Source organism: Lissotriton helveticus, chromosome 3_1, assembly GCF_964261635.1.
Source record: "Lissotriton helveticus chromosome 3_1, aLisHel1.1, whole genome shotgun sequence".
NCBI classification, from domain to species: domain Eukaryota; kingdom Metazoa; phylum Chordata; class Amphibia; order Caudata; family Salamandridae; genus Lissotriton; species Lissotriton helveticus.
Genome location: NC_136061.1, coordinates 1,334,928,790 through 1,335,217,147, shown reverse-complemented (window position 1 = coordinate 1,335,217,147; position 288,358 = coordinate 1,334,928,790).

Sequence of the window (288,358 nt, the reverse complement as noted above, 5' to 3'; positions counted from 1 at the left end):
TAGTTTGGGCCTATATGAAGCTTTCGAAGCACTAGGACGGACCATCACAGAGGTTGGGATAGGAGTAACTCTAAAATGGCATAGAGCACGTGCGCCCCGTCTTTTTTATAGGTAGGGTCACGTGTGTAGTGACGGATGCGCTGGATGGGTGTGGTGTGGGTGTACACCAGCCATGAGGGATTGTGTGTGCCGTTCTGACAACTAGACCTGGAACTAAGAAATCACTACAATGGACATCTGGGCATTGTAGTGTTGTTGTGTTTTCCTGGTAGCGTAAGCGGAGAGAGCTGGCCTGACGTACCCCAGTGCTGCACAAGGCTCTGAAGCATGATTCCAGAGCTATGGGCATGATTCCGTCGTGAGCTATATAAAAAATCATGTGATTTGGGTGTCCGTTTTGTAGTGCCGACGTTACCCGGGTCTTAAAAGTAAATGTGTCATTATATCTGTAAAGTTCCACAACTTGGCCAACATGGAAGGTAAGGGGCATCACTGACTGTATATTAGCCGTACAAACTTACATGACGTCACGCGGAAGCACTGATGCGACGCATAACGTCAAAACATATCTGTGACGTATGCGCAGGTACCCGTACTGTACGATTAAAGTTGCGCAGCCGTGCGCGAGGACAGTACACATACTTCACGTTTACCACACAAAAAAGCAACGAAAAAATAGAAATTGATTTTAATATATTGAAAAAAAATAAAAATAAACATTTTAGATTTTTTTTATTATTTTATATAAAAAATATGTGATGTCATTTAAAAAATAAAATATCTAAAAATAAATAGTTTAAAACAATGTAGTAAATCAGTATAAAAAAACAATTAATACATTTAAAAATTATCATTTACAAAAACTTTGAAATTCACTGAAAAAACCATACGTTTCCACCAGGTCATAGTTAGGAATTAGCATTTAAAAAACCTTTAAAATTCACTGAAAAAACCATAGGTTTCACACATGTTATAGTTAGCTGGACATTTCACTCATACAAAACCATTGAAATTCCCCCGTTATAGTTAGTTCAGCTAACTATTACTCGCGCGCCCTCAATGCACTGCTGATGACGTCACATATTACATCACTCATGACATGGTCAGTGACATCACTCATGACATCACGGATGGCATCTCAAATGACATCACTGATGACATCACTGATGACGTCATCCTTGTGAAAGTGTGGCAGACCTTCTCTCACCGTAATATAACCTTTCATACACACATTCAAAAAGAGAAACTAAAATTTTCAAAAAAATGGAGATACCAATACCAGTTACAACAAACTATTCAGTAATTCCAACATCTACATACACACCCACTCATTCACCAACAGTTCTATATAGTCACTCATACATGTACTCACTCATCATATGTACTCATACACCTATACATCCTGTTACACACCGACACTCATTCATGGAGTTACTCACACCCATACTCACACATGAAAATAAACTATCAAACATCCATTTACTTGCATATACAGCTATACACACACCACTACACTTACTTTTATAGAAGCGTACACATACTTACTCTCTTAAACAATCACTTCTAGAAACACATACTTATTTATACAGGAACTCTTCCAGTCTCTCACTCTCACATATACTCAATTATATACATCAATACTCACATATACTAGATTAAAACATATGTAGTTACTCATAAAGATACTAATGAGACAGTCATTCACTCACTAACACACCCATACACACACTCATCCATCCATACAGTCCTGCACACATGCTGTCTTCAAAACACATACAAACAGTGAGTCACTCATTCATGCATCTATACGCTAAGTAATACTTCCCACCAAACCATACAGACAGTCATACTGTTACTCAAAAAACCAACTAATAACCCATATACACACTCATGTAGCTACTCACCAACCTATGAGGCCACTTATACACAAAGTATAAGTGATGTCATTTGAGATGTCATCAGTGATGTCATGAGTGATGTCACTGACCATGTCATGAGTGATGTAATATGTGACCTCATCAGCAGCGCATTGCGGGCGCGCAAGTTATAGTTAGCTGAACTAACTATAACGGGGGAATTCCAATGGTTTTGAAATGTCCAACTAACTATAAAATGTGTGAAACCTATGGTTTTTTCAGTGAATTTCTAAGGTTTTTTAAATGCTAATTCCTAACTATAACGTGTGTGAAACCTAGGGTTTTTTCAGTGAATTTCAAAGGTTTTTTAAATGCTAATTCCTAACTATAACATGTGTGAAACCTATGGTTTTTTCAGTGAATTTCTAAGGTCTTTTTAAATGCTACTTCCTAACTATAACGTGTGTGAAACCTATGGTTTTTTCAGTGAATTTCAAAGGTTTTTAAAATGCTAATTCCTAACTATAACATGTGTGAAACCTATGTTTTTTTCAGTGAATTTCAAAGGTTTTGTAAATGATAATTTTTTCATGTATTAATTATTATATTTCTTTCTTTTTATACTAATTTCCTACATTTTTGCTATAATTATGTATATTTACTTTATTTTTTAAGTTATATTTTATATTCTTAATGTAAAATAATAACAAAACTAAATTCAAAAATAATGCTTTTATTAATTAATTATATTTTTCAATACATTAAAATTATATTCTATATATTTCCTTTTTCATTGTGTTTTTTCGGGGGATAATCGTACCGTACGCATACGGTGATCGCACCATAGTTTGTACAGGTAATCGTACTCTGTGCATACAGGCGCATACATTACGAATACGCTTTGATGTTACGCGTCGCATCAATGCTTCCGTGTGACATCATGTATGGCGCCCCATACGCGTACGGCACGAAAGTTTCTAATTCTTTAAAAACATATATTTATGTATTTAATGTAAATATTAAGGGAAGACATTATCTGGGAAAATAATGAAAATAGTTTTTTTTTAACTTTAAATAAAGCGTATATTACTTTTAAAAGCAATTACGGAAATCGCAGCGGTACGTCGTCCATACGCGCTCCGTAATTGCACCGTAAGCGTACGCAAAGCCATGTGACTTTAAAAAACAGATTTGATTGGTACATAACACTTCCTATTCCAACTGTTGAAAGACCCCACCGATTTTAATATTTCTTCTTTGACTTTCTCAGGAGAAGCATCTCTTCTGTGGTGCTCCAGTCAATTTAGAAACAAACTTCAGAATGGCTGCACTTGTGGAATCCTCTTCAGACCACTCTTCAGAGGAAGAATTTGTTCCAGAGCAGCCTCAGCAAAAAAGAAAAGAGGCTGTAATATGGAAATTTGTTACTTTCCCTGAAGGTGAAAAAAAGGTCAATGCCCCAAAAATTACACACAACTCTCTCCAGGGGTGATCCCAGGAAAAATATTCCTTCGGAACAGCGAGCATGGTGCGCCATGTGAAAACTCTGCACCCTAATAATTATGCAAGAGCTTGCTCACAAAGGCTGCGGGACAACCCGCCACCTCCTGTTCCAAGCACATCTACTGCACCACCACCTCAGGCAAGCAGTCTGCACCCAAATATCCAACCTGATTTTGCGGATCTCATCATTCATTGCAAATTTTGCAATGAAATGTTGTGTTATGGTGAACAATCCATAACCGGAGGAAACGGGAGCACCATTGTTCATGTCATAATTTTTTTTTTATTGAATTGTTCCTGTTGGGCACTTTTTTGGTTGCAGTTTCATTTTTTTCGTTAAAAAACAAAACAAAACTGTTAAAAAAATCCCAAAAAAATACAAAACTTAAAAAAACACCAAAAAAACTGTTATTTTCAGAACTACCTGCACAGGTCAAAACAAGAGCTATATTTCTATGACAGTGTGTAAAACTTTGTCTGAATGAATGTGTAGTGCATAAATGAATGAATGGATTCATTAGTAGTGTATGGTGAAAGTGAAAGTGCAGAACTATAAGGAAGTGCTACAGCATAAATCTATAAGGTGTTTACTTATAGTATACTGTAGTACTTCCGAAGCACTTGAATGTAACATATGTGCATAAATATGTTACAAGTCTATGCTGCCCTGCACTGCTGGTGAAACACCCTGGGTGAATTTGTAAGTGTTAGCGGCAGATTTACAACCTCCTTGTGCCACTTTTACACCACCATTGCATCACTTTCCTGACGCAGCAGTGGTGCAAAAAATGCGCCATGGTGTGTGGTATTTACAATGTGACTCATCTGGGAGGTGTGTTACATTGTAAATTCCTGTACCAGAAGGAGACATGCCTACACAGAGGGGGGGGGCGTTCTGGCGCAGGAACACCTACTGAGTTCACTTTGTCACTTTTGAGCTCATGCTGCGTCAAAACCCTGCACTTGCTTGAAGCAGGCGTAAGGGCTGACACAGCATTCTGAGCATAGGGCCCCCAGAGCATTGCAGGAGATGCGTTGTACTTGCAACGCAACTCAAGCAATGCGCCGCCTTCACGGCACAGATACATCACATATTTGTGCCGTTTTTGCCCCATGGTGCACCACATTATAAATTCGGCGCATCCATGGTGGTGGTTTCACAGTGCACAGTAACTGGCATCTCCCTGGGGAGATGCCAGTTATTGTATATCTGCCCATTAGTGCTTTAATGTAGTGAATGGATTACTACACACTGATCAATGAGTCACTACAAAACTATAACAGAACTGACAGATTGTTTGGTGGAAGTGTAAGGATACAGACTGGGGAATTGAAGGTATAAAAGGAAAGTTTGCAGGTGCATAGAACACTGCAAGCATAGTCTATAGGGGTTGGAAGCAGTCCATGGCCTAAGGCCTACTTTGCTCCATCAGTACATGGGTACTGACTGGATGATTACAGTTCTGCAAGGAGAGTGCCTGACTAAATTTATAAGCCCTTCAGTTTTAGCACAGTGCATAGACAAGAACATTCTGCTAAATGGCTCAGTACAATACTGAATCAGCATTGACAGAGTGTTTGCTGGAAGTCTAAGGATACACATTGGGGAATTGAAGATATAAAAGACAAGTTTGAGGGTGCATGGAAGACTGCATGCATAGTCTTTAGCGGTTTGAAGCAGTTCATGCCCTAAACCCTACTTTGCTTCATGAATACTTGGGTACTGACTGGATGATTACAATACTGGATTATACAATACTACAATACTGAAAAGCAGTGTCAGAGTGTTTTGGAGGGAGTGTAAGGATACAGACTGGGTAATTAAAGGTTTAAAAAACAGGTTTTCACGTGCATAGAAGAGTACATGCTTAGTCTATAGGGGTTTGAAGCAGTGCATGCCCTACGGCCTACTTTGCTGCATGAGTACTTGGGTACTGACTGAATGATTACAGTTCTGCAAGGCCAGTGTCGAGCTGAATGTATAACTGCTTCACTTTTAGCACAGTGAATAGATAAGCACATACTTCTGTATGGCTCACTACAATACTGAAACAGCAGTGGCAGAATATTTGGAGGAAGTGTAAGGATACAGACTGGGCAATTGTAGGTAGATAGAAGACTACAAGCATAGTGCATAGTGGTTTGAAGCAGTACATGCCCTAAGGCCTACTTCGCTGCATGACTACTTGGGTACTGACTGAATGATTACAGTTCTGCAAGGACAGTGTCGAGCTGAATGTATAACTGCTTCAATTTTAGCATAGTGTATAGGTAAGCACATGCTGCTATATGGCTCACTACAATACTAAAACAGCAGTGGCAGAGTTTTTGAAGGAAGTGTAAAGATACAAACTGGGCATAGAATGTAAAGAATGTATAAGTGAATCTATAAGTGCTTCACTTTTAGTATAGTGAATGCTTTAGTACAGTGTTTCCCAAACTGTGGTCCGCGGACCCCCAGGGGTCCGTGACACATTCCCAGGGGGTCCGCAGGCAACAGTTTTAAAAGCACAGAAAAGTTTATTGTATAATTAGCAGTTTTCCAGCAGCAATAAAAGTGTCAAGATAAAGCCAGTGATTAATGTACCTGCTGGAGCATGAGGAGAGTTTTGTTTAGTGGCAGCTTTGACTTAACTAATGTAGCACAGAGGGTTAATGTGCCTACTGCAATGAACGTGTAACATGCACTTTAAAAAGCAGCATTTTATGTGCATAGGTTCGTGGTTACTGCTTTTGTCACAGAGATTCTTTTGTTACTGTGCACTTCATAAGTGACAATCGTAATGTAGCAGAGGGACCTACAAACTGTCATCAAAGAGCTGCTTGCAAACTGCATGGTACCAGTAACTTTAGTTTTTTTCCCAGTTATTCATTATCCTGATGCTGCTAAAAAGATTTATTTGGGTGGAAATACATTTTTAATGTTAAAGTCAGTGCTAGCCACTGTGTTAGGTTCTGAATCCTGAGTTTGTGCTTTTTCAGACCAAGCACTCTTTAAACATTTTATATACACACTGTTTTACATGTACGATTCAATGTCTCTTTATGTGTGTGATGTAAAGTGCTCTGACATCCTACAATGGTATGAGAGATGCTATAAAACAAATGAAATACATGTGACAGAGGGGCTATTACTTCAATATAAAATACTAAGGGCCAGATGTACGTTCCGTTTTTATATGCGTGAACGGGATCGTGAACCCGCTTTCACATGCAAAAACATATGGGGCCATGTACATTGCCTATTTCGCGAGTCGCAATGTGTTTGCGACTCGCTAAATAGGTTTTGCAACTTGCTATTTGGAAGGGGCATTCCCTTCCAAATAGCGAGTCTTAATACCATGTACAAATGTTTTGCGGTCACAAAACACTCGTAATTACCACTTACTTCAAGTAGATTGTAATGCATTTACAAATGGGAAGGGGTTGCAAATGCATGCAAAATTATTTTTTAAGGGCAGGCAGTGTTCCCGGGACCACTGCCTGGCCTTAGAAAACGAAACGAAAACGTTTCATTTTCTTATTTTTTTAAATGCATGGGAAATGGGCTGTATTTTTTTTAAACTGCTTTATTTAAAAGCAGTCCCAGCCATGGTGGCCTGCAGAGCCCAGCAGGCCACCATACCTAGGAGGGCTGGCATTCCCAATAGGCTCGCAAATTGCGAGAGGCTCATTAATATTAATGAACCTCGCAATTTGCGACCCCCATTGGGAATCTGAAACAGTGTTAAACACACTGTTGTACATTTTATTTAGCGACTCGCAATTTGCCACTCGCAATGTGCCGCCAATTGCGAGGCGCTAAATGAAATGGTCGTACATCTGGCCCCAAAATCCTTAAGGGCAGATTTACAAGGCCCTTGCTCCTCTTTTAAGCCACCGTTGCGTCACTTTCGTGTGATGCAGCGGCGGAGCAAAAGATGCGACATGGTGCAGGGTATTTACAACGTGACGCATCTGAGAGATGCGCCACGTTGTAAAGCCCTGCGCCAGAAGGAGGCGTTCCGGCGCAGGAACGCCTCCTAAAAGTTGCTGAGTGAAATCTACAAGATTTCACTCAGTCACTTTGGGGCCCATGCTGCGTCAAAACCCTGCGCCTGCTTGAAGCAGGCGTAAGGATTGACGCCGCATTAACAAGATTCGGCCCCCCAGAGCATTGCTGGAGCTGTGTCGCGCTTGTGACGCAACTCCAGCAATGCGCCACCTTTACGGCACAGATGCGTCATGCATCTGTGCTTTTTTGCCCCATGAGGCGCAGCATTGTAAATGCGGCGCATCAATGGTGGCGGAGGCATTGCGCACAATAAGTGGCGCATCCCTGCTGATATGCATGGATGGTCACTTATTGTAAATCTGCCCCTAAGTACTTTGAGTATTTGCTTTGTGTGCACACGTGTGTATTTTTTTCGAATTACTGTTTTAATATTTGAAATTTAACTCATACAAATTGCTTGGGGGTCCCCGGCTTCCAGTGGCGACTCAATGGGGGTCCTCAGGAGTCAAAAGTTTGGGAACCACTGCTTTAGTACATAGTACTCAAACCATTATTATTATATAACAATAAACCTATTCTTCTAACATCTCATAATGTAACAGAGCTTCTAAAATAATTTTATCAGATATTTCATTGACATCAATTTCCTGGTTATCAATTTCGGAATTTATATGTTCAAAAAACTCGATATCATCTAATGCTTCAATAAATTCAGCATCAAAGCTTTCGTCTTGGAAATCACATCTGATATCTGCAGCAATAATTTCTTGTTCTTCACTCTCACTGCCTATGAAAGGTATGTTTAGTTCTTCTATGAGACTGTTGCTGATTTCCAAACTGTCCTCGATATTTTTCTGTTGTCTTTCCATAATCAATTTCTTATGTTGTAGGTCCTTGTACAAAAACATAAACACTTCATTTTATCAGTTTTCATAATACATAAAACAAAACTAGCTTTATCAACTATTTATCCCTTAAAAAAATTATATAAATACCATTCTCTAGTACTTTATAAGGTTATATAAATATAATTATTTATATAAATATCCTGTTTTTAAGTTTTCTTAAATTTTCAAACCAGCCACCCCTTATGACTATAGAAAAATACTCTACAGGCTGTTATAGTAAAATGCAGTACTAAAACATATGTCTATGTTAGACCTGTCAGTTTTTGGGTGGTATCCCCCTATTGTTTTTCTCTCTTTCTGCCTCACATTTCTTTCCACCAATTCTTTTTCGGGTGGCCTTAGGTCTCCCGGCGCCTCACCACTGCCAATCAGTGCTGAGGTGCAGGTGCACCTTCATAAAATGTTGGGCTCTGGCCCATAGGATAGCATTAGGGGTTTTCAGAACCTTCCGGTCCACTCTAGTGACCTGGCCCCAGGCTATAAAAGGGAGGACACTGGGTGGCCATTTTGTCACACTGCTGGGCTGGCTGGAGTGCAGGCTACAGCATCAGGGGGATTGTGTACCAGGCTAATTTGACTCCTCCTAGGGGCTGTGGGTTGGTCTGAGGGTGCTGCCCTCCTTCCTGTTGATCTGGCCCTGTCTGAGAGAAGATCAGAGAGCACAACGCCCCAGTGTGCCCACACATTAAGAAGACTAATCCATTTGTACAGCTGGTGAGAGGGACCTTGCCCCAGCCCCAGGAACCTAGGAGGGTGGGCGCTGTATGCTGAGAGGGCAACGCTGAGCAAGGGACCCTTTCTACGACCGCTAAAGTGAGGCTGGGACCTAACTTTTGCCCTTGCCTTCTGTTTGACCCTTGACAGAAGCGTGCTGATATTGCCTGCACATCTGCCGCCCAATTCTGCCACTAATCAGTTTTGCTGCACTAATCAGAGCCCCCTTCTCCCCTCACCAAAGCGCTGAGGTGCCGAGGCTGCCAAAAGTGTCACCGCCGCTGGCCTGGGTGCTGATAAGGGCCGAGCATGATAAAAAGAGAAGCAACGCGAGGCTCTGAGAGAGACGCTGGGCGGGGCCGCTTAGGAACTGGACTCCCACCGAGCGGGTCACGTCTCTACCGAGCCGGAGCTTCCTCAGAGAAGGGGAAGCTGCCGCGGCCCTTCGGGAGACCGAAACATCTGCCAAATTAGTCTCTGCGGAGAGCAGGAGAGAAAGTGCGAGGAGGCCCACAAACTGTGGGGTATCTGTGGTGTCTGCGTTGCGACTCAGCTGCGGCCCCTACCCCCGCATCAGGCACAGTGCTATAAGGCCTGAGCGGGTGGTCAGGGGAAGATCGGCCCTGCAAACTTGCTCCACAAAGTGACAAAGGTGCCGGACGGGCGCAGAGGTATCAGGGAATAGTTTAATTGAGGGTGGGGCTGAAAGAGCGGAGTCAGTAAGGGACGGGGCTGCCAGGAACTGAGCCCCTAAGTTGATCCTCTCTCCCTGGGAATAACACAACTGGCTCATATTAAGAGAGTGGGTACCAGCCCCCCCCCCTGAAGTTAAGCAACTATAAGCACTTTCTTGTGCAGGAGCTGGGAAGAGACAGCGCACTCTGGATATAGAACCACTGATGTTCTAAACTTAATGTAATTACCTGCTTGATTCAAATTGATACATATATCTGCTAATTCAATATTTAATGTACTTACCTGCTTTGTTTTAACTGCTGCATGTACCTGTTGATTATGTGTAATATACTTGCCTGCTGATTGCCTAGTTAAATGTATTTAAATACCTGGTTCTTTGACTACTGTGAGGTAATGCAATGCAATGTACTGTTTAATTAATGCAGTTAATCCAAAAATGGAATGCCCAAAGTCCTAATTTATAAACTATTGGAAACTTCAACCCCTTGTTAATGAAAAAGGATAAAGCCTCTCTATTTTCTATTTAACTAAGTCGGTGTGGTGTCATTTGTGGTGGGTTTGCGCTGAGGTGTTGTAGTGTGTGCTGCGCAAGTACGTCACAAATCGCCTTCTAGATTTAGCCTTCCCACTCTATGCCATGCTACCCTAAGTGGGCCTGTGGTCCCGGTTCCAACAGTCTATTCACCTTACCTGTTCCAAACTAGTAAATGTGAATGTAAGGAATACTGTTGTTTGTCCAGAATAACACTGTTTATCTGTGTATATTTAGGTACAATTATCACACTAGTTTTTGAATACCTCATGTGTTTTCACACACATTAATTTTTAAAGACCTATCCAGTAGTCACCTTTTCATATAATAAGAAAGTAGTGATTCCTTATATAATTTGAAAATACTCACAGCAACAGGTATAGAACACACTTCTATTATTGTGTATAATGAGGACATGTTTACATAGAGAAGAAAAGCTACACACAGTAACTTATCCTGTCCTTCTAAACATAAAAGAGTATTTGAAAACACTCTCTGTGACATATTTTATGAGAATAATTTGATCTCTTTTAATCCTAAAACTCTCTGGTCTCTACTAGTCAAGCATGTTTTTCTATTCAATACCATAGTGGTACATTGCAGAAAGCTGTTCTGTAGCCATGTTTGATTTTAAAAATCTCTATAATAAAAGCCTCGGGCATTTTTTGAATATATGTTCAAAGATAGTAGGTCCTCAGGTACACTCAGTATATATGTTAACTTTCTCAAATGTCTATAAAAGACAGGTATGTACTACATCCATTCATCTCTTGTTACTTCAGCTCTGTAGAAGCACATACCATTGACCATTTTTAATAGTTACTTATACTTACCGTAAACATAATAAATAATAAAAACAGTATAAATTATAAAATTAGCATCTGTGGAAGACAAGAAAAAGAAACAGTTACAATATATATTTTACAACACAAAACAATTTGTAAAGCATTTCATTTGCCTTTTTTGCTGTTCTCAGAATATATTGAATTTCACTAGAAACAGTGAGTTCAATAGTACTCATCACATAACAGCGGGCAAAAAAAAGACAATCAATAGGATTATCTGAAAAAAAACATTCAACATTCTCAATAACAATCTACAAAATAGAAATAAAACATATGTTAAATGTTTTTTTCTAAGAGCAATTTTCTATGTAAGTATGAGACATCACAGCCAATTTTAAAATAACAAAACACTATCATTAATTTTCATACACAGCAAACCAAGTTACTTACAAATATATGCTGCCAAAATATACAACAAAAAAGTCCTTAATGGTTTTACATACTTTTCCTCATGGCCAAATAGTATATGTAAAATTCTTAGTTTGGAAGTTCTTCAATAGTAATCCTCAGCATCCGCCTCCCAGCCTTCTGATCCAAAACCACCGACATCATTTGCGGCGTCCCCAGGGCTCATCCCTCAACCGGACGCTATTCAACATCTACATGGCCACCTTCACACAAGTGGCCCGCTACCACAACCTCAACATTATCTCCTAAGCCGACGACACCCAACTCATCTTCTCCCTCACCAAGGAGCCACATGCCACCAAAAGCAACCCCCACGAGAGAATGAAAGCCGTCGCCAACTCCATAAGGATCAGCTCTCTAAACCTACACTCGGACAAGACAGAAATACTCATTCTCAGACCCACCCCCTCAGCCTGGGATGACTCCTGGTGGCCGACTACACTGTGAACAGTACCAGCACCTACCGACCATGTACACAACCTAGGATTCATCCTCAACTCCTCCCTCTCCATGTGTAAGCATGTCTACACCTCTCCTCATACTGCTACAACACCCTACACATGCTCGGCAACATTTACAAGTGGATCCTAACCGAAAGAAGAAGAACAATGACACAGGGCCCTCATCAGCACCAGACTACACTATGGCAACACACTCTACACAGAAATTCCAGTCAAACACCGACAACGACTACAACAAATCCAAAACACCTCAGCTCGACTGATCATCAATGTCCCCTGCTGCAGCCACATCACCCCCCACCTTAAACACCTACACTGTCTCAACATCAACAAGAGGATCATCTTCAAGCTCCTCACCCTCACTCACAAAGTACTCTACAATACCAGACCAACCTACCTTAACAGTAGTGTTAGATTATGTGGTCTCTGGTTGGCACAGGAGAGTACTTGTGACAAGCAGGGACCCTCTCCTCTAGTCAGGGCAAGGGACTTACTCTTTCAAATAAACCCTGCTCACCCTCTAGGCAGTGTGGCTCGAACAGGTAAGGCTAATCCTCAGAGCGTTATGGGTTAAGCATTTGTGACAACATACAGTAATTGAATGACACACTACAAATGGACACCAGTCTAGCCTTATGTAAAAATATAGTATTCTTTATATAAGATTTACCACAAGTCTCAATAATATTTAAAAATATCCACCATGCTATTTAGCAACACTCAATACTTTAAAATGCATAATTCAGGAAGGTTGTGCGAGTCGTATTTCTTCTGTGCGACTTGTGCAGTGTTTAAAAATGCCCCACAGAGTCTCACGCGCCCAGCGGACACTTCAGTCTGAGGCGCTGCACACACAGTGCGAAGCGTAGACAGTACCTTTTGTTTAAGGGGTTCGATGCGGACGGTGCGATGTCAAACCAGATGTTCCACACAGCGGTGTCCTCCTCATTGTGGTGCGAGCTACGGGTCTTAGAGCTCAATAGTCACTGTACTCGGGGGGGACGATGCGTTGTGGGGACAGGCTCTTCATAAGCACCGATCCTGCAGAGGGGGGGTGCTAGAGGGTGGTGCGAGGCGGCAGTACGTTTCGAAGGGTATGAGACTTACCCAGCCGTGCTACGCGCCACAGTCGTTCACGAACAGCGGTGGCAACTTTCAACAGGACAATTCAAAAAGGGGAAAGCAGGCACAAGGTGAGGTCCGTTCGGTACGATGCTAGCTACGGCTCGTAGGGGGCCAGGTAGATACGGTGCTTGGACCGGAAGGGTCCTTTCTTGCGTAGCGAGCTACGGCTCGGGCAGGCGGCAGTCTCGGTGCTCGGGCCAGGCGGGGCTGGTCCTTACATTGTGGCTTGAGAGGCAGAAGTCGCGTTGCTCGGCAGGACAAGTCTGCCCAGGGCTCCTCAGAGTACTCTGCAAATTTCCACAGCGCACTCAGCTTTCTCAGTTAGCACTGTGGGGAAATGCAACACTCACAGCAGCTTCTCTCCAGGGAGGTGGAGCCCAACAGTCCTGGGGCTCTGCTCAGGGGGCAAGCTCACACATAAGCCCTTGGAGATTGTTTTCAAAATGCAAAAGTTGAATCAAAGTCACTTCAGTCTTTTCCTCCCCTTCTTGCAGCAAGGCACCCACCACAGGCCAGTCTCCCAGGTCAGAGACAGTACTCCTCCATGTAGCTTTTCCAGGTCCTTCTCATCGGGAAGAGGCTCGGCTTGGCTTAAACAGGATTAGGTGCAGGGCTCCTACATTTATACATCGAATCTTTTGTTCTTTCAGGCCAGGGGGCCTGTGCCTTGTTCAGTCCGGTTCTGGAGCACTTTGTTGTGGTGACTCTGACTTGTCTTTTCAGGGTGCAGGGCAGAGACATCAGACGCTCCACAGGAGGTGGAGCCAGCATTGTGGTGGCAAGGAGGTGCACTTGCGCAGTCAGCATGACAGTACCAGACTGCACGCAGGTTCTGCAATGGCAGACCTTAGACACATTTTACAAGGCTGCCTCTATGGGTGGCACAACCAGTGCTGCAGGCCCACTAGCAGCATTTGGATTTACAAGCCCTGGCATTTCTGGTGCACTTTACTGGGGACTGACAGTAAACCAAATAAGCCAATCAGTGAAACCAATCACAAATACACTTTTCATAGGGAGCACTTGCACTGTGGCACTGATTGGCAGTGGCACAGTGCTCTGAGCAGCCAACACCACAACACCAGCAAAACAAATGAGGCACAGCAGCAAAAAAGTGGAAGGGAGACTCACGCCAAGGTGCCAGGTCTAACATGTGTCCCCTCCAGCTGAAATGTGGGAAGAACTACCCTACCCCAGGGAGTTCTCATCACTAAGGCGGAAAAATCTGGACAGACCGTCAGCATTGGCGTGATCTGTGCCAGGGCGATGTTCCACCGTGAAGTCCATCCCCTGTAGGGAAATGGACCACCTCAACAGCTTTGGGTTCTCACCCCTCATTTGCATCAATCATCTGAGGGGCCTGTGGTCTGTCTGAACCCGAAAGTGAGTCTCAAACAGGTAGGGCCTTAGCCTCTTCAGCGTCCAGACCACAGCAAATGCTTCACGCTCAATTGCAATGCACCTTTGTTCCCAGGGAAGTGACCTCCTACTGATGAAGGCTACAGGTTGGTCAAAGCCCTCCTCAGTCATCTGTGAAAGAACTGCACCTACACCATGCTCTGAAGCCTCTGTCTGTACAAGGAACTCTTTGGAGAAGTCGGGTGCCAGGAGCACGGGCACCGTGCACATGGCAGTCTTAAGGGTGTCAAATGCTTTCTGACAGGTGTCAGTCCAGATCACTTTCTTTAGCTGCTTCTTGGAAGTCAGCTCTGTCAAGGGCGCAACAATGTTGCCATATCCCTTGACAAACCTCCTGTAGTAACCTGTGAGTCCTAAAAAGGCTCTCAAGCCAGGATGGTCTCAATCTTGGGTTGAAGGGGCACCACCTGGCCGCTCCCAACTTGGTGTCCCAAGTACACCACTGAACCCTGCCCGATCTGACACTTGCTTGCCTTGATCGTGAGGCCTGCCTTGCGCAGTGCTATCAACACTTCCCAGAGGTGGCGCAGATGTTCTTCACATGTGACACTGAACACAGCGTTGTCATCCAGGTAGGCGGCACTGAAGTCATCCAGTCCAACTAACACCTGGTTGACCATCCTCTGAAAGGTGGCAGGGGCATTCTTCATCCCAAATGGCATAACCCAGAACTGGAAATGCCCATCTGGTGTGGAGAATGCTGACCTCTTTTGGCCCCATCAGTCAAGGCGATCTGCCAGTACCCAGACGTCAAATCAAACGTGCTGAGGTACCGGACAGCCCCTAACCGATCATCTGTACTACACTGTAGCTAGACTACACTTTCACTCTCTGAGTTCCGGTTTGCCGATTGCCGTTGTGAGGAGCAGAGGAGGTCAGGCTGCGATCGGGTGTGAGCGCTGAGCTGCCGAGCGCTGGGAAAACAACGCCTGCAGCCTGGCAAGGTACCAAGGAAGCTTACCGCGGGGAGGGGCAGTGGAGGCCGCGGAACAGCGAGGGAGTGTCAGAGGAGCCAGAGAGCCCGTGAGCCGGTAAGCCGGTGCGGTCAGCAGCGTACGGAGCCAGGCTTCCCGTCCACGGTCAGCCTAGCCGTTTGAGAGCGGAGGGCGGAGAGCAGAGACCAGAGGAGAAGGCTGCGTGCGGGCATGAACGCTGAGCCTAGCGCTTTGAAAACAACGCTGCCGCAAGCCGCAGGTCGCATCCCGGGGGGTCCTGCCGGGGGATTTTACCGCCGAGAGAGCCGAGCATGGAGAATAATACCCGCCGCTGTATCGCCGCTGTTTCTGCGGTACTGCGGAACTGTTCTACATTTTTACCGAGTCGAACTAGGCGGAGGAGACAGGCAGGGGCTGATTCTTGAGCCTCCGGGAAGGGTTCGCTCAGCGGCATCCAGCGGCGGCCATTACTACAGCCGTGAAAAACTACAAGTACCAGCAAGCATCTGGTCGAACGCTGGGAGAAGCTATAGCAGCTATAGCTGCAGGGGAGTTCACCGTCGGAGAGTCGGAGAGTCGGAGAGCCACTGAGTCACTGTGCGGTACACTGACTAGCGGGGAGCTGCGGGCAGTTGTGAGTGCTGACTTCGGTCGTGCTGAGATAACAACACCGCCGCAGCAGCACCAGTCAGGAGAAAAAGCAGGAGTAACCACAGATGTACTCTAAGAGCAGCAAGCCGGGCTGGCCGGTGTGATTCCGTGTCCAGCGCCCTCCGAAGCCTCAATTTTATGAGCTGGCGGCTTGGTGACAGGAAAACTGATCCCTTCCACCACAGCAGAAAGTAGCTGAATGTAGCTGAGAGCCGGCGGTTGGCAGCGGTCAACGGCCTGGAGTTTGGAAATGGACCCGGACCCGGGCACAATCGGGCTGAAAGCAGTAGAGAGTCGTCACGCCAGACCTGTCAGAACGACAACACGCCAGGAAAAACAGCTGTAGCTGCAGCATCGCCGGGCACCCCGAACCCTTGGGGCCCCACTGTCAGGCTCGCCAAGCCCCGTCCCACCCTACCACGAAAGCCAGCAGCAGGATAATTTGCAAGAGCCAAGCAGCATCGCAGTGCAAGTAGCGGACATCTGCCAAAAGAGTGGTAAGAGGGTCAGCGTGAGCAGAGGTGGGAGAGGATCTGTGGATCCTGGAGGTCTTGGAAACGGAAACCCCTTGGCAGTAGCACACAGATTAAACCTGACATCAGTCACCCCGTCCCCATTAAACCGACCAAGTAGCCCTTACACCCTTATACCCATATACAGTCTGCAATCTACCCGTCCAGTCAAAGACCATCATCAATATAATTTTATTTAACACGACTAGATCCCCGAAGAAGGTAAAAGAAGGTAAAAGAACTGGGAGGTCCCGATTGGGGAAATGAGATCAGGGAAAGTGCCCCAACCAGCGGAAAGCAAGAAATCCCCCCAAAAACCGAGGAAAACAACTGCGCAATTGACAATGCCATTGGAAAAAGGGTCCGACGCAACCTCCATGGAGAGGTTGGTATCAGCACCAACTCCTGAGTTAAACTCAGACACCAGACAGAAATCAGGTCTTCTAAAGTTCTTTTATCTGAAGGACCCAATGGCAGCAATTTACGCTCCAACCGCTGAAGTTAGCAAACTACCAAGCCCCATCACGCCACTGAATTGCCCCCCACCATCGGCAAACAACCTGCAGAACAAGGTAAGTGAGGACTCGGGGCATCAATCACCCAAATCGAGCACGGGTCCTCCTCTTCAAGGCAATCAAAAATTAGTGACCGCCCAGGTGCACCACCCCAACACTCCCTTAGCTCCAAACGAAATAAGGGGAACTACAGTTGTAAAGAACAACTTAGATAATAGCCCAGTAAGGGACATCAGGCCGAACAAGCAAAAAAGTGTGATACCTGTGGAGCTAACTGAAGCTAGTGACCAAACAATGGAAATTATGGGCGCACAGGAAGGAACCACTGGGCCTACAAAACTTACCTAACTCATCTGGGCAAGAAGGGGACTCATGGATAAAGTCCCTCTTTTTACCTAACGATTCTCAACTTGCGGAACTCACAGAGAGAATCACAAAGTACATCGACTCGCAAGGGAGAGCATCACGACCAGAACATGGTTTTGACGATCGTCATCTGAGCCCAGGTATGCTGGTCTCAACCCCCCGGGATTGTAAGATACATAGAAGCCAACAAAGTGCTTGCGCAAATGACAGCATCACTGCGCAGACAAATAAATGACAGCCTATATACGCTGCGCCAATTATAATTTCCTCAGGGAACACGTCGGAACTGGAACCCAAAGGTTCCACCCACACTGCGCCAATCACAATTTCATCAGGGAACAAGTCGGACTTAGAACCCAGAGATTTAAGTAAAATTCAAAAAGACGAGCCCTCCACCCCATGGACTCAATCTCTGTTAGGGGTGCTACAGATCGTCTTGTTTAAATTCAGATTTAAACAGATTCAGTATATATCCTGTGAATCTTAAAAGTCAAATTAAGGTTTGTAAGAAACTCTAGAATAGTGATTGAAGTGTTAAATTACAATTTAAATTAATATAGTTGTGGTCTTTAGAAATTGCTTTAGACAATGCTTGTTTGTTGTCAATCCAAGAGAAAGGTTCGCCAAGTTAAACTGACAAGAGTGTGAGCTCTTAATGAGAGAGGCTCGCGCCAGCTCTCGTGTCTGGAGTTTTCTCTTTAAAGGAGCTCGCTCTGGCTCTCGTGACAGAAGCTATAAATAGATGCCTCTGTCAACGGCTCGACGCTTCGTCTCTCGTTGAGCCTGATGAGAGCTTCTGTTCCTGCGTTGGTGGTTTCTTTGACTCCCTGGATTTCCAGCTTCCCTGTCGAAAAGAAAATTCCCTTTCAAAACCTTATTTATTTCAAGCCCCTAGTCGTGCCCCCAAAAACTTCAGCTGACTGATTCAACTGATTAATGAACTTCGCCGAAGACGAAGAACCGAGTATCTCTCTCTCTTCCGTGGCAGCCGGGAGTTTTGTTTACTTAACTCCTCTCTGCAGGCTGTTCGAGTCTCCTGTTCGTCGTGAAGCGGCTCGTTAAGGACAGTAAGACTTTAAAGAATTTTCAGCAGCAATTGAACTTACATGTAATAGCGCTTCAAGTAAAATAACATTAAAATTGAACTAAGAGCCTTCGAAGCTAAAGGATTAAGGCTCATTGACTTGACAGTGTGAGATATAACAAGCCTTGGTTAAGGCAAATGACTTTTGGGTGAAACTCTCGCTATGTATATTTATCTGTGTAAATAGGAAACTCGAATTGAGTTTAGTAAAGAAGGTTTATTTACAAGGAAGTTAGTTGGGAATGTATATATGCAAATAGCAATTGTTATTTAGATAAAGGCTGCAATCTTTTGTCTTCCAACTGCAGAATTCCTTGAATTGAAGAATTACAGAAGTCTCAGGTATGCTCTTTTGCATGAAGTATTCAAGTTAAGTTCTAACTAACCTAATTAACCTTATTAATCTGTTAACTCAGCTTTATGGTTTAGTGTAACTGACTTGTAATATTTATTTGCAGGTGTCAAGAGACAGAGTCAGTGCAATAACAGCTTCTGTTTAAGTGTGAACAAGGGCCAACAAAACGTATGGTCAGTAAGCGGAAGTGTTAAATCATATTCAGTGATTAAGAAGTTAACAGCTGGGTAATTATCAATTAATATTGTACTACAGAATTGCGTGGAACCAGTGTTGCGCATCTTATAAGAAAACGTCAACGGCCTGGAGCTCTTCCTAGAGAGACAACAACTGAAGATCTCGTTTGTTTACATGTTGTTAGTTTCTCTATCCACTTCCCCTTTCCCTTAGTGAGAAGTTAGCTCAGTCAGTGTTGAATTCCTGATTGGGTTGGTTGATCCTTCAGGGAGTTGGGAGTTTGCAGCTTTAAGAGGAAACGTCAGAAGAGTCTCACAGGACTTCTCAACAGTAGACGAAGCCTGTTTAATAAAAATCGTTTCCTCTTGAGCTTGTAAACTCACCCTCATGGATGTTTCTCAGTTGACATTGTTGGTACAGAAAATGAATGTGGAGATGGAGAATTTGCGATTGGAGAATCAATCGCTTCGTCAAGAGTTAGACGAAACTAGGGCGGGGTTTTCTGTTTGGAGGGATCCTACTAAGGAAAGAAAACCAGTTTTAGCGCCAACTAGATTTGGTACTGATGCCTATTTATCGCATTCTTCTGGAGAACAGTCTGGAACTCAACCAGTCCAAGTCACGGTAGTTACCCCAGCTCCTGTCCCTTTTGCAAATCCTGAAAGATTTACCGGAGAAAGTAGTAGATATGCCACTTTTCTTAGTCAATGTCAGTTGCATTTCATGTGTAAACCTCAAATTTTTTATTCTGATACTGCTAAAGTAGCTTTTATAATTTCTTATCTAGGAGGGGTGGCTGCAAACTGGGCAATGCCTTTAGTTGATAATAATGACCCCTTGCTTCATAACCTGCAAAATTTTAAATTAGCCATGTCAAAACTATTTGCGAAACATACTTTAGTTCAGGCTTCGGATAATGAGTTATTGAATCTTCGTCAGGGATCTAAAGATCTTATTTCATATATGACAACCTTTAACAGACTTTTGACAGAGACACATTGGCCTGAAGAGAAAAGAATTTCTTTGTTTTATAGAGGTCTTAAGGATGACTTGAAAGATTCTCTTGCACACATAGTTAATCTGCCTGAGGATTTTAAGGAATTTCAGGATCTAGTGGATAAACTTGAGCATAGGTTAGGTGAACGTAGAAATGAGAAAACAAGGAGTGATCTTAGAAGTTCGCAATTTAAAGTTGAGAAAAAGGAGTCTGATGTTAAGAATTCTTTGGTTGAGCCAGTTCAGTTGGGAGGATTTAAGGGACCTTTGACTCCTGAGGAAAAGGAACGAAGACGTAAGGGTAACTTGTGTTTATATTGTGGCAAGCCAGGGCACTTTGCTAAGGATTGTACAGTTAAACCTACTAAAAAGAAAGTCTTGGTGGTTGAGACTCCTTCATCAACTCCGTCGGAAAACTAGGAATCTCGAGGAAAGTTGAGATCGTTTCTTCGAGTAAATCTTCTTCTAAGATCTCTCAGTTTGTCACTAATGTAACTACACATATTCCCAAACATTTCACAATACGGATGGTTTTTATTTTAACCACACTACAAAAGCATAGTATTCCTGTACTTTTGGATTCAGGGGCCACAGGGAATTTTTTCGATATTGAGTTTGCTCATAAATTAAATTTGAAATTTGTGGCCAAGAAGGAACCTGAGCCAGTAAGAGCAGTGGATGGTTCAGTATTGTCTTCCGGAATGATTTGTTTTAACACTGAGCCCTTGACCTTAGTGTTTGATAATGGACATACTGAAAAGGTGGTTTTTGATCTGATTGATGCTCCTACATTTGGAGTAACCTTGGGTATTCCTTGGTTGGAGTTACATAATCCTAGAATTGATTGGATTAAAAGAACTGTTACCTTAGAATCTTCTTTTTGTAAATTGTATTGCTATCAAGAGACTAGAGATCCAGTAATGCCACTTTTTTGCGCTACTTTGAACTCAGAAGTAAATAGACTTCCTGTTGAGTATCAGAATTTTTCGAAAGTTTTAGATCCGGTTGAAGCAACTAAATTACCACCTCATAGAGTTTATGATTGTAGAATTGATTTGGTTCCTGGAGCTGTTCTACCTTGCAGCAGAATTTATGCCTTACCGGAACCTGAAAATGATTATTTGAGGAAATATTTGGATGAACTTTTGGAACTTGGATTTATTCGTCACTCCACTTCTCCAGTCTCGTCTCCACTTTTCTTTGTTGCAAAGAAGTCTGGAGACTTGAGAGCTTGTATTGATTATTGAGCTGTAAACAAAGCAACAATTAAAAACAGATATCCGTTACCATTAATTCCTGTACTTCTTAATCAAATTAAGGGCTCCAGTATCTATACCAAACTGGATCTTAGAGAAGCATATCATTTGATTCGAGTTAAGGAAGGTGATGAGTGGAAGACCGCTTTTCGTACGAAATTTGGTCTTTTTGAATATACTGTTATGCGTTTGGTCTTTGTAATGCTCCGGCAGCTTTTCAATATTTTATCAACGAGGTCTTGAATGATTTGTTAGATGTCTGTTGTATAGTTTATATTGATGACATCTTGATTTATTCTAAAAATTCAGAGGAGCATATACAGCATGTTCAAGCGGTTTTACAGAGGTTAAGAGATCACTCATTATTTGCAAAATTAGAAAAATGTGTATTTAATGCCTCTAAGGTGGAATTTCTTGGCTATTGCTTATCACCTGCGGGAATTCATATGGATCCTAAACAAGTAGAAGCAATTTTAACCTGGCCAATTCCTGTTTCTATTAAGGATACTCAGAGAATTTTAGGATTTGCCAATTTTTATAGGCGGTTCATTTCCAACTTTTCTGAAATTGTTACTCCCATTACTCAGTTGTTAAAGAAGGGAAAAGTCTTTTCTTGGACTGAAGAAGCAGATCAAGCTTTTTCTTTATTAAAGAAGGCTTTTACTTCTGCTCCAATTTTAGTTCATCCTGATCCTGATAGGCCATTTTTTGTAGAGGCAGATGCTTCACAGACAGCTATTGGTGGTGTGTTGCTTCTAAAGGATTCAAATTCTGGTCATTTACACCCAATTGCTTTCTTTTCTAGGAAGCTTTTGTTAGCAGAGCAGAATTATACTATTGCTGAACGGGAACTTTTAGCTATTAAAGATGTGTTTCAGGAATGGCAACATCATCTTTTGGGGGCTAAACATACTATCACAGTATTTTCTGATCATAAAAAATTACAATTTTATTCCACAGTAAAGGCATTTACTCCCAGACAGATGAGATGGTTACAGTTTTTTAGTGAATTCGATTTCTTAATTACGTATCGGCCTGGAAATAAGCAATTGTTATCTGATACACTTTCACGATTAGTTTGTGAAAAAGATTTAATTTCAGTAAAAGAGCCACCTAGTGTTTTGCCTAAGGAGAAAATAGCTGCAGAGATTCATTCTGAAAATTTCTTGGATTCTATTAAGAAAGAATTAAAAAATTATAACATTTATGAGTGGTTATCCAAGAAAGGGAATTCAGTCAGAGAGGGTCTGTTTTATCGCAATAGTAAGTTGTTTATTCCCACAAAAAGTTTACAAGATAAGGTAATGCAATGGAATCATGATTTGGCTATTGCTGCTCATCCTGGCATTAATAAAACTTTGGATTTATGTCAACGTCATTTTTGGTGGGAAAAAATGATTCCTGCAATTCAGCAATTTGTGAAATCTTGTCCAGTTTGTTCACGACAAAAGGCCTTACATGCAGTTCCAATGGGTTTACTTCATCAGATGACTATTCCTCCTCAACCTTGGCACACAATTAGTCTAGATTTCATTACAGATCTTCCTAATTCTAATGGATACACTACGGTTCTTGTAGTGGTTGATTTACTATCCAAGATGGGACATTTTATTCCTTTACACAAGATTCCAACTGCAGCAGAATTTAGTACTGTGTTTTTATCAAATATTGTTAAACTTCATGCTCTTCCCTCAAAGATAATTTCAGATAGAGGCCCTCAATGTATATCAAAATTCTGGTCACAGCTCAGTAAACAACTTGGAATTGAGTTAGCTTTGTCTTCTTCTTTTCATCCACAGACCGATGGGCAAACTGAAAGGGTTAATCAACATGTTGAACAGGGTTTACGATGTTTGTTAACTACTTCTTTGGGTCATTGGGATGAAGTTCTGCCCTGGGCGGAGTTTTCTTATATTAACACCACGCATTCAGCCTTAGGTTGTTCTCCTTTTTACTTCCTCACTGGTCAACATCCTAGATCACTTCCCATTCTCTTACCTGAAGAACAACAGTTCATGCCTGCAGTTACAGATAGGCTGACATCATTGATTGATATTCAGGAACGGGCTAGGAAGCAGTGGATTAAAAGTAAGATAACTATGAAAAGAACTGCTGATTCTCATCGTAAATCTTCCCCTCTGTATGAGGAAGGTCAATTAGATTGGTTGTCTACTAGAAACATTCAATTAGAGGGTCCAAGGAAGTTGAAACCTAGGTATTTGGGTCCTTTTCAAATTGAGAAAATTTTGAATCCTGTGTCTGTAAAATTAGTTTTGCCTGATGAGTATAACATTCATCCTGTTTTTCATGTATCCCTTTTGAAACCTTTTGAACCTACTACTCGACCTGATAATCCTCCACCGCCTGTGGTTATTGGGGATCATGTTGAATATGAGGTTAAATCTATTTTAGATTCAAAGAGAGTTCGGGGTACCTTGTTTTATTTGGTTGATTGGAAGGGTTATGATCCTTCTGAGCGATCTTGGGAACCTGAAAGGAATGTTCATGCCCCTAGACTTGTTAGGTCTTTTCATGCCTTACATCCTGACAAACCTCGACCTGTGAGACGACCTTTGGGGGAGGAACTGTTAGGGGTGCTACCGGTCGTCTTGTTTAAATTCAGATTTAAACAGATTCAGTATATATCCTGTGAATCTTAAAAGTCAAATTAAGGTTTGTAAAAAACTCTAGAATAGTGATTGAAGTGTTAAATTACAATTTAAATTAAGATAGTTGTGGTCTTTAGAAATTGCTTTAGACAATGCTTGTTTGTTGTCAATCCAAGAGAAAGGTTCGCCAAGTTAAACTGACAAGAGTGTGAGCTCTTAATGAGAGAGGCTCGCGCCAGCTCTCGTGTCTGGAGTTTTCTCTTTAAAGGAGCTCGCGCTGGCTCTCGTGACAGAAGCTATAAATAGATGCCTCTGTCAACGGCTCGACGCTTCGTCTCTCGTTGAGCCTGATGAGAGCTTCTGTTCCTGCGTTGGTGGTTTCTTTGACTCCCTGGATTTCCAGATTCCCTGTCGAAAAATAAAATTCCCTTTCAAAACCTTATTTATTTCAAGCCCCTAGTCGTGCCCCCAAAAACTTCAGCTGACTGATTCAACTGATTAATGAACTTTGCCGAAGACGAAGAACCGAGTCTCTCTCTCTTCCGTGGCAGCCGGGAGGTTTGTTTACTTAACTCCTCTCTGCAGGCTGTTCGAGTCTCCTGTTCGTCGTGAAGCGGCTCGTTAAGGACAGTAAGACTTTAAAGAATTTTCAGCAGCAATTGAACTTACATGTAATAGCGCTTGAAGTAAAATAACATTAAAATTGAACTAAGAGCCTTCGAAGCTAAAGGATTAAGGCTCATTGACTTGACAGTGTGAGATATAACAAGCCTTGGTTAAGGCAAATGACTTTTGGGTGAAACTCTCGCTATGTATATTTATCTGTGTAAATAGGAAACTCGAATTGAGTTTAGTAAAGAAGGTTTATTTACAAGGAAGTTAGTTGGGAATGTATATATGCAAATAGCAATTGTTATTTAGATATAGGCTGCAATCTTTTGTCTTCCAACTGCAGAATTCCTTGAATTGAAGAATTACAGAAGTCTCAGGTATGCTCTTTTGCATGAAGTATTCAAGTTAAGTTCTAACTAACCTAATTAACCTTATTAACCTGTTAACTCAGCTTTATGGTTTAGTGTAACTGACTTGTAATATTTATTTGAAGGTGTCAAGAGACAGAGTCAGTGCAATAACAGCTTCTGTTTAAGTGTGAACAAGGGCCAACAAAACTTATGGTCAGTAAGCGGAAGTGTTAAATCATATTCAGTGATTAAGAAGTTAACAGCTTAGTAATTATCAATTAATATTGTACTACAGAATTTCTTGGAACCAGTGTTGCACATCTTATAAGAAAAGGTCAACGGCCTGGAGCACTTCCTAGAGAGACAACAACTGAAGATCTTGTTTGTTTACATGTTGTTAGTTTCTCTATCTACTTCCCCTTTCCCTTAGGGAGAAGTTAGCTCAGTCAGTGTTGAATTCCTGATTGGGTTGGTTGATCCTTTTGGGAGTTGGGAGTTTGCAGCTTTAAGAGGAAACGTCAGAAGAGTCTCACAGGACTTCTCAACAATCTCTACTAAGCACTTTGGAACAAGTGATAAAGGTGCTGAATTATCAATCCAATAAAATGGAAATCCAGATTGACCTTATCACATTAGTGGCCGGACACATCTCGGGCATAAACGCTAAACTGGACTCCCTATCATCACTCATAACAATACATGGAAAATCAGAGCATAACACAAACCGGAGTAATCAACAAGGAATTTGTGGATGTGGAAGTATAATTGAAAAGCTAGCAAGCCTCCCGGATATTTTGAAGGACATTCTAGGGAAGGTTAAACAAGCGAGCGGCCACAGCCAGATTAAGGAAATCAAGCCTATCATGGAGAAAGTCCAAACACCCAAGAAAGGGCTTGAAGATCTTATAAGAACCAAACATATAACGGATCGAGAACGAGCACTAAAGGAGGGCGATCTAGGCAAAAAAGCCTTAGATATGGATGATATACAACCCATCCAAAATTCCATAACTAAGGATAAACCAACAAAGCGGCAAAGAAAAAGGGCAAGAAAGGCTAGGTTCAAGTACAAGAAACAACCAAACGTAGATTCGGGCAAAATCTTCCCCATATTCCAATCAAAAATCAACCATGAAATAAAATCTAATTTTTCGAACGGGTCACCTACAGGAGAGGAAATATTTACAGACCGTTTCGATATATCAAATATATCAAACTCATTAAGGGGCGACGACCCCAGGGCTGGAGCCAATTTAACATCATCCCCATCCTCAGGCCCCATCAGCCAAATGGAAATGAGACCATCCCAGCAATTATTAGCAAAAAAGCGGGAAAGAGAAAAAGTAAACCCATACAAACGGATGTTCCAGGAGGGAGGGAGCAAACCGAGTCGCTGTCAGCCCCGGAGAATATAACCTCGGACATAAAACGTACTCACAAAGAGGACTCCAACTCTGGTATAAAACATATAATTGAACAACAAATATCTACAACAGTTGGAGGAAAACTAAATGAGGCATTTGGATCAGCAGCAGCACGAGATACTAAAATCGTGTCAACTCCATTGCGAATCACTGTCTTGGAAAAGGAACGCAAATACTCGCTAATTCGAAAGGAGCAAAGTATGGCCCCCATAAAGCTAACCAACGCAGTATTAACCCAGAAAAATGTAAATAGATCTGAGTCAGTACAGAATGAGCAAGAACACAAAAAGAATCAATTTGCGCGCAAAAGTATCCAACCTCACAACCTGCCATTGTGCCATGCTGGCCCAATTCAAAAGGAGCCAAGTAACGTTCAAGAACTATTTGACTTAAAACTTACCTTTATCCCAGAATATCCTACAAGGGGGCGCCAAGATATCTTGAATCGAGGGAACTTATTAAAATTATTCAAGGAAACAATGGGCCTAAAAGAAATTGCTACCCAGGACCTGTACGCTGTAGAATTCAGGCAAAATGTAAACAATGTGGCAATTGAAGAAACAGTCACAACTTGGACCTCAAGGGACCTGGTACAAAGAATTTACCTCGCAAGACAACAGTTCTAATTATGGGGTATATCTATAATACGACACAAATGCCTGAGGTACCCCTACCCTTTACAAATTAACACTCATGAGCAAAACAAGGGGCAGGAGAGAACAAGTCAACAAGCCTCATGTCTACGTGGCGCCCGAGCATCCACGCCAGAGCCACTAAGAACAAGTCACCCTCAACAAGCAATCGGTCCTCACCATGCACACAGAACGGACTGGTCTTGGGTACCCAATGTCGTGAGCAATAAAGCTACCTAACCCAGCCCCAAATCCCTTAGTAACCTTACGGAATGAGATGCCCCCTCAAAATCTAACGAAGAAATCTATAGTTTCAATCTGTTCGTGGAACGTGCACGAATTTCGAGAAATGGCCCATGATCATGAAACCCTAGCATTCTTCCTACGACAAGACATAATCATGACCCAGGAGACATGGATATTACAACCCTCACCAATTCCAGGTTTTAAGGGACACCATATACATGCGGAAAGCTTCTCCAAGCATGGACACCCCCGGGGCGGATTATCGACATATAAAACCCACAAATACAACTGGTGTTCAGAGGAGATAGACGTGGGCCTAAAGTGGGTCCAAGTGATCAGAATCTTCGAAACCCCGACGCAGGGGACAACACCGTGGCAAATGTTGTTATTTAACGTCTACATTTATCCAGATACAAAATCTCAAAAAGAAAAGTATGCGATTCTTGTGTCACTTATTAAGGCCATGCAAAGGACCTACCTACTGCACTCGTTATTTATCTCAGGAGATTTTAACAACAAGCTCATTGACCACAATAAAGCGAAGGTGAAGAAGCCCACTGACTATATCGGAAAAAAGTTAGCCTCTAGTCTAAATGAACATGGATTATCAATCCTGAATGGCAACAACAAGGGGGATAGGCCAGCAGCCGTCACATATCTGAGTGGCAGGGCGCACTCAATAATTGACTATTCAATAGTAAGTGACGAGTTACTTCCCCGTATCGAATCCTTTTACATGGAACAGCGGGCAGAAAGTGATCATTTTCCACAACTAATAAGGCTGAACATTGTACCAAGTACGGCGCCAATAACGACCTCCCTTCTGCTCCACGCTTCAAATTTCGACTTGAGGAAATTAAAATGGCGCGGTGAAGGACTGGGTAAAATTACGGACCTAGTAAAAACCCATTTGGCAAATCTTGGAACTCAAAAGGAAGAGGAACAAGTACCCAACTGGGAGCAAGTGATTCAGGTCTTGCAGGATAAATTCCCAGCAAGGCCAGGGACCCGTAGCAAATGTAACATCAAGAAGGAGCCATGGGGGGGAGGAGCCAAGCTCGCGAGCGAAATGGTCGCCTTTTAGCTCGGCTCCGTCAGCCCTCCGTCCTGACTCACATATCCTGCTGCATATCCTGCCCAGAGACGACATATTTTCGAAGAAATAGAAACGCAACATTTCGCTCTCACTCACCGTTTGACCTGGAGGCTCCGGCTTGCAGTGGTTCCGGAGCTGTGACCCCCGAGGGGACCGGGGCCTTCGTAGAGCTGGGACCGGGGCATCGCCTATTGGATCCGGCCTGGCGTTGCGGTAACCGTCTGCCCCGGCCGAGAGACTGCACCACTGGAGAGAGCCACTGTGAGAACTTCCCGGTGACCCTGAATCGGGCCTACCTTGGCGGCCGTGAGGCTGGTGCGGGGCGCGATGCTCCATGGACTGACCGTGTGAAGGGGTCCCCCCGCCGCTGCTCCGTCCATTGACCCTGGCCCTCGCGCTCGGGCTCTACCTTTGAGGAGCGCCAGCTCTCGTATAGGCGACCCTCCGCCTCGGGCGGCTCTCCTTTCTGCACCGAAGCGGCCGTTACTGGGACCCCCCGGACATCTGTAAAGTCCTACATTTGTGGACTGCTCCGGGAGTGGCGGAGAGAAGTGAGGGGGCTGATTCTACAAAATGGCTGCCGATGACCTGAGATGTGGATTTCCTCTCGATGGCGGTCTCCGGTTGCTGGATTGCACGGGAGCAGGGCCATGTGGGCGTGAGCCTACGATTGGCGACGTTCTTGATGCTTTGCGATCTTTGCACGCGACCTTGGCCCCCGGTGCTCCTGGAGACTCGTTGCGATCCGCCGCCATCTTGGGTGGACGCTTCTTCATGGTCCCCTCTTGCCTTGGAGATGCCATTGCCTCGCCCCCCTCGGTGGCTCCGAAGGATGCTGCTACTGTCCATCGACGGATTTACAGGCCGACGGCTTTGAAACCTCCTGCTCTTCGATGTCTGGAAATTGGGGACTTGGATGTCGTGCGGAGGCCCGATCATCCCCGGGTGCCTGAGAAAAATGGCGGACTGATGCTTGTTTCTGCTTTGATGAGGTCTTGTTTCTATTTTGCTAGCACACCCCCGCCTTTTCGATCTGAGGGACTGAACTCTTGTCTTTTACTGCCCCTGTTGCTGTTATTGAGACATTTGAACTGCCTATTTGACCTTTTGTTCACTTGCTTATTGATTGACCTCTCTGACCTGCCTCTTTCTTGTAATTTTTTTCATTTGTGTGCTTGCCTCGCATCGTGTTGCTCACTTCACACTGTTATTTGGTGGGTGGTAATTGCGGTGAAGAAGGGACTGGGGTAAGATGCATGGCTCCCGTTGGATTATTGGTATACGGATTCGTGACGATGTGGCTCATATCCATAGTGCTATGGGAGACCCCTCTGTAAGTTCTGTGGCGCTCGAGTTCGTGTCGTTCTGGTGCACACGTATTATGATTGTATGGTTGGGCGGAGGGCTGTGGCCGACCGTATTTATTTCTGCCCTCATGCTCCTCCCTCCTACTCACTACCTTGTTTTCATATCTTCTTTTTGTCTTTTTCTTCCTTTTCTCTCTTGTCTTTACTACATTTCGGGTTCTGGTTTAGGGCGACAGGCGCGCAGTTTGGAGGGTAGGCCGTAGCCTTCTGCAGGGGTGCTGGGTGGGATGGATGGGTTGGGTCTTCTTTGAGGTTTTATTTTTCTCAGTTCTATGGCCCTTTTGTGTATCTTTATGAGAGTGCCGCGTCTGTCCTTGCCTTCCGTGGTATGATTAGGGTGGGGTCTGTAACATTGCTGCTCTTCTTTTATAGTTCTGCTGCTTTCCATTGCGACTCCCATGCCCACCTCGCTGCTACTATTCCTGTTCTTTTATATGTTCCTCGCTACGGGGCGCCTGTTTCAGCGCGGCATTCTTCTCTTTTAGTCTGGGTTTTCCTTCCATTTCCTCTTTCCTCTCCCCTCCGCTCCTCCCCTTTTCCTTCTCTCCCAAGGTTAGTATGACGGGCTAGTTTTGTTGATGTCGCTATTCCGGCCCCCCTGTTTTGTATCCAATGTGCTATTGGGTGGTGGGAATGCAAAGTTGTTACTATTTGCGTATTGATTTGTATTCACCACATCTGTTTTTATACCGATGTCTACAGTGCTGACACTTCTGCATTGCTGCCCTTTCTCCTTTTGTTGCTAATGATCTGTTTTGGGAATCCGGATACTTCTTTGTTGTCGCTGAGCCTGTCATACGCCTTCCTGCTATAATATAAAATTAACCTTATTTTGCTCCTGATTGCTGGCCGTCTAGATCCTCTTACCTCCCCCCCCCTTTTTACGTTTGTATTGAACGCACCTCTTTACGTCTGATTCTGTGACTTTTCATTTGGACTCTTTGACTGCTTATCGTATCGTGGCCGGCCGGATCGGTTGTAGGCCCTGCTTTGTATATCCTTTCTGTACTAATAAAGGTTTATAAAAAAATAAAAAAATAAAAAAAAGAAGGAGCCATGGTTTGACACGGAGTTAAGAGCTAAAAAAAGAACGGTTGCAAAGGAGGTTCGAACACTAGCAAGCTAAAAAACATCAGGGTCAGTGGTAAATAAATCTAAACTAAGAGGTGCCAGGAGTATCTACCGGACGGCACTGAGGGCCGCTAAGTACAAATACAAAGAAACCATCTGGAACAAACTGTTAATAGAGGGGAAACACCAAAACAGCCGAGACTTCTGGGGTATTATAAATGATTTAAATCAAGGGGTAAAACTCCAACAAGAAGCCGGGGTCGGAGCCGATACCTGGACTAGACATGTACAAGCTTTATACAGCAAAACAGATCAAGGCCTTTTAAACGGTTCATGAGCAGCTAAAGATAATTCGGAAAATTTTAAAAGAGCAAATAGCAAGGAGCACAGGGATCCTGAACATGAAAGACTATCGAACGGGCAGAAGGAGCCAGACGACCTTACCTCCATAAAGGAATTACGTAAAATCATTTTAAGATTAAAGTCAGAGGGCGCAGCAGGCCCAAATGGCCTACCGAACGCAATCTTTAAACATGATCCAGATCTGTGGTCAGATACCCTAACGCCACTGTTCAATCAATTATACAGACAACCAGAGTCACCAGCATCCTGGAATGGTAGTATTATCCATCCCATTTTTAAGCACGGCGACCACCGTAACCCCAAAAACTATAGACTGATATCATTAATAGACGTTGAAGCTAAACTCCACACCTCCTGCCTTCTACTTTACCTACAAGCGTGGATAACAGAAACAAGGATCATGCCATTATTCCAAACAGGATTCAGGCAAGGAATGGAAACAATAACCAACCTAACTTGTCTGTCTACCCTAAAGGACACTGTAGTAGCGAAAGGCACTCGTTTGTACGCCTGTTTCATAGACATTAAATCAGCTTTGACCGGGTGAACAGAGAGCGCTTGTGGAGCAAATTAGAGATCTGGGGATTGCCACACCAACTCTTAACAGCCATCAAAGCCCTTCATCATCACACCTGGGCAAGAGTGAAATTAGGCAATGGAGGCAGTACAACTAGGAGCATTCAAACGCACCAAGGCTTAAAACAAGGTTGCGTATTAGCTCCCACCCTCTTTAATCTTTTTCTCTCTGATCTCTCAAGCGAGATCGTCTCAGTAGATAGTCACCCTCCTTCTCTGGCAAACAAATCAATACACTTCTTACAATATGCAGACGATATAGTTTTGTTGAGTCAAACACCAATCGGCCTACAAAGGGCCATCAACAAACTAACATCGTATTTAGAACGAGAAAGCCTCAAACTAAACAAAGAAAAAACCAAAGTGGTTCGACTCGTGGATCAGAAAAAACTAAAGTACAAATGGACAGCCCAAGGGGTAATAGTGAAAGAACAAGAGTATTACAAGTACTTGGGAATAACACTAACAAAAGGTGAAAGCCAAAAGGATCACAGAACCGCAGTAAAAGCAAAGCAGAATCCTTATTTTTCGCGCACCGCTCCTTAAAAAACAAAATGGATTGTCCAAATCATAACCACTTATTAAAAGTAATGGCAGCACAAATTATGCCCACTCTAACTTACGGCCTAGTTACGTGGTGTGGCAAGGAGGTTGATCTTTTAAACGCTCTACAGACAAAAATCTACAAAGCAGTTTTCAAGCTGCCTAAATCCGCCTCAGCCTCCCAAATTAGGCTAGAATTTGGCCTGCTAAACCAGAAGTTCCGGAGCATGAGCGGCTTCGTGAAACTCTGTTGCAAACTTCGAGCAGCGGACTCTGATTCACTTGACTGGCTGAGTTGGGAGGAAATAAAAAAACAGGGGGAAACTAATACACCGAACACTTGGGGAAAATACCTGAAACTCTGTGTGGAAAAGTGGGAGCTGAAACCAGCCTGGAAATCAGGGACAGACAAAGCTAGCCTAAGCAAACAAGCTAATGCGGCAGCAAAAATGAAATCCTTTTTGGAGGATAAAGATCTATTGGCAAAACGTCGCCATAGCTGGACCATTATGAACTCTTTTAAAACCCTAAAACCACTTGCATATTTAGTAACACACTTCAGTGGCCATCTAAAAAAAGAATTTCTACCTATCGGATGGGGATGCACGTGGCAAAGGACTTGCTACCGTCCTGGAAACAGTCTGACCAGACAGAAAAATGCCGCCTCTGTGGGTATAAAACAGAATCACTTGTACACCTTTTTTGCACATGTCCGGCCCCGATAAGTCAGAGATGACTTTAATTGAAACCTATCTTCAACGAGTTAAAAATTAGTTCCTGCAGACACGCAGTTACAAGCTGGCTTGGAGGATCCTCTATAATCCTGGCTTGCCGGGGGGTCACATTTTTGGCTATAGCAAAAAAAGCAGGAGGATGAGCCAACTGGCAGGCCATCAGGGAACCTTTTAATCCAAAGACCTAATACGCACCGGCCCTAACAAAATAGAGACAGCGAGACAGAATTGCAGTTTTTCTTTTTTAAACTTTGTATTGTAATTTTTTATCATGTACATTTTGTAATAATTTTAATTAATTATGCAAATAAAATTTCTGATTCTGATTCTGATTCCCTAACCGATCAATGAGCTCATCAGCTCTGGGGATGGGGTGCGCATCAGTCTTGGTGACTGAATTGAGCCCTCTATAGTCCACACAGAACCGGAGTTAAGGTGTGGCTCCCGGCGTTGTAGCCTTTGGGAAAAAGACCACTGGGCTGACCCAAGGACTGCTGGAGGACTCAACCACCCCAAGAGCAAGCATCTTTGAGACCTCCTCTTTGATGCAGGCCCTGACCCTGTCAGTCACTCTGTAAGCTTTGTGTATCACAGGTAAGCTGTCTCCTGTTGCTGACAAGGCAGGGAAGGTCCAAGGATTCCAAGGCTAAACAACGCTTAATAAGCTAGTTATATAAGTAAATGGAGACACACTCAGAGCTCTGGACCTCTTGAGCTTTGTAAGAGAAAACGAGTTTGAGAAAAAGAGAGTGTGTTTTCCGTGAGAGGTCAGTATTATACTTGTTGGGATGAATGCCCGTTCTTTCAGTTTTTCATATATGGGACATGACTACTTCAAATTGCAGTGTGACATCTTTATTGATTTGTTGTGAGACATAGACAGCCGACACGTGTTTCGCCCCCTGTTGGCGAGTTGCGCCGGGGCTTTCTCAAGGCTGTAAAGAGAGACAGATGAATTGTTTTAGGCACTGCGAGATTGCACATGACCCCAAGAACCGAGAAAGAAACCACCTAGAGTGAGAAAGTGGTTAGTGTGTTTTTGATGCAGGAGGGCAATGGAGGCCCTATATTTTTTCTATATTTTCATTATCTTTGCATCAGAGCTCTCTTATGGATGTGTATTATATAATACGTGAGGGAAAAGTGTGGGATACCACAGCAAGCGTGGTTATAGTTCCAGATTAACGTTAAATCTTAAATAGATCCAAATGGAGGTAGTGTACAGAGAATAAAAGATTAAAATGAGACCTGAAAAAAGGTGATTCAAGGAAAGTCCAGAAGTGTGTTCATTCACAAGTGCCACAGATCGACTGAGTACTAAGTGTCCTCTACCGGCACGGAAATAGAATGTGCAAAGGTCCCAATCAGGAGTAATAGAATAGAATAAGGCAATAAGCAAAAACATAGTAAGACGACATGAAAAAGTTATACCTATTTACACAAATGCAGCGTATAATACAACTGTTTCCATATTTTCAAAATTCCAAAGACAAGAGTTTCAATACTCGCAAAGCAATATTCTTCTGTGAGATCTAATAAAGAATACAGATTTTTTTGGCTTGATGTAAAACACCATAATATTATGTATAATACATGAAATTTCTCACATTTAACATATTTAAAAACATGCATGTTATGCGAGAATATGTGAGGTGCAAGAAGGAACAAGATATTCATGTATTTAAACTTGTATCTTTTAGAAGAGAATAGGCCAATAGGTTCTTACTATTTATTTACAATTGGCATGATTAGCTTGTGTGCTTTGTACAGATCAAATACAAGTAACTAGTTATGTAGTTTAATCTATGGACCCAGATGCCATAGCGATATCCGGTGTTGAATTGCCCTGGATGGCCTCATTTTCCGTTGGTAGAAGTGGGCGTTACACTTATCAAGCACATCAAAATAGTGTATATGACTTAACATGTTACGTAAATGCATGACGTTTAATAACTGGTAGATAAGAAAAAAGGGTTATCCGCAAGAGTCACTTGCATGATGTTTGCTAGGGATGCGGTTTTAAATAAACTGTACAAATTGTCCAAAATATCATTCATTGAGTATAATATGTCAGGTTTACGCTAATGATTTAAAAGATTTTTTATATATAAAAGCCGATAATTTTACATTGACCTTTTGAGGCTCATTATTTAGAAGGCCTGAATATAGGCAGAAAAACAAAGTTCGACGAATAGTAGGGAAGGAAAAGCCAAAAACTGTTGGTGGATTGCGTATGTTTTCAAATACGCGCCCGTCTTATTTTGCCAACAGATATAGCGAGTCACGGGACACCCACTTTGTTTTGAGTGATCATGTACCAAAGGAGTGTTAGTTAATTGGGAAGAGCTAAAGTTGTTACAAAGTCGCGTGAGCTTACAGGACGAATACACAGGAAGGCAACTGTTCACAAGTTTGCCACGATTTTTAACCGAGCATACGATCCCACAATGGGTATTTTACTTACTGCAGAAGGATGAAGAGTGCAGTTCGGTCCCTGCTCGCGGCTCTCGGTGTTTGGTATGTGTATGGGCTGAATCCCGATTTACCCGCTGTCTATTGCAACCCGGAAATTAAAGCAGATTGCCCGGAAGTGATGCAAGCACAACAAGCGCTCATAGTCAGCTTTACTCCGTGTGAAGGAACCACGTTCCCGGCTGGGCGGCAACGCACAAATTTTATAGATAGTGATTTTTAATAGAACTTGCAAGTTAAGACCTAGTATAGCATTTTAACATGCTTATTCCAGGTCGACATCGTGCAGAAGGGCCGCCATTTGTAAATGGTGTTAGTCTCTTGTATTTTCAGGTGGCGGAATATGGAGTGTCAGCATCTATTAGTGATACTATACAAAAGATACACGGAGTCTGATCAGGGTCCCCTATGTCTAGAGCCTGCACATCTTTGTTGATAGTTATATTCTACAGAGTATCTAATGCACGTTAACCTATTAATTCTACCTATCCTGTGAGGCAGAAATATTGCCATGGTTTTAATAGGAACGAGTCCAGGTATTGGGGCTTAGTGATGACAGAGAGCTGGAGAGAGTGGCAAACAACCTATATGTCAAAGGCAAACGAATATGTCAGATTTAACATGATAGTAGAAACGAGGTTGGCATGCTATTTTTTTTAACCATTATTCACAGTATTATACAGTGACCAGTAGCACATATTTTTTATATACAATGTACGGCAGGCATTCATTTGTGGGCAGGTTAATCCTGCAGAAACACAGGGAGCACTGATTATTAATAAAGGTTTGCCACATAGTAAGCTAAAAATCAGGGGAGTGAAATTGTAAGGTCAAAATGACGCTATTCCTGTCACATGATTGTTGGTAATATGTGGCTATATACATTTACACGATGCATTGTATAGTGCCAGCAACATCAAGGGTTCACAGCCAGTGATGCCATTCATATTCCTGGTTCAAGCCCTTGGTCACTGTCTCCATTCCTATGATTAGTGAACTCTCTTCTCTGCGTAGGAGTAAATCCAAATCACCCCCTCGTTTTGGTATTTTTAGTCTTTTTATGCCCACAAAAGCAAAAGTCAAACGGTTTCCATGGAATTTCAGAAAGTGTTCAACCAGGGATTGTCAAGTGTCTGTACCATGGATATTCCGATAGTGTTCTTGTATTCGGACCTTTAGGGGTCTCTTTGAACTTCCGATGTAGTGTTGTCCACACGGACATGTTATCAGATAGATCACATAGGTGCTTTCACAGTTGATAAAGTCATTGATCTTATAGTTGTGGCCATTAATTTCAACCTCCTTTGTTCTTGATTTGCCAAGCTTGCAGATTGAACAGTTAATACAAGTGAAAAAAACAGTTATTTGAGGTGGAAAAGGTCTAGTTGTAGGTTTTCTTTCCAGGAACGATGGACAAAGGATATCTCTTAAGTTTTTGCTCCTTGAGAATCCCAATTGAGGTTTGTCTTGTAATGCAGTAGACAGAGTAGGATTGTCCTTCAAAAGGTGCCAATGTTTTTGCAAGGTTTTACGAATATATTGTTGTCCGCTGTTGTATTCAGTATTAAAAACGAATTATTTGTTTGCTTTCTCTCATTTGGTTGTTGTGTAGTAAACTCTGTCTGTCAGATGTTTTAAATTTAGTTAGAACTTTGACCAGAGGTTGTTCCTTGTAACCCCTTTGTTTTAAACGTTGAGTTATGTGGTCTGAGTGTGTTACATAATCCTCCAGTGAACTGCAGTTCATACGGGCTCGTCTATACTCTCCTCCAGGAATGTTCGTGATGGTACAGGCAGGGTGACTGCTTGAGGCGTGAAGAATGGAGTTTGCAGAGATGGGCTTTCTATGGATTTTTGTATGTAGATGGTTGTCTGCAACGTAAATCGATAGATCCGAGAATTCTATTTCAGTTTTCGAGATGTTATGGGTAATTTTGATTCCCCACTGGTTTGGTGACATAGACTTAATGAATGATCTGAGTTTGTTCTCTGTTCCTTGCAAAATCATTAAAATGTTGTCTATGTAACGACCCCACATTATTATGTTCTCTGTGATGTCTTCCGGTCTATCTTGCCAAAGCCAGTGTTGCTCCACCGCTCCCATCAGGAGGCAGGCATATGGAGGTACAAATTTTGCCCCCATAGCGGTCCCCCAAAGTTGTAGGTAATCTTTGCCATTGAAGAGGAAATAATTGTTAAATGGACAAAATTCCAGGAAGTCAAGTACCATTCTATTACGCGCCGTTAGGTGGACTGATCGAGTTTGCAGATATTTTCTGGTAGCAGCTATACCATCTGTGTGTTTTATCGTGGTATATAGGCTGGTGATGTCAATTACAGTTAGAAAATAGTCTTCCTGCCATGTTATATTCTCCAGTTTTTGCAATACATCTTTGGTGTCCCTAATAAAGGACGGAAGGGCTCTCATTAAAGGTTGCAGTTCTGCGTTAATAAATGCTCCCAAATTAGAACAGACAGAGTCGATACCGGCAATGATGGGTCTACCTTTGGGTATTCTGCCTGGCTTATGCACCTTGGGTAATAGAAACATTGTTAGTACAATGGGATTTTTTGTGTACAAGAGGTCTTTTTCTTCATTGTTTAGTAGGCCCTTTTCTTGCCATAAGTCAAGTAAAACAGATAGTTTTTCTTGGATCTGCTGGGTGGGGTTGCATTCTAAAATCAGGTAGCATGTGCTGTCTTCCAATTGTCGTTGTCCTTCCAATAGGTAGTCCGAGTTGTTTAGGATAACAACATTCCCCCCCATGTCAGCTTCCTTGATTATCAAATCCTCATTTTGTCGCAATTCAGTCAAGGCTTGTCTTTCTTTGGCAGTTATATTTTTTGGAATATATTTCTGCTTAGCTTTATATTTGTCAAATTCCTTATTTAGATCTTCAGTCACTTTGTTAAAGAATATGTCAATTGAATTACCAGGTGGTAATGACGGTGTAAACCTTGATTTCTTCTTCAATGGGTTAGGTTTAGAATGAAAGATGTCAATGCCCAGTTCTTCTGCAGTTGTCGTGAGCGATTCCAAGTCATCTGGTACATCATCTGTAGACAAGTGTAGTAGGAGGTTTCTATTTTCCAGGTCTTGTGCAGACAGATCACTAGTTTGATTATTGCAATTTATAGTATTATGCCGTCTAGGGTTGTCAGTAAAAAAAGAATGCAGTTTTAATTTTCTAGTAAACTTGAAAAGATCGATTTTTGTTTTTACCAAATCCCATTGAGCAGTATGACAAAAAGAGAGTCCTTTGTTAAGAATTTGGTTATGTGTTTCCGTCAAGGTGATCGTAGATAGATTGAGTACCAAATTATTAGTTATGTTTTCGTCAGATGTTGTTCCCTTTTCCTGGCTCTGGTTTGGACACCTGGCATGCTTGGTTTTGGTGTTCCCAGGTTTGGAGGTCGTGGTCGATTGTCTTGTATATTCCCTAGGCGGTGTCGCTGAACCTCCTCCCAAAAATTTACCTGTGGTCGCATATTTGTGGATGTTGTTAAGTTTTCTACTGAGCCAGCCTCAGATGATGAGGGATTTTGGTTAAGGTCACTAGCGATACTGCTCGTTGTGGAGGTATTGATGTTATCATATTTTTGTGCAAAAGTATACACCCTCCCTTGTTGATAATCATGAAGATCACGTCTGAATTTACGTTTTTTTCGTTGGATTATGTCCTCCTCATATTCATCTAGAAATTTGTTTAGAATCTCATAATTCTTTGTTGTAATCTCGCCCCAGTTTGAGTCCTCAATTCTTTTTGATAAGGTGTCAACTTTTTTTTTGTTATTTTCGTATTCTTCCTGTGCTATATCTATTAATTGTCGAAGCATGTTGTTAGATGCTGTGCGAAGATTGTCTTCCCATAGTTGTAGTTTTTCTGGGGCTGTAGTTTATATAGGGGGAAAGATCAAGATGCGTAATCCGCGAGGAATTAAGTTGTGTTCCAAGTATTTTTTGAGGGAAGCTCCCTCCCACCATTTTGAAGTTTCCTTTTTCGCAACTTTTTCCAAAGCTTGGAAAGTACTCTTTGCCGACATTAGGTTGGTTGTGCTTGATGTTCGACTAATGGTTGCACCTGTGGGATCAAATGCTTCTTCCAGTCTATTGTTGCGTCTGTCACGTCTAGTATTGTATGATGACATTCTCTATTAGGCGTCCTCGTACACCAATGGTACACTTTGTTGATATTAATTTGTTGATTAAAAACAAATTAGTTGTTTAGACCTTGAGAATACATACATTCGAGTTGCTGACAAGGCAGGGAAGGTCCAAGGATTCCAAGGCTAAACAACGCTTAATAAGCTAGTTATATAAGTAAATGGAGACACACTTGGAGCTCTGGACCTCTTGAGCTTCGTAAGAGAAAACGAGTTTGAGAAAAAGAGAGTGTGTTTTCCGTGAGAGGTCAGTATTATACTTGTTGGGATGAATGCCCGTTCTTTCAGTTTTTCATATATGGGACACGACTACTTCAAATTGCAGTGTGACATCTTTATTGATTTGTTGTGAGACATAGACAGCCAACACGTGTTTCGCCCCCTGTTGGCGAGTTGCGCCGGGGCTTTCTCAAGGCTGTAAAGAGAGACAGATGAATTGTTTTAGGCACTGCGAGATTGCATATGACCCCAAGAACCGAGAAAGAAACCACCTAGAGTGAGAAAGTGGTTCGTGTGTTTTTGTTGCAGGAGGGCAATGGAGGCCCTATATTTTTTCTATATTTTCATTATCTTTGCATCAGAGCTCTCTTATGTATGTGTATTATATAATACATGAGAGAAAAGTGTGGGATACCACAGCAAGCGTGGTTATAGTTCCAGATTAACGTTAAATCTTAAATAGATCCAAATGGAGGTAGTGTACAGAGAATAAAAGAATAAAATGAGACCTGAAAAAAGGTGATTCAAGGAAAGTCTAGAAGTGTGTTCATTCACAAGTGCCACAGAGCGACTGGGTACTAAGTGTCCTCTACCGGCACGGAAATAGAATGTGCAAAGGTCCCAATCAGGAGTAATAGAATAGAATAAGGCAATAAGCAAAAACATAGTAAGACGACATGAAAAAGTCATACCTATTTACAAAAATGCAGCGTATAATACAACTGTTTCCATATTTTCAAAATTCCAAAGACAAGAGTTTCAATACTCGCAAAGCAATATTCTTCTGTGAGATCTAATAAAGAATACAGATTTTTTGTAGCTTGATGTAAAACACTATAATATTATGTATAATACATGCAATTTCTCACATTTAACATATTTAAAAACATGCATGTTATGCTAGAATATGTGAGGTGCAAGAAGGAACAAGATATTCATGTATTTAAACTTGTATCTTTTAGAAGAGAATAGGCCAATAGGTTCTTACTATTTATTTACAATTGGCATGATTAGCTTGTGTGCTTTGTACAGATCAAATACAAGTAACTAGTTATGTAGTTTAATCTATGGACCCAGATGCCATAGCGATATCCGGTGTTGAATTGCCCTGGATGGCCTCATTTTCCGTTGGTAGAAGTGGGCGTTACACTTATCAAGCACATCAAAATAGTGTATATGACTTAACATGTTACGTAAATGCATGACGTTTAATAACTGGTAGATAAGAAAAAAGGGTTATCCGCAAGAGTCACTTGCATGATGTTTGCTAGGGATGCGGTTTTAAATAAACTGTACAAATTGTCCAAAATATCATTCATTGAGTATAATATGTCAGGTTTACGCTAATGATTTAAAAGATTTTTTATATATAAAAGCCGATAATTTTACATTGACCTTTTGAGGCTCATTATTTAGAAGGCCTGAATATAGGCAGAAAAACAAAGTTCGACGAATAGTAGGGAAGGAAAAGCCAAAAACTGTTGGTGGATTGCGTATGTTTTCAAATACGCGCCCGTCTTATTTTGCCAACAGATATAGCGAGTCACGGGACACCCACTTTGTTTTGAGTGATCATGTACCAAAGGAGTGTTAGTTAATTGGGAAGAGCTAAAGTTGTTACAAAGTCGCGTGAGCTTACAGGACGAATACACAGGAAGGCAACTGTTCACAAGTTTGCCACGATTTTTAACCGAGCATACGATCCCACAATGGGTATTTTACTTACTGCAGAAGGATGAAGAGTGCAGTTCGGTCCCTGCTCGCGGCTCTCGGTGTTTGGTATGTGTATGGGCTGAATCCCGATTTACCCGCTGTCTATTGCAACCCGGAAATTAAAGCAGATTGCCCGGAAGTGATGCAAGCACAACAAGCGCTCATAGTCAGCTTTACTCCGTGTGAAGGAACCACGTTCCCGGCTGGGCGGCAACGCACAAATTTTATAGATAGTGATTTTTAATAGAACTTGCAAGTTAAGACCTAGTATAGCATTTTAACATGCTTATTCCAGGTCGACATCGTGCAGAAGGGCCGCCATTTGTAAATGGTGTTAGTCTCTTGTATTTTCAGGTGGCGGAATATGGAGTGTCAGCATCTATTAGTGATACTATACAAAAGATACACGGAGTCTGATCAGGGTCCCCTATGTCTAGAGCCTGCACATCTTTGTTGATAGTTATATTCTACAGAGTATCTAATGCACGTTAACCTATTAATTCTACCTATCCTGTGAGGCAGAAATATTGCCATGGTTTTAATAGGAACGAGTCCAGGTATTGGGGCTTAGTGATGACAGAGAGCTGGAGAGAGTGGCAAACAACCTATATGTCAAAGGCAAACGAATATGTCAGATTTAACATGATAGTAGAAACGAGGTTGGCATGCTATTTTTTTTAACCATTATTCACAGTATTATACAGTGACCAGTAGCACATATTTTTTATATACAATGTACGGCAGGCATTCATTTGTGGGCAGGTTAATCCTGCAGAAACACAGGGAGCACTGATTATTAATAAAGGTTTGCCACATAGTAAGCTAAAAATCAGGGGAGTGAAATTGTAAGGTCAAAATGACGCTATTCCTGTCACATGATTGTTGGTAATATGTGGCTATATACATTTACACGATGCATTGTATAGTGCCAGCAACATCAAGGGTTCACAGCCAGTGATGCCATTCATATTCCTGGTTCAAGCCCTTGGTCACTGTCTCCATTCCTATGATTAGTGAACTCTCTTCTCTGCGTAGGAGTAAATCCAAATCACCCCCTCGTTTTGGTATTTTTAGTCTTTTTATGCCCACAAAAGCAAAAGTCAAACGGTTTCCATGGAATTTCAGAAAGTGTTCAACCAGGGATTGTCAAGTGTCTGTACCATGGATATTCCGATAGTGTTCTTGTATTCGGACCTTTAGGGGTCTCTTTGAACTTCCGATGTAGTGTTGTCCACACGGACATGTTATCAGATAGATCACATAGGTGCTTTCACAGTTGATAAAGTCATTGATCTTATAGTTGTGGCCATTAATTTCAACCTCCTTTGTTCTTGATTTGCCAAGCTTGCAGATTGAACAGTTAATACAAGTGAAAAAAACAGTTATTTGAGGTGGAAAAGGTCTAGTTGTAGGTTTTCTTTCCAGGAACGATGGACAAAGGATATCTCTTAAGTTTTTGCTCCTTGAGAATCCCAATTGAGGTTTGTCTTGTAATGCAGTAGACAGAGTAGGATTGTCCTTCAAAAGGTGCCAATGTTTTTGCAAGGTTTTACGAATATATTGTTGTCCGCTGTTGTATTCAGTATTAAAAACGAATTATTTGTTTGCTTTCTCTCATTTGGTTGTTGTGTAGTAAACTCTGTCTGTCAGATGTTTTAAATTTAGTTAGAACTTTGACCAGAGGTTGTTCCTTGTAACCCCTTTGTTTTAAACGTTGAGTTATGTGGTCTGAGTGTGTTACATAATCCTCCAGTGAACTGCAGTTCATACGGGCTCGTCTATACTCTCCTCCAGGAATGTTCGTGATGGTACAGGCAGGGTGACTGCTTGAGGCGTGAAGAATGGAGTTTGCAGAGATGGGCTTTCTATGGATTTTTGTATGTAGATGGTTGTCTGCAACGTAAATCGATAGATCCGAGAATTCTATTTCAGTTTTCGAGATGTTATGGGTAATTTTGATTCCCCACTGGTTTGGTGACATAGACTTAATGAATGATCTGAGTTTGTTCTCTGTTCCTTGCAAAATCATTAAAATGTTGTCTATGTAACGACCCCACATTATTATGTTCTCTGTGATGTCTTCCGGTCTATCTTGCCAAAGCCAGTGTTGCTCCACCGCTCCCATCAGGAGGCAGGCATATGGAGGTACAAATTTTGCCCCCATAGCGGTCCCCCAAAGTTGTAGGTAATCTTTGCCATTGAAGAGGAAATAATTGTTAAATGGACAAAATTCCAGGAAGTCAAGTACCATTCTATTACGCGCCGTTAGGTGGACTGATCGAGTTTGCAGATATTTTCTGGTAGCAGCTATACCATCTGTGTGTTTTATCGTGGTATATAGGCTGGTGATGTCAATTACAGTTAGAAAATAGTCTTCCTGCCATGTTATATTCTCCAGTTTTTGCAATACATCTTTGGTGTCCCTAATAAAGGACGGAAGGGCTCTCATTAAAGGTTGCAGTTCTGCGTTAATAAATGCTCCCAAATTAGAACAGACAGAGTCGATACCGGCAATGATGGGTCTACCTTTGGGTATTCTGCCTGGCTTATGCACCTTGGGTAATAGAAACATTGTTAGTACAATGGGATTTTTTGTGTACAAGAGGTCTTTTTCTTCATTGTTTAGTAGGCCCTTTTCTTGCCATAAGTCAAGTAAAACAGATAGTTTTTCTTGGATCTGCTGGGTGGGGTTGCATTCTAAAATCAGGTAGCATGTGCTGTCTTCCAATTGTCGTTGTCCTTCCAATAGGTAGTCCGAGTTGTTTAGGATAACAACATTCCCCCCCATGTCAGCTTCCTTGATTATCAAATCCTCATTTTGTCGCAATTCAGTCAAGGCTTGTCTTTCTTTGGCAGTTATATTTTTTGGAATATATTTCTGCTTAGCTTTATATTTGTCAAATTCCTTATTTAGATCTTCAGTCACTTTGTTAAAGAATATGTCAATTGAATTACCAGGTGGTAATGACGGTGTAAACCTTGATTTCTTCTTCAATGGGTTAGGTTTAGAATGAAAGATGTCAATGCCCAGTTCTTCTGCAGTTGTCGTGAGCGATTCCAAGTCATCTGGTACATCATCTGTAGACAAGTGTAGTAGGAGGTTTCTATTTTCCAGGTCTTGTGCAGACAGATCACTAGTTTGATTATTGCAATTTATAGTATTATGCCGTCTAGGGTTGTCAGTAAAAAAAGAATGCAGTTTTAATTTTCTAGTAAACTTGAAAAGATCGATTTTTGTTTTTACCAAATCCCATTGAGCAGTATGACAAAAAGAGAGTCCTTTGTTAAGAATTTGGTTATGTGTTTCCGTCAAGGTGATCGTAGATAGATTGAGTACCAAATTATTAGTTATGTTTTCGTCAGATGTTGTTCCCTTTTCCTGGCTCTGGTTTGGACACCTGGCATGCTTGGTTTTGGTGTTCCCAGGTTTGGAGGTCGTGGTCGATTGTCTTGTATATTCCCTAGGCGGTGTCGCTGAACCTCCTCCCAAAAATTTACCTGTGGTCGCATATTTGTGGATGTTGTTAAGTTTTCTACTGAGCCAGCCTCAGATGATGAGGGATTTTGGTTAAGGTCACTAGCGATACTGCTCGTTGTGGAGGTATTGATGTTATCATATTTTTGTGCAAAAGTATACACCCTCCCTTGTTGATAATCATGAAGATCACGTCTGAATTTACGTTTTTTTCGTTGGATTATGTCCTCCTCATATTCATCTAGAAATTTGTTTAGAATCTCATAATTCTTTGTTGTAATCTCGCCCCAGTTTGAGTCCTCAATTCTTTTTGATAAGGTGTCAACTTTTTTTTTGTTATTTTCGTATTCTTCCTGTGCTATATCTATTAATTGTCGAAGCATGTTGTTAGATGCTGTGCGAAGATTGTCTTCCCATAGTTGTAGTTTTTCTGGGGCTGTAGTTTATATAGGGGGAAAGATCAAGATGCGTAATCCGCGAGGAATTAAGTTGTGTTCCAAGTATTTTTTGAGGGAAGCTCCCTCCCACCATTTTGAAGTTTCCTTTTTCGCAACTTTTTCCAAAGCTTGGAAAGTACTCTTTGCCGACATTAGGTTGGTTGTGCTTGATGTTCGACTAATGGTTGCACCTGTGGGATCAAATGCTTCTTCCAGTCTATTGTTGCGTCTGTCACGTCTAGTATTGTATGATGACATTCTCTATTAGGCGTCCTCGTACACCAATGGTACACTTTGTTGATATTAATTTGTTGATTAAAAACAAATTAGTTGTTTAGACCTTGAGAATACATACATTCGAGTTGCTGACAAGGCAGGGAAGGTCCAAGGATTCCAAGGCTAAACAACGCTTAATAAGCTAGTTATATAAGTAAATGGAGACACACTTGGAGCTCTGGACCTCTTGAGCTTCGTAAGAGAAAACGAGTTTGAGAAAAAGAGAGTGTGTTTTCCGTGAGAGGTCAGTATTATACTTGTTGGGATGAATGCCCGTTCTTTCAGTTTTTCATATATGGGACACGACTACTTCAAATTGCAGTGTGACATCTTTATTGATTTGTTGTGAGACATAGACAGCCAACACGTGTTTCGCCCCCTGTTGGCGAGTTGCGCCGGGGCTTTCTCAAGGCTGTAAAGAGAGACAGATGAATTGTTTTAGGCACTGCGAGATTGCATATGACCCCAAGAACCGAGAAAGAAACCACCTAGAGTGAGAAAGTGGTTCGTGTGTTTTTGTTGCAGGAGGGCAATGGAGGCCCTATATTTTTTCTATATTTTCATTATCTTTGCATCAGAGCTCTCTTATGTATGTGTATTATATAATACATGAGAGAAAAGTGTGGGATACCACAGCAAGCGTGGTTATAGTTCCAGATTAACGTTAAATCTTAAATAGATCCAAATGGAGGTAGTGTACAGAGAATAAAAGAATAAAATGAGACCTGAAAAAAGGTGATTCAAGGAAAGTCTAGAAGTGTGTTCATTCACAAGTGCCACAGAGCGACTGGGTACTAAGTGTCCTCTACCGGCACGGAAATAGAATGTGCAAAGGTCCCAATCAGGAGTAATAGAATAGAATAAGGCAATAAGCAAAAACATAGTAAGACGACATGAAAAAGTCATACCTATTTACAAAAATGCAGCGTATAATACAACTGTTTCCATATTTTCAAAATTCCAAAGACAAGAGTTTCAATACTCGCAAAGCAATATTCTTCTGTGAGATCTAATAAAGAATACAGATTTTTTGTAGCTTGATGTAAAACACTATAATATTATGTATAATACATGCAATTTCTCACATTTAACATATTTAAAAACATGCATGTTATGCTAGAATATGTGAGGTGCAAGAAGGAACAAGATATTCATGTATTTAAACTTGTATCTTTTAGAAGAGAATAGGCCAATAGGTTCTTACTATTTATTTACAATTGGCATGATTAGCTTGTGTGCTTTGTACAGATCAAATACAAGTAACTAGTTATGTAGTTTAATCTATGGACCCAGATGCCATAGCGATATCCGGTGTTGAATTGCCCTGGATGGCCTCATTTTCCGTTGGTAGAAGTGGGCGTTACACTTATCAAGCACATCAAAATAGTGTATATGACTTAACATGTTACGTAAATGCATGACGTTTAATAACTGGTAGATAAGAAAAAAGGGTTATCCGCAAGAGTCACTTGCATGATGTTTGCTAGGGATGCGGTTTTAAATAAACTGTACAAATTGTCCAAAATATCATTCATTGAGTATAATATGTCAGGTTTACGCTAATGATTTAAAAGATTTTTTATATATAAAAGCCGATAATTTTACATTGACCTTTTGAGGCTCATTATTTAGAAGGCCTGAATATAGGCAGAAAAACAAAGTTCGACGAATAGTAGGGAAGGAAAAGCCAAAAACTGTTGGTGGATTGCGTATGTTTTCAAATACGCGCCCGTCTTATTTTGCCAACAGATATAGCGAGTCACGGGACACCCACTTTGTTTTGAGTGATCATGTACCAAAGGAGTGTTAGTTAATTGGGAAGAGCTAAAGTTGTTACAAAGTCGCGTGAGCTTACAGGACGAATACACAGGAAGGCAACTGTTCACAAGTTTGCCACGATTTTTAACCGAGCATACGATCCCACAATGGGTATTTTACTTACTGCAGAAGGATGAAGAGTGCAGTTCGGTCCCTGCTCGCGGCTCTCGGTGTTTGGTATGTGTATGGGCTGAATCCCGATTTACCCGCTGTCTATTGCAACCCGGAAATTAAAGCAGATTGCCCGGAAGTGATGCAAGCACAACAAGCGCTCATAGTCAGCTTTACTCCGTGTGAAGGAACCACGTTCCCGGCTGGGCGGCAACGCACAAATTTTATAGATAGTGATTTTTAATAGAACTTGCAAGTTAAGACCTAGTATAGCATTTTAACATGCTTATTCCAGGTCGACATCGTGCAGAAGGGCCGCCATTTGTAAATGGTGTTAGTCTCTTGTATTTTCAGGTGGCGGAATATGGAGTGTCAGCATCTATTAGTGATACTATACAAAAGATACACGGAGTCTGATCAGGGTCCCCTATGTCTAGAGCCTGCACATCTTTGTTGATAGTTATATTCTACAGAGTATCTAATGCACGTTAACCTATTAATTCTACCTATCCTGTGAGGCAGAAATATTGCCATGGTTTTAATAGGAACGAGTCCAGGTATTGGGGCTTAGTGATGACAGAGAGCTGGAGAGAGTGGCAAACAACCTATATGTCAAAGGCAAACGAATATGTCAGATTTAACATGATAGTAGAAACGAGGTTGGCATGCTATTTTTTTTAACCATTATTCACAGTATTATACAGTGACCAGTAGCACATATTTTTTATATACAATGTACGGCAGGCATTCATTTGTGGGCAGGTTAATCCTGCAGAAACACAGGGAGCACTGATTATTAATAAAGGTTTGCCACATAGTAAGCTAAAAATCAGGGGAGTGAAATTGTAAGGTCAAAATGACGCTATTCCTGTCACATGATTGTTGGTAATATGTGGCTATATACATTTACACGATGCATTGTATAGTGCCAGCAACATCAAGGGTTCACAGCCAGTGATGCCATTCATATTCCTGGTTCAAGCCCTTGGTCACTGTCTCCATTCCTATGATTAGTGAACTCTCTTCTCTGCGTAGGAGTAAATCCAAATCACCCCCTCGTTTTGGTATTTTTAGTCTTTTTATGCCCACAAAAGCAAAAGTCAAACGGTTTCCATGGAATTTCAGAAAGTGTTCAACCAGGGATTGTCAAGTGTCTGTACCATGGATATTCCGATAGTGTTCTTGTATTCGGACGTTTAGGGGTCTCTTTGAACTTCCGATGTAGTGTTGTCCACACGGACATGTTATCAGATAGATCACATAGGTGCTTTCACAGTTGATAAAGTCATTGATCTTATAGTTGTGGCCATTAATTTCAACCTCCTTTGTTCTTGATTTGCCAAGCTTGCAGATTGAACAGTTAATACAAGTGAAAAAAACAGTTATTTGAGGTGGAAAAGGTCTAGTTGTAGGTTTTCTTTCCAGGAACGATGGACAAAGGATATCTCTTAAGTTTTTGCTCCTTGAGAATCCCAATTGAGGTTTGTCTTGTAATGCAGTAGACAGAGTAGGATTGTCCTTCAAAAGGTGCCAATGTTTTTGCAAGGTTTTACGAATATATTGTTGTCCGCTGTTGTATTCAGTATTAAAAACGAATTATTTGTTTGCTTTCTCTCATTTGGTTGTTGTGTAGTAAACTCTGTCTGTCAGATGTTTTAAATTTAGTTAGAACTTTGACCAGAGGTTGTTCCTTGTAACCCCTTTGTTTTAAACGTTGAGTTATGTGGTCTGAGTGTGTTACATAATCCTCCAGTGAACTGCAGTTCATACGGGCTCGTCTATACTCTCCTCCAGGAATGTTCGTGATGGTACAGGCAGGGTGACTGCTTGAGGCGTGAAGAATGGAGTTTGCAGAGATGGGCTTTCTATGGATTTTTGTATGTAGATGGTTGTCTGCAACGTAAATCGATAGATCCGAGAATTCTATTTCAGTTTTCGAGATGTTATGGGTAATTTTGATTCCCCACTGGTTTGGTGACATAGACTTAATGAATGATCTGAGTTTGTTCTCTGTTCCTTGCAAAATCATTAAAATGTTGTCTATGTAACGACCCCACATTATTATGTTCTCTGTGATGTCTTCCGGTCTATCTTGCCAAAGCCAGTGTTGCTCCACCGCTCCCATCAGGAGGCAGGCATATGGAGGTACAAATTTTGCCCCCATAGCGGTCCCCCAAAGTTGTAGGTAATCTTTGCCATTGAAGAGGAAATAATTGTTAAATGGACAAAATTCCAGGAAGTCAAGTACCATTCTATTACGCGCCGTTAGGTGGACTGATCGAGTTTGCAGATATTTTCTGGTAGCAGCTATACCATCTGTGTGTTTTATCGTGGTATATAGGCTGGTGATGTCAATTACAGTTAGAAAATAGTCTTCCTGCCATGTTATATTCTCCAGTTTTTGCAATACATCTTTGGTGTCCCTAATAAAGGACGGAAGGGCTCTCATTAAAGGTTGCAGTTCTGCGTTAATAAATGCTCCCAAATTAGAACAGACAGAGTCGATACCGGCAATGATGGGTCTACCTTTGGGTATTCTGCCTGGCTTATGCACCTTGGGTAATAGAAACATTGTTAGTACAATGGGATTTTTTGTGTACAAGAGGTCTTTTTCTTCATTGTTTAGTAGGCCCTTTTCTTGCCATAAGTCAAGTAAAACAGATAGTTTTTCTTGGATCTGCTGGGTGGGGTTGCATTCTAAAATCAGGTAGCATGTGCTGTCTTCCAATTGTCGTTGTCCTTCCAATAGGTAGTCCGAGTTGTTTAGGATAACAACATTCCCCCCCATGTCAGCTTCCTTGATTATCAAATCCTCATTTTGTCGCAATTCAGTCAAGGCTTGTCTTTCTTTGGCAGTTATATTTTTTGGAATATATTTCTGCTTAGCTTTATATTTGTCAAATTCCTTATTTAGATCTTCAGTCACTTTGTTAAAGAATATGTCAATTGAATTACCAGGTGGTAATGACGGTGTAAACCTTGATTTCTTCTTCAATGGGTTAGGTTTAGAATGAAAGATGTCAATGCCCAGTTCTTCTGCAGTTGTCGTGAGCGATTCCAAGTCATCTGGTACATCATCTGTAGACAAGTGTAGTAGGAGGTTTCTATTTTCCAGGTCTTGTGCAGACAGATCACTAGTTTGATTATTGCAATTTATAGTATTATGCCGTCTAGGGTTGTCAGTAAAAAAAGAATGCAGTTTTAATTTTCTAGTAAACTTGAAAAGATCGATTTTTGTTTTTACCAAATCCCATTGAGCAGTATGACAAAAAGAGAGTCCTTTCTTAAGAATTTGGTTATGTGTTTCCGTCAAGGTGATCGTAGATAGATTGAGTACCAAATTATTAGTTATGTTTTCGTCAGATGTTGTTCCCTTTTCCTGGCTCTGGTTTGGACACCTGGCATGCTTGGTTTTGGTGTTCCCAGGTTTGGAGGTCGTGGTCGATTGTCTTGTATATTCCCTAGGCGGTGTCGCTGAACCTCCTCCCAAAAATTTACCTGTGGTCGCATATTTGTGGATGTTGTTAAGTTTTCTACTGAGCCAGCCTCAGATGATGAGGGATTTTGGTTAAGGTCACTAGCGATACTGCTCGTTGTGGAGGTATTGATGTTATCATATTTTTGTGCAAAAGTATACACCCTTCCTTGTTGATAATCATGAAGATCACGTCTGAATTTACGTTTTTTTCGTTGGATTATGTCCTCCTCATATTCATCTAGAAATTTGTTTAGAATCTCATAGTTCTTTGTTGTAATCTCGCCCCAGTTTGAGTCCTCAATTCTTTTTGATAAGGTGTCAACTTTTTTTTTGTTATTTTCGTATTCTTCCTGTGCTATATCTATTAATTGTCGAAGCATGTTGTTAGATGCTGTGCGAAGATTGTCTTCCCATAGTTGTAGTTTTTCTGGGGCTGTAGTTTATATAGGGGGAAAGATCAAGATGCGTAATCCGCGAGGAATTAAGTTGTGTTCCAAGTATTTTTTGAGGGAAGCTCCCTCCCACCATTTTGAAGTTTCCTTTTTCGCAACTTTTTCCAAAGCTTGGAAAGTACTCTTTGCCGACATTAGGTTGGTTGTGCTTGATGTTCGACTAATGGTTGCACCTGTGGGATCAAATGCTTCTTCCAGTCTATTGTTGCGTCTGTCACGTCTAGTATTGTATGATGACATTCTCTATTAGGCGTCCTCGTACACCAATGGTACACTTTGTTGATATTAATTTGTTGATTAAAAACAAATTAGTTGTTTAGACCTTGAGAATACATACATTCGAGTTGCTGACAAGGCAGGGAAGGTCCAAGGATTCCAAGGCTAAACAACGCTTAATAAGCTAGTTATATAAGTAAATGGAGACACACTTGGAGCTCTGGACCTCTTGAGCTTCGTAAGAGAAAACGAGTTTGAGAAAAAGAGAGTGTGTTTTCCGTGAGAGGTCAGTATTATACTTGTTGGGATGAATGCCCGTTCTTTCAGTTTTTCATATATGGGACACGACTACTTCAAATTGCAGTGTGACATCTTTATTGATTTGTTGTGAGACATAGACAGCCAACACGTGTTTCGCCCCCTGTTGGCGAGTTGCGCCGGGGCTTTCTCAAGGCTGTAAAGAGAGACAGATGAATTGTTTTAGGCACTGCGAGATTGCATATGACCCCAAGAACCGAGAAAGAAACCACCTAGAGTGAGAAAGTGGTTCGTGTGTTTTTGTTGCAGGAGGGCAATGGAGGCCCTATATTTTTTCTATATTTTCATTATCTTTGCATCAGAGCTCTCTTATGGATGTGTATTATATAATACATGAGAGAAAAGTGTGGGATACCACAGCAAGCGTGGTTATAGTTCCAGATTAACGTTAAATCTTAAATAGATCCAAATGGAGGTAGTGTACAGAGAATAAAAGAATAAAATGAGACCTGAAAAAAGGTGATTCAAGGAAAGTCCAGAAGTGTGTTCATTCACAAGTGCCACAGAGCGACTGGGTACTAAGTGTCCTCTACCGGCACGGAAATAGAATGTGCAAAGGTCCCAATCAGGAGTAATAGAATAGAATAAGGCAATAAGCAAAAACATAGTAAGACGACATGAAAAAGTCATACCTATTTACAAAAATGCAGCGTATAATACAACTGTTTCCATATTTTCAAAATTCCAAAGACAAGAGTTTCAATACTCGCAAAGCAATATTCTTCTGTGAGATCTAATAAAGAATACAGATTTTTTGTAGCTTGATGTAAAACACCATAATATTATGTATAATACATGCAATTTCTCACATTTAACATATTTAAAAACATGCATGTTATGCTAGAATATGTGAGGTGCAAGAAGGAACAAGATATTCATGTATTTAAACTTGTATCTTTTAGAAGAGAATAGGCCAATAGGTTCTTACTATTTATTTACAATTGGCATGATTAGCTTGTGTGCTTTGTACAGATCAAATACAAGTAACTAGTTATGTAGTTTAATCTATGGACCCAGATGCCATAGCGATATCCGGTGTTGAATTGCCCTGGATGGCCTCATTTTCCGTTGGTAGAAGTGGGCGTTACACTTATCAAGCACATCAAAATAGTGTATATGACTTAACATGTTACGTAAATGCATGACGTTTAATAACTGGTAGATAAGAAAAAAGGGTTATCCGCAAGAGTCACGTGCATGATGTTTGCTAGGGATGCGGTTTTAAATAAACTGTACAAATTGTCCAAAATATCATTCATTGAGTATAATATGTCAGGTTTACGCTAATGATTTAAAAGATTTTTTATATATAAAAGCCGATAATTTTACATTGACCTTTTGAGGCTCATTATTTAGAAGGCCTGAATATAGGCAGAAAGACAAAGTTCGACGAATAGTAGGGAAGGAAAAGCCAAAAACTGTTGGTGGATTGCGTATGTTTTCAAATACGCGCCCGTCTTATTTTGCCAACAGATATAGCGAGTCACGGGACACCCACTTTGTTTTGAGTGATCATGTACCAAAGGAGTGTTAGTTAATTGGGAAGAGCTAAAGTTGTTACAAAGTCGCGTGAGCTTACAGGACGAATACACAGGAAGATAACTGTTCACAAGTTTGCCACGATTTTTAACCGAGCATACGATCCCACAATGGGTATTTTACTTACTGCAGAAGGCTGAAGAGTGCAGTGCAGTTCGGTCCCTGCTCGCGGCTCTCGGTGTTTGGTATGTGTATGGGTTGAATCCTGATTTACCCGCTGTCTATTGCAACCCGTACATTAAAGCAGATTGCCCGGAAGTGATGCAAGCACAACAAGCGCTCATAGTCAGCTTTACTCCGTGTGAAGGAACCACGTTCCCGGCTGGGCGGCAACGCACAAATTTTATAGATAGTGATTTTTAATAGAACTTGCAAGTTAAGACCTAGTATAGCATTTTAACATGCTTATTCCAGGTCGACATCGTGCAGAAGGGCCGCCATTTGTAAATGGTGTTAGTCTCTTGTATTTTCAGGTGGCGGAATATGGAGTGTCAGCATCTATTAGTGATACTATACAAAAGATACACGGAGTCTGATCAGGGTCCCCATGTCTAGAGCCTGCACATCTTTGTTGATAGTTATATTCTACAGAGTATCTAATGCACGTTAACCTATTAATTCTACCTATAATGTGAGGCAGAAATATTGCCATGGTTTTAATAGGAACGAGTCCAGGTATTGGGGCTTAGTGATGACAGAGAGCTGGAGAGAGTGGCAAACGACCTATATGTCAAAGGCAAACGAATATGTCAGATTTAACATGATAGTAGAAACTAGGTTGGCATGCTATTTTTTTTAACCATTATTCACAGTATTATACAGTGACCAGTAGCACATATTTTTTATATACAATGTACGGCAGGCATTCATTTGTGGGCAGGTTAATCCTGCAGAAACACAGGGAGCACTGATTATTAATAAAGGTTTGCCACATAGTAAGCTAAAAATCAGGGGAGTAAAATTTTAAGGTCAAAATGACGCTATTCCTGTCACATGATTGTTGGTAATATGTGGCTATATACATTTACAGGATGCATTGTATAGTGCCAGCAACATCAAGGGTTCACAGCCAGTGATGCCATTCATATTCCTGGTTCAAGCCCTTGGTCACTGTCTCCATTCCTATGATTAGTGAACTCTCTTCTCTGCATAGGAGTAAATCCAAATCACCCCCTCGTTTTGGTATTTTTAGTCTTTTTATGCCCACAAAAGCAAAAGTCAAACGGTTTCCATGGAATTTCAGAAAGTGTTCAACCAGGGATTGTCGAGTGTCTGTACCATGGATATTCCGATAGTGTTCTTGTATTCGGACCTTTAGGGGTCTCTTTGAACTTCCGATGTAGTGTTGTCCACACGGACATGTTATCAGATAGATCACATAGGTGCTTTCACAGTTGATAAAGTCATTGATCTTATAGTTGTGGCCATTAATTTCAACCTCCTTTGTTCTTGATTTGCCAAGCTTGCAGATTGAACAGTTAATACAAGTGAAAAAAACAGTTATTTGAGGTGGAAAAGGTCTAGTTTTAGGTTTTCTTTCCAGGAACGATGGACAAAGGATATCTCTTAAGTTTTTGCTCCTTGAGAATCCCAATTGAGGTTTGTCTTGTAATGCAGTAGACAGAGTAGGATTGTCCTTCAAAAGGTGCCAATGTTTTTGCAAGGTTTTATGAATATATTGTTGTCCGCTGTTGTATTCAGTATTAAAACGAATTATTTGTTTGCTTTCTCTCATTTGGTTGTTGTGTAGTAAACTCTGTCTGTCAGATGTTTTAAATTTAGTTAGAACTTTGACCAGAGGTTGTTCCTTGTAACCCCTTTGTTTTAAACGTTGAGTTATGTGGTCTGAGTGTGTTACATAATCCTCCAGTGAACTGCAGTTCATACGGGCTCGTCTATACTGTCCTCCAGGAATGTTCGTGATGGTACAGGCAGGGTGACTGCTTAAGGCGTGAAAATGGAGTTTGCAGAGATGGGCTTTCTATGGATTTTTGTATGTAGATGGTTGTCTGCAACGTAAATCGATAGATCCGAGAATTCTATTTCAGTTTTCGAGATGTTATGGGTAATTTTGATTCCCCACTGGTTTGGTGACATAGACTTAATGAATGATCTGAGTTTGTTCTCTGTTCCTTGCCAAATCATTAAAATGTCGTCTATGTAACGACCCCACATTATTATGTTCTCTGTGATGTCTTCCGGTCTTTCTTGCCAAAGCCAGTGTTGCTCCACCACTCCCATCAGGAGGCAGGCATATGGAGGTACAAATTTTGCCCCCATAGCGGTCCCCCAAAGTTGTAGGTAATACTTGCCATTGAAGAGGAAATAATTGTTAAATAGACAAAATTCCAGGAAGTCAAGTACCATTCTGTTACGCGCCGTTAGGTGGACTGATCGAGTTTGCAGATATTTTCTGGTAGCAGCTATACCATCTGTGTGTTTTATCGTGGTATATAGGCTGGTGATGTCAATTGCAGTTAGAAAATAGTCTTCCTGCCATATTATATTCTCCAGTTTTTGCAATACATCTTTGGTGTCCCTAATAAAGAACGGAAGGGCTCTCATTAAAGGTTGCAGTTCTGCGTCAATAAATGCTCCCAAATTAGAACAGACAGAGTCGATACCGGCAATGATGGGTCTACCTTTGGGTATTCTGCCTGGCTTATGCACCTTGGGTAATAGAAACATTGTTGGTACAATGGGATTTTTTGTGTACAAGAGGTTTTTTTCTTCATTGTTTAGTAGGCCCTTTTCTTGCCATAAGTCAAGTAAAACAGATAGTTTTTCTTGGATCTGCCGGGTGGGGTTGCATTCTAAAATCAGGTAGCATGTGCTGTCTTCCAATTGTCGTTGTCCTTCCAATAGGTAGTCCGAGGTGTTTAGGATAACAACATTCCCCCCTTGTCAGCTTCCTTGATTATCAAATCCTCATTTTGTCGCAATTCAGTCAAGGCTTATCTTTCTTTGGCAGTTATATTTTTTGGAATATATTTCTGCTTAGCTTTATATTTGTCAAATTCCTTATTTAGATCTTCAGTCACTTTGTTAAAGAATATGTCAATCGAATTACCAGGTGGTAATGACGGTGTAAACCTTGATTTCTTCTTCAATGGGTTAGGTTTAGAATGAAAGATGTCAATGCCCAGTTCTTCTGCAGTTGTCGTGAGCGATTCCAAGTCATCTGGTACATCATCTGTAGACAAGTGTAGTAGGAGGTTGCTATTTTCCAGGTCTTGTGCAGACAGATCACTAGTTTGATTATTGCAATTTATAGTATTATGCCGTCTAGGGTTGTCAGTAAAAAAAGAATGCAGTTTTAATTTTCTAATAAACTTGAAAAGATCGATTTTTGTTTTTACCAAATCCCATTGAGCAGTAGGACAAAAAGAGAGTCCTTTGTTAAGAATTTGGTTATGTGTTTCCGTCAAGGTGATCGTAGATAGATTGAGTACCAAATTATTAGTTATGTTTTCGTCAGATGTTGTTCCCTTTTCCTTGCTCTGGTTTGGACACCTGGCATGCTTGGTTTTGGTGTTCCCAGGTTTGGAGGTCGTGGTCGATTGTCTTGTATATTCCCTAGGCGGTGTCGCTGAACCTCCTCCCAAAAATGTACCTGTGGTCGCATATTTGTGGATGTTGTTAAGTTTTCTACTGAGCCAGCCTCAGATGATGAGGGATTTTGGTTAAGGTCAATAACGATACTGCTCGTTGTGGAGGTATTGATGTTATCATATTTTTGTGCAAAAGTATACACCCTCCCTTGTTGATAATCATGAAGATCACGTCTGAATTTACGTTTTTTTCGTTGGATTATGTCCTCCTCATATTCATCTAGAAATTTGTTTAGAATCTCATAATTCTTTGTTGTAATCTCGCCCCAGTTTGAGTCCTCAATTCTTTTTGATAAGGTGTCAACTTCTTTTTTGTTATTTTCGTATTCTTCCTGTGCTATATCTATTAATTGTCGAAGCATGTTGTTAGATGCTGTGCGAAGATTGTCTTCCCATAGTTGTAGTTTTTCTGGGGCTGTAGTTTATATAGGGGGAAAGATCAAGATGCGTAATCCGCGAGGAATTAAGTTGTGTTCCAAGTATTTTTTGAGGGAAGCTCCCTCCCACCATTTTGAAGTTTCCTTTTTCGCAACTTTTTCCAAAGCTTGGAAAGTACTCTTTGCTGACATTAGGTTGGTTGTGCTTGATGTTCGACTAATGGTAGCACCTGTGGGATCAAATGCTTCTTCCAGTCTATTGTTGCGTCTGTCACGTCTAGTATTGTATGATGACATTCTCTATTAGGCGTCCTCGTACACCAATGGTACACTTTGTTGATATTAATTTGTTGATTAAAAACAAATTAGTTGTTTAGACCTTGAGAATACATACATTTGAGTTGCTGACAAGGCAGGGAAGGTCCAAGGATTCCAAGGCTAAACAACGCTTGATAAGCTAGTTATATAAGTAAATGGAGACACACTTGGAGCTCTGGACCTCTTGAGCTTCGTAAGAGAAAACGAGTTTGAGAAAAAGAGAGTGTGTTTTCCGTGAGAGGTCAGTATTATACTTGTTGGGATGAATGCCCGTTCTTTCAGTTTTTCATATATGGGACACGACTACTTAAAATTGCAGTGTGACATCTTTATTGATTTGTTGTGAGACATAGACAGCCAACACGTGTTTCGCCCCCTGTTGGCGAGTTGCGCCGGGGCTTTCTCAAGGCTGTAAAGAGAGACAGTTGAATTGTTTTAGGCACTGCGAGATTGCATATGACCCCAAGAACCGAGAAAGAAACCACCTAGAGTGAGAAAGTGGTTCATGTGTTTTTGATGCAGGAGGGCAATGGAGGCCCTATATTTTTTCTATATTTTCATTATCTTTGCATCAGAGCTCTCTTATGGATGTGTATTATATAATACGTGAGAGAAAACTATGGGATACCACAGCAAGCGTGGTTATAGTTCCAGATTAACGTTAAATCTTAAATAGATCCAAATGGAGGTAGTGTACAGAGAATAAAAGAATAAAATGAGACCTGAAAAAAGGTGATTCAAGGAAAGTCCAGAAGTGTGTTCATTCACAAGTGCCACAGATCGACTGGGTACTAAGTGTCCTCTACCGGCACGGAAATAGAATGTGCAAAGGTCCCAATCAGGAGTAATAGAATAGAATAAGGCAATAAGCAAAAACATAGTAAGACGACATGAAAAAGTCATACCTATTTACAAAAATGCAGCGTATAATACAACTGTTTCCATATTTTCAAAATTCCAAAGACAGGAGTTTCAATACTCGCAAAGCAATATTCTTCTGTGAGATCTAATAAAGAATACAGATTTTTTGTAGCTTGATGTAAAACACCATAATATTATGTACAATACATGCAATTTCTCACATTTAACATATTTAAAAACATGCATGTTATGCGAGTATATGTGAGGTGCAAGAAGGAACAAGATATTCATGTATTTAAACTTGTATCTTTTAGAAGAGAATAGGCCAAAAGGTTCTTACTATTTATTTGTAACAACTTTAGCTCTTCCCAATTAACTAACACTCCTTTGGTACATGATCACTCAACTATTCGTCGAACTTTGTCTTTCTGCCTATATTCAGGCCTTCTAAATAATGAGCCTCAAAAGGTCAATGTAAAATTATCGGCTTTTATATATAAAAAATCTTTTAAATCATTAGCGTAAACCTGACATATTATACTCAATGAATGATATTTTGGACAATTTGTACAGTTTATTTAAAACCGCATCCCTAGCAAACATCATGCACGTGACTCTTGCGGATAACCCTTTTTTCTTATCTACCAGTTATTAAACGTCATGCATTTACGTAACATGTTAAGTCATATACACTATTTTGATGTGCTTGATAAGTGTAACGCCCACTTCTACCAACGGATTATGAGGCCATCCAGGGCAATTCAACACCGGATATCTCTATGGCATCTGGGTCCATAGATTAAACTACATAACTAGTTACTTGTATTTGATCAGTACAAAGCACACAAGCTAATCATGCCAATTGTAAATAAATAGTAAGAACATATTGGCCTATTCTCTTCTAAAAGATACAAGTTTAAATACATGAATATCTTGTTCCTTCTTGCACCTCACATATTCTCTCATAACATGCATGTTTTTAAATATGTTAAATGTGAGAAATTACATGTATTGTACATAATATTATGGTGTTTTACATCAAGCTACAAAAAAATCTGTATTCTTTATTAGATCTCACAGAAGAATATTGCTTTGCGAGTATTAAAACTCTTGTCTTTGGAATTTTGAAAATATGGAAACAGTTGTATTATACGCTGCATTTGTGTAAATAGGTATGACTTTTTCATGTCGTCTTACTATGTTTTTGCTTATTGCCTTATTCTATTCTATTACTCCTGATTGGGACCTCTGCACATTCTATTTCCGTGCCGGTAGAGGACAATTAGTACTCAGTCGATCTGTGGCACTTGTGAATGAACACACTTCTGGACTTTCCTTGAATCACCTTTTTTCAGGTCTCATTTTATTCTTTTATTCTCTGTACACTACCTCCATTTGGATCTATTTAAGATTTAACGTTAATCTGGAACTATAACCACGCTTGCTGTGGTATCCCACACTTTTCCCTCACGTATTATATAATACACATCCATAAGAGAGCTCTGATGCAAAGATAATGAAAATATAGAAAAAATATAGGGCCTTCATTGCACTCCTGCATCAAAAACACACTAACCACTTTCTCACTCTAGGTGGTTTCTTTCTCGGTTCTTGGGGTCATATGCAATCTCGCAGTGCCTAAAACAATTCATCTGTCTCTCTTTACAGCCTTGGGAAAGCCCTGGCGCAACTCGCCAACAGGGGGCGAAACACGTGTCGGCTGTCTATGTCTCACAACAAATCAATAAAGATGTCACACTGCAATTTGAAGTAGTCGTGTCCCATATATGAAAAACTGAAACAACGGGCATTCATCCCAACAAGTATAATACTGACCTCTCACGGAAAACACACTCTCTTTTTCTCAAACTGGTTTTCTCTTACGAAGCTCAAGAGGTCCAGAGCTCCAAGTGTGTCTTCATTTACTTATATAACTAGCTTATTAAGCATTGTTTAGCCTTGGAATCCTTGGACCTTCCCTGCCTTGTCAGCAACTCGAATGTATGTATTCTCAAAGTCTAAACAACTAATTTGTTTTTAATCAACAAATCAATATCAACAAAGGGTACCATAGGTGTACGAGGACGCCTAATAGACAATGTCATCATACAATACTAGACGTGACAGGCGCAACAATAGACTGGAAGAAGCATTTGACCCCACAGGTGCAACCATTAGTCGAACATCAAGCACAACCAACCTAATGTCGGCAAAGAGTACTTTCCAAGCTTTGGAAAAAGTTGCGAAAAGGGAAACTTCAAAATGGTGGGAGGGAGCTTCCCTCAAAAAATACTTGGAACACAACTTAATTCCTCGCGGATTACGCATCTTGATCTTTCCCCCTATATAAACTACAGCCCCTGAAAAACTACAACTATGGGAAGACAATCTTCGCACAGCATCTAACAACATGCTACGACAATTAATAGATATAGCACAGGAAGAATGCGAAAATAACAAAAAAGAAGTTGACACCTTATCAAAAAGAATTGAGGACTCAAACTTTGGCGAGATTACAACAAAGAATTATGAGATTCTAAACAAATTTCTAGATGAATATGAGGAGGACATAATCCAACGAAAAAAACGTAAATTCAGACGTGATCTTCATGATTATCAACAAGGGAGGGTGTATACTTTTGCACAAAAATATGATAACATCAATACCTCCACAACGAGCAGTATCGCTAGTGACCTTAACCAAACTCCCTCATCATCTGAGGCTGGCTCAGTAGAAAACTTAACAACATCCACAAATATGCGACCACAGGTAAATTTTCGGGAGGAGGTTCAGCGACACCGCCTAGGGAATATACAAGACAATCGACCACGACCTCCAAACCTGGGAACACCAAAACCAAGCATGCCAGGTGTCCAACCCAGAGCAAGGAAAAGGGAACAACATCTGACGAAAACATAACTAACAATTTGGTACTCAATCTATCTACTATCACCTTGACGGAAACACATAACCTAATTCTTAACAAAGGACTCTCTTTTTGTCCTACTGCTCAATGGGATTTGGTAAAAACAAAAATCGATCTTTTCAAGTTTACTAGAAAATTAAAACTGCATTCTTTTTTTACTGACAACCCTAGACGGCATAATACTATAAATTGCAATAATCAAAATAGTGATCTGTCTGCACAAGACCTGGAAAATAGCATCCTCCTACTACACTTGTCTACAGATGATGTACCAGATGACTTGGAATCGCTCACGACAACTGCAGAAGGAACTGGGCATTGACATCTTTCATTCTAAACCTAACCCATTGAAGAAGAAATCAAGGTTTACACCGTCATTACCACCTGGTAAATCGATTGACATATTCTTTAACAAAGTGACTGAAGATCTAAATAAGGAATTTGACAAATATAAAGCTAAGCAGAAATATATTCCAAAAAATATAACTGCCAAAGAAAGACAAGCCTTGACTGAATTGCGACAAAATGCGGATTTGATAATCAAGGAAGATGACAAGGGGGGGAATGTTGTTATCTTAAACACCTCGGACTACCTATTGGAAGCACAACGACAATTGGAAGACAGCACATGCTACCAGATTTTAGAATGCAACCCCACCCAGCAGATCCAAGAAAAACTATCTGTTTTACTTGACTTATGGCAGGAAAAGGGCCTACTAAACAATGAAGAAAAAAACCTCTTGTACACAAAACATCCCATTGTACCAACAATGTATCTATTACCCAAGGTGCATAAGCCAGGCAGAATACCCAAAGGTAGACGCATCATTGCCAGTATCGACTCTGTCTGTTCTAATTTGGGAGCATTTATTGACGCAGAACTGCAACCTTTAATGAGAGCCCTTCCGTCCTTTATTAGGGACACCAAAGATGTATTGCAAAAACTGGAGAATATAACATGGCAGGAAGCCTATTTTCTAACTGCAATTGACATCACCAGCCTATATACCTCGATAAAACACACAGATGGTATAGCTGCTACCAGAAAATATCTGCAAACTCGATCAGTCCACCTAACGGCGCGTAACAGAATGGTACTTGACTTCCTGGAATTTTGTCTATTCAACAATTATTTCCTCTTCAATGGCAAGTATTACCTACAACTTCGGGGGACCGCTATGGGGGCAAATTTTGCACCTCCATATGCCTGCCTCCTGATGGGAGCGGTGGAGCAACACTGGCTTTGGCAAGAAAGACAGGAAGACATCACAGAGAACATAATAATGTGGGGTCGTTACATAGACGACATTTTAATGATTTGGCAAGGAACAGAGAACAAACTCAGATCATTCATTAAGTCTATGTCACCAAACCAGTGGGGAATCGAAATTACCCATAACATCTCGAAAACTGAAATAGAATTCTTGGATCTATCGATTTACGTTGCAGACAACCATCTACATACAAAAATCCATAGAAAGCCCAGCTCTGCAAACTCCATTCTTCACGCCTCAAGCAGTCACCCTGCCCATACCATCAAGAACATTCCTGGAGGAGAGTATAGACGAGCCCGTATGAACTGCAGTTCACTGGAGGATTATGTAACACACTCAGACAACATAACTCAACGTTTAAAACAAAGGGGTTACAAGGAACAACCTCTGGTCAAAGTTCTAACTAAATTTAAAACATCTGACAGACAGAGTTTACTACACAACAACCAAATGAGAGAAAGCAAACAAATAATTCGTTTTAATACTGAATACAACAGCGGACAACAATATATTCGTAAAACCTTGCAAAAACATTGGCACCTTTTGAAGGACAATCCTACTCTGTCTACTGCATTACAAGACAATCCTCAATTGGGATTCTCAAGGAGCAAAAACTTAAGAGATATCCTTTGTCCATCGTTCCTGGAAAGAAAACCTAAAACTAGACCTTTTCCACCTCAAATAACTGTTTTTTTCACTTGTACTAACTGTTCAATCTGCAAGCCTGGCAAATCAAGAACAAAGGAGGTTGAAATTAATGGCCACAACTATAAGATCAATGACTTTATCAACTGTGAAAGCACCTATGTGATCTATCTAATAACATGTCCGTGTGGACAACACTACATCGGAAGTTCAAAGAGACCCCTAAAGGTCCGAATACAAGAACACTATCGGAAGATCCATGGTACAGACACTCGACAATCCCTGGTTGAACACTTTCTGAAATTCCATGGGAACTGTTTGACTTTTGCTTTTGTGGGCATCAAAAGACTAAAAATACCGAAACGAGGGGGTAATTTGGATTTACTCCTACGCAGAGAAGAGAGTTCACTAATCATAGGAATGGAGACAGTGACCAAGGGCTTAAACCAGGAATATGAATGGCATCACTGGCTGTGAACCCTTGATGTTGCTGGTACTATACAATGCATCGTGTAAATGTATATAGCCACATATTACCAACAATCATGTGACAGGAATAGCGTCATTTTGACCTTAAAATTTTACTCCCCTGATTTTTAGCTTACTATGTAGCAAACCTTTATTATTAATCAGTGCTCCCTGTGTTTCTGCAGGATTAACCTGCCCACAAATGAATGCCTGCCGTACATTGTATATAAAAAATATGTGCTACTGGTCACTGTATAATACTGTGAATAATGGTTTAAAAAAATAGCATGCCAACCTAGTTTCTACTATGATGTTAAATCTGACATATTCGTTTTCCATTGCCTTTGACATATATATCGTTTGCCACTCTCTCCAGCTCTCTGTCATCACTACGCCCCAATACCTGGACTCGTTCCTATTAAAACCATGGCAATATTTCTGCCTCACAGGATAGGTAGAATTAATAGGTTAACGTGCATTAGATACTCTGTAGAATATAACTATCAACAAAGATGTGCAGGCTCTAGACATAGGGGACCCTGATCAGACTCTGTGTATCTTTTGTATAGTATCACTAATAGATGCTGACACTCCATATTCCGCCACCTGAAAATACAAGAGACTAACACCATTTACAAATGGCGGCCCTTCTGCACGATGTCGACCTGGAATAAGCATGTTAAAATGCTATACTAGGTCTTAACTTGCAAGTTCTATTAAAAATCACTATCTATAAAATTTGTGCGTTGCCGCCCAGACGGGAACGTGGTTCCTTTACACGGAGTAAAGCTGACTATGACCGCTTGTTGTGCTTGCATCACTTCCGGGCAATCTGCTTTAATTTCCGGGTTGCAATAGACAGCGGGTAAATCGGGATTCAGCACATACACATACCAAACACCGAGAGCCGCGAGCAGGGACCGGACTGCACTCTTCAGCCTTCTGCAGTAAGTAAAATACCCATTGTGGGATCGTATGCTCGGTTAAAAATCGTGGCAAACTTGTGAACAGTTGCCTTCCTGTGTATTCGTCCTGTAAGCTCACGCGACTTTGTAACAACTTTAGCTCTTCCCAATTAACTAACACTCCTTTGGTACATGATCATTTAAAACAAAGTGGGTGTCCCGTGACTCGCTATATCTGTTGGCAAAATAAGACGGGCGCGTATTTGAAAACATACGCGATCCGCCAACAGTTTTTGGCTTTTCCTTCCCTACTATTCGTCGAACTTTGTCTTTCTGCCTATATTCAGGCCTTCTAAATAATGAGCCTCAAAAGGTCAATGTAAAATTATCGGCTTTTATATATAAATAATCTTTTAAATCATTAGCATAAACCTGACATATTATACTCAATGAATGATATTTTGGACAATTTGTACCGTTTATTTAAAACCGCATCCCTAGCAAACATCATGCACGTGACTCTTGCGGATAACCCTTTTTTCTTATCTACCAGTTATTAAACGTCATGCATTTACGTAACATGTTAAGTCATATACACTATTTTGATGTGCTTGATAAGTGTAACGCCCACTTCTAGCAACTGAAAATGAGGAGATCCAGGGAAATTCAACACCGGATATCGCTATGGCATCTGGGTCCACAGATTAAACTACATAACTAGTTACTTGTATTTGATCTGTACAAAGCACACAAGCTAATCATGCCAATTGTAAATAAATAGTAAGAACCTATTGGCCTATTCTCTTCTAAAAGATACAAGTTTAAATACATGAATATCTTGTTGCTTCTTGCACCTCACATATTCTCGCATAACATGCATGTTTTTAAATATGTTAAATGTGAGAAATTGCATGTATTATACATAATATTATGGTGTTTTACATCAAGCTACAAAAAATCTGTATTCTTTATTAGATCTCACAGAAGAATATTGCTTTGCGAGTATTGAAACTCTTGTCTTTGGAATTTTGAAAATATGGAAACAGTTGTATTATACGCTGCATTTGTGTAAATAGGTATGACTTTTTCATGTCGTCTTACTATGTTTTTGCTTATTGCCTTATTCTATTCTATTACTCCTGATTGGGACCTTTGCACATTCTATTTCCGTGCCGGTAGAGGACACTTAGTACTCAGTCGATCTGTGGCACTTGTGAATGAACACACTACTGGACTTTCCTTGAATCACCTTTTTTCAGGTCTCATTTTATTCTTTTATTCTTTGTACACTACCTCCATTTGGATCTATTTAAGATTTAACGTTAATCTGGAACTATAACCACGCTTGCTGTGGTATCCCACACTTTTCGCTCACGTATTATATAATACACATCCATAAGAGAGCTCTGATGCAAAGATAATGAAAATATAGAAAAAATATAGGGCCTCCATTGCCCTCCTGCATCAAAAACACACTAACCACTTTCTCACTCTAGGTGGTTTCTTTCTCGGTTCTTGGGGTCATATGCAATCTCGCAGTGCCTAAAACAATTCATCTGTCTCTCTTTACAGCCTTGAGAAAGCCCCGGCGCAACTCGCCAACAGGGGGCGAAACACGTGTCGGCTGTCTATGTCTCACAACAAATCAATAAAGATGTCACACTGCAATTTGAAGTAGTCGTGTCCCATATATGAAAAACTGAAAGAACGGGCATTCATCCCAACAAGTATAATACTGACCTCTCACGGAAAACACACTCTCTTTTTCTCAAGCTGTGTCCTGTGTCCACATCATGGACGCACCAATCTGTGACACTAGGAATCAGGGAGAACAGGTCAGAAAACTGCCCCAGCAGTTGGCGGCAGTCATTCTGTTGCTCAGGGGTCAGGGTGGGAGAGAGGTTAACTCCATCCACTGACCCATCTCGCTCTTTGGCTACCAGAAGGTCAGGAAGAGGCTCAGTCTCTTCCTCCATCCCATCATTTGAAGCCAAGAGCATGCCCACTAGGGACCTCTCCAAGTGGGGCTTCAGGCGGTTGACATGCAGGACCCTCAAGGGGTTCCTGGGAGACTGCAAGTCCACCAAATAGGTGACAGGACTCTTGCGCTCCACAATCTCAAAGGGTCCGGTACACTTGTCTTGGAGCGCACAAGGCTCCACAGGGGCCACGACCCACACCTTTTGTCCAGGCTGAAGCTCTACCAGAGTGGCATTCTGGTCATACCACTGCTTCATTTCTTCCTCGCTGGCTTCCAGATTTGCCTGAGCAAGTTGTCTGAATCGCCTAGTCTGATTCCTGAAGGCCAGCATGTAGCTATATACATTCTGGGGAGGTTTCCTGGGAGATTACTCCGAGCCTTCTTTGACCAGACTTAGAGGTCCTCTCACGGGGTGGCCATACAGGAGTTCAAAGGGGCTGAACCCTAGAGACTTCTGGGGTACCTCGCGGTACGCAAAGAGATAGCATGGCAGGAGGATGTCCCAATTACGCCTCATGGGTTCTTCCAGACCAATAATCATGCCCTTCAGGGTACGGTTGAATCTCTCAACCAACCCATTTCCTTGGGGTGGTAAGCTGTGGTGAATTTGTAGGTTACACCACACTCTTGCCAAAGGGATTTCATATACTTAGATATGAAATTGGTACCCCGGTCAGACACCACCTCTAGAGGGAATCCCACTCTGGAGAAAATTCCCATCAGTGCACGTCCCACCACGGGGGCAGTCACTGACCTCAGAGGGATGGCTTCCGGGTACCGGGTGGCATGGTCCACCGGGACCAGGATAAACCTGTTGCCCATGGCTGTCCTGGGCTCCAGTGGCCCCACAATGTCAATCCCCACTCGCTGGAATGGGGTACTGACCACAGGGAAGGGTTGGAGAGGAGCCTTTTGCTTCCTCCCACTCTTTCCACTTGCCTGGCAAGTCTGGCAGGTCCTACAATGAGCATCTGAGCTCCTACGCATTTGGGGCCAATAAAAGTGGGCAACAAGCCTTTCAAAGATCTTATCTTGCCCCAAATGTCCTGCCAATGGCACATCGTGAGCTAGCCCCAGTAGGAAGGTTCTGAAACTCTGGGGTACCTCCAGCACATGGGCTGACCCAGGCTCAGCAACCGTAGGCTCTGAATGCAGGAGGTCATTCTCCCAATAAATGAAATGTGACCCAGACTGATCACCGTTGGCCTGGTCTGCAGCCTGCTGCCACAGACCTATGAGAGAAGGACATTCTTTCTGCGCTCTGCAGAATTCCTCCCTGGTGGGCCCTCCTTCCTGCTGCCAATGGGTCAGCTCAGGTAGGTACCCCAGTTCAGCTATCTGTTCCCCTGTAGATTCCAGGGCATCCCCCTCAAGGTCTGCTTCCTCCTGGACCGTGGGAACTACAGGGGCCGGCTTCCCACGCCTCCTGCTCCTTCTCTCCAAGGCTGGTTAATGGTCCTCTCCCTCAGGCTCCAGGACCTCTTGAGCACCCCTACTTACTGTCATTGAGCGGGTGTTCACGCACACCCGTCAGGCAGACCCACCATCCTCAGGTGAGTACTTTTCTACACCTTCTCCCAAGGTGAGCTCTCCAAATCATTCCCTAACAAAAAGTCAACAGGCATGGCTGGCCTTACAGTGACCTGAAGAGTACCAGAGACCCCCTCCCACTCAAAAGGAACTTGAGCCATGGGACACTGAGTCTCAGTGTTGTCGGCGTTCACAACTCGGCAGAATGCATGCGGGACAACCTGCTCTTGAGACACTAGGTGATGCTTGACGCTGGTCACACTGGCTCCTGTAACTCTAAGAGCCCCCATCTTCTTGCCATTGATGGTCACCCACTGCCCATATTTTTTAGTGTTCTAGGGCAGGTGGCTTGCTGGGACCACCTCACAGTCTCCTAATGAGACAAGGGACATCTCTGCGGGACCTTCCCCCCTTGGCCAACCTATTCTCCAACCAGGGCTACACTAACCATCTGCCGGGGGGCGGCACCAGGGGGTACAGATTTCACAAACTGGCGACACTTGGGGTCATTGGCAAAATGACCTAGCTCACCACACTTATAACATTTCGGGGGCCTTCTTTGAACAGGTATACCTGTCTGGGCCACACTCTGTTTTGGGGGTGGGGGAGGCTGAGAACCTTTCCCTTGGTTCCCTTGGGGATTACTTTGGGGCCTCTTTTGAAACTCCCTCTGTTTGCCCTTGTCCCCTCCACTCTTCTGCTGGGTACCCTGCCCACCCTTGGCAGAGTCTCCCACTTGACCCTTGTGGACCCTGGTGCCTACCCAGCGGTCCGCCTCCTCAGCAAGCTTCCTAGGGTTAGTCAGCTTGCTATCAATCAGGTGCTGGAGTAGCTCAGGAAAACAATTACTAGACAAGTGCTCCCATGCAATCAAATCAAAGAGACCTTGAAAGTCATTCACTTTGCTACTCTTCACCCAATCATCCAGTGCTCTGCAGAAAAAGGTCACATATTCAACATAGGTACTACCAGGAATCTTTGCACAACCCCTGAACCTCTGTCTGTACAACTCAGGAGTTAACCCATACCTTGTCATCAAAGCCTCCTTCATGTGTTGGTAGGAATTATGTACTTCAGAGGCCAAATCTAGCAGTGTGTCCCGCCCCTCACTAAGGAACCGCCCCCACAACCCCGATCCCCAATCTCTCTCAGGGACCCGGTGGCAGGATATGGCTACCTCATAGGCCTTAAACCACTGACTTATGTCATCATTTAAAAAAAAATCCTTGACCACCTCCTTTGGGATGTACACCCTTGACTCTACCTGCACTGGTGATGCGCTGCTACCAGAGGGAGTATTTTCCAAACTTTTTTCTTTCAGCTCCATCTCCCTCAATTTCATCTCATGCTCCATCTGAATTCTTCTTTCTTCCAGAGCCATCTTTTTGCTTTCTAGCTCCAATTGCCAATTGATTTTCAGTTTTGCCAACTCCATTTCGTGTGCCCTGGCTTCTTTCCTGTCTGCCAACTCCTCTGGCGACAGGACTCTGCCAAAATCATGGACGCTTTCTGCAGGTTCAAATTCCACAACATCCCCAGGTGGTTTCCTTGATTCAATCCAGGCTTTCAGCGCCTTGTGTAGATCTGCCTTGACCTTGCATCCTGCATGGGGAACTTTGAACTTTCTGCAGAAGCTCTTTAGATGTGCCTTTTTGTAGCTGTCTAGTCTCTCCTCTTCCCATTCTACTTCTTCCACTTCAGAGACTTCAGAAGCTGCCCTTTCTACAATGAGCGACTCAGGCATGGCTTTCAAAAATGGAGTTTTCTTAGCAAAGCAAAAATCAAAAAGTAGGTGGTTGTGTTATTGGACTGAACTCACTACGTAATGCTCAACAATCACAGTACATATATCACAAATGCAAATTCGGTATCCTTACCGGTGTTTCCAATGTTAGATTTCGGGGTCTTTGGTTGGCACGGGTGAGTACTTGTGACAAGCAGGGACCCTCTCCTCTTTTCAGGGCAAGGGACTTACTCTTTAAACTAACCCCTGCTCACCATCTAGGCAGTGTGGCGCAAGTAGGCAAGGCTAATCCTCAGAGCGTTATGGGTTAAGCATTTGTGTCAACATACAGTAATTGAATGACACACTACAAATGGACACCAGTCTAGCTTTATGTAAAAATATAGTATTCTTTATATAAGGTTTACCACAAGTCTCAATAACATTTAAAAGTATCCACCATCCTATTTAGCAACACTCAATACTATAAAATGTGCAATTCAGGAAGGTTGTGCGAGTCGTATTCCTTCTGTGAGACACGTGCAGTGTTTAAAAATGCCCCACAGAGTCTCACGCGCCCAGCGGACACTTCAGTCCAAGGCGCTGCACACACGGTGCGAAGCGTACACAGTACCTTTTGTTTAAGGGGTTCGATGTGGACGGTGCGATGTCAAACCAGATGTCCCACGCAGCGGTGTCCTCCTCGTTGTGGTGCGAGCTATGGCTCGTAGAGCTCAATAGTCACTGTACTCAGCGGGGAGGATGCGTTGTGGGGGCAGGCTCTTCGTTGCTGCATACGCACCGATCCTGGAGAGGGGTGGGGCGCCCGAGTGTGGTGCGAGGCGACGGTACGATTCGAAGGGTGCAAGACGTATCTAGCCGCGCTACGCGCCGCAGCCGTTAACATACAGAGGAGGCCGCTTCCAACAGGACAATTCAAAAAGGGGAAAGCAGGCACAAGGCGAGGTCTGTTCCGTATGAAGCGATCTTCGGCTCATAGGGGGCCAGGTAGACACAATGCTTGGACCGGATGGGTCCTTTCTTGCATTGCGAGCTACGGCTCGGGCAGGCAGCAGTCACGGTGCTCGGGCCAGGTGGGGCTGGTCCTTACGTTGTGAGCTTTGGCTTGACAGGCAGAAGTCACGTCGCTCGGCAGGACAAGTGTGCCCAGGGCTCCTCAGGGTGTGCGGCGAATTTTCACGGCGCACTCAGCTTTCTCAGTTAGCACTGCGGGGAAATGCAGCACTCACAGCAACTTCTCTCCAGGGAGGTAGAGCCCAATGGTCCTGGGGCTCTGTTCCGGGGACAAGCTCACACACAAGCCCTTGGAGATTGTTTTCAAAATGCACAAGTTGAATCAAAGTCACTTCAGTCTTTTCCTCTCCTTCTTGCAACAAGGCACCCTCCACAGGCTAGTCTTCCAGGTCAGAGACAGTACTCCTCCATGCAGCTTTTCCAGGTCCTTTTCGTCGGGCATTGGTTCGTCTTGCCTTAAACATGATCTGGTTTCTTAGGAGCAGGGCTCCTACATTTATACAGCAAATCTTTTGTTCTTTCAGGCCAGGGGGCCTGTGCCTTGTTCAGACCGGTTCTGGAGCACTTTGTTGTGGTGACTCTGACTTGTCTTTTCAGGGTGCAGGGCAGAGACATCAGACGCTCAACAGGAGGTGGAGCCAGCATTGTGGTGGCAGAGCACAGCCCTATTCAGAGTCAAGGGTCACTCCTCCCACCCATCCTGGTGTAATCTCTCTATTCACCACCTGGCAGCCCCAGCCTGTCTCCTGGAATTTCCCACCCTGTCACCCACAGAAACCAGAAAGCAGATACACATCCTAGCAGAGGCGGGCTGAAATAGTTAGGCAAGGAAATACTAACTTTCTAAAAGTAGTATTTGCAAACACAGGGTATTAAAATAACCTTTACTAAAAGATGTATTTTATTATTCTGAGTTCAGGCATACTAAACTTGAAATTCTACCATGTTCCCTGAGCCTGCTAGGATTATAGAGTGTAATAATTCCAGCAGCCCATTCTGGCCTATGAGAACAGGTAGCCTTACAATAGTGAAAAACGAAAATGGCTGTAATTCACTATTAGGACATGCCACAGACATCAGGGCTTGTCCTACCTTATGCTTACAATGCACCCTGCCCATGGGCCTACCATAGGGGTGACTAATATCAAGATAAGGGTAAGTTTAGGGACTGGCAAGTAGGTGCACTCGCGCAGTCTGCATGACAGTACCAGACTGCACGCAGGTTGCAGACCTTAGACACATTTTACAAGGCTGCCTCTGTGGGTGGCACAGTCAGTGCTGCAGACTCACTAGCAGCATTTGGATTTACAAGCCCTGGCACTCCTGGTGCACTTTATGGGGACTGACAGTAAACCAAATAAGCCAATCATGGAAACCAATCACATATACACTTTTCATAGGGAGCACTTGCACTGTGGTACTGATTGGCAGTGGTACAGTGCCCTGAGGAGCCAACACCAGCAAAACATGAGGCACAGCAGCAAATAAGTGGAAGGGAGACTCACGCCAAGGTGCCAGGTCTAACAAGTAGTAATCCTGAAAGGCCATATTTTGTTCCTAAAATTTTGGCTTTAAAAATATTAGGTAAGAATTTTGTAACTCTTTAGGCAAACGTTGTTTAAAAACCAATTGACTATCATTACAATGTATCCAACCTTTCAGACATCGTGAAAAATAATTCCTACAGCTACAAAAGTTCTCCCTGATATTGATAGTTGAGTAGCTACAACATTTTTTATTAAAGTTTCCCAATTTACTTCCATCAGCTCTACAACGTTGCAGCATTAAAATTACATACTGTCCATATCTTTGTATAAATAATGTTGATGACATTTGTGATTTACATTGGCTACACTCCATGTTTTGACTTTCTCCTCTAACTAGATTGTTAAAAGACACTGATTCACAGTCTGGTAAAGTCAAATATATAAATCTTTCAGTGTATATGTTAGTGCTACATAACCACAAAAGAACACAAGGTGAATTTGCCACTACGATCAGCACATCAATATTGCATGTTTCCCTTGGTATTAGTTTGTACAGTAATACGTAAATCCCCACTTTTAGGAGTGCCCAACTGGTAATGTGCTTATTCACCCTTAAGCAATTTTAGTCATGATGTTCTACCCACTGAAAGTGTAGTAGAATTTCATGAACCATATGTAGAAGAGATTATACCAGTGCACATCCCTACTTGTTACTTTTATCCAATTGACTTTTAAGTCAGATCATTCGATAATTTCAATGTTCTTCAGGTTCACACAAATGTTCAAATAGCACAAAGTCCATTAATTGTTAGTATTCTTATTTATTGATTGCTCTCTTGCCACATCGTCACAGCCGACGCGCGTTTCGCCCTCCGCGGGCTTTTTCAAGGCTGTAATTTAGTATACAAATGATAACAATAAGTAAGAATCGTACATTAAAGGCCACCTTTAACATTTGATAAGCAAACAAGTTTATCCATCATTCTCCTGTGTTCTAATTTGGAGCATTTTACATGTACCATCATTATTGTTTATCAAGTCTAATGCTCTAAATTTAAAGTGGCTATGCAGTTGCTTAGTACTGTACCAAGCACAGTGTACATTTATTTTTAAAAAAATTTGATCACTCACATTATTTGGTGGTCACCCTGCTTCGCATAATAATGCTATATTGCCTGAATCGCAATCCGCAAATCAATTGTCATTTTCCCAATTTGATTCCAATTCATAAATGAGAGACATATTCATTCAAGATGACCACCACTTGCCCCCTAGTGTCAGTGCTATTGACAATCTTTTTCTTGTCAGACATATGAACTAATGTGCCCATTGTCACCACAATTCCATCATTTTTTTAAATTTGATTGTTAAATTAGTTACATACTGTAGACTAAAAACATTATATATAACTGCCTGAAATTATACATTCACACTTACCAAAGAAAAATAGTATGGTGAGTGGCGTATATTCATATGAATCAATAAAAAGTCGAGTCTTTTCATCACTAGTCCTGTAAAGCCAAGAACGCCGGTATTAAGAATAATTTTTCCCAACATTGTTGTTATTCGTCATATTAGTCGGTTTCACCGAGATAGTTTCCATAATGGCTGGCTTACCTTAAAGCCTTAGAATTGTAGCGGCGAAGATTACTCCATAAAATTAATGTGCAACACATCCATTCGTCACTCAATAGTATATATTTTAGTACAAGCCTGTGGGAGCCATGATAAGTTCCATCTGAAATGAAAAGTTTGTCCACATTTCAGTTTTTAATACCTATTACGTCTCTGGTTATGTTCCTATAGTGTTGCACAGAGTAAGATTTTAAAACGTAGCTCTGGAACGTCTAACGCGATATTGGCTCTACATTTAGTATCCCTAGTAAAAAAACAGAAAGAGAATTCTTTATTCTCATTTATCTTCATAATACAAGACTAACCAATATTACTACCTCATTATTGTAAATCACTATCTTTAAAAATACCGATCCGGTTAAACTAAAAGACTGACCAGTGTTACTCCCACATTGTCGTAAAACATTGTATTTCCAAATACCGGTCCATTCTGAGCTGCATCGGTTCTTTAAACCCCAATGCATATCGCATTCACCAAAATATACTGCCGAACGCAAAGCACGGACTCCCTTTAAGACGACCCCACATTTCTCATTGGGGAGAATGTAAGTGTGGCAGTCTATAGTATTCTAGTTAATATAAACGCATGCCGTAATAATAGCGTGCGGGCGCTTTGTAGGCTATCTTTTTGAGCATTCTTCGAGCCCGTTTTCAAACTTACCGCCATAGTAAAGTGAGGTCGCGTGTACGCAGGGCGTTTTCTCTTCCGCGTTCGTCTTTCAGGAAGCCACTGCGTCTTCCTGACCACTCATTTATAAAAGTAATAGAAAAAGGACTTTACCGGTGAGGTTCATTACTCACTAGGTGGAAAATGGTGGCCATCTTGGAACATTTGGGAAATTTTTATACTGCACATGTAGGAAAGCAAATATTCATATCCAATCGTTCCAATACAGTTTGAAAAACAATTCTATATACATGACATATAACATCCTTCTAGTCTCATGTATTGTTTTTGTATTTAAATTCTGACCGATATTCAGGTGAATTCTCATCATACATAAAAGTTGGTTTCCATAGGCACATTAACACGTCTGAATTTCATTTTGCTGTCACCAATCCTGATGAACCACATATTTATGTACATATTTACAGAAACTCACACATCTCTTTATCCATATTTGCTCCTTTCTCCACCGCTCTTAAAGAAATAATCCATTTACTTTCTAATTTTCGTAATTGCTGTTCACGATTTCCTCCCCTATTGCCTGCCATTACAACACCTATTCCATGAAACCTAACCTTATGTAGCTCATTTGGTTGATGTGATATATTGAAATGTGCCGCCAAGGGATATTGGGCATTGTTGTTGCGTATGGCACGGATATGCTCCTGTATTCTTTCTTTTAATGGCCTTATCGTGCTGCCTATATATATCCAATCACAAATACATTTTATGCAGTACACTGTATAAGTCGTATTGCAATTGATGAAATTTTGTATTGTGTGCAATTTTGGGCTATTATACCTAAAATTGATAGTTTTGTTTAGTGCAAAACAGCATATGCAGCAATTTCCACATCTATAGAACCCTTTGGGAGATATAGGCATCCAGTTTTCTCCTCTTAATGGCGGAATGTAACTTGGACAGAGTTCTTGTCTTAGAGTTCTTCCTCTACTAAAGGTAATAGAGGGTTTCAATCCTACTTTGTTGTGCAGGCTGGTATCCTCCAATAGCAGATGCCAATGTCTGTTTAATATCTTATATACATCTGTGCTGACAGTGCTATACGGAGTGATAAACCTTATATTTCTTTTTGTCTTATCAGATTTGCGTGATTTTTTCACGAGCAGTGAATTTCTGTTGATTTTATCAATTCTATTTCTGGCTTTAGTGACTATTTCATTACTGTAACCCCTTGATAGAAATCTCCTTTCCACTAGTCTGAGTTCTGTGTCTAGCCTTTCCTGATCACTACAATTTCTTTTAGTTCTTAGCATTTCCCCATAGGGGATTGCATTAATTTGTGAGCTAGGGTGTGCACTCTGGGCATGTAGCAAAGAATTGCAAGCGGTGTCCTTTCTGTAGGGGACCGCATGCAATCTATCGTTCTTCACCACAATAGTAATGTCCAGAAAATTGATCTTGGACACACTTTGCTCTTTAGTGAATTTTAGATTGAAAGGATTGTTATTTAGATATTCAAAAAACATGTCCAATTCCTCCTTGCTGCCGGCCCAAAACATCAGCAGGTCATCTATGTAGCGGCCTAGATATAGAATGTTTTCTGTCAACTCGTTTGGACATTTTCTCCATATATGGATCAATTCAAAGTAGCCCATATATAGGTTTGCTAATGAGGGGGAAAATTTCGCCCCCATAGCTACCCCCCTAATCTGGCGAAACCATTCTCCATTGTGCAAAAACACATTGTTAGCCAGTACCAATTCAATCATCGCCATCACCATATTAGAGTGGGCATAGGTCTCAATGGGTCTACTTTCTAAAAAGTGACGTACCGCTAGTAATCCCTTATCACAGGGGATACTCGTATATAAAGAGCACACATCCAATGTGACCAGCATGTGACCCTCCACCCAATCTATGTCTCCGATCTTGTTCAGGACATCCCTGGTGTCTCTAATGTATGTTGGCAAATTTACAACCTATGGTTGCAAAAACAGGTCTATATATTCCGATATTTTTTCGGTTGGTGATCCAATTCCTGCTATGATTGGCCTACCCGGAGGGAAGTCAGATTTTTTGTGTACCTTGGGCAGGCAATATATGCAGGGATATGTTGGAGTATCATTGTAAAGATATTTTGATTCCGTTTCTGAAATCAGACACTCTTCTTTCCAAATTTTGAGATGATCAAGTATTGTTTCTTTTATCTCCTTTATGGGGTTACCTCTCAGCTTGGTGTAAGTGCTCATATCACCCAGTTGTTTATCTATTTCTCCGATATAATCTTTGCGGTTCATCAAGACTATATTGCCTCCCTTGTCAGCCTCACGGATGACAAGGGAGTCCTTCATTCTTAGATTTGTCACTGCCTTACGTTCTTGTTCAGTGATGTTCTGAGTTCTGTATCTATGTGTGCTAGAATAATTATCCTCTAACGCATATAGCTCCTGTGTCACATTATGTTGAAACCTGTCTAAATTGTTAATACCCTGTACTTGTGGTGTGAATCGTGATTTCATTCTGAGACCACTATTGATTTCAGTATATGTATCCAGCTGGTCGCCACGGATTCAATACTTTCCATACCATCCTCATCATTGATACTTACTAATAGACACACATCAAAATCAATCAAGTACAATCCTGATAAAGTTCTTACTCGAGCCAAAGCAACATATGCCATACCCTCTTTAAACACAGTACTTCCAATATTCACTAAAGCACTATCTACACTTAAACCTTGAGATTTATGAATAGTCACCGCATACGCCAAAGAAACAGGAAACTGTTTTCTGCAAACAAACAAATCTTTTACAAGCAAAAACCGAGCTGAACAACGACTAAATTGTTGTACTTCTTCAATTTGATCAAATTTGATTTTCAAAAATTCAATACCATCTCTATTTGCGTAATTAACGAAATCAACAACTTTACCCATTGCTCCATTTACTAAACCTTTTTCCACATTCATATTACATCGTAAAATTACCCTACAGTTTAGACATGCATTTAAAATATTTTCTAAACCAGCAGTTTTACTTATCGATTTCTCTAAAGAATCCAATTTCCTCTTCAACTTTTCTGTCAAAAAATTAGTGATTCCTTAATGCTCTATTTTATCAATAATTTCCAATTTCATAATTTCTTCATTTTCCAACTTTAACATTTCTTCATTGAAATAGAACATTCACGCAGTGTTGGCATTAAGCAGATTACAGATTTGTTTTCTGCTATTCTCATAGATATTTTCTCAGGAACAATATTTTCATTTGGAAACAAATTGGAAAGTAATCTTCTCTGTAATGCTTGTTTTCCATGTTCAGTCACTTTTCCAATTCTTATATCTTGAAGAATAGTTCCATAATCAACATCATTTTCCTGTTGCTTATTTGTAATAATTTCCTTATACTCAAATTATGACCAAATATTAACATTTCCAATGCTCCCCAAAGACTTTCTGGTATCTTCATGCGTCAGTGTTTTAAACACTGGTTGTCCTTTTACAGGAGTAAGTTGTAGTAGATCTCCAAAAACTATGACGTGTTTTCCTCCAAATAATATGTCATACTCTGTTTTAAGAATTTGATGCATTCTTAAATGCACAAAGGCAAGCATTATGTTTGATACCATGCGTACCTCATCAATAATGAGAAGTTTCATTTTCTTCAAGACTCTTGAAACTTCACAACAAGCTTCTCCAGATAGCTTGTGGTATTCCAATTTGTTTTCGTTATCTACTGGTAACATTAATAAATGGTGTAAAGTAATTCCTTTAATATCGTGTGCTGCCAACCCAGTTGGGGCAGTGAATACATGAGACAAATGTGACTCAGTCGTTTTCTGTAGATAAGTTGTAATTACTTTAATTAAAAAACATTTTCCTGTTCCAGCTTGTTCACTCACATACATTCCGGTAGGTTGAAATGATGAGCAACATCACTCTTTCTTTTCATGAAGTAATCCATGGTCAATCTGTTCTCTCACTTGGTCATATATTTGCTTCTGCTCAACATTTAGTTGTTCTTCCATAGTTTCCTAAGTTTGTTACATCTTTTTGAGCTTGATACATTGTTGTTTCCACCTCTTCCATTGTAGTTAATGCTTCATTTTGAACAATTGGTTCTCCTAACGGATCCTGACTCAACGGAGCAGAAGTTTGACTGTCTTGAGAACTGTCTCTAGCAATCTCAGCTGCAATTGTAGCTTCTTGCTCAATTTAGTTGTTCAACATTTTCACATAATTAGCAAACACAGGACATTGTATAGTATCTTTACTCGCGTTGAACAAATCTTCATAGCTCTCCAAATCTCCAAGTAATTCCAATTCTGAACGCCAGGGCTTGAAGAGTTACAAAAGAGCTAAATAGTAAAATTCCCTTTTGTCAGGAGTATCTCAACTCAGTTTACGGTGATTAATCAAACGTCCTTTTCTTTGTTTCACCAAACATCCTTCAAAACCAATCACAGTATATATACCATTATTGATATTTTCTGTAATATTCCATTAAAAAATATAGTTTTGCAGCACTTCATAGAGACAAATGTTCTCAAGATGATGACTTCTATTTGGATATGTATCCAACATATTTGTTTTCACAATATCTGTACTTTCTGGCTTTTTTTCAGCTAAATATTAAATTTCTTGTACAGATTTAAGTACTCTTTTTCGTGTTGCAGCAAGACCTAGACTCACCCAAATGATTCTTCTAGATTTGTAGTATAGACTTGAAGATGATAAGCGATCCGAGCATTCATACGCTCCAATTTCTTGATGAGATAACATCTTCAAACTGTAACTATATAATTTCTTACTTAGACTCTTCTCGTGGTAAATCTCTTCCCATATTTCCTTCAATTCCATCTTTTCTGATTTGGTTATGTAGGATGTTACATATCGAGCAAGAGCAATGGAATTGTCCTCAACGTATTGAATATCCATGTTAGCATTCCACATGGACAGAATAACTGGGTTGTAATCATTTATGTATTTTGACTCTTCATTTCTTCTTAAGCTGTAGGTATTTTTTGGAGACTTTCTTGTGATAGTATGTCGCAAAGATGACATAAAACTGTTCACTCTTCCTTTCGATATTACAGGACGTGGAAATCCAAAACGACATTTGGGGTAGAATTTGTCCTTAGATTTGTACTTTCGACGACAGTATTTCACACAAAGATGACTTTGGAATTGTAAGACCTGTTGTCTTAAGTCCTTTTCTTCTGTGCTTTTGGGTAGAGCACATTAAGCATATTCTTCAATAAAAGACAACACAGTATCATCCGAATCTGTTCCAAATTTTGGAGCATCTTTGATCCATATTAGCATTTGTATGTGAGGAGCACCTCTTGCTTGATACTTCTTTCTACAAAATAAATCTCTCCAAGAGGAGGATTTTTTTATTGGTGAAAAAAGACATCATAGCTTAAAATCTATGATTGAAATACCTGCATACATTAACTGGATCCAAAGAGCACAATTCTCCTAGTATCTTGTATTCAATATTTACTATATTTGGATTTGCCTCTCGAAGAAATTGAAGTAAATCATCCCAAGCATATTCAGCACAGCTTAGAGTAAGGAACCTTGTAGGAGTTCCTAAGTTCCTTAGCATACATTTAAGTTCTCCATGACAACAGTACCGTACTCATTAGTACCACGCTGATGTCCGGTATTCAGATGCAGGAATCTGCACAGGTCGGTCATCATATTGTCCGCCTTTTCCTGTTGGAAACAACTGAGGGAAAAAACAAGCTTCCAAGCTTTCTTCCCATACACTAATGGGACTTCCCTTTGCTTCTTTCATTTGAAATAACTTTATAGTATTCCCCATCACTTCTTTGGAATTAAGTGGATGAACACTGTAATGTTCATAGATTTCTTCAGTTCTGGACACATCCACTTTTTCAATTTGTCCACATGACGAGTCACTTTCTTCTTCTACAGTTATTTCTTCTTCTCCCACATACACATTTTTATAGTATTGATTATTTTTTACCAGATACAACGTTGCCTTTTTCACTTTCCTAACATCCACTAATTCTTGACAGATTTTCTTACTCTTAGTAGTAACGCCATTAACAAGAATAACTAAAGGCTCATCTTCTAAACTTTCTACACCAATTGTTTCAATATTTTTCTTTAAATCTAGAGGCAAATATACAACTCTTCCCTTTAATCCTCTCTGTAAATCTGAAGGAGGCAATTTCCTTGGCTTAGGCTCCAAACGAACAATAGCCTGAAATGGATGCACACATTGAATAAGAATAGACTCATAAGGGCCTCATTTATGAGGCTATGCGTAATTTTTACGCCGCTGGTGCGTCACTTTTTGTGACGCACCAGTGGCGTAAAAAATGCGCCTTGTTGCGCCATATTTACAAAGTGACGCATCTAGGTAGATGCGTCACTTTGTAAACCCCTGCGCCACATTATACCTGCGCCAGATATAATATATGCAAGGGGGGGCGTATTGACGCAAGAAAGGGTCGTAGAAGTGACGCAGTGAAATCTATGAGATTTCACTGCGCCACTTCTAGGACACAAATGCGTCAATTTCTTACGCCTGTCTCACAGCAGGCGTAAGACTGACGCAGGTCCTTTCACATGGGGCTTACCCATGGTGGGTGCAGTGAAAAGTGACTCATCACTGTTTTCACGCAGCGATGCGTCACTTTTCATAAATGAGGTCCATAGGTATTTAAATCCATCACTTCAGAAGGAATAGTTATCAACTCAAGATTATTATGCACAGCTCTAGCAGGCATTTTATTCTCGTCTAATTTGTTATAACAATATTTACAAATACGCTGATCAGAACCCAAATCAAAACAATTCTCTACAACAAATAAGTTGCAAAATCCTTCCACTCATTATTATTTTCCTTTTCACTTTTTAAATACAAATCAACAGTCCTGGTCTGATGTTTATAATGAGTTAGTCGACAACAAATACAAGAATAATTTGGCCTTTCACCTGAAATCAACTTAAACTTCATAATTTCTTGCTCAAAATTTTCTGTACTACAATGTTGTACATTCTCTTCCACATTTCCTTCTATTAATGTATCAGTTTCTGCACTGTCGTCCTCTGGAACAAAGTAACTAACCTGAATTTCATCGCAAACATTCATTACATCTGATACAGATTCACGCAAAAGAGCACTCTTCAACTTTTTTAACATTAGTGCTGGACTTTTTGCATAATACAATGTTCTGACTAATTTCCTCATTTGAGTATGATGTACTGCTAACATCCTGAAATGGTGAGAAACACTTCTACATACTGTTTTAGAAAGACAAGCAAGAGAATGACCTTGCAAACTAGTATTTTCACTCACTCTGCAAGGGTCTAGTCCTTGCAACATCTTAATCTTTAGTTTAACACTTGCCGTACACTACAAATACTACTGCAATTCCAAGTGTACACTGGAGCTTTAGGACGTCTCCCTAAAACTTCATCAGCTAACACCTCTTCTGCATTTCTAGGAACAATTTTCTCTTTCTCAATAGGACAACCATTTCTAACCTCATAAGCGCGACCAACTAGTGTCAACTGCATGCAACAAATCATTATTCTGAAAATAACTCTCTTCATTAAAAAAAGGCTCAGAACTTGAACTATGTTTCCATTCACCCAAAACAAATCAGAAAAATGTGTTCTGTTAATTACTCTTCTCCACTTACTTTTGGCCTTCATTAAATGGATTGGCTTATCTAGTGATCGAATTCTACTGATTTCTAATCTAAACAACTTGTTTTTCAATTCGAAAGACTTCTCAACTATGTTTTCTATACGTTTCTTCTTCTTACAAAATGCTGTTTTTCTTTTACATTTCTTAATTTCCTTCAGCAAATTTGACACAACTCTTTTATAAAACATTCTTTTTCAAATTTCCTGAAATTGATTCTTCCTCCTTTTACTATACAGTTTGTTTACAAGATGATTTTCCATCATTTTTCTCTTTTCTCTTGTTTTTCTTTTTAGTTGCAGATACACTGTTTGCATTTTTGACATTGTCACACTACTCCTAGTGTCTGATAAGTTCTTCAAAAAAACCTTCGTTGTCTTACCAGGAGTTTTTTCTTTTTGTTCACACATTATTGTTCATGTAAATCTTGTGGATGACTGCTCTTTAAATAATAAGCTTTATTATGTTGTTTCTCTTTGTTGTTCTATTGTGTCACTTTTTTGATATATGCATCAAATTGCATATGTATTTGCAAAATGAGTCAGGGTTGTCCACTGAAATGTAGTAGTTATATACATGGACAGTGAAAAGGGGTACACACTTGATCACAGGGTTTCCGCCTGCACTGAGGTCCTAGTTGCCAGCAATGCCTGTGCTGGTTACCTTCACTTTGGCTTCAAGCTGGACTGATGCTGACGCTGACTCTCCAGGCTGAATCTGATGTCCAGGCCTCTCTCGCAATGGTTGTAAGGCAGCAAATATCTATTGGTGGACAGAACAAAAGGTCTTTAGACAAGGCACAGAAACAGTCTATCAACAGAGAGGATAGTGTTAGAATACTTCCTAGTCTTGGGATGCCCCATATATTAGCAAGGCACCCAAGAACCACTTTCATCTATCTATGAGAGAGTAAAAAAAAAAACATCCTGGACCTATTGGCAAGTATAAAAGGACCTCTTTGTTGAACTGACAAGAACAATAAACATCACCCAATCCCAAGCTGCCAAGGAAGTCTGTATTAATTTACTAAATTCAGAGGAAAAAGAGAAAAACAACACAGACATACTCTAAATCCTTACATTGGTGTATTCCTGTGTACGTATCTGAAAACCCTCAAAAAAGGAAATGTTCTACCCTTTTGCTCATTAACTTTACATTACTTGTACAGGACTGCAGACACTTCTAAACTGATTCTTCTTAATAAAAAGCACCTACATTGGACGCTTAGGACCATGCTCTCATGTTACAGGAGCAGCAGGAAAATCTAAAGCTGCTGATTTAACAGGGTTCTTATCTATAAAACAACATTTTCTTCAAAACATTTTTTGCTAAGGATCACATGGGCATCTTCCCTGCGTTCTACTTTTCATGATCCAAACTATGCAACATCAGCTCTAATAAGGACTGTCAGTTTATTTACACAGACTAGCTAATACAAAACTAGCAATGCCCGTGCAAAACTATGTAGCATGGAAAAACATACAATAATGGTGTTATCACCTAGGAATTTTAGAACAAAAACTACCCACATCTAGCTCCCCTTAAAGGTCAAATAAAGGAACAACAATCTAGACTACTGAAACTGTCATAATTTCATCAAGCAGGATGGGCAGTAACATAACATATATTTATTTATTGTATTAATGCTAACAATGTTTAAAACAGTATTACTGAATAGCCAATTAAATGTATCATTGCTTTTTTACAGACAGCTTCGACAGGCTAAAACAAAATTGAGAAAAGGAGAGAGCAACACACATATTACCTAGCCTTAATTTATAGAGGAGCTAGCCTCCTTCCCCCATTTTGACAGTAGGAATCCTGAAACAGGTTTCACTTCTGTCAACATCACCAACCCCTATTTGTAGCAACTGGCAATAAACAAAGTTATAGGAGGTACATAGCACTTTTGAGGAGGTAAAGAATATGAATACCCAAATCCCAATCCTTTTAGCAAATGTACAAATGTAACATGAGGGGGGATGAATTCAAACTAAATCACATTAGCTCAGCTCTAGTAAGCACCAAACTAAAAGCATTAGTGCTGTATATATGGCCAAGCTCACATAAACAAATGTATTATGGTATATTCATATGAGTGCATAAAACTTGCTTTTGCCAACAAAAAAAATAAGCACAACTCCTCCTTCTTTCCCTGCGCTGCCATCTTGTGGGGGAGTGTGGCTCACTGATTAGAGCGGCAGACCCTGATGCAGAGGTCTGGCCCGGGACCAGGGTTCAATTCCCGACGCGGCAGGGTCCTGAGCCCAAAATGTCCTCGGACTCGATAATTCTCGCCTCGGTGCCTATTCTAATCATGGGGTCCCACGCTGCAACTCTGGGCAATAGTTGCTTAATCTCCACTACGGCGGCCCACCCGCTGCGGGATGCCTGGCTTTCACCCTGGGGATACCCAGTAGAGGTTATCTCACAGGGAAAAAGCCAGGACGGGTCCCCAAGGCAAGCGCCTTGATGCCTTCGGGTGATACGTGCGCTATATAAGTCGCAATACATTTACACATTTACATCTTGTCTTTCAAATGTCAAAGCAGAACTTGCTCTGGTAGCCCTGCCAGGCTTCTAAATATACAACTGACTTTTAACTCTTCCCAGCTGTCCTATTCTGTGTGCAAATTTTCCATGCAGCTTTCCCTATTCAAAGTCACCCTGAAAACAGAAAGCTGACCCATTTTCCTGTTTGTCAGTTTAATAACTTCTGCTGGTTTTTTATACATATTGTCAATTATAAGCAGTGTGCAATATACTTGTCTAACATTATAGAAGTCAGCTATTTGTAATATACCTAAATGCATGCATTTACTGAAGCCTAAGGCACTTTAAAAGCTGCTCTGAATGAAAACAAATGCTGTTTAAATAGTGAATTTTGCCCAATTTCGAGTTTGATATTTGGCGCACTTAAAAATGAATATCCTATAATTAATTTGCATAATAGTCATCCTCAAAATATTCTCTAGATAACCCAGGAGTGAGAAATCAGAAATAATCATATATACCGTAATAAAAATGAGTTTTTTACGCCTGCGCAGAGTGAAATTCCATATGCAAATATCCTCAGTATGCGGTACCACACAACTTAAATTTAATTTTAATGCTAGGAGGTCACAGTATAAGTATTAAGCTTTATAAATATTAAAAAATGAATTTAAGAGCACTCATTTTTTAAAATAATTTTTTCATAATTAAAAATAATTTTTAAAAAAACAATCATTTTTGATAATTCCACATGAAAAGCAAGTTGCATCCCTTTCTTATCATATTTAGACACATTCATTCACAAGCCTAAGCACAGAAGCCTAACTTGACACATGAAACATTTTTGTGCCACTTTTTAAAAGGATAATTATTTAACATCAGAACCACGAATATGCTTATAAAAAAAGGTTGTAAGAAAGGAAATCTTTACGTTAAATGTTTTCCTGTTATCCAAAATAATGAACCTGATTTTTGTAACTTTTTAAAACAGCAGTCTGAAATGCAGGATTTTACCCCGTGTTTAACTGCCAAAATTCTAGCTGAGTCAACATTCCTGGCTCTCCGTGGCCTACAATCAAAACAACAGCTACTGCTAACCGACACTGCTGTTGTAAAGCTTTTTTTTTAGTGTTGAAATGGAAGCACGGTGACTGTCTATTTAAAACTGAGGCATTTCAATGAATGTTCTATAATATGTGTTTTAGTTCAACAACATCCAATTTACTCAGATTGTGTGTTTGCCTGTTAATTTCTAATACAATGTATCTAAGGAAAATGCTTTATAATTGTTTATTTATTACAAAACACACAATTTCGTTTTTGAGGCCTATTTTATTCCTATTGAATGTGAATTCTAATTTTATCTTTTACGCATTAGCAGTATGTACATGTGCATAGTTGCTTCCTCTATAAATTAAATATTTATTTAGCATATCATATAGTTCATTTCTGGATTTTTATTTAATTTTTATGTAATATTAATTAAATGACATTTTGCATAACAGACTGATGACAGCAAGAAAACACAAACACACATTGAGCTCATTCCAGACAAACACAAAAGGGGTCACACACTCAGAATGACACAACACAGCGCGCTCAAGAGCCATTATTTCACAAATAGCGCAATCGCTATTTACTCACAGAAGTTGCAATGTAAAACCACGAACCACATAGACATCCAAACAAATGATTAACCCACAGATCAACACTTAGGACAGAAACAAAGGACAGCCCACAGACTGTACTTAAACCAAAACATTTGTAGATACTAATTGTAAGTCATATTTACAAGAAGCACTTCTCAATAGTATTCCAAATGACTGCAAAAAAAAACAGCCCAACAAACTGTTTTATTTCCAAGAAGCCAAAATACACTCAATTCACTAGCTTTGTCTGGCAGCACACCAAAAAATCGCTCTGCATATCTCCTTTGATAAACGTGCGCAAAATTATGTCCATATTTGAATTCCATGGGATACAGAATCACCAAGGAAGAAATATGTTTTTATACCTAAACCTATCTAGCTATTCCCTCAAGGGAGCCGGCTAATTTAATTCACATCTCACTATGGTAACTCCAAAAAGCAACACATTCTTCGATGTGTGCTTGAAACAGGCATGGCAAAAATATTGCAGAATATGCAAATATTATACCCAAAGTAGCGCTTAAGGTACTCTTCGTACGTTGCGCCGTTCAAACAAAGTCAATGAGAGAAAAATCTCCTCATTACCTGCCTACACAAATTGCTATTCGTATATCTATCCCATACAAATCCAAAGTTGGCAAACACAAATTCCAAAATTCCAAAGCCACAGTAAACGTTACTAAACTACCTTACCAATCCAAGGCATCAAACCAACAGCAAATGCCGCAGAACGACTCTTACCGAACAAATGGTTGTCCAAATTCTAACTGCCAAGTTCTGAATGACCTAGCTGTCTTTTTAGAACACTCACGCCAAAAAGGTTCTCAGTCAGGAGTGACATCATATGGAGGATTAAAATCAGGAAGATCAGAAATATACTGGGATGCAGAGACAGAGAATCCCCAGAATCTCAGAGTACCTCCTTAGTAGAATCCTATCCTGTCCTCCTCAGTAGATTTCTGTCTCCTGACGAGATCACTCCTTTAGATAGCCACTTCTCTGATGACGTCCACGTTGGAGCGCCATTTGTAGAAAATAGAAACTTTCTCAGGGGTCCCACTGATACTTGGTCTTTTTAAACCAACAAAGAAGAAATTGGCACAGAAGCTGAAATATAACAGTAACATCTTTATTAATATTAAATGAGTGAGACTACATCACACAGAAGCCTTAGCAACTGAATGAGGCAGTCTGAGGAGTGCAGAAAACAGAGGCCTTATATATGCTTAGGGTTACATAGTCATCATATGACCAAGGGGCAGTCCTGGCACATGTAGGCATGCAAAAATGACTAAGATGGGCATATAAGATCTGCTTGCTCAACAAAGTGGGAGGAGAGTTACTTCTCCATACAGCAGCAAAAATAGCCTGACAGTTATACTAGAGAAGCAGGTGCATTCTATTCAATTCAATTCAATAATCTTTATTTCGATCACAGATCATAAAAGATACAACAAAAACAGACATTTTAAAAACTTATTAAACATGAAGTGATCAGTGATAAAAATCATTAAATATTAAATAAAACACTCGGGGAAATCGCTGAAGGAGTCCGTTATACCAGTCTTTTCAGCATGCGAGTTCGAGTAACCCATAATGCAGTTAAAAATTTTGACAGTGCAAAAACTACATAAGGGGAGAGGTCAGATTTTAGAACTCTATACGCAGTATGAAAAGATCTAAATCCCAGGTTCCTAAGCATAGGGACTAGCCAATATTTTCTACTTCGGTCATAACCCCTACAGAAGAAGATTGCGTGGATGTCATCCTCTTTCGGGTAGGCACACATCGGGCACGATGGTGTCGTAGAACACGCTGTCCAAGACGCTGTGTACGAGGCCAGAGGCAGACATCCATAGCGCCACTGGAGGAACAATTTCCTTGTTAATGCGGGGGAAATATTGTCCAATACCTTTTCAAGAGAGTAAGTGTCTTTAATTTTCAGGAATGATTTTGTCAGGGACCCCTCAGGGGAATTATTGAAGGCTTTAGTGAGCATCAAGTCATTGTAGGCGCTCGTAAGTACCTTCTTGGAGGTTTTCGTGCATGAATTGATAGGGTCAGACCATAATTCTGAGAGCCCAATTTCTTCGAGCCTTCCCTTGACATAGGTCAGCCAAGGAATCTTCTTTGTCTTCCCTATTTCCAGGAATTCCTGTAATTCCTCTCTGTAAGTTATAAGATCAGGGCTAGACCACAGACGCCTCCAGAATTTTAGGGGTTTGAGTCCCAGTTCCTCTGTTATTGGAGTGATACCCAGATCTAGCCTGAGTGGAAGTAATGGGGTACTCTGGGGAAGGGTGGCTAGCTGTCTCAAAAATTTGTTCTCACTGACCTGCAGCTTCGGGTGTTGAATATAGCCCCACAGCTCACCCCCATAAGTAACCCCTGCTCTCGCTTGCATCTTGTATATATGAATAATTGGGGCAAGGGGTCGATAGCTTGATTTATTCGCCAGGCGCAAAGTGCCACCCGCCAACTGTGCCAGTTTGATGGTCATTTTGGCCTGGTGGGATGACCAAGCGAAATATTCATTTATCGTAATGCCCAAGTATTCAATGTTATGGACCCGTTCTAACTGGATCGTTCCTAGGTTGGGAGGGGCTCTATTTCGGGCGCTCGGATTTAAAATCATAAATTTGGTTTTTTGGGGGTTTATTTCCAATCCCCTCTCAGAGCAAAAGTCTAGGAAGCCATCCAAAATACGTTGGATCCCCATCGGAGATTTAGACAGCAGCAGGGTGTCGTCCGCAAACATGATTGCGGGCACCCTGTTGCCAGTCAACTTTGGGGCATCAGAGTTAGCAATCCTGTTGAGGTGGGCAACTACCCCGTTCACAAAGATACAAAACAGGGTGGGTGCGAGCACGCAACCCTGTCTTACACCTCTGCGAACGGGGAACCTTTCGGTTAGCTTGCCACCTTTGCCACACCTGACTCGGGCATAATTGTTGGAGTGGAGTCTCATCAGGATTGCCAAAATGTCCTCAGGGACGTTCAGGTCCTTCATGACGCTCCACAACCTTGCTCTGGGAACCAAATCGAAGGCGGCACGAAGGTCTACAAAGATGGTATATAGACTGCCGCCCTCGATAACCGCTGTTCTCCAATAGAGCAGTTGAAGCCTGAAGATTTGGTCAGTGGTAGATACACCCTCCCGAAATCCTGCCTGGTATGGTGACAGGATATCCATTTCTTGAATCCACACCTGCAAACGATTTAAAATCAGTCTGCCAAAGAGTTTTTGGGATATGTCTATCAGACTGATAGGACGATAGTTGGATGGGAGCAGAGGGGATCCCTTTTTAAAGATTGGGACTACCTCTGCTCCCATCCAAGTATCTGGTACAGTCATTCCACCCTGAATAGCATTGAACATAAGTGTGAGATACGGTGCCCAAATCCCTGGTTCCTGTTTGAACAGGTCCCCCGGAACCCCGTCCAATCCAGGTGCTTTTCCAGCAGATAAGCTCTTAATGGCCTGCCTCACTTCTTTCTCTGTAAAAGGAGGCCCGGAGGGGGTTGGACAAGTCAGAGAGCACTCATTAGTGGGATCCCCAACACCCTGCTCATACAATGCTTCAAAGTGGGCCTGCCACGCAGAAGGGGCTATATTTGGCTCAAGTGCTGGAGATAGCTCAGTCGTACCATTCGCTACTACCCGCCAGAATTTACGTGAATCTCTGGTTGATAGTGCTTTCGTGAGGGTCTCCCAGTAATCATGATCCCATTCCGCCTTGGCATTCACCACAAGGCTCTTGTAGTTTTTTCTCCTGTCACTAATTTCTTCCCTGCCAAGGCGTCCCTTAATAGCAGCTATCAAGTGCGCCTTTGCATTCCTGCACATGGCATTATACCACGAGATCTTTGGCTTTAAGCCCTTCTTTTTCGTGGCGGATGTGAACAAGTCATGTTGAAGGGAGTCTGTAATATTTTTGTGTATTGTTGCTAGTTCGCCTCTAGTTACTTCATCTGGGTCTTTAGTACCTAGCTCAAAGGCACACTCTAAAAATGGAGTTAGCCTTTCATAGAGGCACGGTATTTTATTTGCGCTAGTGACTAGCGTCTCCCACTTGACTTTCCTACGATTGTTTTCGAGTAGGAGGCCTGACTTGTCACTGCCAGTTCCCTGTGAAGGTTCCTGGTTCCAGTGAAGGGAATAAGTCAATTCCAGGGAATTATGGTCGCTATCCATTCTTGGGCATACTTTAAAATCGATTATTGCTGGCCACATGAAGGTTTTGACCATAATGTAATCTAGACGGGATTCACTACCGGGTTTGTTGTAAGTCGGTTTACTTGGTATGTCCGAATTACAGCGCCCATTACATGCCCGGAGGGCCAGGTTAAGGGTGAGGGCGTTTATTTGTAAGGCCAAGGGGGTCCAGGCCTTTGGAGGTGGTGCCGCCGACTCTGGAATCAGCCAGGTAGAGTCTTCGTCCAGGGAAGGACCATCACGTAGTCCGGAGAGGGGTTCATAGTGGGAATTGAAATCCCCGCCCACTAGACAGGGGTGATCACACGGGATGTCTTCAAGAAACCTTGCTAATTCGTCTATAGTGGGGGATTCATTATACATTTTAGTCGGCCTAGAGTAGATGTTGATAACTAAAAGCTTTAATGCGCCAGGCCACTGTAATAGGACAGCCAGCAGATCATCAGAAGCGGTCTCCAGAACGGAGGCCTGACAGCCAAGATCCGTTGCTATCCCTATCATTAGTCCCCCGGATGGTCTCCCCTTTCCCTCCCACTTGGCTATTTTGGTAAAAACAGCAAAGCCAGGTAGATCTACTGGTTCTCGCGCCCAGGTTTCCTGTAGTAATATTATATCTTTGGAACTAACATAAGCACCCCACTCTGGACAGTCTAATTTGCTAGAGAGCCCAGCCACATTCCATGAAATTATGGTTAAGTGTGGTACTTCTGTACAGGACAGGCTCACAGCCATGTCATTGGATTCGTGATGGGCCATAAAATTAGGAGAAGGAAGTGTGAAGCCAAGTGGGCTGGAAACGATCAGTGGGGACGGATTTGTCATAACTGGCATCTGGATTGGTTCGTCTAGCGTTGTTGCCAGAATGTCCTCCATTCTATCTGATGATTTGAGGGGTGAAGGGCTCCGTTGCTGGGGAGCGATCTCAGAGGGAGATGAATCTCCAGACCTCCCGAGTCAATCCACCTCCTCCAGGCAGCCGAACCTGTTTGAAGTGGGGACCCCCTGCCACCAATTGAGTTGATTTTGTCCGACCAGTCTATACGTTGGTCGACCAGGGTTTCTAACAGTAGACCATGACCCCTCACTCACATGTTGTTGCCTAGGAGGATAAAAAAAGGTGAGTGGCCTAACCACAATCGTAGAATTGGGCTCGAAGGATGGCCCTGCACATAAGCACCGGGCTGTGAGGGGGTCAGAAAATGATACCACCACACAGTCACCGGGTATGGATTTATGGGTACGACCAATCCAGGGAACTCTCCGCACCATAAGTATATTACTTCTTTGGTGATCGGGGAGTTGTTTATTAGAATTGAGCCAGTGAATGACTTTATTTTTTAAGGAAAAATCATTTTCCTGTGATTGCTGATCTAACTCTGGAACACCCGCTAGAACAATAACGTACGACCCTGCTTCTGGCGGGAGGTCAATAAACCCTCCACGAAAATTGTGACGACTAACCTGTCGTGTTTGGTTATGCACCGAGGGTGGCCTGGGAAGGTGGTTAGCCGGTGCCCTAGATACTGTATTCGGCCTCTGTGCTGGGTTCTGCGAATAAGGAGGTTTGCGTGTTGCTGAACTCGGAGTAGGGGGAGTAGTATTTACAACAATGGTACGGGGTTTTGGAATAGGCTTGGGAAGGGTCTCGGGGATGCTATGGACTCTTTGTAAGGGAGGTTGGACATATTGTGTTTCTTTAGGCTGTGAAGTGGATTCCGTTACGCATGTGAGCTTAGCATCCATTTCCTTGAGGCTCAAGCTAGCTAGAGTGACTATAGTCCTTTCCATTTCAAGGAGGTTATTCTCTATGCGAGAGAGCCTCAATTCCAGAGGGGAAAGTAACTGCTTTAACGTACCCCAGACTAGTTGAAGGAATTCACTGTCACTCTCCCTATCGTGTACGGATGCACTCACCCGACCCTCCAGGATGTTTATGCTATCCTGACTAGGAGGGATGGTGAGAATATCATCTTCGACCCGGCTAGGTAATTCAGTAGTAACTTCCCCATTAAAAACAGTATTGGTCAGTTTGGGGTTAGCGTCATTCATCCCAAGGGAACCCATGACCCTTCTATTGTTAAAAAACTTTAGCCTTGCTATTCTGGCTTTTTTCCTAGCGTGTATAGTTCTTGCCAGACATTTCTTTTTGTATGCCGCAGCTTTCTTGGCGCTAAAATGACTGGCAGCTTGACTTATTTTGGGGGAGGGAAAGGAACCCGCAATACTAAATATAGTGGCAGGGGCAGTGTTCTGTAACACTGGATCAGGTGGGGAAATTGAAGGAGGGTCTAGAGGGATAGTGGAGGGAGCAGGATGCATGACTGCCGTTGTTATCAGAGGGCGTAGGGCAGCAGGGCAATCAGGGGAACGAGCAGATGCAATTTCCCCCAAAGAAGATTTTTTGGCGTTGGCAATGTGCGCCGACAACCTGCGTGCAGCATCAAGTTCTAGAGAGACCTTGTGCTGCATTTTGGTGATTTCCTGGTCAATCGCCAGATTGGTTTTGACCAGGAAATCATCTATAGATCTATTGGAGTTGCTAGCCGCCATGAGGGTTTTACTCCGGCTACCCCGTGAACACATGTTACAGAGTACAAGTTAATAAATAGCTATACACACAACAATAAAACTGTAAAATGTGACAGTAATGCTAGGATGTAACAAAGGGGGTAGCCCAACCCAGCCCTCTTAGACCTCGAACGGCCTCAAACGGCCCAGTCTTTGCCCTGTCTTCGCCCGGGCTGCGTCCCGCGCTGCGGGAGTGTTGGACCTTGAAATAGTGGGCGTGCTGTGCAGGGGGCGGGCCGGCGGGGAGAGCGGACCGGATGGTGAGTCCGTGGTCTTCGCAGGGACTCCTGGGTGTTGGAGTCCCTGCACACTCGCAGCCCACGCCTTACCTCGCACCCCTGCCTCCGCCCTCAGTGATCAGGTGCTGGTGAATGGACACGCACCCCTGTGCGCAGCGGCTCCCGCGAAGCGGGAGCGGCAAGCCGTGGGATTAAAACTGCCCCAGAATTCCAAAAAACAACGAAGTAAGTCACTACCACTCCGTTCAGCGTCCCAAGGATTGACAGGGAAGAGCGCCTTTTACAGATTCAGGTGTGCAGGGGGCGGGCCGGCGGGGAGAGCGGACCGGATGGTGAGTCCGTGGTCTTCGCAGGGACTCCTGGGTGTTGGAGTCCCTGCACACTCGCAGCCCACGCCTTACCTCGCACCCCTGCCTCCGCCCTCAGTGATCAGGTGCTGGTGAATGGACACGCACTCCTGTGCGCAGCGGCTCCCGCGAAGCGGGAGCGGCAAGCCGTGGGATTAAAACTGCCCCAGAATTCCAAAAAACAACGAAGTAAGTCACTACCACTCCGTTCAGCGTCCCAAGGATTGACAGGGAAGAGCGCCTTTTACAGATTCAGGTGTGCAGGGGGCGGGCCGGCGGGGAGAGCGGACCGGATGGTGAGTCCGTGGTCTTCGCAGGGACTCCTGGGTGTTGGAGTCCCTGCACACTCGCAGCCCACGCCTTACCTCGCACCCCTGCCTCCGCCCTCAGTGATCAGGTGCTGGTGAATGGACACGCACTCCTGTGCGCAGCGGCTCCCGCGAAGCGGGAGCGGCAAGCCGTGGGATTAAAACTGCCCCAGAATTCCAAAAAACAACGAAGTAAGTCACTACCACTCCGTTCAGCGTCCCAAGGATTGACAGGGAAGAGCGCCTTTTACAGATTCAGGTGTGCAGGGGGCGGGCCGGCGGGGAGAGCGGACCGGATGGTGAGTCCGTGGTCTTCGCAGGGACTCCTGGGTGTTGGAGTCCCTGCACACTCGCAGCCCACGCCTTACCTCGCACCCCTGCCTCCGCCCTCAGTGATCAGGTGCTGGTGAATGGACACGCACTCCTGTGCGCAGCGGCTCCCGCGAAGCGGGAGCGGCAAGCCGTGGGATTAAAACTGCCCCAGAATTCCAAAAAACAACGAAGTAAGTCACTACCACTCCGTTCAGCGTCCCAAGGATTGACAGGGAAGAGCGCCTTTTACAGATTCAGGTGTGCAGGGGGCGGGCCGGCGGGGAGAGCGGACCGGATGGTGAGTCCGTGGTCTTCGCAGGGACTCCTGGGTGTTGGAGTCCCTGCACACTCGCAGCCCACGCCTTACCTCGCACCCCTGCCTCCGCCCTCAGTGATCAGGTGCTGGTGAATGGACACGCACTCCTGTGCGCAGCGGCTCCCGCATTCTATTAGCTAGGCCCTTCTGGGCATGTGCGAATGTGGAAGATGCTAAATATAGTTAATTTCTAGGCAGATTACAAGAGCAGTCAACATTGAGGGAGGACAGAGCACATGGCGAGCACGTGGCAGCACATGGCAAACAAGATGGCTGCCAGAAATACAAAATGGCTTTCAGATCATGCTAACAAATCCCTCGAATATTTAACAAGTATAAGGAGAGACAGGGAGAGTGTAAGGAGAGAGGGGGGAGTATGAGGAGAGAGAGAGGAGTATGAGGAGAGAGGGGGGAGTATGTAGAAAAGAGGGAATATGAAGAGAGGGAGGAGTATAAAGGGATGGGGGAGTATGAGGAGTGAGGGAGGTATGAGGAGAGATGGAGGAGTAACAGGAGAGTGGGAAGAGAATGTGGAGAAAAGGGAAATATAAGGAGAGAGGGGAATTTGAGGAGAAAGGCAGTATGAGGAGAGAGGGAACAGTAAGAGGAAAGAGGGGAAAATATGAGAAGAGGGGGGAGTATGAGAAGAGAGAGGGGAATATCAGGTAACAGCACAAAGTATAAGGAGACAGAAGACAAATATGAGGAGAGAGGGGCAAGTATGAGGAGAAAAGAGGACTATAAGCAGAGAGGGGTATGTATAAGGAGATAAGGGAGAAGTATGAAGAGATGGAGGAGTATGAAGAGTGGAGGGGGTATGAGGAGAGAGGTGGAAGTATGAGGAGAGAAGAGAGAGTATGAGAAGAGAATGGGGATAATGTGGAAAAAAGAAGAGTATAACAAGAGAGAGGGTGTATGAGGAGAGAGGAGGTACTATGAGGAGAGAGGGAGGAGTATGAGGAGATGGGAGAGTATGAGAAGTGAAGGGGGTATGAAGAGAGAGGGAGAAGTATAATGAAAGGAGAAATATGAGGAGAGAGGGGAGTATGAGGAGACGGGGGACTATGAGGGGAGAGGGGGAGTATGAGGAGAGTGGAGATTATGAGGAGAGAGGAGGGACTTTAAGGGGAGAAATAAGAGTATGTGGAGAGAAGGAAGACGATAAGGAGAGTGAGGGGGGGTGTTAGGAGAGAGAGGGAGTATAAGGAGAGAGAGGTGTGTATGAGGAAAGAGGAGGGAGTATAAGGAGAAAGGGTAGAATGTGGAAAAAGGGGCGAATATAATTGCTAAATGCAGACAGATGCACAGTGTGATTCTAGACAAACAATATTACACCTTGCATTTCACCAAAACACATTTACTAGTCTAGAAACAGTTAAGTGACTGCACACATTCCATGTATATAACTACTACATTTAAGTGGTCAATCCTGACTCATTTTTTGAAATACATAAGCAAATTGATGCATTATTTGTGCCAACATTACATAAAAAACTGACACAATACAACAACAAAGGGCTTGTAAATCTACCCCAGACTGTATGCAGCAGTGTATGTATACTGACTGAGAAATTGTAGATTTAAAACACAAGTCTGATTCTAGAGAAAAAACACAATTAATTACTCTTAAAGGGCTAATATGAGTGTACACATTACAGAAATATAATTACTGCATTTTACTGTACAACCATGAGTCATTTTAAAAGTACATAAACAATTTGCTGTATTATTTGTATGAACATTTCATAAAAAAGTAACGCGATGGCAGCACAAAAATGCACAAGAGGCTTTTAAATATATCCCAGACAATTTACAATAGTGTATGTATACTGACTGGAAAATTGTAGATTTAAAACACAAGCCTAATTCTAAACAACCAACACTATTAACTACTCTACAACTGAAAAAGTGACTGCACACATTCTACATTTTTTGTACTGCACTTTATTGCACAAAGCTTACTCACTAAACACATTAACTTACCAAATGGTTTTATCACAATAGTTATCCAAATGCAGACAAACTCAGAATGTGATTCTGCACACTTTAGAAGGATAAACACATTATTCTTACTAAAAACAAAATGCACCACATACATTCCCTTACAAGTTATCAACTCACCTTTCAAATTGATTTGTATATTAAGAATAATGCCAGTCACACAGCAGATATTCTTATACAGAATCTCTCTATTTCAGTGTTCGCAGCAAAACCAAAAAATGGCACATATTCCCTCTCAATTTACACATATATACATATTATTAACAAATTAAATTGCTTCACACATTCATTCAAAACCGAACACACATTTCTATTGGCTGAACATTTGAACCCTTTCCAACTCACTTAACTTTGAACCCTACCTCCAACACATCATGCAAAAGTCAACTGTCCACAGAGGTCAAAAGTTCAGCACACTGTAAAACACTCCTCTTCAACAAGTTTAGACTCTGCGAAATGTACTTACTTATAAGTACCAATAAAGAGAAAAGCTCTTGTTAGTTCCAACCAACATCTAAACACATAAGCTTGATAGATATCTATAAAAGATATTTTTTTCATTATTTTTTCCTTGCTTAGGTACGCGAACGGAACGTCTTAGGAACCTCGCACCGTACGTCGTCCGGGCGCGCTTGGTACGCATACTGGAAATTTACTGTAAAAAAAATAGCCCCGTCACTAATTTTTATTATCCCCGGGGCTCAAATACAACGTTGGGGACCATGGGGGGGGGCCCAAGGCCCCCACGGTCCCAGCTGGCTCCCCGCGTCCATCGGGAGCCGGCATTGCTTTTTGTCGGAGAGAGCAGCTAACATGCTGCTCCCCCAGACGGAAAGCAATATCCTCTCCTATTTGATAGAGAGAGCAGGTTCCCTGCTCTCTCTTCCAAATAGGAAAGCAGTTTGCTATGGTAGGGCGGGAACCGCAAGACTCACGCCCTACCATAGCAAACAGCAGTGTCCCGGGGGGAGGCACCCCGGGACACTGCAGGAGCCGGCCCAGGGGGGTGGCGGTTCCCAGGGCTATAAAAGGCTATAGAGGGAGGCAGCGCGGACCCCTCCCATCATTTGTCAAGCCCTGGGGGGGTGGGTGTCCCCAGGGCTGGAGGGTCCATAACAGACCCCCCAATTTAAATATTAGAGCCCTGGGGAGGTGGCAGTCCCTGGGGCATGTGGGGGGGCTTGTCTCCTCGACATAACTTAAAAAAAAAAGCGCCGGGGGTGGCGGTCCTCAGGGCTGCGGGGGGGCTGTGAGCCCCCCGCATACATATCGTTAAAGCCCCAGAGGTGGCGGTCCCTGGGGCTGGTGGGGGCCCCCCATTATAAATGAAAACATTGCCCCCGGGATTTGCCCCCCGGGGGCTAATTAACAATAAAGCGTGTTTTTTTTTTCTTTTTCACCGCGAACGCGTACCATACGCGTATACCGTGATTTAAAAAAAAAGATTTTGACCTTGGGGAAGATTGTGAAACCCCCTGAGCAGCCCTAGGGGGTCAGGAAGACCTATAGCAAATAGCAAACTTTTCCTGTCAATCTACACACTCAATCTACATACATATACAAATTAATAACAAATCACATTTATTCCCAGATTAAATCAAAATGAAACACACTTTTCTATTCCTTGAACTTTTGAACCCTTTCCAACTGACAAAACCTTCAACCCTACCCCCATTCTGCTTCTGCCTGTTACCATAGAAACACTCCAGGGAACAGTTAACTAAGCACACAGGTGAAAAGTTAATCGAACAATGTTGCCAATCAAAACAGCAAGTGTGCTTGAATTGTCATTACACAAGCTTATTTTAAGTAACGTTCTTTTCTATCACTTTTTGTTAACCAATAAATATCAGGCTTTTAAAAAACTGAAAATTGCACCCTAGTTTTCTGTGTAAAATGTTTTCAATCAACCAATCATTTCTTTGCTTTTTTCAAAACTGCATCTTATCCACCATTTTAGAAAAATCTTATTTTTCAAACTGCCATTTCATTTAAAGAGACCTTCTAAGTGCATCCAGACCTCTCTTCAAGATGCTTAGAGTGTGGATTGTGGGACACAGCTATATTTTCTGGAGCCAAAGGTACGCAGAACAGAAAGGAAATCACAAAGACCTAGGTTTATCAAATGCAGACATTACATGGATTGGACAGAGAGGGTTAAAGTGGCACCAATTGATGTCATTAGTGAAATCTTTTTTGCATCTCCAACACCCTGACCTCATAATTGTGCACTGTGGTGGCAATGACCTAGGCACTTTGACTGGGGTAGGCCTGGAAATGTTTATGAAAGACACCTTTACAGAACTGATGTCACTTTTCCCCCAAACTACATTTGTCTATTCTAATACATGCCAAAGGCAGAAATGGAATTGGTCCAATCAATTTAGGCCACAGATTAAGAAAGCTAGGAAACATGTGAATACATCTGTTTCTGCTTTTCTCCGAGATATAGAATGGGGTCTATTTACCACAACAATCTGTGTTTCAATATGCATGCCACCTATAGGAGAGATGATGTCCATTTTACCAATGAGGGGAACAGAGTCTTCCTCTTGAACTTTAGACTGTGCATCAGTACTTACTTGTAGGTACTAAAATCTCCCAATAAACACTACGGCTCTTTTTAGAGCCACCCAAAATCTAAACACATAAACTTGATAAATATGTGAAAAATATTTTTCTTTTTCTTGCTTAGGTATGCGTACAGAACGACTTAGGAACCTCACACCGTACGTCGTCCGGCCGCGCTTGGTACGCGTACTGTCAATTTACTGTTAAAAAAAATAACCCCTATCAAACATTTTTATTATCCCCGGGGCTCAAATAAAATGTTGGGGACCCCCAAGGCCCCCACGGTCCCAGCCGGCTCCCCGAGTCCTTCGGGAGCCGGCATTGCTTTTTGTCAGAGCGAGCAGCTAACATGCTGCTCCCCCTGACGTAAAGCAACATGCTTTCCTATTTGAAAGAGAGTGTAGGTTTCCTGCTCTCTCTTCCAAATAGGAAAGCAGTGTGCTGTGGTAGGGCGGGAACCGTGAGGCTCCCACCCTACCATAGCAAACAGCAGTGTCCTGGGGGTAGGTACCCTGGGACACTGCAGGAGCCAACCCTGGGGGTGGTGGTCCCCAGGGCCATCGAAGGCTTGAGGAGGGGGGCCGCGTGGCCCCCTCCCATCATTTGTAAAGCCCAGGGGCTGGTGGTCCCCGGGGCTGAGGGGTCCAACACAGACCCTCAAATTTAAATATTAGAGCCCCGGGAAAGTGGCGTTGCCAAGGGCGTGTGGGGGGGATTCAGCCCCCCACAAATGTTTATTTTAAAAGAAGCCCCAGGGGGTGGTAGTCCCCAGGGCTGCAGGGGGGCCCTGAGCCACCCGCATACAAAATATTAAAGCCCTGGGGGGTGGCAGTCCCCGGGGCTGGAGAGCCCCTCTAGGCCCCCCATTATCATAAAAAAATTAAGGCCCCGGGGGTGGTGGTCCCCGGTGCTGGGGGGCCTCAAAGCCCCCCACCCTATTAAAATAAGCCCCAGGGGGTGGCTGTCCCGGGGTTGAGGGGCCCCTCTGGCCCTCTCTTTAGAAACAATCAATTGCCTCTGGGATTTGGCCCTCCGAGAACCAAAAATAATATGCAGGGCGTACCCTGCGATTTAAAAAAAAAAAAATTGGGGGCCTTGTGGGTCCTTGTGGGACTCCCTAAGCAGGCCTAGGGGGTCGGGATGTTTCTACCCTGTCCCCTTTTCGCAGTTTTCCCATTTTTTTTCTGTTTTCTTGTGCATCGGTTCTACCGAGACACAAGATGGCTGCCAACACTTCCTGGTTTGGAGTGTTGACAGACAGTTTTTAGCCAATTAACATGCAGCTCATGCTCGTAATGGTATGCATACTATCCCGGACGGTACCTGTACGGTACTTCGTCTATAGATATATCTATGATTTTACTTTTGATTTTCTAAGGAACTACTGCAGAGATTTACATCATTTAACAAAAAGCATAATCTGCGAACCAAACTCTACCTTTTTGCCCATTTTTGTGTAATTCCGTTCAGCAGTTCGGGCTGTAGCCTCACTTAAAGAACCCTACGGAAAATTGCATGGGGAAAACAAGTTTTGGGACCCCCTTTTTTCTCGGACCCCGCTTCACGAATCACCCCGAAACTTTCAGGGAAGGAGCAGAGCGGAGTGCCCCATCTTCTTTGAGAATTTCATGAAGATTTGTCACCCGGCGCCAAAGTTATTCCAAATAGAATGTTTGCGGAAAATCCACAACATTCTATTGGGAATAACTTTGGCGCCGGTTGATGAATCTTTGCGAATTTCTCAAAGTAGATGGCCCACTCCGCTCCTTCCCTGAAAGTCTTGGGGGCATTCATCAAGTGGGGGCTGAGATAAAAGCGGGTCCCAGGGGGCGTGTCCAAGATGGCGGCGTGATCGGACGCAGGTCTCGGAGGCTCCCTGCCCGATCCCGCCTAAGCACCCATAAGCATCGCCAAATCTCCCTGAGGACGAAAAGAACCATCAAGGGTGGCAGCGCAACGCAGCGGCGACCCCAGAATCGAGCCTCGTGACCCGTGAGCACTGTGGAGAGCCCCGGTTGCGGGAGACTCCGGATTGCGGCCCTGTAACAGCGGCCAGTCGGAGGATCTGAACGACCCGGGCGCCCACTGCCCCAGCGCCTCTGGGAGCGAATCCGGCGTGCCGAGTGCGGAGCCTGCTGAGTGGGACCCCTGCGGCTGGCCTGGGAGCTGTAAACCCGGACCGTGGCACATCTTCGCCCCCGCGACCTAGCCGAGGCCCAGGCGAGCACGGACAGGAAGCCGCGAAAATCGAGACCCCGGCTTTGGGCCTTCACCCCGGCACTTGCCGCCTGAGGCGCGGCCTGCCAGCGAGAGACAGCGAGAGACAGAGAACCCCGCCGGCTGCGCACAGCAAGGCGCTGCCCCCCCCTGTGGTGAGCCAGGCTTGGAGTGTGCCCCATAGTGCCTGCAGCGGGTGGGAGTGAGAGCCCACCTCGCGGCAACTGCGGAACGTGAGAGCGGCGTAGCGGAGCCCACCCGCAGTGAACGAGCTGAGCGGAGCCCGCCCGAGAGGCGGGTGAGGATCCGGTGGTCAGAGGTGGCCCGCTGTGTGAAGTGCCCCAGGCGCAGGGAAAACAACAGAGCCCACCCGCATTTACAGACACGTCGGAGTGGGGGGAAGCGACACCAGCGAAGCCCGCCCGCGGCTTGCCTGCTGCATCACAGGCCCCCGCCGAGTGTAAGAGTGCGGGAGGCCGATTTCTGGAGGACGAGTGGAGAAGGGCAGGGTGGCGCGAGGAAGCCGGACAACCGCAGAGGACCGTCCTTCAGCTGCCAAGCATGAACGGTGAGGAGGAGGAGGTGGGAGCTACAGAAGTCTCGGGGGGCACGACCACGCTCCCGGTGGAGGGGTTGGATAGTGAACCCCAGAGCTGCACGGTTGACTCTGTTGCCACATCACTGGCCGGTGGGTCGGCCCCTGCAGAGCGGGAGCGGGCCTAGCCTGAGACGGACGGCGCGGCTGCCCTCCCGCGCTGGCCTGCACCGACGTGGGGGCCTCTGCCCGTCCAGCTACAGCCTTGAGGCCGGCTAGAAAACTCCGCAGCGGCGCTCCGGTGGCTCACCGAGGATCGAGGTGCAATCAATCAAATCAATCAATCAAAAACCATTTATATAACGCACTACTCACCCGGAGGGTCTCAAGGCGCTTGGGGGAGGGGGGTCCGCTACTGCTCGAACAGCCAGGTCTTGAGCTGCTTCCTGAAGGCGAGGTGGTCTTGGGTCAGGCGGAGGTTGGTTGGGAGGGAGTTCCAGGTCTTGGCGGCCAGGTAGGGGAAGGATCTTCCTCCTGTGGTGGCTCTTCGGATGCGGGGGACGGCGGCGAGGGCGTGGCTGGTCGATCGAAGCTGGCGAGTGGGAGTGTAGAAGTTGAGGCGGCTGTTGAGGTATCTTGGGCCTTGGTTGTGTAGGGCTTTGTGTGCGTGGGTGAGGAGACGGAAGGTGATTCTCTTGTTGACCGGGAGCCAGTGCAGGTCTCTCAGGTGTTTGGAGATGTGGCTGTGTCGGGGGATGTCGAGGATGAGTCTTGCTGAGGCGTTCTGGATACGCTGGAGTCTCTTCTGGAGTTTGGCGGTGGTTCCGGCGTAGAGGGCGTTGCCGTAGTCCAGTCGGCTGGTGACGAGGGCCTGGGTGACCGTCTTCCTGGTCACGGTGGGAATCCATCGGAAGATCTTACGTAGCATGCGTAGGATGTTGAAGCAGGACGAGGAGACGGCGTTGACTTGTCTGGTCATGGAGAGGGAGGAGTCCAGGATGAATCCCAGGTTGCGTGCGTGGTCTGTTGGTTTGGGTGCGCTGCCCAGGGCGGGGGGCCACCAGGAGTCGTCCCAGGTGGAGGGCCAGGAGCCCAGGATGAGAACTTCCGTCTTGTCTGAGTTCAGTTTCAGGCGGCTGTTCATCATCCACTCGGTAACGTCTTTCATCCCTTCGTGTAGGTTGGCTCTGGCGGTGGCGGGGTCGTTGGTGAGGGAGAGGATCAGCTGGGTGTCGTCGGCGTAGGAGATGATGTTGAGGTTGCGTTGGCGTGCGATGGCCGCAAGGGGGCTCATGTAGACATTGAAGAGGGTGGGGCTGAGCGAGGAGCCTTGAGGAACGCCGCAGATGACTTCGGTGGCTTCTGATCTGAACGGGGGTAGACGGACTCTCTGTGTCCTTCCGGCGAGGAAGGAGATGATCCATTCTAGTACCTTCTCCTGGATTCCGACGTTGCTGAGGCGCTGCACTAGGGTGTGGTGGCAGACAGTGTCGAACGCCGTGGAGAGGTCCAGGAGGATGAGAGCCGCTGTTTCCCCGTTTTCCAGCAGGGCTTGGATGTCGTCCGTGGCTGTGATGAGGGCGGTCTCGGTGCTGTGGTTGGCCCGGAAGCCAGACTGCGAGAGGTCGAGGGATCCGTTCGTCTCGAGGAAGGCAGGCAGCTGCTTGTTGACGGTCTCCTCGATGACTTTGGCCGGAAACGGGAGGAGCGAGATGGGACGGTAGTTTTTGAGTTCGGTGGGGTCCGCTGATGGTTTCTTCAGCAGAGCGCTGAGTTCGGCGTGCTTCCAGCTCTCCGGGAAGGTGGCGGTGTCAAAGGAGGTGTTGATGATGTCCCGCAGGTGGGGTGCGATGACAGCATCAGCTTTGTTGAAGACGTGGTGAGGGCAGGGGTCGGTTGGAGATCCGGAGTGGATGGAGTTCATCATACGGATGGTGTCTTCGGTGGTGGTCGGGGTCCAGGCGCGGACGGTGATAGTGGGGGGCATTGGTGCGGTCCTGGGGTGCGTCGGTTGTATGCTGAAGCTGTTGTGTATGTCTGCGATCTTGTTGTGGAAGTAGGAGGCGAGGGAGTTGCAGAGGTCTTGAGATGGGGTGATGTCGTTGGTTCCGGCGTTGGGGTTGGAGAGCTCTTTGACGATGTTGAAGAGTTCCTTGCTGTTGTGTGCGTTGTTGTCCAGTCATGCCTTGAATGCAGTTTTCTTGGTGGCGTGGATCAGTTGGTGGTGTTTTCGGGTGGCAAGCTTGAGGGTAGTCATGTTGTCTGGTGTTGGGTCTTTGCGCCATGCTTTCTCGAGGGCTCTGCAGTTCTTCTTGGAGCTCTTGAGTTCGTCGGTGAACCAGGATGCTTTCTTGCTGCCGGGTCTGCTGGGAGGGGTCCTCAGTGGGGCGAGGTCATCTGCGCAGTTGCTGATCCACTTCGTGAGGTTGTTGGCGGCCTGGCTAGGGTTCGCTGAGCTGGTGGGAGGGTGCTGGCTCGGGGATGCGGCGAGCTGGTCGGCTGTGATCTTGCTCCAGCTCCTGTGAGGAACCTGTTGCTGGTGGTGGTGGGTTGTGGTTCTTCTGAAGCTGAAGTGGACGCAGCTGTGGTCCGTCCAGTGGAGTCCGGTGGCGTGGCTGTAGACGATGTCCTTGCTGGATGAGAAGACGGCGTCGAGCGTGTGTCCGGCGCAGTGGGTGGGGGTGGTCACCAGCTGCTTGAGACCGAGGTTGGCGAGGTTGTCCAGCAGGGTGGTGGTGTTGCGGTCATTGTTGTTCTCCAGGTGGAAGTTGAGGTCCCCGAGGAGGATGTAGTCAGCGGAGGGGAGGGCGTGCGGGCTGATGAAGTCGGTGATGTCTTCGCTGAATTGTTTGCGAGGTCCCGGGGGTCTGTAGATGAGGGTGCCTCTGAGGGTGGTCTTGGGGTTGGTGTGGATCTGGAAGTGCAGGTGTTCGGCGGTTGTGAGGGTGTCGTCGGTGTTGGTCGTGATGCGGATGGTGTTCCTGTGGATGATGGCGATGCCTCCTCCGGTCTGATTGCCGCGGTCCCTCCGGGTGATCTTGTATCCGCCCGGGATGGCGATGGCGATGTCGGGTGCTGAGGAGGCGTTCATCCAGGTTTCCGTGAGGAAGGCGACGTCTGGAGATGTGGTGTCGAGGAGGTTCCAGAGTTCCACGGCGTGTCTGTGGACGGAGCGGGTGTTGAGCAGGATGCACTTCAGGTGGTTGTTGCTGGTGGTCGGCTTGGTGGTTGCTGGTGCAGTGCAGGTCCGGATGCAGGTGAATTTGCAGGAGTGGCAGCTGAAGGGTCCGTGGGTGCGTCTCGGGGTGGCTCTGTAGCATCCCGGGGTCCGGCCGGCGTTGAGTGCGTAGAGGTTGGTGGCGTTGTAGGTCCGACGGGAGGGCTGGTGTCTGCGGGGGCCAGGGGTATGGGCACTGGGCGCGGTCCAGGCGCGGACGGGCGCAGACGGGCTTACCTTTGGCGTGCCTTCGGCGCACAATCGGCGCGCCCACTGTGCGTCAACGCTGCGCGTGCGCACGGTCGCCATTTATGGTGAAGTGTGAGGGAGGGAGGAGCAGCTGGGAGGCGGTAGCGGGGAGGAAATAACTCAGCAGACACAGACCGCAGGAGACCACGCCGAGCGAGGCAGGGGGCGTGGTCAGCCGGCAGCAGGCAGTCTCAGCGAGGCAGGCGGGGAGCACACGCTACAGCTGGTGGCCGTGCGGCGCGGGGGTGTCCTAGGAAACCGGAGGGTGTGCTGAACGGCGCAGGTGTTCTGAGCGGCTCTGTGGGGCCGTGACCGCGAAGAGGAGCCACCCTGCAAGACAGCCACATACTGCAGGTGAGGAAAGCGGAGGTGGGCACCGCGGCGGGTACTCGGGGGGCATAATCGAGCCTCCGGTGTTGGGGATATCTAGAGACCTACAGGTTGGGCCGCACACACAGCAGAACAAGCGTATCCCCACCTGAGCCTGAACTGACTTGCCCTTGTTGATAGGCGCTAATCGGGGGACCTGCGGATCAGCCCACCTATGCACGTATCCGGCTGCAGCTGCTACCCGCCCTAGAGACCTACCGCTGCCTGGCTGCCTGGCTGCCCCCTGCTGCAGGCAATCTTGCTGCCACCTCACTGACCACTACGCGCTGTACGCTATATAGTCCTTCGCAAGTCAAGATAACTGAGGAGGAGAGGGTACACCGTCTCTGAGATAGCAGGTCTCACCCCTGATTCCAGGGCGCCGAACCCCGACGCCCCGGCTGCTGGAGCTCGCCGACCACCGGGTGTGCTGGTCACAACATGGCGGGACAGAGAGGGAAGAAGGGGCCCCAGAAGCTCCCTGAACTATTGGCCAAAACTCAGCCCAATCCCAGCAAGGACCCACCCTCCCCGGCGGCCACGAAATCATCGCCTGCGCCGGCGGACGACCAGATACCCATCACTAGATCATTCCTGGAGACGCTATTTAACTCCCTTAGAGATGATTTTAAGTCCTTAAAACAGGAGGTGGCAGGTGAGGTCCGGGAGCTCCGGCGGGACGTGGATGGCCTCGGGGACCGGGTGGTGGCCGTCGAAGAGGCGGACCAGACCAGAAGCAACAAAATAGCGCAACTCCAACAGGAAATATTGCGACTCACAGACCAACAGCTGGACCTTCAGGCTCACGCAGAGGATCTTGAAAACCGCTCCCGTCGCAACAACGTACGGGTCCGGGGAGTCCCTCAGAAAGCGGAGGGGACTGATATCACCGGGTACCTGCACACCCTATTCAGGACCGTTTTAGGGGAGCCAGCAGACTTTGAGATCCGTATCGACAGGGCACACAGAGTTGTGCTGCCTCGACGCACCTCCGCTCCGCCACTGGACATTTTTGCCTTACTCCGCGATTTCCCACTAAAGGAGCGGATTCTCCGAGAGGCCCGGCGCGCTCAGCCCCTTCAGTTCCAAGGATACCCCAAAGCCTTATATCAGGACCTGTCGGCCATCACCCTGCAGAAACGCAAAGAATTTCGAAAGGCGACGGACTTCCTGAGACAGCATGAAACTCCTTACTCCTGGGGCCACCCGTTCAGATTAATATTTAAATGGAACGGAAAGTTACACCAACTGCGCTCACTTAAAGACACTTGCACCCTCCTAGGTCTTGACCAGGGTGATGATGAGCCCACACCGAGCACGCACGGGGGCCGTCCTGGGTGGGTTGGCAGACGGTGAGCCGCAGGGAGTTACCCTCGCATCGCTTGAAACCAGACGCATGTCATCACGCAGGAACGAGCGACAGCTGTGGCTGTGGCGGAGGTGGCCAAAGAGACTTCTTCCTCTGGTTGATTGAAGCTTTAATCAGGGAGATCACCTACAGCTCATATCATACCCGTGTGGTTGGAGGGAACCGGGCAGGGGGCCGAAACGACCGCCGCTGGACATGACCCGGATAAGGAACTCTACCACAGCCCTGTGTGGTTTAACAGGACTGGGACTATACCTTTTCATATTTTGGGGTTTGGGAGATGGGAGGTGGGTGGGGGGGAATGTTAACATGGATTTGGGATCGTGGAGTTTGAAAAGTTCTTCCGATCTGAAGCACTGGACTCTGAACTTGAGCATAGAGTTTGACAGTTGGATTGTGTGGGGGGGTTTGGGGATAGTTCGGGGAAAGAGGGGAGGGGGGTAACCGGTGGTGGCAGCTTACTTTTCCCTGTGCTGGAGGCCTCGCGTGGGCAGAGCGTTGGGGGGGAGATGGACTGGCTGGGAAGTCGCAGAGCCTTACACTGCAACACAGGGTGGTGGACGGACATGACGCCAGGTGGTCGGCCCCCAGGGAATGGTGGGGTGAGTCATGAGGTGGGATGTATGCCTGAGGGCCCGAATGTCCAATTCCATATAGATACCCTGGGTTACATGTTGCAATGCCTATTACCATAGGTACTTGGAATGTTAGGGGGCTCAACTCCCCCCAGAAGAGGCAGAAGGTTTGGAAGTACATCCTAGACCACCATATAGACATTATAGCGCTTCAAGAAACTCATCTAACGAAGGCTGAGGACTTCCGCCTGAAACATAAATTGTACCCGCTTATTTATAAGTCTTCCACTTCTTCCAAGCACAAGGGGGTGGCACTCCTATTTCGTTCTTCCACTCACTTTCAACCCCTGGGCATACTAAATGACAAAGATGGTCGATGGCTGATGGTCAAGGGACGGCTGAAGGGGAAGCTGTGCACCTTTGTGATGCTTTACGCCCCCAACAGCGGGCAGAGAGACTTCCTACACACACTCTTGGGTAAGGTGACGGCTTTGCTGAGGGCCCTCTATTTCTACTGGGGGACTTCAACCTGGTTTGGCACTCCTCCCTCGACAGCACAAACACTAACCGCTCTGGCCTGGGCTCCTTCCATCCTGACACTCAGGGACTCATTCAAGACATGGGCCTGTTGGATACCTGGCGCGCCCTCTATCCACACACCAAAGACTACTCCTTTTTCTCCCACGTACACCACTCCTACTCTAGGCTAGATTACATCTTCATCAGCCAGTCTCTGCAGGGCGGGCAAAATTAGGCTAAGATATTCCCCATCTCCGTGTCTGATCACGACTTGTACTCCATCTGCATGACCTGGCTTGGCAATGCCCCCTCACCAGCCAGGTGGTATTTCCCAGCATCCCTAGCCCGGGATAAGGAATCGTGTACCCTTCTACGGAAGACTATAAGAGACTTTTATGAACAAAATAAACCGGAGGACACCTCTGAATATAATAATTGGACGCCCTTAAGGCGGTGCTTCGGGGCAAGTGCATAGCGCTTAACTCCGCCCTAAATAAGCAAAGGATAGGGAACTGTTGGAGGAGGAACTGGAGTCTGCCGAACGGGCCCACAAATTACACCCACCAGACAGACGCTTCGCAGCCTCACAGCCCTCAGAGGCAAGCTGCGGGCTATTTATAATAATCGGGCTGAATTCACTCTCCTTAAATTAGGCTTTCCCTATTGAGCGTTCTCACTCACAGGCGGTCGACCATTTTTACATACCGGGAGTTAGAAACCATCAGCGTTTTTCGCACAGATATGGCATTACGATTGTCATCGGTTAAATAGAATCCAACTCCCGGGAAACAAGTTTATAGCCATCTCCAGATACGATTTGATCTTTTTGCTGAATTTATCGTTTACCATCATTACATTTTTGCTATACCCCCACAATAAAGGAAGTTCAGATCTACATTATATCAAGTATCTTGAAAGTGTAAAAAACAAACAGGACGTATACTAAAGATCATTAGATACCATCTTCATTCATCAACAAATATTACACATACGCTTCTGGATCTCAACCATCTGAGTATTAAGATACCAAGACATTCCAAATATCGATCCACCTGTTTCATGTATGAGCTAAGAATAAGTTTTGAGTTCGCATAAATTTTAGCAGTAGACGGTAACCTGAAGAAGGCTCAAGAGCCGAAACGCGCGTTGTGACATCTACCGCTTTGCCTTCAACACTGTATTCAGCATTATGTCTATTGGTTGTATATTTTTTCCTACATGTTTTTAACTGATCATTTGTTATATAGAAAAATAATCTTAAGAAAACAAAAAAACAAAAGAGAAATACACAAAAAAAGAATATAATATATGTAAATCTTCAAAGAAATGTGTAATATATACAATACACAATAATAAAATCAAAAGATAAGACTTCAGTGTTTTGAAATGATTTATACACAGTTCGACTTTCTATTTTCAATCTTATACTTAAACTATATCAACTAAAAAATAAAAATTAATTTGATTATGTCACTTTGCTGTAGACGTTTTCTAACTCTGGCCTGGGCTCCTTCCATCCTGACACTCAGGGACTCATTCAAGACATGGGCCTGTTGGATACCTGGCGCGCCCTCTATCCACACACCAAAGACTACTCCTTTTTCTCCCACGTACACCACTCCTACTCTAGGCTAGATTACATCTTCATCAGCCAGTCTCTGCAGGGCGGGCAAAATTAGGCTAAGATATTCCCCATCTCCGTGTCTGATCACGACTTGTACTCCATCTGCATGACCTGGCTTGGCAATGCCCCCTCACCAGCCAGGTGGTATTTCCCAGCATCCCTAGCCCGGGATAAGGAATCGTGTACCCTTCTATGGAAGACTATAAGAGACTTTTATGAACAAAATAAACCGGAGGACACCTCTGAATATAATAATTGGACGCCCTTAAGGCGGTGCTTCGGGGCAAGTGCATAGCGCTTAACTCCGCCCTAAATAAGCAAAGGATAGGGAACTGTTGGAGGAGGAACTGGAGTCTGCCGAACGGGCCCACAAATTACACCCACCAGACAGACGCTTCGCAGCCTCACAGCCCTCAGAGGCAAGCTGCGGGCTATTTATAATAATCGGGCTGAATTCACTCTCCTTAAATTGAGGAATCTGTCCTACACTCAAGGCAATAAAAGAGGGAAACACCTAGCGAGGCAACTGCGCGACAAACGAGAGCGGGAGTACATAGGTGGTATCCAAGACCCCGCAGGGGTGCTATCCCACAGGGACGAAGACAAAGCTAACCTGTTCGGGGACTTTTACAAGACGCTGTACTCCGCAGACGTTTTAGACCCTGATGCTCAGAGAGCCTTTCTTCGACACCTGCCTATTCCACAGGTCTCTCCGGCCTGGAATGATGAATTGACGGCCTCGATCACACTAGAAGAGGTGTTCTCCGCTATCAAAGCTTTGAAACCCCACAAGGCATCGGGCACCGACGGATACACTGCACTTTTTTATAAAACTTTTGCAGCCGACCTTGGTCACCACTTAGTTCGGCTGTTCAACCAGATGGCCGCCGATGGGGACGCGGTGAGCTCTATGGCTGAAGCGGTGATATTGGTGATCCCTAAGGTGGGGAAAGACCCCACACTTTGTGCCTCCTACAGGCCTATCGCCCTTTTAAACATTGACGCCAAGCTTTACTCTTCGATCCTAGCAACACAACTACACGGCCTTATGCCACTTATTATCCACCCGGATCAATCAGGCTTCATAGCGGGATGGCAAACACACAACAACACCCGGCGCATCATTCATCTAATTGAGAAAGCTAACAAATTTAAAATCCCTGCCATCCTTGTCGGGCTCGATGCGGAAAAAGCCTTCGATCGTGTTGATTGAAAGTTTCTTATGGCCACGCTTCGGGCGTTTGGCTTCTCCCCCAAATTTATACAAATGCTTCAAGCCAATTACAAACTCCCGCGTTCAAGAGTCTCGGTGAATGGCGTCCAGTCTGCTCCATTCTACCACTCCCGAGGTACTAGACAGGGGTGTCCCCTATCCCCTTTACTGTTTGCCCTTAGTATAGAACCTTTGGCTATCGCCGTCAGAGAACACCCAGGAATTGAGGGCCTACCATTCTCGGGCGAATCCCATAAAATATCACTCTTTGCGGACGACGTCCTCTTGTCCATCTCCAATCCAGAAACGTCTCTCCCGCACCTACAGTCAGAACTGTGCCGCTTCGAAAAGGTGGCCGGCTTCAAAGTCAATCTGACTAAATCCTGCATACTCAATATTACTCTCTCCCCGGTGGAGGCCTGTTGCCTCAAAACTCTGTCACCCCTGGCGTGGGCACCCTCCTCGCTTCAATATCTGGGAGTGCAGCTTACGGCAAGGGTGGAGCAATTGTACGAGGCCCACTTCCCTCCGATTCTGTCCCGCATCCAAGCGGAGCTCAAGAGATGGAAGCCACTTTTCCTCTCTTGGTTAGGGCGTATCCACGCCGTAAAGATGACCCTGCTTCCCAGATTGTTATACCTGTTCCAGTCACTTCCCATTGCGATGGACAGGGAATTCTTTAGTAAGGTGAAAACGATGATCCTGCGCTTTATTTGGCAGGGAGGGCGGGCACGTCTCCCTTTCCACGTGCTTCGACGTCCCCAGAAGGAGGGTGGAGCTGGTCTTCCTGACATGCAACTTTATTATAGAGCAGCCCAACTCAGAATTCTTGTCGAATGGTCTCAGAAGGAATCCGAGAAGCACTGGCTCCATATGGACCTTAGTGTGGCGGGTAGGACGATCTGGGACCTTATCTGGCGTGCGAAGCAGGACAGGCCCAAGAACGCCTACCTTAGCACCCCGACACATACCACTTTGACAGTTTGTGACTCTGTGGCGACACTGGACGGCTGGTCTTCCTTTCTGTCGCCCTTTACCCCTATCCACTTCAACCCGGCTTTCCTCCCTGCACTCCAAGAAGGGCCATTTGACACCTGGAGGGAGGGCGGTTGTCTGGCCTTGACCCACCTGTTCCACAATTATGACGCCCTCACATTTGACAATTGCAAGAGAGACAATGGGGTAGGAGATTCTGAACGCTTCCACCACACTCAGCTCTTGCACTGGGCCCTAGGTCCCCAGATACGGGATGGGGCGACTCGATCTCTCACCAAGTTTGAATCGTTCCTGGTTAAATCTTCCAGCATGAAAGGTGCCATTTCCTTCCTCTATAAGATCCTGCTATCCTCAACAACGTCCCCTCGGACGCGCTACATGACTCTGTGGGAGGGGTTGGCCCAACGGGACATTACTGACGAGGAGTGGTCACATCTGTGGTCCGATATTTTCAAATTTAATCAATCTGCAGATTTACGGGAAGCACACTTAAAGACGATGACTGATTGGTATCTGTACCCCTCTAAATTGGCTCGAATCTTCCCAGGGACATCGGATAGGTGTTGGCGAGGGTGTGGTCTCCTGGGCGACTTTCAACACATTTGGTGGGACTGTCCCTCTATTAGACCCTTTTGGGAAGAAATACTAGCGCAGGTGAAGGACTTACTGGGGTACCCTATACCGACCTCCATGGCTGAGACTCTTTTGGGGGTCCGAGACCCTATGCTGGAACATCAGACCAGGGCGGACACGAGAATCATGTGGCTCTGTATAGGGGCAGCTAAAGTCACTATCGCGGCGGCTTGGCAGAAAAAAGAAGCGCCGGCGATGTCCCTATGGCATTCCCGCCTCTGGAGGCTACTCAGTATGGAGCGTATGTCGGACATCTTCAGGGAGGACTTCAAAAACTTTGAATTTAGGTGGGGTCTGCTGGTTTCCTTCCTGTCTCGTGGATTGCCCTCAGCGGTCTGTCCCCCCACGGTTCGGGCTTTGCATCTCTTCCAACTCTAAGTATTCCTACTTTTGCAACACCAATCAGGGATGACGCCACCACCGGGGGGGGGATGGGGGGATGGGGGGTGGTAGTGGGAAGGGGGGTTCAGGGGGAGTTCAGTTCCACTGTTTTATCTCATGGTTGCTGTCAATGTTCTTTTTCCTCCTTTTTCCCTTTTTGAGCCCCAGGGGGTGACCCCTAACCGCTTGAGAGCGATAGCCTTTTCCCACTGATGGTCCCATTTGCGCTCAGGCTCTCCCCCAGGGCCGTAGGAGCCCAGCACACTGCTACTGACATTGATACTGAGAGACACTTACTGACGCACCTGTTACCTCTTGTAGCTGTAACTTATCACTGGATCTGTTCATGGGGACAGGGATACGTGTATCTAGACCCTTGGGCTCCTTCTTGTGGAAGAGGTGTGGCGCCGCGGCCAGGGCGACTGACGCTGGAATCTGGGGACCACGGTTCGATCCCCGGCTCCGGCGGCAGGTCAGCCCAGCACCATGTGACTCTGGGCAATAGCTCGCTTAATCATCCCGACGGCCCCCCAGCGCCTAGAGACCCTTACGGGTGATTGTGCGCTTTACAAATGTGGACTTTACTTTCTTAGCTTGTTTTGCCTGTAGGATTTGATCTGGTCGCCCCTGTGTGGGAACATGGGCGGACTGTGCCATGAGTTGTTTAAAAAAATTAATAGAAATATTTTTGATAAAAAGGGGGTCCCAAAACGTGTTTTACCCATGTGATTTTCCATAGGACGATTAGACACGGCTACAGCCCGAACGGCTGAACAGAATTACAAGAAATTTGGCAAAATGGTAGAGTCTGATTCGCAGATCACGCTTTTGCTCAAATGGTGTAAATCCATCCAGTAGTTCCTGAGAAAATCAAAAGAAAATAAATATATATATATATATATCCATACGCGTGCACCGTGCACGCACTCGTGCGTGCTCCGTGCGCGAATCAGGTGTGCACGAGCGGAATTCTGATTTGCTGTTAGACGTCTGTCAACATTCCAATCGGTGGAAACCAGGAAGTGTTGGCCACCATTTTGTCACTCCGAGGCAGAAGAGAGCCCCAAAAAAAAGTTGAGAACGTGAAAAGGGGGCAGGGTAGAGACTCCGTGAGCCCCTAGGCCTTCTCAGGGGGTCCCTGAAGGACCCCGAAGGGCAAAAAAAATTTTAAAAAGAAAAAAAAAAATCACGAGGTGCGCTCACGTTGCACGCACCCTCGAGGCAGAAGTGAGTCAAAAACAAAAGTGGAAAACGTGAAAAGGGGGCAGGATAGAGACTTCCTGACCCCCTAGGCCTTCTCAGGGGTCACTGAAGGACTCGAAGGGCAAAAACAAATTTTTTATTTTTTTTAAATTGCAAGGTGCACACACGTTGCACGCACCCTCGAGGCAGAAGTGAATAAAAAAACAAAAGTGGATAACGTGAAAAGGGGGCAGGGTATAGACTCCCTGACCCCTTTGGCCTTCTGAGGGGGTCTCCGAATGACCCCAAAGGGCAAAAAAAACATTTTTAACAAAAAAAAGTGCGAGTTGCGCGCACGTTGCACGCACCCTCGAGGCAGAAGTGAGTCAAAAACAAAAGTGGAGAACGTGAAAAGGGCTCAGGGTAGAGACTTCCTGACCCCATAGGCCTTCTCAGGGGTCCCTTTTTTTTTTAAATCGCGAGGTGCGCGCACGTTGCGCGCTCGTCGAAAAAAAAAGACCAAAAAAAATACAGTTAAATAACAAGGTTGAGTGTTTCGATGTTGGTTGGCTCTAAAAAGAGCCATTGTATTCATTGAGTGTTTTTTGTACCTACAAGTAAGTACCGATGCTGAGTCTAAGGTTCACGAGGAAGACTCTGTTTCCCTCATCGGAAAATGTACACCGTCTCCTCTATAAATGCCTTGCATGTTGAAACGCAAGTTGTTGTGGTATATATAACGCATACCATGGTCTCTGAGGAAAGCAGAAACAGACATATTCACATGTTTCCTTGCTTTCTCAATCTGTGTACAATATTGGTTGGACCAGTTCCATTTTTGCCTTTGGCATATATTAGAATATACAAAGGCAGTTTGTAGAAAAAGTGACATTAATTGCCCAAAGGTGTCCTTTAATAGCATTTCCAGACCTACCCCAGTCAAAGTGCCTAGGTCATTGCCACCACAGTGCACAATTATGAGGTCAAGGTGTGGGAGATGCAAAAAGGATTTTACCAATGGCATCAATTGGTGACATCTCAATCCTCTCTGGCCAATCCACATAATATCCACATATGGTAAATCAAGGTTGAGAAAGCATCTATTTGCTGCATATCTTTCACTGCAGAAAATATAGCTGTGTCCTACAATCCACACTCTAAGCATCTTGAAGGGAGATCTGGTTGTATTTAGATGGGCTCTGGAAATGAAATGGCAGCTTGAAAAGTAGGAGTTTAGGAAAAAATGTGGATGAGATTCAGTGTACTTGAAAAAAAGAAGTGATTGGTGGTTTCTGAAAATTCAACATTGAAAACTAGGGTGCATGCTACTGTTTTTTTTAAGGAGATATGCTAATGGTTGAGAAAAGGTCATTGAAAGGAACATTGCACTGGATACGCTGGTGTATTGAGAAGTCAAACACTCTTGCTGGTTTGGTTTGCAGATGAACTTTTCACCTGTGTGTTCAGTTAGGTGTTCTATGGAGTGTTACCATGGTAACAGGCAGAGAGAGCAGTGGGGGAAGGTTGAATATTATGTGAGATTGAAAGTGTAGAACCATTTAAAATGTTAGTTTGATTTTGAATTCGTGTGTGAAGATATTTCATTGGTTATCTACAAGAATATGTGTGTGAAATGAGAGGGACGCTATGTCATTCTATGATTCCAGTGACTGGTGCACAATTGAGAGATTCTGCTTAAGAAAATCTGGTCTGTGATTGACACTGTTCTAAATCTACAAAAGCATTTTTAAAGGTGAGTTGTTAATTTGTAAGGGGATCTATGTTGTACACTTTAATTTAATAAGAAAAATGTGTTCTAATGTGGAAGCAGGAGTTTATTTGCATAGAGTCTGATTCTGAATGTGTCTGCTTTGGGAAAACATTGTGATAGTTGCATTTGGTATGTTAATGTGTTTGAGGAGATTTTTTTGCAGTACAGTGCTGTTGTTAAAAATGTAGAGTGTGTACATGAAGTGGTCTAACCACTTACACCATGACCCCCTATACTGCTTGAACACTACTGCACTGCTCTAAACCCTGAAACAGCACTCCCAACAAGACTCTCTTTCACTGTAGTAATCAGTTTACTGAATTGCAAGGCATACTGTCATGTGTCTAAGATCACAGTGTGAGTCAGTCTTCATTTCACAAAATTGTGGCAGAATAATTTGCTTAGTTGATGTGTTTAAAAATATGGGAATACATGTACTCATGGAGTGAGTCAGGCCTTAGGACATTTAGTGCTACAAAGTCCTATGCAGCATGTGTGCCAGGCCTCTGAATGCCCAAATAGTCTCCATGCTGTGTAATAAAGATCCTGGGTATACTGTAGAAATTGCATAGCAAATGTCTCTGTTGCATGTAGTAATCATTTCAGTGAATTCTCATTTCTACATTCTCAGTCTCACCTTGACCCTCTACACTGCCTGAACACCACTGCACTGTCCTAAACCCTGAAACAGCACTCCCAGCAAGACTCCCTTTCACTATAGTAATCATTTTACTGAATTGCAAGGCATACTGTCATGTGTCTAAGATCAGTGTGAGTCAGTATTCATTTCTGTAAAATGTGGCAGAATAATTTGTTTAGTTGATGTGTTTAAACATATGGGAATACATGTACTCATGAAGTGAGTTAGGCTTTAGGACATGCAGTGCTTTATACTCTTAGTCCTTTCATGAAACCATACACTGCCCAAACACAACTGTATTGCTCTAAACTCAGAAATATCAGTCCCACGTGGATCTCCTACACTGCCTGAACACCACTGCACTGACCTAAACCATGTTACAGCACTCCCTGCATGATCTCCTACACTGCCCAAACACTGCTGCTGTGCCTTAAACTCTCAAAGAACACCCCCTGCTATACCCCCTACACTGGGTGAATACTAGTGTAGTTTTCTAAACCCTGAAACAGCACTCCCAACAAGATCCCTTTTTACAGTAGTAGTAATTTTATTGAATAGCAAGGGATACTGTCATGTGTCTAAGATCATAGTGTGAGTCAGTATTGATATCAGAAAAATGTGGCAGAATAATTTGCTTAGTTGATGTGTTTAAAAATATGGGAATACATGTACTCATGAAGTTGATAAAGCTCGTTTTGTATTATCTATTAGTAAAAATGATAACTTGAAGTGTTTATATTTTTCTGCAAGGTACAGCAACATAATCAAATTTATTATGGATCAAAATCCGAACAACATTGAAGTCACTTTTGAAATTTCTAACACTTTGATAGAGGACTTAAATGTACATTTTGTGGACAGCAACAATGAAGAACAACCTATTGGTGCAGGAGATATAACCTGTGATTTTTTGGCTGAAAGTTTGGACAAGGATTTCATTGAAGCATTAGATGATATTGAGTTTAATGTCACAAGTTTTGAAGTTGATGAAGATGTTAATGAAATTCCTGATGACATCATGATAGATGTTCTATTACAATATGAAATATTACAAGAATACATTTATGATTAAAAATTAAAAATGATTTGAGAGAATCTTCTTGTACAATTGTAATCTTTGAGCTAGTAGCCAAGTTATTGTTGTATAAACTAAGTCTTACTGCATAGTTTTTAACTCCAGGTGTATATCCTTTGACTTTTAACAAAGTCTATGTGATTGTTGATTTCGTATTGTACAGAGCTATTCAACAGAATGTCTGTTTGTATGCACTGTGGTAAAAAATGAAGCTATTTAAAATTCAGTAGGTACTCTCCTTGCAGTACTTTAATCAATCAGTTAGTACCCATGTACTTATGCAGTGACCCAGGCCTTAACACATAGACTGCTACAAACCCCTCTCCAATTCACATGCAGTCCTTTAACCACCTACAAACTTGTGCTTCACAGTTTTAATTCCCCAGTCAGTATCTAAACACTCCAGCAAACATTCTGTCACTCCTTTTGCACTCCTTTAGTTTATTTTACTGAATTGCAAGGCATACTGTCATTTGTGTAAGATCACACTGTGAGTCAGTATTCATTTCAGAAAATTGTGGCAGAATATTTTGCTTAGTTGATGTGTTTAAAAATATGAGAATACATGTACTCATGAAGTGAGTCAGGCTTTATGACATGTAGTTCTAGAAAGTCCTATGCAGCCTGTGTGTCAGGCCTTTTAATTCCCAAATAGTCTCCATGCTGTGTAATAAAGATCCTGGGTGTGCTGTAGAAATGCCATAGCAACTCTCTCTGTAGCATGTAGTAATCATTTCAGTGAATTTTCATTTCTACATTCTCAGTCCCACCTTGACCCCTTATACTGCCTGAACACCACTGCACTGTTCTTAACCCTGAAAACACCATACCTAGCAAAACCTGCTCAACTCTTTCAACACTACTGCACTGCTTTAAATCCAGAATTACCATCCTCAGCGAATGCCCCTATAATGTTGAAACACCACTGCACTGCCCTATTCCCTGAAACAGCACTCCCTGCATGATCTCATACAGTGCCCGAACACTGCTGCTGTGCCTTACAATTACTTATGGAGTCAACCAGACTTTACAACATATAGTGCTTCTAATTGCTATATAGTATGCTAGTAGTGGTCTACAATTGTAAAAAAAATGAACATTTTTTTATTCTTCACAACAGATTTTAATTATCTACAGAAAGAAAAAACAATATGCCGTCAAAGAGTGAGAAAAGCACAAGATATAAACAGGCTTACTTTTCCAAAAAACAAGAAGTACAAGATTGATCTAAACAGCAATGTGTGGAAAAAACAAAGAAAGTTCCTAGTAAGTCAACAAAGGATTTTCTAAGGAAAATAGCACAAACTAAAAAAAGTGTGGAGAATCAGGAAAAAAAATAATATCTGTAACTACAAAGAAAAACCAGCCAAAAAAGAAAAATGATGGAAAACTATGTGGTAAAGATATTGTTTATAGTAATAGACGAAACAATCAGTTTGTTGAAATTTGCAAGCGAATGTTTTATAACAGAGTTGTTTTAAATTTATTAAAAAATATAAAGAATTGTAAAAGAAAAACAGCTTTTTATAAGAAAAAAAACCATATAGAGACAGTTGTTGAGAAGGTTCTTGAATTAAAAAAAAAGTTGTTCCTTTTAGTAATCAGTAGGATTCGAACACTAGATAAGCCAATCAATGATATGAAGGCCAAAAGTAAGTGGAAAAGACTAATTAATAGAACTCATTTTTGTAATGTTTTTTCTGGAGAATGGAAACATAGTTCAAGTTTTGAGCCGTCTTTTAATGAAGAGAGTTACCTTCAGAGTAATGATTTTTTGCATGCAGTTGACACCAGTGGTCGAGCTTATGAGGTTAAGAATGGTTGTCCGATTGAAAAAGAGAAAATTGTCCCTAGAAATGCAGAAGAGGTGTTAGCTGATGAAGTTTTAGGGAGAAGTCCTAAGGCTCCAGTGTACACTTGGAATTGTAGTAGTATTGGTAGTGTACGACAGGATTCCATTGATTTTTTCACAATTTCTTATGTAAGTATAGTAAGAAAAGTGTTAAACAAAAGATTAAGATGTTGCAAGAATTGACCCTTGCAGAGTGAGAGAAAAAACGCATTTGCAAGGTCATTCTCAGGCTTGTCTTTCTAAAAAAGTATGTCAGAGTTTTTTTCACCATTTCAGGATGTTAGCAGTGCATCATACTCAAGTGAGGAAATTAGTGAGAAGGTTGTATTATGCAAAAAGTCCAGCACTTAAGCTAAAACAGTTAAACACTGCTCTTTTGCATGGATCTGTATTAGATGTGATCAACATTTGTGAAGAAATTTAGGTTAGTTACTTTGGTCCTGAAGAAGACAGTGCAGAAACAGATACATTAATAGAAGGCAATGTTGAAGAACATGGACAGAATTTTAGTACAGAAAATTTTGAGCAAGAAATTAAAAGGTTTAAGGTAATTTCGGGTGAAAGCCAAACTTTTCTTGTATTTGTTGTAGACGAATTCATTATAAAAATCAGACCAGGTTAGTTGATCTATATTTAAAAAGTGAAAAGTAGAATAATAATGAGTGGAAGGAATTTGCAACTTATTTGTTGGTAGAGAATTGTTTTGATGTGGGTTCTGATCAACGTATTTGTAAATATTGTTATAATAAATTAAATGAAAACAAAATGCCTGATAGACCTGTACATAATAATCTTGAGTTGGTAAATATTCCTTCTGAACTGATGGATTTAAATACTTATGAGTCTATTCTTATTCAATGTGTGCATCCATTTCAGGCTATTGTTCGTATGGAGCCTAAGTCAGGGAAATTGCCTCCTTCAGATTTACAGAGAGGATTAAAGGGAAGAGTTGTTTATTTGCCTCTAGATTTAAAGAAAAACATTGAAGCAATTGGTGTAGAAATTGTGGAAGAGGAACCTCTAGTTATTCTAGTTAATGGCGTTCCTACGAAGAGTAAGAAAATCTGGCAAGAATTGGTGGATGTTAGGAAAGTGAAAAAGGCAACGTTGTATTTGGTAAAAAATAATCAACACTATAAAAATGTATATGTAGGAGAAGAGGAAACAACTGTAGAAGAGGACAGTGATCTGTCAACTGGACAAAGTGAAAAAGTGGCTGTGTCGAGACCTGAAAAAATGTATGAACATTATAGTGTGCATCCACTTCACTCTAAAGAATTGATGGGGAATACTATTGAGTTATTTCAAAGGAAAGAAGCGAAAGGAAGTCCCATTAGTGTATGGGAAGAAAGCTTGGAAGCTTGTTGTTTCCCTCAGTTATTTCCAACAGGCAAAGGTGGACGATATGATGAACGACATGTGCAGATTCCTGCATCTGAATACCGGACATCAAGATTATATGCAGAAGATCCAAGGTTTCACCAATGTATTCCATATTTGTTTCATCTTCTGTTTGAGAGTGACTTGTCTGGACTTTCCTATGCAGTGAATCATATACTAAAAAGTGGAGTACCTTTGCAAAATGTTTCGGCAAAGGACTTTATGGATAAAGTCCAACAGAAAGATACTGTTTTGGAATCTCAGCTAATTAATCTCATGGCATGTCAGCGTGGTACTAATGAGTATTGGTACCGTCGTCATGGGGAATTGAAATGTATGCTAAGAAACTTAGGAACTCCTACATGGTTCCTTACTCTAAGCTGTGCAGAGTATGCTTGGGAAGATTTACTTCAATTTCTTCGAGAGGCAAATGCAAACATAGAAAATATAGAATACAAGAGACCTGGAGAACTGTGCTCTTTGGATCCAGTTAATGTATGCAGGTATTTCAATCATAGATTTGAAGCTATGCTGTCTTTTATCACAAACAAAAAAAAATCCTCCTCTTGGAGAGGTTCTGGATTTCTTTTAGAGAAAGGAGTATCAAGCAAGAGGTGCTCCTCACATACATATGCTGCTATGGATCAAACATGCCCCCAAATTTGGAACAGATTCAGATGACACAGTGATGAGTTTTATTGAACAATATTCTACATGTGATGTACCAAAAAGTACAGAACAAAATAATTGAAGACATCAAGTCTTACGGTTTCAAACCCATCGTTGTGGAAAATACTGTTGTCGAAAGTACAAATCTAAGATTAAGTTCTACACAAAATGTCGATTTGCATTTACACGTCCAGTATTACCAAAAGGAAGAGTGAACAATTTTATGTCATCTTTGCGACATACTGTCACAAGAAAATCACCGAAAAATACCTACAACTTAAGAAGAAATGAAGAGTCAAAATACATAAATGACTATAACACGTAGATTGGGCAAGATGGCGGCCGTGCGGATGGCCGTGTGAGAGTGCGCTCCTCACCTCCGCAGTGAAAGATGCCAGGGAAGCCGTTTACCCGCTCCTTCTATGTGCAGGCTGAATGTCGATGGAACCGGGGGTGGTCTAAGACCCTCAAATGCAGAGAATTGTAGCCTGGCTGTGACCCGATGGAGGATTAATTCTGACGGCTTTTGTTTGTTCGCTTCCCCCGCGGGAATGCGAGAGCGTAGCATGTGGAGCACGGAGCGTGGGGCGGGCTCTAATTGCCCTTTCAGCTCGGCGGCTGTTGTAGTGCTTGATGGCCTCGAGGGGCGTGTGATTGAGAACCGCTGAGGTAACGTCTTGAGACGGCCGGCATAGGAGACGGCTGGCGGCTGGTGACTGGCGCTCGGGAAAAAAATTAATAAAAGGAACTTTCTTTTGATACTTTGTTGCGGGACATTTGTTGGACACTTTGGTATTGTATTAATACTGCAGAGCAGTGGGATAAATCATGGCCCCGAAGGGCAGAGGCATGAAAAAAAATGGCGCCGATGCTGTCAACGCTGTGAATCCGAATGTATCAAGTACGGTTCAAGCCTTGAACCCCCATTGACCCCACAACTGGCGTATCTGGGGACAGCGCCGGATCTGTAACTGGAACTGCAGTGCCTACTAAGGCTATTCAAGGTGAGCCAAGTGCAAAAGCAAATGGAAGTGGGAAAGGCGCTAAAACCCCTGATGTACATGCATTTTTTTTGAAGAAAGGTGCTGTGGTCAGTGTAAAATCTGCTACTGTGATAACATCAAATGGCAACTCTGGTAATACTTGGATTATGAACGGTTTGACTCCCCCTGAGTGCATTATCAGCATAGGGGCTGAAATGAATAAAACACAGCAAGTAGTAAATGAGGATTTGGCTGATTCGGAGTCTGCAATCTCAGAAGGCAAGTTTTATTGTATGCCAGTTCTCTCAGTTGTCTCGGATGACGATTGTAACAGTTTGCCAGGTGAATGGGGAGATGAGGAGGCACTTACAGGGGAAGACGAGGATGTGGACGACACAGAGCAGTCACCTATACAGGTCAAGGGTTTGGTTGATTACCAAGATACTGTCAGACGGAATTTTGAGGCAGAGGGTATAACACAAGTAATGACTCCCCTTGTACAACCCACCTGGGAGGGCGAGGAAAGTGAACAGCATGAGGAAGCGCAATGTTAGAATCAAGGTCTAACGGAGGAGGAAGCTAGCGGGGCCACTTTGGATATAATCTATAAGAGCATTATGGCACATAGGGCAGAGACCAAAGCTGAAAGTAACTGTACTCAGGGAGCAGTCCGGAAACTCCAAAATACCATGCGCCGAATGGTCAAATCTTTTAATGAGCTTACTATGCGAGTTACAGATATGGAGGAGCGCATTTCCACTGCCGAAGACTCATTGACAAAACAGCTAGCGGTTATAGAGACTCTACAGGTGACAAGAGCAGATGTGGAATGGAAATTGACCGACTAAGAAAATCGCGCAAGGCGCAATAATCTACGAGTTTTAGGCATACCTGAAATGAGATAAGGGAAAGATGTTCGTAAATTCATCATCGAGACTTTCACAGAAGCCTTCCCCGAGTTAAGCGATTGGAAATGGGAGAATGAGGTCATCAGGGCACATCGATTCCCGTTTCCCCAGCGCAAATCTCATGGAGCCTTAAACTCAGCAGCGGGATCTAAAGCACAGCCACGTGCGATATTGATATGCCTAAACAATTTCATTCTGAGAGAAGCATTATATGATTTAGCTCATCCGGATAAGCGTCGCACAGGCAGTGGGTGCGAATTCTTTGTCCGCCCGGATTTTCGCCCCACAACTGTGACACTAAGATGGCAATTTCGACAGCTGTTTTCGCCATTTCAAGCCAAGGGGGCACAAGTATTCCTCCTAAATCCAGCAAAGCTTAAGGTGATCTATAGGGGGCAATCTAAATACTTCACATCGGAGTCCCAGGCACAAGCGTATCTGAAGACCATAGACACTAACACTTGAGCACCTTAATCTGAGTGTGATAACAAAGAACTTGGCAATTCACTTCACAGGGTGCAAACTTGGTATTACAAAGAAGTCTGTTGACCTCAGCCCGCATTAGTAGCATAAGCTAAGTCTGCTATACGACTTTATTGTGGTTTCTGAGCAGATTAATGGGAAATTTATAATCAGAAACATGTAGTTTTGGGTTTTCGATTAAAAGGCTTAAATGGTTTAGAGATGTTTTTCTTTGCCTGACATTTATAGATAATCGTGGTTAACTGATATTTTTGGCTGGTTAGAGATAAGCTGCTTCTTTTTTTCTCTTTGTGTTATTTCTGGGGTAAAAGATAGCGGGAAAAAGTATTAAAAGGGTGGCGGCCTGGCGGGCTTCCTGTGGAGGTGGATCTCGCACACCCGCATCACCAAGGACTATGTCCTTTTGCCCTACAGTGGGTGGTAGGGGAGGGAAGGGTGGAAGGGAGGGTGGGGTTGGGTGGGGGCAACCTGGGAGGGGGGGGGTTAAACATAAAAAGAGATCACAAGTGCATTTTCTTCTTTCTTTTGTATGTGTGGTATGCAGGGCAGTGGTGGAAAGGCATTTTGGTTACTTTGAGATTATGGAATGACAGCTAGAATGTTGAGATTTGGTACACTGAACGTCAGGGGTCTTAATGCTATAAATAAAAGACAACGGGTGGCTAGGGAATTGCAGTGGCTTAGCTGCGATATCATCTGTCTCCAAGAGACGCATGTAGCATGGTCTAAGCGGAAACTCCTGCTGAGCTCGGGTATAATGTTTTAGTCTGCACTAAGCAAACTTCCACGACTCGAGGGGTCGCCATATTAGCTAGAAAACATGTTACTGGTTCTGGGCGGGTCTTGGAGGATAGCGGTGGCAGATGGGCAATTACAGAATGTAACATTGGCACCTTCAAATGTACGGTCTGTTCCATTTATGGATCTAACTTTGATGAGCCAGCTGTTTTAGAACATCTTAATGCTGAATTAGCAACCTGGCCTACCCCAGTAATAGTTTGTGGGGATTTAAATATCAATCTCCAACTAGACTCATTAGGTAATGATAAATATGTGTATGTAGGTAGGAAACCTAAAGTATATAGAGCATTACAAGCGCTCTTTACCTCACATGGATTGACTGACGCCTGGTCTTATCTCATGGGTGGTAATCCTGGTTATACTTTCTTTTCGGCACCTCACCAGAAATTGGTGCGCCTGGATTATTTTTTAGTGCCACAAAGCTTACTTCATGGTGCACAAATGCAAGTATATCCTCGAGCCACGTCTGATCATGGCCCTGTAGTCCTCTCCATTCAGATAAGCTGCCCTCTTAGTAAGCCCCGGAAATGTACCTTTGACCGTAAATTGCTGTTGGATATAAAATTTGAAGAGTATATGAGAGAATGGGTTGCAGAGTTTTTTAATTATAATAGAGGGAGTACTGAGAGGGGGATAGTCAGGAATACGTTTAAAACGGCTTTTAGAGGGGAGGTCCTCAATTTTGGGTTATACGTGCAAAAACAACCGCGTGCCAAGCTGCAAGAGCTATACAGTGATCTAGGAAAGGTCAAAGAGCGGTTAGTTCAGGATATACGCTTAGGCTGAGATACCCAGGATTCAGCTGCAGAGGTGGCCCGATGAAAGGCAAAGGTGAATTATCATTGTAGTAAGGAGGTGGCAAAAATTTACGCCACTAAGCGTCAGCTCTTATATGAGTATGGGGAGGCAAGTGAATGAGAACCAGGAAAGTTGCACAGCGAATCAAATGTATTAAAGATGTAGCCGGGCAAATGGTAGACACCGAGATGGAAATCGTGGAAGCCTTTAGACAGTTCTATGCTTGTTTATATGCCAGAGAAGAATATGACAGTAGTAAAGCTATAGCTCTGTTAGGACAATTCTGTGAGCGGAACCTAGATAGCGAAATCGCAGCTAACCTAGAGGCACCAATAGTGATGTCTGAACTGGAAGCAGCAATTAATGCACTACCAGCAGGCAAGGCAGCGGGCCCTGACAAGCTTCCATTAGAGATCTACAAATCTTTCTTTCAAGTTTTGAAACATGATATGTTAGCCACATTCAGGATGGCGCACACCGGGACGTATCCGAAATCTTGGGATGAGGCCAGTATTGTGGTTTTTAGAAAGAAGGAGAAACCTGCAGACCAACCAGCCTCATACCGGCCTATCTCATTGTTGAATTCCGATGGGAAAATGCATTCGAAAAATATTGGCGACAAGGCTCTCAGATGTGATATCCCCACTGGTCTCTATATATCAGCAGGGGGTTTATTCCCAAGTGGGGCACAACTGATCACGTCAACCGGGTGATTGCTTTAATAGACTATGCAAACGGTCTGGGAATCCCATTGAGCCTTATATTGTTGGATGACGAGAAGGCTTTCGACCAACTGTCGTGGGCCTTCTTATGGGACCTGATGAAGTTTCGAGGGTTTGGGCCAAAATTTATAAAATCGATACAGACACTGTACCAACAACCCAGCGCACGGATCTATGTAATGGGGCTACAATCAGCATTGTTTTCAATACAAAGGGGGACAAGGCAAGAATGCCAGTGTTCCCCATTGTTATTCGCCCTTTACATAGATCCGTTCTTAAAAATGATAAGGAAGAGTCCTCGGGTCCCCCCAGTCAGGATACCACATCAACAATATCGGGTACCAGCGTATGCCGATGACGTTGCCGTGCTCTCTCCAAGGCCGGATCTGGCAATGCCTGAGATTCAACACCTAGCAGCGGTATATGGCTCGGTATCCGGGTATAAATTAAACACTGCTAAGACCCAGATATTATGTGTTAACATCAAGTCTTTCCCCGATATCCGGGTTCTATCAGAGGTTACATATCTAGGGGTGCAGATCAATGCTTCGGCCTCAGCTACGGTAGAATCTAACTGGCAGAAGCTGCTTAGTGGAATTCGTAAATAACTGGATCAATTTGAATGCCTTCATCTGACGATTGTAGGCAGGTGCAATACATTAAAAATGATGGTATTACCCAAGATTTTATATTTTTAGCGGTGTGTACCATTAGAAATTCCCCTTGCATATATCACACAGCTGCAATCGACCTGTATGAAATTTGTATGGGCTCGAGGAAAGGAGCGGCGCGCCAAAAAGTATATGGTACTGCCAAGGGTGGTCGGGGGTTGGTCGGTACCTGACTTTCTATTATATTATTACGCTTGTATGCTTCTGCGTATGCATATTTTGCTTACAGGGGTAGGACCTCTGGAGCCAGCATTACAACCAACAATATACGGTTTGCTATTGGGGGCGGAAGCCAGGAATCGCCTTTTTCTTAATATGGATTGGAACTACTACAAAGGCACCAGATTCAAGGCGGTAGTGGCTGCCTATAAAGTCTGGAAGGCAATAAAAAATTACTATAAAATTGAAAAGACCTCTATATATACTCCACTGACCGCTCCGATCTTACACCCTAGTATCTGCTGGGACTGTACAGTGGTGAGTTGGCGAATAAGAGGGTTAATTACTGTTGGGGATTTATATACAGGGGTTGTCTTAAAGTCATTCAGTCAGTTGAAGCAACAATATCAACTCCCAACCACACATTTTTTCAAATACTTGCACATTTGTGAGTATTTAATGAAAACTACTATAAGCATGGTACCTAACCCTCTTATTGAGGCCAATAAGAAAGGCGCTCGGATCGGAGTACTTTATAATTTAATGTTAGAGGCTATGCCTAATGACTTAGAAGCACAAGTGATTAAATGGGAGAATAGGTTAGGATGTCAAGGAATACCGCTTGAGAGGTCAATTGAACTTGCTGGACAAATACTTATGTCTGCTAATATTATAACACAACACTATAAAACCTTGTTTTATATGTTTCGTACTCCAGACAAAATTTCAAAGTGTGGTGGAGACCCAGAAGGAAAATGCATCAGATGTAGTGTTCAACAGGCGGATGTAAAGCATATTTTTGGCACTTGTGTAAAATTAGGGGAATTGTTTAGGCATGTAAATAAGTTTCTATCTGGGATTTTGAGTACCCCTTTTCAGCTGTCAATAATGCAGATTTTGTTGGGTATAGATATGGAGTTTGGTCAAGCTGAGCCTAGCGATAATACCGGCTATCTGATTTTTGTTGCTACAGCGGTTCTAAGACTCTGTATTGCCTCATGTTGGTTACAAAGTGAACCTCCTTCATTTGAAGCATGGCGAACTCGGTTTTTATTCACTTATAATATGGAATATAATTTGTATGCCATGAAGGGAAGGCGGATAATGACATTGGGGCAGCAAATATGGGGTCCGGTTAGAGCATATATGGATGCAGAAGATTGATTAATCCTGATTTTCTCTGTACCTCTTTTAATACCTATAACTGATTTTCCACAGGACTGTTACGAAATACTGCAGTATGTGGTTCATTACATAATATATGAAACTGCGGATTTAATCTAATTTTGTTTAGGATTTCAGGCTTGATCTGGCTATAGCTCCATATTTCTCCTTTTTCTTTTTTTTTCTCTTGAAAATAATGTCTAGTAAACTGTTCTTGCAACCCCACAATTGTTTGATGACAAGTTGTATGCTTTATTTTGTATTCGTGATCTCTACCTCAATAAAGAAATTTTAAAAATGACTATAACCCAGTCATTTTGTCCATGTGGAATGCTAACATGGATATTCAATATGTTGCAGACAACTCCATTGCTGTGGCTCGATATGTAACGTCTTACATTACTAAATTTGAAAAGACTGAACTAAAGGAACTGTGGGAAGAAATTTGTCATGAAAAGAGCCTAAGTAAGAAATTGTACAGCTACAGTTTGAAAATGTTGTCTCATCGAGAAATCGGAGCATATGAATGTTCAGATCGCTTATCATCTGCAAGTCTATACTCCAAATCTAGAACAATGATTTGGGTGAGTTTAGGTCTTGCAAGAACACGAAACCGAGTTTTTAAATCTGTAGAAGAAATTGAGTATTTAGCAGAGAGAGAACCAGACAGTACAGATATTTTGAAGACAAATATGTTGAATACATACTATCCAAATAGAATTAATCATCTTGAGACCGTTTGTCTCTATGAAGTACTGCAAAGCTATACTTTTAAGAGTAATATTACAGAATATATCAATAAAGGAGTATATGCTGTGATTGGATCTGAAGGATGTTTAGTGAAACAAAGAAAAGGACATTTGATTAATCACCGAAAACTGAGTTGCGAAACTCCTGACAAAAAGGAATTTTACTATTGAGCTCTTTTGCAACTCTTTAAGCCATGGCGTACAGAACTGGAACTACTTGGAGATTTTGAGAGTTATGAAGATTCATTCACCGCAACTAAAAATACTATAGAATGTCCTGTTTTTACTAATTATCTGAAAATGTTGAACGACGAAATACAGCAAGAAGCTACAATTGCAGCAGAGATTGCTAGAGACAGTTCTCAAGACAGTCAAAGTTCTGCTTCGTTGAGTCAGGATCCACTAGGAGAACCAATTATCCAAAATGAAGCAGCAACTGCCATGGATGAGGTAGAAAGAGCAATGCAACAAGCTCAAGATGATGTAATAAACTTAGAAGAATTAGAAAAACTACTAAATGTTGAGCAAAAACAAATATACGATCAAGTGACAGAACAGATTGAGCATGGTTTATATTATGAGAAAAAAGAGTGCTCATGTACGTCATTTAAACCTGTCCGACTGTACGTGAGTGGAGAAGCAGGAACTGGAAAAAGTTTTCAATTAAAGAAATTGCAACTTTTCGACAGAAAAGAACTGAGTCGTCACTCTCTTGTGTTGTTACTGCTCCAACAGGGTTGGCAGCACATAACATTAAAGGGATTACTTTACATTGTTTATTGATGCTGCCAGTAGAGCATGAAAATAAATTAGAATACCACAAGCTATCTGGAGAAGCTTGTTGTGAAGTTTCTAGAGTCTTGAAAAAAATGAAACTTCTCATTATTGATGAGGTAAGCATGGTATCAAATGTAATGCTTGCCTATGTGCATTTAAGAATGCAACAAATCTTTAAAACAGAGTATGATGTGTTATTTGGAGGCACACATGTCATAGTTTTTGGAGATCTACTACAACTAACTCCTGTGAAAGGACAGCCAGTATTTAAAACCCTTACACATGAAGACAGCAGAAAGTGCCTGGGAAGCATTGGAAATGTTAATATTTGGTCTTATTTCGAATATTCAGAACTCATTACAAATATGCGACAGGCAAAGAACGCTGATTATATAAGTATTCTTGAAGATATAAGAATTGGAAAAGTGAGTGAACATGGCAAAGAAGCTTTTCAGGCACGATTAATTACAAATTTGTATTACGAAAATATTCTTCCAGAGAATATATATAGAAAAATTGCAGAAAAGAAATCAGTGATATGCTTGAAGCCAACTCTGCAAGAATGTTCAATATTCAATAAAAAAATGTTAAAGTTAGAAAATCAAGAAATTATAAAACTGGAAGCTATTGATAGAATAGAGCATGAAGGAGCTACTATTATTTTGTCATAAAAGTTGAAGTCAAAATTGGATTCTTTAGAGAAATTAATATCTAAAACTGCTGGTTTAGAAAAGAATCTATATGCATATATAAATTGTTGGATAATTTTACATGTGGAAAGAGGTTTAGTAAATGGAGCAATGGGTAATCTTGTTGATTTTGTTAATTACCCAAATAGAGAAGACATTGAATTTTTGAAAATCAAATTTGATGAAATTGAAGAAGTACAACAATTGAGTCGTTGTTCAGCTCGATTTTTGCTTGTAAAAGATTTATATGTCGACTGAAAACAGTTTCCTGTTTGTTTGGCATATGCGGGGACTATTCATAAATCTCAAGCTTTAAGTGTAGTTTGTGCTTTGGTGAATATTGGAAGTACTGTGTTTAAAGAGGGTATGGCATATGTTGCTTTATCTCGAGTCAGAACTTTATCTGGATTATACCTGATTGATTTTGTTGACACAAAGATTAGTGCAGATGTAAATTGTGGAAAAGAGTATAATAGGTTAAGAAGAGAACATGCTCCTTATTTACCTCAATATCCAGAAAAGCGTGTGGTAAGCCAAAAAAGAAGATATGAGAAAAATTGTGGTGAGGTTGCAGAGAAAAGAAAAAAACTAGATGAACCAGTGATAGTAACTAAAAAGAAAAAGGATTTTATTGAAGAGGTTGTTGGTTTTCAGTTTGAAAACAGTTCTGGTGTCAACTGCAATGCTAATGTAGTGGTTAATGTTGTTTTTTTTCTTGAAACTTTACTACAACAAATTGTTGAAAATCGGGACAAAAGATTTTGTTGTTTGTTGAATTCTGTGTTTGAGAAATGTAGTAGTGATAAAACTAAAATAGAAAGTGTTTCTGATATTCGAAATATTTTAGACATTTGTTCTGGTTTAAATCAATTTTCACAGAATATTCAGCAAGATTGTCAGGAATTTCTAATGTATATGCTTGTTGTATTGCAAGATGAAGGTATAGATATTGAAAATCTTTTTGGCCTTTCTTATAAATGACAACATGACTGTGACAATTGTTCGTTTTCAAGTAGTACTGAAATAGACACTGAAAGATTTATATATTTGACATTACCAGACTGTGGTAAATAAAATAATTACCCTGGCATAATTTCTAGGCATTAACAATTAGCATGTATCAAATGAGAGGCAGAGAGTCCGTGGTGTCCAAGTTAAAAGGGCTTTATTCCAATAACTCGAGTTAAGGGAGAATCTGTTCCATCACCACTGAGGTTCAGGAAGGGTCTTCTAACATTTAATAACAATGAACAACATATATACATTTTACTCCTTGTACATAGGGAGGAGCGCTCCAAGCAGTGCAAGAGGGAAAGAGATAAGAGCATGTGGGCGTGCATGAGGGTGTACACTTAATGAGTCACAGGAAGGTGATAGGTAGGTGTCATAGGTGGGTGGTACACAGAGGAGGAGTTACATGGCAGGCTGGAACTTTGCCCTACTTGTGCACGCAACTTGAGCATGACGTGCAATTGACGTGTAACTGGGAGGAGAGCTGACTTTAAGTCTAGTAGAGAAGCCTTCAGTGTCAGGGCGACCAGCACATCTGGTGCTATCTGATACCTTGATATCTTGAGTCGGGGATGTATTATCTGAAGAAAAGGTTATTCATCGCAAAGAATCAGAAAAAGCATATATTTCTTCGTTCATTACATGGGGCTGTGAGCTTTTTACAGATGCAAGTACTGTAATTTCATTTAAACAGAGACATTTAAACAGAGAAAAGCTGGGCCCTATCTCAGCAGACGGGTTCTGTTTACCTTTTTCACCGGGCATGCAGATAACTGTTAAGCAAAATATACTGTCTTGGCAGACCTCGCTGGGTTTCTTTCGGCTGAGCTGGAAGCATGCGAGGTCAGAGATACGTAATTGCAGCTTTCAGTGTGTCAGGAGTTATGAAAAACCCTTATTTCAGAAAGTGGCTCAGCTGAACCACAAAAAAGGTTTCATCGTGATTTATTTAAAAGTGCACAATGTAAATACATGGGCCTTCATGTTAGCTTAATATTTCTTGCATGGGAGACTTAATTACTGGCATCCTAAAGCAGGACGTAAATGCAGAGGCCTCTTTGTTCAGGCCACCACGGGAAAAACACATGCATGACATGCACATATATGTAACATATGTAACATAGGGTACACGCAGGGGACATTTTGGTCAGGCAAATTTTCATTTTCCTCATTCCCTCCTTGTCCCCTACGTAACCCTTCAGGATACATCTATATTCATGAGACCGTATAGTTGATCATACAGCATCATTTGTTCGTCCTTAACCCTTTGTATACTTGGATGTGGAATACAGGCAGTTGCACACAGGCCGCAAATGGCCGGGCCACACTGCAGACAGAGACAGCAACCAAATATCATGAGTAGGTCTAATGGCAGACTGCTCCTGGGTCAAGTTCGCCAGGGCAGACGCAGTCACATTCACTACTGCTTCAAGAGTTCTTGTTAATTTGCGTATCAGTTTACTGTTTAGGACGGGACCTATGAAAAAAAGGAATCCTTTGTTAAAATCTGTATATTGCTCCCAAGCCGTTTCAGTCTGATCAATCCCTGAGGCATCTGTCTCTCTCTTCACTCTAACATGTTCCAGTCGTGAATCTCTATGATAATGGGATGGGGCCAAGAATACAGGTGGCAATAAGAATGCTATATAACAAGTCCCACCCCAGTCTAAGGGCAGATGTACATAGGCTGTCTGACCGCAAATGAAATAGGTATGGCGTGATGTTTTGAAAGAAGAAAGTCCTTCATCATTAAACACTACTACAACTTTACACTCGCTGTGTCCCATATGTACTGAGCCTTTCTTATTAACATATAAATCACCTTTTGCTGGTAGAACTGAAATAAACGGTGGACCTGTATTTTGCTTGGGCTGCACATTTGACATTATAAAATTAACGGATGCATTTCCCTGCTCGTACTCTTCATTCTCTAGATCGGTTCCCTTCCTTTGGGGGAATCCGTCTTTGTCTGGAAAACATGCTTCATTCATTACTTTATTCAGGTTTCCATATATCCAGCCACCTGGATAAGCTATGTACTTTCTATCTATTGAGGTCATTAAGGCAAACCATGCTCCACATGAACCATTGTGTGAGAACGGGCAGAACTCCCTTTACCTTTTGATAAGGTGGCAGTTGGCTAAATGCATGCTCTATGGTGCTGTTACTGGAAGAGTGTATATGTGGGGAAATAGGAAAGAAAACATGTAGTAATAAACTGACACAGATTATATCAATGCACAGAATAAAAAGAATGATCAAATTAACTATACATCTACTGCGTAATAACTTGCAGTATTTTTCTCTCATGTTTCTTTTCTTACTATTCTCGTATGTGATCTTATACATGTCAGAAATCTTAGTCTAACCGATTCACCACCGAGTGAACTTAGACAATTAAACTACGTCTGACTTACTAGATCTTAACTTAGATTTATACTCCTGCTTTGGAGTCTTTTCTAGCAAAGGCGGCGCAAAGTATGTATTGTCCTTATCGTTTATCAAAGTTCCAAATTGTCCACAGAACTTCCTGCAATGCTGAGCGTGGAGCCACCCCTTGCGTCCCTCCACCTTCACTGCGGTCCTCGTGGTTAGTAGCACCAACTTCGGCGTCTTCCAACGTGGCTCAAGGGGGCTTGATCGATCAAAGTTCCGGACACATACAAAATCCCCAGGGACTATGGCGTGTTCCTTGACCTGGGTGTTGTCAGGGAAGGCGGCAGCAACCTGTGAACGACAAGAGAGTAGTGCAGACATCAAGGAAGCCAGGTAATCTGTCAGCATGTTACTGTCAACATCAGTTTTTTTTTTGGGCATAGGCGTACCCCACATATTTGGCGGTCTACCGAAGACTACTTCATACGGGGATAGGCCTGTTCTGGAATGAGCTACCATACGCATGTAAAAGAGGGCAACCGACATGGCCACCATCCAATCCACGCCTTTATCTGCACATATCTTTGCAAGTTTTGTTTTTAGTGTCTGAATATGTCTTTCTACAAGGCCTGCTGCTTCTGGGTGTCTTACACAATGGAATTTCCAAGTATATCCTAACAGAAGAGACACTTGTTTCATTAATTCAGAGGAGAATGGCTGACCGTTATCGGAGTATACGACCCGAGGCAATCCATACCTGGGGAAGTACTCGCGCACTAATTGCCTAGCTGTTGTCACAGCAGTATAATCTGGAACTGGATATGCTTCTGTCCATCTAGATAGTGCACACACAACTACCAAGACATATTTGTAACCTCTACATCTGTTCATTTGGATATAATCCATCTGGAGGACCTCAAAAGGGTGGTCAGGAGGATGAAATCCGCCTTGTTCCACCGGAATGCCTTTACCTGGATTGAACTGACAACAGATCATACATGTTCGTACTTCTTTCTGTGTCTTGGGCTGTGAAAGGTTAGAAATTAACTGTATGCGTTCTCGTGTTAGTTGTCTACCCTCATTGGAAAGTAAGTGTCCAAGGTACACCACTTGCTTTTCACAGAATTGCAACTTGGAAGGGGACACCTTGTGCCCCTTGTCAGCCAGAAAATGTAAAACTGTCAGTGATGCATTCTCGCATTCTTTTTCTGAACGTGCTTTAATTAGGATGTCATCTACGTACTGTAGTAGAACAGTGTTGGGAGGCATGTGAACACTGTCTAGCTGCCTTTTTAATGCTTGACTGTAAATGCTAGGGCTTTCTGTAAAACCTTGAGGAGCTCTTGTAAACACAAAGCTACGCCCTTTTAAACTAAATGCAAACAGATATTGGCTATCTGGATGAATGGGAACACTAAAGAAAGCATTCTTCAAGTCTATGACAGTGAAGAACGTGGCCTCAGAATCAATGGCAGTCAGTAATGAAGAAATGTCTGGCACCACTGGATATTGTGGTACTACCCATTTGTTCAATTCTCGTAGGTCAATAATTAGTCGGTACACTGGCAGTACACTAGGGTCAGATCGTTTAAGGATAGGGATGACAGGCGAGTTACATACATTCGAGTCAGTCTCTACCACTACTCCTCGTGCAATAAGTTCATCAACTAATTTCAATAAGGCTGTTTCGGCGTCAGGTGGTAACTTGTATTGTCTAATGCGTGGAAGCACTACTCCTGCTTTGAGTGTGACATGGTGTGGCGTTATGTCCATGTAACCTACGTCAGTCGGTCCTTGTGCCCATAGAGTCTGTGGCACATTCTTGAGTCTGTGGTCAAAATCAGTCAGTACATAATGTCCCTTAAAATCACGTAAGAACAGGCGTACTCCTTCTGGAGAGCTGCAGATAACTGCTCATAGATCTTTTAATGTCTTCATACCAAGTAAGTTTTCTGGACATGACTTAGTAAGTAGCAAGTCAGTGGTACGTGACAGTGGACCAACCCCTAAGGAAACTGGTTTTGATACTTCATTAACAATAGGCTTTCCTGAAAATCCCAGGGAAACATTTTGTGAGCCTGAGAGAGGTGCCCCTGGAACCTCGTCATGACTGATGGTAGTTCTGCTCGCCCCTGTGTCAATCAGAAATTTTCGGTCTTGTCCTAATACACGACTATGTACATAAGGACCCTCTTGATCTACAGGTACCTCAATAAGGGGCAAGCCTACTTCCCTCTCAAGGCTGTTTCATGAGAACTGTTGATATTCTGGATAGTCAGACTGTGTGTACTGATACATTTGTGGTGTGGCATTAACAGGCGGTGGTGGAGGATAATTCGCTACTGTCTGTTGCGTGTTCTGTGGCGTGCTATTCTGTCTAGGAGTGTATTGTCGTTCTTTTGTCTTGCCTGTAGCTATATTGTGTTTCAGGACAGTACATTCATTTACATAGTGACCTGGTTGTTTGCAATAATTACAGTTCCCTTTAACAGGTGTCGTGTTATGTTTGTTTTTATTTGCTGGTACCGTCTGGGCAACCAGCACTTTCATTTTTGTCTCTTTCATGCGTCTCTTTTCCTGATCCTGCTCTTCTCTAATTCTGTTCTGATGATACTGTAACATCTGTAACATTTGTGAAGGGCTGTTTGCTTGCCAAGTACTCTCAACCTTCAGTACTCTATTCTTGATCTGGGGTAAGGAATTCTCAACTAATTTGCTCACAAAACGATGTGGAAATGACTCGCTACCAGGCTTAAGGCCACTATTAATAGTAAAACATTTCTCAAATCTAGAATAGAAATCACTTGTGTCCTCTTCTTGCTTTTGTTTACAGGCTGAAATAGCATCCCAGTCTTCCTTTTTCGTAATCAATAATCTCGGTAAAACTTGTATCAGGAGTTCAGGCAGTTCTCTAGCTTTTTCCCCAAGACCAACTCCAGGGAGCCTGCCTTTTTCTTCTGTTTCCAGTGCTTCCCAACTTAACTTTGTCTCGCCTACCTCCCAGTCTTTTTCCTTAAGCTTTTCATAAATCCCTGCAGGTAACAGTGCTTTCAATAACTTCAGAATGTCATCGTACGTATAATCTCCTATGCGGAGGATGTCTTTTAATTCTCGGTGAAACCCCCCTGGGTCTTTATCATGACAAGGTAGCATCTTTTTCATTTCTAAGATTTCTATTTTTGTTAAGGGGGTGTAAACATACACCCGTTGCAACACATTGTCCGCGTCTTTGACGGGATGTACCTCTCGTAGGGGGTTCTGTCTGTCTATGTGTAAGTTATTTCTGCCATGGTGTGAGACTGGAGGCATGCATGTAGTCAGAGAATCTATGTACTTATGTCGTTGATCCAGAATAACATTAATTAATTCGGTACCTAAACCTGACCATCTGTCTAGTAAAATGTCGTTTAGTAATTTTTGCAAGTGACCAGGATCAGAATATTGACTTTCATACAACGTTATCAAGTGTTGGACCATGTAAATACCAGCCAAACGCTGTTTGTTCGGTGGAAGGCTTAAGAAAGTCTGAGCCACTATATCACTGTTATATATATCAGAATTAGACACCCACTGGGTGGCTGACCGGGCCAATTCAATTTCGTGTGAGGTGGGAGGTCTCTCACTCCCTATCCGTTTTTTCAGGGCTTGTTCAGTAGCTTGGAACAGATTTTCAAGGGAATATCTTTCTTTTATAGCTGGCCCTTGTTTACGGTAGTCAAGACATTTGGGTCTGTCAAACTGTCGCGCTTTTCCTACATAATTCATTTTGTCTTTTGGCTCATCTACTTCTTCTGTTGATAACTCACCATTCTCATCAGACTCTTTTCTGTTTCTTTCTATTATTTCCTTACGTATTTTCTTGCACATGGCATCTATCTGTCCCTGTTTATCATGTCTACCGGCATCTATGTGCTCGCTCCATTCTATCAAACCTTGTTTTACATCTCCGTCTCCTTCGTCTTGTTCCCTGATCAGGCAGTTAATAATAAAACGTAGGATGTGGTTCCTAACCCCTACCTTTCTTTGTGCCATGGCTTGTGCTATACTATCTGGTCCCTCCCCCGTTCTAATAAAACGATACATTTTATCTAGGTGTTCTTTCATGTCTGGTAATGTCTCTAGATATGCAAAGGCTTGTCTTAGTCTTATTGAAATCACAAGCATTGAACCCTTTCCTGGTTCTGGATCATATATACACTGTGGAATTGCTACATCTACAGTAGGCACCCCTCCCACTGCCCCGGGACCTACGTCATCTTTTACTAGCTGCTGCTGAAGTTGCTGGAGCTGATCTGCTGGTGGGAGTGGAGGGAAACCTGCATTAACGTAGTCTGGAAGGGAATCGTCTAGATACGAGGAAATGAACGCCTCTGATGCTGTCGGCTTTACTCTACGTTCTCTATATGGTACAGGTGGTGGCGTTCGCGACCTACTGGGTCTCTCTGAGGTGGTCACTCTAGCTAGTTCTTCAACCAGGACGGGATAAATACCAGTAATGACGGCATTTCTTTCTCTATCAGTCTGTTCTGTTTTGACCCGTTCCCCCTCCTCCCGTAGTTCTTTTTCTTTGGCTTTTTCCCCTGCTTGTCTAGTTCTATCTGCTTTATTCAATTCTTTCTCTGTTCTCCTATGTGACTCTTTGCGCCACAATTCGATGGCATCTTTCTGAGAGGGTCTTGACTTCTTTTTCCATAGCGCTTCTTCCACCCTCATAATGCATTCAGGATCCCATGTTCCCGAGACAGGCCATCTATACTTTTCCTCCAGGTCCTTTGTATAGTTTACCCATAAATCTAAAAACAAAATGGCGTCTAATCCATACTTATTATACATATAATGACCAAGTGTGTCTCTAGGCGGGATGTTAACTGACTCTTCTAGTATGCCTTTTCTGGTCCCTATCTGACGCAATTTTGAAAACAGTGGCATGTTTGAAACCAATATTCACAAAATAGACTGAAACAATCAACAATCATTCACACACAAACAAATATTAAACACTAAAACAGTTACAACCTAAACTGATACAGAGAGCTAAATATGTACTTGAAAAACTTTATGCACTGGAATACAGTACAACCATACCGGTCTCAAAAATGAGACACGTCTTGACCGTTTTCACGAATAACGTGAACCCGTCTTTACCGTTTCCACGTTTAACCGTGGATCCGTCTTGACCGTTTTCACGAATAACGTGGACCCGTCTTGACCGTTTTCATATAAAATGAACCCGTCTTGAAACTTTATGCATTCCCCATAGTGGTACTCACCGGGAAGCAAGACTTGAAACTTGAAGGCCTCGGACTTCTACGCATGCGCCTCGGAACAGGTGGACCTCTGGAGACCTCGGACCTTGCTCTCTCACGGGTTGGGCTCTGGATGGGATGATCCGCGATCCTCACCGCCTCGTGTGGACGCCTGGTCGCAGTCCGTCCTCCTCCTGGGCCTGAGGGAGTAGCGGGAAATCCCGATGGCGTGTACACTTTAAAGTCCGTCACGGCTGTGGAAGGGGGCAAAGGCTGGACCTACGTCGCCGGCGCGTGGGGAAAGGGATAGTCCTGTTCGGGCGCCAAATTAATGTGGTAAATAAAATAATTACCCTGGCATAATTTCTAGGCATTAACAATTAGCATGTATCAAATGAGAGGCAGAGAGTCCGTGGTGTCCAAGTTAAAAGGGCTTTATTCCAATAACTCGAGTTAAGGGAGAATCTGTTCCATCACCACTGAGGTTCAGGAAGGGTCTTCTAACATTTAATAACAATGAACAACATATATACATTTTACTCCTTGTACATAGGGAGGAGCGCTCCAAGCAGTGCAAGAGGGAAAGAGATAAGAGCATGTGGGCGTGCATGAGGGTGTACACTTAATGAGTCACAGGAAGGTGATAGGTAGGTGTCATAGGTGGGTGGTACACAGAGGAGGAGTTACATGGCAGGCTGGAACTTTGCCCTACTTGTGTACGCAACTTGAGCATGACGTGCAATTGACGTGTAACTGGGAGGAGAGCTGACTTTAAGTCTAGTAGAGAAGCCTTCAGTGTCAGGGCGACCAGCACATCTGGTACTATCTGATACCTTGATATCTTGAGTCGGGGATGTATTATCTGAAGAAAAGGTTATTCAGCGCAAAGAATCAGAAAAAGCATATATTTCTTCGTTCATTACATGGGGCTGTGAGCTTTTTACAGATGCAAGTACTGTAATTTCATTTAAACAGAGACATTTAAACAGAGAAAAGCTGGGCCCTATCTCAGCAGACGGGTTCTGTTTACCTTTTTCACCGGGCATGCAGATAACTGTTAAGCAAAATATACTGTCTTGGCAGACCTCGCTGGGTTTCTTTCGGCTGAGCTAGAAGCATGCGAGGTCAGAGATACGTAATTGCAGCTTTCAGTGTGTCAGGAGTTATGAAAAACCCTTATTTCAGAAAGTGGCTCAGCTGAACCACAAAAAAGGTTTCATCGTGATTTATTTAAAAGTGCACAATGTAAATACATGGGCCTTCATGTTAGCTTAATATTTCTTGCATGGGAGACTTAATTACTGGCATCCTAAAGCAGGACGTAAATGCAGAGGCCTCTTTGTTCAGGCCACCACGGGAAAAACACATGCATGACATGCACATATATGTAACATATGTAACATAGGGTACACGCAGGGGACATCTTGGTCAGGCAAAATTTCATTTTCCTCAAGACTGCAAATCAGTGTCTTTTAATAATCTAGTTAGAGAAGCAAATCAAAACATGGTCTGTACCCAATGTAACTCACAAATGTTATCAACATTATTCATACAAAGATATGGACAGTATGTAATTTTAATGCTGCAACGATGCAGACCTGACGGAAGAAAACTGACCTTCTTCACGACAGAGCTTTGGTTAAAAACAATGTTTCTTCAATCTAAAAATGAATGCATACAATTAGCAGGCCAATCTACAATTACCAGTGGAGCAACTAGGAACACATATATTAGGAATAATGCTGGGGCGTGCACGTATAGAAATATGCAGGAATATATTAGGAACAATGTGGGGGTGTACACGTATAGAAATATGGAGTAAAATATTATTAATATATTATTATTATTATGAGTTTAGGCAAGGGTTGAGGTGGACTCTTATTTACAAAATCTGATTATATAGAAATGAGTACTATATAGAACGTTATAGTTTTATAATAATGTCTATTAATATTGAGTTACCGACCAAAAAGCAATCTAATGAAAATGGGAATTGCATACAAAAAGGCTCAACATGGAATATATTCACTATGTATAAAAGAAAAAAATTGAACATTCTATGTAATACATTTTGGTTATGAATTTGTTTGTTGGAATATTTATAATCCGTGATGCTAATGGTTGTTTGCACTAACTATAACTATATGAAAATGTAAATGCACTATGGATATAGATACAAAATGTGTATAATAGTACCATATATTGTCCACCAACAAATAAATAGGAGAACAAGAAGCGTAATAGTTTACATCAAAGTGTGGCACATACATTAGGAAGACCCGTGCCCCTATGCCACAATACAGAATAGAACAAACACAGTGATTGCCAGCACCACGTGATCGGCTGTTAGTCTCCGTTCCGTACTACAAGTACTGTCGCAAGTAAATAAGCAGGGAACAAGTGTTAAAGACAGTCTTGGATAAATCAAGCAGTAACTGGCAAACAAGGAGAGGAATAAAATACGATATCAAAACCTTAAACCAAAAAAAAATACATGATGGCGGAGGGCCGCAACAGGAGCTTTACGCGTCCCACCATTTAGAAACTACAAATATGGCGCAGGACAGGAACATATGTAAAACCGGAATAGATTGAAAACCGGAAACACATGCGTTCCACTATCAACAAACTACCATAATGACGTCAGTAAGTAACAGCTGAAGGGATTACAAATAAATTAGATAATAGATGTCCATTAAACAATTAGCACGACCCAATATCCCTATAAATAGCACGAGTCTGCGTCCGTCTTCATTCCATCGATGAGAGAGCGGACGTGTCGGACGTAAGGCTACACCCTGCCAGACCCAAAGGAGGAGATTAAGAGCCTGGGGGTCTGGCTGGAGCCGGATCTGTCCTTTAGGACACACGCCAAGAAGACCGCTGGCGTATGTTATGGAATGCTCCGGTCAGCCCGCAAGGTTCTCCCCCTGCTGCCAGAACTCTCCCGGAAGCTGTTAGTCCAAGGCTTAATCATCTCTCGCCTGGACTACAGTAATGCACTCTTTCTCGGAGCGCCAGAGTCAACGTTTAAGATCCTGCAACAAGTGCAGAACGCAGCAGCAAGGCTGCTGCGGAACGTTCCGGCCAGGCAGTCAGCCAGGCCTGCTTTCAAAGAACTCCATTGGCTCCCTGTTAGGGAGAGAGTTACTTTTAAGGCCCTCTGCGTCGCCCATAAGAGCATACAGGGGCAAGGACCAGCTATCCTGAAGAACATGATCCGGCCCTATAAGCCCACATGAGCTTTACGCTCCGAAAATAAACATCTCCTTCAGACAAAGAGAATTAGGAGAGCCCGTTCAGGGGGCAGGAGTTTCTCTGTCCTCACAGCGCGCGCCTGGAACTCCCTCCCGCTCGCACTACGCTCCGAACCTAATCTTCTCAGATTCCGAAAGCATCTGAAAACGCATCTCTTTCCAGAATAAACACAGCTTCTCTTCTTCCATTAGTTGCCTGCCCTTGGTTCTATAAGCGCTGGGATGCCCCTGGGTAACCGTGCGCGGTATAAAATTCAATAATAATAATAATAAGGTAAGGAGATCAGGGTGTACTGGGTTCTTGATCTACCGTCCCGTTTAGTGGCAATGCTCAATTGTATTGCTAAATAACGTATTAAACCCCACAGGAAAGTTTTGACCTAAAGCTTAAATTAACAACTTGGTTTTGAGTTTTGAATGTTAAAAGTATGGGATTTCAGCTCTGCACGTTGCTAAGCTTTCATAAGAACAACGTAACGTTTGTGGTTACGACATATGTGACGCATATTAAACATAAACATGGGACTCGCAATACAGCGAGGACACACCATGAGAGCGTCTCGTTTTAAATTAAATCACTCTATTCACCCTTAAGTAAATGGCACTAGATAGCTACTTAATAATGCGAATAGTCGCCTTTCTGGAAATGCCATAACTCCGTTAACCCACAAAACACTGAGCATGACTTCTGCTCTTTTTAATAATCACTAACAGATGCCAAAATGACACGTTAATTCAATACACCGTACCCATACCTGACCTAACGACACTGAGATGAGTAGTATAATGGGGGAATAGCAAGCATGAGGCTACAAATAAACTAATCTAGTCTCCAGATAAGACAAGATGCCTAACAATTATGCTTTACTTTTTAGGTTGCAATAGCAGTATCCAGTACTTAAAGTGAACCATATAAGAAAAAATAGGGGGAGATCAGTGCTATACCCCGTGATTTTAAAACGCGCAAGAATCCGTGTGGACAACAAGATTTATTGAAACAATCCGGACATACACTTAGATGGTATGTATTCACATGGAATTTGGTATCGATTAAATTTGTGACTCTGAAAGACAGAGTCATAATGAAATAATATGACTCCCTAGGTTTTACCAGAGCCCGCTTTACGAACAAGTCTCTGCGCAGATTGAAAGTCGCAGACAAGAGAATCAATACAGATAACGTTAGCCTCTTGGCTCAAGTAAGTGCTATGTAATTGAAACCATAGTTTTCCTCTCACAATAGATACAAGGGAGTATTACAATAAGTCTTCCTCTGGTTTTACAAATACCGTGGTATATATATATACATATAATACCCACGAAGAGGACCTATAAGCACAAAAATACGAAAGGTCCAGCACCCCAAGTACAGATTGATGGCAAGATAACCTAAGTAAGAATGCCCATTAAAGCATAATATTAAATAGTCTAGTGATAAGTTAACTCAAATAGGGTCACGACATGATTAAATAAAATCTTTTCTCCATTAGATTTATGACACTAATTGTATGCATTCATTTTTAGATTGAAGAAACATTGTTTTTAACCAAAGCTCTGTCCTGAAGAAGGTGTTATATGATTTTGAACAAAGGCACTGAAACGCGTCGACAAAAGGACTTTTTTCATTGATTTTATGATTGTGTAATACACTGTGATATATTTGTATATTGTGTTTTATTATTGATTTTATTTATATGTATTGTTCACTTTGATCTGGTATTGAATTGTTATAGGAAATGAGAAATATGTATCAGGGTCTTTGATTGTAAAACTGTCACATACAATGTGGATCAAAAAATGGCTTTAATATATATGTTTATAAAGAATAAATTTCAAAGAGAAAGATATTCAAGTGTCGTGTAGAAATAATTACCTAAATTACCTATGTACTAACTTGTCACTGGGAGCGTGTAGGCCTATTGGTCACCCTATAAAAAGTCAATATCACAGAAAGGAAATCTTCTTTGTTGTTACTATAGATACCCAGTCCTTTCTGGTTTTCTGGGAAACCCTCTCTTTTTTGAAAGGAAGAAAACTGACAACTTTAATAAAAAAATAATTGTGGCTTCTCAACTATCAATATCAGGAAGAACTTTTGTAACTGTAGCAATTATTTTCCATGATGGTCCTTCTACAACATCAGGACATTACACAGCTTATTTAAAATGTACAAAAGGCTGGACTCATTGTAATGATACTCAATTGATTTTTAAACAACGTTTACCTTATGACTTACCAAATTCTTACCTAGTGTTTTTACAACCCAAATTTTAGGGAAAATAATTGGCCTGGGAAAATTATGGCTGTTAAGAAAGGGTAGTCTGGTGTTGAAAAGTACTTGGTGAGTGAGGGTGATCAGGTTAAAAAAATTCTTGTAGTTGACGTAGAGGTAGTGTAAGTGTATCAGATAGTGGGTGATGTGGCTATCACAGGAGATGTTGATCATCAGTGAGGCAGAGGTGTTTTACATTTGTTGTATTTGTTGGAGATGTTGGTGACATTTTTTATTCCCTGTAGAGGTTTATTTTAATGGTATACAGCTCCTTGCTAAGATAAAGGATGAGCAGAGGGTCATCGGCATACAAGATGATATTGAGATTCTGATAGCATGCTAGTTGTTTAAGGTTCTATGTACATGATAAATAGCATCGGGTGGAGGTATAACCATTGTTAGATGGTACAAAAGATGTTGGTGCTTTTGATTCAAGAGGTTGGGAAACTGACGCTTAAGAGTACTATTAAGCATCTTCCAAACTACGGATTTCACACATACTATTTGGCCATGAGGAATCGTATTTGAAACAAAAAATGACTATTTCGGGTAAATGTTGTTAGCATATGTTTGTACGTAACTTTATTTAGAGTGTATAAAAAAGAAGTAATAATGTTTTGTTACTTTGTGATTGTTGGAGATATCCCATACTTACGTAAAAAATTGCTGTTCGAAAAAAACATTTAAGATAGGTTTTTTCTAATTTTTACATTGTTAATGAAAATGTTGAATGTTTTTTTAAGACAATCCTATTGATTGTCTTTTTTTTGCCTGCTGTTATATGATGAGTACTATTGAAATCACTGTTTTCAGTGAAATTCAATATATTCTGAAAACAGCAAAAATAAAATACATGACATATTGTACAAATTATTTTGTGTTGTGAAATATATATTATAACTCAATTTTTTCTTCCCTTCCACAGATATTATATTTATAAAAAATATATTATTAACTTTTCATTACATATAGGGTAAGTATGACAAACAAAAAATACTTTCTCATCACTCTCTTACTTCTCTTTCCCTTTTTCACTTTCTTCACTCTTTCTCTTACTCCACTTCCTTTGCTCATCTTACTTTCCTTCTCTCACTCTCTTTACTCCCCTTAATTCACCTTTACACTCCTTCTTTCACCATCAGTGCCCTTCCCTCACAGTCACTTACCTTCTCCTGCTCCCTCTTTCCTCTCTGTGACCCTCACTTCTCCTTTCTTTCTTCCTCCATCACTACCCTTCGTTTGCTATATCCCTCACTCTTTTCTCTCTCTCCCCCACTCTCTTTCGTTCACACCATCCCTCACTCACTTTGAGTCACTCCCCTTCTCTTATTCCCTTCCTCACTCCCCTTTCCTCCATCCGTCTCTAAGTCACTTCTTCTGTCTCAGTCACTATAACTGCCTCACCCCCTCACAGTACCTCACTCTCCCTCTCTTTCTCTCTCTCACTGTCTCCCTCTCTCTCCACCAATCTTTATTTTATTTCCTCTCTCTTTCCATAAATTCTTCTCTCTCACTCACTACTTTTTCCTCTATCTTAATATGCTTCTTTTTCCCTCACTGTCACTGCTCTTAACTCAATATCACTCCTCTTCCCCTACTTCTTATTCTCCTTCCTGTGCATCACTCCCATTCCTTTTCTCCTGCTCCTATTCCCTCACTCCCTCTCACTCTCTTTCCCTTACTCCACCCGTCAGTCCCCTTCCCTTACTCCCCTTTTCTCATTCACTTTTGCTAACTCCCATTCCTTTAGTCCCTCACTCCCCTTCACTCCATTTCTCTCTCCCTCTGTCCCTCTGTCTCACTCAGTCTAACCGCCTCACTCCCTCTCAGTCACTCGCTCTCCCTCTCTTTCTCTCTCACTCTCTCCCTCTCTCTCTCTCCCTCACCCTTCCTGTCTTTCCCTTTCTGTTTCCTTCACTCCTACTTTATCCCTTAGTCCCCTTTCCTCTCTCCTAATCTCCTTCCTTCTCTCTCATTCCCCTTTCGTCCCCCTTTCGTCCGTTTTCCCTCACTCACCTTCCCTCACTCTCCTTCCTTCACTCCTCTTTCCTCACTCCCTCACTCCATCTCACTTACTCCCCTTCGTTTATTCCTTCCCTCACTTTTTTTCATCCATTTTTCTCTCCCTGTCTCCCTCTGTCTCACTCACTCTAACTGCCTCACTCCTTCTCAGTTCCTTGCTCTCTCTCTCTCTCACTCTGTCCCTCTCTCTCCCTAACCCTTAATCTCCTTTACTCTCTCTTTCTATCACTCCTCCTCTCTTCCTCACTCACTTTCCCTCTCTCTTAATTTTCTTCCTTCTCCCTCATTCACCTTCCCTCACCCTCATACTCCTTCCCTAACTGTCACTGCCCTTCACTCACCATCACTCCCCTTCCCCCTCTCCACTTCATCCTATCTGTATCTCTCACCCCTTCATTTTCCAGCTCCCTTTTCCTTACTCCCCCTCACTCTCCTTCTCTCACTCCATTCCTTACTACCCTTCCCACACTCCCCTTCCCTAACTCCCTCCATCCCCTCATTCCCCTTCTGTCTCCTTCACTCCCATTCTCTCACTTTTCTTTGACTTCCCTTTCCTCACTCACCATACTCCCCTTTCCTCACTCATTCCCTCAGTCTCTTCCTCCCCTTCACTCAGTCATTTCAGTCATTCATTTATACACTACACATTCATTCAAAAAAATGATGACACAGTATATTAGAAATATAGGGCTTGATGTAGGTAATTAGTATTTACCTATTCGCAAATACCAAATTTTACCGGTTTGTTATTTACAAATCGGTAAATGCTATGTAGGTATTTTTACCGATTTAATTACCGAATCGGTAACATTCAGTAATTACCGATTCGGTATTTACAGAATCAGTAATTGCCATTGATTCCTATGGGCCTTGAGGCCCATAGGAACCAATGGCAATTACCGAATCGGTAAATACCGATTCGGTAAAATTACCGAATTGACAAGGGGGACAGGGTGTCACTTTGACGCCGACACTACCGGGGGAAATGCAATAGATGACTTCTACAAAAGAGTGTTAGAAGACTTGGAACACATCACTCAAAGTAGGCCTGCAAACAAAAGACAGGCACATTATAACCTGAGTGCAGGTGAGAGACTGGCTCTCACAGAACTAGCCAACGATCACACAATCATAATCAGGGAGGCGGACAAAGGGGGTAACGTGGTAGTGATGGATGTAGTGGACTACAATGCACAGATTCTATCCCGACTAAACGACAGGATGTGCTATGAGGAAATAGGATACAATCCAATGGGACCACTCTGTATAAAGAGCAATCAAGAATGAGCAAAAATGGCACACATGAGGGATTCTAGATGATGACGAACTGGCATACCTGAAAACCACACGCCCCACATACCCTATCCTATATACACTGCCAAAAATACACAAACATAAGCCCTTTCCACCGGGCAGACCAATTGTAGCGGGGATTGATGGTCCAACTGAGAGGCTTTCAGAATATGTAGACCTGTTCATAGGTCCCCTAGTATGAACAATGGCAAGTTATATTCAGGATTCAAAATACATCTTGGGTATACTTGAAAACCAAATTTGCTACTAGCAACCTTGAATGTGGTGTCGTTGTAAACTAGTATAGAGATTGACAAGGGTTTGGCAGCAATCACTCGCTTACTCAACAATAGAGCTGCCACGCAATGGCTGCACAATGAAATGTTAACTGAAATGAAATGAAATGAAAATGAAATGAAATGCAAAGAAGTTTTATTGAGCGCTACAGCTGCCCTCAGGCGTCCAGGGGCTAGGACTAGAACAGTGTCTTCCAGGGAGACGGTCCAGGGAGAGTCAGAACTTAGTTAAACAGAAAGGTCTTAAGCTGTTTACGAAAACTCGACAGATCGGCATTAGTTCTCAGATGACAGGGGAGAGTGTTCCATAGCTTGGAAGCGTTATAGGCAAAGGATCGGCCTCCTGCTCTCTGAATCCTAGGGATTTTGGCCAAAAAGGCATTTGAAGAGCGGAGTGATTTGTTAGGTTGATAGGGTGAAATCAGGGAATGATTAATCTCTGGACCGGTTTTCCAAAAGGCTTGATGGGCGATACACAGTGTTTTGAACTTAATTCTATCCCTAATGGGGAGCCAGTGCAAAGCTCTTAGACCGGGCTTTATCGAGACTCTACTCCCAGCAAAGTGCGGGCTGCAAATTTTGTGTCCGCTGAAGTTTTTTGCAAACCATACTCCGGGACCCCGAGGTACAGAGAGTTGCTGAAGTCAAGGCGCAATTGGATTAAGCCTTGTATCACTATCTGCTTGGCATCAAAGGGAAGAAGTGGAAGGATTTTTTAATCATCCTAAGGAGGCCAAAGCAGACTGCTGATACCTTGGTCGCCTGTGTGTTGAAGGTCAATGATTTATCCAACCACACACCCAGACTTTTTATGTTGTCTCTGGGAGTGGGGGGGGCGCCCATGCTCAGAGGCCATAACAGCTCCAAGGTGGAGGGGGCTGAAGGGCCTAGGAGCATGAGCTCCCTTTTATCGTCATTGAGCTTCAAACAGGACTTCGTCATCCAGCTCTTGACCTCCTCCAAGCAAGTTGTTAAGTTGGTCTGTGGTTGAAGGCCGTTCTTTTGCACAAGGGAGACCACTAGCTGGGTGTCATCCGCATAGGTAATGATGTTAATTCCATACGGACGAACAATCCCAGCCAGCGGTCTCATATATGCATTGAAAAGCGTAGGGCTCAAAGAAGAGCCCTGCGGCACCCCACAGCCCAAAGGCTTGCTTGAAGAGACAGCTGAACTTTCAAAGACCTGGAAGGTGCGATCACTCAGGAAGGACTTAAACCAAGTCAAAGCTTCTCCTGATATTCCCAGGTCGGAGAGACGGTTTAGGAGGACTTTATGATTTACCGTATCAAAGGCGGCGCTCAGATCAAGGAGGATCACTGCCACTGATCCTCCCCGGTCCAAGATCCGCCTTGCCTCCTCTGTCACTGCCAACAGGGCAGTCTCCGTCCCATGTTTGGGGCGGAAGCCCGTCTGGGAAATATATCAAGCAGATGGTTACGCTCGAGAAACTGAGTTAGAAGGATGTTAATATGTTTCTCGAGGATCTTGGTTGTCCAGGGAAGCAATGAAATCGGGCGGTAGTTGTTCGAATTGCCCGGGTCTAAGGTGGGTTTCTTCAGTAATGCCCGAACCATGGCATGCTTCCAGGCCGATGGTACCGTCCCCGTCCTTATGGAGGAATTCAACAACTCCAAAAGTGTGGGGAGGATGGCTGTGTCAGCTAGGACCAGCGCACTGGGAGGAGCAGGGTCCAATGGGGAACCGGATTTTATTTGATGCATTAGGAGCTTGAGTGTTTCAAGATTCAGCGGAGAGAGATGGACTAAGCTGTTTTGAGAAGAGTCTCCTATTTTCGTGTCCGGGTCAGAATTTTGAGTGGAGAGTTCTACTACTGGGTCCGGAAAGGAGAGATAGATTGTATTTACCTTATGAAAAAAGAAATTGGCCAGTTCATTGCACCGGGAAAATGGATTGTGATTGCCTGCCGGGGGAGATGGAAGCCTAGTCAGAGTTTTTACTATCTTGTATATCTCCTTAGGCTTAGACTTAGCCTACATTATTTTTCCATTGTAAAAAGCCGATTGTGTGGCTTTAATTTCAGATTTATACGTCCTAGTGGCTTCCCTATAGGTGGCTTTGTCCACAGTGTCGTAAGTCATGCGCCACTTCCTCTCCAGTCTCTTACAAATACGTTTTTTCCCCCTGAGCTCCTCAGAGTACCAAGGCGCAGTTTTTTTCTGCCTTTTTGGGCCTGAGGTGCAGAGGGGAAGGATGGTGTCCAAAGAGCTTGTGATCCATTCGTCAAATAAGTTGTTACTGGCGAGAGGGTCACAAGTAAGTGCGGGTCTGGTGGTGGTGAGGATGTGGGACCAATTATCTAAGTGAAGCTTGGACCAATTGCGTATTCTACATGAAATAGGAATAAAAGGGGGGCTTTGTGTGTGGTCCAAATAAAGGGCACTAGGAAATGGTCTGTCCAGGGGAGGCGACTAATTGTGCCCACTTTGAGATATTCACAGTTGCTAAATATTGGGTCTAAAAGGTGACCCTTAATATGTGTTGGAAATGAAACAAGTTGCTCCAATTGCATTGCAGCTAGACTTGCTGTAATTTCTGTGGAGGTGGTATCGAGGGTATTATCAAAGTGGACATTAAGATCTCCAAGTAGCGTAAAATTTGAAGGGGATGTGACCAGTTCTGCCACAACAGAAGGGAGAGCTGTTTGAAAATGTTTGCTTGATCCCGGGGGACGGTAAATAAGAATACCAGTAAAACTATCATTAGGAGAAAATTCGATAACAAACGATAGGCTTTCACAATCAGCAATGGGCTCAGGGGAGTAACGACATGCATATATGTCCTTATATATAATAGCTAACCCTCCACCTTTGCCCTGAGGGCGATCTAAGTGGGCTATCTGATAGCCTGGTATAAGGGCTTGAACCAGGTCAGGCTGGGTGTCTTGAGTCAGCCATGTTTCGGTCAAGAAGATTACATCAGGATCGAGTTTGTCCAACAGCAAAGCCAGTTCTAGGCTGTGCTTTGGGAGGGACCTGCAATTAAGAAGAAACATGCAGTAATCCCTTGAGTCGGGCTTAGTCGAGGGGTTGATGATCTCAGTCCTACAGTAAGGGCAGCGGCGGGGGGTTTCCAGAGGGTGAAAGTGGTGACAGCAGCTTACTGATGTGGATGGGCGCAGTTGATGTAGGAGGTCCCTGCTGTAAAACAACCTGCTTTTTAATTAAGGAGCAGGGGGGGTGGCCCCTGGACCCGGTCGGGCGCGGACGGGCGCAGATGGGCTTGCCTTTGGCTTGCCGCCGGCGCGCCCACTGCGCCGGCGGGGAAAGGTCTCTATTATATAGGGCCGAAAAGGGGCGGGGGTACAGAGAACAGCTAGTGCGCTCACCTCTTTCACGCCTAAGATGGCGTCTACCCCTGTATGCGCCTGCGTAAAAGCGGGGTTCTAGCCACGGCGAGGGAGTAAGGAAAAAAGTGGGATTGTAGCAATCACAACCTCACACACAGTAATAACTTTTAAAAAGCGTTTAAAATAATTCTGAACCTAACCCCCGGCTTCCGCCTCAGGGGACAACAATTCTAGCACTGAGCGCCTGTGAATTGGTGCGCCTTAAATAGTTCAGGAGGGCGGGGTACAGAGAACAGCTAGTGCGCTCACCTCTTTCACGCCTAAGATGGCGTCTACCCTGTATGCGCCCGCGTGAAAGCGGGGTTCTAGCCACAGCGAGGGAGTAAGGAAAAAAGTGGGATTGTAACAATCAAAACCTCACACACAGTAATAACTTTTAAAAAGCGTTTAAAATAATTCTGAACCTAACCCCCGGCTTCCGCCTCAGGGGACAACAATTCTAGCACCCTTCTAGAATTAGAAGGAAGAACATGAAATCGTCCCAAAAAATCCATACCCAACTTCTGCCAGGATCTTTCATGTGGAGGAACCAGAGAACTAGTTACACCTTTAAGTGTTAGTACCTTATCACTGGTATTACATCGTGAACATTGTTTCACTAGATCATCTATCTCAGAATCCATTCTAGGCCACCAAAAGTCAGTTCTAACCTTTCTCTTGGTAATAGTGGAACCAAGATGACCAGAATGTGCAGCTAACATAATTCTTTCACGATAAGATGAGGGAGGTACAAGTTTATTGCCCCTGACTACTTTTCCACCCTCCACTGAAAGCTCATCATTTACTTTCCAAACATTTGTAGTTCAGGAGAAAGACATTTCTCTCTTGGCCATCCTTTTTTAATTAGAGAAACAACTTCTTTCAATATGGAATCTTTATTAACTTCTATTGCCCAACTATCTTCTGCAAAAGATAAACTATCTTGACTTATGTGAGCCACAAAACATTCCTCAACTTCATTCTCCCATTCTTGCTCTTCTGCATCTTGAATCGGTAGTCTAGATAAACAGTCGGCCCTAGTATTTGTTCCACCAGGAATGTATTCTACACTCAATGTATATTCTAAAAGCTTTGTAGATTACCTAGTTAAACGAGCTGTAGTGTGTTTTGTATTTTTTCCAGATAGAATATCAACTAGAGGTCGATGATCAGTTTTAAGAATAAAAGATCTGCCCCATTAATAAGACTTACATTTTTCAACGATCCAGACACAGGCTAGACGCTCTTTCTCGATGACTGAATACTATCGCTCAACAGGACGAAGCGTCCTGGATGCGAAACCTACAGTGTGTTCTCTACCTTCAGAATACTGTGATAGAACAGCACCCAATCCATATTCACAAGCATCGACTGTGACAACTGTCTGTTTGCCCTCTACAAAAGCTTGTAAAGCAGGAGCTTTGACAATATGGTCTTTAATAGATTGAAACCCTTTCTCACATTTCTCAGACCATATGTATACACTTCCTTTTTTTAATAATTCCCTGAAACATTCTGTGGTTTTGGCAAAATCCTTCATGAATTTCGCATAAAACTCACAGAGACCAAGAAAGGACATAAGTTGTTCTTTGTTCTGTGGAGCAGGCGCCTCTACAATAGTTCTGATTAAGCCTGGCCTAGGTTTGATGCCTTCTTCAGAAATAATATGACCAAGATATTCAATCTCCTTTACTTTTCTGTAAAGTAACTCCTCTATTTTCTAGAGTGTTAAAAACTTGGTCGAAAACAAAATCATGATCACTCTCAGTCTTAGTAAAAATAAGAATATCGTCTTGAAAGACTACTATATTGGGATTGTCATTAAACATTTCAGTCATGAGTCTCTGAAATATGGCAGCTGCCGAAGCTAGCCCAAAAGGAAGCCTGCAGAACTGAAAAACTCTATCAGGTGTGACAAAAGCAGTCAGATGTCTGGACTGAGGATGCAATTCAACCTGATGATAGGCTGCTTTAAGATCTAGTTTTGTAAACCACGAAGATGACCCAACTCTAGCAATGAGTTCTTCAATGCAAGGACTAAGCCAGAGGGTGGACTCCACTGTTTCAATAATCCCCTGATCACACAACGTTTGTTAATGTTTTGAAAGGTCATTCCTGATACTTAAAGGAACATTGCGTAATTTGTGTTTAACAGGACCGACATTTTCTTTCACCTTAATGAAATGTTGAAAATGAGTGATTTTGCCCAGGCGATCCTCAAAAATCGTACTAAATTTATGTTCCCAAACAGTGGACATATGGGAATTGGACACTAAATTGATCTTCTTTTGGTTTTTGTCTTGGTCAATCATGACAGGATTATCTTGACCAGGTTTGATAGTTAAACGAAATTCAGCTTGATGCAAAAGACCAAGAACATTTATTCCATTTTTTGCTACATATACTTTTCCTTTGATAGTTGCTCCTAAAACAGTAATGTTAGCACAAAAATAACCTAACAGTTCAATGTTGCTGCCTTCAAAGCCACAATAAGAACATCTGGTGGTAATAAACATTTGTCTTTCCAAAGCTTGCAACATTTTTCTTGAGAAACAATAGTGATGCGTGCCCCAGTATCAACAAGAAGATGAATATGACTCGTTTCGATAAAAACATCAACTTCAGGATCAGGAATATGCAATGTTTCTTCTTTGTCAGTATTTTGTTTGACTACAACAACATAATCCTGATTAGTAACATCTTGTTCATTATCATTAAGTTCATCGCTTTCATTGATAACACATCTCACATTATTCCTTCTACCACTCATACATATCTTTGCAAAATGGCCCATTTTGCCACATTGACCACATTGCTGATTAAAGGCTGGACAGTTCTTGAAGGAAGAAACATGTTGAGAAGAACCACACCTATAGCAAAACTTTCCAGAGTTAAATTGTTGTCTATTATGCACATAGGGCCAGATGTAGGTAAAAATACCGAAATTTACCGATTCGGTATTCAAAAATCGGTAAATGAGATGTAGGTCAAAAATCGGTATATTTTACCGATTTGGTAAAAGTCGGTATCGGACTTTCTGTAATTACCGAATCGGAAAATACCGAATCGGTAATTACCGAATCGGTAATGGCCATACAACCCTATTGGCCAAAAGGTCCATAGAATGCATTAAAAATACCGATTCGGTAAATACCGAATCGGTAAATACCGAATCGGGAAGCAAGCAAAAGTGAAACTAATGAGAACAGCCAATCAGGTGCTACCACCCTCCCCCTCCCAACCAGGAAGTGGCTACCCAGGCAGCTGCAACTCATTAGAAGGTTCTGGAGAGGCAGTCAGAGCTGAGCAGAGAGACAGAGCAGCAGGGAGAGATTTGTTTGCAGTGAAAGAGAGAAATAATGGCAAGCAGCACAGAGAGCCAGAAGGCTGACAGAAAACGAAAATTAAAGTTTAGCAGCATGGAGCTGCAGGTACTGGTTGAGGAAGTTGTGAGGGTCCACAAACAGCTTTTTGGCAGGCTGTCCCTCACTGTAGCAGAGTCAGCCAAAAGAAACCTGTGGCTTGCCATAGGGGAGAAGGTGAATGCTGTGGGTGTGACCAGGAGGAGCCAAGAGGACCTGAAGAAAAGGTTTTACGACCTCAGGAGCCTCACCAAAAAAAAAATGGCAGAGATCCACAATCAGGCTGGTGTGACCGGTGGAGGCAGGAACCCTGCGCCCCCCCTGACTGACCTTGAGGAACTGGTGGCCACCACCATCGAGCCTGACAGTGTCGTGGGAGTAGGAGATGTGGACAGCTCAGCCAGAGCTACTACGAAAGGTAAGAGGCCTGCGCAGCATGACACCCCAAAGCAAACTGCTTCCCTTTAGCCTATGTGTACAGCCCAAACCCAGTCCAGTACTGCTAGCACTATACATGAGCAATGCATTATGGGAAATGTAGTCAGAAAATGTAGGACCACATGTAAGTGCTCAGAAAACAGCAATGCATTGAAAGCCAATCAGAGTAATGAAAGTGAAATGTGCAATGCATTTATTGTAGTGACTGTAAGACAATAGCACTCAGTGTACATACGCTTCTTTATACCTAGGGCCAACATCAGGCAGTGGACCATCTGCCTCACAAGGAACTGCGCCAGCGAGGGAGGAGAGTGTTGAGGCAGGGCCAAGCACCGCAGAAGCCTCGCAGGAGGAAGAAGACGCCACTGCCCTCTCCCATGAGGATGACACTGTTCGTCCCCTTGTGTTTCCTCACTCCCCACGCGTTTCCCAAACCCCCCATTGGTGTTCTCACCTGAGAACTCCCCATCACGGTCCCTGACAACACCTGCTACCTCACCAGCCAAGAGGAGACATGTGGCCCCACTGAGAGTCATGGCGGGCGGAGAGGGTGAGGCTCCAGCAACCATTGAAGTCACTCCTACTGCACAGGTGTCCACACATCAGTCCAGCAGCACTTGCAGCCGCCAACACACTCCCAGCAGTGCAGGTCCACCTGGAGAGGGCACTGTGTTCCGTGGCCTTGAGGGGAGCATGGTGCGCATCCAGCGCATGCAGGGGAAATCGATTCAGGCCTGCCACCGCCAGTTTAGGATCCTAAATCAGCAAATGGGAGACATGGGCAGGGCATCAGTCCTTTAGTGGAAACCAACAGGGAGGTTGCAAAGACCAACACTGACATGGCCACCGCCATCAACCAACTGTGTGCAAACATGGATGCCCAGGAGCAAACAAGGCGCAGGGATGCGCGTGTGCACAACAGGGCTATGCGCCAGCTGGCCACGGCAACATCCCAGCTATGCCGTAGGAGCGCCAACATGCAAGAAAGCCTCACGCAGAACACTGCGGAGGTAACCAGGGGCATGGCCAGGATTACCAGTGCCCTGGAGGCCATGATCATCTCCCATACTGCTGCGAATCCTGCCCTGGACGAGGCTGAGGCATACGACAGCAGCACCCGCAGCAGCCCGGCTAGCGCAGTTGTTGAGCCACGCCGGAGCACCAGGCGCTCAGCTGAGCCTGCAGGCCATGCCGAAGGGAGTGAACCACACCCCAGTGGGTCTGCGAAGCACGCCCGTAAATGACATTTACAGTGTGGGTGAGGCAACCTGGGACACTAGCAGTCCCCACGTTCAAATACTTATTATTTGTTCAACATCAGTGCATTAACGTTGTGGCAACATTAAAAAACATTTTTTCACATTCACAAGCTGTCTGTGTCTCTTTACTCACTCAGAAATAGTTGTCTGTTATCTCCTCACGTCTGTATCTGCCATCACTTGGTGTTGACACTCCAGCAGGTTGTCTGTCAGGCACAGCATTGTCGTCGTCATGATCCTCGTAGTCAGACAACTCCACCTCAGTACCCTTCCTCACAGCCAAGTTGTGCAACATGGCACAGGCAGCAATTATCTTGCAGCAGGTGATGGGGGTATACTGCCTTGCACCTCCACTCTTGTGAAGGCATCTAAATCTGCTCTTCCAGATGCCAAAGGTCCGTTCTACCACATTCCGTGTACTTTTGTGGGCCCGGTTATACCTCCTTTGGCTGGGTGTGGAGGGGTTGAGGTAGGGAGTGAGGATAAATGAACGTAGGGCATATGCACTGTCTCCTAAAAGGGAAATGGGAATACATTACTCAAATGCATACTTGTAATTCTTACTGCAATAGGTGTTGAAGGGGTCGCACACTGTGTCTTACGTAGGAGGTATCCTTCGCCAAATTCCCCTGCAGACAGCCGTGCATAGATGCCGCTGTTCTGAAAAATATAGGAGTCGTGGGTACTCCCAGGGAATTTCGCAACAAGGTCTGTGATGACGAACTTTGCATTGCAAATCACCTGTACATTGATGGTGTGGGTGGACTTCCTATTCCGGTAGATGTATTCTGTGGCAGCAGGGGGACAAATGGGGATGTGCGTGCCATCAATGCAGCCGATAATATGGGGAAATCTAGCCATCTGGTAGAACTCGGATTTGGTTTGAACCAGTTCAGCATTGGTGGATGGAAAAGAAATGTGATGCTCCATCCTATGCAACATGGCGTCAAGGAATTTTTGAAAAAACCTTGAGAGGCTGCTCTGGGTCACCCCACCCACCGCAGCAACCACGCTCTGGTAGCTCCCTGACGCCAGCAGGTGGAGGCTGCACAGCACCTGTACATGGGGTGGAATTGCATGTGCCCTTGGGGTGGTGTGCTGCAACAGTGGTTGTAGGTCCCTGATGAGCTCCAAGATGGTGTCTGGAGCCAACCTGTACCTCTGCAGTATCTCTTCCTCTGTGAGCATGAACAGGGTCACCCTCTGCCTGTAGACCTGCTCCTGTCTCAGCCTTCCCTCTCTCCTTCCTCCTGTAGCCGTAGACGTCTTGCGATTACATAAAATGCCGCCATTGTGCAAACAGAATTGCATTTTGGGTCCATTTTTATAGGCTGCACCTGGTTGCCACCTGATTTGAATCCATGGTAAATACTGACTCTTAAATACCAAATTTGAAGCAAATTCGGTATTTCAGAGCCTCCCTACATCTCAATCTTCAATTTTACCTATTCTTAATTACCGATTCGGTATTTTACCGATTCGGTAAGTTTACCGAATAGGTAAATTTTCCGATTCGGTAAATATTCCGAATCGGTAAATTTTCCGAATCGGTAAATATTCCGAGTCGGTATTTTACCGATTCGGTAAATTTTCCGATTCAGTAAATTTACCGATTCGGCCTAATTTCTATCACCTACATACCGATCGCTCAATACCAGTCGGTAACGGCCGAAATCGGTATTTTCGGCCGTTACCGACCAGTAAAGGGCTACCTACATCTGGCCCATAGTTTCTTCCACCACCTCTAAACATATACGGTCTTCTGACATAACCTCGAGTGGTGTTATCATTCAAGGGAGTAGGAAGTTTAGTATTTGAAACTGGTTGCTTAGAAGAAACAGCGCCACAAACAGTAGAAATAGATAATGCAGTTTCAAGTTGTTTGACATCATCCATTGAAGTTTCGATGCTTTTCGCAATATCAACAGCCTAATCTAACGTAGGATCTTTACAGGTGAGAAGCCTCTTTTGAGTTTTCTTGCAATAACACAGTGCAACAAGTTGATCTCTTATAAGTTGAGATGTGAAATTTTCGAATTCACATTTTGAAGCTCGAACTTTTAGAGCTGTAATAAATCTGTCAATGTTTTCATCAGATTTTTGCATTCTTGTAAAGAACTTGTACCTATGATCTACCAATTTCTTAGTTTTAGTAAAGTACTTATCCAACTGCGCAACAGCTTGATCAAACTCATCCGGATTTTGACCTTCAGGTGGTACATACGGAGGTAGATGATCAAAAATATTTTGTCCTTCAACACCTAAATGATAGTACATTAGATTTTTCTTCCTCTCTGTAGGGTCTGCTTTCCTATGGTCAGCCCAATTTTTGCTTTTTGCTTCACTGGTTTTCGACTTAATGTGGATGTGGGCCTGTTAATCAGACCCACAGCCTGCTGTTCTCTCTCTAAATTCACAGACATGTACTATAGGTACACCACCAATTTGGTAATGACACCTTATCAGTCCCTGTACAGTGTACTATAGGTACCCAGGGCACAGGTGCATCCAAGGCCTACCAGGGGCTGCAGCATATCTTTTGCCACCCCTGGCTGGCCATTCAAATTGACACAACTGGCTGATCACTCAGCTGGGGCAAGGTGGTGTAATCACCCCTTGCTTAGATATAGTATACCTATATCTAAACCTATATCTGGACACATATATGCCTATCAGTCACTCCTATGGCAGGCCTTAACAATCCTGGAGGCAGAGTGCTTGGTTTTATGTGAGATGGTGCTCTAGCATGAGCTGAGCCTGTCTGCAGCTTTTGGAACCATTTCCTTATAGCTGTTCCAGGATATTCCCATACCATATACTCTTAAGTGCATTATTATCCTCACGGTTATTGCTAACTTTGGTTTGGCTTTATCAAAACATGTCGTGTAAGGTGTCATACATTTTGGAATACTACCCCCTCGCCAGTTCTGGCGACGGGGAAAGCATTCCACCCTTCTAGAGGGAGAAGACATGTTACTTTACTTAAACGCGGTTAAATCTAACCAGAGCCTCAGCATCACCAAATGGATGCTGCTGCCACAGACACAAGTCTGACCTCCTGCTGCTGACCGAAACTCCGGCAGGGGAGGCCTGGACAAAAGGTTTCCTGTCATAGGGAGGTGCTACTCCTCCCCAGACAGGAGATAGTGGATTGGGGCAGGGAGGGCTGAATAAAACTGGACACTGCCTGGGGCACACAAGGTGTCCCATGCAAAATCCAGCCAAACCGGTTCTGGGGCACTCCAGCCCCAGCTCTGATGCAAAACTGGACAAAGGGAAAGGGGTGTAACCACCCCCTTCCTGAGTTCAACCCATAGGAGGGACCTAGCAGGTAATCCAGCCCCTTGATTTGGAATAAAGGTAGGAGCTGTGCCAATGCACATCAGATTACCCTAACTGAAACTTATTAAATGAAACTCTGGACCCTTCAACATCCTACTCGACGTAGAAGACTGAAGAATCTCCCTTGTGGTCAAGGAGTGACCACCCTGTGCAAACAGACACCATCCAGCGCCCAACGGTTTGCTTTGTTGCAGTTCCCGCCGGAACTCGAGTGACAGAGATCAACAAGACCCAGCTTCCCTGACTTCTAACAGCCCGATACACAGACCCATCAAATCTGAGACCCATGGAGGCGACATGAAGCGTGGAGCCGACCATCTTGGAAATAACTGCAAAGTGCTGACCGTGCAGCTCCCGAGGCACCTTTGAAGCTGTGTATTGGGGTTTAAGAAGCCCCAGCCCTGAGCAGGTTGTGCACCGAAGTTCTCCCATCCACACTCATCGAGTGCTCGTGGGGCCCTTTTGCATTTTCCTGCTCAACACATTGGTCCAGTCACTTGCCATTTAGCTAGTGGCCCCAATACCGACGAACCTTTGAAACTACACTGCTAGTCTGGTTGCTCCGGACTGGCCCTCGCTCCCCTGAAAAGGAGCAACCTCTCTGACCTTGCTGGTCCGAGTAAGAAGCGATCTTTGAATCCTGCGTGGGTTGCCTTTGCAAAGGCCTGTTGACTCCGATCCGGAAGCCAACACGGCCAACAGCGAGAACCTTTGTGGTACAGCTCGTGATCCACTCCTGGACATCCTCGGTGCCCCAGAGTCCACGTGGCAGTGGAGTCAAGCTTCTTGACAACCACCTGATTGCGCCCAACATTGCCTGGTTCCACCCTGGTCACTGCTGAGTGACCCAGACTCTATCCCCTCTGCATTCAGGTACTCTACATCTTCGATCCACCCTTGGATCCAACAGGACTCTTCTGTCCTGGCCGCCTGCAGCATCTTAATCGCCAGGCTCCATAGATCTCCACGACGAAACCCGACATACTTTGGCACCTATGCACCCGCTTCCTGTGGGTGAGGTAACGATCTAACACCTGTACTCCTGTGGTGGTTTACACCTCTAGTGTCCTAGTTTAAAGTGGGGTAATTCTATTCCAGTCGGAAGACTTCCAAAACTGTAACTCAATAACTTTTACGCACCATTGACTTTGCATTGGTGCATGTGTGGGCTTTTAGTGCTGCAACCGGGTCCCGCGGGCCTCTCCCGACTTCATCACTGCTAGTCCCGAGTAGCCCCAGCGATTCACAAGGCCCTAGGCCCTACCATTGTTCGAGAGGTGGTTCTTATACCACTATTTTAGTATATGGTTAGAGTGGCCACCGGGCTTATCCAAAATTGTGCACCTTTTGAATGTTTAACTGTGCTTTTGTTTAAACACTTGTGCCTCTGCACTCATAAAGAGTACAGAGTATTATTCTAGTAATAAATTCATATATTTTTATAATATATAACGTGTGTGGTGTCCTTTCATTTGGTATTACAGGATTGCATATGGTAAAACAGCTGGCTTCACATGCCCTCTTGAGTTTAGCATAAGACTGCTTAGTCCATGCTACCACTAGGATAGTTTGTCTATAAGGTTGACTCTACAACCACCACCATAAGGGATTGTTTGGACTGATACAAGGTGCCCAGAGAATTGTGGACATCATACATCAGGCCAACTTCTCACATTGGTGTGCAGCGGTTGGCATTTGAGCTTGCTGTTGTTTTACCATTGCAATCTTTATATCAAATTGAAAGATCACATAAAGTACTACAGGTACATATTATTATTATTATTATTTTAGGTATTTGTAGAGCGCGGCTGATACCTTGCAGGCTTCCTGGCGCTGGGGAATACTCTACTGAAGGGAAGTAGAACCGGGGTAGTTAGCAGGCGAGCAGAATTTTAGGGGAATAGCCAGGTCTTGATGCGCTTCCTGAATGGAAGACGCTGTGAGATCTGGCGTATGTCAGAAGGCAGGCTGTTCCATAATTTGGCCGCTGCGACCCTAAAGGATCTGCCCCCGGTTCTGGCTTTGTTGAATCTGGGCACTTTTACCAGACGAGCAGATGAAGATCGTAAGTCTCTGGTGGGGGAGTACCACAGAAACAAAGCTTGGAGGGGTCTGGGCCCGAGTCCATGCAGAGCCTTAAAGACAATACAGAGGGACTTGAATGCCACTCGCCTGTGAATACTCCTGAGGCAAAGTAGCCGGGAGCTGATTTGTTTTAAACCTGTGTTTTTAAACTGTGTTTTTAACTTGTACTCTGCACTTAAAAAAGCTCATTTGCACATTGGCTGGCTCATTACCAGGTCGGCGCAGGATAGCAGAACGCTTGCTGTCTCTGCCCGGTCCCGAGTCTTGCCGCCATTCCCTGCTCGAGGGTCACGCCCCCCTCGGGTGGCCACGCCCCCCCCGCTAGGACGCTATAAAGACGCGCTGACTGCAAGCGCCGCTCCCACTCGCCTGTGAATACTCCTGAGGCAAAGTAGCCGGGAGCTGATTTGTTTTAAACCTGTGATTTTAAACTGTGTTTTAACTTGTACTCTGCACTTAAAAAAAGCTCATTTGCACATTGGCTGGCTCATTACCAGGTCGGCGCAGGATAGCAGAACGCTTGCTGTCTCTGCCCGGTCCCGAGTCTTGCCACCATTCCCTGCTCGAGGGTCACGCCCCCCTCGGGTGGCCACGCCCCCCCCGCTAGGACGCTATAAAGACGCGCTGACTGCAAGCGCCGCTCCCACTCGCCTGTGAATACTCCTGAGGCAAAGTAGCCGGGAGCTGATTTGTTTTAAACCTGTAATAAACAAAAGCTTAGCATACTTAAGTTCTACTGAACTTAGTAGTTGTAGATAAAAGGGAGTAGCACACCCTGACTACAACTCACTAGCAAGGTTCCAGTAGGAAAACACTTAGTGTAGGTAAGTGCACCACTTACACCTCACTAGAAGCATGTCTGGCACAGGTGAAGCTTCCAGCTCTCTACCTGTGAGAGGTGACACGGCCAGGGAACCTTCAAGATATGCAAATCTCAGCTTCAAGGACTTGAGTGGCTTGTGCCATTCAAGGGGGCTGAAAAAGGGTCACAACCCTACCATCCCACTCCTGATAGCAATCTTAGAAAAAGATGATTTTGAGAAAGCTAGTGCAGGTCGCTCAGGGAACCCAGGAGATGAGGTAAATCCCCCAGAGACTGACCCCATCACTCCCATAGTATTAGATGATGAGATAGCAGATGATGAGGACTCAGATAATGATCAAAGTGATAACCAGGTACCAGTTAGGGAGCTTAACCAAGCTAACTTGGTCCTACATGGGAATGGAGAAGGGAACCACTTCCCCAGACCCAATAGCAGAATACTCCCAGGCAATATAAGAGATAGATCCCTTTCCAGGGACTCTAACCTTTCTAATGCCTCAAGGAACACTCAAAGGGGAATGACTTCCCCCCAGAGAAAGGAGCATAAGGCCAGGATGAGAGCTGTCAGACTCCAGATAGAGAGGGAAGAGATAGCCCTGGCCCAAGCTAAACTTGCTTTAGCACGGGAACAACAATTGAGTGGGTAGATACCCACTGGTGGCAGAATTATTCCCAAAGAGAAAGACAGGTCCTATGATACTAGAAACCTGACAAAGATTGTGCCCCCCTATAGGGAAGGGGGTGACATCCACAAATGGATAACTGCTCTGGAGAGGGCCTGCATGGTACAGCAGGTTCCCCAAGATCAGTGGGCAGCAATCTTATTGTACTCCTTTTCTGAGAAAGGGAGAGATAAGCTCCTCACTGTTAGACCCGAGGATGCTAAAAACTACTCTGTCCTGAAGAGTGCTCTTATTGATGGGTTTGGCCTAACCACTGAGCAATACAGGTTGTTGTTCAGAGATACCCAAAAAGCTCAGACTCAGAACTGGACTGATTTTGTTGATTGTGCCTCTAAGGCTCTGGAGGGTTGGTTGCTGGGAAGTAAAGTCTCAGACTATACAGGATTGTACAATCTAATAATGAGAGAACAGATCCTTAATAATTGTCAGAACCAGCAGTTGCATCAACACCTTATTGACTCAGATCTGACCTCTCCCCAAGAATTGGGAAAGAAGGCAGACAAATGGGTCAGAACAAGGGTTAAGCAGAAACCCCAGAACCAAGGAGGTGATCAAAAGAAGCAGACCAGAAGGGTGGAGATAAGAAAGAAAAAGACCAGACGTTTTCTTCAGGCCCCCAAAATAATTCTAATAAGGAGGGTGGTTCCCAAAATGGAAACAAGAAGAAGAAGAATGATGGCCCAAAGAAACCTTGGTGCAATACCTGTAAATCAGTTTCACACTGGGGTAGTGAATGCACTAAGAAAAATCCAGTCCCTACCACTGCAGCCCCTAAGGCACCTGCACCCCCTAGTACAGTCAGCAGTGGTGGTACACAACCCAAGGCTATAGTGGGGTTAACCCTGGGTACTGAGATGGAGTCTGGCCTAGTCAGAATCCCTACTCTGGCAGTTCTGCTCTATGATGTGGACATGGCTATGTCCACTATAGTAAGTCCCAATACTTTGGGCAAATATAGGCAGGCGCCTTTAATCAATGAGAAACTGGCTCAGGCCTACAGGGACACATGTGCCAGTGTCACTATGGTGACACCTAACTTTGTGGACTCTGGACAATTTGTACTAGGTGAGAACTACCTAATGACCAATGCTAGCAATGCCACTACTACACATAGTGTGGCTGTTGTTAACTTCTCCTGGGGAGGAGTAACTGGCCCCAAGACATTTGTTGTGAGTGCAGACCTCCCAGTTAACTGTCTTTTGGGCAATGATCTAGAGAATTCTTTATGGTCAGAAGTGGAGTATAGGACTCATGCAGAGATGCTAGGTATTTCAGCACATGTCCTTGCTGTAACCAGGTCCCAGGCCAAGAAGGGCCTACCTGAACCTGCGGTGGATCTTGAAACAATAGACCAACCATAATCCAAGAGGAAGAGCAAGAGGGTTAAGACAGTGCCTTCCCACCTGCCCCAGGTTGAGGATCAGCCCTCTCAGGAGGATGATTTTGTGAGCCAAGAGGAGACTGTCCTGGAAGAGCTTGAACCTGATCAGATTGAGTTTCTGGGGACAGGGGGGCCCTCAAGGGCAGATCTGGGGCAGGCTCAGTTAACTTGCCCTTCTCTTGAACCCCGCAGACAGCAAGCTGCTGCTGAGGCTGCTGGGAATACTCAAGGTACCCAGAGAGTATATTGGGATGATGTGCTCCTTTATTCAGAGCTTAGAGACCCCAAGCCTGGTGCTACCAGGAGGTTGTTTGTACCTCTGTAATTTAGGGGCCTCCTTCTCACCTTGGCCCATGATATTCCTTTAGCAGGACACTTAGGCCAGAACAAGACTTGGGAAAGACTTGTCCCACACTTTCACTGGCCTCACATGTCAGAAAATACAAAGGAGTTTTGTCGCTCCTTTGACACCTGCCAAGCCAGTGGCAAATCAGATGGCACCACAAAGGCCCCCCCTTATACCTCTACCTGTGGCGGGGGTGCCCTTTGAGAGAGTTGGGATAGACATTGTTGGACCAATGGATCCCCAAACAGCATCTGGACATAGATTTATCCTGGTGGTAGTGGATCATGCCACCAGGTACCCAGAGGCAATTCCCCTGAGGACCACAACAGCTCCTGTTGTGGCAAGGGCCCTACTTGGAGTTTTCTCCAGAGTGGGTTTTCCAAAGGAGGTCCTTTCAGACAGAGGTACCAACTTCATGTCTGGATATTTAAAAGCAATGTGGAAAGAGTGTGGAGTAAACTATAAGTTTACCACACCCTACCATCCACAGTTCAATGGGCTTGTTGAAAGGTTCAACAAGACCCTAAAGGGAATGATAAAAGGGTTACCTGAAAAGCTTAGGTGAAGATGGGACATCCTTTTACCCTGCCTGTTCTTTGCTTACAGAGAGGTCCCACAGAAGGGGGTTGGCTACAGCCCTTTTGAACTTTTGTTTGGCCGCCCTCTAAGGGGTCCATTGTGTCTTGTGAAGGAAGGATGGGAGTTACCTCTCAAAAAGCCTAAGCTTGATATTGTGGACTATGTACTTGGTCTCCGCTCCAGGATGGCTGAGTACATGGAGAGAGCAACCAAAAACCTGGACGCCAGCCAAGAATTACCGAAAGCTTGGCATGACCAAAAGGGTTTTCTGACTGAGTACCAGCCAGGGCAGAAGGTGTGGGTGTTGGAGCCAGTGACCCCAGCAGCTCTCCAAGACCAATGGTCTGGACACCACACCATACTTGAGAAAAAGGGAGAGATCACCTACTTGGTGGACCTTGGCACCCCTAGGAGCCCCCAAGGGTGCTCCATGTAAACGGGTTGAAGGCATATGTGGACAGGACAGACATGGGTTTACTCATGGCTACAGATGGGGACCAGGAGGAAGAGAGTGACCCTCTCCCAGACCTGTTATCCCAAAACCCTGATGATGGTTCAGTGGATGGAGTAGCCTTGGCAGGCAGCCTCTCTGACCAGCAGCAATGGGACTGCAGACGAGTGTTGCAGGCTCATAGACATATGTTTTCTCTTACACCCAGTCAAACTAACTGGTGCACCCATGAGGTGGATACTGGTGATAGTCTGACTGTGAAAAATAAAATCTGCAGGCAACCTGACCATGTCAGGGATTGTATAAAGGCTGAGGTGCAGAAAATGCTTGAACCTGGAGTTATTGAGCCATCAGAGAGCCCATGGGCCAGCCCAGTAGTCCTTGTGCCAAAACCCCATACCCAAGATGGAAAGAGAGAAATTATGTTTTGTGTGGACTATAGAGGTCTCAATGTTGTCACTAGGACAGATGCTCATCCTATTCCAACGGCAGATGAGCTCATAGATAAATTGGCTTCTGCCAAATTTCTGAGCACATTTGGCTTGACAGCTGCTATTGGCAAATCAGGTTAGCTGAGGAGTCTAAAGCTAAAACAGCATTCTCAACCCCCAGTGGACATTATCAGTTTGTGGTAATGCCCTTTGGTTTGAAGAATGCACCTGCCACTTTCCAAAGGTTGGCGAACCAAGTCCTTGCTGGGTTGGATGACTTTTGCACAGCTTATCTAGATGATATTGCTGTCTTTAGTTCCACCTGGGAGGATCACCTGATCCACCTGAAGAAAGTTCTGGAGGTCCTGCAAAAGGCAGGCCTGACTATCAAGGCTACCAAGTGCCAGATAGGGCAGAGCAAGGTTGTGTACCTGGGCCACCTAGTAGGTGGGGGTCAGGTTCAACCATTGGAGAGCAAGATCCAGGCCATACAGGCCTGGGCTCCTCCCACTACTCAGACACAAGTCAGAGCCTTCTTGGGCCTGACTGGGTATTACAGGAAATTTGTAAAGAACTATGGGTCCATTGTGACACCATTAAATGATCTGACATCCAAGAAGATGCCAAAAAAGGTTCAGTGGACAGTTAGCTGTCAAAAGGCATTTGATGACCTGAAGAAGGCCATGTACTCTGCACCTATCCTGAAGAGTCCTGACTACTCCAAAGAGTTCATTGTCCAAACAGATGCTTCTGAGTGTGGGGTGGGAGCTGTGCGTTCACAACTTAATGTAGATGGTCAAGACCAGCCCATTGCTCTCATTAGCAGAAGGCTGACTCCTAGGGAGAAACGTTGGTCAGCCATTGAGAGGGAGGACTTTGCTGTGGTTTGGGCCCTGAAGAAGTTGAGACCATACTTGTTTGGCACTCACTTCCTGATTCAGACAGATCATAAGCCCCTCTTGTGGCTCAATCAGATGAAGGGTGAAAATCCCAAACTGCTCAGGTGGTCCATTTCCCTACAGGGGATGAACTTTACAGTGGAGCACAGACCAGGGACAGACCATGGAAATGCAGATGGTCTCTCCAGGTATTTCCACTTAGAACATGAAGACTTATCTGGTCAAGGTTAAGTTTAATGTTCCTGCGTTTGGGTGGGGGGGTTATGTAGGAGAGTAGGGTCTGCTTTCCTAAGGTCACCCCAATTTTTGCTTTTTGCTTCTCTGGTTTTTGACTTAATGTGGCTGTGGGCCTGCTAATCAGACCCACAGCCTGCTGTTCTCTCTCTATATTCACAGACATGTACTATAGGTACACCACCAATTTGGTACTGGACACCTTATCAGCCCCTGTACAGTGTACTATAGGTACCCAGGGCAAAGTGCATCCAAGGCCTACCAGGGGCTGCAGCATATATTTTGCCACCCCTGGCTGGCCATTCAAATCGAAAAAACTGGCTGATCACTCAGTTGGGGCAAGGTGGTGTAATCACCCCTTGCTTAGATATAGTATACCTATATCTAAACCTATATCTGGACACATATATGCCTATCAGTCACTCCTATGGCAGGCCTTAACAATCCTGGAGGCAGAGTGCTTGGTTTTATGTGATATGGTGCTCTAGCATGAGCTGAGCCTGTCTGCAGATTTCGGAACCATTTCCTTATAGCTGTTCCAGGATATTCCCATACCATATACTCTTAAGTGCATTATTATCCTCGCGGTTATTGCTAACTTTGGTTAGGCTTTATCAAAACATGTCGTGTAAGGTGTCATACATTTTGGAATACTACCCCCTCGCCAGTTCTGGCGATGGGGGAAGCATTCCACCCTTCTAGAGGGAGAAGACATGTTACTTTACTTAAACGCGGTTAAATCTAACCAGAGCCTCAGCATCACCAAATGGATGCTGCTGCCACAGACACAAGTCTGACATCCTGCTGCTGACCGAAACTCCGGCAGGGGAGGCCTGGACAAAAGGTTTCCTGTCATAGGGAGGTGCTACTCCTCCCCAGACAGGAGATAGTGGATTGGGGCAGGGAGGGCTGAATAAAACTGGACACTGCCTGGGGCACACAAGGTGTCCCATGCAAAATCCAGCCAAACCGGTTCTGGGGCACTCCAGCCCCAGCTCTGATGCAAAACTGGACAAAGGGAAAGGGGTGTAGCCACCCCCTTCCTGGGTCCAACCCATAGGAGGGACCTAGCAGGTAATCCAGCCCCTTGATTTGAAATAAAGGTGGGAGCTGTGCCAATGCACATCAGATTATCCTGACAGAAACCTATGAAACAAAACTCTGGACCCTTCGACATCCTACTCGATGTAGAAGACTGAATAATCTCCCTTGTGGTCAAGGAGTGACCACCCTGTGCAAACAGGCACCATCCAGCGCCCAACAGTTTGCTTTGTTGCAGTTCCCGCCAGAACTCGAGCAACAGAGATCAACAAGACCCAGCTTCCTGACTTCTAACAGCCCGATCCACAGTCCCAGCGAATCTGAGACCCGTGGAGGCGACGTGAAGCATGGAGCCGGCCATCTTGGAAAGACTGTGAAGTGCTGACCGTGCAGCTCCTGAGGCACCCTCAAAGCTGTGCATTGGGGTTTGAGAAGCCCCAGCACTGAGCAGATTGTGCACCGAAGTTCTTCCCTCCACACTCCTCGAGTGCTGTGTGGGGTCCTTTTGCATTTTCCTGCTCAATGCGTTGGTCCGGTCAATTGCCCGTTGGCTAGTGGCCCCAATACTGATGAACCTTTGAAACTACACTGCTAGTCTGGTTGTTCTAGACTGGCCCTTGCTCCCCTGAAAAGGAGAAACCACTCTGATTTTGCTGGTCTGAGTAATAAGCGATCTTCGAATCTTGCGTGTGTTGCCTTTGCCAAGGCCTGTTGACTCTGATCCGGAAGCCGACACAGCCGACAGTGAGAGCCTTTGTGGGACAGCTCGTGATTCACTCCTGGACATCCTCGGTGCCCCAGACTCCACGTGGCAGCGGAGACAAGCTTCTCGACAACCACCTGATTGCGCCCAACATTGCCTGGTTCCTTCCTGGTTCCACCCTGGTCACTGCTGAGTGACCCAGACTCTGCCCCCTCTGCATTCAGGTACTCTACATCTTCGATCCACCCTTGGATCCAACCGGACTCTTCTCTCCTGGCCGCCTGCAGTATCTTCATCTCCAGGCTCCATAGATCTCCACGACGAAACCCGACATACTTTGGCACCTATGCACCCGCTTCCTGTGGGTGAGGTAACAATCTAATACCGGTGCTCCTGTAGTGGTTTACACCTCTAGTGTCCTAGGTTAAAGTGGGGTAATTTTATTCCAGTCGGAAGACTTCCAAAACTGTAACTCGATAACTTTTACGCACCATTGACTTTGCATTGGTGCATGCGTGGCTTTTAGCGCTGCACCCGGGTCCCGCGGGCCTCTCCCGACTTCATCACTGCTAGTCCCGAGTAGCCCCAGCGATTCACAAGGCCCTAGGCCCTACCATTGTTTGAGAGGTGGTTCTTATACGACTCTTTTAGTATATGGTTAGAGTGGCCACCGGGCTTTTCCAAAATTGTGCAAATTTTGAATGTTTAACTGTGCTTTTGTTTAAACGCTTGTGCCTCTGCACTCATAAAGAGTACAGAGGATTATTCTAGTAATAAATACATATATTTTTATAATATATAACGTGTGTGGTGTCCTTTCATTTGGTATTACAGGATTGCATATGGTAAAACAGCTGGCTTCACATGCCCTCTTGAGTTTAGCATAAGACTGCTTAGTCCTTGCTACCACTAGGATAGCTTGTCTATAAGGTTGACTTTACAACCACCACCATAAGGGATTGTTTGGACTGATACAAGGTGCCCAGAGAATTGTGGACATCATACATCAGGCCAACTTCTCACATTGGTGTGCAGCGGTTGGGATTTGAGCTTGCTGTTGTTTTACCATTGCAATCTTTATATCAAATTGAAAGATCACATAAAGTACTATAGGTACATATAAACAAAAGCTTAGCATACTTAAGTTCTACTGAACTTAGTAGTTGTAGATAAAAGGGAGTAGCACACCCTGACTACAACTCACTAGCAAGGTTCCAGTAGGAAAACACTTAGTGTAGGTAAGTGCACCACTTACACCTCACTAGAAGCATGTCTGGCACAGGTGAAGCTTCCAGCTCTCTACCTGTGAGAGGTGACCCGGCCAGGGAACCTTCCAGATATGCAAATCTCAGCTTCAAGGACTTGAGTGGCTTGTGCCATTCAAGGGGGCTGAAAAAGGGTCACAACCCTACCATCTCACTGAGAGAGCTAGTGCAGGTCCCTCAGGGAAGCCAGGAGATGAGGTAAATCCCCCAGAGACTGACCCCATCACTCCCATAGTATTAGATGATGAGATAGCAGATGATGAGGACTCAGATAATGATCAAAGGGATAACCAGGTACCAGTTAGGGAGCTTAACCAAGCTAACTTGGTCCTACATGGGAATGGAGAAGGGAACCACTTCCCCAGACCCAATAGCAGAATACTCCCGGGCAATATAAGAGATAGATCCCTTTCCAGGGACTCTAACCTTTCTAATGCCTCAAGGAACTCTCAAAGGGGAATGACTTCCCCCAGAGAAAAGAGCATAAGGCCAGGGTGAGAGCTGTCAGACTCCAGATAGAGAGGGAAGAGATAGCCCTGGCCCAAGCTAAACTTGCTTTAGCAAGGGAACAAAAAATGAGTGGGGAGATACCCACTGGTGGTAGCATTATTCCCAAAGAGAAAGACAGGTCCTATGATACTAGAAACCTGACAAAGAGTGTGCCCTCCTATAGGGAAGGGGATGACATCCACAAATGGATAACTGAACTGGAGAGGGCCTGCATGGTACAGCAGGTTCCCCAAGATCAGTGGACAGCAATCTTATGGTACTCCTTTTCCGAGCGAGGGAGAGATAAGCTCCTCACTGTTAGACCTGAGGATGCTAAAAACTACTCTGTCCTGAAGAGTGCTCTTATTGATGGGTTTGGCCTAACCACTGAGCAATACAGGTTGTTGTTCAGAGATACCCAAAAAGCTCAGACTCAGGACTGGACTGATTTTGTTGATTGTGCCACTAAGGCTCTGGAGGGTTGGTTGCTGGGAAGTAAAGTCTCAGACTATACAGGATTGTATAATCTAATAATGAGAGAACAGATCCTTAATAATTGTCAGAATCAGCAGTTGCATCAACACCTTATTGACTCAGATCTGACCTCTCCCCAAGAATTGGGAAAGAAGGCAGACAAATCGGTCAGAACAAGGGTTAAGCAGAAACCCCAGAACCAAGGAGGTGATCAAAAGAAGGCAAACCAGAAGGGTGGAGATAAGAAAGAAAAATACCAGAAGTCTTCTTCAGGCCCCCAAAATAATTCTAATAAGGAGGGTGATTCCCAAAATGGAAACAAGAAGAAGAAGAATGATGGCCCAAAGAAACCTTGGTGCAATACCTGTAAATCAGTTTCACACTGGGGTAGTGAATGCACTAAGAAAAATCCAGTCCCTACCACTGCAGCCCCTAATGCACCTCACCTGCACCCCCTAGTACAGTCAGCAGTGGTGGTACACAACCCAAGGCTATAGTGGGGTTAACCCTGGGTACTGAGATGGAGTCTGGCCTAGTCAGAATGCCTACTCAGGCAGTTCTGCTCTATGTTGTGGACATGGCTATGTCCACTACAGTGAGTCCCAATACTTTGGGCAAATATAGGCAGACGCCTTTAATCAATGAGAAACTGGCTCAGGCCCACAGGAACACATGTGCCAGTGTCACTATGGTGACACCTAACTTTGTGGACCCTGGACAAATTGTACCAGGTGAGAACTACCTAGTGACCAATGCTAGCAATGCCACTACTACACATAGTGTGGCTGTTGTTAACTTCTCCTGGGGAGGAGTAACTGGCCTCAAGAAAGTTGTTGTGAGTGCAGACCTCCCAGTTGACTGTCTTTTGGGCAATGATCTAGAGAATTCTTTATGGTCAGAAGTGGAGTATAGGACTCATGCAGAAATGCTAGGTATTTCAGCACATGTCCTTGCTGTAACCAGGTCCCAGGCCAAGAAGGGCCTACCTGAACCTGTGGTGGATCTTGAAACAATAGACCAACCACAATCCAAGAGGAAGAGCAAGAGGGTTAAGGCAGAGCCTTCCCACTTGCCCCAGGTTGAGGATCAGCCCTCTCAGGAGGAGGATTTTGTGATCCAAGAGGAGACTGTCCTGGAAGAGCTTGAACCTGATCAGGTTGAGTTTCTGGGGACAGGGGGGCCCTCAAGGGCAGATCTGGGGCAGGCTCAGTTAACTTGCCCTTCTCTTGAACCCCTCAGACAGCAAGCTGCTGCTGAGGCTGCTGGGAATGCTCAAGGTACCCATATAGTATATTGGGATGATGGGCTCCTTTATTCAGAGGCTAGAGACCCCAAGCCTGGTGCTACCAGGAGGTTGGTTATACCTCTGCAATTTAGGGGCTTCCTTCTCACCTTGGCCCAAGATATTCCTTTAGCAGGACACTTAGGTCAGAACAAGACTTGGGAAATACTTGTCCTACACTTTCACCTGCCTCACATGTCAGAAAATACCAAGGAGTTTTGTCGCTCCTGTGACACCTGCCAAGCCAGTGGCAAATCAGGTGGCACCACAAAGGCCCCCCCTATACCCCTACCTGTGGTGGGGGTGCCCTTTGAGAGAGTTGGGATAGACATTGTTGGACCAATGGATCCCCAAACAGCATCTGGGCACATATTTATCCTGGTGGTAGTGGATCATGCCACCAGGTACCCAGAGGCAATTCCCCTGAGGACCACAACAGCTCCTGTTGTGGGAAGGGCCCTACTAGGAGTTTTCTCCAGAGTTGGCTTTCCAAAGGAGGGCCTTTCAGACAGAGGTACCAACTTCATGTCTGGATATTTAAACGCAATGTGGAAAGAGTGTGGAGTAAACTATAAGTTTACCACACCCTACCATCCACAGTGCAATGGGCTTGTTGAAAGGTTCAACAAGACCCTAAAGGGAATGATAAAAAGGTTACCTGAAAAGCTTAGGCGAAGATGGGACATCCTTTTACCCTGCCTGCTCTTTGCTTACTGAGATGTCCCACAGAAGGGGGTTGGCTACAGCCCTTTTGAACTTTTGTTTGGCCACCCTGTAAGGTGTCCATTGTGTCTTGTGAAGGAAGGATGGGAGTTACCTCTCAAAAAGCCTAAGCTTGATATTGTGGACTATGTACTAGGTCTCCGCTCCAGGATGGCTGAGTACATGGAGAGAGCAACCAAAAACCTGGAGGCCAGCGAAGAATTACAGAAAGCTTGGCATGAACAAAAGGCTGTTCTGACTGAGTACCAGCCAGGGCAGAAGGTGTGGGTATTGGAGCCAGTGGCCCCAGCAGCTCTCCAAGACAAATTGTCTGGACTTCACACCATACTTGAGAAAAAGGGAGAGGTCACCTACTTGGTGGACCTTGGCACCCCTAGGAGCCCCCAAGGGTGCTCCATGTAAACGGATTGTAGACATATGTGGACAGGGCAGACATGGGTTTACTCATGGCTACAGATGGGGACCACAAGGAAGAGAGTGACCCTCTCCGAGACCTGTTATCCCAAAACCCTGATGATGGTTCAGTGGATGGAGTAGCCTTGGCAGGCAGCCTCTCTGACCAGCAGCAATGGGACTGCAGACAAGTGTTGCAGGCTCATAGACATATGTTTTCTCTTACACCCAGTCAAACGAACTGGTGCACCCATGAGGTGGATACTGGTGATAGTCTGCCTGTGGAGAATAAAATCTACAGGCAATCTGACCATGTCAGGGATTGTATAAAGGCTGAAATGCAGAACATGCTTGAACTTGGAGTTATTGAGCCATCAGAGAGCCCATGGGCCAGCCCAGTAGTCCTTGTGCCAAAACCCCATACCCAAGATGAAAAGAGAGAAATTAGGTTTTGTGTGGACTATAGAGGTCTCAATGCTGTCACTAGCACATATGCTCATCCTATTCCAAGGGCAGATGAGCTCATAGATAAATTGGCTTCTGCCAAATTTCTGAGCACATTTGACTTGACAGCTGGCTATTGGCAAATCAGGTTAGCTGAGGAGTCTAAAGCCAAAACAGCATTCTCAACCCCCAGTGGACATTATCAGTTTGTGGTAATGGCCTTTGGTTTGAAGAATGCACCTGCCACTTTCCAAAGGTTGGTGAACCAAGTCCTTGCTGGGTTGGATGACTTTTGCACAGCTTATCAAAATGATATTGCTGTCTTTAGTTCCACCTGGGAGGATCACCTGATCCACCTGAAGAAAGTTCTGGAGCCCATGCAAAAGGCAGGCCTGACTATCAAGGCTACCAAGTGCCAGATAGGGCAGAGCAAGGTTGTATACCTGGGCCACCTAGTAGGTGGGGGTCAGGTTCAACCATTGGAGAGCAAGATCCAGGCCATACAGGCCTGGGCTCCTCCAACTACCCAGACACAAGTCAGAGCCTTCTTGGGCCTGACTGGGTATTACAGGAAATTTGTAAAGAACTATGGGTCCATTGCGACACCATTACATTATCTGACATCCAAGAAGATGCCAAAAAAGGTTCAGTGGACAGTTAGCTGTCAAAAGGCATTTGATGACGTGAAGAAGGCCATGTGCTCCGCACCTATCCTGAAGAGTACTGACTACTCCAAAGAGTTCATTGTCCAAACAGATGCTTCTGAGTTGGGGGTGGGAGCTGTGCTTTCACAACCTAATGTACCTGGTCAAGACCAGCCCATTGCTCTCATTAGCAGAAGGCTGACCCCTAGGGAGAAACGTTGGTCAGCCATTGAGAGGGAGGCCTTTGCTGTGGTTTGGGCCCTGAAGAAGTTGAGACCATACTTGTTTGGCACTCACTTCCTAATTCAGACAGACCATAAGCCCCTCTTGTGGCTCAATCAGATGAAGGGTGAAAATCCCAAACTGCTCAGGTGGTCCATTTCCCTACAGGGGATGGACTTTACAGTGGAGCACAGACTAGGGACTGACCATGGCAATGCAGATTGTCTCTTCAGGTATTTCCACTTAGAACATGAAGACTTATCTAAGTTTAATGTTCCTGCGTTTGGGGGGGGGGGGTTATGTAGGAGAGTCGGGTCTGCTTTCCTATGGTCACCCCAATTGTTGCTCTTTGCTTCTCTGGTTTTTGACTTAATGTGGCTGTGGGCCTGCTAATCAGACCCACAGCCTGCTGTTCTCTCTCTAAATTCACAGACATGTACTATAGGTACACCACCAATTTGGTACTGGACACCTTATCAGCCCCTGTACAGTGTACTATAGGTACCCAGGGCACAGGTGCATCCAAGGCCTACCAGGGGCTGCAGCATATCTTTTGCCACCCCTGGCTGGCCATTCAAATCGACACAACTGGCTGATCACTCAGCTGGGGCAAGGTGGTGTAATCACCCCTTGCTTAGATATAGTATACCTATATCTAAACCTATATCTGGACACATATATGCCTATCAGTCACTCCTATGGCAGGCCTTAACAATCCTGGAGGCAGAGTGCTTGGTTTTATGTGAGATGGGGCTCTAGCATGAGCTGAGCCTGTCTGCAGCTTTCGGAACCATTTCCTTATAGCTGTTCCAGGATATTGCCATACCATATTCTCTTAAATGCATTATAATCCTCGCGGTTATTGCTAACTTTGGTTTGGCTTTATCAAAACATGTCGTGTAAAGTGTCATACACTTTGGAATACTACCCCCTCGCCAGTTCTGGCGACGGGGGTAGCATTCCACCCTTCTAGAGGGAGAAGACATGTTACTTTACTTAAACGCAGTTAAATCTAACCAGAGCCTCAGCATCCCAAAATGATGCTGCTGCCACAGACACAAGTCTGACCTCCTGCTGCTGACCAAAACTCCAGCAGGGGAGGCCTGGACAAAAGGTTTCCTATCACAGAGAGGTGCTACACCTCCCAGACAGGAGATAGTGGATTGGGGCAGGGAGGGCTAAATGAAACTAGACACTGAATGAATGAATGAATGAAATGGCTTTTATAACGCGCAACTATGCCCAATGGGCGTCAAGGCGCCTAACTCAAACAACTAGCTAGGGGTAGTCAGATACAAGAGCTTACTGATATGCTTTAATGAAACACCAAGTTTTCAACGCTTTCCTGAAGAGATCAAGTGAAGGCTGTAGTTTGATCTCCAGGGGAAGTGTGTTCCATAATTGGGGTGCAAGAATGGAAAAGGCCTTGCTCCCCCATCTAGCCTTCTTAGCGCGTGGGACTACCAGTTGGTTTAGCTCTAGAGAGCGTAGACATCTGTTCGGGACATACCTCGTGAGCAAGGATCCCAGAGCATCAGCCGGACCGGCCATCAAGGCATGGTACGTGAGGCAAAGAAGTTTGAACGAAACTCTGGAAGGGATGGGGAGCCAATGGAGACTCTTCCTGGCCAAGGTCACAGATGTCAGCCAAGGCAGGGCCAGTACAAAACGCGCCGCCGCATTCTGTACGACCTGCAATCGCTGCAGGAGGCCCTTGTTGGCCCCGGCGTAGAGTGAATTACAATAGTCAAGCCGTGAACCAACAAGAGCGATCACAACCTGCTTACGTGCCTGTGGGGAAAGATAATGGACGATTCTTTTCAGAGTCCTAATGACACCCCAACAGGTGGCCACCGTCCTATTGACCTGGAGTTCCATGGAAAGCCGGGTGTCAAAAATGACGCCAAGATTCCTAGCAGATTGTGTAGGAGTGGGGCAGATGCCCAAGGATGAAGGCCACCACTCACCTGACCACAGGCCCTGGTCTTTGCCAAAGACCAGGACTTCTGTCTTGTCGCCGTTCAACTTTAGGGAGTTGAGAATCATCCACTCTGCAACAAGTTGCATGCAGGACCTAAAGTTGGACGCGGCGACATTCACAGGGTGGGTCAGGGACACCATAATCTGCGTGTCGTCGGCATACGACACGACCTCCATCCCCTGAGATCTTACTAGTCTTGCAAGGGGGGCCACATAGATATTGAACAGGGTCGGACTCAAAGCCGACCCCTGAGGCACCCCACATTGCAAAGACTTAGCAGGGGAGAGGTAGTCTCCAAGCATTACACGCTGCTCTCGTTGATGGAGAAAAGAGCTCAGGAGACTAAGGGCCGGTCCTGCTACCCCTGCCTCCCTTAACCTAGATGTTAAAGTAGAGGGAGACAGGGTATCAAAAGCTGCTGTAAGGTCCAGCAGTACTAGCACGGTGGATTGACCAAGATCTACTTTCCGGCGGATATTATCCGTGACCTTGGTCAAAGCAGACTCCGTGCTGTGAAGCTTTCTGAAACCGTGTTGGGACCCATCCAGGAACCCTGAGGAATCAAGGAAGTTGGAGAGATGACAATTCAAATGGGCCTCCAACATCTTAGCAGGGGCCGGGAGAAGGGATATTGGTCTAAAGTTCTTCAATATTCCAGGATCCAGAGTGGACTTTTTGAGGAGAGGTTTTACAGTAGCTCTCTTCCATGCTACCGGGAAAATACCCTGTTCCATGGCTCCATTCATTATTTCCAACATTGGAGGAAGAATGATATCCCTACAGTCCTTTAGTATTTTCAAAGGGACCGGGTCCAGAGGAGAAGCTGATTTCGTTGTATCTAGGAGGAGATTGAGACCCTCCAGGGAGAGCACAGGGAAACGATTAAAGGCCTGAGGGGCATCCAGATCCCAAGATTCGAGAAGTTTAATTCTAGAGGAGCTCTCCTCACTCAAAGAAATCCTCTGTGATTGTAGAGCTAGGTAGATATCATCTATTTTTTTATAGAAGAAGTCTGAGATATTATTACATAGCTCCTGAGAAACAACCACGGGATCGGGTGCCTGGAGAGAGCATAAAGAGTCTACGATCTTAAAGAGCTCTTTAGATGATGTAAGAGAACAGGTTAAGTTTGTGAAGTAGACCTGTTTCTCCTTAATAACTCTGTTTTTGTATTCTCGTAACAGGCCCTTGTAAGCTTCTCGATCTTTAGGGTCCCACGATTTGCGCCATCCCCGTTCCTTCTTTCTGCATTTTTGCCTAAGAAGCCTCAGTGCATCCGTAAACCAAGGGGCAGTTGGCTTAAGTCGCGCCACAGCTTTGAGTGAGGAGGGGGCTAACTCATCTACAGCTTTGGTGATAGAGTCGGTGAGTTCTTGAGCCGCCTCATCCACCATCCGCTGTGAAGTGATATTGATATTTTGGATGAAAGGGGCCAGAGCCTCATTCGTAAAATTCCTAAAGCTTCTTTTAAGATATTTCTTGTTAGTACCCAAATTGTCCTTCAGACAAGGAATGTCCAGGGAAAGTGGGACTGCTAGATGGTCGGACCAAATTATCGGTACAGGCATGGAGACAGTTAGTCTGGGGTCGTTGGAAAATATCCCATCCAGGGTGTGCCCCGCTTTGTGGGTCGGATGGAGTACCCTTTGGACAAAGTCACATGCCTCCAAGGAATTAACCAAGGAGGATGTGTCTTTAGACGCCATGTCCTCAAGGTGAAAATTCATATCACCCAGGATGGTAAAATGAGATCTGCCAAAGTATGGTTCCAAAATTCTAAAAAGCTCAGTACAGAAATTGGTTCTGGAACCTGGAGGTCTGTATAGAAGAATTCCAGAAAAGGAACTCGACGAGGCACTCGCAATACAGAAGTATAGGGCCTCAAATGGGTCCGAGGGAGTAGATAGAGGTTTTACAGTGCAAGAGAGTGTGGACTTAAAAAAGATGGCCAGTCCGCCACCTCTACATCGCACTCTATCCAACCTCTGGAGTGCATATCCTTCCGGTATAGCCAAAAGGAGGTCGTGACCAGAGGAGTCCGACGCCCATGTCTCAGTAACAAAGACCCAATCAGGTTGCCTCATGCTTACGAAGTCGTGGAACTCTATGCCATGTTTAATGAGAGACCGCGCATTAATCAGAAAGCCTTGTTTGGGTTGAGAGAGGGACCGACCAGGAAGAGGGAGAGCAGGATTCCTAATAGCCTGAGTGGAAAAATTAAGGGAGGATTTACACGAAGGGCAAGCCCGCGCCTGACATAAGACCTCCGGGGAAAGCCGATGATGGCACAGGTGTACAAGGGGTCTAAGAGACAGCAGATCGCGTAATAAATCGTCCCTAAAAGGAAAAGCGGACACAGCGGGAGTTCCAGGGTCCAGTCCGTCCTGCAGCCCGTCCTCAGCGCGGACGGGCGCAGACGGGCTGAACTCTGGCGTAACTCCGGCGTCAGTCAGGCGTCCCCGCTGCGCGTAACCGCTGCGCGTCAGCATGACTCACTTATGTACCCGCCCAGCGTCCTAACGACGACTAGAGCGTCAAGCCTACCTGCTAGCGCCGAGAAGCGGCACCATCTACTTCCAAGATGGCGTTACTGCGTGGAGCTACGCCGGGAAGCGGACCCGCCCAACAGCGGTGTGTTTCCCACAAGTTAGAGTGCGAGTGAGGGCCAGGCGCTGATTTAAAACAAGGCAAAGTAACACAAGGCGCAAATAAAATAAAAACGAGGTAAGTTTTAAAACGAGCAGCAGCTCGGGTTCTGAAGCGCACAGAGCGCAGACACAGGTCAGATGGCAGCTAGAAAGGGAGAGCCAACAGTTTTCCTCACTTATGTACCCGCCCAGCGTCCTAACGACGACTAGAGCGTCAAGCCTACCTGCTAGCGCCGAGAAGCGGCACCATCTACTTCCAAGATGGCGCTACTGCGTGGAGCTACGCCGGGAAGCGGACCCGCCCAACAGCGGTGTGTTTCCCAAAAGTTAGAGTGCGAGTGAGGGCCAGGCGCTGATTTAAAACAAGGCAAAGTAACACAAGGCGCAAATAAAATAAAAACGAGGTACGTTTTAAAACGAGCAGCAGCTCGGGTTCTGAAGCGCACAGAGCGCAGACACAGGTCAGATGGCAGCTAGAATATGATTATGATTAATATAGGTAAACATGATCACGTAATTAATTTAGCATAATCTTTACAGCTTTAATAATTCAGTAACTAATTATACCTACATACCTTAAAGGTTTTCATGTCCTTTATTAGTTGGTCAGTCTGTACTCAATAATTTTCAATTCCTAAAATATATTTTTCAATCTTCCAGTTTGTGCGCGGGGATAGCCACCTATGAGGTAGAGCACCGTCATCTTGTACCGCGTAGTCGTCCTCGATACCGTACCGATGCCTGGGGTAAACAAGGTGTCCCATGCAAAATCCAGCCAAACCGGTTCTGGGGCACTCCAGCCCCAGCTCTGGCGCAAAACTGGACAAAGGGAAAGGGGTGTAACCACCCTCTTCCTGGTCCGACCCATAGGAGGGACCTAGCATGTAATCTAGCCCCTTGATTTGGAATAAAGGTGGAAGCTGTGCCAATGCACATCAGATTATCCTGACTGAAACTTATGAAACAAAACTCTGGACCCTTCGACATCCTACTCGACGTAGAAGACTGAAGAATCTCCCATGTGGTCAAGGAGTGACCACCCTGTGCAAACAGGCACCATCCAGCACCCAACAGTTTGCTTTGTTTCAGTTCCCGCCAGAACTCGAGCAACAGAGATCAACAAGACCCAGCTTCCTGACTTCTAACAGCCTGATCCACAGTCCCAGTGAATCTGAGACCCGTGGAGGCGAAGTGAAGCGTGGAACCGGCCATCTTGGAAAGACTGCAAAGTGCTGACCGTGCAGCTCCCGAGGGACCCTCGAAGCTGTGCATTGGGGTTTGAGAAGCCCTAGCACTGAGCAGCTTGTGCACTGAAGTTCTTCCCTCCACACTCATCAAGTGCTGCGTGGGGCCCTTTTGCATTTTCCTGCTCAACGCATTGGTCCGGTCAATTGCCCGTTGGCTAGTGGCCCCAATACCGATGAACCTTTCAAACTACACTGCTAGTCTGGTTGCACCAGATTGGCCCTCGCTTCCCTGAAAAGGAGCAACCACTCTGATTTTGCAGGTCTGAGTAAGAAGCGATCTTCGAATCCTGCGTGGGTTGCCTTTGCCAAGGCCTGTTGACTCTGATCTGGAAGCCGACACCGCCGACAGCGAGAACCTTTGTGTGACAGATAGTGATCCACTCCTGGACATCCTCAGTGCCCCAGAGTCCACGTGGCAGCGGAGACAAGCTTCTCAACAACCACCTGATTGCGCCCAACATTGCCTGGTTCCTTCCTGGTTCCACCCTGGTCACTGCTGAGTGACCCAGACTCTGTCCCCTCTGCTTTCAGGTACTCTACATCTTCGATCCACCCTTGTATTCAACCGGACTCTTCTCTCCTGACCACCTGCAGCATCTTCATCTCCAGGCTCCATAGATCTCCACGACGAAACCCGACACACTTTGGCACCTATGCACCCGCTTCATGTGGGTGAGGTAACGATCTAACACCGGTGCTCCTGAAGTGGTTTACACCTCTACTGTCCTAGTTTAAAGTGGGGTAATTCTATTCCAGTCGGAAGACTTCCAAAACTGTAACTCGATAACTTTTACGCACCATTGACTTTGCATTGGTGCATGCGTGTGCTTTTAGCGCTGCACCCGGGTCCCGCGGGCCTCTCCCGACTTCATCACTGCTAATCCTGAGTAGCCCCAGCGATTCACAAGGCCCTAGGCCCTACCATTGTTCGTGAGGTGGTTCTTATACCACTATTTTAGTATATGGTTAGAGTGGCCACCGGGCTTATCCAAAATTGTGCAACGTTTGAATGTTTAATTGTGCTTTTGTTTAAACGCTTGTGCCTCTGCACTCATAAAGAGTACAGAGGATTATTCTAGTAATTAATACATATATTTTTGTAATATATAACTTGTGTGGTGTCCTTACATTTGGTATTACAGGATTGCATTTGGTAAAATAGCTGGCTTCACATGCCCTCTTGAGTTTAGCCTAAGACTGCTTAGTCCATGCTACCACTAGGATAGCTTGTCTATAAGGTTGACTTTACAACCACCACCATAAGGGATTGTTTGGACTGATACAAGGTGCCCACAAAATTGTGGCCATCATACATCAGGCCAACTTCTCACGCTCTCTGCTCTATAACGTAGACCATCAATAGCACCTAAATATGCATTAAAGGATCTGACCCACAATTTCCACTCCAGGGGTGGTTCGCCTGGTTCTTGTAAGAAAGGTGCTGGTGGAGTAACACTCTGCATTTTGACTAAAACAACTGTAGGATAAAAATCGGTTAAAAAGAAGATAAAATAGAAAGAAGAATGAAGAAGAAAATATTTGGTTATAGTAGAATAAAAATTTCCTACTAATGCTCAATTTGAGAATATAGTGCTTCGCAATAAACAGAAGAAATACAAAGTACTATTTCTCAACAGTAGGAGAGGTTAATACAAAAATTGTGTGTGTATCACAGAAGTAATACAATGTAAAAATTGTGTGTGAATCACATAAGGAAAGATTTGAAGATTTTTTTTTTGCTCAGGTTTAATTCGAACTTCTGTCACTAGATGGCAGTGTAGGACAGAAAAGCTTGTCTTCTCTATGGCAGGAAGAAACAGAGAGTAAGATGACGATATCACGCAGCACGTGAGTGATCCAAATAAATATGTAGGATGTGTGCTGTGTTTGTCCGCGCTGCCACAGGAAAAGGAACCTTCACTCGACAAACACCTGGGATTGCTGTGTGTGTCAGCGCTAAAATAATCACCAAGGTCAGAACGATAATTTTTCTAACTCCGTGTCATCGGTGATCTGCTTGTGTTTGTGCTTGAATTCCTGTCGAGTGCACAGTGCGACAGGCCGATGCATTGTCCAGGCAACCAGCGCGTGGAATAACTCAGCGCGAGTAGCTTAAAGATTGTCAAGCACGAAAGGTGCGTGATTTAAACAGTTAAATGTAAATGCGTAAAAAGCATTACTTTTGCTGATAAATGGGTATTTTCATGTTACAGAATGCCAGAAAAGTCAGAAAATGCTTTCATAAAGAAAAAACATTGTGAATCAATGTCGGATGCCGGAAAATAGCAGCTCTGCTGAACTCTAGCAAAAGTTCATGAAAAATATTGACGGGTGCGGCTCTCTGTCTTTAAAATATAAAGCGGATGCCTGGAAATAGTAAATAAAGGAATTTACTCACGTTTGAGTTGCCGAGAGAAGAAAAAAAAAAAAACGCTTGGCTTACAGTAACGAAGAGCTTCAGACTTCAGAGTCCTTGTATAATTTATGATGATCAGGAGAGTATCCCATCTTCAGTCGCCATTGAAAGGACAGAGGTCAGACGCAGTAAAGATGTAATTCCAAAGAAGTTTATTCTTGGACACAGAGAGCCGCCCCGGCAAGGCACAGCCCAGGCATATATGAATAACTGAATTCATAAGAACTCCATATCACCAACACTCTACATGACATCACTGACTCATGTCACAGGCTATTCAACACAAGACATCACCACAATGAGTTCAGCGAATATCTTAACAAGAATAAATATGGCATGCGGTTCACAATGGAGTATAGTGCAGAAAAAATAAGTTTTTTAGACATAGAACTGTATGTGGAGAATGATAAACTGAACAGCAGACTTTTTAGGAAAGGCACCTCGTTTAATTCAATACTGCACGCCAGTAGTAGTCATCCTGTGCACCAAATCAGGTCTATACCCGTGGAGGCGACGTGAAGCGTGGAGCCGGCCATCTTGGAAAGACTGCGAAGTGCTGACCATGCAGCTCCCGAGGCACCCTCAAAGCTGTGCATTGGGGTTTGAGAAGCCCCAGCACTGAGCAGCTTGTGCACCGAAGTTCTCCCCTCCACACTCATCGAGTGCTGCGTGGGGCCCTTTTGCATTTTCCTGCTCAACGCGTTGGTCCGGTCACTTGCCCGTTGGCTAGTGGCCCCAATACCAATGAGCCTTTGAAACTACACTGCTAGTCTGGTTGCTCCAGACTGGCCCTCGCTCCCCTGAAAAGGAGCAACCACTCTGATTTTGCTGGTCTGAGTAGGAAGCGATCTTTGAATCCTGCATGGGTTGCCTTTGCCAAGGCTTGTACACTGATCCGGAAAGCCGACACCGCCGACAGCGAGAGCCTTTGTGGGACAGCTCCTGATCCACTCCTGGACATCCTCGGTGCCCCAGAGTCCACGTGGCAGCGGAGACAAGCTTCTCAACAACCACCTGATTGCTCCCGACATTGCCTTGTTCCTTCCTGGTTCCACCCTGGTCACTGCTGAGTGACCCAGACTCTGTCCCCTCTGCTTTCAGGTACTCTACATCTTCGATCCACCCTTGGATTTAACCGGACTCTTCTCTCCTGGCCGCCTGCAGCATCTTCATCTCCAGGCTCCATAGATCTCCACGACGAAACCCGACACACTTTGGCACCTATGCACCCGCTTCCTGTGGTTGAGGTAACGATCTAACACCGGTGCTCCTGTACTGGTTTACACCTCTAGTCTCCTAGTTTAAAGTGGGGTAATTCTATTCCAGTCGGAAGACTTCCAAAACTGTAACTCGATAACTTTTACGCACCATTGACTTTGCATTGGTGCATGCGTGTGCTTTTAGCGCTGCATCCGGGTCCCGCGGGCCTCTCCCGACTTCATCACTGCTAATCCCGAGTAGCCCCAGCGATTCACAAGGCCCTAGGCCCTACCATTGTTTGAGAGGTGATTCTTATACCACTATTTTAGAATATGGTTAGAGTGGCCACCGGGCTTTTCCGAAATTGTGCAACGTTTGAATGTTTAACTGTGCTTTTGTTTAAACGCTTGTGCCTCTGCACTCATAAAGAGTACAGAGGATTATTCTAGTAATAAATACATATATTTTTATAATATATAACTTGTGTGGTGTCCTTACATTTGGTATTACAGGATTGCATATGGTAAAACTGCTGGCTTCACATGCCCTCTTGAGTTTAGCCTAAGACTGCTTAGTCCATGGTACCACTAGGATAGCTTGTCTATAAGGTTGACTTTACAACCACCACCATAAGGGATTGTTTGGACTGATACAAGGTGCCCACAAAATTGTGGCCATCATACATCAGGCCAACTTCTCACGCTCTCTGCTCTATAACGTAGACCATCAATAGCACCTAAATATGCATTAAAGGATCAGACCCACAATTTCCACTCCAGGGGTGGATCGCCTGGTTCTTGTAAGAAAGGTGCTGGTGGAGTAACACTCTGCATTTTGACTAAAACAACTGTAGGATAAAAATCAGTTAAAAAGAAGATAAAATAGAAAGAAGAATGAAGAAGAAAATATTTGGTTATAGAAGAATAAAAAAATCCGACTAATGCTCAATTTGAGAATATAGTGCTTCGCAATAAACAGAAGAAATACAAAGTACTACTTCTCAACAGTAGGAGAGGTTAATACAAAAATTGTGTGTGTATCACAGAAGTAATACACTGTAAAAATTGTGTGTGAATCACATAAGAAAAGATTTGAAGAAAAATGTTTTGCTCAGGTTTATTTCGAACTTCTGTCACTAGATGGCAGTGTAGGACAGAAAATCTTGTCTTCTCTATGGCAGGAAGAAACAGAGAGTAAGATGACGATATCACGCAGCACGTGAGTGATCCAAATAAATATGTAGGATGTGTGCTGTGTTTGTCCGCGCTGCCACAAGAAAAGGAAACTTCACTCGACAAACACCTGGGATTGCTGTGTGTGTCAACGCTAAAATAATCACCAAGGTCAGAACGATAATTTTTCTAACTCCGTGTCATCGGTGATCTGCTTGTGTTTGTGCTTGAATTCCTGTCGAGTGCACAGTGCGACAGGCCGATGCATTGTTCAGGCAACCAGCGCGTGGAATAACTCAGCGCGAGTAGCTTAAAGATTGTCAAGCACGAAAGGTGCGTGAGTTAAACAGTTAAATGTAAATGCATAAAAAGCATTACTTTTGCCGATAAATGGGTATTTTCATGTTATAGAATGCCAGAAAAGTCAGAAAATGCTTTCATAAAGAAAAAACTTTGTGAATCAATGTCGGATGCCGGAAAATAGCAGCTCTGCTGAACTCTAGCAAAAGTTCATGAAAAATATTGACGGGTGCGGCTCTCTGTCTTTAAAATATAAAGCGGATGCCTGGAAATAGTAAATAAAGGAATTTACTCACGTTTGAGTTGCCGAGAGAAGAAAAAAAAAAAAACGCTTGGCTTACAGTAACGAAGAGCTTCAGACTTCAGAGTCCTTGTATAATTTATGATGATCAGGAGAGTATCCCATCTTCAGTCGCCATTGAAAGGACGGAGGTCAGACGCAGTAAAGATGTAATTCCAAAGAAGTTTATTCTTGGACACAGAGAGCCGCCCCGGCAAGGCACAGCCCAGGCATATATGAATAACTGAATTCATAAGAACTTCATATCACCAACACTCTACATGACATCACTGACTGATGTCACAGGCTATTCAACACAAGACATCACCACAATGAGTTCAGCGAATATCTTAACAAGAATAAATATGGCATGCGGTTCACAATGGAGTATAGTGCAGAAAAAATAAGTTTTTTAGACATAGAACTGTATGTGGAGAATGATAAACTGAACAGCAGACTTTTTAGGAAAGGCACCTCGTTTAATTCAATACTGCACGCCAGTAGTAGTCATCCTGTGCACCAAATCGGGTCTATACCCGTGGAGGCGACGTGAAGCGTGGAGCCGGCCATCTTGGAAAGACTGCGAAGTGCTGACCATGCAGCTCCCGAGGCACCCTCAAAGCTGTGCATTGGGGTTTGAGAAGCCCCAGCACTGAGCAGCTTGTGCACCGAAGTTCTCCCCTCCACACTCATCGAGTGCTGCGTGGGGCCCTTTTGCATTTTCCTGCTCAACGCGTTGGCCCGGTCACTTGCCCGTTGGCTAGTGGCCCCAATACCAATGAGCCTTTGAAACTACACTGCTAGTCTGGTTGCTCCAGACTGGCCCTCGCTCCCCTGAAAAGGAGCAACCACTCTGATTTTGCTGGTCTGAGTAGGAAGCGATCTTTGAATCCTGCATGGGTTGCCTTTGCCAAGGCTTGTACACTGATCCGGAAAGCCGACACCGCCGACAGCGAGAGCCTTTGTGGGACAGCTCCTGATCCACTCCTGGACATCCTCGGTGCCCCAGAGTCCACGTGGCAGCGGAGACAAGCTTCTCAACAACCACCTGATTGCTCCCGACATTGCCTTGTTCCTTCCTGGTTCCACCCTGGTCACTGCTGAGTGACCCAGACTCTGTCCCCTCTGCTTTCAGGTACTCTACATCTTCGATCCACCCTTGGATTCAACCGGACTCTTCTCTCCTGGCCGCCTGCAGCATCTTCATCTCCAGGCTCCATAGATCTCCACGACGAAACCCGACACACTTTGGCACCTATGCACCCGCTTCCTGTGGTTGAGGTAACGATCTAACACCGGTGCTCCTGTAGTGGTTTACACCTCTAGTCTCCTAGTTTAAAGTGGGGTAATTCTATTCCAGTCGGAAGACTTCCAAAACTGTAACTCGATAACTTTTACGCACCATTGACTTTGCATTGGTGCATGCGTGTGCTTTTAGCGCTGCATCCGGGTCCCGCGGGCCTCTCCCGACTTCATCACTGCTAATCCCGAGTAGCCCCAGCGATTCACAAGGCCCTAGGCCCTACCATTGTTTGAGAGGTGATTCTTATACCACTATTTTAGAATATGGTTAGAGTGGCCACCGGGCTTATCCGAAATTGTGCAACGTTTGAATGTTTAACTGTGCTTTTGTTTAAACGCTTGTGCCTCTGCACTCATAAAGAGTACAGAGGATTATTCTAGTAATAAATACATATATTTTTATAATATATAACTTGTGTGGTGTCCTTACATTTGGTATTACAGGATTGCATATGGTAAAACTGCTGGCTTCACATGCCCTCTTGAGTTTAGCCTAAGACTGCTTAGTCCATGGTACCACTAGGATAGCTTGTCTATAAGGTTGACTTTACAACCACCACCATAAGGGATTGTTTGGACTGATACAAGGTGCCCACAAAATTGTGGCCATCATACATCAGGCCAACTTCTCACGCTCTCTGCTCTATAACGTAGACCATCAATAGCACCTAAATATGCATTAAAGGATCAGACCCACAATTTCCACTCCAGGGGTGGATCGCCTGGTTCTTGTAAGAAAGGTGCTGGTGGAGTAACACTCTGCATTTTGACTAAAACAACTGTAGGATAAAAATCGGTTAAAAAGAAGATAAAATAGAAAGAAGAATGAAGAAGAAAATATTTGGTTATAGAAGAATAAAAAAATCCGACTAATGCTCAATTTGAGAATATAGTGCTTCGCAATAAACAGAAGAAATACAAAGTACTACTTCTCAACAGTAGGAGAGGTTAATACAAAAACTGTGTGTGTATCACAGAAGTAATACATTGTAAAAATTGTGTGTGAATCACATAAGAAAAGATTTGAAGAAAAATGTTTTGCTCAGGTTTATTTCGAACTTCTGTCACTAGATGGCAGTGTAGGACAGAAAATCTTGTCTTCTCTATGGCAGGAAGAAACAGAGAGTAAGATGACAATATCACGCAGCACGTGAGTGATCCAAATAAATATGTAGGATGTGTGCTGTGGTTGTCCGCGCTGCCACAGTAAAAAGGAAACTTCACTCGACAAACACCTGGGATTGCTGTGTGTGTCAGCGCTAAAATAATCACCAAGGTCAGAACGATAATTTTTCTAACTCCGTGTCATCGGTGATCTGCTTGTGTTTGTGCTTGAATTCCTGTCGAGTGCACAGTGCGACAGGCCGATGCATTGTCCAGGCAACCAGCGCGTGGAATAACTCAGCGCGAGTAGCTTAAAGATTGTCAAGCACGAAAGGTGCGTGAGTTAAACAGTTAAATGTAAATGCGTAAAAAGCATTACTTTTTCCGATAAATGGGTATTTTCATGTTACAGAATGCCAGAAAAGTCAGAAAATGCTTTCATAAAGAAAAAACGTTGTGAATCAATGTCGGATGCCGGAAAATAGCAGCTCTGCTGAACTCTAGTAAAAGTTCATGAAAAATATTGACGGGTGCGGCTCTCTGTCTTTAAAATATAGAGCGGATGCCTGGAAATAGTAAATAAAGGAATTTACTCACGTTTGAGTTGCCGAGAGAAGAAAAAAATAAATAAACGCTTGGCTTACAGTAACGAAGAGCTTCAGACTTTAGAGTCCTTGTATAATTTATGATGATCAGGAGAGTATCCTATCTTCTGTCGCCATTGAAAGGACGGAGGTCAGACGCAGTAAAGATGTAATTCCAAATAAGTTTATTCTTGGACACAGAGAGCCGGCAAGGCACAGCCCAGGCATATATAAATAACTGAATTCATAAGAACTTCATATCACCAACACTCTACATGACATCACTGACTGATGTCACAGGGTATTCAACACAAGACATCACCAAAATGAGTTCAGCGAATATCTTAACAAGAATAAATATGGCATGCGGTTCACACTGGAGTATAGTGCAGAAAAAATAAGTTTTTTAGACATAGAACTGTATGTGGAGAATGATAAACTGAACAGCAGACTTTTTAGGAAAGACACCTCGTGTAATTCAATACTGCACGCCAGTAGTAGTCATCCTGTGCACCAAATCAGGTCTATACCTAATGGAGAATACATAGGAGCAATACGCACTTGTAGTAATGACCAAGAGTTCAGTAAATGCATGAAAGAGATGGAACAGAGATTCAGAAACCGTGGGTATGATAATGCCACACTGACACAAGCAGCCAAAAAAGTGACTGGAGTTACAAGAACAGAAACACTGAGAGCAAGGTCAGGGAAAATCTCAAAAGACACAACATTACGTATGATCACAGAGTACAATGGAATGAATCATATACTGAGAAGGACTCTTAACAAACACTGGGGAATATTGAAACGAGATAATATCCTGTCACAAGAAATACCAGCTCAACCTATGATTACTTTTAGACGAGGGAGAACCCTACGCACTAGGCTTAGTCCGTAACTACCCAGAACACCACGAGTCAACACATGGCTGACTCCACACACTAAGGGTTTCCACAAATGCGGAACAAATGCGGATTTTGCAATATGTGTAAATGGGCCCAACACAAAGTGAAAGGATTCAGAGGGCCTGATAGCCATTGGTATGAAATCAAGAGCAATATAAACTGTACTACAAGATACGTTGTATATTTACTTGTATGCAAATGCAATAAGCAGTATGTGGTAAGTACTATTAGACCCCTGAAAGAACAAATAACAGAACACATACGAGCTCTAAAGAATGGGGATCCAAGGTACCCTGTAGCAATCCATGCTTTGCTATGCCCTGCCCAAAAGATCCACAAAGAGATTTCTTTCTTTGGGATTGAAATGATTGACCAGAATCCTAAAGGGGGTAAAAGGGAAGTGAGATTACGTAGAGCAGAGGCAAGTTGGATAATGTGTTTGGAGTCTGTGAAACGGGGTTTGAACTGCGACTCAGAGATGCAGTTTTTCCTAGGGTAAATACCATACTCTTGGGATGGGATGCCTAGACGCTGTAACTGTAACCTCTGTATTTTACACGTTCTTGAAATGTATAATGATGTCAGGACAATGGGGATACAAACAATACTCAATGTATGCAAAAAATGTGAACAATGAAAAAAGTATGCATAAAAGATCATTCCTAATGTCACTTCTTATACACAACTGGGTGACCCTGATAATGAATACAGGAACAATGCATGACGGTACAATCGGGTGTCATATCACTACAAACATATCTTGCTGTACACCTGGAATACATCTACAATACTGTGACGAGAGATTAGTAATTATCAGGGAGCAATTTTTTAGGGTGAATGAATCCACAAATAGGCCGGACCAGAATAATAACATGGGGACAAAATACACAGGATAAAAATTAATAATTAGGAATTGATCACCACGATGGGCACGGTTTTGGATTGCTTAATTGTCCCAATTGAGGTTATTTATTTTAGAGCACATCGCAACAAACAATTCCTTGCTCTTTAACATTCAGTGGCACAGTAGCCCGTAAACATAGGATCCACTTTGCAGTTAAGTGGGTATTAACCATTCAGTTGATACACATAATTAGAGGGTTTAAATCCTGTGATCGGCGTACCCACTTCCGGTTTGGGAAGTCGGCACAAAGCGGAAGTAGTGTGTGCACTCCAGTTGCTCCATTCAAGCATGGGAGGAGACATTATAATGTACGCGCGGGTGTTTTCGACTTCCGGAATTGCACACACCATTGGAGACAGACGCCTGATTCTCGGCAGGATGGAATAGGAGGTATGTTGTGGAATTGGATAGTTGAATAGCATTGAGAGGCAATCCACTGTGATTATTGGGTTTTTGAGAGTATTGTTTGATGGTTACAGGCACCACTAATGTACCGGAACTAAATTTTGGAACACGGTGCAAATCGAGGAGCGGATTGGCCGCATATATAGTAAGTGCTTCAGCCGTTTGGCATTATTTGACTTCGGGCATTATTTCTGTGCAACATCTTAACAAGGATATTTGACATTGTTTGTAGGCCTTATCAAGATCGATATCAAAATTGAGAGAGTCCTGTTCCACCTTTTATCCCTTACGGTTGGACACAAGTCCTGTTATATTTACAGGTGAGCAAGTCGTGATGAGTACTAAAGAGTGAGTGTTTGGGGCGTAACTGACCTAGCACAGACGGAGGTGGCCAAACCAGGAATGTGTGATTATTCACCGAAGCTTTGTGAGCATCATGATATGATTGCGGATTGACTAATAGATAACAAGAGGCACTATAGATTTGAGCAGGGCTTTCTTTACCCAGCATGGGTTGGCCCTACACTTTAGGCCTAGCAAGCATTCAAGGTCATTCAAATCTTTATTTCGGTCACAAGACCATAAAAGATAGGCACAATGTACATCCATAAAACATATTACAATCATATTTAAAATCAGTTCAAATCTTGGAAATATTTTAAAAAACAGTCATAATTAATAGAATCGAGCACCCTTGTTATTATTCCCTAGCCACCTTTAAAAGCCTTGTGCGTATAAACCACATTGCAGTTAAAAAGTTTGACATTGCAAAGACAATTATCGGGGATAAGTCAGTTTTTAAGACTCTGTGTGCCGGTTGAAGCTGTCTGAAACCCAGATTTTTAAGCAGAGGAACAATCCAATGCTTTCTGCTGTACCGATATGCTCTACACAGAAACACAACATGCACATCATTCTCCTGTGAGTTATTGCATGCTGGGCATGCCGAAGTGCTAGATTGCCTCGTCCATCCTTTTGTGAAGGACCTCCAAGGTAAAGTCCCATACCTCCACTGTAAGAACAGTTTTCTTGTTAGAGGGGGCATGATGTCATTCAGAACACATTCCATGTTATAAGTGACTTTACTTTGGATAAAATGAGAAGTTAGTGATCCCGAATGGACCTTCAACAGTGCTCGAGCCAGCATAAAATCATAATAGGTTTTTGAAAGCAATTTCTTGGAGATGCTAATGCTCGCTTTTTCCGGGTCTGTCCATAGTCCTGTCATTCCGAGGGACTCACACATAGTCTTTATATAGCTTAGCCAGGGTATGCTACTGGCTTTTGGGGTTAGTAAAAGGTCCTGGAGCTCTGCTCTGTAGGTTATCAGGTCTTGGCTGCTCCACAGGCGGCGCCAAAAGGTCAGTGGTTTGAGGCCAAGTTCCTCGGTGATTGGCCTCACGCCCAAATCCAATCTTAGAGGGAGCAGTGGTGTACTTCCCGGAAGGATTGCTAACTGCCTGAGGAACTTATTTTCGGCAGTTAAGAGGCTTTGGGAAAATATATGGCCCCAGAGCTCTCCTCCGTAGACAACTGCCCCACGGGCCTGCGCTTTGTAGATTTGTATTGCAGGACCAAGCGGGCGGTAAGATGATTTACAAGCAATTCTTAGAATCCCTCCCGCCCTCTGGGTTAATTTCATAGTGGATTTGGTTTGGTGTGCCCCCCACGTCAGGTTTTGATTCAGGGTTATTCCCAGATACTCAAACGTCTTCACCCTTTCCAGGCTTACATCTCCTAGCCTCGGGTTGGGTCTATTGGTCGGGATTGGGTTTAAGATCATACATTTTGTTTTCTGCGGGTTAACTTCAAGACCTCTTTCCCGGCAGAATTCCAGAAACCCATCTAGCACCCGCTGAATGCCCATGGGGGATTTGGACAGCAGCAGGGTATCATCCGCGAACATTATTGCAGGAACCCTGCTGCCACACAGTTTTGGGGCATCGATGTTAGAAATCCTAGCCAGGTGCTCTATTACCCCGTTCACAAAGATGCAAAACAGGGTCGGTGCAAGCACACAGCCCTGCCTTACACCTCTGCGAACGGGGAATCTTTTAGTTAGTGTACCACTTTTTCCGTACCTGACTTGTGCAAAGTTGTTTTGGTGCAGTTTGATAAGGATTGCTAGTATGTCTTTTGGGACACCCATGTCGTCCATGACCTTCCAAAGCTTGGATCTGGGCACCAGATCGAAGGCGGCACGGAGATCCACGAATACCGTGTACAGGGTGCCGCCCTCGATCAGCGCTGTTCTCCAATAGATAAGATTCAGTCTAAGTATTTGGTCAACCGTCGAGACCCCCCTCCTAAAACCCGCCTGATATGGGCTCAGCGTGTTGGTTTCCTCTAACCAGTTCTGTAGCCTGTCTAACATCAATCTCCCAAAGAGCTTCTGGGTAACATCAATCAGGCTGATTGGGCGGTAATTGGCCGGCAGCAGAGGGGATCCCCTTTTAAAAATAGGGACCACCTCTGCTCCCAGCCAAGTATCCGGGAACCCCATTCCTCCAAGGACCGCATTGAACATCAGCCTCAAATATGGAGCCCATATCCTCGGCTCCTGTTTGTAGAGGTCTCCGGGTACCCCGTCTAGGCCAGGGGCTTTTGACACCGAAAGCCCTGCAATGGCAGCCTGGACCTCTTTTATCGTGAATGGTTCACCAACTGGTAAAGTCTCAAGAGTATATGGAGTGTGCATCGAGGCACCTTCCTCTAGGGCATAAAGGGACTGGAAGTGAGTTTCCCACACACTCGGGGCAATGTTAGGCTCAATAGCTGTGAGAAGATCTTCCGAGCCATGATTCACAATTCTCCAGAATTTACGGGAGTCCCTGTTCCCTAAGGCTCTCGTGAGCTTCTCCCAGTGGGCTTCATCCCACTCCACCCTAGCATTTGACAGGAGATTTTTGTGTGTCCTTCTTCTGAGTTTTATTTCCTCCCTGCTATGACCTGCTTTGACAGCTAACAGGAGGTCGCGTTTAGACTTGCGACATGTGGAGTTATACCAGGACTTTCTGCACGTCCTGCCGGATCTAGCGTTCCCCTTAGTGAAAAGGTCTGCCTCCATTACATTAATGAGGTCTTCATGCGTTTGCCACAAAAGCGCCCTAGTGGCTTCATTAGAGAGTTTGTCTCCAATAGCAGCTGCCTTTTCCACAACGGGGATAATTTTATCATAGAGTCTGGCCAACTTATCATCACTTGAGGCCAGTATCTCCCATCTCACTCTCCTTCTATTACTCTCAAGGGCCAGTCCTGGCTTTGGCCTGAGTTTTCCAATCCCTCAACCGTAATACCTGGTATGGCGTATTCCAGTTCTAGGGCATTGTGGTCGCTGTCCCATCTATCAATTATCCTAAAGTCAATGATATGTGACCAGGATGACATTTGGACTAATACATAGTCCAGTCTCGATTCACTTCCAATTTTATTGTAGGTGAATTTGCTTGAGACGTCTGATTTTGAACGGCCATTACATGCCCTAATGCCATAATTAAGTGTGAGAGCTGTTACCTGCAGGGCAAGAGGAGTCCACGCCCTTGCAGGGGGGGCCATGGTAGCCGGCACCAGCCACCTTGAGTCCTCCTCTAGGGAGGGTCCATCAAGAAGGCCTGGTAATGGCTCGAAATGTACATTTAGGTCACCTCCCACCAGGTAAGGGAGCCCCCTGGGTATTTGGCTCAAAAACACAGAGAGTTCTTCAATCGTATTCGACTCTCTTGATGCAGGCACCGGTCTTGAGTAAACATTAATTACTACAAGTTTGTGGGAATTAGGCCATTCTATCTGTACCGCCAGGATATCGTCTGAATCTACGTTTAGGGTTTTAGCGTTACAGCCCAGGTGGATAGCCACCCAGGTTGCCAGGCCTCCTGATGGTCTACCCCGACCCCCCCACTTTGCAGGTTTTGTGAAAACTGCAAAGCCCTGGCGAGTATGCTCTTCTCTTGCCCAGGTTTCCTGGAATAGGCATATACTTCTTGAATTAGTGAAGGAAGTCCATTCCTCACATTCCAACTTAGTACCCCGGCCCGCCACATTCCACGAGATCAGATTCAATGGTAGGGGTTGTGTTGATTCCTGGGACTCAATTCTGTTCAGCTGTATTATTGAGGGTTCTAGTATATCCTCATCACATGTTCTCTCGCTTGAGGCTTCGACAGTAGTCTCTGCCATCAGCTGGTTAGACTCTTGGGGGGGTACCTGGGCCCGTGTGGCAACTATATTTTCCTTTGGCCGAGAGGTGTGTCCCCACGGGGTAGATCTACCTGACTGTCAATCGCACTCATCGAGGTAGGAAAAAGCATTAAATCTGTGAGAAATTTCTAACGGAGTAAATGGAATCAGATGGTTCATTCTCCTATTCCCCTGTGAGTGATCCTGTCTCCCCAAAAGCGTACCATGGTTCCTGGCGTTAACCGTGTTCCACCCCAGGTCATTCCCGATGGTGTGGGTCTCGAATCGTGCCCCGTATAGCAATTGTTGGATGGCATAAACGTGTTGCGCTGTGGAGCTACTTGGGCTCCTAGGTAAAATGGGGCATTCACCAAGGATCTTGGGTAGAAATAAGTTAGATCGTATGGGACTATAACGCTAGTCCTACTACCCATAGACCCATTCAGTATGAAGCCAACAGCCTCAGGGTCCCCGAAATTTACTACGATGAGATCACCATTTAAATTTTTTTCCCTGCTGCCAAGCCAGGGGAGGCGCCTGACATGGATAATATCTCCCTTAATATAATATGGGAGTGGTCTGTTTTGTCCTAGCCAGTATATGATTTTGTTTTTCAACTGAGAGTACCCCTCCCTTTTCCCTGCCTCTAGGGGGGGGACTCCTGTGAGTACGACCACAAAGGGCACTGCATCGGGTGGTAGTTCGACATGTACACCCTGTATTTTTTCCTTCCTGGAACAGCTCTGCCTACCACTCCCTGAGTGCCAGTTGTGGGTCGTTAAATTATGCCCTCCCCTCTGGGATTCGCTAGCAGCTTGGGCGGCTGGTTTAACTACAGGTGGCTGGCAGGCCTGTACTGGTGGTTGCTGAGGTGGCCGCGCTCTCAATTGGGCAGTAGCAAGATGATTATTTGCTTTGTTATTACTTTTGTTGCTACTGATATTAGGACCCTTGGGGGCAACCGTAGTAAGGACAGGGGGAATAGAGGGGATTAGGCGAGTTGGAAAATGGACTATAGGCGTCGATGGAGGGACTGGTTTGGCCGAGTTTGTGTGGGGCTCTGGCCGGACATTGTTGCCAAATGATGACTCTATGTTCCCAAGCCGATGTTCCACCCTTTTCAAAATGTCCAGTATTGGGATCATAAAGGACCTTAGTAGATTCTCCATGGAATCCCAGGAGGTACCAGATAAGAGCACCTCTCCTAGTGGGGGTGTTACTGACCTTACTTCTCTTGATAGGTCAGAAATCGGAGTTACAGTATTGGAATCCTGAACCACGGATATCAATGGCGCTAGGGAAGGCGTTGCTGTGGTCTCGGTTGTAGTAGCAACCGACACATTCTCTCTATACGATTTACCAAACTCTGAGTGGCTAAGCTTATGCCTTTGGGGTACCACCCCCCTCCTTCTCCTTTTGGCTGGAGGCGGACCAGGAGGTTTCGGTACATGTGGCGTCTTACCCTTCTTTTTTGGTAAATCCTTTGCTGGAAGGGAATGGACATTGGTGGCAACGGGTCCTGTGTTAGCAGTGCCTGGAGCTAACGTGTCGGAAGAGAGAACAGTGTTTGCAATGTCAGATAGGCGGGAGTATCTCTAAGGAGTATGGGGAACTTATCAATGGACAAAGGGTCCTCGTTTATGGTATCTGGGATGGTGTCAGGCAAAGTGACTACGAACGCTGTGTCCAGCAAGGGTCTGTTTTTAAGACTTTCGATGGAACGGCGGCGGTCAGTCCTACGCTCCGCCATCATATCCTCCTTCTCCGTGTCGATGACAACCCTGGTAAAGTAGTTCTCGAGGGTACCTTTAATGCCCCCCGCATGGGCGGTCATATCAGCGGTGGTAGTCATGGTAGGATACTCCTACCTTACAATAGCCCTGCAGTATTTGGTAGATGACAGAGGGGTGGCCCGTCCCGTCCTCTTCCGTCCCCGGACAGCCACAGACGGTCCCGCCCTTGACCCGGGCTTCTCCCGGGCGCGCTCCCGCGCAGCGGGTACACGGTGGTCTTTTAGTAACACGGGTCGTGGTTGGCGGGGGGCGGGCCGGCAGGGAGAGCAGCCCAGCTGGTGTGATTCAGGCGCGCAGGGACTCCTGGTCCACGGAGTCCCTGCCTTCCGCTCGCAGCCCTGCCGGTCTGATGGAGCCAAACCCCTCAGGTGCAGCTGTTTCCGCGGTTAAAACCGTGCTGCGGAGCCCGCGAAGCGGGTCCGGCGAGTTGCAGCCTTCAGCCCCAGCAATGAGGAAACGTAAATGCAGGAGCAGCGGACGGGTGAGTTTGCTGGCAATAATCCCCGTGCAAGTGTCCCAATGGTAGAATTCCAAGCCCCTGTTTAACTCCGTGGGCGGGGGGGGCGGGGCCGGCAGGGAGAGCAGCCCAGCTGGTGTGATTCAGGCGCGCAGGGACTCCTGGTCCACAGAGTCCCTGCCTTCTGCTCGCAGCCCTGCCGGTCTGATGGAGCCAAACCCCTCAGGTGCAGCTGTTCCTGCGGTTAAAACCGCGCTGCGGGGCCCACGAAGCGGGTCCGGCGAGTTGCAGCCTTCAGCCCCAGCAATGAGGAAACGTAAATGCAGGAGCAGCGGACGGGTGAGTTTGCTGGCAAAAATCCCCGTGCAAGTGTCCCAATGATAGAATTCCAAGCCCCTGTTTAACTCCGTGGGCGGGGGGGGCGGGGCCGGCAGGGAGAGCAGCCCAGCTGGTGTGATTCAGGCACGCAGGGACTCCTGGTCCACGGAGTCCCTGCCTTCTGCTCGCAGCCCTGCCGGTCTGATGGAGCCAAACCCCTCAGGTGCAGCTGTTCCCGCGGTTAAAACCGCGCTGCGGGGCCCGCGAAGCGGGTCCGGCGAGTTGCAGCCTTCAGCCCCAGCAATGAGGAAACGTAAATGCAGGAGCAGCGGATGGGTGAGTTTGCTGGCAAAAATCCCCGTGCAAGTGTCCCAATGGTAGAATTCCAAGCCCCTGTTTAACTCCGTGGGTGGGGGGGCGGGGCCGGCAGGGAGAGCAGCCCAGCTGGTGTGATTCAGGCGCGCAGGGACTCCTGGTCCACGGAGTCCCTGCCTTCTGCTCGCAGCCCTGCCGGTCTGATGGAGCCAAACCCCTCAGGTGCAGCTGTTCCCGCGGTTAAAACCGCGCTGCGGGGCCCGCGAAGCGCGTCCGGCGAGTTGCAGCCTTCAGCCCCAGCAATGAGAAAACGTAAATGCAGGAGCAGCGGACGGGTGAGTTTGCTGGCAAAAATCCCCGTGCAAGTATTCATTTGAACACCAGGATAACACATGACAGTCAACTAGTGATGACCTGAAGACAAGGCCGTCCTTAATTGGCCAAACTCTTCACCAACGAACAGTATGGCGATCTAGCGGTCATGCATGAATTATGTCAATCTAGTGGCTAGAAGGATGATCAGTTAAAAAGGGGAATAACTTGGTCTTTTGTGTATTTTTATTTGCATATATTCTCCTACGAACAATTGCCACAGCATTTGAGATACCTGGGCAGACTCGAGCAACAAAAGTAATCTGAAGACTACCCTAACCGGGTCGGAATTATCACCGCTCTAGTGGTAAGCATCCCTATTAATGTTGCATTGAACCACATAGTATCAGTAGAAAGGAGGTAGACTATGGGTTATAGATTCATCCTGACATTGACACGATTCATTTACTTTATTCAGGAATTACAATACACGCCTAGAATAGAACGAAGGTATGTACCGGCATGCCTACTTGGGGACATTTGCACTGATCAGCACATATGAGCACAGGTGGGGGTCTATGTCTTCCATTTCTCTTCTGTGATCTGTTCGGGCGTTTGGCCGTTTTTATTCACCTCTTGTGCACGGAATATTTCCACTGAGAATCTTGCCATCTGTGGGCGCGAATTCTACCTTTCTGTAAATATGTTTTTTGAACCATGTGTAACAGCAGACGGATTTTGGATTTTGGATGCTGTAATGTACATATCGCAGTTAACACTTTGATAAAAGTCACAACCATCTTTTTCCTGCATGCTCACGTAACTTCAAAACCAGCGCTTAGAAGAAAGTAATGTATTAATGAAAAATACATGCGGCAATCTGTTTGCATGCGCACGAGAATATTCTCATGCCTTTCTTTGGGGGTAGTAGTTTTTTACCCAACGTAAAAATGTCTATGGACATAAGCAATTGTGATGTTGTGTAACATCAGTCCATCTTGTCAGATGGTTGGTGTAACAGATATTCTGACCAGGATATTCAGTACTGTATATATTTTGCTTTAATTTCCAGCCCTGAAGAGTCAAAGCGACCTATGCTTTGACGAAACACGTGTCGGCTGGCGAGGTGTAGCTCGAGCATTAAAAAGAGAAATTCTCAACGGGAAGAAGTGGACAATAATCTTATTGTTTTGACTTAACATACTATTGTATTATCTACATGTTTGATTCAACTGTGTGTGCATAGGAATTATTCTCAAATACAGATGTTGTGTGAACAACATCCATAAAGGGGTTGGGAGGGTCACCCCTTTCCTGTGGCACCACTACCCAAAATCTTCGAGCCTAACAGGCAGCAATCAGAAACATAGCGTAGCGCAACCAGTCCCTGAGAACAAGAACCTTGATCTTTGTGTGTACTGCACTTTGATACCCTATTGCACCCCTGATTCAGGCTTGTGTTCCATGTGACACACATACATGCCCTTAGGGCATGTATGTGTGCCACATGACACAGGTGTACATTCACAAATGTGCATGTACACAGGAATTCGTTATTTACCATCAAATAGTATTTAATGGTAAATAACGAATTCTTAAGGGCCTGTGGCACTGTTTTCAGTGCCATCTACATCCCATATTAGCGATTCTGTAAATTTACCGATTCTGTAATTTACCGAACTGGTAAATTTACTGATTCGGTAAATTTACAGAATCGGTAATTTTTAGGCCCCCTACATCTGAAACTACAAATACCGGTCGATACCCACCAGTATCTGGCCAGCTACATCTGGCCCATAGCTCTTGGAGAAGTGAAGTTAGTTCTGAAAATAACTGGGTTTTTTGTCTTTTTTGTTTTGTATTTTTTTTGTAGCATTTTAACAATTTTATATTTTTGGGGGATTTTTTTGAAACAAAAAACTAAACAGGTAACGAAAAACTACTCAACAGAAACAGGAACAAAAATAATAAAAGAAAAAAATTAACGACGCGAGCATCTGTGCTGCCTCTCCTTTTGCACAATTAAATCAATACTCTGTTCACCATAACATAACAATTCTTTGCAAAATTTGCAATGAATTATAAGATTTCCGAATTCTGGACGGATGTCTGGCCCAGCAGTTGATGTAGATACACCCGGTGCAGATGAAGATGTGCTGGGGACAGCAGCTGCAGGATTTTCTCTCATATGCTGAGTGGATGCCCGAGCATAGTTGTTAGGGTGAACGTTTTTGACATGACGGACCAAAGTGTGTATACTAAACGAATAATGTTTAGTGGGATCTCCTCTTGATAGAATCGAGCCACAGATTTTACATGTAACTATTAGGGCATTTACTTTTTTTGCCCTTCTGGATATGAAAAGAATTTCCAAATAAAAGAGTCTTTGGTCTTCTTCACCTTAGGTTCCTCGGGTACAAACTACACATCACTATCTGAAGATTCCTGTGGCTGCTGCTGTTCTGCCATGTTGAAATCTTGATGAATAGACTGAAGATCCTTCTCCAAAGAAACTAAAACAGATTATGAGGGAAGTGGGTGGGGTTTTTGAAGATTTGGAAAAGAAACTACTATGAACCAATCAAAAGTATTGTTTTCAAGTCACATGACTTTTACGTGCACGCAAGGTGCGCGCACGCAGGCACGCACGGTTTTCGCAGCTCGCATATGAATGACGCACCCTCGAGGCAGAAGTGAGTCAAAAACAAAAGTCGATAACATGAAAAGGGGGCAGGGTAGGGACTCCCTGACCCCCTAGGCCTTCTCAGGGGGTCTCTAAAAGACCGCGGAGGGCAAAAAAACATTTTAAAAAAAACAACATTGCGAGGTGCCCTTAGTTTCACTTGCCATACCAAGAGAGTGGCAGGCTCTTGTTATGGCATTATCAGAGGACTTAGGCCAATCCTTAAGTACTTTGACGCTTCCACCAGACAGCTGGTGGTTCAGGCATCGGTGCTATCCAGGCTGGATTATGCCAGTGCACTTCTAGCCGGGATCAATCAGGCAGAACTTACCCGTTTACAGCGAGTGCAAAACACCGCAGCCAGAGTGGTGGTGGGACTGCCTAAACGGTGCTCGGCCTCTAAGACATTGCACTCCCGCCATTGGCTCCCTATGAGTCAGAGGATTAAGTTTAAAGTACTCTGCCTGGCTTATAAAATCCTTAAATGCATGGCCCCACCAATTTTGATAAATCTTTTAAATCCGTATGTCCCTTTGCGACCCTTGAGATCTTTTAGTATGCACTTGGCGACGGTTCCTCGTTTTAGACTCAGTAGGATGGGCGGCCGCTCTTTTCGAGTGGTGGCCGCAAAGTTATGGAATTCCCTCCCTGCTGAGATCCGGGCAATTGACAATTTACTGCAGTTTAGGCGGGCAATAAAAACTTTGTTGTTTGCCTAATTTCTCTGAACGAGCCGGTTCATTTTTAAATGTTGTGTTGTGTTTACCTTCTCAACGCGCCAGGACGCCCCTTTGCTGGGGCAGCTGTGCGCGATACAAAAAACAAATAACATAACATAACATAACATAACATAACCTTCGAGGCAGAAGTGAGTCAAATACAAAAGTGGATAACGTGAAAAGGGGGCAGGGTAGAGACTCCCTGACTCCCTAGGCCTTCTCAGGGGGTCCCTGAAGGACCCCGAAGGGCAAAAAAAATATATATTCTTTTTTTAAATCGCGAGGTGCGAACACCATGCGCGCATGCATGCGAACACCGTGCGCGCACCTTAAAAAACACCAAAAAATAAATAAATAAGGCCAGAATTAATTAAAAAATCAAAAATTAGTACATAATAATACATAAATCAAAATTAAAATTTTAATATTGTTAAAAATATAAAACATTTGTATAATAACACAAAAAAGACAATAATTGATACATTTTAAATGTAGCATTTAAAAAACCTTTGAAATTCAATGAAAAAACCTTAGGTTTCACACACGTTATAGTTAGGAATTAGCATTTAAAAAACCTTAGAAATTCACTGAAAAAACCATAGGTTTCACCCATGTTATAGTTAGCTGGACATTTCTTTCATACACAACCTTTGAAATTCCTCCATTATAGTTAGTTCAGCTAACTATAACTCGCGCGCCCGCAATGCACTGCTGATGACGTCACATATTACATCACTCATGACATGGTCAGTGACATCACTCATGACATCACTGATGATATCTCAAATGACATCCTTGATGACATCACTGATGACATCATCCTTGTGAAAGAGTGGCAGACCTCCTCTCAGCGTAATATGACCTTTGATACACACATTCAAAAATAGAAACTAAAATTTTCCAAAAAATGGAGATACCAATACCAGTTTCAACAATCTATTCAGTACTTTCACCATCTATATACACATCCACTCATTCACTAACAGTTCTATATAGTCACTCATACATGTACTCACTCATCATATGTACTGATACACCTATACATCCTGTTACATACCGACAGTCATCCATAGAGTTACTCACCACATACTCACACATGCAAAAAAATAAAAACATCAAACATCCATTTATTTGCATATACAGCTATACACACACTACCACACTTCTACGGAAACTTACACATACTTACTCTCTTAAACAATCACTTAGACAAACACATACTTACTTAAACAGGAACTCTTTCAATCTCTCACTCTCACATATACTCACTTATATACATCAATACTCACATATACTAGATTAAAACATATGTAGTTACTCATAAAGATACTATTAAGACAGTCATTCACTCACTAACACACCAATACACACACTCATCCACCCATACAGTTCTGCACACATGCTGTCTTCAAAACACATACAAACAGTGAGTCAGACATTCATGCATCTATGCACTAAGTAATACCCCCACCAAACCATACAGACACTCATACTGATACTCAAAAAAACAACTAATAACCCATATAAGCACTTATGTAGCTACTCACCAATCCATGCAGCCACTTATACACAAAGTGAGACACTGATACATATATTTAAATATTTAAACATTACTCGCTAATATATGTATTCACTAAGATACACTCAATTAGTCAGTTAACCAATCAACTTTACAAGAAAAACATCGATTTGGACACTTATTTACCCATTTATTCTTCCATCGACCTTTAGATATACATATATGAAAAATATTTATTTTTCAGAAAGACACACATTCACTGGATGATGTCATCAGCGATGTCATCAGGGATGTCATTTGAGATGTCACCAGTGATGTCATGAGTGATGTCAATGACCATGCCATGAGTGATGTAATATGTGATGTCATCAGCAGTGCATTGCAGGCGCGCTAGTTATAGTTAGCTGAACTAACTATAACAGGGGAATTTCAAAGGTTTTGTATGAGAGAAATGTCCAGCTAACTATAACATGGGTGAAACCTATGGTTTTTTCAGTGAATTTCTAAGGTTTTTTAAATGCTAATTCCTAACTATAACGTCCTTCTGAATCAAAAGCTCCAACGTCTTTTCTATCATCTAACAATAGTTATATCTCCACCCAATGATATTTATTATGTACATAGAACCTTAAACAACCAGTAAGCTATCAGAACCTCAACATCATATGGTATGCTGATAACACTCTGCTCATCCTTTATCTTAGCAAGGAGCTGTATACCATTAAAATAAACTTCTTTAAGAGAATCAAAAATGTCAACAACATCTACAACAACTATAACTAGTCTAAAACACCTCTGCCTCACTCATGATCAACATTTTCTGTAATACTCATATCACTCACTATGTGATACACTTACACTACCTCTATGACAAGTACAAGTTTCTTTTTATCTTGATCACCCTCACTCACAAAGTAATTCCCAACAGCAGACTAACCTTTTTTAACAGCACTAATCTTCCTAGGCCAATTATTTTCCCTAAGATTTGGGTTGTAAAAACACTAGGTAAGAATGTGTTAAGTCAAAAGGGAAACGTTGTTTAAAAGTCAATTGAGTATCATTACAAAGTGTCCAGCCTTTTGGACATTTTAAATAAGCTGTGTAATGTCCTGATGTTGTAGAAGGACCATCATAGAAAATAATTCCTACAGTTACAAAAGTTCTTCCAAAAATTGATAATTGAGAAGCCACAACATTTTTAATTAAAGTTGTCAATTTTGTTCCATCAGGTCTACATCGTTGGAACATTAAAATTACATACTGTCCATATCTTTGTATAAATAATGTTGATAACATTTGTGAGCTACATTGGGTACAGACCATGTTTTGATTTGCTTTTCTAACTAGATTATTAAAAGACACTGATTTGCAGTCTGGTAACGTCAAAAATATAAATCTTACAGTGTCTATTTCAGTACTACTTGAATACGAACAATTGTCACAGTCATGTTGCCATTTATAAGAAAGGCCAAAAAGATTTTCAATATCTATACCTTCATCTTGCAATACAACAAGCATAAACATAAGAAATTCCTGACAATCTTGCTGAATATTCGGTGAAAATTGATTTAGACCAGAACATATGTCTAAAACATTTTGAATATCAGAAACACTTTCTATTTTTGTTTTATCACTGCTACATTTCTCAAAGACAGAATTCAACAAACAACAAAATCTTTGATCCCGATTTTCAACAATCTGTTGTAAAGTTTGAAGAAAAAAAACAACATTAACCACTACATTAGAATAACAGTTGACACCAGAACTGTTTTCAAACTGAAATCCAACAACCTCTTCAATACTATCCTTTTTCTTTTTGCTTACAATTACTGGTTCATCTAGTTTTTTTCTTTTCTCTACAACCTCGCTACAATTTTTCTCATATCTTCTTTTTCGACCTACCACAAGCTTTTCAAATAAAGGATATTGAGGTAAATTTGGAGCATATTCTCTTCTTAACCTATTATACTCTTTCATATAATTTAGATCTGCACTAATCTTTGTCTCATCAAAATCAATCAAGTATAATCCAGATAAAGTTCTGACTCGAGATAAAGCAACATATAACATACCCTCCCTGAACACAGTACTTCCAATATTCACCAAAGCACTATCTACACTTAAACCTTGAGATTTATGAATAGTCACCGCATATGCCAAACAAACAGGAAACTGTTTTCGGCAGACATATAAATCTTTTATAAGAAAAAATTGAGGCAATTAGGTCAGTTTGCGATAACTTGGGTAAAAAGTTGGATGAGGTGACTACCAGGACTGCGCAGTTGGAAGTGGAAGTGAAAGAACTAACTTTGCAAACAAAAGCTAACACAAGGGAAATTACAGACCTTAGAGGGGGTGAGAGGCTATTGAAAGAAAAAATTGAATCATTAGAAAACAATCAAAGGAGGTGTAATTTGCCATCAAGTCTTATGTGGTGCGTTTGTTGAAAGAAGGATTGCAAGGAACATGGACGGAAGAAGAATTAACAAAATATATACAGAGGTTGCACAGAGACCCTTACAGGAAGAATTTGAACAAAAGCAAACCGAGGAAAATATTGGTGAACTTTCACACATATAATTTGAAAGAGGAAATTCTTCTGAAAGCACTAAAATTAAGACTTTTGACTGTGGGTGGAAATGACTTTGAGATTAGATCAGACATTTCACAAATTACCGTGGGTAATGGGAATTAGGAAAACTGATTGAGCCATTTAAGAGCCTGGGAGCAACGGTACAGTTAAAGTTTCCCGCTAGTCTGCGTGTTATGTATAACAACAAAATGGAGAATTTCCGTAGAGTGGAAGATGCAGAAAGTTTTCTAGAATCAATCTCTGAGACAGCTGCCAGGTAGAATATGGGATGGGGATAATCTCCAGTCCTGATATCTCCGAAGTTACAAACAGCCCGTAAAATATAGATAATGTAGAATAGAAATGTATAACCTTTTGTAAGTATGTTTTAGGTAATGTGGCACGATTATTATAGAAGCAAATCTCCCGAATGGGGGCCTCTTAGGGCTTTTTAGCCTTTAAGGAAGAAGAGGTGGGTTTCCCGAGGGGAGGGGGGGGAAACACGGGATAATGTTAGTGCACGGGTGTGGGAGCATGGGGGAAAAAAGATTTAAAAAATGTTTGTCCTCTATATACATCGTACACCAGGTTGTAAAGGAGCCAGAGAGAACAGAAGAAATGGCAGATAGTCAGAAGCTGCGAACGGAATTTTTATCTTGGAACGTAAATGGATTAAGCAGACCCCCCAGGATATAGCGGCATGGATTAGCAAATTTAGCGGCACAAAAATGGAAATTTAGCGGCATAAATATGGAAATTTAGCGGCAATTTTGCGGCATTTTATTTGCCCATTTTTCCTACAACAAACACAGATATCTTATTTTTTTTAGTTATTTAACAACATGAAGCTATGTATATTTGGTTTATTCAGTGTGTAAGAGTCAGAGTGAGATTGTAGCAATTGTTCTTCGGAAACTCAGGGCCTATCGGCTCATTAGTTCCATACCATCTCCAGTCACATAACACAAGGAGAGGTCTTTCTTTTGTGTATTTTCTTCTTTCTTCCTTTTAAAAATCCATTATAGCATAGGAAACATTGCTTTTACATTAGTTCTCTGTGCCCCAGAGATTTTTGCACATTACTGGTAAGCACACTTAGTTAACTGAAAACAATAATGGTGAAACACCAGGTCAAAATAAGGATTAACCAGGGGTCTCTGGACCAGACTTAATGACCCTCCTGGTTAATGTCTGATTTATAAGGAGACTCCCAGCGTCCCTCCCACATGCAGTTACCCCTTGACATCAGTAACTCCACGGGGGAGTTGGCAGATGCTACTAAGTTTACCTTGTGATCGAGTCTTGAGAATTAACTAAAGTCCTTCTTGACAGCTTCGCCCTGCAACCACACAGGGCCAACGTGTGTAGTAGTTTTAAACTCTGCCCAACAAATTTCAGAGTAGGGTAACATTTGTGTTACTACGTGCTACAGAAACTTGGTTGGAGTGAACACAAGCACTGGCAGTAAACAGTAGAGCACTGTGCAATCTACTGGCACTGAGTAGTGCACTCTCTGCTTTACCTGATGTCACTCCCTTCCCCACCCTGTTTACTCACCCCACTCTTTCTCCTGCCCTGTGCTTCCTTCCTGATTCGCACGAGCTCTTTCTTTGCCAGTCCCTCGCCACTTCACAGGGTGGTCTCCACATGGCTGGCTTATCCCGTGGCTCCCTAGCCCCCACTCTGACTCACCACCCTTTTGCTTTTCCCCTGGCCCGCTCACACTTCCCAACATACACTCTGCAGTTGCTGTGTTATTTACTCATTGCCTACTGATTGAATTCGTTTAAATTGTAAACAATGTTTAAAAAGTAAAATGCAAACCGAATGCTCACAGTTCTGGTAATCAAATGTGTGCCTCTTTTATTCTGGGCATCCGAGCCATGTTCAAATCTTGTCTTCTGGAGCGGCTCATTTGAAGGTTTATTTAGTTTTCATGAGGTTTCTGGGAACCTCTTTCCAAAGTGCAACATTCCCCCGCAGAACAATATTGTGCATTTGCACCGTTATCGATAGGAGGCATTGCAAGGTTGAACACACCAGCAGACCTTGAAACATGCCTGGGAATCTTGATGTAACTGCAGCTTTGAGAAGCCTGCGGTAGAAACGTGAAATTGCACCAACAGTGAAGCCAAATCATTTGATGACAAAGAAGGCATTCTTTGAAGCGTGTGTTGTAGATTTCATATTTGCACTTTCCCGCCATCTAGTGCTGGATTCAGGGTATTGTTTTTCTTCGAAGAATGCTTTGTTTCAAGCAGGCAGTAAATGACTCGTGATTACATCCTCGAAAGTAACTCACTACAGAATGCGATTTGTATCGGAAAAGAACTAACAGACCCCCAAGGATATAGCGGATTTTGTCAAAATGCCACGATTTCTACAAAAGTGCCGATTTCGCGGGCACTATTGTAAAAATCGCGGCTTTTTGACAAAAGTGCCGATTTCGCGGCAAATCGCGAAATCGCGAAATCGCGATATCCTGGAGGGTCTGGTTAAGGGGATCGCATAGGCGGGAGAGGGTTCTGCAGTATTTAAAGGATGCGCCAGCTCAAATTATTTTGTTACAAGAGACACACCTAACCTGCAAGGAGATGAAAGATCTTTTCGAGAAAAGGAAATGGGTGCAAAGTCTGATATGTACGGAACAGCAACTTACAATAAGAGGGGTGGCGATTTTGATAAAAGCAAACGCCCAAGTTGAAGTAATGGATAGTAGAGTAGACAGGACAGGCAGATGGGCAATTGTGAAGATAAAATGTTACAAGCAGTTATATACAGTGGTTGGATATTATGGGCCCAATATTGACGACCCTCTGCCGTTTGGTCAGTTGGTTTCAGAGTTATTGGATTTTCCTGACCCGGTCATCTTGGCAGGAGATTTTAATGTGGTCCTAGACGGCAATTTAGATCGGTCCATTAAAAATAGGAGTAAGACGCACAACAAGTCGAGATCGTTAATATTTAATACAATTAAATCCTTGGGGTGGTGTGACATTTGGAGGGAAAAAAAGGGGTTGTTAAAGAGCTTTACATTTAATAACAAAAAATACGGCCATCAGTCTAGAATAGATTTCTTTCTAGTGAATCAAAGCATAAAACATCAAGTTGGAGATGTAAACAACGTGGGTGCGCATATGTCAGACCACTCAGCCATAACACTAACACTGTATCCACAGGACACGGGGGTACAACAGCGATGGACTATGGATCGACCTATATTGACGGATGTCACGTTAATGGAAAGACTGAGCCAGGAATCCCAAGAATTTTTCGATAACAATCTGGGAAGCGCCCCCCTATGTATAGTTTGGGACACCTATAAAGCCTTTTTAAGAGGGAAAACTACATCTGCTCAGGTATATAAAAACAGGCAGAGGAGGGCGGAAATCCAAGATCTCGAAAGAAAGATTCAGACTCTGGAATATAAGGTACACAATAATGAGATAGGATGTGAGGAGGGTCAAGCTACTACCCAGACTCATAAATCAAATCTAGTAGCCGTGCTAGAAAAGAGGTTACAAGATAGATGGCGCGCTGGCAAACTGGCTCATTTTAATTATGGGGAGGGGTGTGGCAAGCTCTTATCTTGGAAGATAAAAAGCGACCAAGCAAGAAGCTACATAAAGGAGCTAAATTATGAGACAGCAGGAGGCCCAATAAGTGTGGGGGATAGTACGGTGGACATAATATTAAAGTATTTTAAGCAAGTATATACAGAAGACCTGAGTATAACAGGGGCCGAGATATTAGAATGGCTACACCAAGAGCTCCCACATGAAATATCAGAGTCTCAGAAGGAGATTATTAATGCTGAGTTAACGGAGGAAGAAATTGAGAAGGCCATTAAATTAGGGAAATCAAATAAAGGGGCGGGCCTGGATGGCCTCCCTTCAGAATTATATAAAAAATTAGAGAAAGTCTTAGCTCCGGTTTTAAAGAAACTCTTTTCTGCTATATTTGAAAAGGGAGAAGAGATCCCTCCCTCATGGAATGAAGCCAATGTCACGCTTATATTAAAACCAGACAAACCACCAGATAGTTGTGACTCATACAGGCCTATCTCGCTTTTAAATTCTGATTACAAGTTCTATTCAAAAATAGTAGCGGATAGGCTTAATGGGGTGGTGGGAGCACTCCTGAATGAGGATCAAAAGGGGTTTGTGAAAGGGAGAAATATTAAAGACCTTACGTATAACCTCATTGGCGCCATCGACTTAGCCTTGGTGGATAAACTGCCTTTAGCAGTTATTACTGTTGATGCAACCAAGGCTTTCGACCGCGTGAACTGGCGGTATTTGGAAGAAATTTTGAGGTTATCTAATTTAGGAGGGAATTTCTGTAGGGCCATAATGCAATTGTATAAAGCTCCATCGGCAAAAGTATTATTAAATGGAAGATTATAAAAAAAAAATAACATCGGTAGGGGGACAAGACAAGGATGTCCGCCATCCCCACTACTTTTTAATTTATATATTGACCCCTCGTGGAAAAGATTAGGAAGCATGTCGAAATCATTCCTTTTAAAGCAAGAGGCTGGGAAAATAAAGTGTGCTTATACGCTGATGACCAAGTGGTGTATACATCAAGTTTAGATTCAGCCTTGCCAGTGGTGTATGAGCTTGCCGCCGATTTTGGCAGGATTTCTGGCTACAAAATAAATCAGCGTAAAGCTGTTATAATGGTTTGGAATATTGATACACGGGTAGAATGCGTAAAAGAGGAAATGAGATACTTGGGTATAAAAATAGTGCAGAATATAGAATAAATCCCTGAAACTAATTTATGTAAGGTCAGTGAAGAAATTAGGAAACTGCTGCTGGGTTGGTCACACCTCCCTTTAACAATTTATGGGAGAGTAAACATCATTAAAATGACCATCCTTCCAAAAATTACTTTTCTGTTCCAACATATTCCGATGGCCTTTAAGGAAGAATGGCTCAAAAAGGTTCAGTCCAAAATCTCCAGTTTTATATGGGCCTCTAAAGGAATGCGTATCTCCTGGAAGAAACTTAGAAGGCAAAATGAGAAAGGTGGACACAAGCTGCCGGAGCTTACCTACTATGCATGGGTGTTTTTGTTAAAAGGAGGGAAAAGTTTGTTTAAAGTTCCAGAAGAGTCGGATATAGGTAAAATGTATAAAGCTATGCTGAAAAACGTAAAAGGGGGAGACATTAAATTCATACACAAATATGGGGACCCTCGCTACTTTAAAAAGATTCGATTAAAAACTCTGCAGGCTCTAGCTATAACTTGGTATAAAGTTAGGATGGTACTAAAGATTAACTATTACAGCTATGGGTGCCAATCTTTGATTTGCCAGGATCCCCGGAATGGACTATGGACTGTTTGGCACTGCCATTAAAAGAAGTGGGAATATTTCTCTGGGGCTCGGTGATGAAAAATGAGGTTCTAATCTCTTGGGAGGAGGCCCAAATACTAACGAATGGTCAACAATCAAGATTTAAATATCTCCAAATGCTGAGTTGGAGCCGTACCGAGGGTCTCGGGGCGGGACAAGATAATAAACTGGAATCATCCCTGGCGACTGGAGTAATCTTGAAAAAAGAGGTGGCACAAGGATATTGGCTGTTGGCGGAGCTGAGTGATGGCCAGTTTAACTTGCCGAAGGGATTGTGGGAGAAGAGCTTGCCTGGGGAGCAGTTGGAAGAATTATGGCAAGTATCTTGTACTACATTATACTCCATAGTACGGCCTGCAAATTTAAGGTGGAACCACCTCTTTTGTCTCCACAGGGTCTATTGGACGCCCTACAAATTATCCAAAATGGGGAATGGAGCAGTGCCAAAATGCCCTAAATGTGGTAAAGTGAAAGGTGATGATATCCATATGTTTTATGATTGTCCAATGATCCAGGAATTTTGGTTGGAAGTGAGTAACATAATTTCTGCGATACTTGGAGAGACTCTCCAGGTAAGCATATCTTTGATTTTTTTTCGAAGTCCCTGTTAATTATACATCTCAGATAAAAAACACAAATAAATTGATTTTTCTCCTTATTTTACTCGCCCGTAGGGAAATATGTAAAAATTGGGTGAAAGCGGTGCCTCCCAGCAAAATAGAATGGTTGGCCTCTATGCAATATACTAATGTTTAAGACAGATCTTCAAGAAGTAAGAGAAACAGCTTCTGGGTCCCATATGAGAAATCGGTTTAATCTATAAAAGTCAGATGATTAGGCCTCTATACTATATTGCCAAATACTCTGATGGTGGCATACAAGGGCCGTAAAGAATCAGCTACCGATGGGTGAATAAGGAAGGCAAGGTGTAGAGTGATCCATTCCAATATACGGTTGGTGGGTTAGTTTCAATTCTTTTTTTGATTGGGACTTGAGACCCAAAGCTCTGGTATACTTGTGCAATGAGGACAAATATAAAACAAATTTAAAAAAAGCAAAAATCGAGTCGAACAACGACTCAATTGTTGTACTTCTTCAATTTCATCAAAATTGATTTTCAAAAATTCAATGTCATCTCTATTTGGGTAATTCACAAAATCAACAACATGACCCATTGCTCCATTTACTAAACCTCTTTCCACATGTAAATGACGTCGTAAAATGATCCGACAATTTAAACATGCATATAGATTCTTTTCTAAACCAGCCGTTTTAGATCTTGATTTTTCTAAAAAATCCAATTTTTACTTCAACTGACAAAATAATAGTAGCTCCTTCATGCTCTATTCTATCAATAGCTTCCAGTTTTATAATTTCTTGATTTTCTAACTTTAACATTTTTTCATTGAAGATTTAACATTCTTGCAGAGTTGGCATCAAGCATATCACTGATTTATTTTCAGTAATTTTTCTGTATATATTCTCTGGGAGAATATTTTGTTTGGAAACAAATTTGAAAGTAATCGTGCCTGTAAAGCTTCTTTGCCATGTTCACTCACTTTTCCAATTCCTATATCTTTAAGAATTCTTTAATAATCAGCATCCTTTGCCTGTCACATATTTTGAATGAGTTCTGTATATTTGAAATATAACCATATATTAACATTTCCAATGCTTCCCAGGCACTTTCTGGTATCTTCATGTGTAAGGGTTTTAAACACTGGTTGTCCTTTCACAGGAGTTAGCTGGAGTAGATCTCCAAAAACAATGACGTGTTTGCCTCCAAATAACACATCATACTCTGTTTTAAGAATTTTGTGCATTCTTAAATGCACAAAAGCAAGCATTAAATTTGATATCATGCTTACCTCATCAATAATGAGAAGTTTCATTTATTTAAGGACTCTGGAAACTTCACAAGAAGCTTCTCCAGATAGCTTCTGGTATTCTAATTTATTTTCGTGCTCTACTAGCAGCATCAATAAACGATGTAAAGTAATCCCTTTAATGTTATTTGCTGCCAACCCAGTTGGAGCGGTAACAACACAAGAGAGTGACGACTCAGTTCTTTTCTGTAGATAAGTTGCAATTCCATTAATTAGAAAACTTTTTCCAGTTCCTGCTTCTTCACTCAGGTTCAGTCGGACAGGTTTAAATGACGTACATGAGCACTCTTTTTTCTTATGACATAACCCATGCTCAATCTGCTCTGTCACTTCATCATATATTTGTTTTTGCTCAACATTTAGTTGTTTTTCCAATTCTTCTAAATTCATTACATCCTCCTGAGCTTGTTCCATTGCTCTTTCCACCTCATCCATGGCAGTGGCTGCTTCATTTTGGATAATTGGTCCTCCTAGTGGATCCTGACTCAACGAAGCAGAACTTTGACTATCTTGAGAACTGTCTCTAGCAATCTCTGCTGCAATTGTAGCTTCTTTACTGTATTTCGTCGTTCAACATTTGTAGATAATTAGTAAAAACAGGACATTCTATAGTATTTTTGGTTGCGTTGAATGAATCTTCATAACTGAGAAAATGTCCAAGTAGTTCCTCTTCTGTACGCCATGGCTTAAAGAGTTGCAAAATAGCTAAATAGTAAAATTCCCTTTTGTCAGGAGTTTTGCACCTCAGTTTTCAAAGATTAATCAAATGTCCTTTTCTTTGTTTCACCAGACATCCTTCAGATCCAATCACAGCATATACACCTTTATTGATATCTTCTGTAATATTCCTCTTAAAAGTATAGCTTTGCAGTACTTCATAGAGACAAACATTTTCAAGATGATTACTTCTATTTAGATAGTATGTATCCAACATATTTGTCTTCAAAATATCTGTACTGTTTTGTTCTCTCTCTGCTAAATACTCAATTTCTTGAACAGGTTTCAAAACTCGGTTTCGTGTTCTTGCAAGACCTAAACTCACCCAAATGATTGTTCTAGATTTGGCATATAGACTTGCAGATGATAAGCGATCTGAACATTCATATGTTCCAATTTCTCGATGAGACAACATCTTCAAACTGTAGCTGTACAATTTCTTACTTAGGCTCTTTTCATGAGAAATTTCCTCCCACATTTCCTTTAGTTCTGTCTTTTCAGATTTCGTAATGTAAGACGTAAAAAAACCACAAGGGGTGTGGCTCCGCACTCTGTTGATTTATGCAAGTTTCTAATTTGTTAAAGTTTCAACAATGTAGTTGGTGCTCATGCGATGCTCCCACTGAGCATGGGAGGTTCAATGTGTAAAGACACGCGTTACTTGATCCCAAGTTCCACAATCACATCGCACTCACAAATTCTTTTCATATAATATAATGCAAAAAATGTGTTCTTCACATATTATTCATGTTCATGTCTTTTTAATTTTCATTATTTTGTTAATTGTTTCATCATTAACGTTTCAGTTTTTCACATGTTGATTTCACAATTTCTGTATGCCCAATGCATTTCAAGCAAAAAAATGCCCTTCCTCAGGGGACTTCGTTCTGTAAAAGTATAATAATATGTCTGTACATTCACATATAAGCATATATACACAAAGTGATACAGGTCAACCTTAAACCAATTCATTACGTTATTTCATTGTTTTACACCTTATAACCCTTTTTTTTGTGCACATTTCTACCCGGGCTAATTTGCCAATAACATACGTGCTAGACTCTTACATATCGACTTACATGTATGTTTCTGCCCTTCGCTCGCCGTTTTTCAATTTTGGTTCATAGCTGTAACCAATAAGTAAAACACTCTTTTACTTTAAAAGGTCTACTTCTGTTATTCATGCCCATAATATCTAATTCGCTGTCTCATCTTACCGGGTAACTTGTGCACGAACGCCTACAGCGGTTCATCCTCCCTTTCGTGTTTGTATACTTATGGCGTGCGTCGCTCTAACCTGATTATACTCTATCGTACACCCAGTCCGGTCACGTGATCTGTGCTTGGGTAACTGAGCTCAAAGACGGACTTTCCTCCCGTACCTATTACCTCAATGTGGTCGCTTGTAAATGGGTGCTATGAATTTTAAAAAAACGAGTACATTGGAAAATGTGCACTATGTACCTGGTTTTAAAGTATGTTAAACATTCCGTGAACAAACACATTCATAAACAATTAACGTAATAAGTGCATGCTAAAATGCACACATTTAACACGTTTGTTAAAACATCCTCTGCATGTCATCCAATCTCATCAGAATACTGTCATTCGATTTACATCATTGTCAATTCATATAAAGCAACTGAGTTCCATCCGCTCATTTAACCCTTTCGGGTACAGGGTGCATAAAAAATTCATGAATAATATGTGAAGAACACATTTTTTGCATTATATTATATGAAAAGAATTTGTGAGTGTAATGTAAGACGTTACATATCGAGCCACAGCAATGGAGTTGTCTGCGACATATTGAATATCCATGTTAGCATTCCACATGGACAAAATGACTGGGTTATAGTCATTTATGTATTTTGACTCTTCATTTCTTCTTAAGTTGTAGGTATTTTTCGATGATTTTCTTGTGACAGTATGTCGCAAAGATGACATAAAATTGTTCACTCTTCCTTTTGATATTACTGGTCGTGGAAATCCAAAACGACATTTTGTGTAGAAGTTGTCCTTAGATATGAACTTTTGACGACATCAATGGATTTGAAACCGTAAGACTTGATGTCTTAAATTGCTTTGTTCTGTACTTTTTGGTATAGCACATGTAGAATATTGTTCAATAAAACTCATCACTGTGTCATCCGAATCTGTTCCAAATTTGGGGGCATGTTTGATCCATAGCAGCATATGTATGTGAGGAGCACCTCTTGCTTGATACTCCTTTCTCCAAAAGAAATCCAGAACCTCTCCAAGAGGAGGATTTTTTTTGTTTGTGATAAAAGACATCATAGCTTCGAATATATGATTGAAATACCTGCATACATTAACTGGATCCAAGGATCACAGTTCTCCAGGTGTCTTGTATTCTATATTTTCTATGTTTGCATTTGCCTCTCGAAGAAATTGAAGTAAATCTTCCCAAGCATACTCAGCACAGCTTAGAGTAAGGAACCATGTAGGAGTTCCTAGGTTTCTTAGCATACATTTCAAATCCCCATGACGATGGTACCAATACTCGTTAGTACCATGCTGACATGCCATGAGATTAATTAGCTGAGATTCCAAAACAGTGTCTTTCTGTTGGACTTTATCCATAAAGTCCCTTGCCGAACCATTTTGCAGATGTACTCCACTTTTAAGTATATGGTTCACTGCATAAGAAAGTCCAGACAAGTCACTCTCAAACAGAGGATGAAACAAATATGGAATACATTGGCGAAAACTTGGATCTTCTGCATATAATCTTTATGTCCGGTATTCAGATGCAGGAATCTGCAAAGGTCAGTCATCATATCGTCCACCTTGACCTGTTGGAAATAACTTAGGAAAACAACGAGCTTCCAAGCTTTCTTCCCATACACTAATGGGACTTCCTTTTGCTTCTTTCATTTGGAATAACTCAATAGCATTCCCCATTACTTCTTTGGAATGCAGTGGATGAACACTACAATGTTCATAAATTTGTTCACTTCTGGACACATCCACTTTTTCAATTTGTCCAGCTGACAAATCACTGTCCTCTTCTACAGTTGTTTCCTCTTCTCCTACATATACATTTTTGTAGTATTGATTGTTTTTTACCAAATACAACGTTGCCTTTTTCACTTACCTAACATCCACTAATTCTTGCCAGATTTTCTTAATCTTCGTAGGAACGCCATTAACTAGAATAACTAGAGGTTCTTCTTCCAATTTTTCTACACCAATTGTTTCAATATTTTTCTTTAAATCTAGAGGCATATAGACAACTCTTCCCTTTAATCCTCTCTGTAAATCTGAAGGAGGCAATTTCTCTGTCTTAGGCTCCATGCGAACAATAGCCTGAAATGGATGCACACATTGAATCAGAATAGACTTATAGGTATTTAAATCCATCAGGTTTTGTCTCTGATCCTTGGGGTTGAAAGGGCTACGCGAGAGGAGACACCAGTAGCCTGTGCAGATACTTTGACTCCTAAGGACCAGGGTAGGAGACTAAATTGGGCCAAGGTGGTCCCAGGTACCTTTATGCAGGACCTTGCGTCCAAGGTACATGTGGAAATGGCGGTCTGTTTAGATAGCATGGCACATGGTAAAGACATCATTGATTCCTAAAGGGCCATTTGCACACAAATTAGTCTTGATCTAAAGTGTAGCAAGAAGGGGGACGGTGTAGATCAACCAAGGTGGTTTGATGAGAAGTGCTCACGTGCTCACAAAGAATTAATGCAAGCACTAAAACAAATACCCAGAAATCGTGACCTTGTCGCTAGGTGAAGAAAAAATTACAAACTGGCCATGACTACCCGCAAAAAGGCTATTAAAAGGGAGGCCTGGGAAAACCTCATGTCAACTGATGTCCTTAGAGACAGTAGTACATTCTGGGCTACGATTAACCACTCGGATTTCTCAGGTACAGACAACTCGATTATGGATTGTGTGATACCTGACGAGAAATGGGTTGCCCATTTTAGCAAGATATATGACAGTGAGGAGGAAATCACAGAAGAGCTGGGCTTTGTACATTTGCATTTAGTTCCTCCCCTTCGTTTTAAGGAGGCTGACGTTCATATGGCCATAGAGGAGATGACGAGAAACAAGGCGCCTGGTCCAGACGGCGTACCCGCAGATTTATATAGGACCCCCTTAAACTTCTGGGTAAAGACTTTAACTAACGTCTCTATTCCACAGCTACCTCAGTGTTCCCCCTGTCTTGGGTTACTTCCACAATAATACCCGTCTTTAAAAACAGGTGCGAGGAGTGACCCTGCTTGTTACTGGCCGATCTCGCTGATTGACTCTGCCGTTAAGATCTTGGGCAGAGTCATTCTGCAGAGACTCGGAGATCACCTGAAGGGGTTGGGGGTCCTCTCTGACCTTCAATATGGGTTCAGGGCTAAAAGAGGCACCCTCGATCAATGCCTCAATCTTCATATGATAATAAGCAAATACACCCAAGCGAAGGGGGGCGTTCTATATATGGCCTTTATGGATCTGTCATCGGCCTTCTATCTGGTCAATCGAGCTAAGCTCTGGACCATCCTGTCTGATATGGGGATAGACCCGTCATTGGTGAATTTCCTAGCCGTCCTGCACCAAGGACTTCTAGCCTCCATTAGAACCAATAAGGAGGGTGGGTGTACCAGGTTTTTTAGATCCAAACGAGGTGTCAGGCAGGGCTGGATTTTGGCACCCCTCCTGTTCACTCTCTACATAAACTCACTCGAAAAATCTTTGGCAGGAACCACACCAGACATACCGCGTGCAGGGGACTTTGCGGTTCCAGTACTTCTCTACGTGGATGACGCGGTGCTATTGGCCCGCACAGGTATAGGGCTCCAGAAGTTACTGGACGCCTTTGGTGAATTTATGCAATCCTTAGATCTCCAGATCAACAATAAAAAATTGCATGTGATGGTTGCGGGTAAACAGTCTAAAGCTGCTAAAACAAAACAATTTGCCTGCAACGGTGAGGAGGTATCTAGGGTTCCGGTATTTACCTATTTAGGCGTCATTTTTGACAAAAGGGGTACGTGGTGTCCTCAATTAAATGCGAAAGGTATCACTGTTAACAGATCAACCTCAGGCCTATTGGGCTTTGCAAAACACCTGGGCTCACGTCCAATAGAGGCTCTGCTAACAGTGTACAAGTCCAAATGCCTGTCAATAGGAATGTATGGTGCCTCCTTGTGGGGCTTTTTACCTCAAGGTAAACTACAGACTGTTGAGAATACATTTCTTAGATCCCTGTTAGCGGTCCTCCAATCTACCCCAACACTCTCGATTCATACAGAGCTGGGACTGGGGTACATTACAGATCAGTTACACTTGGCCCAGTGATCTGTTGGGCTAAAACTTGGCTCAACACTGAAATTACATTGAATCACATTATTCTTAAAGATTGTATGGCACTTGACAGAGCAAATAAAATCCCCTGGTTATTATACATCAAAGACACTCTGACTAAACTAGGTAGGCCAGATTTATACACGTTCCCAAACTTGCTACAGAAAGGTGACGTCAAATGGATTAAGGACAATTTCCAGGGCTTAGCTGCACAGGAACGGGAGGAAGTAGAGGTGCTTAAGCCTGGGGTCAGAGCAAATTATTTGCTTCTGACTACTCCACAAATTGAACCCTACTTGAAAATTGTTACCCTGCCGTTCCATCTGCATCTTCTTGTCAGATTTAGATTTAACATCATCCAGTTTTCCCTGGGGCATTATCCTGTATGGGGCAAATCAGATTTGTCCATCCCCTGCAGCTGTGATAACTTCTCGGACCAAACACTAATGCACTTTATTATGTTTTGTGGCCACTTTGATGACATCAGAAAACCGTACCTGGTCCCCATATTGAGAGAAGCCGGCTTTTCACAAGTACGGCCCGCACTCCTATATCTACAGTTGTTGGGTAGTACCAGGGTAATCTTTGGGGTCGCAAGCTTTTTGGTTGCTGCTATGCGCATTAAGACTAAAAGACTGTTGGTGAAGGAACCTGAGGTGTGATTCTAATGTAGCCAACTTTTATCCCTCTGTATGTTATGCTGTTCTACCTATATATTATGTATTTTATGATAACAAATGGATTTAATACTGTTTTTATATATGAACTGCTCTGATTTTTAATGTTTTGGAACTGCTTTTATGATTTTAATTAATCGAATAAAGTATGACTTGACTTGACTTGAAATTCATCAGTTCAGAAGGAATATTTACCAACTCAAGATTATTGTGTACAGCTCTAGAAGGCATTTTGTTATCATTTAATTTATTATAACAATATTTACAAATACTTTGCTCAGAACCCAAATAAAAACAATTCTCTACCAACAAATAAGTTGCAAAATCCTTGCACTCATTATTATTTTCCTTTTCACTTTTTACATATAAATCAACTAACCTAGTCTGATTCTTATAATGAGTTCATCGACAACACACATAAGAAAAGTTTGGCCTTTCACCTGAAATGACCTTAAACCTTGTCATTTCGTGGTCAAAATTTTCTGTACATTTTCTTCCACGTTTCCTTCTATTACTGTTTCTGCACTGTCCTCTTTTTCACGAAAGTAACTAACCACAATTTCTTCACAAATGTTCTTTACATCTAATACAGATCCAAGCAAAAGAACACTGTTTAACTGTTTTGGCTTAAGTGCTGAACTTTTTGCATAATACAACCTTCTCACTAATTTCCTCACTTCAGTATGATGCACTGCTAACATCCTAAAATGGTGAAAAACACTCTAGCATACTTTTCAAGAAAGACAAGCCAGAGAATGCCCTTGCAAGCCCGTTTTTCCCTCAGTCTGCAAGGGTCTAATTCTTGCATCATCTTAATCTTTTGTTTAAGACTTTTCTTAGTATAATTACGTAAGAAATTGCGAAAGAAATCAATTGAATCCTGTCGTACACTACAAATATTACTACAATTCCAAGTGTACACTGGAGCCTTAGGACGTCTCCCTAAAACTTCATCAGCTAACACCTCTTCTGCATTTCTAGGCACAATTTTCTCTTTTTCAATCGGACAACCGTCCTTCACCTCATATGCTCGACCACTGGTGTCAACTGCATGCAACAAATCATTAGTTTGAAAGTAAGTCTCTTCATTAAAAAATGGCTCACAACTTGAACTATGCTTCCATTCTCCAGAAAAAACATTAGAAAAAACATTACAAAAATTAGTTTTTATTAATTAGTCTTTTCCACTTACTTTTCGCTTTCAAAACATTGATTGCCTTGTCTAGTGTACGAAATCTATTGATTACTAACATATACAACTTCTTTTTTATTTCAAAAACCTGATCTACAATACTCTCAATATTTTTCTTTTTCTTATAAAAAGCTGTTTTGCTTTTACAATTCTTTACATTTTTTAATAAATTTAAAACTACTCTGTTATAAAACATTCTCAAACTGATTTTTTCGTCTATTACTATAGACAATTTGATAGACACATACTTTTCCAACATTTTTGGGGGGGGTCTGGTTTTTCTTTGTAGTTACAGATAAAAAAAAATTCTTTTGCACATTATCCACACTTTTTTACTTTGGGTTAATTTCCTTATAAAATCCTTTGTTGTCTTACCAGGAGCCTTCTTCTTTTTCACCGTACATTGTTGTTTAGATAAATCTTGTAATTGTGTTTTCTTGGAAAAGTAAGCCTGTTTATATTTTTTTCTTTTCGCATTCTTAGTAGGCATGTTGGTTTTTCTTTCTGTAGATAATTACAATCTGTTGTGAAGAGAAAAAACATGTTATAGGCCACTACTAACATACTACATAGCAATTAGAACCACTAAATGATATAAACACTGGTTTACTTCATATGTAAGTTTAAGGCACAGCAACAGTGTCTGAGCAGAGTAGGAAATCATGCAGTGAGTGCTGTTTCTGAGTTCATGGCAGTGCAGTGGTGTGTCAACATTATAAGGGCATTTGCTGAGAATGGTGTTTCAGGGTTCAGAACAGTGCAGTGGTGTTCAGGCAGTGTAGGGGGTTGCGGTGGGATTGATATTTCTGACTTTAGAGCAATACAGTTGTGTGTAGGCAGTGTATGGAATCATGCAAGGGCTACGAGTAAAAAGCACTGGATGTCTTAAAGACTAACTCACTCCATGAGTACACGTATTCCCATGTCTTAAAACAGATACACAGAGCAAGTGATTCTGTAACAATATTTAAAAAATGACACTGACTCGCATTCTGAATGAAAACAGATAGAAATATGCCTTGCAATTCACTGAAATGATTACTACATGTTACAGAGAGAGTTAGTATGCCATTTCTACAGCACAGCCAGGATCTTCAGTACACAGCATGGAGACTATTTGCGAATTAAGAGGCCTGACAGACGTACTGCATAGCAGTTTCTAGCACTACATATCCTAAAGCCTGACTCACTTCATCAGAATATGTATTCCCATATTTTTAAACACATCAACTAAGCAAATTATTACAATTGTACAAAAAGACTCTCTTGAATCATTTTTAATAAAAAATCATAAATTTATTCTTCAAACATTTCATACTGTAATAAAACATCCAGCATGATTTCATCGGGAATTTCGTTTGCATTGTCCTCAACTTCAAAATTTGCAACTTGAAACTCAATGTCATCTACTGCTTCCATCAAGTCATTGTCCAAACTTTGATAAAAAAATCACTGCTTAAATCTCCTTCTCCATTATCTTGTTTATAAATATTACCCTCAAAAGGTACATTTAAGTCATGTATGACATCAATGGAAATTTCAAAATTGACTTGAAAGTTGTCCTGATTTTGATCCATTATATATAGTACAATGTTGCTGGACCTTGCCAAAAAATATAAACACGTAATTATATCATTTTCACTAATAGATAATACAAAAATAGCTTTATCAACTTCATAAGTACATGTATTCCCATATTTTTAAACACATCAACTAAGCAAATTATTCTGCCACATTCTTCTGAAATGAAAACTGACTCACACTGTGAACTTAGACACATAACACTATCCCTTGAAATTCAGTAAAATGATTACCACAGTAAAAGGGGGTCTTGCTGGGAGTATTCTTTCAGGGTTTACAGCACCGCAGTAGTGTTGAAAGAGTTTAGAATATTTTTCTAGGGATGGAGTTTCAGGGTTTAGGACAAGGAAGTGGTGTTCAAGCAGTGTAGAGAGTCAAGGTGGGACTGAGAATGTACTAATGAAAATTCACTGAAATGATTACTACATGCTACAGAGACAGTTGCTTTTGCATTTCAACAGCACACCCAGCACCTAAATTGCACAGCATAAACACAATTTGGGAACTAAGAGGTATGAGACACCTACTGCATAGGACTTTCTACAACTACATCTCCTAATACAAGACTCACTTCATGATTTATGTGATTTAGCACACAGAGGGAGAGAAAGTACAAACAGAGACAAAATGATACAGGCAGAGGGTGCGAGACTACAGGCAGAGAGAGGAAAGATTTAACATGATAGTGCTGTCTAATACACACCACCAGCCATATCATAATAGGCCTCAGCAGATGTACATGAGAGGTTGCAGGCAGAGGGTGCAGGCAGAGGGAGAGGGGTGGTACAGACAGAAAAATGAGATAATGCAGGCAGAGACTAAACTGGTACAGACAGAGGATAGATGGTGCAGGGCTGCAGGCAGAGGCACAGATGGTGCAGTCAGAGAAAAGATGGTGCAGAGAGAGGGTGAGATGGTTCAAGCAGAGACACAGATAGTGCAGGCAGACACAGACATGGTACACACAGAGGATAAAATGGTACAACAGAGAAGAAATACTCCAAACAGTGAGACAAATGCTACATGCAGAGGCAAATTGAAGTACACAGATGGGGAGATAGTGAAGACAGAGCTAAAATGGTACAAGCAAAGGGTGCGAGACTACAGTTAGAGTGGAAAAAGATTTAACATGGTAGCCCTGTCTAATACACACCAGCAGCTATATCATAATAGGCCTCTGCAGATGTACATGAGAGGGTGCAGGCAGAGGGTGCAGGCAGAGGGAGAGGGATGGTACAGACAGAAAATGAGATAATGCAGGCCGAGACTAAACTGGTACAGGCAGAGGATAGATGGTACAGGGCTGCAGGCAGAGGGACAGATGGTGCAGTCAGAGAAAAGATGATGCAGAGAGAGGGTGAGATGGTTCAAGCAGAGACACAGATAGTGCAAGCAGACACAGACATGGTACACATAGAGGATAAAATGGTACAACAGAGAAGAAAGGCTGGAAACAATGAGACAAATGCTACATGCAGAGGCAAATTGGAGCACACAGAGGGGGAGATAGTAAAGACAGAGATAAAATGGTACAAGCAGAGGGTGCGCGACCACAGGCAGAGAGAGGAAATATTTAACATGATAGCACTGTCTAATACACGCCACCAGCCATATCATAATAGGCCTGTAAAGATGGACATGAGAGGGTGCAGGCATAGGGTGCAGGCAGAGGGAGAGGGATAGTGCAGACAAAAAATACATTTCCAATTTACAGCACTATTTCTATACCAGCATTTAATCAAAACATGAGACACAATATCAAAATAAAAAGTACCTTATAAGCAGAGAGATGCAAACTGTGAGGAAACACAGGTGACATTATAGAAAAGGTGCAAAAATAAATCTTTAATTTACACTCGGTGTGATCCTAGTAAAAAATGTTAAAACCATACATTTTACCAAAACACATATACCACAGTAAATTGTTTAAGAGACAGAACAAAGCCCATGTATATCAGCACTACATTACAGTGCCGAAACCTGAATCATTTCTAAAATACATTTCCAATATGCACCATTAGTTTTTTGCCAGCATTACATCCAAACATCAGACACAATGCAAGAAGAAAGAGGCCCAATTTGCTTGTAAATCTGCCCAAGAGTGAATACAGCACTCTATCTATATTAAGTGGGTCATTGCTAAGAGGAGGTCTAATAAAACAGAGAGTATTATGAAGAAAGCAGAGGAGGGAGTGTAATAAGAAATGAAAACATTAGGGGACAGTAAAGACAACCACAACAGAGGGAACACAAGAAACAGTTAAAAAAATAGCACTCTCAAGAAAGACAGGAAAAAATAAGGAAAGAGTGGAAATTTCAGATAACAAAGGACAGTATAAGCAGAGAGAGGTAGACTGTGAGGACAGACAGGGGAGATTGTAGAAAAAGATCAAAATGTAATTCTTTCATGTAGACAGACACTCAGTGTGATCCTGGACCAAAAATTTAAAACCATACATTTTACCAAAACACATTTCCCATCCTAAAACATTTAACTGACTAAAACATTCAATGTATATGAGCACTACATTTCAATTGACAATCCTAAGTTAATTTTCAAATATATTCTAAATTTACTGCAATATTTCTTTCCCAACATTACAACCAAAAACAATACATGGTGCAGGGCTGCAGGCAGAGGAGATTTGCTGCAGACAGAGGGCAGATACAACAGAGACAGAGTAATATGGTTCACACAGAGAGACAAATGGTGCACTAAGACACAGAGATAATGCACACAAAGGGATAACATGGTACAGCAAGAAAGAAATGCTGCAAACAGAGAAAGATGTGTTACATGCAGAGGGGAGATGAAACACACAGAGGGATATGATCCATCAGAGTGAAAATGGTACAGAAAGAGGGCGAAAAGCTACAGGCAGAAAGAGAAAAGTAAATTATTCTGCCAGAATCTTCTGAAATGAATACTGACTCACACTGTGATCTTAGACACATAACAGAAATCCTTGCAATTCAGTCAAATGATTACTACAGTGAAGGGGGGTCTTGCTAGTAGTGTTGTATAAAGAGAGCAAGGGTGAGGTAGAGAGAAAGAGGGAGACAATGAGTGGGAAGGAATAAACAAAAGGAAGTAAATCAGAGGGAGAGAGGGAGTTAGAAAAGAGGAGTAAAGGAAAGGGATAATGACAGTGAGGAAAGAGACACGAGGGTGAGGAAAGGAGAGTGAGAGAAAAAAAGCATAATAAGAAAAAGGAAAAATGAGTAAGTGAAACAGAAGGATTTATAGAAAAAGAGAGGTAGCAAAAAGAACAGTGGTGGAGAGAAAGGAAGACAGTGAGAGAGAGTGAAAGAGAAGGCGAGTGAGTAACTTCCACATTAGAACACATTTGTATTATTAACTTAAAGTACACAACATATATCCCCTTACAAATTAATAACGCACCTTTAAAAATGCTTTTGAAGACAGAACAGTGTCAATCACACACCAGATTTTCTTAAGCAGAATCTCTGAAATGTACCTCAGACACTGTAACTACAAAATGTCCCTGATTCCCTCTCATTTTTCACACATATCCATGTACATAACCAATGAAATTTCTTCCCACACAAATTCAAAACCAAACTAACATTTTAATTGGTTGTACATTTCAACACTTTCAAACTCGCATAATGTTCAACCTTCCCCCACTGCTCTCTCTGCCTGTTACCATGGTAACTCTCCATAGAACACCTATCTGAACTCAAAAGGTGAAAAGTTCATCACTCAATGTTGCAAACCAAACCAGAAAGTGTGTTTGACTTCTCAATATACCAGCTTATCCTGTGCAATGTTCTTTTCAATTACTTTTTCTAAACCAATAGTATTATTCCTTTTAAAAAACAGTAGTATGCATCCTAGTTTTCAATGTTAAATTATCAGAAACCACCAATCATTTCTTTTTTTTTCAAGTGCACTGAATCTCATCCACATTTTTTCTAAACTCCTATTTTTCAAACTGCCATTTCATTTCCAGAGCCCATATGAGTACAAACAGATCTGCCTTCAAGATGCTTAGAGTGTGGATTGTAGGACACAGTTTTATTTTCTGGAGTGAAAGGTATGCAGCAAATAGATGCTTTCTCAACCTTGAATTACCAAATCTGGATCTTATGTGGATTGGACAGAGAGGCTTGAGATGTCACCAATTGATGCCATTGGTAAAATTATTTTTGCATCTCCCACACCCTGACCTTATAATTGTGCACTGTGGTGGAAATGACCTGTGCACTTTGACTGGGGTAGGTCTGGAAATGCTTTTAAAGGACACCTTTGGGCAATTGATGTCACTTTTTCCACAAACTGCCTTTGTATATTCTAATATATGCCAAAGGCAAAAATGGAACTGGTCCAACCAATATTGTCCGCAGATTGAGAAAGCAAGGAAACATGTGAATAAGTCTGTTTCTGCTTTCCTCAGAGACTATGGTATGGGTTCTACATACCACAGCAACTTGCGTTACAACATGCAAGGCATCTATAGGAGAGATGGTGTACATTTCACAGATGAGGGGAACAAAGTCTTCCTTTTAAACTTTAGACTCTGCATCGGTACTTACTTGTGGGTATTAAAAACACACAATGAACACAATGGCTCTATTTAGAGCCAACCAACATCTAAACACTTGTTATTTAACTGTCTTTTTTTTGTTGTTTTTTTTCCACCGTGCGCGCACCTCGTGGGTTTTTTTTTTTAAGTTATTTTTGCCCTTCGGGGTCCTTCAGGGACCCCCCGAAAAGGCTTAGGGGGTCAAGGAGACTCTACCCTGCCCCCTTTTCAAGTTCTGCACTTTAGTTTTTCACTCTCTTCTGAAACTACACAAAATAGCTGCTGAAGGGTATGAGCACCGTGCGCGCAGCTCGCGTTTAAAAAAAAAAAAAATCTTTTGGCTTTTGGGGTCCTTCAGGGACCCCCTGAGAAAGCCTAGGGGGTCAGGGACTCTCTACCCTGCCCCCTTTTCACGTTCTTCACTTTTATTTTGCCTGAAATTGAAAGCCTCACAAAATGGCGGCCAACACTTCCTGGTTACCACCGAATCGAATGTTCACAGACGTCTAACACCAAATCAGAATTCCGCTCGCGTCATCAGTGATGTCATGAGTGATGTCACTGACCATGTCATGAGTGATGTAATATGTGATGTCATCAGCAATGCATTGCGGTCGCGCGAGTTATAGTTAGCTCAACTAACTATAACGGGGAATTTCAAAGGTTTTGTATGAGTGAAATGTCCAGCTAACTATAACATGTGTGAAACTTATGGTTTTTTCAGTGAATTTGCAAGGTTTTTTAAATGTTAATTCCTAACTATAACGTGTGTGAAACCTATGGTTTTTTTCAGTGAATTTGCAAGGTTTTTTAAATGCTAATTCCTAACTATAACGTGTGTGAAACCTATGGTTTTTTCAGTGAATTTGCAAGGTTTTAACGCTAATTTCTAACTATATCTGGTCTGAAACATATGGTTTATTCAGTGAATTTCAAAAGTTTTTAACATGCTCATTATTGTATCAATTTTTTTATTTCATATATATTTATTTTTCACAAACTGCCTTTGTATATTATAATGGATTGACTGTATCCAGTAATATGGAGTGGCACAATGACTTTTATGATTTGCTTAAAGTTGAACAGTATAGTCTACAACTTCAAACAACAAATAGCAGTCATAGTTGTTATTTACCTTTTTTTTGTGTTTTTTTCCAGCGTGCGCGCAGCGTGCACGCACCGTGCGCGCACCAGCAATTTGTTCTTTTTTAAATCCCCAAAATATTTTGGGCCTTCAGGGGTCCTTCAGGGACCCCCTGAGAAGGCCTAGGGGGTTAGGGAGTCTCTTCACTGCCTCCTTTACCACGTTCTCCACTATTGTTTTTTACTCACTTTTGCCTTGGGGTGCTTGCACCGTGTGCGCACCTCGCAATATTTTTATTTTAAAACACCTTTTTTTGGCCTTTAGGGGTCCTTCAGGTACCCCCTGAGAAGGCCTAGGGGGTCAGGGAGTCTCTTCACTGCCTCCTTTACCACGTTCTCCACTATTGTTTTTTACTCACTTTTGCTTTGGGGTGCGTGCACAGAGCGCGCACCTCGCGATTTTTTAATTAAAAAAAAATAGTTTTTTTTACCATCAGAGTCTTTCAGGGACCCCCTGAGAAAGCCTAGGGGGTCAGGGAGTCTCTGCCCTGCCTTCTTTTTGTGTTTTGAAACTTTTTGGGAAATCGGGCAAAACGCCATTTTGAAGCGACGTGCGTGCACGTAAAGTCATGTGACTTGAAAACACCACTTTTGATTGGTTCATGGCAGTTTCTGTTCTAGAATCTTCAAACACCCCACCCACTTCCCTCACTATCTCTTTTACTTTGTTAGGAGAAGGACCCCTTCAGATATCCTGTTGATTTCAACTCTTAACATGGCACAAGAGTCACCTGTGTGGTCTCTGGGGCTGTTTTGTCGAGAGTAGATCCGAAAAAAAAATACAGCTTCAGCATCTACACAATGATTAGGCACATCAAGAACGTGCATCCCATTAACTATGCTCGTGTTGCAACCAGAGCTAAAGCTTTGGAGCTTCCACCTGCTGTGCCAAGCACATCTTCGGGAGTTCATTCTCCTACTGCAAGACAACTGGACATACATCTTAATTTGACATTAGGATTGCAGAGCATAAATGCAGCTAAACTTATTTTTTTACATTTGTGTTCCAGTTATACCATTTTCGGTTACCTGTTTACTGTTTTTGTTTCAAGAAAAATCCCCCAAAAATATAAAATTGTTTAAAAACTAAAAAAAATACAAAACTAAAAAGACAAATAAAACAGTTCTTTTCAGAACTAACCTCACTTCTCAAAGAAGAGCTATATCTTTTATATACTGTGTCATATTTTTTTTAATGAAAGTGTAGAGTATAAATGAATGACTGAAATGAGTGAGTGAAAAGGAGGAAAGGACTAATGGAATGAGTGAGGGAAGGGTAGTATGGTGAGTGAGAAAAAGGGAGTGAAAGAGTGACTAAAACAAGGAGACTAAGGGTAGGGGAGTGAGGTAAGTGGAAAGAAAGAGTAAGGGAAGGGCAGTAAGAAAAACAAAAGTGAGAGACGAGGAGTGAGAAAAGGGGAGCATGGAACAGAGACAGAGAAGGTAAGTAAGGGATGGAAAGGGAGAAGTAGAGCAGAGTGAAGGGAGTAAAAATAAGAGAAGTGGAGTGACGGAGAGAAAAGGGGTATGAGGGTGAGGGAAGGGGGTAATAGAAAGTGAGAGATGGGGAGTGAGGGAGAGAGAAGTGGAGTGAGGGGATGGAGGAACTTAGAAAAGGGAGTGAGAGAAGGGGAGTAAATAATGGAGTGACAGAAGGAGAGCGAGGGGGTGTGAGGAAAAGGGAATGGGAAAGTGAAAGGGTGAAAAATACAGACAGGAGGAAGGGGAGTGGGGAAGGGTAGTGACGGTGAGTGAAGGACAGTGACACTTAGGGAAGGTGTATGAGGGTGAGGAAAGGGGAAAGAGAGAAAAGGAAGGAGATTAGGAGAGAGGAAAGAGGACTGAGGGATAAAGTAGGAGTGAAGGAAAAAGAAAGAGAGAGACTGTAAGAGTGTGGGAGAGAAAGAGAGAGAGAGAGTGAGAGAGAAAGAGAGGGAAAGTGAGTGACTGAGATGGAGTAAGGTGGTTAGACTGAGTGAGATAGAGGGAGAGAGGGAGAGACAAATAGAGTGAAGGAGAGTGGGAGAGTAAAGAAACTTTATCATCTGACTCAGATGTGGAGTGTATTGAAGAGCAGCCACGTAGTAAGAACACCAAGGTGTCCTTTATCTGGAAGTTTTCCCTCTTTCCAGAGGGGCACAAGAAAGTAAATGCACCAAAGTTCACCTGCAAAATCTGTGGTAGTGTCCTATCTACAGCACACCAAAAGAAACACTAGACTTTTAGTATACACACATTGATTACACATTAAAAAAATGTAAAAATGTGCATTCTAACGATTATGCAAGGGCATCTACCCAAACCCTTACAGTGAACCATCCAGTTGCTGTTCCCAGCACTTCATCTACTGAAGCATCTCCTTCATCGACTGCTCTGAATATTTCACCACTTTTCGCCAATGTACAACTCCGATGTAACTTCTGCAACGAGATTCTTTGTTATCTATTAATTGAGGAGAGGTAAAGCAATTAGAGTGAGTGAGACAGAGGTAGACAGGCAGAGAAACAAGGATAAAAAAAGAGTGAGGGATTAAACGAAGGGAAGTAAGTGAGATGGAGTGATGGTGTGATGAAAGAGAAGTAAAGGAAGGAAAGTGAGAGAACGGCAGTGACAGAAGCAGAGTGAGGGGGAGTAAGGAAAAAGGAATGGGAAATTAAAGTGGTGAAAAATACAGATAGGATGAAGTGCAGAGGGAGAAAGTGCATGATGGTGAGTAAACAACAGTGATAGTTAGGGAAGTAGTAAGTTGAAAGATGAGTGAGGGAGAAGAAACAAAATTAAGAGACAGGGAAAGTGACTGAGGAATAGAATAGGAGTAATAGAAAGAGAGAGGATAGGAGTTTAAGGGAAAAGGAGAGAGAAGGACAGAGTGAGAGACAGGGAGAGGGAGAGAAAAGAACTGAGGAGTGAGCCAGTGAGACTGACTGACAAAGAGAGAAACAGGGAAAGAAAAATGGATGAAAAAAAAAATGACGGAAGGAATAAGTGAAGGGGAGTAAGTAAGATGGAGTGAGGGAGTGAGGAAAGGGGAGGCAGGCAAGGTGACTGAGAGAAAAGTACTAAGCGTGAGTGAAAAGCATTAACACTGAGAAAAGTGGTATTAGGGTTACGAAAGTGAATGAGAAAGAACAAAGGAGATTAAGAGAGAGTAAATAGGACTAAGGGATAAAGTAGAAGTCAAGCAAACAGAAAGAGTGAGGGAGACAGAGAGACAGAGAGAGTGAGAGAGAAAGAGAGGGAGAGTGAGTGAGTGACTGAGATGGACTAAAGCGATTATACTCAGTGAAACAGAAAAAGAAATGGAGAGAGAAATGGAGTGAAGGAGAATGGGGGAGTAAAGAAACGTTATCATCTGACTCAGATGTGGAGTTTATTGAAGAGCAGCCACGTAGTAAGAACACCAAGGTGTCCTTTATCTGGAAGTTTTCCACCTTTCTAGAGGGGCACTAGAAAGTAAATGCACCAAAGTTCACCTGGAAAATCTGTGGTAGGGTCCTATCTAGAGCACACCAAAAGAAACACTAGACTTTTAGTATACACACATTGATTATGCACGTAAAAAATGTAAAAATATACATTCTAACGATTATGCAAGGGCATCTACCCAAACCCTTGCTGTGAACCCTCCAGTTGCTGTTCCCAGCACTTCATCTACTGGAGCATCTCCTTCATTGTCTGCTCTGTTTATCTGGCCACTTTTCGCCAATGTCCACCTCTAATGCAATTTGTGCGATGATATTCTTTGTTATCTGTAAACTAAGAAGCAGTAAAGCAGTTACAGTGAGTAAGACAGAGGTAGACAGAGAGAAAAAAAAAGAATAAAAAAAGTGAATGAAGGAGTAAACAAAGGTGACTAAGGGTCAAATGTAGGTCGCCAAATACCGGTCGGTAACGGCCGATTTCGGCCGTTACCGACCAGTATTTGGCTTTTGAGATGTAGGTGGGTCTGAATTTACAGATTCGGTATATTTACCGATTCGGTAAATTTACCGATTCGGTAAATTTACCACTTCGGTATTTTACCGAATCGGTAAATATACCGATTCTGTAAATCCATATGTAGGTGACACTCCTAAGAGTGCCACATGCCCTTAAGAGTCGGTATTTTAACATCCAATCCTATTGGGTGGTAAAATACCGAATTCAGGTGTGCATGCACATCTGTGCATGCACACCTGTGCCATGTGACACACAGACATGCCCTTAGGGCATGTATGTGTGCCACACGGCACACATGCCTGTACTTGGGGTGCTAGAGGGTGTCAAAGTAACACCCCCTGCACCTTGCAGGATTCGGTATTTACCGAATCTGTAAATACCGAATCGGTATTTCACATTGATTCCTATGGGCTTCAAGGCCCATAGGAATCAATGTGAAATACCGAATCGGTATTTACAGATTCGGTAAATACCGACTCTTACAGAATCGGTAATTTTTTACCTACATCTGCCTCCTTCCTATTTACAGACTCTTAAATACTGATTCGGTATGAGTCGGTATTTAGGAGTCTGTAAATAGGAATTACCTACATCTGGCCCTAAATGAGATGGAGTGAGGGTGTGATGAAAGTAGAGTAAAGCAAGGAAAGTGAGGGAAGGGGAGTGACAGAAGCAGAGTGAGATGGAGTGACGAAAAAGGAGCGTGAAAGTAAAGTGGTTAAAAATACAGATAGGATGAAGTGCAGAGGGAGAAAGTGAATGATGGTGACTGAACAACAGTGATAGTTAGGGAAGTAGTATGAGGAAGAGAAAAGATGAGTGAGGGAGAAGCAACAAACTTAAGACACAGGGAAAGTGAGTGATGAATACAAGAGGAGTGATAGAAAGAGAGAGGATAGGAGTTTAAGGGTAAAGGAGAGAGAAGGACAGAGTGAGAAACAGGGAGAGGAGAGCAAAGAACTGAGAAGGACTGAGCCAGTGAGACTGAGTGACACAGAGAGAAACAGGGAGAGAAAAATGGATGAAAAAAAGTGAGGGAAGGAATAAGTGAAGGGGAGTAAGTAAGATGGAGTGAGGGAGTGAGGAAAGGGGAGGGAGGCAAGGTGACTGAGAGAAAAGTACTAAGGGTGAGTAAAAGGCATTACCAGTGAGAAAAGTGGTAGTAGGGTTACGAAAGGGAATGAGAAAGAACAAAGGAGATTAAGAGAGAAGAAAGAGGACTGAGAGATAAAGTAACAATCACACAAACAGAAAGAGAAAAACAGAAAGAGTGGGGGAGAGAGAAAGACAGAGATAGAGTGAGAGAGAAACAGAGGGAGAGTGAGTGATTGAGATGTAGTAAAGCGGTTACACTCAGTGAGACAGAAAAAGAGACGGAGAGAGAAATTGATTTAGGGAGAATGGGGGAGTAAAGAAACTTTATCATCTGACTCAGATGTAGAGTTTATTGAAGAGCAGCCACGTAGTAAGAACACCAAGGTGCCCTTTATCTGGAAGTTTTCCACCTTTCCAGAAGGACACTAGAAAGTAAATGCACCAAAGTTCACCTGCAAAATCTGTTGTAGTGGCCTATCTAGAGCACACAAAAAAAACACTAGACTTTTAGTATACACACATTGATTGCACACGTAAAAAATGTACAAATGTACATTCTAAAGGTGTCGGTCACAGCACTACAGCACGCGAGCCTACCTGCACGCCGGACCATCCACCAGCCTGCCTGTTAGCGTCCAGGGACCCAGGTGACTCCTCTGCCTCACAGAACGGGGACCCAGTGCCTCCTCCACCGCGCCTGCTGCCTGCTGTCTCCTCCCCCCGCTGCAGCCCTCCACCACCGGGCCTGCAGCCGAGCAGGGGGAGTAGAGACTTCAACTCCCAGCAGCCTCCGCGACGCGAGCGGAAGTCGCGTAGAGGCTTGGCGCCCGGAGGCGCTGCTTAAGGGGCCGGCCTTGCTGGGGAGCGGGTGTCGGTCACAGCACTACAGCACGCGAGCCTACCTGCACGCCGGACCATCCACCAGCCTGCCTGTTAGCGTCCAGGGACCCAGGTGACTCCTCTGCCTCACAGAATGGGGACCCAGTGCCTCCTCCACCGCGCCTGCTGCCTGCTGTCTCCTCCCCCCGCTGCAGCCCTCCACCACCGGGCCTGCAGCCGAGCAGGGGGAGTAGAGACTTCAACTCCCAGCAGCCTCCGCGACGCGAGCGGAAGTCGCGTAGAGGCTTGGCGCCCGGAGGCGCTGCTTAAGGGGCCGGCCTCCCCGCGTCGCGGGACCGCGCGCGGGGCCGTGCCCGGGGCTAAGCCCGGGCAAAGGGCGGGCCCTCTGCGGCCCTCAGAGGCCTGAGGAGACTGGGCTGGGCACTACCCCCTGGCCAATTTCGCAGTGACCACCAAGGTAATACGTTGTGTGATTTAATACATATTGCAAATGGCTCCAACTGCTTCTAAACCCACCACTAAGAACATGGTTAAAAAAACGCCTATTAATACACGTTCGGTTGCAAGGACCACCGCTCAAACTAAAACACCGTTACCAACGCTAACTGCTATTGATCGCATGCTTCAACAGACAATCGTAGTGGTAGCAAATGCCATCGAAAACACTGAGAGACGACTGTCTCTACCACCTAGCGCATGTCTAATTCACCGCACACCACAACCTGTTGACAGCACTGTATATAACATTAACATGACAGCATTATCAAACGACTCCATTCTGATGCAATCTTACACAGGCCTTCCAGGAACTGTGCCCCCACCCACAGAAGACATTCCCACACCCCCCACAATATCCCAAGATAGGGACAGTCGTCTGTCCCTAACCCCTAATCTACAGATCAATGTTACATCACCCGAGGAACTGGGCCCTAGTATTGCGCCTAGCGCATCATTGCTTAACTACGATAACGCAGACTCTATGCATACAATAGATCTAGTCAATAATAGCAGCGATAATAGTACAACCAACCGGGGCACTGCCCATCGTAGAACCAGACGCACTCATATTAGGAAACTACAGGTCCCCTTTAGGGGATGTATGAAACATAAGGGCAAAAGAAAGAAGATCATTTTACCAACACCCCCCACAGAACAATCTAATGGAAGTGTACAGCCGGTGCCAAATCCAGGACCTGCAGTTAATATGGAGCCCATACTGGTCCAAATTATGGATGCTATGAAGCTCCTCATTGCTCCCCTAAATGACAAACTCGAGCAAATAGGTAAAAAGGTGGAAAATCTGGAAAAACTGGGCCTAGCTAAATTAGATATCCTTGAACACCTAGGCCCACAAATTACACAAACTACCCAACCCATCCCAAATGTACCGACTGTGAATAAGGCCAATACGACTGGCCATATTGTATTTAAACCACAGGCTCCACCTGTGAGAAATACGAATCCCCCAGCACCTACTGGTAAAACCCCAAATTTACAAAGTGGCGTTACCAACGGCCCATCTTCATCCACCTCTCACAGAGTAAATGGGGAGGTGCCCAAGGACTATACCCCAGTAAGCAGGAACCCACCGGCGCGTAGCTACTATAATAATATTATCCCCGCCGTGATCAATCTCCCACCAGAAAGCAGGCCTTTGGTAGCAATTCTTGCCAATGTACCAAAACTGAAACCCTCCCAATTCGAAAACAGCGAAACCCTCAAAAACAAAATTTTACACTGGCTTGTCCATAATTGTGGTTTCCCCTTAAGTGGTGCAGGCCAGATTATTTCAACTCAAAGGGTAGGGTGGGTGGGCCCTAGTAAAAAGGAAATAAACGGGGATTGTGTAATTATAAATTACAAAACCACTGAATGGGCACGAGACTCCATCTTGAACGCGCCCATCCCTTCTGACAATGACTACAACACAACCCTGTTTCCTTCGGATTACTTTTATAGAAATCTGGTGGGGTTTAAGACTCCGGTGCAGAATTTTAAACATCCTAGAGCAACTAATACACTTTACCCACCTGCACAGCAGGCACCTGTACAATTAGCTGGGTATCCTTCGTACCCTTTGACCCCTCATGTTTTTAGCAATCAGCATGTTCCACAACCACCTATGGAATTGTACAGAATGCCTAACCCCAACTACCTCAATTACCACAATACAATCGGGTCTGGAAATAACATCTTTGGTCAATTCACTGTTCCAACATCAAACAGATTCCAGGTGTTCAACTCCCTCGATGAAAATGACTGACTCCCGGATACACTTGTTGGAGAAAGTGAAAGTGAATCTCATATAGACACTTCTGCCCTAAGTTCAAACAATCTAACCATGACAGTCAACACCACTTGCACCTGCCCGGTTGAAATCCCTCCTGCAAATGAACCTCCCATAGAGAACCCTATAATCAGCCCTAATGAACTGTCTATGATAGTTAACAGCACCTGTACTGTTGTAAACCACCTAGGCGACCAAATACCACCGCCAGCCACAACAGAAATTATTCCACCTCATGTATCCAGGGAAAGTTCATTGAGGGTTATCACGTGGAACATAGCGGGCCTAGCTTCCAAGGTAAATACACCCGCATGGGATGACTTCCTTAAACAAGGCTATGACATCATATGCCTACAAGAAACCTGGGACAGAGCTGAAGTATATGTCGAGGGATATACCTCCTTCAACGTGCTGGCTGTGGCTTCGCAGGCTGGCCGAGCCAAGGGGGGGTTAGTGACCCTGCTATCCACAACATTGACCGAGTTCTGGGTCAGTAACCATGCAGTTTTGGGAGACTATGCTTCTGTTTTGCGTGTGGCCCATAATGGACCTAAAGACTTAATAATAGTGAACTTTTACAACAACATCGCCGGCCACAGACAGGGGTTGTTCATCTCTGATATCGAGCAGGCCATCGATGCAATGTTATTAAGCTCCTCTAAACCAGCTGTAATTCTATGGGCCGGAGATTTTAACATCAAAACGTGCACTTACGCACTTAAAGGGGCTTGTGGTCATAGGGAGGAATATTCAGGAAGGGAAACTACATGTGTTTTCAATCATTTTCCGCACAACATCCTAGGTAGTGCCTTGAATAACCTACTGGCTAAATATGATCTGGAACTTCTTGAATGTAATATGAATGCAAACAATGTCAGATGTCCAACATTCAATGGAAGGAATAGCCAATCCTTTATAGACCACATCATCGTATCCGGCTCTGCAACATACATAAATGTTTGGGTAATTGAACAAACGGTCAGTGACCACAACAGTGTATCTGTCGAATTATTGGGCTGGGGGTCAAAAAGGAACTCCTATGGTCAACCTATTCAGAACATCTCCGTAGGAAGGCCAAATGGGATGAGGGTGAAATGGACAAAAGTTGACCCTGCCAAAATTGTCACCAATGTAATTACTAACTGCTATGGAGAAGTGGAGTACTGTCTATCCCCAACACCATGCCCAGAAACTTTGCTGTCTAAATTTCTAATCATTACACAAACCGTCGAGAAATCATTGACACGCAAATCACGGGAACCAAGAAAAGTTAAGACAGGGTGGTTTGATGATAATTGTGCCCAGTCACTAAAAAGGCTAAAAATTTCGCTAGATGCCAAACCGAGAGACCCCTGTAAGATAAGGGAAGAGCGTTACAATTACAAAATCGCACTAGCCACTCGGAAGAGAGAACTACAGGACGAGGCATGGGCTAAATTAGATCAGGCTGCGGAAACAAAAGACCACAAACTCTTCTGGGACACTGTAAACAGCCCGTTCTTAAAGAACGACAACATTCCCGAACTTACTTCGCATGTCAGCTGTCAAGACTGGATTATACACTTCACTGGGATTTTTAACTCTGATTGTTCCTTTGATAGTACTTTGGCCTCAGATCCTAATGTTCTAACTGTAATGCCAATCAATTTTAAATGGGAGAAATTATTGTTTTCAGTATCTTTAAATGAGGTGCGGGATGCGATAGAGAAAAGCAAGGGGGGGAAAGCCCCGGGCCCAGATGGGGTCCCTGTGGACTTTTTTGAATCCAAGATTGATTTATGGGCCCCTATTTTAACACGCTATTTCAATGCTGCTATTGAGGACGAACTACCTACCTCATGGGGTCAATCTATATTGGTGCCACTTTTCAAAAAAGGTTCAAGGGCCGAAGCACGTAATTACCGCCCAATTTCCCTTTTGGACTCGTCACTAAAAATACTGAGTCGCGTGCTTCTGGGAAGATTAGAGTCCTGGGTCGAGGACAATAATGTCCTGTCACCAATTCAGTATGGGTTCCGTAGGGGCATAGGAACCATGGAGCAGTGTGTGAACCTTGAGCTTATCATCGGCAAGTACACAAAAGCAAAGGAAGGGAATTTGTTCATGTGCTTTGCCGATCTAAGCTCAGCATTCGATCTAGTGGAACACACACTGCTCTGGCCAACATTACTTGCTATGGGCGCACCCCCCGAAATCATTCATTTGCTGGCCAGAATGTATAGCAGCTTATCAAGTAAAGTTAGATTCGGACCAAACGGAGAATGCACCCCCTTTTTTAAAATAGGTAGAGGGATTAGGCAAGGGTGTGTTCTCGCACCCTTGCTGTTCTCCCTTTTTATAAACCAGGTCGATCAGTCCCTACAAGAGTCTTTTGCTGATGCCCCTATGATAAATGGTAAACAAATACCCGTCCTCTTATACGCGGACGACGCGGTCCTGATTTCCAGGACCGCGAACGGTCTCCAAAAGCTAATCGACAAATTTAATGTTTTTATTAAGGGCAGAAAACTTAAAATTAATAAGGGCAAGACTATGACTATGACCTGTGGGAAGAAATTAAAGAAAAGTAAGCCATTCTTCCTTGATGGGGATAAACTTGAGTCTGTGCAACATTTCTGTTACTTAGGCATTACTTTCTCAGGGGATGGGAGATGGGTAAACGAGCAATCCTGTATAGGCATGAAGATGATTAGAAATACAAACTGCATCTTCAGATTCGCTTCCAAACTAGGGGGGCGTAGAATAAGGGAGATGATTTCTATTTATAACTCCAGGTGCATGTCCTCTGCTCTATACGGAGCAGGGATATGGGGATATAACTCGCAGATCGCCCTCTCCATTCAGCAGGAAGAAAACAAGTACCTTAAACGCTTATTATGTCTTCCTGCTTCAGCCTCCAATGAAATCATTCATAGGGAGCTGGGCATACACCAAGCCACAGACTTGATTGCACTACGCCCCCTCTCCCTCTGGCGATCCATTTGGGCCAAAGATGAAACCAAGTTTACCCAGGAAATAATTTTAGACTGCATTAAATTGGACCAGCACTTAAAAATCCCTTGGCTAAAACACATTTTTCACTGGTATAATTCCCTTTTTGGTCAAGATATTTTTAAAGACACCCCAACAGAATCAGTTTTAACGAAGCGTGACCTTAAATCCATCTACATGGATCATGCAAAAGGGATTAGAATGAAGGGGTATGCTACACAAAGTACTTTTAAATTGTACCTGGAATATAATTTAAGCACAGGATTCCCATCATACCTTACATTTGTCAGTATTAACTCCCATCGCTTCGTTCTGGCACGCCTGAGGCTGGGTATAGTCCACCATCTGGTGGCCTTCCCTACTGTAAAGAAGCCGGGGTCTTGCCCGTGCCCATGCGATGGGAAATCGAAACAGAGTATCTGCCACTTTTTACTACTTTGTAACTTTTATACTGGTTTTAGAAAGTTTTACCTAAAGCAACTATTTTTAGAATATAGTACGTGTGACATAAGAGCTGCAATGCAACTGTTGTTTGACCTGTCGTCCCCAAATGTGTGTTACCGTGTAGCCACCTATGTTCTTAAATGCATCGGGCACAGGAAATCAATCATTATATGATCTCCGTTAAGAAAGACACCTATTGACCAACTGTGAGCTACTGCCAAACCTTTTGCATTTCTCTTATACATGAACTTTGGTTATTATTATGTTTTTAGATCCGGGTATCGATTGTTCCCTCGGTTCTGTACCTCTCTGGACTTATACTTTTTAAACTTTTTGTACATAATTGCTGCTAAAATACGTAAGAGATTTTATAGACATTGCACTTTAGTTACCCTTGCATATTTTTGCACATACTATTGCACTTTATGCCCAGCTTAGGCCTCTCTTCGACTTGTACTACCTCACTTGGCATGTTTTGCACTAGACTTTAAAATTGCTGCTAAATACAACGTTCAATTTTTGCATATTTTGCACATACTATTGCACTTTATGCCCAGCATAGGCCTTTTGTCTAGTACCATCTTACTTGCATGCTCTGCATCAAACGTTTAAAACGGCTGCTACATATAAGTGATTATTCTACGGTATATTAATGTGATATGCTTTGCACTAATTTGCTAAATTGCTGCTAAATACTTTGTCCAATTTTTGCATTTTGCACATATTACTGCACTTTACGTCCAGCATAGGCTTCTTGTTTAGTACTACCCCACTTGGCATGCCTTGCACCTTACGTTTAAATTGACGCTACATTTAGTGATTATTTTCTATTTTAGGTTTTTAACTTGATTGGCTGAATTAATGTAATTGTTTTAGCAAGTTTCATCATTCTTTAATCTTTTACAAAAGTGACTTCAATTGTATCCATGAATGTTGCTATATGGTTGTACTTGTACAAACCGAATAAAGCATTTTGAAACTACATTCTAATGATTATGCAAGGGCATTTACCCAAACCCTTGCAGTGAACCCTTCAGTTGTTGTTCCCAGCACTTCATCTGCAGGAGCATCTCCTTCATCGACTGCTCTGAATATCTGGCCACTTTTCGCCAATGTACAACTCCGATTTAACTTCTGCGATGATATTCTTTGTTATCTGTAAAGTAAGAAGCAGTAAAGCAGTTACTGTGAGTAAGACAGAGGTAGACAGAGAGAAAAAAAAAGAATTAAAAAAAGTGAGTGAGGCAGTAAACGAAGGTGAGTAAGTGAGATGGAGTGAGGCTGTGATGAAAGGGGAGTAAAGGAAGGAAAGTGAGGGAAGGGTAGTGACAGAAGCAGAGTGAGAAGGAGTGACAAAAAAGGAGCAGGAAAGTAAAGTGGTGAAAAATACAGATAGGATGAAGTGCAGAGGGAGAAAATGGATGATGGTGGGTGAACAACAGTGATACTTAGGGAAGTAGTATGAGGAAGACAAAAGATGAATGAGGGAGAAAGAACAAAATTAAGACACAGGTAAAATGAGTGAGGAATAGAACATGAGTGATAGAAAGAGAGAGGATAGGAGTTTAAGGGTAAAGGACAGAGTGAGAGACAGGGAGAGGTAGAGCAAAGAACTGAGAAGGAGTGAGCCAGTGAGACTGAATGACACAGAGGGAAACAGGGAGAGAAAAATGGATGAAAAAAATGAGGGAAGGAATAAGTGAAGGGGAGTAAGTGAGATGGAGTGAGGGAGTGAGAAAAGAGGAGTGAGGCAAGGTGACTGAGGGAGAAGTACTGAGGGTGAGTAAAAGGCAGTAACACTTAGGAAAGGGGTATGAGGGTGACGAAAGACAAAGAGAGAGAAGGAACAAGATTAAGAGAGAGGAAAGAGGACTGAGGGATGAAGTAGGAGTGAAGGAAACAGAAAGAGAAAGACAGGAAGGGTGACGAAGAGAAAGAGAGAGAGAGTAAGAGAGAAAGTTGAGGGAGAGCAAGTGACTGAGAGGGAGTAAGGCAGTTAGACTGAGTGAGGGAGAGAGGGAGAGAGAAAAGGAGTGAAAGGAAGTGTGGGACTAAACGAATGGCAGTAAGCAAAAATGAATGAGGAAAGAGGAGTAAGGGAAAGGGACTGATGAACAGAGTGAGGTAAACAAAGTGAGGGGAGTGAGTGAAAGAGACAGAGGGATGATATGAAGAAAAATGAGTAAGGAAAGACTAAGAAGAGGCTGAGTGATACAGCAAGACAAAGGTAGGAATGGAGGAAGATAGAAAGAGAAGTGAGGGACAGAGAGGGTAAAGACAAAGTTGGATGCATTGTGAGGACAACATGAAGTGGGAAAAAGGTCTCAGATTAAATGAAGGGCAGTGACAGTGAGGGAAGGGATATAAGATTGAGGTTAAGGGAGTGATCCAAAAAGAGCCATATTTATAGAAAGAGAGAGACAAAATAAAAGACAGAGTAGTGAAGAGAGAGAAAAACAGTAAAAGAGACAAACAAAAGGATAGTGAGGGGGTGTGAAGGAGTAAATCAGTTACAGTGTCTAAGACAGAGGAAGAGATTTAAAAACAGATGGAGGAAAGGTAAGTGAGGGAAGGAATAAAGGAAGAGAATTGAGCAAAAGTGAGTGAGGGAGTGAGAGAAATGGAGTGAGTGAATGTCAGTGAGTGTTAATGTTATAGAAAGAGAGTAAGGGGGACTGAGAATAGACTAAATGATACAGTAACACAAAGGTAGTGATGTACGAATATAGGAAAGAGAAGTGAGAGACAGATAGGGTAAACAGGGAGTTGAACAAGGTGAGTGACAGAAAAGAGAGAGTACTGATAGTCAGAGAAACACTATAAAAGTGAATGAAGAGCAATAATTACGATGACAAAAGGAGAGTTAGACGACTAGAGGAAGAAGAGTAAGAGAGAGAATAACTAATAGGAAAGAGAGAAACACAAGTAAGAGAGTGAAGAAAAAGTATTTTCTGTTTGTCATACTTTCCTTATAAATAATGACAACTTAATAGAATTCTTTTGCATAAATATAATATCTGTGAAGACAAGAAAAAAATTTATTACAATATATTTTTCATAATACAAAAGAAAGTAGAAGTAAAAAAAAGGGAAAGAAAGGAAGGGTGAGGGAGAAACACATAGGAAGAGAGGAACTAAGTAATGGACTAAAAGGAGTAAGAGACTAAAGGAAAGAGAGTTACCAAAAGGGATTGAGGAAACGAGATCAAGGGAAGGGAATTGATGGATGGAGTAAGCGAAAGAGTGTGAGGAAGAGTGAGGGAATGGGTGCAGGAGAATTGGAATGAGACTGATACAGAGAGAAGAGAATATGAAGTGGAGGAAGAAGACTCAGATTGAATGAAGGGTAGGGATAGTGTGAGAAGGGATATAAGAGTGAGGGAATGGGAATGATGGAAAAGAAGCATATTAAGAGAAAAGAAAAAGAAGTAACTGAGAGAGAAGAATTTATGGAAAGAGAGAGAAAACAAAAGGAAGACTGGTGGAGAGAGAGGGAGACAGTAAAAGAGATAACAGAGGGAGAGTGACGGACTGCGAGTGAGTAAATCAGTTATAGTGACTGACACAAAGGAACAGACTTAGACATGAATGGAGAAAAGGGCAGTGAGCGAAAGGGAGTGAGGAACTGAAAAAAGTGGAGTGAGTGAAGCTCACTCAGTGATCATCTGAAGGAAAGAGAGTAAGGGGGCAGTGACAAGAGACTGATCGATACAGCAAGACAAGGGTAGTGATGGAGGAAGATAAGAAAGAGAAGTTAGGAACAGACAGAGGAAAGAGGGAGTTGGACAAGATGAGTGAGGGTGAAGGAAGAGTATTGATGGTGAGAGAAGCAGAGTAAAGGTGAATGAAGGGGAGTACGTAGAACGAGGGAAGAGGAGTAAAATGAGGAAAGTTAAAGAAGTAACAGAGACAGTGAAGAAAGGATAGAGAGAAATGGAAGTAAAAAAGTACTGAAAAAGTATTTTTTGTTCGTCGTACTTACCTAAATATAATATCTGTGGAAGAGAAGAAACAATTACAAAATACAAAATAATTTGTACAATATGTTATATATTTTATTTTGCTGTTCTCAGAATATATTGAATTTCACTAAAAACAGTGAGTTCAATACAACTCATCATATGACAGCGGGCAAAAAAAAACACAATCAAAAAGATTGTGTTAAAAAACCCATTCAACATTTTCATTGACAATGTAACAATTAGAAAAAAACATATCTTAAATGTCTTTTTCAAACAGCAATTTCTCATGTAAGTAAAGAATGTGAAAAACATTCACAAAGTAACAAAACAATACTACTTCTTTCTTATACACTCTAAATAAAGTAATGTCCAAACATATGCTAATAACATTTACTCGAAATAGTCATTTGTTTGTGATAGTATTCCTCATGGCCAAATAGTATCTGCGAAATCCTTAGTTTGGAAGTTACTTAATAGTACTCTTAAGCATCCGTCTCCCGACCTTCTGAAACAAAAGCACCCACATCTTTTGAACCATCTAACAATGGTTATACCTCTACCCGATAGTATTTATCATGAACATAGAACATTAAACAAATAGCATGCTATCAGAACCTCAACATCATCTGGTATGCTGATCACACTCTGGTCATCCTTTATTTCACCAAGGAGCTGTATACCATTAAAAGAAACCTCTATAAGGGAATACAAAATGCCACCAACATCTCCAACAAATACAATAAATCTATAACACCACTGCCTCACTCATGATCAACATTTCCTGTAATACTCATATTACTCACTATATGATACACTTACACTACCTCTATGACAAGTTTAAGTTTTTTTTATCTTGATCACACTGACTTACAAAATAATTCTCAGCAGCAGATTAAACTTTTTTTACAGCACTAATCTTCCTATGCCAATTATTTTCCCTAAAATTTGGGTTGTATAAATGCTCGGTAAGAATTTGGCAGGTCAAAAGGCAAACGTTGTTTAAAAGTCAATTGAGTGTCATTACAATGAGTCCAGCCTTTTGCACATTTTAAGTAATCGGCATAATGTCCTGATGTTATAGAAGAACCCTCATGGAAAATATTTGCTACAGTTACAAAAGTTCTTCCTGAAATTGATATTTGAGAAGCCACAAACTTTTTAATTAAAGTTGTCAATTTTGTTCCATCAGATCTGCATCGTTGGAGCATTAAAATTACATACTGTCCATATCTTTGTGTAAATAATGTTGATAACATTTCGGAGTTACATTGGGTACAAACCATGTTTTGATTTGCTTCTCTAACTAGATTATTAAAAGTCACTGATTTGCAGTCTGGTAATGTCAAATATATAAATCTTTCTGTGTCTATTTGAGTACTACTTGAAAACGAACAATTATCACAGTCATGTTGCCATTTATAAGATACACCGAATATATTTTCAATATCTATTCCTTCATCTTGCAATACAAACAGCATATATATAAGACATTCAGGACAATCTTGCTGAATATTCTGTGAAAATTGATTTACTCCAGAATATATGTCTAAAACATTTCGAATATCAGAAACACTTTCTATTTTTATTTTATGACTGCTACATTTCTCAAAGACAGAATTCAACAAACAACAAAATCTTTGATCCCGATTATCAACAATCTGTTGCTGTAAAGTTTGAAGAAAAAAAAACAACATTAACCACTACATTAGCATAGTAGTTGACACCAGTACTGTTTTCAAACTGAAATCCAACAACCTCTTCAATACTATCCTTTTTCTTTTTCCTTGCAATTACTGGTTCATCTAGTTTTTTTCTTTTCTCTACAACCTCACTACAATTTTTCTCCAATCTTCTTTTTCGACGTACCACAATCTTTTCAAATAAAGGATATTAAGGTAAATTTGGAGCATATTCTCTTCTTAACCTATTATACTCTTTCACACATTTCAGATCTGCCCTAATCTTTGTCTCATGAAAATCAATCAAGTATAATCCAGATATAGTTCTGACTCGAGATAAAGCAACATATGCCATACCCTCTTTGAACACATTGCTTCCAATATTCACCAAAGCACTATCTACACTCAAACCTTGCGATTTACGAATAGTCACCGCATATGCCAAACAAACAGGAAACTATTTTCGGCGGACATATAAATCTTTTACTAGCAAAAATTGAGTCGAACAACGACTCAATTGTTGTACTTCTTCAATTTCATCAAATTTGATTTTCAAAAATTCAATGTCATCTCTATTTGGGTAATTCACAAAATCAACAACATTACCCATTGCTCCATTTACTAAACCTCTTTCCACATGTAAATTACATCGTTAAATTATCCGACAATTTATACATGCATATAGATTCTTTTCTAAACCAGCAGTTTTAGATATTGTTTTTTCTAAAGAATCCAATTTTGATTTCAACTTTTCTGACAAAATAATAGTAGCTCCTTCATGCTGTATTCTATCAATAGCTTTCAATTTTATAATTTCTTGATTTTCTAACTTCAACATTTTTTCATTGAAGATTGCACATTCTTGCAGAGTTGGCATTAAGCATCTCACTGATTTATTTTCAGCAATGTTTCTATATATATTCTCTGCGCCAACATTTTCCTTTGGAAACAAATTTGAAAGTAATCGTGCCTGTAAAGCTTCTTTGCCATGTTCACTCACTTTTCCAATTCTTATATCTTCAAGAATACTTTTAGGATCAGCAACCTTTGCCTGTCGCATATTTTGAGTTAGTTCTGTATATTTGAAATATATTCATATATTAACATTTCCAATGCTTCCCATGCACTTTCTGGTATCTTCATGGGTAACGGTTTTAAACACTGGTTGTCCTTTCACAGGAGTTAGCTGTAGTAGATTTCCAAAAACAATGATATGTTTGCCTCCAAATAACACATCATACTCTGTTTTAAGAAGGTGTTGCATTCTTAAATGCACAAAGGCAAACATTGAATTTGATACCATGCTTACCTCATCAATAATGAGAAGTTTCATTTTTTTCAGGACTCTGGAAACTTCACAACAAGCTTTTCCAGATAGCTTGTGGTATTCTAATTTATTTTCGTGCTCTACTGGCAGCAACAATAAACAATGTAAAGTAATCCCTTTAATGTTATGTGCTGCCAACCCAGTTGGAGCGGTAACAACACAAGAGAGTGATGATTCAGTTATTTTCTGTAGGTAAGTTGTAATTGGTTTAATTAGAAAACTTTTTCCAGTTCCTGCTTCTCCACTCACGTACAGTCGGACAGGTTTAAATGATGTATATGAGCACTGTTTTTTTTCATGACATAAACCATGCTCAATCTGCTCAATCACTTCATCGTATGTTTGTTTTTGCTCAACATTTAGTTGTTTTTCCAATTCTTCTAAATTTATTACATCTCCTGAGCTTGTTCCATTGCTCTTTCCACCTCATCCATGGCAGTGGCTGCTTCATTTTGGATAATTGGCCCTCCTGCTGGATCCTGACTCAACGAAGCAGAACTTTGACTGTCTTGAGAACTGTCTCTAGGAATCTCTGTTGCAATTGTAGCTTCTTGCTGTATTTCCTCATTCAACATTTGGAGATAATTAGTAAAAACAGGACATTCCATAGTATTTTTTATTGCGTTTCATGAATCTTCATACCTGAGGAAATCTCCAAGTAGTTCCTCTTCTGTACGCCATGGCCTAAAGAGTTGCAAAAGAGCTAAATAGTAAAATTCCCTTTTGTCAGGAGTTTCGCAACTCAGTTTTAGATTATTAATCAAATGTCCTTTTCTTTGTTCTCCAGACATCCTTCAGATCCAATCACAGCATATACTCCTTTATTGATATCTTCTGTAATGTTCTTCTTAAAAGTATAGCTTTGCAGTACTTCATAGAGACAAACACTTTCAAGATGATTACTTCTATTTGGATAGTATGTATCCAACATATTTGTCTTCAAAATATCTGTACTGTTTGGTTCTCTCTCTGCTAAATACTCAATTTCTTGTACAGATTTCAAAACTCGGTTTCGTGTTCTTGCAAGACCTAAACTCATCCAAATGATTATTATAGATTTGGCATATAGACTTGCAGATGATAAGCGATCTGAACATTCATATGTTCCAATTTCTCGATGAGACAACATCTTCAAACTGTAGCTGTACAATTTCTTGCTTAGGCTCTTTTCATGAGAAGTTTCTTCCCACATTTCCTTTAGTTCCGACTTTTCAGATTTCGTAATGTAAGAAGTTACATATCGAGCCACAGCAATTGAGTTGTCTGCAGCATATTGAATATCCATGTTTGCATTCCACATGGACACAATGACTGGGTTATAGTCATTTATATACTTTGACTCTTCATTTTTTCTTAAGTTGTAGGTATTTTTCGGTGATTTTCCTGTCACATTATGTCGCAAAGATGGCATAAAATTGTTCACTCTTCCTTTTGATATTACTGGTCGTGGAAATCCAGAATGACATTTCGTGTAGAATTTGTCCTTTGATTTGTATTTTCGACGACAGTATTTTCCACAACGATGGCTTTGAAACCGTAAGACTTGATGTTTTAAATTCTTTTGTTCTGTACTTTTAGAAATAGCACATGAAGAATACTGTTCAATAAAACTCATCACTGTGTCATCGAATCTTTTCCAAATTTGGGGGCATCTTTTATCCATAGCAGGATATGTATGTGAGGAGCACCTCTTGCTTGATACTCCTTTCTCCAAAAGTAATCCAGAACCTCTCCAAGACGAGGATTTTTTTTGTTTGTGATAAAAGACATCATAGCTTCAAATCTATGATTGAAATACCTGCATACATTAACTGGATGCAAAGAGCACAGTTCTCCAGGTGTCTTAAATTCTATATTTTCTATGTTTGCATTTGCCTCTCAAAGAAATTGAAGTAAATCTTCCCAAGCATACTCAGCACAGCTAAGAGTAAGGAACCATGTATGAGTTCCTAAGTTTCTTAGCATACATTTCAATTCTCCATGACGACGGTACCAATACTCGTTAGTACCACTCTGACATGCCATGAGATTTATTTATTTATTTATTTATTGAGCTTCTAAAGCGCGACAGCTACCCAAAAAGGGTTTCCCGGTGCTGAAAGATGCTAAACCAAAGAGCAGATCTTAGTACTCAGGGGAGAGGCAGGAGGAAGTTACTGATTAAAAAGCCATGTTTTTATGGCTCTGTGGAAGTAGATGTAATGGGTTTCCAAGCGTAAATTCAGAGGGAGAGAGTTCCAAAGCTTAGGGCCCAACAGGGAGAAAGATCTTCCCCCGATCCTTGCTTGGCGCACTTTGGGCACGCAGAAAAGGCCTTGAGATGAAGATCTCAGGCAGCGAGCCGGCGTGTATGTGTGCACGAGGGCTTGTAAGTATCTGGGGGCATTTCCCCATTTGATTCTGTGCATAAGGCTCAGTGTCTTAAATTTGACTCTATTTTCGATTCTTAGCCAATGAAGTGCCTTAAGATGACGGACATGCGTTCCGTTCTGTGACACTTGCAAAGTAATCTTGCAGCAGCATTCTGCGCAAGTTGAAGGCGTCTCATAACTGCCTGTGATGCCCCCAAGTAGAGGACATTTCCGTAGTCTAAACGGGAGCTGATTAGAGCGTTGACCACGGACTTCTGTGTGTTGTCAGGCAACATCCAGATAATTTTCCTGAGCCACCTCAGAATGGTGAAACAGGTATATGTTAAGTTGGTGACTTGGGGCTCCATAGTTAGGCCGTTATCGATGATAATGCCCAGATTGCGTACTTGGTGCGACGGAGTGGGTAAGGAACCCATTTCAGAGGGCCAGTGTCTTGGGTTCCAGAGATTGTGATTTGGACCCAGTATTAAGACCTCCGTTTTACTGCCATTAAGTTTGAGCAGATTGTCACTCATCCAAGTTGCAATTTTCCTAAGGCCTGACTGCAGGAGAGAGGAGGAGTCTTCATCTCCGTTAGAGAGTGAAAAAACAATCTGCGAATCGTCCGCATAGGTGAACAGTGTCTTTCTGTTGGACTTTATCCATAAAGTCCCTTGCCGAAACATTTTGCAGATGTACTCCACTTTTTAGTATATGGTTCACTGCATAAGAAAGTCCAGACAAGTCACTCTCAAACAGAAGATGAAACAAATATGGAATACATTGGCGAAACCTTGGATCTTCTGCATACAATCTTGATGTCCGGTATTCAGATGCAGGAATCTGAACAGGTCGGTCATCATATCGTCCACCTTGACCTGTTGGAAATAACTGAGGAAAACAACGAGCTTCCAAGCTTTCTTCCCATACACTAATGGGACTTCCTTTTGCTTCTTTCATTTGGAATAACTCAATAGCATTCCCCATTACTTCTTTTGAATGCAGAGGATGAACACTATATTGTTCATAAATGTGTTCACTTCTGGACACATCCACTTTTTCAATTTGCCCAGCTGACAAATCACCGTCCTCTTCTACAGTTGTTTCCTCTTCTCCTACATATACATTTTTGTAGTATTGATTGTTTTTACCAAATACAACGTTGCCTTTTTGACTTTCCTAACATCCACTAATTCTTGCCAGATATTTTTTACTCTTCGTAGGTACGCTATTAACTAGAAAAACTAGAGGTTCCTCTTCCACATTTTCAACACCAATTGTTTCAATATTTTTCTTTAAATCTAGAGGCAAATATACAACTCTTTCCTTTAATCCTCTCTGTAAATCAGAAGGAGGCAATTTCCCTGTCTTAGGCTCCATACGAACAATACCCTGAAGTGGATGCACACATAGAATCAGAATAGACTCATAAATATTTAAATCCATCAGTTCAGAAGGAATATTTACCAACTCATGATTATTATGTCCAGCTCTAGCTGGCATTTTATTTTCATTTAATTTATAATAAAATATTTACAAATACCTTGATCAGAACCCAAATCAAAACAATCCTCTACCAACAAATAAGTTGCAAATTCCTTCCACTCATTATTATTCTCCTTTTCACTTTTTAAATATAGATCAACTAATCTGGTCTGATTTTTATAATGAATTCTTCTACAACAAATACAAGAAAAATTGGGCCTTTCTTCTGAAATAACCTTAAACCTTGTAATTTCTTGGTCAAAATTTTCGGTACTAACATTTTGTACATTTTCTTCCACATTTCCTTCTATTTCCTTCTATTACTGTATCAGTTTCTACACTGTCCTCTTTTTCACAAACGAAACTAACCTCAATTTCTTCACAAATGTTCTTTACATCTAATACAGATCCATGTAAAAGAGCACAGTTTAACTTTTTTAGTTTAAGTGCTGGACTTTTTGCATAATTACAAAAAGGGGGTGGTGATGACTTTTTGCATAATACATCCTTCTCACTAATTTCCTCACTTCAGTATGATGCACTGCTAACATCCTAAAATGGTGAAAAACACTCTGGCATACTTTTTTAGAAAGACAAGCCAGAGAATGACCTTGCAAACCCGTTTTTTCTTTCACTTGGCAGGGGTCTAATTCTTGCAACATCTTAATCTTCTGTTTAATACTTTTCTTAGTATACTTACATAAGAAAAATCAATTGAATCCTGTCGTACACTACAAATACTACTACAATTCCAAGTGTACACTGGAGTCTTAGGACGTCTCCCTAAAACTTCATCAGCTAACACCTCTTCTGCATTTCTTGGGACAATTTTCTCTTTTTCAATCGGACAACCATCCTTCACCTCATATGCTCGACCACTGGTGTCAACTGCATGCAACAAATCATTAGTGTAAAAGTAAGCCTCTTCATTAAAAAATGGCTCAGAACTTGTACTATGCTTCCATTCTCCAGAAAAAACATTACAAAAATTAGTTCTATTAATTACTCTTTTCCACTTACTTTTCGCTTTCAAAAGATTAATTGCCTTGTCTAGTGTACAAAGTCTAATTTCTTTTTTAATTCAAACGCCTGATCAACAATACTTTCTATTCTGTTTTTTTGCTTATAAAAAGCTGTTTTCCTTGTAGAAGTCTTTCCACTTTTCAATAAATTTAATACTACTCTGTTATAAAACATTCTCTTACGAATTTCAATAAACTGATTTTTGCGTCTATTACTACAGCCATTTTGATCGCCAGACACTTTTGCAACATTTTTCTTTTTTAAGTCCTTTTTCTTTGTTCCTACAGATGTTTTATTTATCTTTTCCACATTATCCACATTTTTTTTCTTTCAGTTAATTTCCTTATAAAATCCTTTATTGTCTTACCAGGAGCATTCTTCTTTTTCTCTGTACAATGTTGTTTAGAGACATCTTGCAATTGTGTTGTCTTGGAAAAGTAAGCCTGTTTATATTTTCTTCTTTTAGCATCCTTGGTAGGCATCTTGGTTTTTCTTTCTGTAGATAATAACAATCTATTGTGAAGAAAAAAAACATGTTATAGACCACTACTAACATACTACATAACAATTAGAACAACTATATGATGTAAACACTGATTCACTTCATAAGTAAGATGAAGGTACAGCAACAGTGTCTGAGCAGAGTAGGAAATCATGCAGTGAGTGCTGTTTCTGAGTTTATGGCAGTGCAGTGGCATTTTAACATTGTAGGGTAATTTGCTAAGAATGGTGTTTCGGGGTTCATAACAGTGCAGTTGTGTTTAGACAGTGTAGACAGTCATGGTGGGATTGATATTTCTGACTTTAGAGCAATACAGTTGTGCTTCGGCAGTGTATGGTATCATGCAAGGGCTAGGAGTATAAAGCACTGCATGTCCTAAAGTCTAACTCACTCCATGAGTACATGTATTCACATGTCTTAAAACACATACACAGAGGAAGTGAAATGTTTACTACATGCTATAGAGAGAGTTGCTATGGCATTTCTACAACACAGCCAGGATCTTCAGTACACAGCATGGAGACTATTTGCAAATTAAGAGACCTGACAGACATACTGCATAGCAGTTTCTAGTACTACATACCCTAAACCCTAACATACTTCATCAGAACATGTATTCCCATATTTTTTAAACACATCAACGATCCAAATTATTACAATAGTACAAAAAGACTCACTCGAATAATTTTTAATTATAAACTATAAATGTATTCATCAAACATTTCGTATTCCAATAAAACCTCCAACATCACTTCATATGGTATTTCATTTTGATTTTCCTCAATTTCAAAATTTTGATCTTCAAATACAATATCTTCCACTGCTTCTAGAAATTCACTGTCCAAAGTCTCATCAAAGAAATCTGTATTTTCTTTATTAATTTCCTCTGCAAAAGGTCCATTTAACTCCTCTATTAGTTCGTTTGAGATGTCAAAATTTAAAGCAAAGTTCTCCTTATGCTGTTCCATTGCACCAATATGATCATTTTGTTGCACCTTGCAAAAAAATATAAACACTTAATTATATCATTTTCACTAATAGATAATAAAAAACTACTTTTATCAATTTTATAAGTATATGTATTCCCATATTTTTAAACACACTAACTACGCAAATTATTCTGCCACATTCCTCTTAAACGAAAACAGACTCACACTGCGATCTTATACACATAACACTATCCCTTCCAATTCAGTAAAATGATTACTACAATGAAAGGGAGTCTTGCTGGGAATATTCTTTCAGGGTTTACAACACTGCAGTTGTGTTGCAAGAGTTTACAATATTTTTCTAGGAATGGAGTTTCAGGATTTAAGACAATGAAGTGAATTTAAAGCAGTGTAGTGAGTCAAGGTGTGACTGAGAATGTACAATTGAAATTCACTGAAATGATTACTCCATGCTACAGACACAGTTGCTTTTGCATTTCAACAGCACACCAAGCATCTAAATTGCACAGCATAAACACAATTTGAAAATTAAGAGGCCTGAAACACATACTGCATAGAACTTTCTACAACTACATCACCTCTGTTTCTCTGCTTCAACTATTTCACCCTCTCTCTGCACCATTTTTTCTGTGACTGCAGCATCTGTCCCTCTGCCTGCAGTCCTGCACCATCTATCCTCTGATTGTGCCAGTTTAATCTCTGCCTGCATTATCTCATTTTCTGTCTGCACCAACCCTTTCCCACTGCCTGCACCCTCTCATCTGCATCTGCACAGGCCTATTAAGATATGTCTGCTGGTGTGTATTACATAGCACTACCATGTTAAATCATTTCCTTCTCTGCCTATAGTCTCACACCCCCTGCATGTACCATTTTATCACTGTCTTCACTATTCCCCCCCCCCCTGTGTGCTCAATTAGCCTCTGCATGTAACATTTCTCAAACTGTGTCCAGCATTTCTTCTCTGTTGGACCATTCTATCCTCATGACTGTGTCTGCTTGTACTATCTGTGTCTCTGCTTGAACCATCTCACCCTCTCTCTGCAACATATTTTCTGTGACTGCACCCTCTGTACCTCTGCCTGCAGCCCTGCACCATCTATCCTCTGATTGTACCATGTCTGTGTCTACTTGCACCATCTGTATGTCTGCCTGCAGCCCTCCACCATCTATCCTCTGATTGTACCATATCTGTATCTGCTTGCACTATCTGTCCCTCTGCCTGCAGCCCTACACCATCTATCCTCTGTGTGTACCATGTCTGTGTCTGTTTGCACTATCTGTGTCTCTGCCTACAGCCGTGCACCATCTATCCTCTGTGTATACCATGTCTGTGTCTGCTTGCACTATCTGTGTCTCTGCTTGAACCATCTCACCCTCTCTCTGCAACATATTTTCTGTGACTGCACCATCTGTACCTCTGCCTGCAGCCCTGCACCATCTATCCTCTGATTGTACCATATTTGTGTCTACTTGCACTATCTATGTCTCTGGCTGCAGCCCTCCACCATCTATTCTCTGTGTGTACCATATCTGTATCCGCTTGCACTATCTCTCCCTCTGCCTCCAGCCCTACACCATCTATCCTCTGTGTGTACCATATCTGAATCTGCCTGCACTATCTGTCCATGTGCCTGCAGCCCTACAACATCTATCCTCTGTGTGTACCATGTCTGTGTCTGCTTGCACTATCTGTGTCTTTGTTTGAACCATTTTACCCTGTCTCTGCACCATCTTTTCCAATTTACAGCACTATTTCTATACCAGCATTTAATCGAAAAATGAGACACAATATCAAAATGAAGAGTACCCTATAAGCAGAGAGATGCAAACTGAAAGGAGACACTCATGACAATATCGAAAAATGTGCAAATATATTTCTTTAAATTACACAGACACTCAGTGTGATCCTAGTCAAAAACGTTAAAACCATACATTTCACCAAAACACATATACCACAGTAAATCGTTTAAGACACAGAACACAGCCCATGTAAATGAGCACTACATTACAATGCAGAAACCTAACTCATTTCCAAAATACATTTTCAATATGCACCATTAGTTTCTTGCCAGCATTACATCCAAACATGAGACACATTACAGGAAGAAAGCGGCCCAATATGATTGTAAATCTGCCAATAGTGTATATAGCACTCTATCTATATTAAATGGGTCATTGCAAAGTCAAAGTCAAAGTCAAAAGTTTTTTATTTTGTTTCGGTACTCTTTCGAGGACCACAAAATTATTTAAAAGAAAATACATATTACATTTACATACAACTTAATAAATTTTCAGTGTTATTTTAAAAAATTTATAAATCTTATTACAAACATATTCGTTAGGTGGCTTAACGCATACGGAGAGGAAATCCCTTACATTAGTGGTCCTGCAGGACCGATATATAGGCTCTAGACATGATAACCTAGCGGTGACAACGTCTTTATTTGGACATATGAAGAGCAGATGCTCTAAGTTCTGTTTGCCCCCCAAACACAGATTACATTGTGAGGTACTGTTTTGTTTCCAGGAAGAGGTAAAGGATAACAAGGGGAGTATACCCAGACGTAGCATCATGATCGTACGCCTTGCACCATGGGTAAGAGTGTATTCCAGATATGGCAATTTTAGCTTATATTCTTGGGAGTCAGCATAAATTTTGTACGTAGATAGTTTTGTGCAGTGGGAGTGATCAAGCTCGTAACTCAATTTTGGAGAAAATGTTTTTAAAAATAGTTTGAGTTGTGCGGGTGTCCAAGATGATAACATTTCTGCACTGATTTTTGCTAAACAAAAAGCCTCTCCCAAGTTTTTAACAAATATAGAGTTAATGGTATCCTCACTAAAAGTCTCGATTTTTGGCAAATGTCGTAGGGTACCCTCTTTGGAATGCAGAAGGTTATAGGCCCATCTAATGAGGCTTGCTATTGATATCGCAAATGCGCTAGTGATCGTACATTCCAGTCTTAATGCCTGTACAGGTGTTGAATTGGAAACTTTCAATAGCTTTTTTAGTATTTTCCCTTCATTTATGTCCATATAACTCCATTGTTTTAGAGGAATATGTTCAGAGGCGTAAGATAGAACCGGGGAGATTTTGGCTCTATAAATTTTTATTAGTGCTGAGAAATGCCTGCTTCCTGTATTCATATACAGGCGTGATATTGCCCCAGCATGTAGATCACATTTCCTTTTTAAATGGGTAATTTGCTTGCTGTTACTCATATTATGCGAAAAGATTCTTCCGAGATAGGTATATTCCTTTGTCTGTTCCAAGATCTCTCCTCCCAGTTTCCATTGGTACTTCACTTCTTTTTTCTTTTTTGTGAATGCAACTACTTTAGTTTTACTTATATTCGGAATTAAAAAATGTTCTTTCGAGTAGTTGTGTAAAATATCTAAGAGATTTTGAAGACCAAAGGGTGTCAGGTCGAACAAGACTATATCGTCCGCATACAGCAAACAATGTATCCGTTGAGCTGCCATTTTCGGTGGAGTGCATAGCCCTTGTTGTAAATGCGACGGTAGGTCACTCAGATATAGGGAGAATAGGATCGGGGCCAAAAGGCACCCTTGCTTTAGGCCATTAGATGTATGTATTATCTTTGACAGGCCCCTCTCACCCCCCATTTGGACACGGCACCAGGTATTACTATGTAAGTTCACAATTAATTTTAGTAGAGGCTCTGGGATACCCATTTTTCTCAATTTCATCCATAGTGTCGGCCTATCGACCCTATCAAATGCTGTTGAATAGTCAATGAAGGCTGCGTATATTGTTTGCGATTTCCCAGTTACGTATTTATCTAATAAAAATTGAAAAGTAGCTATGTTATCCGTAACCGAATGGTTCGATCGGAACCCAGCTTGAAACATGGGGATTAATCCCTTCGAAAATGCCCAAAGTTTCAACCGGTCAAGAATTTCTGCCGCAAAGATCTTTCCGCCAGCATCCATTAAAGCAATTTGTCTATAATTGCCAGCTATACTCCTTTTTCCTTTTTTATATATTGGAATTATTGTGCTTCCTTTCCACGAGTTTGGAATGTTCCCGGAGTCGAATATATAGTTGAATAATGGCGCTAACATCTGACCCCATGCTTTTTGGTCAGCTTGATAAACCTTTATCGGGATCTGATCAGGACCGAATGCGCCCGTACTTCTTGCCTTTTTGATATTCAAAGCAATTGACACTGCCGAGGCCCTGGAGAGTTTTATATCATTGTTTATATTTTCTTGTTCAGTGTCCTTTCTCGCCCATCCATTCATGTTGGGTTTGTACAGATCATTTAAAAATATGCCCCAGTCTTCTTCTGAGACGGGGATTGCTTCAAGCTTCTTTTTAGTTCCCGTCATCTTCGCTATCAAAGACCAGTATTTTCGTTGATTGCATTGCCTTGCTGCTATTTGGATATCAATCCAGTTGCGGTCCTGTTTCAACCTTTCCTGTTTGGCCGATTGTCTACGAATTTGATTCTTTAGTTTATTTATTTCAGCTTTATATGTTGACGATTTACTCAGATACTGAGCCCGAATCATCCTGTTAAGCATTTTTACAGTTGGCTGATTGCAATTTTTTTACTTGCTGACACACTTTCTTTGTGCTGGTCTGTCCTGTTTTGATTTGCTTAGTATAGCATGTTTAAGTTCATTTAATACGATTTCATAATTCTTGATAAGATCTTCTGAGTAAGTAACGGTTAATAATTGAGATTGTGTAATTAGTACATTCAAATAGTCCAAATTTTCCGCACCCCAAAAGATCCGACGCTGGACTGGATTTACTTCTATTTTGGGTTTACTGAATATTGGATCATTCTGGAAAGTGGTTTGTGGCGTCCAGAGTGTTGTTAAACATAGAAGGGCATGATCGCTTTCCTCATTAAACTTAATAGACAATTCAGAAATTTGTTCTTTTAACTCATTCCCACATATGAAGTAATCGAGAATAGAGGGGACTCCATTTCCTTGCCTAGTGAATGAAGCTGGCTTATCTCCATTGATGTTTCCATTTAAAATTGTCCCGTTTATACTTGGAAGGAATGATAATAATAAGCTTCCTCTTTTATCCGATTTTACTCCTTTTGGAAATTGCGGGAGCGCTATTTCCAGTGATTCCTCCTTAAATAATGTAGACCATTTCTTTATTTCGCTATTTGATATTTTAGCGTTTAGGTCGCCCATGATGATATATGGTGGGTGATGTTGATCTTCGAGGATGTTGGATATGGTCTCTAAGAGATGATCGAATAAAGGGTCATGTTTTTTACTTGGCGGTGCATAGATATTGAAAAGTAGTATTTTCTTATAAGTATCTGCTGGTTGTAGTTTAAGTTGAACTTTGATACATTGTAGATTGTGCGAATAGGTATCAATTGTTTCTTGTGACCAGGAGTAGTCTTCTTTCAGCAGGATTGCCATACCTCCTTTCGCGTGACCCCTTTTAGATTTTTTTGCTAGATTTTCGTAGACATAATATCCTTTTTGCGTGAAGGAAGTGGTGAACCATGTTTCCTGCAAAGCAAGAATGTCTGGATTATCTTTTATTGCATCTTTCATTTTATTGGTGGTTTTCCCGGCCATATTCCATAACGATAATTTCAAACCTTTGCTAAACTTGACGTTGTTGTGGATTGTCCATTTTTTTGCTGTTTAATACTTCTGGTAACCACGTCCAAGATAGTAGGTTATTCTCCTTTTCTTTTGGATTAGTATTCCGGGACCAAACCAACCTTTCACCATGCATTACTTGTATTTTTAATATGTCTTTACTCATGTTGTTTGATGTATATTCTTCCCTTTCTATGCTGAGTTTATTTTCAGTATGAGATTGACTAGTTACTACTACATTTTGTGAGTTGGTTTTGATTTCTGGAATTGAGATTACATCATAACCATGCTTTTGTAGAATTTCCTTCTCTCTTATAATTATTCCAGGGAGAACTGGAGAGAAGAATGACACTTGTACGAATTTGATATTTTCTTTTTTTGGAAAGCGTACTAGGTCTATTTCTTTACTTGTCAGAGAGTTCAGGGAAGGAATTTCTTGCAATAGATTGATTATTCTTCCTCGATTGAGCGGGATATTGTCGGTTGGAAACAGTTCCTCGATAGTTAGGTGTTTTGATTGATTTCCATCCCACTGCCAAATTTTGTGATCTTGTGGATCTTTTGTATTGCTAGTTTTTTGCTCTGTTGATATTCTTACTGTTGGCTGGCAGTATTCTTCTGCTTTAGGGTTCAAAGGCTTCGCCAGCGTTGTTATTTGAGTCGGTGAAGTGTTCACCAAATTAGCAAAAGTGTGTCTTTGAAATTTGAGTTTGTTCCCTTTTTTCTTATGGATTCTTCTCAGAGGTCGTCCTCGCTTTTTCTTTCCCATATTTTCCTTCACTACTTTGTTTTTTATAATTTTTCCCGTCTGTTTTGTTTCATGTTCATTGATATCCTTTGTTGAATGTATTTTATTTTCAGAAGATATCGAACCTTGACCTTTCTCAATTTCTTTATTGGAAAAAATGGGATAGTGTTTAATGCTATTTTCGGAAGTATATTCCTTTTCTTCTCTGAAGAGCTTCTTCAGGGAGTAGATTATGGGAATTTTTTCCTTTGTCCGTAATTCCTTAAATTCAGTCTCGATTATTTTCGCATCTGATGTTTGCGTACTTGCGTTTTGCATTTTTTGAGATCTTGTTCTTTTTTTACAACCATCTTCAGACTGTACCGGGTTGACCATTTCTGGTTTATCGGATAAGTCTTTAAGTAATTCTTTTTTCTTTTTTTCTTCCACCAAGAATTTGAGAATGCCTATTTGGACGTCCAGAGTGTCATCTGAATTGGATAAAATTTGACCAAGATGGGTGAGAACTGATTCCAAAATGTCTTGAAGGGAAAAGAGTGCTTTTGACAGGGGTGGAACGGTAGCTGCCTGGGTTAAATTAGAAAAATAAAAGTCAGTGAGATTAGTTTGATTAATGTACAGTTTAGGTGATTTATCTGGGGAACTGGTGAGTGGCTGGTTTATTCTTAACGGAGTCACTGATTTCTGCTCTTCAATCTTCGTAATGTTGCTTACTGAGACCTCCTTGGCTAATTCATTATCCTGCTGTCTAATTGGTGTTATTTGCGACATCTCTAAGATTGATTGACGGTACTCTTCCGAGGGGAAGATCTTTGACAAATTTATCTCTGGATTTGATGGTCCTTGATTTTGATTACTTAGTTCTGAAGGTAATATTGACTGATGTTCACAATCAATAATTGAAAGAATTTGTTTTTTTTCTTCTTCCGAAGTACGAAGAAATGAGTGGTTTTTCTCAGAGAGAGTAGAAAAGTATTTAGTTATTGCCGGTGTATTGGAAATTTGACCTGGTTTCATAGATTTATCGACAGATTTTCTAATAGCTGCATCGGTACCCATGCGCTTTATATAAATTGTTCTTGAGCGCAATTTTTTTAAAGCCATCATTAGGGAGTATTGTAATCCAAGTGATCAGATGGACCTAATCTCCTGGTTTCGATGTTAGTGGGGTGGCCCGTCCCGTCCTCGATCGTCCTCGGACGGCCACAGACGGCCCGCCCTTTGCCCGGGCTTCGCCCCGCGATTGGTCCCGCGCGCGTCCCGCGACGCGGGAAGCGGTTAGATTTTTCTACGTTTCGTCAGTGGGCGTGTCCGTGGGCGTGTCGCCTGGGGGAAGAGGAACCAGCTGACCCCGGCTGGGATTTCTGGTCCTCGCAGTCCCCCGGGCTTTGTGCGCTGTAGTTTTTTTCTCCCTGGCCTCGACCCTACTGACTCCAGCTGGGAGCGATGGACAGAGCGTGCGGATTGCAGCTCCCGCTCACACCAGCGAGTCAAGGGGAGGCACACCACGGAGCAATGAAGAAATAGAGCGTCAGCTCTGGCAGCAAAACGGGATGCAGTTAGCAGGTAGGGATAGAGATCCCTCGTCAGGCACTAGTAGGCAGCAGTTCAGCTTGATCTGAATACCGGTGAGTGGCGCCCGCGAAGCGGGTGTCACGAAGTTTTGACCTGCCTCGTCAGTGGGCGTGTCCGTGGGCGTGTCGCCTGGGGGAAGAGGAACCAGCTGACCCCGGCTGGGATTTCTGGTCCTCGCAGTCCCCCGGGCTTTGTGCGCTATAGTTTTTTCTCCCTGGCCTCGACCCTACTGACTCCAGCTGGGAGCGATGGACAGAGCATGCGGATTGCAGCTCACGCTCACACCAGCGAGTCAAGGGGAGGCACACCACGGAGCAATGAAGAAATAGAGCGTCAGCTCTGGCAGCAAAACGGGATGCAGTTAGCAGGTAGGGATAGAGATCCCTCGTCAGGCACAAGTAGGCAGCAGTTCAGCTTGATCTGAATACCGGTGAGTGGCGCCCGCGAAGCGGGTGTCACGAAGTTTTGACCTGCCTCGTCAGTGGGCGTGTCCGTGGGCGTGTCGCCTGGGGGAAGAGGAACCAGCTGACCCCGGCTGGGATTTCTGGTCCTCGCAGTCCCCCGGGCTTTGTGCGCTGTAGTTTTTTCTCCCTGGCCTCGACCCTACTGACTCCAGCTGGGAGCGATGGACAGAGCGTGCGGATTGCAGCTCACGCTCACACCAGCGAGTCAAGGGGAGGCACACCACGGAGCAATGAAGAAATAGAGCGTCAGCTCTGGCAGCAAAACGGGATGCAGTTAGCAGGTAGGGATAGAGATCCCTCGTCAGGCACAAGTAGGCAGCAGTTCAGCTTGATCTGAATACCGGTGAGTGGCGCCCGCGAAGCGGGTGTCACGAAGTTTTGACCTGCCTCGTCAGTGGGCGTGTCCGTGGGCGTGTCGCCTGGGGGAAGAGGAACCAGCTGACCCCGGCTGGGATTTCTGGTCCTCGCAGTCCCCCGGGCTTTGTGCGCTGTAGTTTTTTCTCCCTGGCCTCGACCGTACTGACTCCAGCTGGGAGCGATGGACAGAGCGTGCGGATTGCAGCTCACGCTCACACCAGCGAGTCAAGGGGAGGCACACCACGGAGCAATGAAGAAATAGAGCGTCAGCTCTGGCAGCAAAACGGGATGCAGTTAGCAGGTAGGGATAGAGATCCCTCGTCAGGCACAAGTAGGCAGCAGTTCAGCTTGATCTGAATAGCGGTGAGTCACCTTCATAAAATAATCATGTTGTTTATAAATGGAAGATAGTTAAAACATATGATTACGGTGGAGCAGCTCAGCAAAGGGGGAACGATTCCGCAAGCGAGATATGCTGAAGAAACGTAGCAATTCTCCCAATGACTTTAGGAAAGGCAAAATTCCCTTAAGTGAGTTCAATAGCTGAGATGACAGATGGAACGCCCAAAATGATACAGGCGGGGATATTTCTGGCCGCGTGTAAAATGCGGGCGGCAAGACTTCCTTTGCGGACCACGAGAGGGATAACTCGGATCGCAGCAAAGATAGCGGCACGATAGAAGATGGCTGTCGGCGTCTGCTGTCCGTTGTAATAGCAAAGCGGACGTGCCTCGATGTTTAAGCGGAGGGACAGGGTCGTCTAAATAACACTGAAGGGCCAGGACGCTTATTTCATATATATCGTCCAATCCGTCGTTCCAAATTTTAAGTAACAGGTCCCGTATTCCGGTCAGTAGCCGGTCATAGAAAATGGAGGTACCGGCAGTGAAACAGAAGTCCGCCGCAATGGGGGGTCTGTGGGTCGATCGAGTAAATACTCGATCGCGTTACACCCCCCTGCTGCTGCTCCTACCATTTAGGCGCTGCAATGCAGAGGGTTTTGCGGCGTTGCCACTGGTACTGACGAAGAGGAGGGGGGGCCGGCTCTGGGTGCGGCTCGGCGGTGCGGCAGCCTCTGTCTGTTATCGTGGCTCAGCTGCTCCGGTTTCTAACATGCTGTCCACCGCTCCCAGCCCCACCGCTCACGGCCGCTCACAACCCTCTCAGCTCCGTTCTGCTCCTCCGCTCTTTGGAAAACTTGGACTGGAATCACTAGAGTAGCGTCCGCGATAAAGTCGGAAAACTTGGACTGGAATCACTGTGATCACTACTTCCACAGTATGAGTCCCCTTCCACAGTATGAGTGGTCAGCTTCCCAAGATGCTGCACCTATCGTGATGCACGTAAATGGGTCATTGCTAACAGGAGGTCTAATAAAACAGAGAGTATTATTAAGAAAGCAGAGGAGAGAGTATAAAATAAAAGTGGAACATTAGGAGACAGTAAAAACAACCACAACAGAGGGAACACAAGAAACTATTTTAAAAAAATAGCACTCTCACAAAAGACTAAAAAATATAAGGAAAGAGTGGAAGCAGAGAGAGGTACACTGTGAGGAGAGACAGGCGAATGTTGAGTCGGGGTTTGGTACACTGTTACCTGTGAAGAAGCAGCAGTTGCAACAGCAAATGTTGCAACTAAATAATTTAATCACAAAATCTCTCGGGCAGTCTCACAGTACTTCTACGCCTCGTCAGGGGTAGTAAGCGCTTTGTACATGCAATTTAAACTAACGTGGGGAATCTTCACGCGTATCCATCTGACGCGTCATGTAGATATTTCCATGCTTTGTCCGACTTTAAACCTGCGAAGCTTCATTCTCAGAGGCTTGCGAATCCCGACGTTCAGCATAAAACAGCACAGTGCAGGAATACCACATCTTTCACTAAAATGGGTTTGGAAATAACCGTAAGATACAGCGACCTCTCATAGATATGTCCCTATGACGTGTAACTAACCTAGCGGCTGATGATCGCCTTTGAACACCGGCTCCGTGGAGGGCGACGCTTCCAGGCCCTGGGTTCCTCATCATCGACTCCCGCACCCGAGGTGAGCCGATCTCCAGAAGGGACATCGTGAGGCGCTACCTGTTTTGCTGCGAGGGGCTCGTCCGACGGGGGTGCCATGTGGTTGCCTAACTCTGCAATGGTGGTGCCTGTGACCCAGCAGCGCTGATAATTCTTGCTGCTCACTGTGTGGACTCATGGGACCTGGTGTTGTGTGGAGGGCCCTGGGGGTGGCAGCGCGACTTCTACCACACGCCCCTGCTTGATGCTGTGAGCTCGTCATATGGCTCTGTCACACAGGACCCATGCCTGATTCTAAGATGGCGCCTACAATACACAGCTACCACTGTCCCTGCGTGCTCATCAAGTGTGCTGTTCGACTGTTGCTTTGACTGGGGGGTCTTGTGCTGCGGGCTAATCCTGGAGGGGACAGACATCTTGCACACCATGCTCCCCTGTGCCCTGCCCTAGCCCAGGACCCCCAGCCCTCCCAGACATCGGAGCTCAGGATCGGAGGCCCGAGGCATGACCCCCCAGCTCTCCCAGACATCGGAGCTCAGGCCTTTCTTCCCTGACCCCTGGTATCCGGATTGATCTCTGCCCCAGCTCCTCATGGATGATGAGGCTGTGACTTTACTGCAGACTGCCTTTCTCCCCCACCCCCGGACTTGCTGGCTATGGCAGCCCTCTTCCGGGACTTTCGGACCTGGACCTCTGTGTTCCCCGCCATTTTCTTTTATGACTCGCTTCTTCTTCTACCGTTCTCCTCCGCCATTTTAATGATCTCTGACCTCCCCCCTCTGTCCTTCGACCTTTCTATTGTCTCTCCTGTTGCCTCTGACACACTCCTCACTGTCTCACTCATTACTATCTGCTTCCCTCTCTCGTTTGTCTCACTTTCCTGCCTTTCTCTGTCCCCCCCCCCTGGGTGCTGTTTTTGCATCCCCCCTCCGACCCCACTTCTTGGAACTGTGCTTTTCTGTATATAGAGATAACTGTAATCACTAGTATATGCAGTAGACCTTTGTACTCTCTACCATTCCTATGTGACTCTTAGAGTATATCCATTTGTATCCCTTCCCTGTGTATATAGAAATTACTCTAATCACTAGTATATGCAGTAGACCTTTGTATATCTACCATTCCTACGTGACTCTTAGAGTATATCCAGTCAAATCCCTTCCCTATGTATATAGAGATAACTCTAATCACTAGTATATGCAGTAGACCTTTGTATATATACCACTCATACGTGACTCTTAGAGTATATCCAGTCATATCCCTTCCCTATGTATATAGAGATAACTCTAATCACTAGTTTATGCAGTAGACCGCTGTGCTCTCTACCATTCCTAGGTGACTCTTAGAGTATATCCATTTGTATCCCTTCCCTATGTATATAGAGATAACTCTAATCACTAGCATATGCAGTAGACCTTTGTACTCTCTGCCATTCCTATGTGACTCTTAGAGTATATCCATTTGTATCCCTTCCCTATGTATATAGAGATAACTCTAATCACTAGTATATGCAGTAGACCTTTGTACTATCTACCATTTCTATGTGGCTCTTAGAGTATATCCATTTGTATCTCCTCCTTGTGTGACTTTACATCTTGTACATTTGCAATTTTTTCTGTTTGTATCCTTTATGTAACGCATGTAATCCTAAATCCTTATGTTTTTCATATGGTTCTTATGTAAAGCGCTCTGACGTCTTCGGGTAAAGTTCGCGCTATATAAAATCGCATAAATAAATAAATAAGAGGAGATTATACAAAAAGGTGCAAATATAATTCTATAATTTACCCAGACACTCAGTGTGATCTTGGACAAAAATGTTAAAACCATGCATTTTACCAAAACACATTTACCACACTAAAACGATTAAGAGACTATATTACAGTGCAGAAACCTGAGTCATTTTCAAAATACATTTCCAATTTGCAGCATTACTTTTTTCCCAGCATTACATCCAAACATGAGACTCACACTGTGACTTTAGACACATAACAGAAATCCTTGCAATTCAGTCAAATGATTACTACAGTGAAAGGGGGGGAGGAGGGGACCTTGCTAGTAGTGATGTATAAAGAGAGCAAGGGTGAAGGAAACAGAAAGAGAGAGAAAATAAGAGGGAAGAAATAAACAAAAGGAAGTCAATCAGATGGAGAGAAGCAGTTAGAAAACAGGAGTGAAGGAAAGGGATAATGACAGTGAGGAAAAAGATATGAGGGTAAGGAAAGGAGAGTGAGAGAAAAAAAGCATATTAAGAAAAAGGAAAAAAGGTGTAAGTAAAACAGAAGGATTTATAGAGAAACTGAAGAAGGAAAAAGAACAGTGTTGGAGAGAAAGGAAGACAGTGAAGGAGAGTGAAAGAGCGGGAGAATGAGTAACTTCCACATTGCAACTCATTTTTATTATTAACTTAAAATGCACAACATATATCCTCTCACAAATTAATAACTCACCTTTAAAAATGCTTCTGAAGATTTAGAACAGTGTCAATCACACACCAGATTTTCTTAAGCAGAATCTCTGAAATGTACCTCAGACACTGCAACCACAAATGGCCCTGATTCCCTCTCATTTTCCACACATATCTCTATACATAACTAATGAAATTTCTTCCTACACAAATTCAAAACCAAACTAACATTTTAATTGGTTGTACATTTCAACACTTTCAAACTCACATAATGTTCAACCTTCCCCCACTGCTCTCTCTGCCTGTTACCATGGTAACTCTCCATAGACCACCTAACTGAAGTCAAAAGGTGAAAAGTTCATCTCTCAATGTTGCAAACCAAAGCAGCAAGTGTATTTGACTTCTCAATATTCCAGCTTATCCTGTGCAATGTTCTTTTCAATGACTTTTTCTGAACCAATAGTATTATTCCTTTTAAAAAACAGTAGTATGCACCCTAGTTTTCAATGTTAAATTATCAGAAACCACCAATCATTTCTTGTTTTTCAAGTGCACTGAAGCTCAACCACATTTTTTTCTAAACTCATATTTTTCAAACTGCCATTTCATCTCCAGAGCCCATCTGAGTAGAACCAGATCTGCCTTCAAGATGCTTAGAGTATGGATTGTAGGACATAGCTATATTTTCTGGAGTGAAAGGTATGCAGCAAATAGATGCTTTCTCAACCTTGATTTACCAAATGTGGATATTATGTGGATTGACCAGAGAGGATTGAGATGTCTCCAATTGATGCCATTGGTAAAATCCTCTATGCATCTCCCACACCCTGGCCGCATAATTGTGCACTGTGGTGGCAATGACCTAGGCACTTTCACTGGGGTAGGTCTGGAAATGCTTTTAAAGGACACCTTTGGGCAATTGATGTCACTTTTTCCACAAACTGCCTTGGTATATTCTAATATATGCCAAAGGCAAAAATGGAACTGGTCCAACCAATATTGTCCGCAGATTGAAAAAGCAAGGAAACATGTGAATAAGTCTGTTTCTGCTTTCCTCAGAGACTATGGTATGGGTTCTATATACCACAACAACTTGTGTTACAACATGCAAGGCATCTATAGGAGAGATGGTGTACATTTTACAGATGAGGGGAACAAAGTCTTCCTTTTAAACTTTAGACTCTGCATCGGTACTTACTTGTAGGTACAAAAAACACTCAATGAACACAACGGCTCTTTTTAGAGCGACCTAACATCTAAACACACAAACTTGTTATTTGAATGTATTTTTTTTTTATTCTGACGTGCGCGCACCGTGCACGCAACTCGCGATTTGTTTTTGAAATTTTTTGGGGGGGAGGGCCTTCGGGGGACCTCTAGGGACCCCCTGAGAAGGCCTAGGGGGTCTGGGAGACTCTACCCTGCCTCATTTACCACGTTCTCCGCTTTCGTTTTTCACTCTCTTCTGAAACTACACATAATGGTGGCTATTGGGTGCGCGCAACGTGCGCGCAACTCGTGATTTAAAAAAAAATTAAAAAATGTGGGGGCCCTTCGGGGAACTTCAGGCACCCCCTGGGAAGGGCTAGGGGGTCAAGGAGTCTCTTCACTGCCTCCTTTACCACGTTCTCCGCTTTAATTTTTCACTCTCTTCTGGAACTACACAAAATGGCGGCTGTTGGGTGCGCGCTACGTAAGCGCACCTCGTGATTTATTTATTTTAAAGTGTTTTTTTGCCCTTTGGGGTCCTTCAGGGACCCCCTGAGAAGGCCTAGGGGGTCAAGGAGTCTCTTCACTGCCTCCTTTACCACGTTCTCCGCTTTCGTTTTTCACTCTCTTCTGAAACTACACAAAATGGCGGCTTTTGGGTGCGCGCAACATGCGCGCAACTCGTGATTTTAAAAAAAAATGTGAGGGCCCTTCAGGGTCCTTCAGGGACCCCCTGAGAAGTCCTAGGGGGTCAAGGAGTCTCTTCATTGCCTCCTTTACCACGTTCTCCGCTTTCGTTTTTCACTCTCTTCTGGAACTACACAAAATGGCGGCTGTTGGGTGCGCGCTACATGCGCGCACCTCGTGATTTTTATTTTTAATTTTTTTTTGCCCTTCAGGGACCCCCTGAGAAGGCCTAGGGGGTCAGGGAGACTCTACCCTGCCTCATTTACCACGTTCTCCGCTTTCGTTTTTCACTCTCTTCTGAAACTACACATAATGGTGGCTATTGGGTGCGCGCAACGTGCGCGCAACTCGTGATTTAAAATTTTTTTTTTTAAATGTGGGGGCCCTTCGGGGAACTTCAGGCACCCCCTGGGAAGGCCTAGGGGGTCAAGGAGTCTCTTCACTGCCTCCTTTACCACGTTCTCCGCTTTAATTTTTCACTCTCTTCTGGAACTACACAAAATGGCGGCTGTTGGGTGCACGCTACGTAAGCGCACCTCGTGATTTATTTATTTTAAAATGTTTTTTTGCCCTTTGGGGTCCTTCAGGTACCCCCTGAGAAGGACTAGGGGGTCAAGGAGTCTCTTCACTGCCTCCTTTACCACGTTCTCCGCTTTCGTTTTTCACTCTCTTCTGAAACTACACAAAATGGCAGCTTTTGGGTGCGCACAACATGCGCGCAACTCGTGATTTAAAAAAAAATGTGAGGGCCCTTCAGGGTCCTTCAGGGACCCCCTGAGAAGTCCTAGGGGTCAAGGAGTCTCTTCATTGCCTCCTTTACCACGTTCTCCGCTTTCGTTTTTCACTCTCTTCTGGAACTACACAAAATGGCGGCTGTTGGGTGCGCGCTACGTGCGCGCACCTCGTGATTTTTTTTTCTTTCAATGTTTTTTTTGCCCTTTGGGGTCCTTCAGGGGCCCTCTGAGAGGGCCTAGGGGGTCAAGGAGTCGCTTCACTGCCTCCTTTACCAAATTCTTCGCTTTAGTTTTTCACTCTCTTCTGCACTACACAAAATGGCGGCTGTCGGGTGAGTGCTACGTGCGCGCACCTCGTGATTATTATTTATTTATTTTTTTTTGCCCTTCAGGGACCCCCTGAGAAGGCCTAGGGGGTCAGGGAGTCTCTTCACTGCCTCCTTTACCACGTTCTCCACTATTGTTTTCTTCTCACTTTTGCCCCGGGGTGCGTGCACCGTAGGCGCACCTCGCGATTGTTTAAAAAAAAAAAAAAACTTTTTTTTATTATTCAGGGGTCCCTCAGGGACTCTCTGAAAACACCTAGGAGGTCAGAAAGTCTCTACCCTGCCCCCTTTTCACGCTTTCCACTTTTAGCCTCTGCCTCAGACAAAAAATGGTGCCCAACACTTCCTGATTTCGACCGATTGGAATGTTGACACACGGCTGACAGCAAATCAGAATTCGGCTCGCGCACGCATAGGTGCGCGCATGGCGCGCGCCTATAGATATATACATTTTTTTAAACTTAATTTTCTCAACAACTACTGAAGGGATTTACACCATTTAAACAAAAGGGTGATCTGCGAAACAGACTCTACCATTTTGCCAAATTTCAGGTAATTCCATTCAGCCGTTCGGGCTGTAGCCGTGTCTAATCGTCCTATGGAAAATAACATGGGGAAAACACGTTTTGGGACCCCCTTTTTTCTCAGCCCCCACTTCACAAATCCCCCCAAAACTTTCAGAGAAGGAGCGGAGTGGAGCGGGCCATCTTTGAGAAATTCAAAAAGATTCATGAACAATTTTTAATTTATAAATAACATTTTATTTATGTTAAATTTAAAAATTGTTGGAAATTTCGAGTAAAAGTTCATCTGGAATTTCTTCATCTTTATTTTCATGAATTGTCTCTTTTTTATCAAAATTGTCCATGAATTCTAAAAGTTGTTTGTCCACAGCCTCATTATAAAAATCATCTATGTCCTGTTGAATTTCTGATTGAAGTTTGGCTTTCGGAGCTTCTTTATCCATAATTGCTGTTAAGGTAGCATAAAAAGAGAGAGAGAAATAGAGTTTAAGTTAGAAACTTCTACATTTTTATTTTTTAATTAGCGTGTACAACATAGTTCTGAGTTTTTAACAGTGAATTTATGTTTGGACAGTGTATGGTACAAGGCAGGAAGTAGAAATATAAAGTACAGCATGTGATGAACTCTAACTCAAACCATGACTACAACAGAGAAGCCTAAGTCAATCCATAACTATAACTGAGGGACAGTAAATAACTAACAGAAAACTTTTTAATAAAAATAACTTTAGGTGCACAACATATTTCCCCTTAGAAACTCTAACTCAAACCATGTCTAACTCAAACCATGACTACAACAGAGAAGCCTAAGTCAATCTATAACTATAACTGAGGGACAGTAAATAACTAACAGAAAACGTTTTTATAAAATTAACTTTAGGTGCACAACATATCTCCTCATAGAAACTATTAACTCACCTTTACAAAAGTGTTTAAGGTTTAGCCAGGAAATGCTCTTTAAATGTGCCTCAGGGAGTTCCAGTCAGAATGGCTGTCATTCCCTCCTATTTTTCATATATATTCATGTACCAAACCAATCAAATGACAGCACATAAAAATACAACTTGAAAGTTATGTTATCATTGGTTGAAAATGTCAACTCTTTCCAATGTGTTTTGTCATGTAATTTACCTAAGGATATTTAGACAGGGCTAGAGCCTGAATGGCTCGATGGAATTCATTAAAATTTGGGGAAATGGTAGGGACTGGTATGCATTAGGAACTATTTCAAATTTGGTGAAAGTGTCTGCAGTGCTTTCTTTGTAAATTAACTTCCCACCTTTTTTTTAACTGCGTTTGCCGTTGCGCACCCCGGTTCGCGGACCGGGAAGCTAACCGATAGCGTAACGGGAGTCCGCCATCTTGTGTTTCGGATGAATTTAGACACAAGATGGAGGATAAAGAATGTTGGGAAAGGGTGTAAGGGGGCACGGGAGACGTATCCTGACCCCCTAGGTTTACCAAGGGTGGCTAAGGAGGCTCATATATGTTGAAAAAGAAAAAATAAATTTGAATTTTTCGCATGGTTAGCTGCCGGTACGCGAACCGGGTAGCGAACCGGGAAGCGAACAAAAGTGAAAATTAGTGAAAAAAGGTACATTTGAAATTTTTAAAGAGTAATCATAGTTAAGGTAGCTCTGAAAAGAGCTTTTGGGTTCTGTGTAAGTTCTAGGTACTTATAAGTAGGTACCAATACATAGTCTTAAATTCAGGATGAAAATTCTGTTCCCCTCATCTGAGAAGTGAACTCCATCTCCTCTGTAGATATCTTGCATGTAGTAACACAAGTTATTGTTGTAGATGGAGCCCATTCCATGGTCTCTCATGTAAGCTGAAACAGACTTATTTACATGCTTCCTCGATTTCTCAATTTGTGGACAAAATTGGTTGGACCACTTCCATTTCTGTCTTTGGCATATATTTGAAGACGTTCTGCCAGAGAATATTTTTCGGAAAATTACTGAGAAGAAATCTGGAATATGTTTGATGTCAACTCTTGCAGAATGTGCCATCTTCAACAACAAAATGTTGAATTTAGAAAACCAAGAGATAAGGGTGTGGTTCGCTTGGGTGTGTGTGACTGCCCAAAGATGTGTAAATATTTGATGCAGTGGGTACATGATGTTAAGACTGCATGTGGAAACAGTTGTTTGGGTGAGTCAATATCTTTATGGGTGTAGTGATGAGCCAATATATCTCTCAATGGTACATTTGCAACAAAATAGAAAGATAAAAGGCAATGTATGTGACAGCTGTTGTATATAAATAAGTATACATAAGACTCATTGATTGCATGAGTGATTGTATAGATAACTGTATATTTGTAATGCTGATTTCATAAGACACTAAGTATGAGTTACTATCTATATGAATAAATTAAGTGCTGTTTGTATAAGAGTGTAGCTGATTAAATGTAAATATGACACATTGTTTGCAAAAGTGAGTAGGATGACTGCATAAGTGGATAGGGTGTGTGCTGGTGTGTTCTGTTGATATAGGTGTATAAGTATATTTGATAGTGTTCTATTAATCTTTGTTAGCATATATGAGTACATCTTTAGGTAATTGATTAGATGTGTGTGTAAATCTAGGAATCACTGAGTGGGTTTTTAGATACTTGTATTACTGTGTCAATGGATTCAAATATGGTACTCTTTATTTTACAGTGAGTTATGAAAGGTTATACTAGTGTATGATGAGGTGTATCAGATTGTCCCTTGGATGATGTCTTCAGTGATATCATCAGTGATGTCATTTGAGATGTCATCAGTGATGTTATCAGTGATGTCACTGACTATGTCATGAATGATGTAATATGTGACATCATTGGCAGTGGATTGCGGGCACGCGAGTTATAGTTAGCAGCACTAACTATAACGGTGGAATTTCAATGGTTTCGTACGAGTGAAATGTCCAGCTAACTATAACACCCTCAAACACCTATGGTTTTTTCTGTAAATATATATATATACATCGTCAAGAATATATATATATATATTACCTACTGGCGGTCGCCAGTAGGTATATATAGTTAGGATTTTTTCTCTATGGGATTTTTGAAAATTCTATGTCGAATAACTTTGGCGTTTGAGGACGGAATTGGCTGACATTTTCAGGAAAATGGCACATTTCGTTTCTGAGCAGCCCCTGAAAATTTGGGGGGGTTTCATCAAGGGGGGGCCAAGAAAAAAGGGGGGTCCCAAAACATGTTTTTCCCATGCAATTTTCCATAGGGCGGTTGGCCTCACTTTTAGCTCGAACGGCTGAATGGATTTTCACGAAACTTGGCAAAATTGTAGGGACTGGTAGCCCGATGTGCCTTTGCTAGGTCTCAATATATGTGCTCCAGTGGATTTTGAGAAATTAACGTTCAAAAAAATATATATATCTGTAAGCGCGCTCCGGGCAGCGCCCCGGTTCGAGTACGTGACGCGTAACGGAACTTCGCGAAGCGAAGCTGATTGGCTCTCCGGTGTCTGTCAACATTCTAAACAGTCCGGAGCGGCCGCCATCTTGTCTCTCGGTAGGATCGAGAGACAAGAGGAGGCCAAAACAAAGGGGGAAATGACCATGAGGGGGCATAGTAGATCCTCCCTGACCCCCTAGGTTTGATGTGGAGGCTTTAAAAGGGCCCCGCGGGGCAAAAAAAAAAAAAAAAATGTTTTTTTGCGTGGGGAGCGCCCGGTACGCGCACCGGGAAGCGGTCTGGGGAGCGTACTATAAGGAAAAAAGAATGATAGACTATGATATTTTGAAATATTGTATGTTTATTGATTGTTCTTTTTGTTGTTTTTTTATTTTATTTTATTTAAGTAGCAGTATTTATGATTATTAAATATAAATTTATTTTTGTGATTGTGCACAGTATACTATAAGTCTGACTTTACATTATAATCAATTTGGTACTAGTTTATAAATTACATATAAAAATGATTAAAGACTCAAACAATTTTTGATTATTAAATATACATTTATTTTTCTGATTCTTTTTCAAAATTTAATAGAACGTCTAACATTTGACTGTCTGATATGTCTTCTTTTTGACTGAACATAACTTCCCACATTTGACCGTCCTGATAATGAAGTAAGAAATCCACAGATTCTACACATTGTAGAAGTTCATGGTCCCGTGATTCATCCATGAATTCCAAGTCAATGGGTTCAATTATTTCCTCATTGTTAATCTCTAGGACAATTTCAAAGGAAACGTTCTGTTCTCCTTCCATTTTTGTGCTGAAATTTGCATAAAAAATAAATATATCAGTAGAGATAGGGCACTGTTGGGTTTAAGTTCAGACAGGTACTTTTCAGGCGTGAAGTAGTACTATTAAAAAGTGCCTGTGAAAAAGCCTAAGTAAATTCATAATTATACCACAGAAACCTAAATCAATCCATAATTATAATAAACAAGCCTTTCTCAATGTCTAACTGTTACAGAGGGATAGTATATAACTATCTGAAAATGTTTTCAAATTTATAAAATAACATCTTACCTTTTAAAAACAAGTTTAAGTTGTCAGTGAAAATGATTTTGCAATGTGGTTCAGGAAGTAGTAGTCAAAATGGCTGTGTTTCTCTCTCTTTCTTTATATATATTCAGGTACATAACCAATCAAATGTCAGGTAAAAAAAGTAGAAAATGAAAGTAACATTTTAATTGGTTGTCAATTCCAACACTTCAGATGTGTTTTGTGAAGTAATTTACCTCAGGGTATTTAGAGAGGTCTACAGGCTAAATGGCTAAATGGAATTCCAATCAAATTTGTGAAAATGGTAGGGATTGGTATGTAGTATGAGCTAATCTATATTTGGTGAAAGTGTCTCCAGTGGTTTTTCTGTGAATTACTTTCCCACCTTTTTTGAGCGAGCGCTTCCCGGTGCGCGCCCCGGTACGCGAACCGGCAGCGTTACGGGAGTCCTCCATTTTGTGTTTCGGTAGAATTGAGATACAAGATGGAGGGCAAATAATATTCAGAATGGGTAGAAGGGGGCACGGTAGACGTATCCTGACCCCCTAGGTTTTCTGAGGGTAGCTGAGGAGGACCATATGTGCAAAAAAAACCCCTTTTTTTTCAAATTTTCGCGCGGTTAGCGTCCGGTGCGCGTACCGGGTAGCGCTCCGGGGAGCGTACTTTGGTGAAAATTTGTGAAAAAAGTTAGAGTAAAATAATATTTGTGAGTCATCAGATGTAGGGTAGCTCTGAAGAGAGCTTTTGGGTCCTGTGGCTGATGTAGGTACCTACAAGTAGGTACCAATGCACAGTCTTAAATTGAGGATGAAAATTCTGTTCCCCTCATCTGAGAAGTGAACTCCATCTGCTCTGTAGATATCTTGCATGTAGTAACGCAAGTTATTGTTGTAGATGGAGCCCATTCCATGGTCTCTCATGTAAGCTGAAACAGACTTATTTACATGCTTCCTCGATTTCTCAATTTGTGGACAAATTGGTTGGACCACTTCCATTTCTGTCTTTGGCATATATTTGAATATACCAAGGCAGTTTGAGGAAATAGTACCATCAATTGCTCAAAGGTGTCCTTTAAAAGCATTTCCAGACATACCCCAGTCAAAGTGCCCAAGTCATTTCCTCCACAGTGCACAATTAACAGGTCAGGTTTTGGCAAATGCAAAAAGGTTTTCACCAATGGTATCAATTGGTGACATCTTAATCCTCTGTGACCAATCCAGTTGATTTCCACATTTTGTAAATTGAGATTGTGTAAATTTCTGTTATCAGCATACCTTTGAGCCCAGTAGATGTAACTATGTCCAACAATCCAGACAGAAAACATGGCGAGAGGAGGTTCTGCTGCAGTCAGATGAAGTATGAGAATGAAATGGCAGTTGAAATAGTAGGAGTATGTAATGAAAAAAAATGTGGAGTTTCTGTGCTAATGATTCAGTAGCAGTGATTGGTGGATTTTGATTGCTGAAAACAGAAAGTTAGAGTGCAAGGATGAGTTCTTTGAAAGATGTAATTTGAATGGTCAAGAAAAAATCATTTTATGAAAGATTGCACTGGATACGCAGGTGTACTGAGAGTTCAGAGTTCAATTGAAACATTGTTGTGTGAACTTGCAAACATGAGAGGTCTTTCAGGAGGTGGTTGCTATGGAAACAAGCATTGGAAATGCAATAGGTCTCGCAGCATTAGAGTTAGTGCTTTTAGAATTGTTTATGGGTTTTTGTGTAAATCTTTAGCATTTTTGTTTCCTGTAGCCAATGCTAAAGAATTTAAAAAAAAAGCCATAAACATTTCTAAAAGCTCTAACTCAAATGCTCCGAGACCTATTGCACTGTGTGAGGGTGAGGGGTTGAGGGTGAGTGAGGGTGAGTGAGGGTGAGGGTGGGTGAGGGTGAGTGAGGGTGAGTGAGGGGTTGAGGGTGAGTGAGGGTGAGGGGTTGAGGGTGAGTGAGAGCGAGGGTGAGTGAGGGTGAGTGAGGGTGAGTGAGAGTGAGGGTGAGTGAGGGTGAGAGTGAGTGAGGGTGAGGGTGAGTGAGGGTGAGTGAGGGTGAGTGAGGGTGAGGGTGGGTGAGGGTGAGTGAGGGTGAGTGAGGGTGAGGGTGAGTGAGGGTGAGGGGTTGATGTTGAGGGGTTGAGGGTGAGAGGGTGAGTGAGGGGTTGAGGGTGAGTGAGGGTGAGGGTGAGTTAGGGTGAGGGGTTGAGGGTGAGTGAGGGTGAGGGGTTGAGGGTGAGTGAGGATGAGTGAGAGTGAGGGTGAGTGAGGGGTTGAGGGTGAGTGTACAGCCTGCTTCAATAACCACGTTTTCAGGTAGTTTCTAAACTTCACACTTCCATACAGGGAGAGAAACGAAACAATTCAGAAATATTCAGAATATTGGAAGAGCGGAAACTGTGGAGGCTGGGAGGGAGGGGGGAGGCGGGGTTCGAAAAATGGTAGACATTGTGAGAATTGGCAGAGTACTACAGAGAATGAGAAAAATAAATTGTGGGCGTGGAGGGTAATTGAAGAGCGCAATCGGAGAGGCAAAGAAATAATGACTAGAACTAAAGCGACCAAAGGAATTAAAATGAACGGATTAAACAGATATGAAATAAGTGCATCCATTGCATGTGCTTGTACTATCAAATTAACTGTGCAGTTCTACGCTGTTCCCCTGTAAACACTTGTAAAGCACGCAAAGTCCTTCTTAGATTTAAAGATTTACTTCTCAGCACGAGCTTTTCTTGGTCGCAGTTTTCGATTTTCTGTATATTCTGATATTTCGATCCATTAGCTATTTCTGGGAGAGTCCAACAACATATGACAGGCTGTGAAAGGAAAGTAAAAGTTAAAGAGACAGAAAAGCACGAGACACGGAGAGAATTTCGCGTGAACTAAATCCCGCGGGATCCGAGTTTAAGAGGGCCTGCACGAGGAGAGCGAGCCGAGCCGTTCCATCTGAATGGAAACACTTCTGCAGTGCTCTGAAGCTGGCTATAAATATTTGAAAACATCAAAGGCGGTTGTGTTAAATTAAAAATGCTGTCGCACAGATAGGAACTAGCCGCGGGGGCTGCCAGCTCCGACATGTGAGCCTGGGATCAGACACAAAGAGGCAGAGCAGCAGCAAGGCAAGAAGAGAGCCGGGGAGTGAGCGAGAGAGAGAGCGACAGCAGAGGGGAGAGCAACGGAGAGACGTGGGGAGAGACCAGGGGTGAGGGGATACAGCAGGGGGGGGGGGGTGAGGGGATACAGCGGGGGAGGCAGTCACAGCACGCTAGGAAGAGAATAGACTCAGAGCTTCATATTGTCTGTTTGGTCACGGATTAGCAGTGTAAACTGTGAATAATCACGTTTTTATCGAAAAAACAGTGGTGTGGAAAAATGTATATTTACGACTTGGCTCTGATTTTAACATGGCCATAGCAAATAGTTAAGGCAGCACAGTATCCCATGCTTTCTAGCGGCAGGCAGGCAGGGGAGGAGAGGAGGAGGGGGGAGGAGAGTAGGGGAGGCACGGCCTAGCGGCCGTGCAATCAAGTAGTGAGGGGGCGGAGCTGGGGGAGGGTGCGAGAGAGAGTAGGCAAGGCTAGCGGCAGGCAGGCAGGGGAGGAGAGGAGGAGGGGGGAGGAGAGTAGGGGAGGCACGGCCTAGCGGCCGTGCAATCAAGTAGTGAGGGGGCGGAGCTGGGGGAGGCTGTGGAAGAGAGTAGGCAAGGCGACACGGCGGGAGGGGGCGGAGCGGGTAAACAAAGACGGACATGCACGCGCCCGTGACTTTTAAGGTCAATGCGCATGCGCATAAGCTTAATGCGCATGCGCATTGACCTTAAAAGTCACGGGCACTGCAAGGAATCGCCACGATTCCTTGCAGTGTGGATAAAGAGTGGATGAGCCCCTATAGTCTCGCTTGCTCGATGCGCATGCGCATCGACAGGCAAGACCTAAAAAGGCAGAAAGGGCAGAGGGGGGAAGGGTGTTGATTTGAAAAAAGTGAGGGAAGAGTTTTGATTGGGTGACATGAGAGATATGTGTGATGAATTACAGCATTTCTGTGCCATTGATGGTTGCAGCCTCTGGAGTGCATACCTTTTGCTCTGCTGAAGACAAATTGGTGTGTGTCTGAGACTGTTTTGAAACTCAAAAAGTATTTGCTAAGGTGAGAAAAGATTCATTTAATTTAAATAGAGAATAGTATGCTTTAAGGAGAAAATTATGAAGAAAGTTGTGTATTTAAAATGTTGCTTTGTGTCAAGTGTTTTACAAATAGATTTTGTTTCTTTGAGTTACATAGCCATGTTACATAGGCACGTTAAAAGTGACGCAAAAATGGTGCAAGGGCCTTAAAAAAATGCTTTCATGTGTCTTAGGGCATTTTAAGTCACTTCCCCATGCATGTAGGTATATAATTACTTTACATGATGTGTTTAAAAACGTTTTTTGAAATCAATTAGGTTTCTTGATATGTACTGCTAGAGTTTCATAGGTTGCTTGGGGCATATTTACAAGGCCTTTGAGTTCCTTTGATGTTATTTTTCCCATTTTAATTTAAGACATTTCCTTGTGGTGCAAGGTCCTTGTAAATACGCCCCCATGTGTTCTTGGCAAATTTAGATTTTGATTCTTTGAGTTACATAGCCATGTTAAAAGTGACGCAAAAATGGTGCAAGGGCCTTAAAAAAACGCTTTCATGTGTCTTAGGGCATTTTAAGTCACTTCCCCTTGAATGTAGGTATATAATTGATTTACATGATGTGTTTAAAAACGTTTTTGGAAATCAATTAGGTTTCTTGATATGTACTGCTAGAGTTTCATAGGTTGCTTGGGGTATATTTACAAGGCCTTTGAGTCTCTCTGATGTTATTTTTCCCATTTTAATTGAAGACATTTCCCCGTGGTGCAAGGTCCTTGTAAATACGCCCCCATCTGTGCTTGGCAAATTTAGATTTTGATTCTTTGAGTTACATAGCCATGTTAAAAGTGACGCAAAAATGGTGCAAGGGCCTTAAAAAACGCTTTCATGTGTCTTAGGGCATTTTAAGTCACTTCCCCTTGAATGTAGGTATATAATTGATTTACATGATGTGTTTAAAAACGTTTTTTGAAATCAATTAGGTTTCTTGATATGTACTGCTAGAGTTTCATAGGTTGCTTGGGGTATATTTAAAAGGCATTTGAGTCCCTTTGATGTTATTTTTCCCATTTTAATTTAAGACATTTCCCCGTGGTGGAAGGTCCTTGTAAATACGCCCCCATGTGTGCTTGGCAAATTTAGATTTTGATTCTTTGAGTTACATAGGCATGTTAAAAGTGACGCAAAAATGGTGCAAGGGCCTCAAAAAACGCTTTCATGTGTCTTAGAGCATTTTAAGTCACTTCCCCATGAATGTAGGTATATAATTGCTTTACATGATTTGTTTAAAAACGTTTTTTGAAATCAATTAGGTTTCTTGATATGTACTGCTAGAGTTTCATAGGTTGCTTGGGGCATATTTACAAGGCCTTTGAGTCCCTTTGATGTTATTTTTCCCATTTTAATTTAAGACATTTCCCCGTGGTGCAAGGTCCTTGTAAATACGCCCCCATGTGTGCTTGGCAAATTTAGATTTTGATTCTTTGAGTTACATAGCCATGTTCCATACAGTGCTCACCTTCTGCGTAGTCTTTGATATGCTAGACTCCATCTGCACAATGAGATATCTAAGCAAAGGAAACACAGGTGATTTGATTGTGAAAGGAGCAAAAGAAATTCCACATTTTTCAATTACATCACCTGTGTTTCCTAACATTACGAATCACATTGTGCAGATGAGGTTTAGGCCTGTCCACGGACACAGAAGAGGTGTGGCCTTTGTTCAAGAGTGCAGTGGACATGACTCACTTCATTGGTAGGCCTGCACATGTATTATCTCCTCTGTACTCTTCAATAAGCCTAAATTTCATCTGCAACCCTGAGTAGGCCTCACCTCAAACAAATCTCTGGATAGGCCTCAGCTTATCGTCATCCTGAATCAATCATTTAAAATGTTAGGGGCAGATTTATGATGGCCGTGCGCCTCTTTTGCGCCGCTGTTGCGTCACTTTTGTGATGCAGCAGTGATGCAAAAGATGCACCATGTTGCAAGATAGGCCTCACTTCATCTCCAACAAGATACCGTCAGTTTAAACTGTAAACATTTAGGACTGTGTAGGGGGCATGGAGAAGCTGAATCTTCTGTAAATGTCAAAATTGTTGTATACAGTGCTCAACTTCTGTGTACTCTTTGATATGCTAGACTCCATCTGCACTATGAGATACCTAAGCAAAGGAAACACAGGTGATGTGATTGTGAAATGAGGAAAAGAAATTCCACATTTTTCAATTACATCACCTGTGTTTCCTAACATTACGAATCACATTGTGCAGATGAGGTTTAGGTCTGTCCACGGACACAGAAGAGGTCTAGCCTTTGTTCAAGAGTGAAGTGGACATGACTCACTTCATTGGTAGGCCTGAACATGTATTATCTCCTCTGTACTCTTCAACAAGCCTAAATTTCATCTGCAACCCTGAGTAGGCCTCACCTCAAACAAACCTCTGGATAGGCCACACCTTATCGTCATCCTGAATCGATCATTTAAAATGTTAGGGGCAGATTTATGATGGCCGTGCGCCTCTTTTGCGCCGCTGTTGCGTCACTTTTGTGATGCAGCAGTGATGCAAAAGATGCACCATGTTGCAAGATAGGCCTCACTTCATCTCCAACAAGATACCGTCAGACAAGTAGTGTGTTAAATTTTTAACGACTGTTATTGATTTACTGTTTGGTAATAGTGGTTAATAACATTTTTAATTATATTTTACCACAGATTCAACTGCAGATCATTTCAAAAGGATATAATGCCATCTAAACAACGAAACCGAAAGGCTACAAAACGTCAAAGACAGCAGCTTACTAAATGCTTGCAGCAGTCCTCTACAATAAAAACTTGTCAAGTCACCAAGAAAGCTCCGGGTAAGACAACGAAATCATTCCTAAGAAACATTTGTAGAAAAAAAAGTAGTACTACAGAAAATGTTTTAGTCCAGAAAAAGAGAACCAATTTAAACGGAAAGGAAAGGCCAATCAAAAATGTTACTGCTAGAGCAGGAGATAACTCTGTGCATGGTAGTAGAAGGAAAAATCAGTTTAGGGACATTCGTAGACGAATGTTCCGCAACAGGATAATTGGCAATTTGTTAAAAAATATTAAGAAAGGTCAACAGAAAGTGGTTTTTTATAAGAGAAAAAAAAAGTTGAGAAAATTATTGATCAGGCATTTGAAATTAAGCGAAAGTTATTTATTTTGATAATCAATAGAATTAGGAAGCTAAACAAGGCAATTTATGATTTCAAAAGAAATAGTAGATGGAAGAGAACAGTTAATCGTAGTAATTTTTGTGAAGTTTTTTCAGGAGAATGGATGCATAGTTCAAGTTGTGACGCATTTTTTAATGAGGAGAGTTATTTCCAGGATAATGATTTGGTGCATGCAGTTGACACCAGTGGTCGAGCTTATGAGGTGAAAGATGGTTGTCCAGTTGAAAAAGAAAAACTTGTGGCAACAGAGGCAGAAGAGGTGTTAGGTAATGAGGTTTTAGGAAGACGTCCTAAGGGACCAGTGTATATCTGGAAGTGTAGTAGTATTTGCAGTGTGCGACAGGATTCCATCAATTTGCTTTGTGATTTTGTACGGACATTTAATAAGAAAACTTTAAAACAGAAAATGAAGTTGTTGCAAGAATTAGATCCTTGCAGAGTGAGAGAAGTGACAGGTTTGCATGGTCATTCACTGGCCTGTCTTTCCAGGAGAGTATGCCAGAGTGTTTTTCATCATTTCAGGATGCTAGCAGTGCATCATAATAAAGTGAGGAAATTAGTTAGAATGTTGTATTATGCTAAGAGTCCAGCAATTATGCTTAAACAATTATGCACTGCTCTTTTGCATGGTTCTGAAGTAGATGTGAAGAATATTTGTGAAGAAATTGAGTTTTGTTACTTTGCAAGTAAAGAGGAGAATGTTGAAATTGACCCAGAAGAAGAAGGTAATGTGGAAGATAGTGTTCAGGTTTCCAGTACAGATAATTTTCAGAAGGAAATTGCCACGTTTCAGGTGAAATCAAGTGAGAGGCCTAATTTCACTTGTGTGTGTTGTCGACGCACTTATTATAAGAATCAGACTAAGTTAGTGGATTTATATGCGAAAAGTGAAAGGGAAAATAATAGTGAATGGAAGGATTTTGCAACATACTTGATGGTAGAAAATTGTTTTGATTTGGGATTGGATCAACGTGTGTGTACTTATTGTTGTAACAAATTAAATCAAAACCGGATGCCTGCTAGAGCGGTTCATAATAATCTGGAATTGGTTGAGATTCCTTCTGAATTGAAGGATTTAAATACTTATGAATCTATTTTGATTCAAAGTATCCATCTCTTTCAGGCTATTGTAAGAATGGAGCCAAAGACAGGGAAATTGCCTCCATCAGATTTACAGAGAGGATTAAAGGGAAGAGTTGTTTATTTGCCTCTAGATTTGAAGAAAAACATTAATACAATTGGAGTAGAAAAAGTGGAAGAGGAACCTCTGGTTATCTTAGTTAATGGGGTTCCGACAAAGAGTAAGAAAATATGGCAAGATTTAGTGGATGTTAGGAAAGTCAAAAAGGCAACATTGTATTTGAAGAAAAACAATAAGTACTACAAGAATGTATATGTTGCAGAAGAGGAAGTAAGTGAAGAAGAGGATAGCGATTTGTGTGCTGGTCAAATTGAGAAAGTAGAACCCTCTAAAAATGAAGAAATATATGAACATTATAGTGTTCATCCTTTGCATTCCAAGGAAGTCATGGGGAATGCTATTGAGTTGTTTCAAATGAAACAAGCCAAAGGGAGTCCCATTAGTGTTTGGGAGGAAAGTTTGGAAGCTCGGTGTTTCCTACAGCTATTTCCAACAGGTCAAGGAGGAAGATATGATGAACAACCTCATCAAATTCCTGCTTCTGAATACCGGACTTTACGATTGTATGCAGAAGATCCTAGGTTTCGTCAATGCATTCCCTATTTGTTTCATCTCCTGTTTGAAAGCGATCTGTCTGGACTGTCATATGCAGTGAACCACATCTTGAAAAGTGGTGTACAGATGCAAAACATCTCGGCAAGTGACTTTATGGATAAAGTCAATGTGCATGACAGTATTTTGGATTCTCACCTGATTAATCTCATGGCGTGTCAGCGTGGTACTAATGAGTACTGGTACCGTCGTCATGGTGATTTAAAATGTATGCTGAGGAACTTAGGAACTCCCACATGGTTCCTCACTCTCAGCTGTGCCGAGTATGGCTGGGAAGACTTACTTGAATTTCTACGAGAGGCAAATGGAAACATTGAAAATATCGAATTCAAGACACCCGGAGAACTGTGCTCTTTGGATCCAGTGAATTTATGCAGGTACTTCAATCATAGATTTGAAGCTATGATGTCTTTCATCATGAACAAGAAAAATCCACCTCTTGGAGAGGTGTTGGATTTCTTCTGGAGAAAGGAGTACCAAGCAAGAGGTGCTCCTCATATACATATGCTGCTGTGGATCAAGGATGCACCTAAATTTGGAACAGATCCAGAAGACTTAGTGATGAGTTTCATAGAACAGTATTCTACATGTGCTGTTCCAAACGCAAAGGAAGACAAAAGCCTAAGAGAACAAGTTTTACGCTTCCAAAGCCATCGTTGTGGAAAGTACTGTCGTCGTAAATTCAGAAACAAGGACAAGTTCTACACCAAATGTCGTTTCGCCTTTCCATGACCGGTGATTTCTAAAGGAAGAGTGAACAGTTTGATGTCTTCGCTGCGACATAATGTGATGAAGAAATCACCTAAAAAGACATACAATTTGAAAAGGAACGAAGAGTCCAAGTACATCAACGACTACAACCCAGTGATTTTGTCCATGTGGAATGCTAACATGGATATACAGTTTGTGGCTGATAACTGTATGGCTGTGGCTCGGTATGTGACATCTTACATCACCAAAAAAGAAAAGACAGAATTGAAGGATATGTGGGAGGACATTTCCCATGAAAAGAGCCTCGGTAAGAAGTTGTACAGTTTCAGTCTGAAGATGTTGTCACATCGAGAAATCGGAGCTTACGAATGTTCTGACCGGTTGTCTTCAGCAAGTCTCTATGCCAAATCCAGGAGTATCACTTGGGCGAGTCTTGGTCTTGCTGCAACGCGTAATCGAGTTCTGAAACCTGTGCGGGAAATTGAGTATTTGGCGGAAAAGGAGCCAAACAGTACCGATATTTTGAAGACCAACATGTTGGATACATATTATCCAAATAGAAGCAGTCACCTCGAGAATGTTTGTCTGTATGAGGTTCTACAAAATACATATTCAAGAGGAACATCAAAGAAGATATTGATAAATGAGTGTATGCTGTAATTGGAAGTGAGGGATGTCTGGTCAAGCAAAGAAAATGCCACTTGGTAAACCATCGAAAATTGAGTGGCGAATCTCCTGAAAAAAAAGAGTTTTTCTATTTAGCACTTTTGCAACTTTTCAAGCCTTGGCGTGCAGAAGAGGAACTGCTTGGAGATTTCCTCTGTTACGAAGACTCTTTCAATGCCGCCAAGGAGACCATTGAATGTCCTGTTTTTCCCAAATATCTAGAAATGTTGAATGCGGAAATCGAGCAGGAAGCAACGATTGCAGCCGAGATTGCTAGAGACAGTTCTCAGGACAGTCAGAGTTCTGTTTCATTGAGTCAGGATCCCCTAGGAGGACCAGTTATCAAAAATGAAGCTGCCACTACCATGATTGAAGTGGAAAGAGCCATGGCACATGCTCAGGAGGATGCGGTTAACTTAGAAGACTTGGAAAGACAACTCAACGTTGAGCAGAGGAAAATATATGACGAAGTTACCAACCAAATAGATCATGGATTAAGTCATGAGAAGAAAGAGTGCTCATGTACGTCGTTGAAGCCTGTCCGACTGTACGTGAGTAGAGAAGCGGGAACTGGAAAAAGATTCCTCATTAAAGCAATTTCATGTTATTTGCAGAAAAGGACTGAGTCATCGCTGTCTTGTGTTGTCACCGCTCCAACTGGACTGGCAGCACATAACATTAAAGGTATTATTTTGCATCGTCTACTGATGCTGCCAGTGGAGCATGATAACAAATTACAATACCACAAGTTATCTGGAGATGCTTGTTGTGAAGTTTCAAGAGTCTTGAGGAAAATGAAACTTCTTATCATTGACGAAGTAAGCATGGTTTCCAATGTCATGCTTGCCTTTGTGCATTTGAGAATGCAATAAGTTCTCAAAACAGAGTATGATGTGTTATTTGGTGGCAAACACATCATTGTTTTCGGTGATCTTCTGCAGCTGACACCAGTGAAAGGACAACCTGTGTTCAAAATGCTCACGCATGAAGATACCAGGAAGTGTCTAGGGAGTATTGGCAACGTCAATATATGGTTAAACTTCAATTATGCTGAACTGCGTTAAAATATGCGTCAAGCTAAGGATGAAGATTATAAGAATATTCTACAAGATGTTAGAATCGGAAAAGTGACCGAGCATGGGAAAGAAGCTTTACATGCACGATTACTGTCAAATTTGTATCCAGAAGAAGACGTTGTGCCTGAGAATATTTTTCAGAAAATTACTGAGAAGAAATCTGGAATATGTTTGATGCCAACTCTTGCAGAATGTGCCATCTTCAACAACAAAATGTTGCATTTAGAAAACCAAGAGATTGTGAAACTGGAAGCTATTGACAGAGTAGAGCATATGGGAACAACAATTATTTTGTCTGAGAATTTGAAATAAAAATTAGATTCATTAGAGAAGACTATATCTAAAACTGCTGGTTTTGAAAAGACTCTGAATGTGTGCTTAAATTGCCGTATAATTTTAGGAAGGAATTTACATGTTGAAAGAGGTCTGGTAAATGGATCAATGGGTAATGTTGTTGATTTTGAGAAATACAGAAATAGAGATGGAATTGAATTTTTAAAAATTAAATTTGATGGCATTGAGGAAGTACAGCTAATTGGTCGTTGCTCTGCTAGGTTTTTGCTTGTAAAAGACTTATATGTTCGCCGTAAGCAGTTTCCTGTTTGCTTGGCATATGCGGTGACAATCCATAAATCGCAAGGTTTAAGTGTAGACAGTGCATTGGTGAATATTGGCAGTTCTGTGTTCAAGGAGGGTATGGCATATGTGGCATTGTCATGAGTCAGAACTTTATCGGGATTGTACTTGATTGAGTGTGATGTCACAAACATTTGTGCGGATCTAGATTGTGTTAAGGAATACAATAGGTTAAGAAGAGAGTATGCGCCACATTTGCCTCAATATCCTTTGTTTGAGA